This window comes from Hirundo rustica, chromosome 6, assembly GCF_015227805.2.
Source record: "Hirundo rustica isolate bHirRus1 chromosome 6, bHirRus1.pri.v3, whole genome shotgun sequence".
In the NCBI taxonomy this organism is placed as follows: Eukaryota; Metazoa; Chordata; class Aves; order Passeriformes; family Hirundinidae; genus Hirundo; species Hirundo rustica.
Genome location: NC_053455.1, coordinates 3,504,509 through 3,788,397, shown reverse-complemented (window position 1 = coordinate 3,788,397; position 283,889 = coordinate 3,504,509). Strand labels below are relative to the sequence as shown.

Below are 283,889 nucleotides of genomic sequence, written 5' to 3'. Positions count from 1 at the left end.
TGGACCAGAGATGTACTCCCGTTACCTGGCAACGCTGCAATGGAGGGAAGGTGAGGACAAGGTGGGCGTCTTGGTCAATAAACTAAGAATTTACGAGGATACTGTCACCGCCCCATTTCGTACCCATGTCTCATCCGTGGAAACAAGGCTGGCTGAGCAAGTCCGGAGCTTGATTGAAGAGGGCCATCAGAAACTAAAAAAGGAACTTAAGGAAGAAATTTACCACATCTCGCCAGAACCAACAAGAGTCTCTGCCATTAGGAGCAGGTACCCACCAGCCAGGGAGAGAGCATACACTCCACGGGGTAACCTCTGGTCTTTTCTTCGGGAACATGGAGAAGACATGAGGAATTGGGATGGAAAACCCACCTCCTCCTTAGCAGCCCGGGTACGTGAACTGAAGAGAGAGACACCTACCACGAAGAGCTCATCTAGAGCCAACATTGCTCCAGTCTCAAAGGCACAGAACCCCAGACAGTATAAGAAGAATGATATGACTGATCCACTTGAAGGGACCTCAGGAACATATTTACAGGAAGAAAGCAACGTGTACCATGACCAGGAATAGGGGGGCCCTGCCTCTAGCCAGGTAGAGGAAAGGGACAATCGGATCTATTGGACTGTGTGGATCCGATGGCCTGGCACATCTGACCCACAAAAATATACGGCTTTGGTTGACACTGGTGCCCAATGTACCCTGATGCCATCAAGGTATGTAGGAACAGAATCCATTTCTATTTCTGGAGTGACAGGAGGGTCCCAGCAGCTGACTGTATTGGAGGCCGAAGTGAGTTTAACCGGGAATGGATGGCAAAAACACCCCATCGTGACTGGCCCAGAGGCCCCATGCATCCTTGGCATAGACTACCTCAGAAATGGATACTTCAAAGATCCAAAAGGATATCGCTGGGCTTTTGGGATAGCTGCTGTAGAGACAGAAGACATCAGACAACTGAGTACCTTGCCTGGTCTCTCAGATGACTCCTGTGCTGTGGGACTACTAAGAGTTGAAGAACAACAGGTACCAATCGCCACAACAACAGTACACCGACGGCAATACCGCACCGACAGAGACTCTGTGACTCCTATCCATGAGATGATTCGGAAACTGGAGAGCCAAGGGGTGGTCAGCAAGGCTCGTTCACCTTTCAACAGCCCTATATGGCCAGTGCGTAAGTCCAGTGGAGAATGGAGACTGACTGTGGATTACCGTGCTCTGAATGAAGTCACCCCACCACTAAGTGCTGCTGTGCCAGACATGTTGGAGCTTCAGTACGAGCTAGAGTCCAAGGCAGCAAAGTGGTATGCGACCATTGATATTGCCAATGCCTTCTTCTCCATTCCTTTGGCAGCAGAGTGCAGGGCCCAGTTTGCCTTCACCTGGAAGGGCATACAGTACACCTGGAACCGACTGCCCCAGGGGTGGAAACACAGCCCCACCATCTGCCATGGACTGATCCAGACTGCACTGGAAAAAGGTGAGGCTCCTGAACATTTACAGTACATTGATGACATCATTGTATGGGGGAACACAGCAGGGGAAGTCTTTGAGAAAGGAGAAAAGATCATCCAGATTCTGCTGAAAGCTGGTTTTGCCATTAAGCGAAGTAAAGTGAAGGGACCGGCCCAAGAAATCCAGTTCCTGGGAGTAAAGTGGCAAGATGGACGGCGGCAGATTCCCACTGAGGTCATCAATAAGATCATCGCCATGTCCCCACCGACCAGCAAGAAGGAGACACAAGCTTTCCTAGGCGCCATAGGTTTCTGGAGGATGCACATTCCTGAGTACAGCCAGATTGTGAGCCCTCTCTACCTGGTCACCCGCAAGAAGAACGATTTCCACTGGGGCCCTGAACAGCAGCAAGCCTTTGCCCAGATCAAGCAGGAGATCGCTCATGCGGTAGCCCTTGGCCCAGTGAGGACGGGACCAGAGGTGAAGAACGTGCTCTACTCAGCAGCCGGGAACAATGGCCTGTCTTGGAGTCTTTGGCAGAAGGTGCCTGGGGAGACTCGGGGCCGACCACTGGGATTCTGGAGCCGAAGCTACAGAGGATCTGAAGCCAACTACACTCCCACAGAGAAGGAAATCTTAGCCGCCTATGAAGGACTTCAAGCTGCCTCAGAAGTAATTGGCACTGAAACGCAGCTGCTTTTGGCACCTCGACTACCAGTGCTGGGATGGATGTTCAAGGGAAAGGTTCCTTCCACGCATCATGCCACTGACACCACATGGAGCAAATGGATTGCCCTCATCACACAGCGCGCCCCGTATTGGAAACCCGAATCGCCCTGGGATTCTAGAAATTATAACTAACTGGCCTGAAGGTGAGACTTTTGGACTATCTTTTGAAGAAGAGGAAGAACAAGTGACACGTGCCGAGGAAGCCCCACCGTATAACGAGCTACCGGAGACTGAAAGACAATATGCCCTTTTCACTGACGGTTCCTGTCGAATTGTAGGCGCTAACCGGAAATGGAAGGCTGCAGTATGGAGCCCCACACGACGAGTTGCACAAGCTACTGAAGGACAAGGTGGATCAAGTCAAATTGCAGAACTTAAAGCCATCCAGCTAGCTTTAGATATTGCCGAACGAGAGAAGTGGCCAAGACTCTATCTCTACACCGACTCGTGGATGGTAGCTAATGCTCTGTGGGGATGGCTGAACCGCTGGAAAAAGGCCAATTGGCAGCGCAGAGGGAAACCCATCTGGGCTGCTGAGATTTGGCAAGACATCGCCGCCCGAGTAGAGAAGCTGACCGTTAAGGTTCGACACGTGGACGCACATGTGTCCAAGAGTCAGGCTAATGAAGAGCATCACAACAACGAGCAGGTGGACAAAGCCGCCAAGGTGAAAGTATCACAGGTGGATCTAGACTGGCAACACAAGGGAGAAGTATTCTTAGCCCGTTGGGCCCATGATGCGTCTGGTCATCAGGGGAGAGATGCAACATACCGATGGGCCCGTGACCGAGGGGTAGACCTTACTATGGACAACATCTCACAGGTCATCCACAACTGTGAGACCTGCGCTGCAATCAAACAGGCCAAGCGGGTAAAGCCTCTGTGGTACGGTGGACGATGGTTGAAGTACAGGTATGGGGAGGCCTGGCAGATTGACTACATCACCCTTCCCCAAACCCGCCAAGGCAAGCGCTATGTGCTAACTATGGTGGAAGCCACCACTGGATGGTTAGAGACCTACCCTGTACCTCATGCTACTGCTCGGAATACTATCTTAGGCCTTGAAAAGCAGGTCTTGTGGAGACATGGCACTCCTGAGAGAATCGAGTCAGACAATGGGACCCATTTCAAAAACGGCCTTATAAACACCTGGGCTAGAGAACATGGCATTGAATGGATATATCACATCCCTTATCATGCACCAGCTGCCGGGAAAGTTGAACGGTGCAATGGGTTACTTAAGACTACCCTGAAGGCGCTCGGTGGGGGGACTTTCAAAAATTGGGAACTGAACTTAGCAAAGGCCACCTGGATGGTCAACACTCGAGGGTCAATCAATCGAGCTGGTCCTGCCCAGTCTGAACCCTTGCACACAGTGGATGGAGATAAAGTCCCTGTGGTACACATGAAAGGCATCTTAGGAAAAACTGTTTGGATTAATCCCACATCAAGCAAAGGCAGACCCATCCGTGGGATTGTTTTTGCTCAAGGACCTGGTTCCACTTGGTGGGTAATGCAGAAAGATGGGGAAACCCGTTGTGTACCACAGGGAGACCTAATTTTAAGTGAGAACTGAGTGTAGGGTTTCATTCTGTATATGTGTATATTTATCTATCTAGCTGTAAGAATGTATTAATTTAGGTATAATGTAGATGGTCATAGAATAAGGGGTGGATTATGTCCTAGGTTACAATGTAAAATGTGCCCAAAGTATGTATTCTATCACCATCTACATGAAATGTTGTTGTGCACCACTGTTTCCCGTGCCCCCTCCCTCCAGACTATCTTCTGTTAATGGCCCATCAATACCGTCCTGCATGACTCATAGATAACTCTCCCCAGGAGCTATCTCTGTTTGATAGGCAATCAAGGACCCATTGCAAAACTGATAAAATGATATCAGTCCATTGTGAGATGCTCCGCCCAGGGGGAGGAGCCAAGCATTCCCACCTGGACATAACCTGGGATTTGGGACAGCACAGGCAGCCTTACCCACTGGACTCCCAGAGGACAAGAGCTACCAGACTTTTCTGCAAGAACACTGCTTCAACAAGACCACTTCATCTGGACTGCCACCACCACGGTTTCAGGTTGTATTCTGACTCTGTCAGTGATCTTTTGTACCATTGCATGTGTTTTATTTTATTTTACTTTTTTTTCCTCTCCTATTAAATTGTTTTTTCTGACTTGGAGTCTCTCGCTGGTTTTGCCTTCAAGCCAGCACACCCTCCCTTAAGGATAACAGCCAGGTTGGATTTTTAACTTCCCACGAGGTTTGTTCTCCCTCCCCTTCCCAGCCCATGGGTCCCCATGCGAGCCAGCCTCCCTGATAGTGCTGGGCTTTGCCTGGTGACTTCCTGCCTTCCCTGGCTTCCCATCGGACACAAAGCCTTCCCTCATTGTCCAGGATGTTGTCTTCTATTTTTACTCAAATCCCTTTAACATTTTGACATTTTTAAGGCAGCAGCCTGGAGGAAATAGATTATCCCGTCGGTGGCTCTACATGGCTCCAGTCCTTGGTTAAGAAGATAAAACTTCTTCTCAGGGTTCATCACATTCCTGAACTGTCCGTGACTCTTAAGTCACAGAAAAGGGAATTAAATGCCCGTGAGCTTTTGTTCTATAAAATTTTATGATTAGTCACCATATCCTTCATGTGGATGGGTAACAACAAGTAAGGAACCTCTCTCATTTTAATACAGACAGCCTGGGAGACAACTGCAGCCTTTTATCTCAGCTCCTCAGATGTCTCTTTGCTTCCTCAAGTCCCATTTGAGTCTGGAAGCTGTTCAGCTGTCCTGACACTGTGTGGGGACATGAAAAGTGGGGCAAAATTATGTGCTGAGGGTCTTCCACAAACTGCAGTCACCAATGCGGGGACCACTGCTGCTATTTTGTCACAGAGTCACAGAAAGGTTTGGGCTGGAAAGGACATTAAAGATCAACTCATTCCACCCCCTGCCATGGGAAGGGACACCTTCCACTATCCCAGGTCACTCCAAGCCCCATCCAACTTGGCCTGGAACACTTCCAGGGTTGGATCATTCACGGTTTCTCCAGGGAATTTGTTCCATCATTGTCCTCACTCGTGCAGAATTGGGGTTTGATATTTCCTTCTTTTAGTTCTGTAACTGCAGGGGCAAATCCTGCTTTTAATTTTGGCCTGTATTTTTTGCCAAACAAACTTGCTGTAGGGTCTCACTTCTCCTTTGTTTCCAGCACCTGGAGATGTGCAGAACAACCACCGCCTTAGGATTATTTTGAAGCAACAAGAGAAACTCCAGAGCGGCTCCAGGGAGAACGCTCCCACGTTCCTGAGATTCCTCTTCCAACGCTCTCAGACAGACTCGCAGTTTTATTTGCAAAAACTGGGAATGTTTCCAAATCCCAGCCTCTAAAGCCTTTCACAAAAAAATAAAAAAAAAATATAACAAACCAACAGAGGAAAGCCACGCTTTCCCCCGGTGTGGAGCAGGAGACCCTTGCAAGCAGCAAAGCCCCTGCAGACGTGCCCCTGTGAAGGGCAGCATGCTGTGAGTGTTCACCACTGATCTGATGCTTCCCAGGAAACATGCAGGGCCCGGGATTTCAATTTGCAAGCACACCTCTGGGTTGTGTCTCCAAGGATAACATACTCTTCATCCGCAGGAAAAATTCACGTCGGAAATAAACGAGGTTTGCTGGGAGCCCTGACAGAGCAGGGTCCCTTGGCAGAGGTCTTGAACACAATTCTTCTTGTGTTGGTGCCCCCAGTGTGGAACAGCTGCTGAATCCCATGCACCTGGATGACAGACTCTTGGATTTGCCCCCATTTTCCCAGCAGGTTTAAAAAATAAGATAGAAAAAGAGGGTGTTTCTGCTTGTCAAGGGTAGGACACAGGTAACTCCTCACACCTGCAGCCAAGCCAGCTGGGCAAGCACAGGTGTGATGCCAACACTTGGACTGGTGTGAGCAGCAGTGGAGAAACCCCTTTTAGAGGTGTAAATTTGGTGGGCTCAGGGTTTTGTGGCAGAGATTTGACTTTTTGCTCTTTATTTTCCCATTGGAGCTCACAAAAATCATTGACCTTGAGTGTGCAGTTTCCCTTCTCTCCCAGATCTCCTCTCCGTCTTGGTCAGCTGCTGCCAGTGACACCAGCAGAAGAAGTGGAAAAAAAGCTGGAACAATACATATTACATTGTTTTAACCTCATTTTGCACACCCTGAGCGCTCATTCTGCTGGCCAGGGAGACAAATGAGCTCTGCCTTTTCAGATCAGATCTCCAGCCTTGCCGCAGCCTTTCCTGGAGCTGCAAACTCTCAGAGCCAGGGGTGACAGCTCCCCACCCAAAGGCAGGCAGATGGGTGGCACCGATGGACAACCTGCTTTTCAAGGACAGGCTGATCACAGAGCAGCTGAGACAGGGCCAGAGGCACCTGGGTCTGTCCGCTGAGCTGAGCAGCCTCACCACTAAAAGCAATTAGCGTTCGTGCAGAGAGGTCTGACAGACCCTGCTTTGGAAAAGCTGAAGTGTTGACACTTCCCAGCAAGGTGCATCTCGTGTTCCTGGCAAAGAGGGATCTACTCTGTTCGACTTTCAGGGTTTTCCTGCTGCATCTTCCCGTTGCTCTGACTCAGGAGCAGCCCGGTGCTGATGTCCATGCTCAGATCTGCAATTACAGAATAATGGAATGGTTTGGGTTGGAAGAGACCTTAAGGATCATCCAGTTCCACCCCTCATTCCTGGAGACTGTACTTGTGCCCCGCAGCTATCGGGCTGCACAAATATGTGGAGTGCTGCCGACAGCTCACCGAGGGAAGTCTGGAAAACGGAATCTGCAAAGAAATAATTCTGCTTGTAGCTCCTATTTTATGTATTTCTGTTTCCTTCTTCTCCCCGTGCTTCCCCCTCTCCCCCCCACAATTCCATTTACATCTAAATGGGGTCTTTGTTTCTTCTGAGTTAATATTTAGTCACTGGTTCCCGTTCAAGGCTCCTAGCTCAATTTCTCAGAGCAGAGACATTCCCAGGGGAGAGCAGGGTCCGAGCAGGACGTGGATCCGGTGCCACGCAGCTCCTCCAGGTATTCACAAACCACACTGGAAATGGCTTTTGCATATGGCTTTGTAGCTGAGTGATGCAATCTTGTTTATTACCAGCACACAGACATAAATAGCACATCCTATATCACAGAATCATTTAGGTTGGAAAAGACCTCTGAAACCATCGAGTCCAACCTGTGACTGTCACCACCTTGTCACCCAGACCACGTCCAGTAGTTCCTTGCACATCTCCAGGGATGGGGACTCCACAACCTCCCCAGGCACTCCATTCCAGTGCTTAACAACCCTTTCCATGAGGAAATTCCTTCAGATTTGATAGAACAGAAACCCAGGATCAAGCCCATTTTAGAGGTGTTTTATCTGATGTCACCATCAGGCTGAACAGTTCACACAACTTGAGTTAAAGAGACACTTCCCAAACACCCTGCTCAAACAAGGATGAGTTTTCAGCTAATCTTTTTAGATCCTCCTAGAGACTTGCGTCAGCTCCAGGAACAGACAAGGGAAACTGTCCATTAAGGGACTGATTTCCACTGGGGTATCAGCTCCTCTTTGTTCAGCTCCTGTCAGACCAGCCGACAGTGCTTTGCTGATTTACAGGACTCCAGCTCTCCTCATCATCACTTTTTCTTGCCTTTTGCACTGAAGCTACAAGAATGTATAATTTGCTTCTAGGCTTGTCTATATGCAGTAGTATTATGGTCTTATCTGCCTGCTGAGCTACACCAGCTGGAACCCAAATCTTGTCATTATTTCGATATAAGAGCCTGTTACATCATATCCTCTAAACTGGATTTAATTTCTGTTTGTAAATAAGCAGACACTTTAAGCAGGCAAAAAAAAAAAAAAAAAAAAAAAAGATATTTATAGGCTTAAGTAAAGCATCTGCTTAGACTGACACTGAAGTAAATACAGGTGGGGTTACAACCTATAAACACAGCAGTTTTTCTAACCAGGGACTGTAAGGTGACACCTCAGACTGATTCCATCCAACCTAATTCACACAGCTGCACAGACTTTCAGGGGTTGTTTTGTTTGCTCCAAGCATTTCCTGCTTTTCCTCAAGTCAGCAGGGAAGGGGATTTGGCTGTACAGCAGGATCCGACTTCCCGTGGAGCAGCAATGGTTGAAATTCCAGGGATGCAGAGTTGGGTGCAGCTCTCAGGTGAAGACAAGAAGGTATCAGTCATCATCTGACTGCCTTGCCTGCATGGCTTGGCAGAATTGTCTGCACCCTATGCCAAGAATTGCCAATGAAATAGAAATACTCGAGAGGTTATGCAGAAAAATAGATTCATCTTTGGTATGAGAGCACCAAGAGTTGCCCATGCCACAGATGGTCCAAAATCAGCTCACACAGCACCAGGATGGAGGTGGGCTTCATTGTGATGAGGAGAAAAGCAGGGGAGAGCTTGAGGGGAGAAAGGGAGGGGAAGACACGCACAAGGAGGGTTTGTGAAGATTTACAGTATGAAGTGGGCTGGGCTGGGAGGGACCTTTGAAGATCAACCAGCTCCAACCAGTCCAATCCCATCCCTTGAGGGACACCACTGGGTGCTCTCCATTGGGACACTGAGGCAGTACACTTTGGACATCATGATCAGGGGGATTCCTTCTCTTAGGGAATGGCTGAACTTGTGCTTGTACCATGTGCTCAAAGAGGAGCACATGGTCAGAGCTCTCTTGTTTAAATTGATGCAAGAGGGTTTTCCAGGCATGTTCTTCACTGGCATCCAGCCCATTCCCAGCCACCCCAGAGGCACAGACCCTCACCAGGCACTGCTTCCCTCTGTGGGCCCCCTCTCTGATGGCCAATGCCAGCAGAGCAATGCTCTCTTCTCCCTCTTTTCAGCGTGGCTACATTTCCTTGGCACATCAGCATTTTCCAAAGTGAAATACCAGAAAAACCCATTCCCACAGCCCCTGTCTGTGAGGAGATTTAGGATACACCACAATGAGATGCACCCGTGTCCATCAGCTGAGCCCCGCTGTGCACACACACAGCCTTAGAGATCCATGTATTTAATTCTGACCAGAAAAAAAGCTGAATTCGAGATTTAAGAACATGGGGCTGGCACTTTGCTCCAAACCCCTCCTGCCTCCTCAGCTGTTGACCGCAGCAGGATTCCACACCCAGGCTCAGTGTAATTATTCTGCTTTCTGTCTTGAAGCCACAAGAGATGGAGTTACATAACAATACTGCTTAAGCACTTGCAAAATGCACCATCTGATTAATCTCAGCAATGTGCCGGCTCCAGGATCTAAAAAGACAGCCATGTGCATTTTAACCAAGTCAAAGCCCAAAGCTTTTCATTTCATCCTAATGGATGGCAAAGGTCATTCTCCATTTGATGGATGATGATAGCACTGCTGCATTTGTCTTCTGGCTGGCAGGGCTGGGTCCCTCTGAAGTTGGTGTTAATGAGATTCCTCCTACCACCACAGGCACGAAATTCTCCAGTGAGGCATTGGCACTGGATTTATCGTGGAGGTGCCCATTCTGCATCCACACAACAGGATAAATGCAACTTCCCATCATGCTGATGAGGTGCCCATGGCAGCTGCGCCCTGATGGAACGGTGTTTTCCATGGCATCAATCCCAGGTAGTGGCAACTGACTCTGCACCTAGACACATTCCTTCTCCTCATGACTCAGTCCAGCAACATTTTTCAGGAGAAACAGGCACCAGCAAAGAATTAAAGTGCAGATTCTACGTTTTCCCCTTGGGAAAATAAAGCTATCAGCTGGAATCCTGAAGGGGTGATATTTATTTCACTTCCAGAACCACTTAGCAGCATCCAGAAGCCACGGAGTTCCCAAGCTGGACCATGAATTATCAGAGATATGCTCATGTGCTTAATAGTGCTCTTGTGTCTCGCACGGTGAGAGGTGGATGAATTAAAGCCCCAGGAGATGTAGAGCCTCCCTTCCAGGAGCTGTGGTAGGCAAATGGGTCTGGACAGCAGCACAGAACATGAGAACCTTCTGCAGAGGAGAAGGATGTGGTGAGAAGCTCAGGAGCAGACATGTGTACTGTAAAATCCTCAGAAGAGCAAGTGCTGTGTGACAGCCTTCCTCCATCTCCTCCTGGTGCTAAAGGAGCCCAGCAGACCATCAGGGAGGCAGTGGAAGGAAAAGCCCAGGAGATGAAATCTGGAGAATCAGCTGCTGAGCTGGGTGTGACTACCTGGATCCCTTATCCCAACAGCTCATCCCAGCACTGTGGGCTTTGATGGTGGCTCCAACAAGGAGACAGACCTTCCCAAAGACATTCCATGTCTTCACAAGATCACAGAATGGTTTGGATTGGGAGGGAATTTAAAGCCTATCTCATTCCAGTCCCCTGCCCTTGGCAGGGACACCTCCCACTATCCCAGGTTGCTCCAAGCCCTGTCCAGCCTGGCCTTGGACACTTCCAGGGATGGGGCAAGAACAGATCCCCGATATCCCGGGCACTCACATGTACATGTACATAACTTTCTTGGAGGTGGAGATGTCCACCTGTAGTTTGCCTCTGGAGGCCCCTATGTTTTCCATCTACCTCCTTCTGCAAAGGCAGGAAGGTCCAGAGTGCTGATGAGGGACTTGAAGTGATTTGGAATGCTTCAAAGACAGGGGTTTGTCCTTAAATTACACGGCCCATTAACAAGCCTAAATTAAAACAACACTATTAGCAGGAGATCTGAGGGAGAAGGTGGCTCCAATTTTCATACAAATGACACATAACTAAATACCAGAAATTTAATATCCCAATAATAGCCCTTGAAATCCAGTCTTACCAACTGCAGGTATTAAAGTCCACACCAAGGCCCCCAAAATCTTAAGACTGACACTGGAAAGATCAGCAAATCACAAAAAACATTCAACTTTTTTTTTTTTTTTCTTTTTAATTTGCCATTGGTGTTTTGAGATTTCACCTTTTGAAACTGCTCAGTACCTATGAGAAATTAATAATACAATTAAATACCCGGTGCAGGACTATTTTGCAGGTAGTGGAGGAATTGAATTAGCTCAGGTGCCCAAAAGGCTTCTCTAACGTACAGAATCATAGAATCATGGAATATCCTGAGTTGGAAAGGACCCACAAGGATCACCAAGTCCAGCTCCTGGCCCTGCACAGGATAACCCCAAAAATCTCATCATGTATCTGAGAGGTGCCCAAACACTTCTGGAACTCTGACAGGCTTCACGCCACCACCTCTGGAGAGCCTGTTCTAGTTCTCAGCCATGCTCTGGATGAAAAATCTTGTCCTAATTTCCAACCTAAACCTCCCCTGACCCAGGCCTTGCGCTGCCTTGAATGATCACACACTTCTGCCAAACCCCACGGCTTCAAAAGCCTGAAGCATCCCTGGGCTGTTTGATGGGCTGAGCATCAAACAACCCCCTCGGTCCCAAAATCAAAGGTCAGCGACTGTGCTCAGGGCTGACACATGATGAGCCCTGCTGAACACCAGGCCCTTCACGTGCTGGGCAGCAGACAAGCCCCCACAATGGTCCCTTTCATCCTGACCTCCCAAACCCCACCTCATTTTGGGCCACCGCAGAGCCCTCCCCGTCCGCGTGACTCTGCCGCCTGCCTTTGCCTCGGGACAGGCAGAGAAATCACTAGAGTGAAGTTTAAAGAGCTGCCAGCACCCAAAATTCCTGCTTATTAGACATAATCATAATCCTATAATGACAATATAGAACATTATAATTTGCAAGAGAGGGGAAATCTTGACATAAATTGCTCGCCTCTGATTCACCGACCTGAGTGCAATTATGGCACACTGGTTGTGGGGAAGAGATTCTTTATCACAGAATCCCAGAATATTCTCAGCTGGAAGGGACTCACAAGGATCAGCAAGTCCAGCTCCTGGCATGGGACAACCCTAAAAATCACACCATGCAATTTGTAAGCCTGAAAAGGAGAGAGCTTGGTATGACACTCCCCTCTCCCACAGCGAAGGACTTATTTATGGAAATTTCAGCACACACCAGACTCAGCCCATCATGCTTGAGGTCATTATTTGCACCCCAAAAGGTAAAAAACATCCCACTCACGGGCCAGAACTCACCTCTCCAAGCCATTGTACAAATAAATGGAGCCAGAAACGTGGCACCTGGGGTCGTGGGTGAGTGGTGGGGCAGTGCTGGGCGAACAATTGCCTGGATGACCTTAAGGGTCTTTTCCAACCTGAAGGATTCTGTGTTCCTCTGCAATCACCCTGTCCTGAGAAGCACTGAGAAAAGCGAGGGGCCAATTTTGAGCCAGAAAGGCACCTTTCGGTCCTCACTCTGTCTGAATTTCTGCTGCCTTGGGGTTGCTCCAGGGCCAGACACCCCACTCCAGGCACAGCCCCAGCACCACAAGGATCAGCTGGGCAGAAGCTCCCTCCAGGTGCTGCAATGCAGCGGCAAAACCTCCCGGAGCCACTGGAGCTTTTAAACCTTAAAACACAAATAAGATTTACTGGGGGTTGCTGCGGTTTGAGGAAGGCTGAGTTACGGGGCTCCCTCCCCACGGAATGTGGGTGCTGCTGTAGGAACTGAGCGCGTTTCCTCCCTGGAACCCCCAGCAGACACCTCCACATTTCACACCCCTGCACTTTCGCTCCATCCTGATCCCTCCTAATTCAACACTTAAAATAAGGAGCTGGGAGAGTCCCCAGGACACGTTAAAGGTTATCCCGGCTCCATTACTCATGGGAAGGCAGCGGGGCTGCTCCGTGAGCACGGACTGTGACTTTCCTCCACAACCGCTCGTTTTGCTGACTGCTCTCCCCAAACGATGCTCTGACAAGCACCAGAGAATCTTAATTTCCCCTGTGCGTGTGTGGGCGTGTACCTGCAAGGGGATACTCCCGCTTTTCCACCTGGATAGCAACATCCCCGGCGGTCTCCTCATGCCTCGCCTAGCCCTGGGGTCTGAGCCTCTTTCCAAAACTTCCCCCACATGCTGCACATCCCGTCCTTGCCCCAGCTCATTTCCTGCTCTTTATTAAAGGGAAAAAAAAAAAAAAAAAAAAAACAAAAAAAAACACCAGCTGTCAAGCATGTACAAAAATTGCCCCAGAGCCATGGAGGCTCTTATCAGAGCTAGAAAACCCCGGACACCCTGAAGGACGTGCCAGAGTTCTCTCCCTGCCATGGGCAGGCTCAGCCCTGCTCCCAGCACGGTCCAGGGGAGCCTTGGCTCTGCAGCCCAGTGGGGAAGGAAGGCTGCAGGCAGGAGTGTTGGGAGAAAGGTCATTTCTCGGTTTGGCTCCGAGTCAGAGCTGTATTTTCTGCCTTTTGACAGCGTTAGCCAGAACACCCAGCTGTCCAAAGTACCACTGGAGGAAGGAGCCCATAAAGTTGACCAGTTCTTTCTTGGTTCAGGGCATGGCCAGGGTGTGAAAACAGGCTCCTGAGGGCTGTTTATACACAAGCCTAACCTTTCAACCTTTATTACTTTATAGCAGCCATTCAAAAGCATCCCCCACCAATCAAACACCATGGATAACACCTCCTGGGAATGGCATGGCTGATGTAGAACTGGGAGAGGGCTGTAAAATAAATGTTTCTTGCCTTCCCCATGCAACAGAGCAAACTCCTCTCCCGGCAAAGCAGCCATTCCCTTTTTTTTTTTTTTTTCTTTTTTCCAGCCGTCTGTGTTATTTTTGTGTCGTGTTGCTGGATAAAAATACCCTTTGCCAGCATGAACAGAGTTATTTGGAGCACCCCTCTTTATCTTTGTTTGGGAAGAACACACGCCACCATCAGCTGCTTCCTTCCTCCGAAAAATCATCTTCTGCAAAGAAAAATAATTAAAAAATCATGGATCCTGTGCCTGCTCTGTGGCCTTGGAGAGATGATTGTGGCCATGAGGGGCTTTCCAGGCCTAAACTCTCCAACAAAGGCAACGAGGACACAAGTGCCTGTCACATGTAGGGTGTGGGGGAGACCTTCCAGTGTCCCCCCCTGGATGTCAAAGCTTGTGGCTTCTGAAGGGGATCCTGCAAGCACATTCCTGGCTGCAGGAAAAAAAAAAAAAAAAAAAAAAAAAAAAAAAATAAACACACACACACATATCACACACACATATATATATATGAGCCTGGACACCAAGATGAGCTCACCGGGAGGTTTTTGCTTGTGGAGCATCTCCATGACACCAAGAATGAGAAGCCAGTAATGACCATAAATAATTTGTGAGTGAAGCTGGAGTCACTGATGCAGCCAGCACAGCCCCAGACCCTCCTCTGCCCTCCCACAGCTGCCACTTCAGAGGAACAAAAAACATGGGAAGAGTCCTCACAGCCCCTCTCCATGGGGTGTCCAGGAAACCCAAAGTCCCTTCAGGATCCTGAACAAAACCAGTTCGATGGTGCCAAAACCCCAGGATATTCATTAATAACTACAACTGTTGATAGTGTCCATGGAGCATCTCCCAAGCTTCACTCTCCCAGAAAGCATCCTATAACTTGTTAAGATGGGCAAAACTCTCTCCCTCAATCTTTAGCAAACTTTGATTATTTTCATTTACTGCAGGGCATTCTGAGACCTAAAAGAATTCTTGGGGAAATTGTAGCACCCTGTGCTCAGCAGCACCGTGCCCTCGTCACTGAATCGGGCCTTTCTTTTCTCCCTTTCTTTTCCCAGGCTAAAGTAATCAGGGAGTAAAAGTCTGGAATCCAACCACAAGGAGCGTGAAAATATTTGAACAAGCTGGTTTAAATCAAGGCTTTGACTTGCCTTTGTAATGGCCTCTTTGGTGAAGGCTTTAGCGTGCTGCTGCATTTTGGTGGAAAGCAGAGGATGGATGAGCTCCACCTGCTCTCAGGGAGAGCAAATGAGCAGAAGCATGGCCTGTTGTCTCCAATATTTCAGAGAGAGAAAGGAATTTCTTTAATCCTGTATGGTTTTTTGGTTTGTTTTTCTTTTGTAGTTAACCTGAGCAGGGTGGTTTTGATCCAGCCTACGATCAGCCGGCTTCACACTGCTCATCCCTCTCCGTCCTGCAGCTCCCACTGAACGTGGGACAGTGTGGAAGAAACCCAGAGCACTAGAGGTGACACTGACTGACCTTCCCAGTTGCTCCAATTTCTTCATTTTATGTCTTTTTTCCTGTCTCCATGTACCCAAAGGAACCATGTGCCTCTGTTTCCCACTGTCCTCCCTAGAAAACACATCAAAGCCCAGCCCTGCACTCAGCAAAGGCTGGAGCAGCCCAGTCTCCTGCTTTCCAAGGTAAATAATGACTTTGATTAGGAACTATGCCTAATTAACCACGTGGAGTTGATGACTCAGCTGACTGTCAAAAGCTTTTTTGCTCTGGTTTCCAGTTTGCACAGCTTGACCCAGCGTCTGCCCCCGTGTGCATCATTCCAGACCCCAAAGCTCGGGGAAATCCCAGTTACACCAAACCAGGCCCTTCAAGCTGGCCTCAGGCTGTGACATCTCTTTGAGTGAGCTTGGCAAAGCTCCTCCTGCAGGGGCCTGCCGGCCTCCTGAAAAGGAGATTATTTTTGTCCCCATTTGAATTTTGAAAAGCAAACAGGCTCTGTTGATTCAGACATCACACTTGGGCTCGGGGCGGTAAATCCTGCAAGGTTTGCTCTTTTCATCGGCTTGCTCGGCAAATCAATGGAAGGGCTCGAAAACGTATTGTCATCATAAACGAAGGAATTCATTAATGCCCCTTGTTTGCCTCCGTGTTTTAATGGAATACAGAGAAAATACATCCAGAGGGTGTTCGCTGAAGCCTGGGAGAAGGAGGTGATGGAGGTGAAGAGGTGGCAGACTTAGAGGCCTGGGATTTGCATCCCTCTTCCCGTGCAGATCCTGAGGGAACGAAATTCATCTTCTGGACGTGCCCTCCAACACTTCCACTCCCCAGGAGGCGTTTTGGGAGTGGAAGGATGTGTCTGGCTGAACTCTCACCTCTCAGAGAGCCCGTTATCTCACCTGGGGGAGAGATTTCATCTCGTTTAACGCCTCTGGACAAAACGTGAATATTGCATTGCTTTAAATATTCTGTGCACCCTTCACCAGCCGTGTTCCCTCTCCATGAATCACCAGGACCCAGCCAGAGCAGCTGTCCTGGAGCTTATATCTGCTCAGCAAATACGTTTTTTGGCACCAAAATGAGCATTTTCCCTGCAGCCCTTTTGAAGTGTAAAAGTGGAAGGATGCAAAGCATCAGCTCCACTGCCATCACACAGCTCCAGGAGCTGTAACCCATGACCCCATCCAGTCCCACAAGCCTCTGTCAGCACCAGGCAGGAGTCTGGGCATGCCAAGAGGTTCATGTGTCCCATTTCTAAAACAAACCCTCCTTCCAGGCATACTGGGGAGCAGGGTCAGATCCAGACACGATGTGGGATCCAGCTCTTGTGCCATGGCCCATGTCCCATGGATCCTCCTGGGACTTCAGGAGCAGGAACAATGGAAATCCATGGCATCTGCCCAACATCCAGTTACCTGCAACTATGTTTGGCTGGAAGGCATTGCAGATACCTTAATAGATTTTTAAATCTTTTCAAGTTTTCTCCCCACTTGCTCAGCAGCAGAAGTGACCAACCACAAGGTTATGCCCCTGGACTGGGGCAACCCTTAGAGTTACAAGCTGGGGGCTGAAGGGATTGAAAGCAGCTGTGCCCAGAAAGATTTGGGGTGCTGGTGGATGAAAGGCTGGACATCACCTGCCGATGTGCACTGCAGCCCAGAAAGTCAAAACGTGTCCTGGGCTGCATCCAAAGCAGCTCAGGCAGCAGGTGAGGGAGGGGATTTTCCCCCTCTATTTCATTCTCATGAGACCCCACCTGCAGTGCTGCATCCAGCTCTGGGATCCCCAGCACAGGGACAGGGACATGGACCTATTGGAGCCAGTCCAGAGGAGGCCATGAAGCTGCTCCAAGGGCTGGAGCCCCTCTGCTATGGAGCCAGGCTGACAGAGCTGGGGGTGCTCACCTGGAGGAGAAGGCTCCAGGGAGAGCTCAGAGCCCCTGGCAGGGCCTAAAGGGGCTCCAGGAGAGCTGGAGAGGGACTGGGGACAAGGGATGGAGGGACAGGACACAGGGAATGGCTTCCACTGCCAGAGGGCAGGGATGGATAGGAGATTGGGAAGGAATTCCTGGCTGTGAGGGTGGGGAGGACCTGGCAGAGAGAAACTGTGGCTTCCCTGTCCCTGGAAATGTTCCAGGCCAGGCTGGACAGAGCTTGGAACAATCTGGTCTAGGGGAAGGTATCTCTGTTCATCGCCATAATTTTGGAAGGAGGTGGCCTTTAACACAAACTCTTCCACAATTCTGTGACCCTTCTGCTGTGCCCGTGGTAAATCATCCTGGCACAGCCCCTGCAAGCTCACATGGGAATTAATCTGGCCCCAAACAGTGCCTGCCTCAAAAGGAGCCACCGCCAAAAACAAGCTCATTTGCACATATTTATCATCAGGGAAAAAAAAATAGCCACTCACTGATCCAGAACATTCATCTCTAAATATTTACAAAGCATTATTTATCCGAATAAAAGAGACATTTTTCACTCAACAGGCCAGGCATATGGTAGCAGCGTGCGGTAGGAGACGAATTGCGCTGAGTAATTCTGAACAGATTTAATGCCAGCAATAATTATTTTTAATCAGACAGAAAGTTCCCTGGGTGATAACTGAACATGCAGCATTTGAAAGCAATTCCGTCGACCTGCGTTGTTGGGTATTATTTGCTCAAATGTGCTTGTTGTGCCTTTTGGTACTTCAGTGCAACTTCCACCCGCCTTCCTATCTCCCTTGAGGAAAGGAGAGGAAAAAAAGGGAGGGGAAAAAAACCACAAACCCCAAGCCCTCTGTCATTTATTTCAAGCATGTCTTTTAATTACAGCGCTGCATTTAGATAGTGTACAAAATATTCCGGGCTGGATGCCTGTTTAACAGACTCCCCGGTTGCTGCTTGAAGCTGCTCAGCGGAACACAGTGTGAATCATCGTGAAATCTCTCACCTCAGTACCAGGGAAAATGGGGAACCAAATGTACTGATGGCAAACATTTATGAAAGAATGGCACAGGAGGAGGGATTTTGCCAGGCTTTGTTTTTTTGGGGGAGTTTTGATAGATGCTACAGGTGAAAACGCAGCAGGTTCCCGGCCCCAAATCTCTCCCTTCTGTGCTTCTGTTTTGTGTCATCCACCTCTCCTCATGCCAACTTGCTCAAAAACACCTTCCCCAGGGGTTTCTGTAACACTGGGAGAGCACAGCTGGAGAAGATACAGAAACCTTTGGCATCTCTTGCAGTCAAATCATAGGTTCATAGAATGGTTTGGGTTGAAAGGGACCTTAAAGCTCATCTCATTCCACCCCCTGCCATGGGCAGGGACACCTTTCACTGTCCCAGGTGGCTCCAAGCCCTATCCAACCTGGCCTGGAACACTTCCAGGGCTGGGGCATCATTTCTCTATAGCCTTGGGATTGTGACCCAGTGCCACATTTGGGACATCCCTCAATCCCCAGGAATGGGTATGGCCATATGCAGGTCCCTCACCCGTTATTTCCTTCTGGGAAGGTGAGGAACAATGGGAACAGGATGACAGGGACAGCCTGAGCTGGAAACACAATCCCTGCACCAGAGGAGGATAGAGCCAGAGGTGAGCAGGGCACACAAATGAGGCCAATGGCATATTAATGAGCAATAAGATCTACCTGGCAACAGCTCATCCATCTGCTGAATAAGCCCCTGTAACCAGCTTACCTGGGCTCTTCGTTATGCACTGGGAGGGAGCAGCAGCACCCAGACCCTCCCTGCCAGCTCTGGGATCAGGATTGATCCCATGCCACCACGAGAAGAACAAATCCCCACGCTCAGCCCTCAAAAGCAACAGCTCAGGAAAGATTAAGTTATGTTTCTGGCAGGGCTCAGGGTTTCCAAGTCCCCTGCAATTACAGCGACAATTACAGGGCTGCCAAAGGCTGCAGCTGGAGTCAGGGGAGCAGCGTGGGAGCTGCTGGGATTTGAGGGTTGGTTCCAGTAGCTTCCAGCATTAGGGAATGTCAGCTCGTGCTGAGGGGTGTAACCAACACCAGGACCTCATTGCCTAAACCTGCACAGCCTTTGGGGGGTAATCCTGGCCCTGAAAAACCCACAGTAAGAGGGTAAAGAGGAGAGAGGGATGAGGAAAAACAGTGAAGGGAGCAGGAGACATCTTTCATTTCTGGCCCAGAAGAATATGGGCTCAGAAGGAAAATACTTTGGATCTGATGGTCTCACAGATGCCCAGGGCATCAATCTCCTTATCTCAAAGGAAAGGCATCAGGAGAACCATGAACATCGACATCACCTGGGGGTATCTGACTGGAGATGTGTCTCAGCGCTTAAAGCCTCCTCCATGAGTGCTGAGGAGCTCAGAAAATCCTTTTCAGCCTCTCTTGGGGGATCCAGCAGAGACTCCATGAGGACAGCTCCACTCCATTAATCCCCGAGGCTGTCCCCACATCTGTCAGCCTATTTCCAACACAACAAAGGAGGTGATCACCAAATTCAGGAAGGCAGCTGATGGGGAGCAAGATTTTCATCTTCAGTTGCAGGAGTGGCAACAAAAATCACCTTGTTCAGCAAAATGCATCCCCTGCACCTGAAAATCGCCCTAACCTGCTTCTAAATGGGATGAATATCTCTGATTCTCCAACTGTTTGCATTCAGGAAAGACAAATGGGATTTTGCTTTCGTCCCTGGAGCCTCTGCGCTCGGCTGGGCTGGAACACACAGCCAGCACACACAGGTTTTTTTCAGCAAGGAGAGAGTTCAAGGGGAATCATCTTCAAGTGCTGTCATCAGGCTGAGAAGGTCTAGGGGTTGAGGCATAATAGCCAAGATTATTTTAGGCAGGAAAAATCCATCACTGATTCATCCCAAGTGCAGGAGGTAACCCTGGACTTGTTCTCCACCGTGGTTTGTGGCAGGCCTGGGTGCTGAGATGCCCCTGGGGAGAATTTTGGGAGATGCTGGGAAGAACTTCCCATGCAGCTTGAGCATTAGCACACCCAGGAGAGACTCACCTGTCCATCCAGCCCCAGCAGGGCCCTAGACATGAGCCCTGCCCAAAACCTCCACCAACACCGACCAGAACTTTCAGCCAAATCACATCCACTAAAGGTAGTTTTGCCATATTCCCAAGGAGATGAATTTTGGGATGATGTACCAGTGCTGGGCTCAGAGGTGAAATGACTGCTCCTTATTTCCAGCATCAAAGCCGTGCTCTCCCAGCATTCCCAGCAGTTCATTATCCCTCCCAGCCTCCTTGTCCTGTCATAATAAGGCAGGAGGCAGAAGTCAAAGGCACCATTCCAGGGAAAGCTCTCAGGAACTGTTCATCAAACTTGCCCTTTTCTAATGAGAGTCATCTCATTTACATGCTCATTTAATGCTACACTCCACATCTAACAGCACATTCCAGCCACCTCCTTCCTTTACCTAAAAACCCAATTACAAAAACCCCATTTCCCCTAAATCCTAATTAGGCCACTGTGACCCCACATAAGCTTCAGCAAACCCCTTTTGTGTCCAAACAGTACAGCCTCCCAAAGGCTTTATCCAAACACCCTCATCACGAGGTTAATTCCAGCCCAACGAATTAATAGTTCTGAGAGCTTCGTCTGATTAACAAAACTGAAATGCCTAAGGAAGAAAAAAACAGGGAAATCATTCCTGGGTCTGCTCCTGCTGCAGAACAAACACCCTTCTGCCCCAGGGGAGCCTCTCCCACCTCCCTGGCACGACCCTTTCCAAAATCTCAAGCGTGGCTGGCAGCCCACAAAGCTCCCTACGAGGGCCTATCCCAAAAAATTACCAAAAGCTTTATGATCCATCTGTCTGGAGGCTCTCAGGTCACAGGAAATGCTCAGATTAAAGGAGAAAAAAGTCCATTTTTGCCCATTTCTGGTCTGCTGCCAGAAGGTGCTAACGCAATATTGTGGTTCCCAGGATAGGAGCAATATGCAGCAGCTCAGAGTGGGTTTGTGCCCACACATCCTTGTCTCAGGCAGGGCTGAGCATCCCCCACCACGAGCATCTTGTGCTCACCAGCACAGGACCCTCACAAGCTCCTTTGTACCTACAGCCCCCATGCTGATCCTGATTTCCATCCAGCCCGGTGCAAGGAGGCATTTTCAGATATTCCTGTATTCATTTCAAATATTCCTGTATTCATTTCAAATATTCCTGTATTCATTTCAAATATTCCTTTTTTTTTTTTTTTTTCCTTACAAATAGCACGGGATAGGTGTGGAAAATACAAGTAAAGAATCCTGTAGTGCTATGAATAGTCCCTACTCCTATTACCACAGGCTCAGGGTCCCCAGGATGTTGTGGATGCAAGTCAGGGAGCTCCCAGTAATTCACCCCCAAAGGGATTTCCCAGCTCAGCCCCCACTCTGCTGCCAGCAGAGAACGGCCCTGTTAGATCTTCCATCAGTTTAATAAGCTCTGCCTCAAAATCAGTTCTGAGGTCTTTCACCCCCAACAATCCTATTAGCCCCAGGCACCCCAGGATCCCCCAGCCACGTGCTGATCCCCTCAGATTTATTCCTGCCTGCTTCAGAGCGGTTTGGTTTTCTGCTGACACAGCCCTTCCAGTTAAATCAGTTTGCTTCCCTCCCCGGTGTTTACATTCCCTCTGTATTTATAGACAGGCATCATGTCCCTCCCTCAACATCCTTGGCCAAACACAGATTATATTCTTCAGCCCCTTGCCTAAAATAGGCCCTTTTCCCCCCTGCCCTTCCCAACACCCCTGTGCTGCACCTGCTGCGATTTAAACTCACCCCTTTTGGGAGTAAACACCAGAACCCCGTGGCACATTCCCAAAGTCCTTAAATATTTCCTCATCTTTATTTTGCTTATTTTGCTTTAGGGTCCCATTTTCCCTTTTTTCCCAGCAGCATCCCATATCAATGGCACAAGGGGAATGCACCAAGGTCTTTGTTCTCCTTTTAATTTCCACTCACGAGCCCTCAGTTTAGCAGGAAATCTGCTTCATCTCCCAGATTCTTGAGCCCACCCTTTGCAATATGGCATTTGCCCTGTTTTACATCACCCCTAATCCACCCCCTTCCTTTCACAGCCCTTCCCCAGGCCTCAATAGCAACACTGACCCTCAGACTCCCCCTGCAACCTCCTGCCAGCACACGGTCAGTGCTCTAGGGAAGGCAGGCAGACTCCAGGCGCTGCATTTGCCTTGCCTAGAAACTCTGCTCCCTTTCAAATAAAGAAATCTGGTGACAGCAGATTGGCCTGGCACCATCTATGGCAAAACCCCATTTTCTAGTACCTTCTGGAAGCCAGCAGGGAAAAAAAAAAAAAACAAGGGGGAGCATCCTCATAGCAAGTTCTGGTGTCGGGGATTTCATTTTCATAGAGCTCATTAACTCCCCCAGCAGCAAGCTCGCTGCCCACACTTCATAATTCCAATTATTCCCTCCAACCCCTTTCATCCCACGGCCTCCCAAACCTTGCAAGCTCAAGAAAATGAAATCATCTCAATGACTAGCTCTTTTTATCCCCCTATTTCAAGTCTTTTCTGTTCTCCAGTCAGATGATACCACCTCTGACTTCTCTGTCCACAAAAGGCTACCTTAAGTATTTGATGTAAATGCTGCAGGGAGAAAAACTCCCTCCATTTGGGGTTATTATCTCACCAGAATGCCATGTATTATCCAGCAATCTCCAGCCAAGCAGGGGGTCTTGCTGTATCTCTGCATTATCTTGTTTGGAGCACACGGATTGCTCACTGCGTGGTTCTCACCGCAAAGAATACACAAAAAAATAGATTTAATAGAAAGCATCCACTTAGGCTGCTGATATTATCCTGGTGAGAAAAAAAAAAAAAATAAAAAAGGAAAAAGAAAGGAGCGAATGCTAATGGCCCAGGATTCAGCCTAAATACACAGAATGTCCCAAAGTCTGGCTGTGCAACGCTTGGCGCCTGTAATTCTCCACGTGGCTCTGCACAGGGGTGTGTATCAGAAAGGGATGCTGAGATTCTGAGAAAAAGGCAGGGTTCAAACATCAGAGCTGTCTGAATGCACCAGGGGATGGTGCCTCTCACTGCATTTCCTCCTGGAGCTCAGGACCCAATGGAGGTGATCACAGGGCTGGAGCCCCTCTGCTCTGGAGACAGACTGGGAGAGCTGGGGCTGTTCAACCTGGAGAAGGTTCCAGAGTGGCTTCAGAGCCACTTCCAATGCCTAAAGGGGCTCCAAGAGAGCTGGAGAGGGACTTTGGACAAGGGATAGAGTCACAGGATAATGGGGAGCTGCTTTAAGCTCAAGGAGAGCAGGTCTAGTTGGGATATTAGGAAAAAAATCTTTCCTGTGCGGGTGGGGAGGCCCTGGCAGTGGGTGCCCAGAGAAGCTGTGGCTGCCCCATCCCTGGAAGTGTTCCAGGCCAGGCTGGATGGAGCTTGGAGCACCCTGGGGTAGTGGAAGGTGTCTCTGCCCTGGCAGGGGGTGGAACTGGATGAGCTTTAAGAGATCCCTTCCAACCCAAACCGTTCTGTGATTCTGTGAATCCAAGTGTCTCAGTATCTCAGTGCTTCCAGCATGTTTAGGATTGGAAAGTCCCACGTTTTCAGGTGAAGGGGTAGAGGAGAAACAAGGATAACCAGGGCTGGTGAGCTGAGACACGCCAGCATCAGCCTCATCCCAGCAATTGAAAACCTGCCTCCATGTTTTCCACCGCTATGGACAAGGACGAGTCCTGCTGATTGGAGCAGCATGGAGCCACTTGAGACAGAAATCACAGCTCCCTGCTGGAGGGGCATCAGGCCATGGGCATAGCTCCCTGGATTTTGTGTTTCTCAAGGGAAGAGACCCCACCAGGAGCTCTGGTCTCTGGCAGAGCACACCTCAGGGACTTCACGGGTATTTCATAACTACATCAGCGTGAGTCCTTTATAGACTTAAAGAGATAAGACATTTTTCATGGCCATGGTAATCAATTCTTCTGCTCAATTAGCCTTGCAGATCTAAGAAAATATGAATCTTTTTTCTAAGGAAAAAAAGAAAACCAGTGTTTGTACAGCAAGGCTGCAGTAGAGGAGGCTCAACAGCAGCAGCAGCAGCGTGATGGGCACCAGCACTTTGTCCTCCAGAGACTGGCAAGGTCCAGGTGCCAAGGAGGGCAATAAGGTGGGAGCAGGGGCAGATGGAGCCAAGACCTGGCCCTGAGGCTGAGGAGGTGTTCAGATTATCCATGGAGGCAGGAGAGGAGCTTACAGACCCTGTGCCTGTCCCCAGCCTGAGCTTCACCCGTCATTTGCCTTTGCTGGAGGGAACAACTTGGAAAAATCCATGTCCCTGTCCTCTGAGACCACAGCTGGGGATAGAGCTGGGGCTGCAGCTCTGCCTTCTGTGGGCTCAGTGCCAAGGGAAAGAGGGAAAGGGATTTAACCTGCCAAGTATGAGCTGCCAGGGAGAATTTCAAATACAAAATAAATGCAGAAAAGTGCTTCTATTCCCTGCCTTGATCACTTCCTTGAGCTGGCTGGACTTTGTAAGTCTGTGTCCATGCTCCTGGACAAGAGCTTGGGCCAGCGTGGTGTCCCCAGGAGCGAGCAGCACAGCCAAGGTCTCAGAGCCCACTGTCCCCACCACATCCCCAGTGTCATGGGTCACACTGCAACCTCAGCCACCAGCCCCAAACGCAGCATCTTCTGATGGCTGCAACTCAGAGCCAAAAAGAAATAATGACAGCACAGAGAGCTCACCCCGCAGCCCAGAGCACAGCACCCATCACAGTCCCCTTGGCTTGGCAGAGAAATAACAGGGAAATCACTGGGGGTGGGGGGTGTCTGCCTGCTCCCAAACTTTTTACACCTTCCCCAGAAACATCTGGCTGTGGCCAGTACCAGTGCAAGGTGCTGGAGGAGACAGACTGGGGTCTGACCTGATCTGATCCCCGCGGATGAGTGCGCTCTGATTTCATTAGTCACAGATGATTCCTCACTGCTTTCCCCCTCTCCCCATCTCCAAGAACAGCTCTCTGGAAGGACAAAACCTGACATGCTGGGTGTTCCTGCGGGAGCAGAGCATCTGTCCTGCCCCCTGGATTCCCTGCACAGGGGAGCTGCACAGGGGTCAGGGATTAGTCAAGGCCTGGCTCTGCAGGCGTCAGGCAGCCCGGGGGTTTCTATCCCTACCCCACAGCCCGGCTTTGTGCTCTCCTGATGCCCTACATCAGCTCAGATCAGTGTTTCCCCTGGATCAAGGATATTTTACAGTCTGCTCCGCAGCTTCCTCTCCTCTGTGCCAACCTGGAGAGGTGCTGGCAACCCAAATCCTTCCTCTGTAGGATATTTTGGTTCCCCTCTATGCGTTAGTGACTTTACCATTTGCACGCTCTGGTCACAGTTTGGGAGGGGAGACAGAGGGGCCGAGTGCTGCTGGGCTGACTGGGCAGGCTGGAAAAAATCCCCATTGCTTTTGGGGCTGGAAAGCAGCAGCCCTCAGGTGCTCCATCCCCCCTGAGAGGTTTCATTCTGACATCAAGCAGAGACACTTTCAAGGCCTAAAGGGGCTCCAGGAGAGCTGGAGAGGGACTGGGGACAAGGGATGGAGAGACTGGATACAGGGAATGGCTTCCACTGCCAGAGGGCAGGGATGGATGGGAGATTGGGAAGGAATTGTTCCCTGTGAGGGTAGTGAGGCCCTGGCACAGGGTGCCCAGAGAAGCTGTGGCTGCCCCTGGATCCCTGGAAGTGTCCAAGGCCAGGCTGGACAGGGCTTGGAGCAACTTGGGATGGTGGAAGGTGTCCCTGCCCATGGCAGAGGGGTGGAACTGGATGAGCTTTAAGGTCTTCCTTAACCATTCCAGGATTCTATGATTCTATGAAAGCAGGAAGATTATTATCCCCACCAGCTCTTCCATTACCTGTAACCATTGCAGTTCCTCTAATTTTCCACTTCTGACTCAGGTTTGAACAGGTCATACCTCAGCCTCAGGAAATCCTGACATTGGCTGGATTCTGCAGCCAGTCACCTTTCATCAAATCTGACACCTCCTCAGCCCCCAAAATCCTGCCTGAAAAGCATTCAATGCCCTGCCTATGTCCCTCTCTCAGATAATTATCACCATCCCCGTGACTCCATAGCCAGGCCAGTGGGGCATCCCCATCCGTCTGTGCCACTGGCTGCAAAATCCAGCCTTGGATTAAATAATCCTGCATTTGGTTGGGAAATAATTGGTGCCACTCCGTTTGTGTGCTATTGCTTTTGGTAATGAAAGCCTCTGTTCCAACCCAATTAGCATGATACTCCAAAAAGGCAAAGGACAAAGCTACGATAGCTCAGGGATAAAAATAATCAGTGGATTTGGATTGAAGGGGGGGAAAAAAAAGGAGAAAAAAGTCCCACAGACATCATAACCTTATGGCAGACCTTGTCCCAGCTGTGTAATTCTGGACTGAGCAGAGAGAGGATTCACCAAGGACATGAGGATGCTGTCAAAAGGCTTTGCACCCCATGGCAGGGATATATCCCACGTCATTCCTGCTGGGATGTGCACCAGGAGTTGAAACCCCGACCGAGGGGAGACCTCCTTGCAGCCTTCAGCATCTTCTCCAGGGGAAGCAGAGGAGCAGCACCAGCTCTTCACTCTCACAAGTGACAGGACCTGAGGGAACAGCTGGAGCTGGGTCAGGGAAGGTTTAGGCTGGATGTTAGGAGAATATTCTCCATCCAGAGAGTGGCTGGGCACTGAACAGGAATGGCCACAGCCCTGAGGCTCCAGGAGCGTTTGGACACCGCTCCCAGGAATGCCCGGGGTGGGATTGCTGGGGCGTCCTTGCAGGAGCAGCGCTCTGATCCTTGTGGGTCCCTTCCAGCTCAGGATATTCTGTGATTCCACGAAATGCCTTCTCCAGGCTCCCTGCGCTGAGGCTATCCTGGGGGAGGGAATGCTGAGGGCTCAGCTCCCTCCTTTATCTGCAGTGGGGCCCGCGGCGTTGAACCCCGCGTGTGAGCGGCCTCGCGGCCCGGCTCTCACCCAGGGCTGCTAAACCTGCATTTCCAGCGGGTCATCGGGCTCTAATCCCACCGGCAACCCCGGCTGCCTTGCATAATGGGTTGCATTACATGTAATCCACGCACTAATACGCTCTGAGAGGGAGCCAGAGCCGATATTGGACTGATTTCCTCCAAAAAACCGCTCGGCCCGCTGCGGGCTGGGTTGTGCCTGAGGGACAGGCCTGAGGGACAGGCCTAAGGGGATTCCTCCGTAAAATAAACCGAACCTGGCGGGGTTCTAAGCAAAAACTGGCATCCCTTTCAATTACAGATAAATCAGTCTGTAATTAAAAGGTGTCAGCTAATGTTCAAGGCCAGGTGGGATGAGTTTTGGAGCAGCCTGGTCTGGTGGGAAGAGTCCCTGCCCATGGCAAGGGTGTTGGAACGAGATTGGCTTTAAATTCCCTTTCCAACCTGAACCATTGTAGGAGTCCATATAACAGTTATGGAATGTAAATGTATTTGGGATGCTAATATATGGCTACGCAGCACACAGGCCATGTAGAGCAGAGCATATATTACACGTAGGCAATATATATAGCACAAAAACAATATATAGCACATAATATATAGCAAATTTCTCTGGCTGCATGAAAGGATTTACACAGGGAAGGAGTTTGAAGGCTGGAGGGTGAGGGCAGACACTCCCTAGAGCAAACCCCAACCCACAGGTCCAAGAGGATTCAGAGCAGAAATCCTAGGGAAATTTTAAAAAAAAAAAAGGCAAAACAGCAAATATAGCTAAAACCCCGTCTGTGGCAAAATAAAACTGAGCGGATTTATGGATAGCATTTTAAATTAAAGGCTTTACATAATGCACGGGGTTTGTGTTTTATTAGACTTGCAGCCAGAAGCAGGAGAAAATCATGGCAAGAGGGAAGAAGGGGAGGACACAGCTCAAATTCCCAAAGCTGCCCACCTCCCATCCAGGCTGGCAATGTGAGGGACACCATCCCAGTGCGAAACAAGAGCAGGAGATTTAACTTGCTTTGAAAAACCTGTTCCAGCTGTGAAACTCCCTGTCCGTGCCTCGGGGGGCAAAGTGCTGCTCCCACCACACCTCCTCCACAGGCACAGCCTCTGCATCCAGCCCGGCTTTCCCGGGGCTGAAAGCAGTTCTGTGCCTTCATGGCAAAGGCATCTGTAGCCAAAGGAACCCAAACAAACTCTCTGATGATCCCAGTGGGTCATTAGCACTTTACAACATAAATCATCCCTGCCATCACCCACCCCCAGCTTTCCAATACTCCTGTGTCATCTTGATAAGATCAGCCGTGTTGGGGTTTTTGTTTTTGTTTTTTTTTCTGCTGATCCAGGACCAAGTGAAAACTTTGAGGCTAAAGAAAAAAAAAATTCCTAATTAAAGAGCTCGTTTGAAAATAACATCCCCCACGATTTTTATCGAGGGAATGTGTTTCATGTGGCGTTTCGCACACCATTAAAACTGAAGAATTTTTGACCAGCCAACAGTTTTGGTCGGGAGTATTGATGTTTTGCTTATATCTGTGTTTACTACTATGTGCCAGCTATTGCCATCTGGAAACAGCCTTTTACTACAGTGGATTTATCACACAGAGAAATAAGCTCAGTTGTCAAATTCTCTAATAAAGATGAGAGGCTCGGTACAGATCTAAAAGCAAAATGCTGTCCCATATTCCCTATTAGGCTGAATACTGTCAGGTTTCTCCTGTGTCTCTATTTGTGTTCCCTTCTCTCAGACATAATGAAAAAGAAACTGTGGCGCTAGAGAAGAAAAGCAAGCGTTGCTTAACCTGGAATGAAAAGTCATTTTTCTTTGCAAGGAAGCACACTTGGTAGTTCAAAGACATTAAAGACTGGGAAGGAATTCTTGGCTGTGAGGGTGCTGAGGCCCTGGCACAGGGTGCCCAGAGAAGCTGTGGCTGCCCCTGGATCCCTGGAAATGTTCAAGGCCGGGTTGGACAGGGCTCGGAACAACCTGGGATAGTGGAAGGGGTCCCTGCCCATGGAAAGCGGTTGGGACAAAATTATCTTTTAGGTCTCAGGTTAGAAAATGCCTAACCATAAACATATATTTAAGGAAAACCTGTTTAGTAAAGCTGAGATCACTGGGGCTTCAGCAAGTGCTCCAATCCATGCTCTAGAGCCAGAGCTTGCACTGCCACAGAGCTGGAGAATCCCTAGAAAAGGGGTTGTCATCCTTCTCTTCACAATGCCTGAATATTTCATAGCCCCAGGATGAAGCAGTGAGAGCATCTGTGTTTAAAGAAAACATGTTTAACACAGAGAGATTTGTAGCTTAGGGCAAAACCAGCAGGAATTTTGCCTGTGTCGCTTCCCAGACTCCCCTGAGCTTCCTGCCCAATTTCAGGCTGCTCAGAAAATGCCAATATAACAGAAAATAATTAGAATAATAAAATAAAACCTCCCTCTCCCATTTGCAAGACTGTGATTGTGTGTTTAATGGCCAACATATATTTAAAAGTCTTCCAGCGGGCAGCTCTGTGTCTTCTGGTTTACTGCATAAAAGTGTTTTCTTCCAGCAGTGCTTGTGCTTTGTGTTCCAAAGCCATGGAATCCTCTCTCCCATTTCCCACAGCTCTGTGCTACAGCCAGCCCAGGTGAGAGCCCAGGGTGTGCCACAAGCCCCAGAAGCTGTGGCTGCCCCTGGACCCCTGGAATTGTTCCAGACCAGGTTGGACAGGGCTTGGAGCAACCTGGGGTAGTGGAGGGTGTCCCTGACTATGGCAGGGGTCTGGAATGGGATGGGCTTTAAGAGCATATGGCAGAGGTGCAATTATTTTATTTGTTTGTTCATTTGTTTGTTTGTTTGTTTTAAAGCCCTATTTTAGTGGTCCCTTAGTCACAGACTCATCAGTCACATTTCTTGTGACTGGTTAGCAGCACAGACAGCGAATTGTTTGTCCTTGGCTGGAAAGCTCTTTCTGCACAAGTTTATGTCAGGCTGGCAAATCTTCCCGTGATTATTTCATTTGTTGAGCTTCTGTGACTGAAAACACAAGGTATTTTGGGAAATGTAAGATTTTGGAGCAAGGCTGCGTTGGATGGGGCTTGGAGCAGTCTGGGATAGTGGAAGGTGTCCCTGTCCATGGCAGGGGTTTGGAACAAGAGGGTCTGTAAGATGCCCTCCAGTCCTGGGATTAGATGATGCAACTCTGCTGGAAGGACTAAAAGGATGGGCCACTGTTGGATTTCAGCTTGGCTTCACCCAGGTTTATCTTGGTTTATCTCACCAGAGGCTCCAGGAGAAGCCCCAATCCCAAGGCCATGGTCATCAACTCCTCTCTGACTTCAGTAAGGCTGGGATATCATCCCACATCCCATAAAGATGTATCAGCCCCTTCCCAAATTCTTTATCAGCTTGATTTGAGATTCACTTGCTGGCCCCAGACCTGACCTCCCTGGCCCTGGGAATGTCTGGATAAAAAATCCCAGCTCCTAAAGCTTGGAAAAGTCACCTGGGACATAAATCAGGCTGCTGGGGCTGAGTTTGGAGCTGATTCCCCAGGAATGGGAGGGGAAAAGCCGAGTGTTTGCTGGTGTGTGCGCCCAGCTTTGCCATCCCAGCTCATCTGTGGCAGCAAACAGACAGAGACTTGCAGTATTTGAATGGAATAATGCACTGGAAATTTTAAATGTATTTTGTTCAGAGATAAATTAGTCTGCAATTAAAAGGTGCCAATTAATGAACTGCCCAATGGATGCAGTAATTGCCTTTTTTTAAGAGGCAGCGTGGTAATATCTACTCATTCCTAAAGGGATAAGGATGCTGATTTAACCTGAGGGAGGTGTAAACAGCCACCCCGTGTGCCACAGCCCAGTGCAACAAACCCAAAAGTTCGCTTTGATCACAAAACTACACTTCTTGCATCCCCTAATCCCTCTCCTGCTCCCATCCAAAGCAGCCAGGAATTAGCACTGGTTTCACAGGAGAAAGGTGGGTCTTGCTCCTTTCCTGCCCCAAAAGCTGAGGACATTTTCTTGCAGAGGGTTTTCCTCAACGATGCAAAAGGGAAAGGGAATGCCTTATCTTTAGCTGTCTGCTCTGTATCTGTACAACACCACCAGTTTAACCAGTAAAACTACTGGAAGCCTAATGCCAGGGTTTCTGAAGAGCCTCAAAGAAACCCATTTGGATTTGTGGGTTTGTGGCATGAAGCTTACCCCAAGTTACTCTCAGGTATCCCTCCACTACGGAAAATCCTGCCGGCGGAGCAGAAAAAGCATTTCCCAAAAATTTTAAGGGCTCTCTGTGAATGTGCCCCCCCCGCCCCCGACCCAGCCAGCTCCTGGAGTCCCAGATGTGGGATTCCCCATCCCCCTTCATCTCTACCCCCTTGCCTTGCTTCCTGCTGCGTTAATTCCCCTCCCTCTGAGCTGCCCGCTCCTTTCATCACTCTTTTAATGAGCTAAATTGTAGTTAACGATTCTCCTCTTTAATGCAACAGGGGTAAGAACCAGGTTAAAATTCGGGGCTGTTCCCTCGGGCTCAGGGAATTCAGTCCAAGCCAAGAGAGTGAATTTGCCGCAGGTGCTGGGGAGCAACTCCTGTCATGACTTATGTCTACACCAACAAAGGCAGCCCTTAGAACATTCTGATTTTCCAGAAAGCATCACTTTCCTCCGAGCAACTCCAGGTTTACTCACTGTGGATTTTTCTGCCTTTTTTTTTTTTTTTTTTTTTTCAGTTGGACTGGAAGTTTATTTTGCAAACAGAGCAGCTGAGGACTTGTAAATATATAGATACATGTATTTATTTTTACATGTGTGCGTGTGTGTGTGTGTATATATATATGTGTGTGTGTGTGTGTATTTATATATGCACATGCACACACATATAAATGTGTATCTTCAGGATGGTTATTTGAGGAAGTTTTTAGATTTTTGCAGCTTACAACACCCATTTCCTCCAGCTCAAGGGTGGAAGCTGGCAGGAGGTGAACCCAAAACTGAGCCCCTGTTTGGAGAAGAGCCACGGTGTTCCCTCAGTGCCTGAGGAAGGATGGGGAGCAGCCCTCACCAGCTAATTTTAACAAAGCACACATTTTCCTGGCTCCACCATGGACTTGCATATTTTAACTCCTATCTTCTGTTCAGCAGCTAAAAAGAGACTTTCATTCCCATTTTGGCTGCTTTGCCTCGTTTCCCATTCCCGGGCTGTTACACAGGCTCTATTCTTGCAGCCACCCAGTGCTGATAAGGGGGGAAGGACGAGACACCCCAGAGCTGCTCCCTCAAACAGGTGGGGGTTTTCTGCGAGCACCAACTTCCACAAGCCCATCACTGTTATGTCTGAGGCGAGCGAGGAATATGAATCAGCACGGAGGCTGAATTAGCTTTCTGCCCACAGCCCTTCCCAAGGAATTCGTACAGAGATATATTTGTATTTCAGAAAAGAGATTAGAGAGAGTCACATAAATGCAATCCATCATGCACAATTAGGAATAAATGAGGGCAGGGGCAAGAGAAAGTTTCTGTCTTTGAGTCCTTTTCCAGGACCATATATATCTATCTATTATATATATTTATATATTTTTTTAAAAAAAATATTTATTTTTATATATGTATGTCGGGGGGGGATATGTTATAGGTATATATAAATATATATGCTATAATGTGTATATATAAACATGTATGGGTTTATGTGCTACTATAAATATAAATATATATACAGTCGCAGGCACGTATATATACACATACACATGTATATTCATATAGTCAAGAATTTTTGTCAAAATTTGAGCTATACACTATGCGTATATATTTACGTCTGTATCGTGCATAATTTTTTTTTAGATATGGATATATAGATTCTATAGGTTCCTGCACACTGTGCATGCACACCAGCAGCCAAAAGAAGCAGAGAACCTGCTTGCCTTGCCCAAGGCCTGACACATCATCACCCAAAGGAAGTTTTATCCCAGAATTTCACCCTTTTTTTTTTTTTCTTTTCCTCCTTAAAGACCCAGCTCCAGGAATTGAGTGAATCTTTTCTAACCACAGTTTTCTTCCAAAAGGCAATTGGAAAAAGCTCTTTAACCAAAAATTATATTCTCATTACCGTTCTTTCATCAGCAGCATCTCACCATCAACATCCTGGTGCCACTCTGGGCTCCCAACAGGAGCAGGAGGATTCCCAAGGGACCCCCCTCTACTGAAGGAGGGAACTGATACATCAGCAAAAACCACACCTCAACTTAACAAAGACATAAATCACTGCAAAACTCAGAATTCCACATCAACATACTCCTCTCACTGCCTCTCCCAGGAGGAACTTTCAGCAGCACTGAACTTACCCCAAGCCATTTTTAAAAGACCTTATTTGTTTGGGAAGTGTGGGAGGTGATGAAAGGTTCCTTTAAGGAGATTGAACGTGAACCCCATTAGCAGTACATTGTTCATTCAGCCCCTCTATCCATGACATGAGAACAAAATGATCTGATTTAAGCAAAACAGCAACAAATATATATATATGTTTTTGTTGGGGTTTTTTTGGTGGGGAAATATAATACAAATCAGTGCTTAGGAGCATGACTTGTGACTACTTTATTTCCTGTACTAGTGTCTGTTGAAACACTATTAAAATATAATTTAACTAAATGGCTTCCTGGAAAATAATAGCAATAATGAAAAAAACCAACTTTCTAGTTTAAAAGTTAAAAAATGTCGAAGTGGTTCATGCATGAAAAATAAGAATGCTGTTAAGCTCTTACATAAATCTTTCCATGAGATCTCAAAATAATTTTGGAAGGAAATAATGTAGATTGTTCTTTCCTAGTGCTGGGAATCAAGAGCTGTGTCTTGAAGAGCAAATATCTCCACTAAGTCTACTAGGGACAGGTTATTTTGTATTTTGAATGACAGCAGGTCTTTATGCCTTACAAATTTGGGGTGAAAATGCCACGCTGTGCCTGTGCTGGGTGTTCCAGGCACAGAGCAGACCTGAGAGATAAATACCAGTTTTACAGGTAAAAAATAATTTCTTATGCAGACATTTTCAGCCTTGATCTGGAAGCAAGTTGGATTCGTGGTCTTCAATCCTGACAAGGAGTGATGGCTAAATTTTATCTAACTATGGCAGCAGGAGAAATTGGACCATGATTATCTGAGCAGTTCATTTTTAAGCAACTTCCAGCACCCCATTGTCCCAATCAAAGCAAAATTTGGCCAGTCCAGATCTTGCCTTTAATCTTCTTTGTTTCCTGCAAAATAAGGCAATACTTCCATCAGGACAATCAAATCTATGAGTATTCAGAGATATTTCATCATAAGTCCATCCCACAGGCTGACATTTCTAGAGTCTCCCTTCCCCATTGGGAAAATGGGGCTAAAAGGGTTTGGGGGTGATTGGGACAACCAACTGCTGTGACAACTGAGGTCATAACAAGTTCTGCTGACCCCCAAAAATGTGCCCAAGCACTTGACTGCCCTTCCCCTAAGAAAAAATGCTCCAGATGTTTAATCCAAACTCCCTGGCTGCCATTTAGAGCCTTAATTTCTTTTCATGTCCCTGATGAGCAATAACAGAGAAACATTATCGCATAATATAAAATATTAAACACCTGTTGTAAATATTAAATTATATACAAGTGCAACCTGGCAAAGATAATACTTGATACATTGTTTACATTGCTGCTGATTAATACTGGAGATTAAAATTAATACTCACACAACATAAACATCAACATGCTTTTAGCATGCAATTAAGCCAAACAATTTCATCAGCACAGAATGTTCTCGTCCTTTCAAAACGAGGCACACTAAAAACAAAGCTGCCCTGAAAATATCACTGAAATCAAACTCCAAGTGCAAAACATTTGGCTCGTTAGAGATTTTTTTATTTTTTCCCCACTTTGGAAATGCTGTTTTCCATGCTAGGAGGCCACAGTTGGAGAGAGTCAGAAATGAAGAAAGAGGTTGGGTTTAGATGGGATATTGGGAAGAAATTCTTCCCTGTGAGGGTGGGGAGGCCCTGGCACAGAGAAGCTGTGTCTGCCCCATCCCTGGAAGTGTTCCAGGCTGGGTTGGATGGGCTTGGAGCACCCTGGGATGGTGGGAAGTGTCCCTGCCCATAGCAGGGGACGGAACTGGATGAGCTTTAAGGTCTTTTCCATCCCAGACCACTCTGGGATTCCACTCTGGGTTCTGTGAAATCCCACCGTCTTCTCCATCACAATGTCCGTCCCCCTCTTCACTGCTGTGACAGGGCCATGACAGGCACTGGTATTTCCTTTCCTGAAAAAGCCATTAAAAAAAAGGGGTGAGCTGAGACAATTGTTGGATTTAAGGTACATGAGGTCTTCCTTTAGCAAGGCTCACCGCTGGAAAGCAGCCACAGGAGAAGGGTGCAAACAAACTGATCAGAGCCTGAAGGGGGGAGGCAAAGGCGATCAGAGGTCAGGAAAACCTAAAGCCTGTAGGAAATGGGGGAAAAAAGATCAAGGGAAGGGCTTCCACCAGTCCCCAGAGGTACAACAGTCCTTCAGAGACAGTTCCCCATGGCCACTGCAGCCAGGACAAGGAGGGGTGAATTAAAGTGCAGCACATTCGAGGAAGGCTTAAGGAAATCTTTCTGATTATAAGGTTAATTAAGCAGGGGTCTAGATTAGCTGGAGAAGCACAGGAGTCCACGTCACTGGAAATCTTTAAGAACAAGTCAGACGAGCAAGTAGGAATGATGCGGAACAGAGCGTTGCCTTGGAACTGCCGCTGTGTTAAACGCACATCCCTTTGCTCTGATTGCTCTTATCCCCTGCCTTTTATCTCCACAGGAGTCTGGCCAGCTGGATTTTAGCCACATGGGAGCTCAGAGGTGCATTAGCTCCTCAGCAAGCTCTCAGACATCAACCAGCACAAGAGGAGACGGAGCCCGGGAGACACCCACAGGGACGCCGCTGTCCTCGTCTGGGATGTCCCACTGCTCTGATGGAGCAGCGCGCAGCGCTCTGCCTGAAAATCCCGTGGCTGCTGCCTCTGCAGGGAATCAGGCAAAATGTAAAGCGGAGGAGACCGAATGTGGGTGTGTAATTAGGTGACAGCACATGTCCTGGCAGATGATTGCAGTGCTAAAGCATGCCATATGCTGCGGCTCCTATGGAAATCTTCCTCGGCTGACATCGTTATGGAGCATTTGGGAACATACGCTGGTCCCTTATGTTTTCTCTGTCCTTCCTAAATGTTGCCAAGCGCCAAATACCTAAACACAGTTAAACTCTGACATCGCACTGAAAGGCTCTGCAACAGCCTCAAAGAACTTTGGAGCTTCTCCCAAATATTCCTGGAGTGTTCTACCTGGAGAATTGCTCTCCGGAGCTGGGAGAAATCCATAGGTGTTGCAGCAGCCAGCACTGGGAGCAGCACTCTGTGCCAGCCAGCCTTCACCCACCAAAAACGTGGTAAATCAGATGTGCCAAACTGGTCCCAGTTTGGAGTCAGCAATGACAGGACAGGACAGAAATGAGGTGAAGTGTCCAGGCAGTGCCCAGGGCATCCCAGCCATGGCCAGGGTCTCAGCAGCCCGAAAGCCATGGGTGCAAACTGTTAAGGAATTTAGAAATACTGGATCAGAGGGAAATCAAGGGACGAGAAATTGCCAACAGGGATTTTGCCAGAGCAAATTCCTGTCAATCCTTCCTGCTCTTTGACAGGAAAACTGGTCGGGAGGATGGAGGGAAGGGAGGATGGAGGAAGGGAGGATGCAAGGAAGCTGTAGCTGTGACAGAACCTCGCACAGAGGAGGCTCCTGGCACCGTCTTGGTTGATGGCATCGTAAACAAAGAAAGGAAACCTGATCCAGGTGAGATCCTTGCCGGGCTGCAAGGGGCACCTAGTGCCCATGGATTCAAAATTTGCATTAGCAACTCAGTGATAGACTCGAGAGCGTGTTAGAAAGTGTGTGCATAACCCCGGGCTGTGAGGAGTGCCAGCTTTTTGGAAGGCAGATAATTAGAAACAATAAATTCGTGCCATTTATTTTGAGCGAGCTACACAAAATCCAGTGAGAGCGAAGAGGGAAAGGTTCTGTGTTTTGGATGGATAAATAACATCCAAATCTAGTTTAGGGAACAGCATTTGGATAGGTCTAAAACACCACAAAAATAGCTGAGGAGGTTGTGGTGGGCCCCAGCTTGGGATGATGCTCAGGAGGGAAAGGGCAAGGGCCACCTTTGGGTGCCCCCATGGGAGGTGACAGAGGTGACAGCTCTCCCTGGGCACAAGGCAACGCTCCACAAGGCTTAGGGATAATACAGATGAGCTGGAGCTGGTCCAGGAAAGAGCAACCTGACATGGTCTGGAAACAACAGCCAACGCAGAAGGGATTAAAGAATTGGGGGCTGCAGACTTTTTACCATCTGCTAGTTAAAAAAAAAAAAAAAAAAAAAAAAAAGAGAGCGAGAGAGAGGGAGAAAACAAGCTCAGGTTTTGTCTGCTTTACCCGGAGACAGGGTGATAATTGGATACATTCAGCTGCCTGTTTCGCAATAAGCAGCTTCACAGCAGTGGTTGGCTCCCCAAAGTGGGGCTCTGGCTCCTGGGCTGAGGTTTCCCAGGCAGCACCTTCCCTTTGCAGCAATGCAACGCAGCAACACAAAGCCTGGTCGCGATTTCCCTCCGTTCATGCTGGTCACCCGTGGCTGCTTCTTAACTCCCGAAGCTCACAGTGATGTGATTTGTTTCTTTCTAGAAATTTGACAAAAGTTGCACCGTGAAAAGTTGCACGCACCTGCGTGTGTTTCACTGGAAGTGCCCTGGAACAGCCACAAATGTTGTTCTTTAAATTTCTGCTTTCCGCTTTATTTTGCAAAGCTGTTTCCCAAAGCATTTTGTTGCAGCAGTGCTTTTTTTGGTTGGTTTTTTTTTTTTTTTCTTTTCCCTCGGGTGGGTTCTCTGAATTTTTTTCATTCCCACTGGAGGTCTGGGCATCCTAAGGAAGCGGGATAAGAGTCCCCGTCGCATGGGGTGGGCAGAGCAGATGTGGCACCCATTGTTCTCTGCATCCGCCGCGGTGACAAGCGCAGGAAATCGGCTTTATCTGAAGCAAAGAAAGACATCCATTAGGAAAATTATTGGGAGAAACTTCCTGGCAGTAGCAGAGCGATGCATGGGAACAGACAGCGCAGGCAAGGGCGGAAACAGCCGCTGTTTTAAGGAACAGCCTTAAAAGCGGGAGATGCTGTCCATACACAGGATGCTGTCACCTTGTGGGACACACCTGATCCTCTCCAAAGGGTTCCCCTCTCTCCCTACCCCACTATATCTCTTTTCCGGAGTCTCTGCATCCCTCCTCTGCTGAGAGCACTGAGCTCCAGGGTCTCACCCTCTCACACTGAGCACCCCTTTTTGAGGCTGAGAAGATTCCACACTTCCTGAAGGGCTGGGAGAAGGGCGTGAGTTTTTAGAAGGCACTGAGGTGGATCAGGGTGAGGGTGTGTGTTTCATCTCCTTTGCATTTGGCAGGGGGAAGTGCCTGGTGGTATCCACTGAAGCCCCCTGCCAGTGGGGCCAGGCAGGAATATGCTGCTCTGGAGCCCACCCAAGCATCCCCTGCTAATGGGAAAGCCACCTGTTATTCCCTCAAAACCACAATAAATAAATAAATAAATTTTTAAATAAATAAATAAATAAGTAAATAAAATCCTGTTTTCTTCTGCTAGCCCTCACTGAGCAACCAAAAACCCCAAAGAGCTGCAAGCTGCCTTTTAAGCAAATCATTCCCCCTGAATTCAAGGGGAGAGAATAGAGCAGAACCAGCCCAAGTAGCCACAGCCACCGTGGCCTGGCACATGGCAGCATCCAAGAGCAGAGTAAGCTACTGGCTCATAAATCTCATGTCTAGTGGGTTTGGCTTACTTTTTATTAGTTAGGGGGCAGAAAAACCAAGCAATGCAATCTATTGGTACTTGGCATTTCTCAGATATCTCCCTGCCCCTAATCTGGGGTAAAAACTGTGGGGTGCTGAGCTGCAGCACACATCTGAGCGTGGAAATGTGTGTTGGGACGGATGTCTCCAGAGCTTCTGCCGCACACCGTGGGCACACATTTCCTGAAAAGCCAGGAAAATAAAAAATAAGTAAATTAAAAATAAAAAGCCCTTCCCTTCCACCTGTGCCCTCGCTAATCACCTCAGCGGATGTCTCAGCCCATCAGGAGTGGTGGAGGGAACCCCTCCTCGTCCCAGCAGGTCCCCAGACCTCGTGCTGGGCACCAAAGCCATTTGGATGCCCACGGATTGGCACGAAGCCGGGTGGCTCTGAGCCAGAGCCCAGGCTGGCAGACCTGCAGGCAGGAGGGTGCCACCAGGGCTCTGCCAACAAGCTGCTCCTGGCATCCGCTGCTCCCCAGCATCCCTGCCCTCCCCACGGCCTTTCCGCTCCAATACGTGTCTCTCTCCAAACCCGTAGCTGCGCTGACATCACAAATGCAATGTTCAGGATGAGTTAATCCCTGGTGGTCCCTGATGTTCCCTGCTTTGCCTCTGCATCTCTTCATTTCCAGGCAATTGAATTGACACTGCTCCATTCCAGCTGGGGAAACAAAAAAAAAAAAACCCACATTTCAGCCTCCAGGCTGAGGCTCCCTGGGGCCCGGCAAGGTTGGGGCAGCTCATGGCAGGGAAAAGTCACGACCCACAAAGGAAGGAAGCTCCAGCAAAGAGGTGTATTTTTGTTACTGTGGCTGTGCTTTAAGTTTCTATAGCTACCAGAAGAGACTTGTCAGGAAATGCTGCTACTCCCCTCTCCACACACTGCTTTGGAGTGGGAAAGCAGGAAAAGGGGCCCGTCGGAAATTGTTGTAGCTTCCCATGTTTAAGCACCTCTCTTCCTCTTGTCTCCATACCCCCTTTCTGGGATGGAAGAGCACATTTGATGATGCTTCACTAAGCTCAGCAATCAGATTGCAGGGCCAGATGCAGCACAGTTTTCCTGCAGAGCTGAGTAGTGGTGGCCAAGGATCCCAAAATCCGCCAGGAAGTGACGTGCCAGGCTGGGCAGAGGGCTTGGTCCCCAGCCCTCGGGTTTCCAGGTCCTGGGCATGGATGTTTCCTGCTGCTGAGCATCCCTCTGTGCCCTGCAAGGACCCTGCAGAAATGCAAACCTCACTCCATTTTAGCTCCTTTTCCCTGATCCATCAGTCCTTTGGGGTTTACAAATAAGTGGACACGGCATGCAGTGGATAAGCTTTAAACCACTTGTAATTCTGCTTTCTGTTTTCAGGGGAGTCCAGGTCTCCGAAGAGAAGGAAAAGGGCCAGAGGAAAGTCACACCTTCTCAAAATCCAGAAGCACCCCTTGGAGCCCAAGCTGAATCCTGAGGCCACCTTTGCATTCTAGTGCACAGCTCACCAATACAGGAATAAAATCCACCCTCCTCCTCCAAACAACGAGCCTGTATTCCATGTGTTTCTGGGAATATTGTGCACAGTGTTCCACACAGTGCCTAAATTTCTCTGGGGTTCACAAGGGTGCTCAGACACAGGATGACAAACGGGGTGTAAAGACCATTGCCTCAAAGGGGTTGAGGTATTCGAGTCCTACCAGTAACAAACCCTACTTTGTTCAGGGATGGATGTGTTTCTGGAGGCATCAGCCAGATCCCAAGTGCTTCTCTTCCTTCTGCCAAGCGTTGGGACGCAACAGCAATGTGTTCACAGCCCTGAAAGTTCGTTTTCTCTTACAATTTGGGTGTCTTTCCACAGCGCACACAAACACACATACACACACACAGATGTCCACGTAAATATTCCATCTGCACTCATGAGTCAGTAAAATGTGAGGCTGGGGAGGTCAGGGGTTGTGTTCGTACAAACATCCTGAAGTTCAGCTGTTTCCCCAAAGCTTGTCTGAACTGCGTGTGACCTCCTCCAGTCTGGAAATGCGAGGCAGCCCGTGTTCTTTGAGAGGTTACCAGCACATCATGAATCTGGAAAAGTCTGCAAAATAAACCACTTTCCTTGGAGTATTCATTTGATGCTTGGCTTCAGCTGCTGAGCAGCGCCAGAAGGGCTCTGGGTCGTAGACAAATGCCAGACCGTGTTTGGACAGCTTCCAACGATGTGGGCATGGACTTCAGGTGTTCCTCTACCTGTTCTCGCTGCAGACCTTGAGACCCAGGACAAAGAAAGTGGTCAAAGTTTCCTAACCAAACAAAAGCTGCTTCTTTTTCCTCATTATAAACTCTGCCCTGCCCTGCCCGCAGCAGGGAGCTGACTCGGGGGCTGAGCCTGGACAGAGGACTTTGCGGATATTCACACTTGGGAAGGAGCCCCAGGATCCTGGTGGGTATTTTGCTGCCTGCTCACTGACATTACAAGGCATTTCACAACATTAAAATCTCTGTTCTTTAGCCTAACTCACAAACAAAACAAAGCCACCTCGGGTCGGTGTTTTAGTTGTAAGTTGCTTAACAACAAACGATATTTCTGCCCTTTTTTCTAACACCGAACTTGCTACATTTTGATGTTGTGTGAAATGCCAGGAGATTAACAGCCTCTCTCTCCTGGGGTCTGCAAAACCTCCTTTTACCACTGAAACTATTGATGCTGTTAACCACTAATGCCCACAGAGGAGTAGCCAGCCAGTGGGTGTTTTATCTCCCCTGCACAGGGAACTGCAGCCACACAACACCCAGCACCAGCAGGAACCTCCCCTGGCAGACAAACTGCCTGGCTGAAGGGAAAACCATGGAGGAGGCGACACAACTGCTCCCAAACACCTCTGGTGCCTCCATCACCTGCAGTCCTCAGGGAAAACAGCGGTGGAGATGTAAATGAAATTATTCCCCCATTGCTTTTACACCCCCAGGACACTGTCAGCCTTAATGAGTTAATATTGTGAGAGCCTCCTGTGTTCATCAGCTGGGAAACGGGCTAGGAAAGGTACTTTCCAAAGGAGGCCCTCCCAGGACAGCGTTTGTATATTCCCATCTCCTCCAGCCATCTGCTGCCTTTCCAGATCCCCCGCAGGAGACCTGTGCTGTGGTTGGTGCTGGGTTTATTGCTATTGTCATCATCGGCTCTCGGTGTTAATATCACAGAAGCAGCTTGGAGCACTAATCACGGTCCCTTCCTGTCTCAGTAGGGCTGGAGCCATCAGACAAGGGAACTAAGAGGGGATGAATTGGAATGGACTCCTCTGTGAAGCTCAGATGGTGAATATCCAGGGAAATCTTTCATGATTTTGTTCACCCTTGAACCTCCAGTAGGAGAGATCTCTGGCGGGGCAGAAAGACTTCTAAATGAGCTCAGATATAACCAAACAATCTAGTTCATCATTTTCCCCATGGGGCTGACAGTGCTTTCCATAGTCCTTAGGATACCGCAGGAATTAAATTATCACAGTGGAGCTCAGAGGTGAGAGATGGCCACAGGAACTGGTGATATCACAAATTTACCTTAGACCTTCCACCTGGACCAGCCACTTCAGTTCCTTCCTTTTTCCCCACATCACAAGGGTTTGATGATCTTGGAGGTCCTTCCCAACCTCAGTGATTCCCTGAGTCTGTGACCAGCACTCCTGGGAGCAGACCAAGAGCTGGGGTGCATCTCCAAGAGCCCAGCCCGAATCCTTGGGGTGTTGGACACCTCAAACTCTGCAACCCACTTTGCGTTCACTGCAGGCATCAACACTTATTGGGAGTCGTGCCACGGATCATGTTCGGTGACTCCAATAGAAACAAATCTTCCTCGACCTCAACAAAGTCCCTGGGAGCAGAAAGAGACACTCTGGTTGCAGGCTCCTTGGTGGGCAAAGCCCAGGATAGGAGTGGGACAAGACTTGGGTGGCCAAACATGCCAAATGTGCTTTCCAGCTCTTTTTCCACCCTCAAACAGCCAACTCTGCATTCACACCTACACCTGATCGCCTCTCACCTGTCCACACAGCAGGTGATTTCCCTGCATGTCACCAGGTTTTGACCCACGTGTTCTCGTTGTTAATTATGCTCAGGGAAAGCGGCAGCATCGCTGTCCCAAATCAGCCTCCACATTTCCCCCGCCTTCCTTCCTAATTCACAGAGCTCCTCCAAGCCCCTCATGACCAACTTTGATGTGCAGCCTTTCCCAGCTCCCCCAGTTTCGAGCCTAAGAACATTTTTACATCTCATGCTTTGATGGATCATTCAAAGGCTTCAATCACCGTGTCTCGGGTTTTGTAGCCTTTCCTGAGCGCTGTTGTTTACATCAGGGACTTTCAATTGCACCACGGTTCCTTCATGAAAACCTCACTTCCTCACACTTGGGTTGAACTTGTGGCTTGAAATTGTCTCTTTCTGAGTGTTTGTAAACATTTTCTGTGTCTGCTACGGCCGGGCAGCAGTCCTCTGCTTCCAGGGAAGAAATTGCTGCTAAAAAAACATCCCCTGCACAGCTATGATGAGTTCTGAAGGCAGAGAATAAAGTATAAGCTACCACAGAGGTAGAAAAAAGAAGGTCAAAAAGCTTCAGAGACTCATGCAAGCCTGGAAAACTTCTGGAAGTGGAGCTGGGAGTGGGGAAAACTAGCAAAGGGAAAGTTGTTTCCCCCTGTTTTTGCCTTCTCCGTTGTATTCCCTTTGCTCCCTGTGGAACTGTGGGGGTTTTGTGCCCAGAAAAGGAGACTGGACCACCACAGAGGGCAGGGCATGGAAGGCCCCAGGGGGTTGGAACCCAAAGGTGGACTCGAGTTACGCATTCGGGAGATACTTTTTTGCAAGAGAAATTCCACATTTTGGGGAATTCAGGGATAAGCAGCAGTACCAGTCGAGACCAACCCACCACAAATACACCACTGGCGTTTCACAGCAGCGTGCTGGGACCTTGATTTATGTCAGCTGCCACTGCAAAGGTCTCTTGGGGCTCCTCCTATTCCAAGCTGCTCTACCTCATCCAGGGCAGCTGTCCTGTAGGAGGTAGGTGACGTCTGGAATGTTGTCCACTCTGATCTGGAACCTCTGGAATCTCTTCTTTCCATGGGGTGGTGGAGGCCAAGGGGCTTCCCCTCACTCAGAGCTCAACATCTGGTGGAATCGCCATCCCTGGAAATTTTCAGAAAGGTTGTGCAAGTGACACTTGGGAGGATGGTTCAGTGGTGAATCCATTGCAGCCTTTCCTCTTCTCGTTCCTCTTTTTCTTTGTTTCCTGAATCACAGAGCTGACTTTTGTCCCCTGGGCTGGGTTCCTGCCTGGTCTCTAAGCAAGCTCTGACTCCTCTCTAATGACTTCCAGCAGGTTCATCCCAGATCCAGCAGCTCGCTTGCAAGACTCTGCATTTCTCAGATTGCTGCCATAAATGCACAAATCAGCTGTTACAGTGAGCACTGGGTGGCCACACACCTCCTCTGACCCCAACCAGAAAACATCGAGTTCCCTGGGTCTCTGTGGATAAACCATGGGGATTTTTTTGTGGGGTTTTTTCCCCACCAGAATTTATTTCACCATGCAAACCCCACCCTGGGGTCGGCAGGGACCCGAGTGCCACCCTGGGAGAGCCCCTTTGCAGCTGAATGGAGCCTCTGTCACAGCTCACAGTGGCACCTCTGTGTGAGACACTCCAGGCTCCCTTTTGTGCTGGCTCCCCTGGCCCAGGGTGGCACAGCCACCATCCGATCCCCCTCTGGATGCTCGGATCCCCGGGAGCAGATGTGCAAGCATTGGGTCTGAGGCCTCTGTAGAGTTGGGAGGAGAGTCATGACTGATTCCTGCAAAGCCTGGGGCTGGAGCAGGGAGCCAGGGAAGTCATGGACACTGAAACCTCATATTTAAGGAATAATTCAGATCTTTGTCGCTGGTCCTGCCTGTTCTTCTCCCAGATTAACGCTGTGGCTTTGGGACAGGCATTGTGGCAGAGGTGGGTCTGCCTGTTAAACACACCTTTTCCATGCCCTTTTCCCAACCTTTTTGCCAACGCTCAGTCTGGTTCTCGTGGATACAGCCCAGGGCATCCCCAGTGCTGGGGGCAGGCACAGAGCACCAGGCGGTAGCACAGACTCAATGGGCAGTGAGGTGTTGGGTGTTTGGTCACCACCATCCCAAATATCTCTGTCTCCTCCTCCAGGGAGCCAAACCTGGAGCCAGAGAGGAAAACATTATGGATGAGCAGACCCCTGGTGTGCCTGGACAGTCAGGCACAGCTGAACACCTCCTGATGGACAAGGAAATCAAGCCCAGCACTGCAAGTGATGCATTCCCTTGGTTTTTTTGCTGTTGACATTTTTAAGCCAATTGGTTTGTCAATGCTGGATAAACAAAATGGGGGAAAGGCAATTACTGAGGAGAGCAGCAGCAGTGATTGCTATTAGTGTTATTGCCCTCTTCCCTCTGAGCCTTATTAGGTGCTTATATGAGAGACAGACTTCTGTGAAATGTCAGTGAGCACCAGATACTTGAAAATCCAGCCCTGAGGAGCTTCAAAAATCTTGTTGATTACTTTAGACATTGGATGAACATGGGAAACCACAGCAAGCCTGCCCTCAGGTGAATCCCAGACACATCCATCAGCAAGAATCAGGGAGCAGAGCAGGGAGGGCAGAGGGCAGCTGTGCCTTGCAGACTTCTTCCCCTGAACAGCAGTCCTGGGGGCCAGGGGACAAATCCCGCCGCTCACTTCCAGAGAATCATAGAGTCGTGGAAAGGCTTGGGTTGGAAGGGGCATTAAAGCGTGCCTAGTCCCACTCCCTGCCAAAAAAGGACACCTTCCACCATCCCAGGTTGCTCCAAGCCACGTCAAACCTGGCCTTGGACACCCCCAGGGGTCCAGCTTCTCTGGGCAACCTGTGCCTCAACACCCTCACAGTCAAAAATTCATTCCTGATATCTACTCAGTTACCCATTTCAAGTAGGGAAAAAGGACCTCCCATGCATCCTCACCCACATCCAGAGTCCTCCAGCAGCCTTATTAGAGATGGGTAAAGCAATGATCTTATTTCAAAGGGAAGAATTTCCCCCACGTTCCTACAAACGCCAAGTGGCTGCAGCTCTAAGAACAGCCTCTAAAACTGTGGAGCTGGGCAGGGGCTTTCCCAGCATTGAGTCACTTCCCAGCAGGTGGAAACGGCTGGATCTGGGGTTTCTTTGCATTTTAGGTGTGTGGAGGAACATTCAGGGCGACGGTGCCAGCCCAGGAGAGCCTTTGGTTCAGACAGAGAAAGAGTTGTGTGAGGAGCTGACACTCTGGCAGGGAATTGGGTTTGCTCCCAGTGACCCCACAGCTCTGCTTGGGGATGGAGAAGCAGAGTCAGAGCTCCTGGTTCCCAGTCCAGGGACCTGTTTATGGTTAATTCTTCTTTTGAACTCTCCCTCCTTGGAGGTGACATGGCCACGGGGAGTTGTGGACTTCTCCCCTCAGCAGGATTTCGGTGGGTTGAGTTTTGCGGACACAGTGGGCCTGCTGTCTCCTGGGAAGTTATATTTACTCTGCCTCTCCTTGCTGTTTTCTTTAACCTAAAATAAGATGTCCCAGACTAAAAAAAAAAAAAAAAAAAAAAAAAAAAGGCGAGCATGTTTTGCTCCCAGTGTCTGGATAAACATATCACTTCCCGACCCTTAAATAGAGTTCATGGGATGAGCTGTGGGGAGCTCATTGAGATGCAGCAGCTTCAGAGGCTGGAGAGGATTGTAGAGGTGACGGGGTCCTGTTTTCTTTCTTTTTCTGCCTGTTTTCCTTCTTTTTCTGCTTGGCCAGGCCCCACACTGTAAGGTTTGGGAAATCAGCCCCCATCTGCCTTGCCCTGCCTCTCCCGCAGTGCTCCTCGTTAGGAGTGTGTGGCTGTAATTAGCACAGCCCAGGCCTGCTCGGAGCCCCTCCTCGGGGACAGCTGCTGGCTGGAACCATCTATTTTTTGCCACCACAAAGCAGCATTCATGTGCCAACTTGTCATTTGCTCTGCCCCCGACAGGGCTCCGTCCTCCTCCTCCTCCTCTCTGTGAGGTCTGGGAAGGTTGGGTTTGCCTCAGAGGAGAAGCAGTGATCTGTTTCAGCCTTTTGACAGTGGAGGAGTTAGTAGGGTTTGGGTGTTTTTTTTGCTTGGATGGGCTTTTTGTCTACCTCAGACCACCTCTGCCTGGATTAAATGAAATGTTTAAATGATATCAAGTGCAGATAGGGCTGAAATTACATCCTCCATCAGCTGCAGGCAGGGCTGGCTGATTAGCCTTTCACATTTTGTATCCACTTAAGAACCAAAGATAGTGGGAGCGGGCTTGATATCCCTCACGGGCCCTTTCCGAAATATCCAGAGGATGAGCTCGGAGGAGATGAGCGTCCATCAGCTCTCAAAGGTGTGCCAGGCAGGGAGGGGCACGTGGCCCATCTCAGTATCCCAAAGAAGACCAAGAAGAGTCACCTGCACCCTGCTCTGCACCCTGCTCTGCACCCTGGATCCTCCTGAGCATCGCCACTGCTTTTCCCTGGTTTTGAGGACCGCTACCAAAAGCAAATTTTACTTGAACAGGAGAAAATCACCTCCAAAAATGATCACAGAATCATTTAGGTTGGAAAAGACCATTAAGATCAGTGGGTCCAGTCGTTACCCCAGCACTGCCAACGCCACCACTGACCTGATGTCCCCAGGTGCCACATCCACACGGCTTTCAAGTCTCTCCAGGGATGGGCACTCAACACCTGCCCTGGGCAGCTGTGCCAATGCCTGCCCACTCTTTCTGTGAGGAATTCTTTCCTAACCTCCAACTTAAACCCCCCCTGCTGCAACTTGAGGCCATTTTCTCTCACCCTGTCACTCGTTCCCTGAGAAATGGATCCATCTCCTCCACTGCAATGGCTAAATATTGTCCCGCATAACCAAAACACTCATTTTCTACCACAGAGCTCGAAGTTACCAGTGCTCAGCAGCCAGACCAGCCCACTGCTCCATTTCCTTTACAATCTTACTTCTGCCAGCAAAGATGCCCATTAAGGAGTCACAGATCCATCTCCACAGGGGCAGATCAAGAGGAAACTCTCCTCTGTGTGCATCAACGTCCAGCCATTAAATCAGCCCTGCAATGTCTCTCTGCTCTTTCTGTGTGGCTTTTTTTTCGTTGCCTTTGTATATTTTTTCAGACTAATTCCCTTTAAATCTGACCTTCCGAAAATAACCTTGTCTCTGGACAAAGAGCCATCATCCCCTGCCCTCGTGAGCCTGACCTGCCCCCTCGGGAGGTCGTGCCAGCCGGAGGGGAGCTCTGGCTGCTGTTCCACCTCCAGGCTTCTCACTGACCCTGAGCCAACCTCCTGGAGGTGCTGCAGAGAAAAGCACATCCAGCCCTTTGAGACTCCCAGGAACCAGATGTCACCAGAGGCTGCCGGCCCGAGACATCTTGGTTGACAGCTCGGAGATGTTCCTGCTGCTGATGGGAAGTGACCCATGGAGTGAGGGAAGCTGCTTGGCAAGGGAAGGAGCTCAGCAGAAACACCGTGAGTCAGCACCAGAATGGGAAGTGACGGCGATGAGGACAGGCAGGGAGAGGGATGACGGATGGGGAGACGCGAGCAGCTGATCCTGAAGCACCTCTGGAGGAGGGAATGGCTGCAGGGAGCTGCTCATGGAGCTGCCGCCCTGCAGCACTGGGGGTAGCTGTGTTCTACCTGCAGGAAATTTTCTCTCCAGAGAGGATTTTTTCCTCCCACCCAATGATGAAAAACGAGATTGTTGCGGAGGGAAGGGGGCATGGGTTAAGCAGCCTACCACAGTGCTCCTGATCTACCATTTATTTACCACTGGGATTTAAATAACCTGCTCGGGGCTGGATGTGAAATGTGACTGAGTCAGACAGACACAGCTCAGCGGGTGAAAGCCTGAGAAGAACAAGCATCATTTCCTTCAGCTCCAGGGTAAAAGTTATTTAAGGACAAGGACTTACCCAAGGAGAGCCCCACAGTGATCTCCAAACTGTCCTCACAGCCAGCTGGCTGGAAAAGAAACCATCTCATGCATTGCTGAGGATCAGGAGCCTTTGGTGCCTGGTCCACTCTGATTTCTAGGCAGAAGCCCCAGGGTTGTCTACCCCATTTTATCCCCTCCCTCCCATACACATCTCTGCTGGTGGAGCTGAGAAAGTCAGAGAAAATGCATGAAATTCAAAGCCCTCACGGCAGCTCTTGCAAAAACATCTGCAGCACAACATCTGCAACATCTGCCCTGTGTGCTAAACCAGATCTCTGAGTTGTTCCTTGCACGTTTTCACGCGACAGAACTATTCAGAGGCTCAAAAATTGATGTCCAGCCATGCTGGATAGGGCTGGCCCCTGGACTGAAGACCTTGCTGCAGGGAAGATGAAAGGACTGAAACCTCCATTCCCCAGAGGGAAACCAGAGGGGTCAGAAAAAAATAGGTGACCTCAGTCACTTTATAGCAGAGCCCTCGTCGTTTGGTAAAGTTTCATGATGTTGTCTTAAAATAGAATGGTCTTTTATTAGAGATTTTCTTAGTGCAGCAGCAGGCTGAAACTCTTGTCATCGCACAGTTTAAAACCCAGGCTGTAAAAGCAAAATGATACATCCCTGATCATTAATGCATCTCCGAAAAGGGCTCTCACTCCTTTGCTTTGCCTTTCACAGCCTGGATGAAAAAAGGCTTATGTGTGCAAATCTAAAATTAATCACCTGGATGTCTTACAGATTCCCAGATAACAAGGGCATCTGCAAATCATTGTCTTTGCAGGATACAGAGACATCAAAGATCATCTCCTCTCTCCTCCTGTCCTTTCCCTGGATTTGTTGCTCCAAGACAAGAGCAAACCTCTCATCCTTACATGCCGGTCTCGGAGGCAGAAACTGAGCAGCCTCACATGGATGGGCAGAAACGTGGAAATAAATAAAATTCTGCCCCTGAAGCAGGTTGTGGATGGCAGGTCCCTTCCCATGGCTCTGCCCCATCCCCATTCCCCTTCCCTCGTGGGCTGTCAGGAAGAAATAACCCTTCCTGAGCAACCAGGATGCTCCAGGAACGATTCCAGAGCCAATGGGACAAACAGGAGCCAACAGCTTAGATTGCCACCAGCAATACCAGAATCATTTCTGCAAGTGAGATACTTAGATAAGCCAGGCCTTGGGTTTAAGTCAACAATTTCACCTGTGAAAAAGAAATATCCCTGGTGGAAAATATTCTTGGTGGGAGAAACATGCCTAAGATCCGTCTGGTAAAGACTTACTGTCTACAAACTCTTCACCACTGACTCCTTTGGGAATGAGAGAGGGATAAAAGGGTATTTAAAGTGTGAGCATCAGCATTGGGGCAGGCTTGATCCATGTGCATTGGAAAATCCAGAGGATTTTCCACTGACTCCAGGCAGAACCCAGGCCAGATACACTGTGGGAATCCTTACTGGACTAAGGGGCAATCTGCAGGCTAACAGCAGAGTCTTTCCAAGCAGGGATTAATCTGTAAGGAGAGCTGGGAGCTGCAGTTGTAACGGAGGGCCCTGATCCAGCAGGGAAGCTTTGGTTTGTTCAATATTTATCTGAGCAATGGCTGCATTTCACCCAGATCCTGGCTGGAAAACCAGTGGAGAACCTGATCTCCAGCCTGGCACAAGGCTGCTCACCTGCACAAAGAGCATTCCTGGGGGTTCAGGCTGGAATTCACAATATCCTGCCAGCCAAGATGCCAAGCTCCTAGCTTTTATCAAAGAAAAGGAAGAGAACCCTTAATCAATGTCTTTGGTTAGAGCACCTTTTCTGGAGGTTTGTTTCCCATTTTGTTCAGTCTCCTCATCCTGGTGCTGCGTTTTCCACCCTTCAGGCTTTCCCAGAGATGTGAGTCTGTGCAGATCTCCCAGATCCATTGTTCCCACTCTCTCCCCTTGTCTTAGGTTGCAGTGCAAGCTGTAACCAGCAGTTTGTATTCTATCACCAGCTGTTAAATCAGGTGGGGCAGTGTTTTCTTTATCCCTTCCAGGACCCATCCTCCCTGCAGGGGATATCTGCTGTTCATGGGCCATCCAGGCTCACTGCATGCCTGAGACAATTCCATCATCCATTGGGAGATGCTCCACCCAGGGGAGGAGCCAAGTATTCCCACCTGGATAAAATCTGGGATTTGGAACAGCAGGACAGCCTGTGTGCACTGGATTGCCAGAGGAATACTGGACCTACCTCAGCACCACTGGACGTTCAGAGAAAACTACACCCTTCTACAGGATCACCTCTGCTAGAACCATACCTGTCACTGCAGGAGGACTTGACTGGACTGCTCCCAGCACCCTGACCAACTGGCTGTCAGCTCATATTCTGACTGTCAGAGTTTTCATTTTGTTTGTTTGCTTTTTTGTGCTGCTACATTTTTATTTTAATTTTCTTGGTAAAGAACTCTTACTCCTATTCCCATATCTTTGCCTGAGAGCCCCTTAATTTCAAAATTATGATAATTCCAAGGGAGGGGGTTTGCATTCTCCATTCCAAGGGAGAGTCCTGCCTTCCTTAGCAGACACCTGTCTTTCCAAACCAAGACACCCCTCTAACTGGAAGTTCTTCTTTTGTAGCCCATTCAAAGGAATCTTTCCAGGACAAGGAGAACACCTCACCACACCTGGAGCTTCTTCCACCCATCCTGCAGGCACTGCAGAGTGTACAACCCGCTCTGCAAACTTTTCCTTATCTTTCTTGTTTCCTTACCACAAAACAGTCAAATCAGTGTTGCTTTGACTTCTCACGGCAACAAAATCCAGGCTGAGAAAAATATCAATCAAATTCGAGCCCAGGAATGAAGAAGCTGAGGGAGCTACAAGCAGAAGGGAAATATTTCTCCGCAGTCAGTGATGCTCATTAGCCCACACTCAGCATAATGTGCTTGGGGCACAGGGGGTTGGCTGCACAACAGCAGTGCAAGAAGGCAGGAATAAAGATAAACCAAGAGGATGGAGAGAAAAAAATCTGATTTCAACAAAATGAGGCTCTCCTGCCATCAACTTGCTTTTCTATGTGAAGGCTGAGGGCTTTCTAGCTCATCCCAAGGTGACTTTCTGTGGCCAACAAGGAGACAGGATGGGACCAGCATAGCCGGGGACAACCTGCAGCTTCCCCAGCCCTGGGACCACTCAGTCCCCCTGCAAAGATCTCTCTGCTCTCCATTCAGCAGCCTCTGGGAGTGGTTTTAACCCAAAATCCAGAGCTCCCTTGTGCACAGGGTGCTGCACACCACGTGGGTTCAGGGACAGCACAGCTGGTGATCACTTGTGTTTGGTGTCCCCCATTTTACAGAGCTGAAGATCAGCTGTCAATCAGTGCCTCGAACATCTTCCTCAAAGGCTCCTTGAAGGCCCTGGGCTGGTGCTGCACAGCCTTGCCAGCTCCACGGGAGATGTTTGCCAGGAGAAGTGCTGCATTTTTTTTGTCTGAACTGGTAAGTCTGGGAAATCAGCTTAAAGCATTCCAGTTTGGAGACCCATTTCTCATAAACTCCTGAAGTCCCTTTCCTTCCAGCCTAAGCCAATCCAACACATTTGTTTCTAGGCTAAGATCCAGCGCAGAGCTTTCTTTTGAGTGCCAGCAGCAAATTTTTATGACCACAAAATAAACCTTTAAATACGATCGGTTTAGATAAGCGGTGAGAATGGTGAGAGGCACTCGGTGATTTGAATCCAGAGGTGTGAACAGTTCTGCTTAAAGGACATTCAAAAATAATGGCACTGGGGCTGTGCTGCCACTTCCAGGAGGAAACAGATCGTGCTAATGCTGGTTTGAGTGGTGGCTCTGTAAAACCTGCACAGGAGCAAGAAGAGGTGCATTATGAGCAGCCCTGAGGCAAGGACGAGGTCCCAGGGAGGTCAGACCCCAAAGAACTGCCCCAAACCTGCCTCCCAAAAGCTCCTTTCACAGCTCCCCAGCAGCACAACTGGTTGTACCCTGGCTGCCTCCTGCCAAGCAGGAAGAGAATTCTTCCCCCACACATCCATGGCTAAGCAGCTCTACGTGTCCCGGTGTTTTTTTTTTTCCCAGGCATTGTGCCGAAGGGGTTCCCATGATTCCCGATGAAATGTTCAACTTATCCCAGTGCTTGACCTGCTCACCACCACTGCTGCCATCATCACCCCTGAGGTACCCAGCTTGGACAGGATCATTCCCTGTGTGAAGATTATTTGTCTGAAAGCAAAGCCGAGGAGCAGAGAATATTTCTACAACTCTCTGAAAAGATGCTGTAGGTGGGTGGGGTTCAGTCTCTTTTCCCAGGTGATGCCTCAGATTGGGCCAGGAGATGTTTTAATTGGATATTATGAAAAATTTCTTCCATGAAATGTTTGGCATCGGAACAGGCTGCTCAGGGCAGTGATGGAAACGCCATCCCTGGAAGTGTTCAAAAAACACGTGGATGTGGCTACTGTGGACACGGTTTGGTGGTGAACGCTGCAGGGCTGGGTCAGTGCTGTGTGGGTTGTCACTCCTAATGCAAAACTCCACAAATACCAAAGGCTGTGGCTGAATATTAGAAATGCTCAAAACCCACCCAGGTACGTCCTGGTGGAAATGGAAAACATTGGCACCACCTAAAGGGAGCAATTCCTGGAGAGATGTCTGCTGCTGTTTGCACAGTCAGGATATTCCCAGGCTCCTGATTTCCCATCCATGATGAGCTCAGCCACCCTGGAAGCACCCTGTGATGGTTCCCATCATCCCGAGCAGAAACCACCCTGCCCCGACAGACAGATGATGACAGACAAATCAGCTCAGGGCTGAAATGCAACTGTGGCACAGAGCCAAGCCCGAGCCATCATCAATTTGGAAACCCCAGGGAGCTGGGGATGTTTGAACTCCTGTCTTCAATCCCGCCCCGTCCTCCCCTGGGGATTGAGGGAAACCACTTAAATCTTTGAAGCTGCCCATGGTCAGGCTCCAGAGCAGCTGAGCAAACCAGTGAGCAGCTAAATCAGTGTCCAGTGGCGCTGCTGGGAGAGGGGCAGCGGTCAGCTGTGCATTAGCGGTGCTTTCCCAAGGAAGCCATCAGGGACACGGATTAGCTCCTCCAGGAACCATCACAGACCTCCCTGTGGCTTGCAGAAGGCACTTGGCAAGGCACAACAACACGTCCTCAAATTAACAGAGACACACCAGCACGGGCAGCTGCTGCTCGCTCCCCCAGGGGCCGGGATAACGCGGCAGGCACGCGGCAGGTGCCGGACACCTGGCTCCAGGCAGAGCAAAACCTGGGCTCCACAGCTTTCCCCGAACACTGACATCACCAAAGGTGTTGTGGGGACAGGACCCAGTGCTGCCCACGCTCCAGCTGAGCTGCAGGTCTTGTCATGGTTGGCATTCCAGTTAAAGCCCCAGGTTCTGAAGTGGACCTGGTGGTGGAGGTGGCTTTGACCAATTTTAGCCCCGATGCCTTCACTGAAGCTGGAGACACAGTTCCTGGAATATTTTAGCAAATAAGCTGGAAGCCACCCTAGTGAGTTGTATTCAATCACCCAGACCCCATGGATGGCTCCAAGATGTGTCAAATGTCCTGCTCTGGCACTGAGACCCTGCCTGGGTGTCCTGAGCTTTGTATTAAAGTTCGCTGTGAATTTTTCAGGAGGAAGAACCCACGTCTGGGACTCCTCTCTATTTTTATCATGTTCCATCACTCCCAGCAAAAACCAGACAAACAACCCCAAGATATGGCTTGGAAAGTCTGGAGGACAAAAATAAATGCCCAGACTGTGGTTAGAGGGGCTGAGCTTGGCTGAGCCAGCTTGGGCTGGAAAACAAGCAAGCTGCTTTCCTTTAAAATAACACTGGTGCCCAGAGAAGCAGAAATGACATCTCAGGGGGTCAGGAGATCGTGGATCCATGGGGCAGGAGTGGACAGCCCTGGCCTCAGCATACCCAGAGAAGTGCAGTCCCTGTGCTCCATTAAACAGCTCCTTTCTCTCCCTGTCTGCCTCCTTTCTCTTTGCCTCTCAGCCATGCCTACCTCGGGATGCACCAAAAATAACCTTGGGAATCCTGTTTTGGCCCAACTCGGGCCACCCATGGGCAGGGATGGGGAGCAGATGTGGGACACGGTGGCTTTGCAGTGACATAACCCAGAGAAGATGTGGGTTTAGTCTCCTGCTCCACCTCACAGGGCTTCTGTGCAACCCCAGGCAGGTGAGTGGGACACATCATCCTTTGGAGCATCTCTTTCCTAACACCATCTCTTTATGCACCTTATCACACCAGTTGCTGGGAATTATCAGGTTGAAATAAATAAAATGGATACTCTGCTCTGCTGAGATCCCACCTGCAGTGCTGCATCCAGCACTGAGGCCTCCAACATCAGAAGGACGTGGAGCTGCTGGAGCAATTTCAGAAGAGGTCATAGAGATGTTCTGAGAGCTGGATTTCCTCTGTTTGGAGCCAGGCTGGGAGAACTGGCGGTGTTCACCTGGAGATGGCTGAGTTCACCAGGGAGAGCTCAGAGCCCCTGCCAGGGCCTAAAGGGCGTCCAAAACAGCTGGAGGAGGACTTGGGATGAGGAATGGAGTGACAGGACACAGGGAATGGCTTCCCACTGCCAGAGGGCAGAGATAAATGGGATTTGGGAAAAGAATTCTTGTCTGTGAGGGTGTTGAGGCCCTGGCACAGAGAGGTTGTGGCTGTCCCTGAATCCCTGGAATTGTTCCAAGCAGGTTGGATGGGGCTTGGAAAAACTTGGGATAATGGAAGATGTCTCTGCCCATGGGATGGGATCATGGAACTGAATGATCTTTAAGGTCCCTTCCAACACAAACCATTCAATAATTCCACAAGAAGAACTAAGAAAATAAAACTTGTGATTTCTCCAGACCTGATGGAAGCAAAGAATCACCCCACCAATGCTCTACAAGCCAATACACTGAATTAATCTGGGCTCTGGAAAGGAGCAACACACGGACCTGTCAGGGCACCAGGACCTTTCTGGGAAGGGAATTCCTGTAAATTCCCTGATCCTGTCATGGTGAGTAACCCAGGTGTGTGGGTGAGATATAACCCAGGAGCAGGTTTTCTGGAAACTGAGATCAAGAAACAGAGGAGAGAGGAGACATCAACATCCTTTTAACAAGGAAAAAAGGCTTTCTGAATTAGTAGGCACCAAATTCCCTGCCAGCTCCTCTGCTGAGAACAAGTTTGATCTGCAGCAAACAGGAAACTGTCTTCAGCAGAGATGGGGATGGAGAAGTTTCTGTCTACCCCTAAATCCTATCTGATGTAGAACTCTGGATCTTAGAGAAGGATCCAGGAGGCTCTGGGTACAGGGCCCAGCTGTGGCTGGCCGTGCTGGCAGAGCAAAACCCTCCTGCTCTTTACCTGCTGTAAGTAAAGACACAGCCTTCCTCCAGTCTTCTGTATTCCTGGCAACTCTTGGGGAATTCCTGCGATCCTCAGTGGTGAGAATAATGCGATTGCCTCCTAATGTGAGATTTCCTTTGCTGGGTAAAGTACACCTAAGGGCTGCTGATGTAATTCTCTCATGCTAAGCTGATTAAATGCTGAAGAGTTAGAGCCTTTTATAATTTTATTACATTAGATTCCAGAGATGAAATGAATAGAAATGACCAGACAGTGAAGGAGGCAGAGATCTGTGCCCGCGGATTTTAGAGACTCCAAATTACATTCAGACAATCCAGCGAGGCGTCTGCAAGAGCAAATCTAATAACAGAGTGTCCGTCTGTTCCACAATATGGATAAACTTGGGTTATCAGGGTTGTACAATATTAAAAGGACAATTACAAGCAGAGAACACGTAAAGGTCTTGATATCCCAAGGATTCACGCTTTGAGGAAGACCAGCAGCCATTAGCACTGCTTAGCAACTCTGTCTGCAGGGTGTTATTAGCACCACTAATGACTTGGAGTGAGACAGAAAGGTTTCTTGGGCTGCACAGAGGACGTGAGAAATCCATTATCCGTACCTCAAAATGTCTGAGCTGGGCCACATCTCTGTATGGAACCTCGTCAAGGCTTGGCTGAGTTGGAAGAGATTAACTTGAAAAATCCAGGCAGAAACAGCAAAATGCTTCAGGGTGAAAAAAAAAAACCAACCAAAAAAATCACCACCCTGTGTGATTGACTTTGGGTCAATTGTCTCATTTCAGCCAAACCCTTAATTTCACTCTGGCTTAGACAAGTCAGCTGGGACAGAGATCACCATGAGGCATCTGCTGAGCTCCCTCATTTTCCCTTCACAAGGAAAAGCTGGATTTACGAGTGGCTTCCGAGCAGGTCTTTGTGCACGCCCTTGGGCCATCCTGACCACACTTTGGAGTTGTTGGAATGGGTGATTTATGCCCCTCACCAACAAAGCAGCCAGTGACAGCCGCACGACCTCGGGCACAATTGTGAAATTCAGGGGATATTCATGCACCAATGCTTTACATTTTTCTCTGGGCACCGCCGTCAGCAAAACGCTCCGGTATTCAGATGAGGGTCCTGCAAAAGGTCAAACTGAAATTTGCTTGCATATCTGAGCAAATATTTGTGAACAATTTCCCCCATTATTCTCTAAGCTTTTACGCACGGCCCGCCCCGAGAGAAGCGTGGTCCTTGTTAAAATACTTCTGGGGACTGCAGTGACTTAAAAAACTGCCTGGAAGCAATTCCTGGGCTGACTATTCAAATGCATTTTCTGCAAACAAAAGTTTATTTGCTGTGTATAGATAAATGCTGTCAGTGGGCTAATTTGGAAGCACTGTTGATTACCCATTGTAATGAGGCCTATTACATAATTAAAAGTGTTTTCTCCTAACTGCATTTTGCTGCTAATTAACATTTTATGCCATCTACAATGGACACTTTGGGCTGCATCAAAGACATTATTATGCAATTTTATCCTAAGAGCAGACTATGAATTATTAATTAATATCAAATCTGTTGATTAAAGGGGAATTTGTAAGTATGCCAGTCATAGCCAGGAACATGCTTCACCCATATATATTCCCCTGCAACACAGTCCAAAATTATATGGAGTAAAGAAAAGATAGAAGATTGGGAGTGTGAAACATGGGAGACTGGGATAATTTATGAGAACCTCTGATGTTTTTCCAGAAATTCCTGTTGTTAGTGTTTTAATTAAACAGCATCTTCTAAAACGCTCTGTCATGTCCCAGCAGGATTCACAAAGGGAAAACGGCGGAATCCTTGTTCCTTGGGCAAGTCAGACAGCAACAGGAACTCAGGGTACAAATTCACCTCAGCCTGGAAGTTCAGATCAAAAATTTGCCCAGTTTTGGGGGGTGGAAGCAGCAGATGCTGGCAGAGATCGAGGAACACCTACAGAAATTATTTTGCTGTGGCATCACCTTGAAAAACGAGATGTGGGTGAGAGCAAGGCTCAGTGTGAGTGTGGAGAGAGTTACCTGCCCACTGCTCACTTACACAACTGCCTAAATTGGCACAAATTTATACAAATGTCTAAATTTAGGTGCATGGCTACTGGATAAAATCCTGACTTCTTGAGGTCGAGCGTGGATTCCTTTCAACATGAGCCAATTCACCATCTGAATTGCCCACCGTGAGTGATAATCAGGGCAGGTCAGGTCCTGGAACACCACATCCAGCCCAGCTGCATCCTCTGACCCTCACCCAGGAGGAACAGGGAGCTCCAAAGGGCAGCAGAACCTGCTGAGAGCCACAGCCACCCTAAAAAATCAACCTTGGGGCTTCTTCCAAGACCAGGCATCCCGTGGGACACAATGGAGTGCCCACCCCATGCTCTTGGCTGTCCGGGAGTCAAGGCTCATCAATCACAGGCAGCAGGATATGGCATCATCCCAGGATTCAGAAATGAAGGAGCAGCCTGACCCTCTGCCAGCCCTGGCATCTGCTCGCTGCTGCAGCAGCCAGGTTCTGGTCTGGGCTCAGGTCTGAACTGGCTGCAGCCCACCATGAGCTCAGGAAAGGTGGTTTAATAATAATAACAATAGTAGTAATAGTAGTAGTAATAGTAGTAGTAATTATTATTGTTGTCGTTATTGATGTTGCTATAATAATTTTAATGGGTGTAGCTGTTGGTGCTGCTGTTGTTGTTATACTCATTATTATTACTATTAATCAGGCTGGAGGATGTGCCTGCTGTAGCAGAGCTGGAGACACCTGAGCTGCGCTCCACACGCTGCACAGATTGCATCCGGGCAGGGAAAAGCCTTCATTCCATGCCTGCTGGGAAAAGCTGCCTGAGCAGCCTTGTTTACCAACAGGAGCAGGCTGCAGGAGAGCTGTGTGACAGCACACACCACAGTCAGAGTTTGTGCTTGAATCCGAAAAGGGGAAGGGGAGAGGGAAGCGCCGGGAGCCATGGGGGTGTTCGCAGCTTGGGGCAGTCCCAGCTGTGCTCAGCCCGTTTCTCACACCCACTGTGATCAGGGTGGCACCCAGGTAAGAAAAACAGCAAAACAGGTTATAAATTAAAAAATGGGTCAAGCAAAGAGCCACGCTTCAGGTCTTGGACGTGCACGGATGTCCCTGGATGGAAAGGGCTTCTCTGCAGGCTAAAGGGGGACCCATGACGTCCCTCCCTCCAGAATATTCCTGCCCCAAAAAAGGCAAAAATCTCCCAGATTCCTGGTTGAAGCACAAACCCAAGCCCAGGGGTGAAGGTCCCCTCCCCTCTCATCCCAAGAGCTCTGTGTGTGGACTCCACCCTGCCCACATTCAGCCTGGCCATGGGCACCTTGCTAAGTCCTGCCAGACCCAGGAGCCTTAATGAAACCCAGGACCACTTAATTAATTGCTGTCCTCCTTGCAAGAACAGTACACAGGGAAAATAATAATTGGAATTCATAAACCCTTGGATACACGGTAGTTAATGAGAGCCTCTGACTATAGAGGAAGATGCAGCTCTGTTTACAGCAGCCCTTTTCATTATGTTTTTCTCGTTTTGACTTCTCTCATTATTTCTGGAGAACATAAAGAAGAGCTCCTTTAGACATGCAAAAATGAAGCCAGACAGCACAGAGAGGGTCTGGAAGGTTTTTCTTTACAAGGCTGGGTAATTCTGAAGGCAGACTAAAGGAAAGGTGTGTTAACATCTTTTTATTTTTTTTACACTCTGCGTTGCCACTTCACCTTTAGCAAGAAGTTTTGCACTTTGGGTTAGCTGACAGGTCCTATTTCAAGTGAAAACCCCAGTGCAGGAGATGGCACTGATAGCAGCTCTGTATACCACAAAAACCATGATGGTCCCCAAAACTGAGTGTCTGCATCCCTCAGTCCCACACTGGCTCCCATGGTTTCTTTGTAGAGTTTTGTAGAAGATTTCTTTTCTAACACTTTTCTGGCCATCAGGACTGCAGAGGAAGCATGAAAGCATTAACTGGATGCAAAAAAAAAAGGGGGTCAGATGGTAGAAAAATCATCCCCTTCATTGCTGTTTTCTTCTTTGAAAGCAGCGCCTCACCTGGATAATTTCTGCTCTTTAACCCCCAGAAGCTGGAGATTATTGGGGTCCCCCATTCACCACCCAGTGTAACTCCAGCCTCAGCATTTCCCCTCCTCACTGATTATCCTCACAGTGAAACCAAGCCATTCATTTGTAAAGCCATGAAAGCACGGAGGACATCCATGATTCCACCCCGGAAAACTCCCCAGGTCGTTAAAGCCATGAGATATTTCCTGCTCCCGCCACACTGGGCTGAGGACTTTTTGACCCTGGCCACTTGCAGAAAGCCAAGCCATCCTGCAGAGTACAATTTTTTTTTTTTTTTTTTTTTTTTAATAAACATGTCATGTTTGAGAGCCTATAAATACCCAAGCAATTTATTGCAGATTTCCCACTCTCCATTTTTCTGATCTCAGCGCCGGGGCTCAGAGTTCAGCCCCGATCCCAGTTAATACACAGCAGCAGCTTTGCATGTCAATTAGAGGGAGAAGGTTGTTTTCTGGCTCGACCTCTGAGATCAAGTGCTAATGCACTACAGAAAAAGGCAGTGATCTATCATCCAAACTCCAGCCTGGACTGCTTTTTTCCTGGGAGAAGGGTTTGCAATAACTCACTCGATGCCATCAGTCACATCTTGGCCGTCCTCTCGGGGACGTTCCCAGCGTTACTCCAGCACCAGGGGCCTTCAGCCCTGGACACTGATTGAACACAACGCCTTATTACTCATTTCATGGCAACAGCTTCGTGGCCAGGTCATGGAGCAAGACCCAGACATGGAGAACAGCAGCTCTCACGGCCAGAAACCTTCGTGGTTTGAGGATACGCCGTGGGTTGATGGCGCCGCGACAAACGCTCCTCCCTACGGGGCGTTGCTGAAAAGGGCAGCAGAAAAGCAAGGAAAAGTGACCTGGTCATGAGTTATGTCTGGGAGCAGTCAAAAAACAATGTTTTCAAGCCATTTCCCTGACTTTTGTTGTGTATTTGTAATCATTTTTGTTGTGTATTTGTTTTCCTGCACAGACCAAAGTGGGAACGCAGTGCCCAAGGGGAGCAGAGATGAAGCTGTGACCCCAAAGGATGAGGGGACACAAGAAGAAAGAGTTTCCAAAAGATATCCTGGAGTATGGCACAGCTCAGGATATCCTTTCAAAGGCAATATTTGGGGACAAAAATGTTGGGTTTTTTTAAATCCCCCCATAAAGAATTTTGTTTTCCTTCTCTTTTCCTCCTTTCCTTCTTTTTTAGAGGGAAGATTTTAGGCTGGGAACAGGTGAGGAGCTATAAAGTCTTCACCCCAGCACAGTCCCCAACACAGAGAACTGATGGCAGCCTGTCCCTGTGGGCAACGTGGGCTGGGAAGGATGCCAAGAGCTGGGAAATGTTTCCAAATACCTGCCACAGAGTGCAGTCAGCGCATCCCTGGGGAAAAACAAACCTGCTCATCAGAGATGCTCCCAGGAAAACTGCTCTGGGAGATGGTTTATGGGGCAGGAGGGACCTCTCTGGACAGGATGCACACACAGTGCCTCTGTTTCCAGGAGCAAAGCGCCGTCCCAGGTGCCCTTCAGGGAGGCTCAGAGCCTTATTTGCCTTTTTTTCCCCCCAGCTGCATATTCATCTGCTTAGTTTGTAAATCCCTGGAGCCTCGTTTGTCCAATTAGTGCTTGCTGAGTCTCTTGCTACTGGCAAATAATAGGCTCTTCCATGCACTATTGCATTACCCAAAAGGAAATTACTTGGCAGCTAAGAACCGAGGTGTCTTAGTGCCACGAGGAATTGGAGGGAGGAGAGGCAGCTCCTGCACCTTAACTGGCCCTGACATAAGCCCTGAGTGGACAGGAGGGCTCAGCCCCAATCCTTTGCAAGGCGTGAGGTCATCTTCGTGCCGTTTCGGTGTTCTGGGAACTGGGATTTGGGAAAAACCTGCCTGATGCATCCATACCTAAAAGTTTTGCAAACAAACAGCTTTACCTTCACTCTTCTGAGCCTTCACTTTTACAGGTGCTGCAGCATCCCACAGCTCCCCAGTGGCATTCCTTGCTCTGCTCCCTGTCGCAACTTGCTGCTGGTGAAAGCTAATCCCCTCCAGCCAGACCTTTTGCAGCAGAATAAATCATCCGAGTGGAATTAAAAAGATTCCCAAGCATTTGAAGAATGAGGCCGTATTTTTAGCAGTAACAACCAAAAAGAAAAAAAAAAGACAAAAAAAAACCCTTCTTTTTCCTCCTCCTTTCTACTGGTGCAGTTCATCACTCAGAGGGAAGGGTGTTGACACTTTCCACTAGACAAAAGTTGCTCCAAGATCCATCTAGCCTGACCTTGGACACTTCCAGGGATCCAGGGGCAGCCGCAGCTTCCCTGGGAAACCTGTGCCAGGGCCTCACCACCCTCACAGGGAAGAATTCCTTCCTGAATACCAACCTAAATTTCTCATCTTTTACTTTAAAACTATTCCCCCTTCTCCTGTCACTAATGTGACAGCAGAGCATCCTGTTGGAGACAAACCACTTGTCTGGGGGGAAAAAGAAGGGACAAAAATTCAGCATCCAGACAAAGGAGCAAAGAGGGATAGAACTGATGGAATCACCCATACTGACATGCAGCAGGGCCACAGAGGCCAGGTTTTCCTTACTCCAGCCTGACATTTAGGTGAGACATATATATTCCTTGACAGAGTTCGTGAGCAGTTTGACCTGTGCTAATCCTTTACCCCCAGCTGGGAGAGAGCCTTCCACCAGAAATCAATCTGCCTTCCCTCCATTTCTTGTCTGACTGCACCCAGTTCCTTAGGAAGAGGCAGAAATGTCCCTCTCTGATTTATCATACAACTTTAATAAGCACATTTTAGAGTTCAGGTCCTATCCTTTCACGAGCATCGTTATTTCAGACTGGTTTTATAACGAGGAAAATGTGCCATTAAAGTGTCTTTCTCCAATGGACTCAAGTAGCCCTTCAGTTTAAGCCTCCCTTGTGGCTTGGAAAGCTGGAATTTTGTTTGTCAGTGCTGAATAAGACACCAAGACGATGGCATGAGTGTCTAAAAGGTGTGTGAAGTAGTTGTGGCTGCAGCTGGAGTCTGTTGAGTGCGGCTGGATCATCACTCACTCCCCCAGGAGGGGTTTGCAAGTGCTGCTTATTTCCAGCTTGCCAAATCCTGCCCCTGGGGAAGGCTCTGTGCTCACAGCTCTGTTCTTCCCTTGGCTCGGTTTTGGTTTTACAGAGGGGTAAAGGAGACCAGAACTGAGCTTGGATCTGCTGGAAAACTCTCCATCCACAGGCCAAGGCTGGCACTGAGAGGATTTAAATCTCCATCAGATTCATGTTCTGTTAAAATTCTGTTATATGTAGGTTTTATTAAGTGAATGTTGTTTAAGATTTCTTTCTGTTAAAATTTCATCAATACAGAGTTTAAGTTTTATTTAATTTAAAATTATCCTAGGTTTTGTTAAAATATGCTTATCTAACTTGCAAAGTTTAGTTATTTTCTTTTAGTGGGCATTGGGTCAGACCTTTAGTTGTTATCCAACTAAAACCAACATTAGAACTGTAAATAAGCCAAACCTGGAGATATTTGCCCAGATTTTTAATAAGCTTAGTCTGAACCCGATTGCTAAAACCTGAAGTGAATTAAATCAGAGATAGAGCTGAGTGTAAACTCCGGAGCAAGCTCACCTGGATTTTAGGGACAGCTTGCACACATAAGCTAAGCCCACCCTTGCTAGATAAAAGCAAAAATCAAACCAACCTCACCTGGCTTTTGCAGAGGGCCAGTGAATCCCATTTCCCTGCTTCCAAAGCCATCCCTTTCCAAACAGACCAAGCACCCCAGACTGAACCCCAAACCAAGCTGAAATTCCCTCCCACACGAGCCAGGGGGAAAACTGGCACATCCTTGGCTGCTGGGGTGTGACAAAGCCCAGATACTGAGGCTCTGCCTCCCACCTTTACTGACTTCTGCTAAAATCTCCTCACACGGGGCACCATTAAAATGTGGATTTGCTATCTTCTTTTATTGTGTTAGAGCCGGGATTAAAAGCTCGGGAGATGCAGTTTTCAGACTCAGGTGTTTGTTTATTCTTATCTATGTTACAGGCTCACAAACTGTGAGTTTTAGCTAACAAAGTGAAAAATAGCTCTGTCTCTAATTCTTTCCAAGGACTTTTAAGCATAAATTGTCCAATTACGAGATGACACCGGTATTATTTTTACTTTTCACCCAATAACTAAACACCCGTGGCCCGCAATGCGGACTTTTCTACCCAATTACAAAACACCACCCAAACCCCTGAAGCAGAAGGTGAAAGAAGAATTTAGCCTACACCCTAAATCCTTCATCTTGCTTTGTATATATTACTACACTCTAAAGCCTTAAACTCTAAGTTTTCCTCCCTGTGATCTCTTCTATCCAAACTCCACACTCGCAAACCCAGTTGTTCAATTTTGGAAGCCTGTTTCACAGCCTCAGGTCAAATGTAGTGCTTGCTTGAGGATCAGTGCCTGTCAACACACAAAGCCTAAAATTCTCATCTTCTGGAGTTCCAACAACCCCCGGTTCCCGACCTGTGTGGCCACACTTTGCGCTCCCCAGGTGACTTCAGCAGGTTCTGCTCCTCACTTTGGGCTACGTTGAGGTCTGGGCTTGCACATCTGGGGGTTCTCATTAGAGGAGGGCTTTGATTTGGGGCAGCGAAGCTTGGAAAGCTTGGGAATGACCAAGGCAAAGGGTCAGTCCTGAGCACTGCTCAAATGTGATGGATGGCCATCCAATGGAACGACACACTGGAGCAAACGGGAGAATCCCTGGCCACACGGGAGGAAAACAGAGCTGGGTCGTGGCTGCAGTGACAGCAGCTGGTCCTGGAGCTGGTTTTGCAATTCTGGGTGAAACTTCATCCTTATCTGACACAGATAAAGCTGTCAGAGACAGCCACTCACCTGGGTTTAAAAGGTGCTGCTGTGACAACTGGTGCTTTGCTCCACAGCAGGATTAAGACAACCTCTCCCAGGCAGTGGGAAATGCCCCACTATTGCTTTAGCAGATAGAAGCAGATATTATATTTATTTCTACAGCCATGTAGCAGAGAAAACAGGCAATAAATAAATAAATAAATAAATAAATAATAAAAAACCCCACAAATCCCATATGAACTAAAAGGGTATCGATACACTCACTCCCAAATCCTCTCTCTTCAGCAAAACCAGAGACATCTGCTGCTGAGCTGCACACTCAGCACCACACAGAAATTATTCACCACACAGAAATTATTTCTTCTGAGCCCAAAGAGGAACCGAGTGAGTCACGGCTCCATCACGGAGCCTTTTTTTTCTCTATTTTGCAAATATTTTCTGTGGGGCGATGCCGTAACTTTTGTGGTGCCTGCAGAGCAGTGTCTGTGTGTCTGTGTGTGTGCAAGGAGGTGGTGTTAAACTGGGGGATCCTGAAGGGCTCAGGGAGTGACTGCACAGGTAAAATGGTCCAGGATGTGCTGCTCCAGCTCATAAATCAGGCGCTGAATCCTGGCACGGACCCCCAACAAGCAAAACTCCTGAGAGCTGCCACTCTCCCTGTGGAGATTCTGCCAGCTCAAGTTTTAATCAGGTGAGTTAATCACTGTTTTCTGCCTGTCCTGGCATCAGGAAGGAGGAGAGGATGACTCCACCTGCGTCGGATCCAACTGTGGGTTGATGCCACGAGCCCCCAGGATATTCCAGACATGGATCCCAAGATGTCAAGATTCAGGGCCCCAAGAATCCCAAGATTCCCTGCCCAGGTGATCCTTAACATCCCTTCCAACCCAAACCATTCTGAGATCCCTTGTCAGACCCTGGTTTAGGCACCAAAGAGCTTGGGAAAGAAACTGCTCCATGGAACCAGGAGCTCCCAGCCTGGAGGTTTCAGCACTGTGAGCTGCCAGGAGGATGAGCTGAAGGCACAGTTCCTGGCTGGATCAGCTCTTGGCTCCATGGGAAAGGCTGGATGCTGTGCTTTCATGCCAAGGTGCCGTGCTCTCCCTTCCCAGGCAGCCCTACCTCTCGACACCTGAAAAAATCAGAGCTCCCCTTTCCTTCCTGGGAATGTTCAGATCTGCAAAAGCGCCCGCAATCCAAAATATCGACAACAAGAAGCTGGGAAAAGCCCCAGATGGGGTCTGCTGCCATCACAGACCCTCTGGCAGGGTTGGCCCAGCCCCACCCAGCACCAGCACGTCCCCCAGCCCTGGCAGATTGCTTTCAGGAATAACAAAAATCCCCCAGCTTGTGCAGAGAACAGAGAGAGCCTGTTTGTACCTCGGGCTGCATTAAAACACTCAGTTTAGTGCTGTGATGGGTTTTTCAAACATTTCTGGCTCTGGTAAAACATTTGAATAACCCTGATAATGTTTATCATGTGGTGAGGGCTGCTTGGGCTGGAACGAGCCATAACTCCAGCTTGCAGGAACCCCAGGAACCAAAAATCTCCTATCTCTGGGCTGTGAGCTGATGTCCCTCACTCACACCCTTCCCCAGGCTGGCCCCAGGGATGAGAAGCAGCACGAAGCCCTTGGGGAGAAGATTTTTTATGTCCTCAGTGATTTAGGGCACACAAAGCCAGGGAGGTTTAGGGCCAGGTGTTTCAGAGCAATTCCGTCACGTGTTCCCGTGAGGGTTTGAGCAGAGCCCCAGGGAATTACATGGCAGAAAAAACTTGCACTAGCTCCTGGAGCATCAGCTGGAGAAGGGACTGAGTGGGGTGGAAAGGAAGTGTTGGGTTCAAAGGAGCCATCACAGCCCTGGATTCCACCACCTCACTCACCAAACCCCTGCTCCAGACCCTGAGGACCTCTTACCATGCCAACACCTTGCAAAAAAGGCCTTATATTAATAAATTCCTTCTGAAGAGGATGATTTCAGCTCCCATGGGGATGTCACTCCTGCGAGGAGCCTTTTGGAATGGTGGGAGACAGGGCTTTAGGTAAACAGGATATTCCCTGCAGGGAAAATTCACATCCCCCAGCAGGCAGGAAAGAAGTGGATTCCTGGAGCAGGGTATTTTCCATTCACTGCTAGAAAATAGGTGGACAGAGCCCCGGGCTGTGCTTTTCCTGTTATGTGAGCAAAGGTTTAGGTGGGTTTTTCTCTTCTTTTTTTTCTTTTTTCCATTTATCCTGGATTTATTTTGTTGGTTCACTCTAACATCTGACTGTGTCACACCAATTTATTGGGGGGGTTCACCCTGGCTGCAGGATATGCGATGTTGTTATGTCTGCCTGCGCACGTGCATCAGCTTGAAAAGTGTAAAAGTGGTTGGAAAGGATTCCCATCAAAAATATCAGAATAGGTCCCTGTGGTGGAGGAAATAACAGTGAGGGGCTGGAGCACTTGGAGCACACTGCAGTGCTCAGGAGCCTGTGCAGGAACGGCACTCAGAAGACCATGGCAGAAGGAGCTTCTCAGGTGTTCACTCTGCCAGGAGTCAGTGCTTGGAGCCTGCCCTGGGGGGCCCAAATCCTTCAGGGAAGGAGATTCACAGCTGATAAAATAGTCCAGCAGTGATTTAAATGTTCACTTTGTACAATCACAGAATCATAAAATGGTTGGAAGGGGTCTCAGAGCCCATCTCATCCCACCCCCTGCCAGGGACACCTTTCACGGTCCCAGATTGCTCCAAGCTCTGTCCAACCTGGCCTTGGACACTTCCAGGCTTCTCTGGGCACCCTGTGCCAGGGTCTCAGCACCCTCACAGGGAAAATTCCTTCCCAACCTCCCATCCATCCCTGCCCTCTGGCAGTGGAAGCCATTCCCTGTGTCCTGTCCCTCCATCCCTTGTCCTCGCTCCCTCTCCAGCTCTCCTGGAGCCCCTTTATGCCCTGGAAGGATCTCTGAGCTCTCCCTGGAGCTTTCTGTTCTTCAGGCTGAACAGCCCAAGTGGTGCTTGAGCCAGGAGGGGCTGCAGGGGGGAATTACAGGGTGAGGGAAGAAGATGCAGGATTTGCTGTCCTGTTTAGCCACGTGTGAGTGCACTTGAATCAGCCTCTCCAGGAGCAGCACACACTGAAGCCTGGGCTAAGCCACTGACTCCTTTCCTTTTTTTTTTTTTTTTTTTTTTTTTTTTTTCCTGCTATTCCATGATGGATTACAGGACTTAAACAAGCACACAGACCCTATGGAGGGAATAAATTCAGTGAGAAGGTTGAGTACCAGGAGTCAGAGCGGTGACTGCCATGAAATTGGCTTTGCTGGAACTGTGCTGATTTATTGCACCCAAAAACCTGAGCTGAGGTGGGAAGGAGCAGCCAGCAGAGGGGCATGGACAGACTTCCCTGCTGGAGGCTGCTGCAGCTTTGGAGCACGGGCCCAGAGTGGCATCTCTGTCTCCAGGGGTTGGGTTTCCACGGCTCATCCAGTCAACAGAAGCAGGAAAATCCCATTGTGAGGAGCAGGGGATCACAAATCCCCAGTCATATTTCGCTCCAGCACTGCTGTGACTCCCGAGCCAGGCTGTGTGGTTTGCTCCTGAAGGACACACGAATCACTTTTCCCCTCTTGGCTTGTCCCCAGCTGTCCCAGGATGGTTGGGGGACACCCAGCACCTTGGCACATCCAGACCAAACCCTGCCAGCCGTCCCCTTGTCGGGGCAGAGACCCCTGAACCTGCTGCCACACAAACCCTGCGAGGAGCTGAGGGGTGGCCAAAACACGCCAAGGCACTTTCACCCCCCTTTCAGGGCTGCAGGAGTTCTGGGCAGTGAAGAGCCCAGCGCAGCAGGGTCTGCAGGCACTGGGCCTCTGGCTCTGAAGGGTTTGGGGAGGCTCAGCTCCTCAGCCGCTGCCCGAGGTGGCAATAGCGAAAGGAATCTGAAGGAGGATTGAATTTCACTGAGATCTGAGCCCCTTTCCAAACCCTCGGCCGGCGGAAGCAAACGCAGCATTTTATTTTATTTTATTTTAATTTAATTTATTTTATCTTCTCTTACCTCCCACAGACTGGGGCTGGCATCTCAAACCGCAGCTCCCAGGGCAGACACCTCTCCACCGCGGGGTCCACTGCTAATTACCCTTGATATTCCTGCCGTCGGGAGCTCCCAGGCCTGTAATTAGAAGCAAAAGGAGGAGATGGAGAGGTGGCAGGCGGAAGGCTGGGAAGAGAGAGCTGCTCCAGGTCAGCGGGCGGGCCGGGGAACTCGTGCAACGTGAGCATCATCAACCTGGAGCCTCTAATCGGGAGCTTGGAAGGAGCCTTTTCCATCTGTCTCCAAAGAAGGAGCGCCAGAGCTGCTGGAGGAGGCTGGGGCAGGGTGACCACAGCCCCTGGCAGGCTGGCTCGTGGAATGGATCCCATCTTCCCTCTGCGCCAGCAGCCTCCTGGACCAGGGACACACGGTCACAGCCTGCTCCTGACCCTCCTGTGCTGGCTCAGCCCCGGGGGAGGATGAATTTCCATCGCTGCTTTCAAGTCGTGCTGCTGGTTATTGCTTACGCACTGTATCAGCCATCAAAGTTCCCGTGAAAACACTGAATAGGACACAAATTGCAAATTAGGCTTTAATTAGAAGCTGGCACCTGCTTTCTGACCAAGAAATACAATGAAGACGTCTATATGTTGCTATGGCAGTCCGGAAACCGTAGATTTCTGTTTCAGGACCCTTTGAAGACAAATTTACTCAGCGCTATAAACTTGTATGCCAAAGTGATTAACACTTTAATGCTAATATCAAGCTGGACCAGTTACACACATTTTATTCATTAGAAGGCATCATTTTTCAACCGCGCCTTATCAGTATGCAAATGAGATTTTGACTCAGGCATTGTCTGCTCCCAAAAGCGCAGCCAAAGTGAATTCAATTAATGCGATTTACATCCCAATGTGACACGCGAGGCTGTGCCGGGCGTGATAAGGGAGCCAGATGGGAGCTGGGCTCCCGGCACACCCCAGCCTTCATCCTCCTCCTCTTCCTCCCGGCTCCCGGGCTTTGCTGGGCATCCCCGGAACAAAAACCTGGGGTTTTTTTCCCCTCTCTGGATGCTTCAGACAGCCCGTGGAGCCACTGAAATGTTTAAAACCACGGGAACGCCTCCGCTGCCAGCCCAGGGTAACCGAGGACAAACTCCAGCCTTTCTCCTTCGCTGGGTCGAGCCTTACAGATGTGCGAACAGCTGGGTAAGCGGCTTCCGCTGCAAGGGCAGACCCCCAGGGGATCCTGGCATCCTCCTGAAGGATCCCTCTGGCTTTTCCCCGATCCGGGCCAGACTCCTGATCCTCCTGATGCCTGGAGGACGCCTGCTCGCAGCGCTGGCCCTGCCCCAGCCCCAGATTTGGGTGCGGGCACCGAGGCAGGATTGATGTGCACAGGATTTTGGGCAAGGCTGAGCCGGAGCACAGGGGAGCAGGACGCTCACTGTCCCCTCGCTGTCACCCTGCGCTGCCCCTCTGCACCTGGGGCTTCAAACAGAAACCCGAGTCTCATCTCACACCTCAGGATTTTTCCACGACTCTTTGACACCTGTTTGGCCAGAGCTGGGAAGGCACAGGCAGCTCTCCTGGGAATGGCTTCATTTTGCCAGCACCTGGTCCAAACCAGAATGCGTTGGGAGGTCTGAGAGTCATCCCAAAACCCCTAAAACAAGGCTCAGCGCCTGCTCTTAAACGCAGGAGCTTGCCCCAAAGTGCTGCTGATAGATATAGTAGGTGCAAGACCACACACCTGAGAGCCTGGGGGTTAAAAAAAGAACTTTTTCCTTACGTGACTGAGGTTCATCTGGGGTTTCAGTGGGTGTTTCTGCCCTTGCTCATGCCAGGACACTGCCCAGGCGCTGCCTGGATGCTCCTTGCCTGGAGCTTTGGAGGGCTGGCTGAAAGCCACCAATGCCAGGTCAATTTTTTCATGGCGTAATGAATTTTCTGCTGAAATTCCCGAAGCAGGCAGCATCCATTTCTTTGTTTACCTAACGCTGCCTGTATCCAGGTGAACCACTGAAGTCTCTCCCAATCCCAGTGTTTGCCCAGCCCAGGTGGATGCCCTGTTTGAGCACAGAGTGGGTCCACAAGGTGAATGCCACACCTTGAGCAGCTCTGAGCAGCACCCAGCCCGAGCTGGGAAACAGCAGTGGAGAGGAGCCCACACATCCACGAGGGTTAATTAACCCAGGGAACGTGCAGCAGGGAGCTGAATTTGTCCCCGAGTTCACCCTGCCCACTGTGCCCTCCGTTCCCGCCCTCCCCTGCCCCTCCTCTTTCGCTCCCCAAAATTCCGCTCGTTTTCACGGCTGCACGATGCAAGGTGGGAAAGCCTTCCCAGGCACATCCCTGTCCCGCTTGCTCCCCTTCACCTCCCACCCAGGCAGGGACGTTCATCCCCTCCCTCCCAACATTCCCAGGCCCATTTCCACCTCCCGCATCCCCATGTTCCCCACAGCGATCTCCCCATCCCAGCTCCTTTTGGGTTTCCAGGCCTGGGTTTGGCTGGGCAGACCCCTTGTAGATCGCTGTGTGCCCCCTTTCAGCCGGCCAGCACTTTGTTATCCCTGAGCACAGTTAACCTTTTTCCACAAACAAAACATTCCGGGACAATTATTCACCTTGGCAGAGCGATTGTGGAGGAAGGCAAAGAGGAAAAGACGTTTCCAGAGAGGCGAATTCTGACCCCAAACACAAAGTCAACTGTTGCTCGAAATCTTCCCTTTTTAGGGTTCAAAGGACAGGCAATAAGCAAGCTCAAATTGTCGCCGAGTCTTAACTGAAGTTGCTCTCAGGCCAGCAAAATTTCCTGTTTATTCATGCAAATTCTCTGTAACCAGCTTAGGCACATTATCCAGCGCCGGGACCTGCGGGAGATCCCGCCTGACTGGATCAGGAGAGGGAAACTCAGCGCCAGGTATCAGCACAGGCAGTTAAGGTGCTTCCAAATATCCCGATTAATTCCCAGATTGGCCTGGCATTAGGGATAAGAGAACAGGCCCTTGTTGTCTGAGTGCACATGACTGTTAATGATGGGCAAAGTCCCCAGGGGCTGGGACAGGCTCCAGCCAGGGAAAACAGCATTCCATTGATCAGCCCCTGCCCGGCCCTGATCGATACCTGCTTGGGCTACGTGGAAATGCTCATTTATCTCTTACGTGCAGGTAATGATGAGAGCGTGGAGGTGGCTGGAATAAATCCTGGGGGATGTTAACGACCCCCTCCCCTGCTGGTGTCAGCAGGAACTCTCGTTTCTCTCTCCCCACGGGGCTGCAGATTTCAGACACACAGCCCTGGTGGCTTGTGCTGCCTGGCAAATGGCAACCACAAGCCACTGTGAGCACACAGGGGCAGGAAGAAAAGCAGCTTCCAGGGCTTGTTTTAGGGGAATTTGGGCGCCCAGAGCCAAAGGCCCTCACCCGAGCATCCTCCCAAGCACTGCTGAAGGGAGAGCTCAGAGTCCCTTCTAGGGAATGAACGGGCTCCAGGAGAGCTGGAGAGGGACAGGGGACAAGGGATGGAGGGACAGGACACAGGGAATGGCTTCCACTGCCAGAGGGCAGGGATAGATGGGAGATTGAGAAGGAATTCCTGGCTGGAGAGTGGTGAGGCCCTGGCACAGGGTGCCCAGAGAAGCTGTGGCTGCCCCTGGATCCCTGGAAGTGCCCAAGGCCAGGCTGGACAGGGCTTGGAGCAACCTGGGATAGTGGAAGGTGTCCCTGCCCTGGCAGGGGCTGGAACTGGATGGGATTTAAGGTCCCTTCCCACCCAAACCATTCTGGGATTCTGTGATTTGAAGAGCAAAGGAAGTTTCTTTGGCTGCAGGGGCCATAGTTTAGTGTTGATTTTCAGTCAGAGTTTAGTGTTGATTTTCAGTCACTGTAGGGTAAATTCAGAGTGACTGAAGCACTCACCATCCCTCATGAGCAGCGCTCCTGCAGGTGATGACAGAGTTTGGTATCACTGATGCAGAAAGAAGGAGCTGGAGGAGCTGCCCAAGGCTTGGAGGACAGAGGGAAGAGAGAACAACAGGCTGGGAACCCCATGAACCTCATTAAAACTTACACCTGGTACCACAAAAAGCGAACAACAACAACAACAAAGAGAGAGAGAGAGATTTAAATGCATTTAGCTCAGGACTGGGGTGTTCCCAGAGCACATGGTGAGCCTGTTCACTAGGAAAACCCCACACCCCTACAAAACAGATGAGCAGCAGTAGCTCTGCATGGCAGGAGAGGCAGCCCAAGCTGGTGTTTTGTAGCTTCAGGAAAGTGGGCTACCATTGGAAACGCATGATTTTTCCATTTGTTATTTTCCTATTTCACGAGGCTGTCCCAGGGACACGAATATCAACTTCCTTTTCCTTATCAGCTGCAGGGGGGTGGAAAATAACAGGCTGCTGACCCTAGTTAACTCCCTCCCACAGCAGGGTGCTCCATGGATGTTACTGCATCCCCTCCAGGTCAGGGGGTTACAGCTCTTCCCAAGGATATCTGTTTCAACACCCCCGCCAAAAAAAAAAAAAAAAAAAAAAAAAAAAAAAGAAAAAATCCCACAGTGCCACAAAGCAACACTGGAGGGGGGAAAGGGGTTTGTTTTCAGCTGAGCCTGTTGAAAACATTGGGTGCCCTGAAAGTGAGAGCCTCGTGTTTCCAGGAGAAGCTTTGTGGCCCTAATAACTCAAAATTGGCTCAGGTTGAAGAGGCAAAAGTCTTCCTTGCAGGTGGTCTCCTAACCAGCCTGGAGAGCAGGATGGGCGAGGAAAAGCCCTGTCAGTGCCTTGTAAATGAAAACGAGAGAAATGTTTTAATCTCCCCAAGTCCTCCCAGCAGTTTTTTTTCCCTGTTAGGCTGCCACAGCCAGCCCAACATCCATTCCCTTCTGCCAGACAACTCCAAAGACCCTGAGAAGTGCAGGGCTGGGGTTGGCTATCTAAAATCATGAAGGACCAAGAGCAAAGGAGATATTTAGTAAAGGCTTGACAGGAGATGGATAGGTTCAATCCAAGACCTTCCTTTATAACAGCCACCAGTTCAGGTTGTCCAGGGAGTGGTGGGATCGCCATCACTGCTGGTTTGGGGTTCTCAAGTCCCTAAAATACTGCACTTCCATTGCACTCACCTTCTTCCCATGGAATTGCTTCATTCACAAGGGTTTGGATCTCCCCGGCCAGCCCAGAACCTCCCCCAGGTGCCATGACCCAAACAAGTCCCATGAGGAATTTCTTGCAGCCAGGGCAGAACTCCAGCCCATCCAACAGAGAGGCCTGGCTGCAGAACACACACGTGTGGGTACAGCCCTAGAAATCCTGAGATAATTAAGCCTCTCACTGGCAAAACCTTTTAATTGCATAGCAGCTTCCAGCTGGAGGTTGGGCTGCAGGGAGGCTTCCCCTGGCACTCGATCCCATCCCTGCTGCAGAGCACAGGGCAGCAGAGGAGGCATTGCTGCATGGAGAAAAACACAGAGCCAAGGTTCTGACCCCTCTCCTCCAGCCAAACCACCTCCAGTCCCTGCTACAGGTGAAACCATGGGAGGATTTCCAGGCCTGACTTCTCCCTGTGGTCCTAAACAATCTCCTTTCAGTCCCACACATTGCTCTGGGAAGGGGGAAGAGAATTCCTCTGCCCCTTCTCACCCCAAAGTACACACCCAGAGGAAGAGTTGGCTCATCTGGCTGTGCTCCTCCCATCAGGAGGGCTGGAAGAGACAGGAACAGGAGGATGTGCCTTCAGGGAGCACTGGCCACAGCCAGAGCCACTCACTGGGGACCAGCAGGGTCATCCCGGGACCACCCCATTCCCAGGGCACGGAGACCCCAACCCGCTCAGCCAAAAAAGCCACAGATGTCCCATCCCCAAATCTTTTGACGTGTGGGTTTGAGCCCCTTTCACCTGCTGGGGAGGAAAGCACAGGCTGAAGAAGATTAAAGGTTGCCCAGAGAATCTGTGGCTGCCCCATTCCTGGAAGTGTTCCAGGCAGGTTGGATGGGGCTTGGAAAAACCTGGGATAATGGAAGGTGTCTCTGCCCATGGGATGGGATGGGATGGGATCATGGAACTGAATGATCTTTAAGGTCCCTTCCAACACAAACCATTCAATAATTCCACAAGAAGAACCAAGAAAATAAAACTTGTGATTTCTCCAGACCTGATGGAAGCAAAGAATCACCCCACCAATGCTCTACAAGCCAATACACTGAATTAATCTGGGCTCTGGAAAGGAGCAACACACGGAACTGTCAGGGCACCAGGACCTCTCTGGGAAGGGAATTCCTGTAAATTCCCTGATCCTGTCATGGTGAGTAACCCAGGTGTGTGGGTGAGATATAACCCAGGAGCAGGTTTTCTGGAAACTGAGATCAAGAAACAGAGGAGAGAGGAGGGACCAATGTCCTTTTAACAAGGAAAAAAGGCTTTCTGAATTAGTAGGCACCGAATTCCCTGCCAGCTCCTCTCCTGGACATAGATTTTATCTAGAGCTGTTCTTGTCATGGGGTTTGGACTTTAATGGTTCCTTCCAACCCAAACCATTCTATGACTCCATGATAACCCAGGGAAATCTCACAGCAGTCGCAGGCAGGGACAGGATGTGGCAGTTTTGGCACAGGACAGGACGCTCACCCTGCTGACACACAGCCCAGCACTGCCTCCACTCATCCAGCCAAAAAACCATCAGGGCTTCCCTTCTAAAGGCAAAACAAGCCACAAATATTCCTTAATCAAACAATAACATTATAAACAGAAATACTATAGGCATGGGATAATGCGACCCTTGGCTCCCCATAAATGCAGGGAGGGGCAAGGTATTTCCAGAGGCAGAAGAAATGAATCCTCAGGTACTTCTATCACTGTGACATAATTTACATTAAACCCTGGAACCAGTGGAGATGTAATCATGTCACTTGATGGATGGCCCTGTACGAGGGTGCAAATTGCTTTATTGACCTGCTGAGTCCAGTCTGCTTCATGAGCGTTGGCCAAGAGAAGGACGGGAAGGGGATGTTGGCTCCACCCAAGCAGATTTTGAAGGTGTAGGAGGCCCTTTCAAGCCTGTTTCTTTTTGTCCTGCCAGCCAGGCCCCATCTCTTTTAACCTGCTGTTAAAACCTGCCGCTGCAGGGACATGTGGTAGGCACAGAAATTGCAAATGAGGCTGCTGCCACCTGCTCCTGCACAAAGCAAATCCCATTCATTCGGGACAAGGAGCTGCTGCCGGGAGCCCCTTGGCTGAGCCACAACCACACCAGTGCTCCCAGTTCACCACAGTGCCTGGGGGAAGAGCCCTGCACTCAGGGATGCCAGGTCCTGCTGGGAGCATCCCACAGGTGGGACGCAAAATGAGTCTCCTCCTCACCTGGATAATACAAACTGAGTAGCAAAAATTACCGAACAACCAAAAGCCACCCTCAAAATTCAAACAAAACTCCCAAAGGAACATATTTATGTTTTATATATTCAATTTCTATTTCTCTTGCTGATGTCGGAGCAGCCAGGGCTGGCTCCTCCAGGCACTGAGCAGCACAGCCAGCACCCAGCTGGCCTTCACCAAACCCTAAAATCAGGCAAAGCACCAGGATCTGTTTTAAATCCCTTTTTCATGTCTCTGCGCAGTCAAGGAATGGTGACAGGGGTCTTGGAAATTTCCAGGGAAGGAGAGAAAGTCACAAACATCCCGTGTTCACTCCACGGACGTCGCCCTGGAGCAGGGCTCAGCCTCTCCCTCTCCAGACCTTCCATCCCCAAGTACTGCGGCCACTGCCCAAACCATCCAAATTCTTCAGGCCGGCCAAAAATCCATCACCCACTTCCCTCATCCAACCTCCAAAAATTCCCTCATCCAACTTACTCCAGGAGGAGAAGGAGTCCCGGGGCTGTGCCGGTCACGTGCAGGGCAGAAAAATGCAAAGCGCAGTAATTATCTGTTGCAGAGCCCCTGTTAATGATTAAGTTTGAGAGACGCTAACAATCAAGCCTATTGAAAGGAACTACAAGGGTTTCAAAGTGTTTCCTCCGAACCATGTGACGACAAATTGTTCCGAGTAGACGGCTCTTAATTCAAATGCTGGTTGTCATGGGGACGGGATAACACCCCTCCTATTCAGGGATGCCACACAAGCAGCCTACTATTCGCCACAATAGGCTTTTGAGCTGGAGCCACTCTTCGTAAATAGCCCCCCAAAAAATTGATCTGGAGAATAATAGCGGCGCTCACCTCTCCGAGAACGACGCAGCCAAAAGGCCAGAGGGAAGCGGGGTGGTGGGAAGAGCTGCGAGCACATGAATGGATGGAGGGATGGAGGGATGGATGGATGGATGGATGGTGGATGGATGGATGGGTGATGGATGGATGGATGAATGAATGGGTGGATGGATGGATGGATGATGGATGGGTGATGGATGGATGGATGGGTGATGGATGGATGGATGAATGGGTGGATGGATGGATGAATGGGTGGATGGATGGATGGATGGGTGGATGGATGGATGGATGGTGGATGGATGGGTGAAGGATGAATGGATGGATGGTGGATGGGTGATGGATTGATGGATGGATGGATGGATGATGGATGGATGGATGGATGGATGGATGGATGGATGGATGGGTGAAGGATGAATGGGTGATGGATTGATGAATGGATGGATGGAGGATGGACGGATGGATGGATGGTGGATGGATGGATGGACGGATGGATGGATGGATGGATGGATGGATGGATGGATGGGTGTGGGAATGGATGGATGGTGGATGGGTGGGTGGTGGATGGATGGATGTGGGAATGGATGGATGGATGCATGATGGATGGATGGATGGATGATGGACTGATGAATGGATGGATGGAGGATGGATGGATGGTGAATGGATGGTTGGGTGGATGGATGGATGATGGATGGATGGATGGATGATAGACTGATGAATGGATGGATGGGTGATGGATGGATGGATGGATGGTGAATGGATGGATGGTGAATGGATGGTTGGATGGTGGATGGATGTGGGAATGGATGGATGGATGGAGGGATGGATGCATGATGGATGGATGGATGGAGGGAGGGATGGATGCATGATGGATGGATGGAGGGAGGGAGGGATGGATGGATATGGGAAGCAGATCACTGTGGCCTGTGCTATCACGGTGTTGATTTGGTACAGCCACATGTCCACGGGCAGGAGTTTCCCCTCTAATCCCAAAACGTCCCTGGCAAAGTCTCAGCACTAAAAAGCTTCTTGGATGCCGCATAGGCATCAGCAGACACTGGAGGAGGGCAGGAGCCACCACTGGCACTGGTTGGGAATCCAGATATGGAGAAACATGGGGAAATAGGTCCTCCCAAGGCCAAGTACTACTGGCTCAGCTGTGATCGCCCACCCGTTCCATCTCTTCCCACACCCAGAGCTTTGGGGGGCTCTTCCAGAGCTTATGGAAAGCATCCAGGCTTTGCTGCTTCACCCAACACCTGTAACCTCTGGGACTGCTGATTGGACCAGCACACAGGAACCCTGAGGAGAGGCCAAAGCTGATTTCTCTGCTGTGACAACTCGTTCCAAACTCCTGGGACTCGTTCTGATGTCTGAACCCATGGAAAAATCAAACCCTGCTGCTGGGAGGGATGGAGAAGCTGAAGCCTTTGGGCAGGCTCTGAGCTTAGAACTGCCAAATTTGGGCTAAAATCAGCTGTGACACCAACAGCTGCTGCACGAGCCTCTCGCTCGCCTTCTGCTCACAGGGGCCAGGGAAACATTTGTACAAAATATGAAATCAGCTCCCAGGAGCTGCTGAAATGTGCCAGGAATTTCTGGAACAAATCCTGCAGGCTTTAAGAGCTCTGTTTACGTTTGGGGTTGCAAGCACAGGGCCAGCAGGATTTACCAGTGGATCCCTACGAGTGTGGGTGTTTGATCAGTGGATCTCCTTGCCTCGGGACACCGCGCTTAGGGGAGCGCCAGCGGGGGCAGGATAAGCTCATGGATGGTTCTTAAATACATGGAAAGCACACGTGGCTCAGGATATCCCATGATGCAGACCACCAGCATCTGGAAGAGCATCTCTACACCCTGCCTGGCCCCAGCTGGAGAGAGCTTGCAGAGTTTTGTCCTTACCCTGCCCAAAATCCCTTTTATTTTCCCTTAGGTGTGAGACAGCACTGGGGGGCCACAGTACCACCCCAGAGTTCCAACCTGCTTCCCTTGAAGGCGTCCTTGAAAACCCTTGGCTGCAGAGGGAACAGCTCCGACAGCTTCATTGTTCCGCTGACGAGGAAGGAGGGGAAGCATCACCCTCCCGCGTGGGAGCAGCGCCGAGGAGAAGGGACCCGCTAGACGGGTGAGTCATTCCCACTGCCACCTCCTCCCGCAGCGCTGAGCGTCCTCAGCAGAGAACAGGAGGCAATCCTTCCCCTCCAGGCTCCCTCGCTGCTGGTAAGAGGAAGGGAAAAAAAAAAAAAAAAACCCCGTAGTGCTGCCCAGAGTCCGTCCCTGCAGGATGTGTGTGCCCCCCAGACCCTGCAGTGGTGGAGGAAATGCTCTCAGAGCACCACTGGCACCCAACAGCAGCACCCTTGGGTGCAGACTGCAGCCACAAATGTGATTTCCCCACTCAGGGTTTCCCCCTCATCAGCATCCCAAGCCAAGAGGACGGTGGGGACAACTCTGCTCCAGCCTGTCCCCGTCTCCAAAACGAGCTCCATGGAGGCATGGAGCTGCAACATCTCTCAAGACAAGCTCCCCATGTGATGCACCTCCAGCTGATGGTGAGGAAAGCTTCTATCTCGTTGCTAAAGCAACTGGGAAAAGGCAAAAGGCAGCTTCACACCTCCCCCAGGGGTTCTACTCCTCACTCCTGCCTTGGGAGAGTGGTGAGGGACAGCTCACACCTCCCTAAATTCCCTTCCAGGTTGATGCTTGTCCCATCTTGCAACTCCCTGCAGGCAGAAAGCTCCTGCAAAGCCAAGGCTGCCTTCACCACTTGCTCCCATGCCTGTTAGCCAGGGAGTTTAAAGCCAAGCAGGAAGAGATGTGAATCATCCAAACCCTCTTAAAACTGTCAGGGGACTCACACCAGCCCTACCATTGCTTCATGCAATGTGTAAATATTTCAGGAAATTAAATAAGATGCTGTTCATTAAGTGTCTGCACTCCAGTTTGGAGAGACAGAGGTAAAAAATTGTGCATTTGTGGTGCTGTTTAATCAACCTGCACCATGGGATCCATACAGAGCCACCACGGAGAGGAAAACCACTGTTACAGAGCCAGGAATGCTTTATCCTGCAAAGAACCAGCCTGATTTTAAAATCTCTCTACCTCCAGGATGCCTCATTCTCCCCAGTCAGCAGAAGAAAAGACTGCGAGGTTTCCCATAAAAAGAGGCTTTTCCATGGGAGAAAAAGGATGAAAGTAGGGAAAACATAAGTGAGTGGAAAACACCGGCTAAAATCAGGCTGCAGCAATTCAAAGCTTGTATGGTTGCTGGCCTGTGCAGGCTCAGCTGCTTTAATCTGAGCCCCTTCTCCCTTTCCTGAGATGCCCGGTGTACACAGAGCCGCCGGTACGCAGCCGCCGAGCAAATGGTAACGGAGGATTTTAATCGGATTTTAACAAAATTAAAGCCCCTGCAACCCGAGTGGGAGAGCAAGGTAAACAGCAGAGAGGAAGGCTCGAATGTGCTTTTCCATCCCACTAACTCCAGATTTGCTCCAGCTTAGGCAGCAAAAGGACGTGGTTCCTGCACCCACCCAGCACGGAGCGAAGCTCTCGCTGGGAGGGATCCTGTCAAGGACAAGACTTTGCCACCATCCCAACACTTAATCCCCATTTCTCTCCCTGTTATCCCATGCTAAAGGAGGCGTTTGGACAGGGAGAAGCCTCAGCAGAACCTCTCATTTCCAAAGGGACTGATTAATGAAAGGCTTCTCCATTATCGGGTTATCGCTCCCCGTTTTTCTTAATTGAGGCGATGCACCTCCATCCTCTCAACTTCAAGGATGCCAATAATTAGCACAGCGAGTTGTTACTGCTCTCATCGTCTCTCCCCTTCAGGAAGCACGAGATCTAAGGCACCAGCCAGGAATAGGAAATCCAGCTTTGCCAGGCACACTCCCACCGACCTCGGAGCCGCCCCGCGATCTTGTAATGAGAGGATTAGCCCAGAATACATATGCGGCCCTTTAAAGGAGAATATTTATTAAAAATACATCAATATATCGCTGCTGGGGTGCACACGCAGCTTATTAACAAGAGACCCCCCTCCTGAGCAGGCTTTTGTCAGCAGCAAACAGAGCTGGGGAGATAAACAGCAGCTCCTGTAATTAAGAGTAGCCCTTGTGTTAATGCTGGTTGCTGTTACAGCAGCTTATTGTCAGCTGCAGGGCCTGGGGAACCAGGATGATGGCAAAGGTGGATTTAGTTAGGAAAAGATTAGCCTGGAACATGGATTTTAAGCAAAAGGTGAGGAAGGAAAAAAATATATTTGGATTTAGCCATCCTCAGGCAAGATTTAACTGCAAATTAGGACTTACAGAGTCACAGAATGGTTTGGGTTGGTTAAAGATCATCTCATTCCAGCTCCTGCCAGGGGCAGGGACACCTTCCACTATCCCAGGTTGCTCCAAGCCCTGTCTAGCCTGGAACCACAGAACTCCTCCCCTTATTGGTGTAACACACACAGACAAATAGATAGATATATAACATATGGACATGATGTTTGTGTGGGATCAGAGCCCCATTATTGGCACAAGACCTGCTAAACACACAGTGTTGGGGGATCCTCTCCTGCTCTTAGCCCCATAGGATTCACCCTGTACCCAGCTACAGGGGGGGAAATTGCCTCAGCTTCCAAAAGGACCCTGCAGAGACAGACTTCACCTGGCAAATACCCACAAGATTTGCAATAAACTCACCCTGAGCAGCAAGAACAGGAACCCCAGGGCAAAGAAAACTTGGGGAGAGTTTGTTTCTGCCTGCATAGCCCCCCAGCCCAGCAGCAACACGTACACGTGCATTTAAAATAAACACACCTGTGTGCTGTAAAGCTCTTCAAAAGACCCCTCCCACCGGGGCAGAGGCCAGACCAAGGGCACTCTGCCATGTGGGGACACGGTGCAGAGCCACAGAGCAACCCCACACCCCCCAAAACCAGCACAGAGCCCAGCTGCCCCTGCCCACCCCAGCAAGGAAGGGGAGAGGGGAGGTTACATTTACATTCTATTATAGGGATAAAAATACATAATGTATAAAATAGAGAGAGATCGGATATTAGGATGAAATTCTTCCCTGTGAGGGTGGGGAGGCCCTGGCACAGGGTGCCCTGAGAAGCTGTGGCTGCCCCTGGATCCCTGCAAGTGTTCCAGGCCAGGTTGGACAGGGTTTGGAGCAGCCTGGGAAAGTGAAAATTGTCCCTGCCCAGGGCAGGGGCTAGAACTGTACGATCCTTAAGGTCCCTTCTAACCCAAATCATTCTGTAATTCCATGTTATTTAGAAGTTCCTGTTCCCTGAGTGTCCCATTTTCAGGCTCTTCCCCCACTATTTCCTCTATTCTCAAGAGAGCAATTGTGTTCCCACACACACCAACAAACAGGCTGCTCTTGCTGGTTTTCCTCCTCAGGTTTCAGAAGCCCTTTGACAGGACAGAGGTATCAGTTTCTCTTTGTTTCAGCTGGGTAACAAAATGCCTCCTTGGCTTGGGAACAGGGACAGATCCCACTCTGCCAGGGCAGCCATCAGCTTGGAGTCTCCTTTATCCAAGATTTTCACTCCATCACCGGGTCCCAAAAGCAGGAGATTTAGGACAGACATCCTAGAATGCACAACTGACTCTTTGGGAATCCAAGTCCTGCTGTCACAGCTTCACACACCCAGGGACTGAGGACACAGACTGAGGCATGTGCAAAATAACTTTTTTTTTTTTTTTTTTTTTTTTTTTTTTTTTTTTTCTTTTTCTTTTTTTTTTTTCTGTATTTAACACCTGGGTGAGGGCTGGGGGCCCCATTCTGAATCGCTGAAGATACAGCAAATCACCTCAGCCATGTGGGGCTGGAAGCAGCACTTAAAATTTCAGCTGCTGTGCTTCCTCAGCCAATTTACAACTGCATCCATTGAATTAATAATGACCAGCCAGGACCAGCATTGCTGATACAGACCAGCTCCCTCTGCTCCTGAAATATTTATTGATTTTAAAGAATTATATCCCAAGCCTGGTGCAACTCAGGTTATTTTCAACTGGGCTGGGTTAGGATGAGCCCATCTGCTTAAGGAAGAGATCAGGTTCTTCCAGGATGGCAGCAGAGAGCCATTTGAAATGGCCTTGGGTCTTTCTTTTCTCTGCTTTAAGCCTGGTTGAGGTGATGAGGGGTGTTGTACCCAAATAAGTCCTGTGAGAACATCACAAAGGCCATGAACCTTCAGAGTCTCCATCCTCTCATGGCTTTGGGTCCCACAGTGACACAAATGGGACCCACGGCCACATTTGACAGCGGTTTTGTTAATATGAAGGATTGCTGATGGCCAAGTTGGGGATCCAAAGCCCACTGGGACCCCTCAGCACGTCTGAGCTGGATATCAATCCCAGATCTCCAGAAATTCACCGGGTGAAATTTAAAGCTGTCTGCCAGGCCCCCATCCCTTCTCCACTGAGGGGTGGCTCAAGGGGTCCTGTAATGGTCACAGTGGGGCCGAAATTCAGGGTCTGAAGGGTCACAGCTGCACAAAAACTAAGCATTAATGCCCAAACACCCAGGTGCAAACCTGCCCTTCCCACAGAGGAAGGATAAACCTCTGGACCTTGCCCATGCAGTGCGAGGGGAACACGGATCGCTGCAAAAACAGGGGGAAAAAAACAAACCCACAACATTTTCAGCAACATGGAATAAACCCTGCTCGAGGGCCTGCGCTTCCCTCAGTTTAATTAGCTCCTCAATGATGCAGAGCCAGCTTTCCCAGGAGCCTGGAGATGTATTTTTAGGTGCAACCACTCCAAAAATAGAAGCATCCCCACAGGAAGCTGCAAACAGCCACCAAGGAGCCACGTGCGGGTTGTGCTGTGGATGCACAAGCTGAGAGCAGAACCTGCCCCCATCCCGAGCACAGGGGACACCAGGACAGGGGCACTGCCAGCAGCCACCTCAGCACCCTGCCAGACGTGCCCTTGGAAAAAGCAGGAATGCAGAAATCCAAATAGAAACGAAATGTTCCGTACATCCCCATGTCACAGGACAGGTGGGGTTTGCAAGGGGACACACGGCAGGTGACCTCCCCCAGTGAGCACCTGAGCAAGCCTTGGCATTCCCATGGGTGCTCCTGTACTTCTGGTCATTCACACAGACTTGGGGAAACTCCTCAAGGCTGGTTCTGATCAGTTTGCTTTGGCAGCCTCACAGAGCAAAGCATCCAGATGAAGCTCCAGAGGAGGCCTCCGCTCGGGCTCTAATCCTGCCCCTGTGACAGGCAGAGCTCCCAGAAAAACCTGTGCCTTCAGGAATTAGTCCAGCCTTATTTTGAGCAAGTCTGGGAGAGAAGACACCCTCCATGAAGATATTTGGTTAAAGCTCCCTCCAAGGAGCACCCATTGCTCCCCCCACAGCCACCGCCCAGCCACGGCTGACAGGGGATCCACGGGGATTTGTGAGAGCAAAATAGGTCTCCAAGAGGATGTGAGAGAAAGCCTGAATGCTGGAAAAGCAGCAGTCATCTCCAATTTGTCTTAAAGCTTTTGGAGATCCCATTTACATTTACATCCCATAGCATCACCAGAGGCTTTCTCCCCAAAACCTTTCAGGTTTTCTCCAGCCAGGGCACAAGCACAGTCTGGGCCCATGGAGAAGAATTTTTGCTGGAAGATGATGTTTAACCTCCAAGTGTGGCAGAAATGTGATCTTTTCACCTTCTGGATGCTCCCTTAGGAATTCCCACTCAGCCAGCAGAAGCTCACCTCACTCAGCTTCCACCAAGACCAATAAAAGATCCCCCCAGTACAACTCCTCTGGCAGAGTCCTGACAAAACCAACCTGGCAAGATCCTTGGTGACCACCATGATGCCTTAAGATTTATCTTCCATGTTTTTCATATCCTGTGCTGCCTAGGGCTGTCGTTCTGAGCCTTGTATTAGGCGTTAGTAAGCTCTCCCCACAGAGTAGGGACACAAAACAAATCCTTCTCCTGCTGAAGACCAAGGACAATGGTTACAAGTTTTCGGGCCAAAAGCACAAACAAGAGCGGGCTGAAGGGAGGAACAAGGATGGGACCCCACAACCTGAAGCTGTAATTGGGTAATTAAACCCCAATATGCAAATGGACCAAAACTTATCAAAGTGTGAGACCTCGTGACCGTTTGTCCATTTTGTGACCGTTTTGGGCCCACCTTGGGTGCAGCCCTGGCCAGGCTCTCGTCCTGCCCAAGGTGTATCCTAAAGGCCTTTCAATAAATATCTGCTTTATTCTCCAGCTCTGTCCAGTCTCTGTTCCAGCTCAGCCTTCCCAAAGCATCAACCAGACTAAAAAACATCCCTGAGAGAGCTGCAGGAGAAAGCCAAGGTGACACAAAGGAGCAAGGGGGACACAGGGACCCCCGGGGGGAACACACAGCTGTGTCACTGCAGAGGGCTTTTATGGCCAAATCAGCTGAATTATTTGGGGTTGAATTCAAGCTGCACGAGCTTTCCTTTTTTAATCGCAGCAATAAATAGCCGAGTGAGTCAGTGCCTGAGAAAACCCAGCAGCAGCTCCCGGCTAAGCAACCTGCTGCTCCCGAGAGCCGGATACAGCCGGGAGAGGGTGGGAGCGCCGTGCTGGGGGGCTCAGGAAAGGCAGCACAACTTCGGGGAGACAGCTCCGAGCCTTCCCCTGCACCTCCCGTTCCCATTTCCAGGGATGGTGATGAACTGAAAGCAAAAGGAGCCGGGTTTGCAGGAGCCAGGCCCAGCAGGCAGCGCCTCACGGGAAGCGCTCGGGCCTGCACCGCACGGCGCGGGTTCACCCGGTGCAAATCGCCGCGGAAAAAATAAATAAATACCAAAAAAAAAAAAAAAAAAAAAAAAAAAAAAAAAAAAAAAAAAAATCCATCTAACAGCATCCGAACATCCCACTTGGGGCTTTTTTCCAGGAAAAGCATCCGTGCATCCATTAGCTATTGTCTCCCTCTAGCGCGGGCAGACTCCATCCTCCCGGCCCTGGGAACACGCCGAGCACCGGCTCTACCTTAGCACGGAGGAATCAGCTTCCCACACTTTGTAAAATCGTTGTTTCCTCGTCCCCTTTTCTCCCTCAGAGCAGGAGGGATTTCTCCGTGACGGAACCGGCAAAGCTTTCCCAGCTGGAGAGGAGTGGTGTTCTATCCAGGGCAGGAGAGGACAAGATGAAACAGCATCCTCCCCTCTGCCCGGTGCTCCTGGGGAACCAGCCTGACCTCTCCTCACCCTTCAGAGAGGGGATCAGGCTTTGCTCAGCTGCCTTTAACACGTCCCCTAAAGCCAAATAAAAACCTGCGCTTAAATTTCAAAACGAGAAGAGCTCCCGTCCTCTCCAGGGAGGATTCCTGCCAAGAGAGAAAGGGGATGATGCTGAGAATCTCTCCCCTTTTCAGCTGAACGCTGCAGCAGCACCTTCACCCCCTGCTCTGCAGCTCAACAAAGTCAAGAGCCTGGAGACACAGCCAGGCTCCAAGGGCTGCATCCAGAGCCTCTCCAGGCACTGCTGTCGCTTCCAAAAGCATTTATTTATTGAATGAGGCACCTCCAGCATTTACAAACCCACCTTTTTAAGGAAAAAAAGGACATCACTTTACCTGCAGAGACAAGTTCCCATTGGAATTCCCATTGGATGCTTCAGAGGAGCTTCCCAGCATAGGTGGCCACGGGGCAGGAAAGAATCAGAGCCCCAGGGACTGATCAGAGCCCAAACCATCAACACTGAAGCTCCTGGATTACACTTTTAAATCATTTTAAACCAGTCAAACCTGCATGGAGCCATTAAACTGCCACTTACACCCCCAAATAGGTGTTTAGACACCTGCTAAAGCCTCTGACCCCAACCTGGAAAGCGTGGAGACCCTCCAGAGTTCAGGTTTTCCTTGGATCAGCAGTTGCAGGGGTGTCATTCTGCTTTCTACATCAAACACCTAAACAAGTCAGGTTAATGGCATTTGGGGATTAACTCCATGGAATATCAGCCCCATGGAACACCACAACACCTCAGCAGCCACAGCTGGAGACCAGGGGGAGCTCCTGCTGTGAGGAAACCACATTTTCCAGGTTTTTTTTCCCCCTCTTCTGAGCTATTTCACAGCTCGCAGCAGGACTTGGTATGATCCAGATCACTGGAATCACCCAAGGAAGAGGCTTCTTTTTACCTCCTGCCTGGTGAAGGCCAAACATGAACTGAAAAAGAGCAGAGAGGGGAGTGTGAACAGCTCAGGGTGAGCAGTGTGACCCAGACTCCCATCCAGAGGGTGGATCTGGGGCAGATGGGCACACTCTGCTCACCACTGGCTTTGCCATGTCCAGTGTTTCCAGCTGTTCCTCCCCCTGGCACTCCCTGACCTTTCCCATAGACAAGACATGACACACAACCAGAATTCACACAGCACTTTGATGGGGATTTCTTGTATTTTTTTTAAAACCCTAATGCCTTTTCTTCAGAACAAAAACTCGCTCTTGAGTTGCCAAATCTCCCCCGTTTGCCTCTTCTCAAGCTGGTGCCTCCTCCTCTGCCCAAAAACAAGCACGGTGGGTGCAGCCTGATGCTCATTTCGGGGAGAGGAGAGGTGGAAACCTTACCTGAGTCATCCAAATTCACTTGAAAGAAGAGAGCAGGAACACCTTGAATAATAGCATCCCTTTATTTGCTGACACCATTACAAAAACTGATTACATTAGCAACCAAAAAAAAAAAAAAAAAAAAAAAAGTGTTTACTTGAGGTTGAAGTCAGAGGCAGCTAATCCCAAAAATGTAATTAAGTAAAACAGTGTACAACATCAGTATTAAAATGTCATTTCCCATCGGTGACTTTACCACGTTGGAGTTTTCTGAACAAGTTTTATTGAGCAAAATAAGATAAAAGATTATGTGTTTACTGTTCTCTTCAGGAATGTAAAGGTCTAATTATCCAAACAGGTCTGTTTTTATTATAAAACTAAACTCTGGAGGTGTCTAGAGAGTTGGGTTTGTTGTTTTTTTTCTTTAAATCAGTAGTCTAACAAGGATTAGAAAAGACAAAACTCTGTTCAGTGTTTCTGACGAAGTAGAAAGGGTGAAAACATAAATAAGGCTTTAATTTGGCAAAATATAATACAATGCCTTCTGCCATCCTCAAATGAACGATTCCCCCGTGACTTTGCTCTGCAAGAGAAACACAAATCTCCGGGTCAGAGGGAAAATCCAGCACCTCACCTGCATTTCTGTGCTGTCAGTTCACGAGGAAGCCCAGGGGAACGAGCCTGAGCAGGAACAGCCTCCCAAAGCTGTTCCTCCCTCCCAGCTGAACACCCAGGCACCCCCTAGCAGCTCTGCTGTCCCTGTGTTACACAGGCAGGAGCATAAAACCCACCTGAACCAGGAATACACGTCCCCATCCTCAGCAGATCAAAGGGAGCTCCTTGTTCAGAGCTGCCTCCCAAGACAAACAGCTCCCAGTTCAAGACCCAAATCTGCAGCAGCTCCCTTAAAAAGTTCAGTGTCTTTGAGCTTATCCAACCCTCAGCTAACTCTGGGTCATTTGACTTTATCAGCACAAAGGTCCAGGTTTCCAAGTTGACTGTATATTAAAATTAAAGCCTTGCCCATGTGTCTGTAATTGCATGAAGAGCTCAAGCCAGGCTGATGCTGCAGGCACCCCCAGCCAGGCACTGCTGGCAGCTCAGTGGAAGCCCAGGGGGTTATTTGATATCCTGCACCCCAAAGCAAGCAGAGCATGAAGTGCAGACAGCTTGCTGGTGGAGCAAACAAAGAGGAAAAAAAAGGCACAGGCTCTGGGAGAACAAAACCTGCCTGCTGCAGGAAGTAGCAGGGAGTGGAGGAATCACATGCCTAAATGGGGAATCAAGGTTCATCTCAGCCAATTGAGAGGTGCACCCAGAGAAGAACAAATCCAGTGCCTGCCAGAAGCTTTTTATGATTTGCATGTGGATTTTGGATCAGTGTTAGGAAAAGTTTCCTTGCTGAAAGTGTTATCAGGGTCAAGCATTAGAACAGGGCAGTGAGGGAATCTCCATCCCTGGATTTAAATCTGTGTGGATTTGGCACTTGGGGACATGGGCAGTGCAGAGCTGGGGGAATGGCTGGACTCACAGTCTTAGAAGGCTTTTCCAACCTTAATAATTCACTGATTCTGTCATCTGGTTCTAAAAAGTCTCATATTCTGACAGAAGAGTTGTTAATTTGAACAAAGTCCTGTCAGAAAAACCCTTTTTCTGACCCAGAGATGGGGCTCCTGAGAGGCATTTTAAAGACTTTTATTCCATTCTCAGTCTCATGTGAAGGGTGAGACAGAAGAGATATTACAATCCACGCCATCACAATCAGACGCCAAACTATTTCCTCATTACAATACATTATAAGAGTTTTTTGGCTTATTAGTTTTTTTGCCACACAATGCTACTAATGCTTCTAAGCTAATAATTTAAAAATACCCCAAGTGGATCCTACTACAGTGCACCTTTCATAGTTCTATTTCCCCAAAGTATCTAGTCTATACTATCAAGGTCATCATTTGAAACTTGTTTCCAGTTCCATTTCTCTCTCAACCATGTCTGTCCTATTCCACGGCCTTTCTAAGTCAGCACACTTTATCTCAGAATTTGCACACACAGTGTGAGCTTTCAGTCAAGTTTTGAGAATTCTCTACAAATCCATTTCCTACCAAGTCCCACCATAACAAACCAGTGGCCTTTCCAACAGCTCACTGTCCACACCCACCTGGCTGTAGTGTCCTCATCCCTTTGACAGCATTTGGCTTATGGACACCAGCAGCTTCTTGAGATGCCCCACATCCTGGGAAAGATTCACCGCCGCGTTTCGCCTCTTGTCGCTCAACTCCTGGAAGAAAGGAAAAAAAAAAAAAAAAAAAGGAAATCATTAAAAACTCATTTACAATCTAATTACCAAGAAAGCCTAGGATTAGAGCCTCTGTATAAAATCACAGCTCATGGTGGAGATGGGAGCAATTCTTGCCAGTCAGAGGGTTACGGCTGTGTTTAAGGAGAACATGGTTCAAAGTCAAGGAGCCCTTTCCCTTTCCAGGGAATCAGCTGCACATGCAGCTCCCACCCTCCCTGGGACTCCAGCGCTCCCTGCTTCCAGGAACTGTGCTGGTATCCACAGCTGATGCAGCCCCAAAGGTTATTTCCCCACCAGCCTGGCTGAACCCCCCCTCCCAGACGTGGTTTATAACACAGGGACGACTTCTGACCCCACAGCTGGAACAGCAAAACTCCTGGGCCACCAAGGACTGGGTGTGACTGAGGAGCTGTGGGATGGTGCCCTCAGCAGCACCCACCACCCCAGGCCAAGGCAGCTCCAGCTGTGAAACAGCATTTGGAACAGCGCTCCCATGGGATTCACCCTCTGCTCCAAACCCCTGGGAAATTCCCACTTTGCCAGCAACACCTGGACTTGCATGAGGGCTTCACAAAGCACTCCAAGCACCAGAAAACACGAAGAAAAGGAAAAATGAAAGCCACCACGAGCTACAAAGCTTCCTGTGCTGAAATGAGAACGCTGAGCTTGCGTTTTGAAACAGAAATAAATGCCTTTTTTATTCTTTTTTCCCTTAGGAATTGGACAGTTTATTAATCGGGAAGTGTCACAGTTGAAGATGGACTCTCCCCTCCTGCCTCCCTGCCTGTCAGCCTTGCTGGGCTCACAGTGCTGTGTAATCCCTGTTTTATTACCTTTATTGATTAACTCCTCCAGAGATGCACAGACCTCATCTAACACACCCCTGGCTGCTCCTTATCCGGCTCAGAGCACAGACATGCAGATCACCTGCAGGAGAGCTTTTCCTTGAAACGGAACAGCTCCAAATAAGCAACTCTGCCACGGTGTCAGCAAAGCAGAAGCAGCCAATCCTCCCCCACGAGCACAGAGGTGTTTGCAGGAGCTCAGCATCCCTCAGCCCTGCTCTGGTGTTACCCACAGAATGAGACTGATGCATAATGCGGGTGCAAATCTCTCCCCAGAGCTCCAGGGAAATTAGAGGGAGTTCAGAGAGAGCCATTTTCCCTGCTCCCATTTGGCTGGAAATGCAGAATGAGCAGTAAATCAAACTCAAGCACCTGCACCACTACAGAAACGACTCTGGGCTCAGACAAGAGAACAAAACCCTCTCCAGCAAAGCTCTTACTCCTGTGCAACTGGTAAACATTTTCCTACTGTAAAAAAAAAATTAGAGTAGAAAATCAGGTCTGTCAAGTCTGAGACTTGGCTTAGCACTCTCATACAGACTGATGGAAGTGGAAAGGCAAAGGCAATTAGGAGATGAATTAATCCAGCACTGACCAGCAGTGAGGCAGCAGCACAGGAGCAGCAGGAGCAGGGAAGGAGCCCTCCAGCCCACTCCCAGCCCCCTCTCTGGGAACAGCTCCTCCCTCATTTTCTGCATCTCCCTTCTGCTCTGTGACCTCTCTAATCTCAGGCAGTGCTCACTCATGAATTATAGACACATCCCCAATCCTCCTGGGGACAATCCTGACTAGGTCCCAATGGATCTGAGCTCAGCACAGTCCTGCTGCAGCTCCTGCTAACCCAGAAGTGCACAGCCACTGCTGAGCCCCAGCCCTGTGCTCTTGGAGGAAAGAGGGGAAATTTAGGTCAGATATACAGAAGAAATCCTGTGAGGGTGGTGAGGCCCTGGCACAGGGTGCCCAGAGAAGCTGTGGCTGCCCCTGGATCTCTGGAAGTGTCCAAGGTCAGGTTGGATGGGCTTGGAGCAGCCTGGGATAGTGGGAGGTGTCCCCACCCTCAGCAGGGGGTGGAACTGGATGGTCCCTAAGGTCCCTTCCAACCCAAACCATTCTGGGATTCTGTGACTCCACCTCTTTGGGACATGAGGATAAAGAGAGGAAGAGGATGGTGGTGGGGAAGCCCCTGTGATTTCTGAGCCAGCAGCTAAAACAGGAGCTGAACCGTCTGGACAGATTCCCCTCTGCTGTTTCACACATATGGCATTCCCAGTTTCCAGTGATGGAGTGTTCTGCACTGAGGTTTGGGGGGGAAAAGAAAAGCACATTAGATCTCACATAAGCCTCAAAATAAGCTCAGTGCTTAAGCAAGCTGCTGAATATAAATGATTTCCTTAAAGCACACTAAAAAGCCCCCTTTAGTCATCAGCTGGTCCCATAAGTGACAAAGCAGCTGATTAGAAACCCCAAATGGTCTGTTTTTAAATAGAAAGAAAAGGAGGCTAAAGAAAACACTCTGAGTGTGTTTGAGGGTTTATGCAAGTATCATTTCTCAATTTTGTGGGTTGGTTCCAGCACACAGAAGGAACAAATATGTTCATTTTCAAGCATGTGTTTTCAGGTCCTTCATTAAAACAAAAAAAAAAAAAAAAAAAGAGGCACTGTTGCTAGGTGGAAGTGGCTGGAAGAGTTTCTTTTTTGATCTGAGAGCTATTTTGAGCTGGGTTTTTAGGCTTCTGGGGAGACAGTTTCCTTTTCTCCCCTAAAAATGAGGGGGGGGAAAAAAAAAAGGCAACAGAAAAGGCTTGGAGAAAAGATAATGTTCTAATTCCAGCCTCTGCCAATGGCTACCTGTCAAGAGCGCTGCTTAGACAATTAATGTATTTTTACGAATGAAAGCTTAATTACAGGTTTATTAGGACTGTTTTTCCACACTCCTCTTTAGAATAAAGCCATGGATATTCTGGCAGAATCCTGGGCTCCACCGATGTGCAGCAAGAGCAGAGCAATGCGAGAGCCAGAGGGGTTTTAAGGCAATTAAGCCAAACGAGCTCGAGCTCGTTTGGGCCAGCACAGGGCACATCTAGTGACAGCCCAGCTCAGGGGGGCTGACCAGAGCCACCAATCCACGGCTGATGGCATCACTGTGCCAAGGAACAAGCCATGAGGGCACAGCAGAGAGAGCAGGGCATTGGCTAGAGGGGGGTTTCTCCAGCCTGCTGCCGCCAGGGACACACAGCAGCACCTGGCTGGCACCAGAAACCCCTGGGAACACAGGGAGGGCTCAGCAGCTCTCCCATCCTGCAGGAATCAGCTCCCAGGCTTGGCACATCTGAACTTTCCCAGTCCCAGCTGCATTTCCAGCTCAGACACGGCGAGCCCAGCGCAGGGGTCCATCGGCATCCGTGACTGATCAGCCTGGAAAAGCCATTTCATTCCTGCTAATGACTACAAAGGCTGTTCTGCAGCTCTCCTCAGAGGACCCCGAGCTTCCTCTTGCAGCTGATGAAGCCACTTAGGTTCAGCACTAAAAGGATTTCGATATAAATTATTTGTCCTGTCAGCAAGTGCTCCTCTCCCCCTCAAACGACAGCGGTTCCTTCCACTCTGTCCCTCAGAAGAAAATGGGTAATGAGTTCCACTGACACCACTGAGCTGGGAGAGACTCTCCTTCAGCCTTCCCCTTCGCAGCTGCCTTCTGGAAAGCTCTTCCAGGGCTGGTGCGAAAGCTCCGTCACCCAGAGATGGAAAAAGCCAGTGACAAAGCCCCAGTCCCATGCAGGTGGTGTCTTTAGGGCAACACTCTGACAACCAGCTGCACAACCAAGCGTGCTGACAGCAACCCACAGGCTCAAGGGAAGCACCTGCAAGCGTGAAAAACTGCCCACCCCACCCCTGACCCAGTGCTGGAGGATGCAGGAACACCAGCACTCTGCAGAGTCACCCACCCACAGCACTCAGGGCTGCTCCCTCCTGAAGCTCCTCTTAGCAAAATTTTGCTGCTGGGCCACATCAGGGTCAACACAAATTCCCAGGGAGCCAGGACAAGCTGAAATCAAGTTCTGGCTCTTGGCCAGAGCTGCAGAAGAGCAGAAGGAACCACGTTCTGCCAAGAGAATCTCTGCCTGAGTGTTACAGGTTGTGCAAGACTGCCTTTCTTTGGCATTACTGACGTCAGCAAGGGCCAACCCAACAGTGTCTTCAGCCCACTTCGTCACCTGAGTTAGTTTTAGCTTCCCTTTTCCCTCCTTGAAGGGACAAGTCTGGGGATCTCCCCACTTTTGCCCAAACCAAACCCCCATGAAAAGCCCAGAATCTCTCCCCTCCCTCCCTGCAAATCTGAGCCACAGGAAGGAGGTCAGGATCCAGAGAGCAGCAAAATTCCCAGTGAATCCTTGACACCCTGGCAAGCTGTAGCAATGGAATCTTAAATTGCTTAAATAAAACCCAAATCACCCAGCAGCAGCAAACATCCTGTTCCTTTGCTGGACCTCAGTTCCCAAAGTTGCCACTCTGCCTGAGATTTGTGTGGCCCCCGAGCACGAGGTGCAGGGAACACTCACCGAGTCTGTGCAAACGTCGCTGTTCTCAATAACATTGGCATCCCCAAAAACCTTCCCAATCTCTCTCTCGAGAGCTGCCAAAGACTCCTGGGCCTGGAAAAAAAAAAATAAATTAAAGGAAGACACAGGGAAGGCACAACAATTAGCAAACCCCCTGTCCCTGAGAGCACCAGAGACACAGGAAATCGGTGTTCAGGAGGAAATCTGCTTTATGCCAGATTTGCTCCAACCCATTTGCCAAGACTGACGTGTCTCCTCACAATCAGCACGCTGCATGTCAGCCACCCTGCACCTGAGAGCAATCCTGCAGGGAAGCTTTAATAGCCTCACATCAAGTTATTAGGTAAAAATCATGCAGTAAATTTCACTGCACGGGAGTGCAGGTCTCCAAAATCCTAACCCCAGCTCTGTATTTATGCAGAAAACACCATGAACCCATGGACATCAGCACTTTGTATGTCAACACCCAACATAACTGTCCAGAGCAAAATGTTCTAAATCCTGTATTATAGCAGGTTTCCTTCAGCTTCTCACCCTCTGCAGTGCTTTTGTGATCATCTATCCCTTTCCAGGACAAGACATGCTCCCCCAACAGCATTTCCCACTCCAGTCCTGGAAGAACTCAGCCCAATTTGCTTATGATGCTGAAGGAACGAGGTGTTGCAGAGTCTGAAGCCAGAGCCCAGCCACTCCACAGGCTATTCCTGTCTCCATTTATCAATTCTCCCATAACAGCTTTGTTTCTGGAGTGACAGACAGCACTGAGACCTCTCATGCTTCAAGATTTTCCACCCCAACCCATCTTGTAAGAGCAGTCATTGAGGAAAAGCACAGGAAGCCCACCTGTTTGTCCCATCAGACTTGCACAGCTCTGACTTTTGGGATCTGCAGTCTCCTGGGTTACAGTGAAAATGTCACCACGTGCAAAAGGGCAGATGCTTTGTAAAGCAGCTTGCAACCCTCTGCCATTTGAGACTGGATTTCAAAGCCTCAGGCTGTAGTGTGGGTGGAGGGCTGTGGGACGGGCTTTTCGTTAGGCTGGGGTTTCTTTTAAATAAAGAATTACTTGTCAGCCCCAAATCACCTCTTGTTCCTATTTGGCATAAAATTACCACGAACAGGGGAGCCTTTCAAGAAGGATGATTAAACAAACAGAGCTTTTAGCTGCAGCTTTATCATTTCTGCAGACATGAAGGTAGAGCTCTTGCAGTCCCAGCCAGTGGAGCAGGACACCCCACCAGGCGTGCAGCTCAAATCATCACTCCCAGCACTGCAAAACTACAGACACTGAGGGGTTTTGCTAACATTTATATGTGCAACTGCAAGGGTCTCTGCTTACCTTGGGCAAGTCACCAGCTACCTTTTCTCTCTCGTTTTGATCAACTTTGAGTTTTGATAGTGTTTCGTTCAGCTGCGTTTTCAGCTGCAAAACAATAACAAAGCAAATCAGTTTCCCCTCGCCCACACGGATCTCATCTGTCTGTCCCAGGGATTAACCCGGTGCACATGGACTGCAAAGGGAGGAAGATTTACTAACAATTACTGCACACACTGGATTAGTCGACATGTATGATGAGGTTTACAAGGACAGTCAAGGAAGAGAGGCTCCATCTGTAAAGATAAAGGTCAAGAATGGAAACTACAGAAGACAAAAACGTGGTTGGCATCGGCTTCCTTACGAGTGGTTTCAACTTTGCAACTCTGTTCCAGGAGGAGCATCAGCGTCTCCAGCATCCTTAGCACGGGAGTCAGCCCAGACTCCAGCTTAATTCACGGCAAATATGCAAAAATGAAGACTGTCATCTTCCCAGAGCAGGCTAAACAGTCTCTCTACTGCTGAATAAACTAAAAACCTCTACTTGTCATCTTAATAAAGCACCACTTACTACAACTATGTTGACTTAACCAGTTTTTTAATGGCACATCAAGGCATGAATCACTGACAGGGGGATATTAAGTTGTCGATTGTGTTTAGATTCAATCCAAAAAAAAGTAAAACTATTTCAGTCAAGAGGGATGAATACTTTGTACTGGCTGCAGTCAGTACTTAAACTGCAGCCTTCCAAAAGATACAGCGTTTTTTAAAGGATATTTTGATTGCTCTTCAACACAGCACACAGAACCAGCCACAGCACTCGAGGCTTGAGCCTCAAACAGAAGTGCTAACAAGGAGCTCGAGTGCCAATTTTGTTGGATTTGTGCCTCTGAAGTGTGCTGTGCTAATGTTCACTATTCCTGCTGTCAATCTTCCTGGAAGCCAGCAGGAGATTAAAGGAGGGAACAGCGAGCTACTCAGAGCCCTGAATTCTCACCGACTCCAAACCTACACATGGTATTTGTCTCACCCTTGGTAGGTTTTCCCCCTTTGGAGCACCTGGCCTGCTGAATGCTGGGCTTACACATTTCAGGGGAAGCTCCTCTGCAGTTTCAGCTTCTCCTTTGCTTAGCTTTAAAAGAGGGGGAAACCCATTCTGAAATCCCACCATTTCTACTCCTCAGCTTCCCACAAAAGCCGCTCACACACACTCAGGACAGCATTCCTGAGCCAGCTGCGTGGAGGTGTTTGTTTAAAACATCCTCACACTCCCACCAGCACTGCACCATCACACTGCACTCAAGCTGCCCTAGCAGGGAGCTCTTGCTGTGCACAGACATAATAAATTGTTGCCTCAAAGAGGTTGGTGTTCACTGATTAACTCCAAGATATGCATTCAGTTCCCACTTCCCTCGCTTTCAGAATTGCTGAGGCTAGCGTGCTATTAACTTGAGCAGATCGTTACTGTGCTGGTGGTGATTTTTCTAAATCAACTGTTTCGACCCAGTTACATCAGTGGCAGTAGCCTGGTTGTCCCATCATCCCACAGACACAGTGACAGAGACAACCCTTCCCAATCCTGGCCCAAAAGCAGGAAAGCACTGGCCAAACACAAGCAGAGGAAGGCTCTGACTGCTCCTGCAGCCTTAAAAAACAGGTCGCTGAAACAAGTGAGAAGGGAAAGGGCTCAAAATGGAAAACCATGCATCCTTAGGTCTATGCTGTTAATCCAAGTCCTTCTTGAGAGAGCTGCTATGGGAGCATTACTGGCTGGAAGCGTTTCTAGCCAAACACGCTGTAACACATGCAAGCACCGAGCCAGCACAGCCATTCAGCCACAGCAGGGTGGCAGCAGCTGAATGGCTGAACACTGGATGAATCCAACTTTGGGTCTGGCCAATTTCTGTTCACACAGAGCAGGCTCTGCACAGTCAGAGCACGGATAGCACTGCTGCTTCCTCAAAGTTTTGTGGGGGGGAAAAAAAACCCCACCAGAGAATAATCCCCCAGTTGCTCCGAGGACACGACATTTGCTGCTGCATATGCCTACACTGCAAATCTTCTCAAGAAGTTTCAGGAATGGAAGTCTTACAGACTTTGGGGAAAAGTCTTAAGAACCAGACATGCTATTGTTAGGAGCAGAGAAAAGAGACAAATTGTAAAAGTCAGACTACATAAATGATTTCAATGGACAAAAATATCAAGCTGAAGAGGTTAGCAGAACAGACAGGATTCGAAATAAGTCTCCGCTTCAGACGTATGCTGGGAGCCTCGTTTGTGCCCAACGGAGAACAAGCTTCTTACCAAATTTAACTCTTCATTCTGTCTTACTGCTTCAGAATATGAATCATCAAGTTTTTTCTGCAATTCAGTCAAGAGATCTTTGAGCTGAAATGAAGTTTAGAGTTTTAGGATTTGTCTCCTTAGGATGCCCGTTCTCTTCTGCTCTGTTATTAGTGTGCTGCTCTACCCTAAGGTCACAAGCATACAAACTCCTCAGCCACAGGGGCTAAGCACTAGGTTAGTTTGCCAGCCAACTGGTAACCAAAAGAAAAAAAAAAAATACAGCTTGGACAATTATGTTTACCTCTCTGACTTCTGAAACATAAGTAGATCGTTCTATTTCTGCCTTTTCTAGTTCACTTTCCAAATGTTCTCTCTCTTTTTTAAGCTAGAAACAGAAAAACAGAGTTAAAACAGATGTTTTCAGCGCTTTCTTGCAGTATAATTTGCTTGATTTATAACTGGCTGTAAATTTCTGTCAAATATTCCACGACCTTCAGAGAGCATTTCAAACCCAGTGACTGCACAGCACGGGTTTAAACCTCAAAAATAAGATAAAAAGAGAAAGAATCAAGCCCATGATTGTCAACAAGCAGCGAACTGCTCAGCCTCACAAGAAACACCCCCAGTGGGTGAGCACAGAAGTAAAAACCAGAACAACTTTCCAGCTTTCTCTGCCTTTTAAAAACACTGCCCCAAAAGGCTCAGGGTCAAACCGCAGCACGGGCTGTGCCACTGGCAGGAGGGAAGTTCAGATTTACAGCACAAGCCTAAATTGTGTTTGAGCAACGCAAAGCTTCGAGGACAAGAAGAAAAAACCACCTGCACGTACAGTTTCGACTTCTTTGTTTTCTTCCTTTAACCTCTCCACCTCGTGCTGCAAAGACGTGACCACGGAACGCATCTGCAGTTCGGGGGCAAAAATAAAGAAAAATTTGGTTGGGTTGGTCTAAGACAAACTCTGCATAAAGGCACAAGGCTGTAGAAGCTATCTGAGAATATTAAGGATGAAATCGGAGTGGTTGAATAAAATAAGATGCTGACTCAAATAATTCAATATACTGAGTCTACACCATTCCGACCTATTCCCAAGCCCAAGTTCTTTGACACACTTAGAGCCTACAGGCCTGAAAGATTTGGAATATAAACACAAATCCAGTTGTCCATTAGCTATGGTAAGGAACATCTCCTCTCCAGACTGGGAATAGTCACCCTCCACGTACCCAAACCCAGAGTTTTTAGCATTATTTGGGGCTGTGTGAGTGCAGCAGATGGCAGCACATCTATAGCTCCAGATCTGACAGCCTATATAAGCCCCTCAAACAAGGTGTTTATAAATCATCTGTTTGCTGCCAGGCTCACACAGTGGCACTCAAATTTACTAAGCAGAGATACTTTAGGAATTACTTCTCTAAAAAGCAGTTTGACCCACTTTAATTCTAGATTAGAAAAGAAACATAAAAGCCTTTCTTCTTCCCACTTTTGCTAGCAACAGAGCCTTCCTAAAAGGAAAGCTCTGCAGGCAATTTCAAGTGTAATTAGTTGACCAAAATGGATTGAGCAGTCCTTTAACAGCTTTCAGAAAACTGTTATGATTCTATGATACTTCAATTTTAGCACAAAGAGTCCATATCTGCTGACAGATAGACTTAGAAAAAAAATCTTGTGTGCTCAATAAAAACAGAGTCCAAGTTACCAGGATGAGAAAAGCATCTATTTCCTGGGCACATTAATGGGACACTTATTCAATCTTTGGCTTCCTATCCCATCAGCATTAATATTATTATTTATTATTTGACTGCTTCCTGCAGCATCTGCAACGGACTCCCTATCCCTGGAATTGTCCAAGGCCAGGTTGGATGAGGTTTGGAGCAACCTGGGATAGTGGAAGTCATCCCTGCCATGACACAGGTTGGAACTGGATGAACTTTAAGGCTCTTCCAACCCAAACCAAACTGTGATTCTTTGATTGTGACACAGATTTATCGAAACGGTCAAAGACTTTATACCTGTGCTGTTTATTTTTCCTGCTTCTGGAAAAATGGCAACAGAAATCGTGACACAGATCTAAGGATATCAACAAATCCTCCATTTTTCAGTCTCTTTGGTGGAAATACATTCCTTCAAAAATGAAAAACCAGCCTTTACATGAAGCTAAGTATCAGAGCACCAAAATACCACTGATATGAGGAATCATTCCTATTACTCTTGTTGCAGGCTTCACCTTTTTCATCCCCTGGTCATGCACACATCAAACCAGGCAGCCAGGGCTGTTCCACACCTGCCTTCACAGAGCTCAGACACCCTCTGTGACTTCAAGCAGAACCCACCTGGCTGCTGAGGAAAAAGAAAAAACAACTTCAGAAATACCTGCTTAAGTTCCTTCTGTGATTCTTCAACTTTTATCTTCCATTTGCTTTCTTCCTCTTCCACACTCCTCTGTAGCCTTTGTAAAATCCCCTCCTAAGAAGAGAGAGGGATTTGAGAGCTCACAGCAGAAGAAAGGCAGCTGGAACATCACAGAGGTGACCAGGCATCCCACTTACTGTCTCTGCCAGGACAGATTTGTATTTCTCACACTCCAGCTGCAGCAGGATGTGCATTTCCTCAGCCTCCTTCAACTTCTGCTCCATAGCCTGGCAAAGGAGGAAAGGCACCACAAGAGTCACATCTCAGTGGATGGATTTCAGCTCTATTCATCTTGTTTCAACAAGCTGGTATCACTCCTGGGCAGGTCTGTCTTTCCAAGCCAGGAAAAAACAACACCAAGCGCAGTGCTCACCCACAACTCTCAATGCCCAATCACAAACTCCGAGTTAGCGAAAAAAACCCCGTCACTTAAAAAAAGACAATGGGGATTTTCAATCTCATGAATTCACAATTTCCACACGGTACTCATCAAAGAAGCAAATACATTTCTGTAAATATCTGAACAGCAGGCTGCCCAGAGAAGCTGTGGCTGACTCATCTCTGGAAGAGTTCAAGGCCACGCTGGATGAGGCTTGGAACAACCTGGTCTAGAGTGAGTGGCCTCCCTGGCCAAGGCAGGGGGGGTTGGAACTGGATGATCTTTAACCCAAACCACTCTAGAATTAATACAAAACAACTTTCTTGTGACTTGTCTGAGAACCTGAACTTCCCAACCCACAGCCCAGTTTGTAAGTTTTACACTGGACAGACACATTATGCCCTACACCAGTTGTCCATCTTTTGTGCCTACCTTGACATCTTCAGATCCTGAAGCCTCTCTTAGGTATTCTTTAGCCATCTTTTCAAACCCACATATCCACTCGCTGTGGCTCTGTTGGGAGAGCACTCAGTTAAGGCTGAGAACAACCTCAGAACTCTCCTCAGGACATTTTCCTCCCACTGCAGGCTGAGGGAGCAGGGTCTCAGCGCCCCAGTTCCCTGGAGCTCACACACAGCCCGATGGCTGTTGTTCAGCCAGTGCCACACACAGCTGGCAGCAACCCAGGAGCACGAGGTGGTGACACAAACACAGTTTAGAGGGGCCTGGATGAGCTGAAATACAGCTGGGTGACAGAGGATTCCCTGCAACTGTCAGCGCTCTGCAAAAGCATTTGAAGATTCAAAGGAACCTCTCCCAAAAATCCCTGAGCACTTCCAGCAGCTGCTGCGTAACTCTAAGAAGGTGGTTTTATAACCTTCCAGAAATTCTTTTTAAAGGCTGGTTTTACTTTAGCACAATTGGGAACAATTTTAAATATGAATATTCAAAACCTCTAGAGGTTATAAATTAAATGCACCATTTTTCCAGACTCACTTGATGTTATTCACCCCATCTGAACCCCATGAACTCAAGGGCATTTTCCCTGCAAACCACTGAAAGCCACCAAAAATATAAAATTGGAAATTGGTGCTTGGGAACAAAATAACCTCCCCCTAAATTGTATGAAGGGTCACTGAGGCACCACAGCTCCTCTGGAAAAGTTGGGAATACACAGATCCCCATCGTGCCAGGCAGCGAGCAAACACAGCAAGGCATTATCCACTCCTGAAAATTCACTGGCTCAGTGAGACACAAGATAACACAGACAGGTAAATCAGATGTTGGGGGCATAAAAACCACAAGATAATAACTTTTCTTTTGCTCTTTTAACGCTTCTTGAAGCAACACTCTATCTGCAGCTTTGCTTCCCCGTACAAGTACAGGCATCAGCAGCAAGAGACACACTCCTCCCACTGCAAAAACCTTGGGATGGAGGGGAAAACACTCCAGGACTGCCCAGCACAGCAGGACCAGAGCTCCCTGACTGCCAGCACAAGGTGAAGAAGAGTCACTTCTCTTACCATGTTGGAAGGAAGAGAGACTTTGGGGAAGAGCTTCTGGAGGAGCTGGCGCGTCTCCACCTCGGCAGCTTCCAAATGCTGCTGCTTCTCCTAAAGCAAGAGGAGGGCACAGGTGAGACTGGGCACCACCGACCTGGCAACAGCCTCTCCTCTGCCTACAGCAATTTCCTTAACCCAGGAAGGCTTTTTCTAAGTGAGAAAGGCGCTACAGTCCCTACAATTGCCAGTAAATTGCTTCAGAAATGGGCACTGAATTGCTTCTGAATTTGGCCTTCGTGTTTGTTCTCTAAGCTTTTATTTTCTGGAGTTCTCCTCCAGTCTAGGCTGTTAGTACAGAAATTACACCACTGTTCACTTGTCCACAACACAAACTGCACCGTGCTGAGTAACTGCAGCCACAGATCACACCAGCCCTGCCACTTAGCTTAAATGAGCTCAAAAATCAAATAGTCTGGTCAATCAACTGTGTTTATTTTTTTTTTTTAATCTGTACTTTTAAGATAATTTTAGGTGCGGAAAAAAAATCACCGTAAGGTAACGCCATCACATCAAAAACAGAGAATTCAAGTCAAAAGGAAACTTCGTGTTAATGCACATTTGAGCCAGGCCAAGAAAGTAACACTTCTAAACGTTACTTTTAAATACTTAAGAGGAAGCCACTTACATCCTCTTTCCCCAACCCTGGATGCAATGGGAGGTAATTATTAGAGCTGTGTGACAATCTCCAGGCTCTTCTTTGTTAGTGCTCTGCAAAAATAAACACCCAGAGCCACAGGCACCACAGATCCATCCTTCCACATATTTAACACTAAAAGCAGAGCAGCCACAGGACACGTTGCTCGCTGTGCTTGTGGCAGATTTGAGTTAGTTCAGCCATACAACACTCAGGCTCCCATTTAAACGTAAATGTAGAAAGCCTGAAACACTGCACTGAAGGGCAGCTTTCAGCCAAAATCCTTCACTGCTGTTTGGGATGGTTTTTCCCTTTGACATCAGTGCTGCTGCCTGGCTGCTCCGAGTTCCTCTGCTGCAAGGATCGGCGGCGTGAGCAGATTCAGGGACAGAAGCAGACAGGAGACATTAGGAGGTGAGGCTGTGCTAAGTGCATTAGCTGGCAGCAATCTGGGAGCCACCAAGAAGTGGCAAAAGGCTGTTTTTGCTGAAGTCTGCCAGCTGCAAGAGAAAGCAGGCAAGGGTTAGCACACAGCCAGAGCAGGGCCAGGCTGCTCCCAGAGCAGAGAGAGACACACAACCCCAAACCAGAGCTCCTCTGCTCCTGCCTGCCTGCCTTGAGTCTTAGCTGGATGCTTTTTGGGTTTGTTGGGGTTTTTTTTTTGAGTTCTGCACAGTGGCAATGAACACTGAATCAGGCCCACAGCAAACACAAGCTCCCTTGTGAGGGATATCAGAGCAATTCACACCCCTGTATCATTTTGAACATTTGTCCAATAGTCCCTGTCGAGCTTCACGTGCCTTCAAGGAGGAAATTTCACTGCTGTGGTGACACCATTTTCCTGAGAAGCTCCCAAGTTTTTTAATAATAATAATTTAGTCCTGGTTCTTCCCAGGTCCAACAGATTTGTTCAAGCACAGCCAAAGCCCAGTAGAAGAAAGCAGGTTGTTCACCAGCACAGCTTTTAATCACGAGCTCCCCACAAATCAAAAACAATTCACGACAGCTCTAACAATTATGCGAACACAAATCAAAAGTCAGCATGCCCACAAACTAACCATTAAAAAAAAAACAAACAACCTAAAGACAACAGGAAGAAGCAGAGGTGAAAGTATATGAATGATCACTCAGAAGAGATTATACTTAAACTGCAGTAAAAGTTACACGTGTCCATTTCACTTAAAAAACCAGCTGCAGATCTGCTTCTAGCTTAACGCATCATTTCTAGCAGTCAACATTACAACCTTGGCAGTCTTGTTCACTTTGTCCTGCAGCAATTTTTCAGTTGATGCCAATGCTTCCATTGCTTCCCAGTTTTTCTCCCGAAGCTCCTAATCATTTTTAGAAAGAATGATTTCAGTTCAGCCAATACTCAAAACTGTTTTCGCTTTTACTTCAGAGCAATATTTCGCGTTACATTCCACCATTTGCATTTAAATGCTGGTTTTACTGCAAGGTGATTTTGCTGGGGAGGACGACATACACTAGCCAAAACAAGTGTGACGTTCAAAGAGTCTGAATGAAAAGTAGCTGGGGGGAATAAAAACGCCAATTTCTGCCCAACCTGCCCCCGCGACCAGAACTGATGCGAGAGTTACCGCAGAGCGTCGTCGCTCCGGCGACCCCACACTTTGACTGCACTTGTAAGAAGAAAGAGGGAAACTTTCAAAAGTAGCGAGGAACACAGACACCAAACCACAGATTACACAACAGAGTGTTAGGCATGTCGCAGTGCAGAACCCAGCATGGACCCAGGAGACATGGAGGTGTGCACATTCACGCCCCTCAGCCCAAAGCCCGCCGCTGATTTCGGGAACGCGCAGCTCAGGCTTCACAGCTCTCTCCGCCGCGCCCGCAGCGAGCTGCTTTGGTGCTCAGCAGCCCCCCTGGGAGGCTCTGGGATTTCAGCAGTGGTGAGCACATCCCAGATCCACGTGGGAAGGCCACGGTGCCGTGCTCCTGTGTCTTTCTTGGCGAGGTCATCAAACGTGTACTCCACAAGATGTCAACACAACTCGGTGAGAGGCTGAGAGCTCTTCTAAGAGCAGCCTCACAGCTCTTCTCCAGGAAGGATGGTGGGGCCTTGCAGCGAGGAGATTGCAGTGCCTGGGGTTTAGATTTTGTTTCTCCCAACCCTCAGAGCAGACCTCCTTTAGCAAAGGGCCATTTTGGAAAGGCTGCATTTTAAATTCATCAAAAGCCTAGCAAAGCACCTACACTAGTTTTACTTTACCACTTCTGTTTGTCCACAATCCTGAGGGCTGTTCACAGGATATAAACACAACATTGGGTAAAACCGAGAAAAAGCTGGGACCTACAGGTCTGGTCTGCCTTTAGCAGCAGCCAGACTTCTGCCTGCAGCACAGAGGGGATTGAGATCTTGTGAATCTGCAGGACAGACCTTCTGTTCTACCCTTCCAGCTCATCTGTCTTCTGAGACCACTCAGCCTCTTCCTCTCTAATTTCAGCTCTTAAACAGCACTTCTTGCTCAAAAGTTCAAGATTTTCCTTGTGCATTTTCCTTAGACTGTCTGACTACTACGAAATAAAGCTTATTGCCTGCTATTCACTGGATTTTACAGGGTAGCAAGGAGAGATAGGTGAGATCAACACCCTGTATTTTAACTTTCTTCCACGTAACTTAAAAGGTAACACTCCCCTGCCCTGCACAGGTAATGCATTACAAGGAAGTAACTCCACAGCTCTGTGATGGAAGATACAATCTTCAATTCCATCTACAAACAACCCAGACTGCACCATCAGCAGCTGTTGCGAGGCTCAGTCCTTCACTCCCTCTGGAAGATCAGGATCAGTCACTCTTAGGAAAGGGAAGAGCCAGATCTGAGCACCCTGAAGGTAATCCCTGTCCGCACACAAGGACCACAACTGTCAGAGCACAGCACCTTTCCTCCTCCCAGCCTCCCTCCCCTTGGCAAAGGACACGTTTCTGAACGGGGTTAACCAGGTTTGAATCCAAACCCAAGAACTTGCTGTGGGATGTGTCCCCTGGCAAGTCTCCTTCCTCTCATCCAACCAAGAAATTGTCCAGGAGCTGACACAACTCTGAGCAGTGAAGCCAGGTGTGCTGAGTTAAAGGAGTGCCCAGGGACACAGTGCAGCAGACAGCTGCCAGAAACACTCTCTGCAAAATGCCCCAGGCCTCCAGGAGTACTGGGAACACAGCTTTGTTGTTTTGGGGGGGTTTTCTGGGGCGGTGGGGGAAGCATTTCCTTACGTTGTTCTTTTTCCTCTGCTGCTCAAAAGCATTTCTCTGAGAGGCGAGCTCGCTCTGGAGACTGGCGATCTCCTTCTCTTTGCCTGCAACCCTGAATTAACAAAGGGAACCACAAACAAGTCAGGAGACATTGCAGAAATTCCCAGGGCAGCACTGACACCCTTTTCCCACACACCAGCTTGCCTTCCCCTTCCAGCTCTCTCTGAAAAGCTGTTTTCACTGACTTGGCAGCACCGCCCGCTTCCCACTGCTCCCTGAACCACTCTGCCTGAGCAAACCCATTGTAAAGCTGTTGTTTGCCTACAACAGGCATCTGCACACATTTATCAAGGCCAGGGGAAGGCAACACATTAGCTGAGGGTAGAGTCAGCCAGCCCACACCAGTACAACAGCACGGAGCAGGCACTGCCTGCTGCATGAGAGCGTTCCCTTTCACGCACCTAATCCACAATTTGTAAGTCATTTAACTTGAAAGAAATAATTCAGCCAGCCAAAAAAACGTATGACAGTGGCAATTTGCTTAGCACAATACAGCATTAGCTTCCACATAGTTATTTAATGCGCTTCAGCCTCACATTATAACACACTTGTACCCGAGATTCTCCCTGGAAGAGATTTCCAGATGATTTTATACCAGGAACAACCCTCTGCTAAGCTGAAGTTCCAAGGAAAAAAAAGCCTGCCGCTTTTGCTTGAAACACCAACATTTAAATGTTCAGCCATGCAGCTGAGCTGGCATGCATTCAAAATAACATCAATCAGGGCTTGCTTCTCTGGTGGGCACAACATATTGCCAGCAGTGTCTGTCTGCAGGAGATTACACCTGAGGATTAGCAGTGCGAGCACAATCTCCCATGCTCAACTTTTACTAGACAGTCATTTAATTTAGTTTTTTTTTTTTTAACTGGCCACTTCACATACTCTGATATCGTGTGTTTGGCATTTATTTCTGAATTTCCTGAGCAATTAAGTGAACTGAATCAATTCTATAAAGCATTCAACTCCTGGCAGTACTCACACTTGCAGAAGCTCCTCGCTTTGGACAGCCAGAGATGCCTACAAAGAGATCAGAGATGTGTTAGGAGCAGAGCAGCAGCAAAGACCAGGAGCTGCCTTGTTAACCAGGCACTGCTGCAACAGCAGAAACCTGCACTCTGGGCCTTTGAGGGAATCCTGTCCAACCTCCTCTGGCCAGGAACACAGCAGGCAGAAGAGCGAGCACAAGGCTGCAAATCCATATGACAAAAGAAAGCAGGAACAGATATGCAGCAGCCAGAAAAGCTGGCTCAGGGCAACCCAACCCCAAAGGTGTCCCTGGATTTCCATAGGCAGAACAACTCTTGGTGTTCCATGTCATCCCTGCAAGCTCCCACCACCCACTTTTGACTTCACTCAGTAACACTGTGATTGGAAGCTGTACCTGTTTGCAGTTCTCCTGCTTTAATTCTTGTATTTGAGCTTTGAAAGATTCATTTTCTTTTTGCACATCCTGTTGAAAGAAAAAAAGCAATATATACTCATACAGATAGACACTCACAATACGCACACTCCTCAACACAAGGTGTTTCCATCAAAACTTTACCTGTAACTGTTTTACTTGGTTTGCAATTTCTCTCTCTTTTTCTTCCAACACAGCTTTCAACTTCTTCATCTGTTCTTCCCCTTTCAACCTGTAGAAAGGGTTTAGAAAGTAAGGAGAAAGGGTTAAAGTAAGGGGAAAAAATGTTAAAGCAAGAATTAATGCTAAAATGGGACAGACACTCAAACTGGGACAGTTTGTGCAGCAGAAGTTGATTATATTTTGTATGTTGAGGCTGCCTCAGGTACCACACCCCGGCTGTACCGGAGCTCTGCTGGGAGAGCAGCACATCACAGGAGCTGCTTGGAAGACAGAGCCCTTTCTGGCACCCTCCTCTGACTTGGAGCAGCCAGACAAAGCAGAGTCAAAACAGAAGAAAGCCTGGCAGCACTTCTCCATAAAACAGGAGCTGGAGGATTGGCTATTGCATCTCAGCCTGAAAATGGCACAAACCAGATCTGTTCGCTGTCGCTACCGACCGAGCCACAGGCACTGCAAGCCTTAAACACGCTGAACAGAAGGAGAAATCAGCACTAGACACGAGGAGCAGCAGCAGCTCCACTGGTTAATGGAGCCCTGGGTGCACATTCCCAGTGTGTGAGCAGCACAGCTCAGGGAAGGGGCGCCAGCAGCCACCGGCACTAACAGCTTATTTTAGCAAAGCCCGTGAAATTCCTGCCACCAACTCAAACGTTCCAACTGGAGATAAACTCAATGCATACTCCCAGCAGGCATTTGAGGAGCTGCTACTCTGCATACTCACAGGTTCTCCACGTCCTGGACTTGGGATGCAACAGGTACCTGAAAAAAAAGTAATTCCTGGTCTCATTTTGATAGCACAGTTTTCAGAAGGGGCAACACACGGCTTGCAAGACACTTGCCAAAGAAATACCAGGAATTTTGCATCAGGCCTTACTCCAAGAATATCTAAACACATAACGGATTTCAGAAACAGAGCTTACACCAAGCATCCCAAGCTTCACACCAGCCAACTGCTCTCCATTCCATCTTTCCCCTGGGATAAATGCCTGTGTCTAGACATCCACCCAAAAGAAAAGTTCAACTCAGTCTCCTCCTTTTACCACCAACAAAAATCCAAACTGAGCCAGAGCACCACCTCATTGGAAAAATCCTTCCATTAAGTAACACCTGGCTTCGAGGTTGTCCAGTTGTCTGCTCTCAAGTCCAGTGCAGGAAATCAAAAGCCAAAATATTCCAGCCCCAGGGAAAGGCAGAAAGGAATCACAGCACAGCCTGACCACTTCAAGAGATGCTGCTACGTTCAGTTACAGCCAAAGTTCCTGCATGAGCAGAGCCCTGCAGAGATGCTGCTTCAGCCTGGCAAGGAGGTGGCTGGGACACAGCTGGGACTGTCTGTGAGCTCCAAGGCTTTCAGACCACCAAAGCTCCTCTTTATGCACATTATCACCCCAGTTAAAACCTCCCAGACCTTGCCATCCATGTAAAACCTGTTTTGGATGAACACAGTTGAACTAGTGGGCTCTCTGCATTATAAACAGCTTAGGCAAGCAGGATTTAAAACATCTCCAAGTGAAGCCAATGCAAATCCTCTGTGTGAGGCAGAGGAGGAAAAACAGCTTCCTGTTCAAGCAAGCAGCACTCCCAAATCACATCCACTCTGCAGGCTGTACCTGTTGGAGTTGTTGCAGGTTCTGTTGTTCCAGCTCCTGAACTTTACTGGTTAATTGTGCAATTGTATCTTTCTGACCCTTTGGATAGATAATAAGTGAGGTTAGAAGTGTGAATTTATTCTTCCCAGCCAGAAATGCTGCAACAAAACTTACTTCCCTTCAGAATATCCAAGCAGCTTACCTGCAGACATTCTCCTTTCTTAACAATCTCTTTCTCCTTCTCTTCCAGTAAGGCCTCCATGGTTTTCACCTGTTTTTCCTTCCCCTTCAACCTGTGCCATTGAACACAGACACACAGCATAAACCCCCTGCTCTTTCATCCCCCTGAAAATAAAACATCCCATGCTCTGCAGCACCTAACAAAGGCAGCATCTGTGATCAAAGGCACAAGCACAATTCACCTACTAAAGATCAACGTGTGAACACTTCCACTTCAGCCTGGCTTAGCAGGAGATGCCCTTGATCAATGGCACTGCTCCTTAGGTGAAAGCAAACTGTGCTGACACATTGCAGGGGTTTCACAAACGTGTGCTCTTCGTCCCAAAGCACTTCCTTGCCCCTCTCCAGCTGGGGATACGAGGGTCTGACTGATCATTTCCCCACCCCTGCAGCTCAGGTGTTACCAAAGCAGGTTTTCCACTATGCTTTGCCTACACCCCTCCCTCCTGACTTGGATTTAAGGGGTGCACAGGGCAGATCAGACGTGAACAACCGCACTTACAGAGTCTGAAGTTCTTTGACTTGTGATGTTATTGTCACCTAAAGGAAATAATCAGCACTTCAGTTCAAAATGCACGTGGAAAATGCACATAAAAGCTAAAAACTGCTCTATGAAGAAAACACGGGGGAAAAGCTATCAGACATTATCAAAATAGGCACCGTTTACTGCAGTAAGCATAAATGCACTTCTTTTTGAAATTACAAGGCACCAAGTGTCTCCAGCTATTGGCATTCTCCATATTTAAAATGTGGCTTCCAGAGCAGCAAAGGAAACAGAGCAAATGGGAACAACAAGCAGACCCACAGGGGACACAGAGGAAGAAGCAGAGAGGGGCTGTGAGCAACATCTCACTGGCAACTGCAGCTCCAACCACAGAGATCATCCCTGGCCACTGGGGACATAAGGAAAAGCTTTTTGGGTGCTCTCTGAAAAGAGAGCATTCCCTTAAATTCCCATTCCAAGGCTGAACATGGATGGAAGACGTAAGATTTAGCGGGAAATGTTAACTTTGGAATGCTGTGTGAGAGCCTGACGGTGGTTATCTGTCAATCCTCTACCACAACATGGCAGGAGTTTCAGACATTCCCAAAAATCTCTCTTCTGCTTGCAGGAAACCAGAAGATGCACAAATACATCACCTTTGGAGTAAGAATCCCTCACAGAGCATTCCAGAAACAGCAAACCTAAACTGCATTTTTTTTTTCCTGGACTCTGACAGTTCCAGGGAAGGAAATGCACACAAATAACTCCCTCAGCTCCTGGAAATTTGCTTCGGAGGAAAAGCCCAAGACGGAAACACATTCTGTGAAGCTTTGCCTAAAAAGGACAAAACTCAAACCACTGAGAAAGGGGTGACAAGCTGGAATGTAGCTGAAGGGGCTGAAAAGAGTGCAGACCAAAAACACAACCCACACAAAACAAGCAAACTTCCTGACAGCACGATGGATTAAGCTGCCTGCAGAATGGGCTCCCTAAGGAAACGTGGGCTTCCCTTGTTTCGGATGCCAGACAGCAAGCACGCCAAAAAAAGCCCATACTCCTCCATCCCTGCATTCCTGATAGCTAAACTAAAACTGACTGTGCCAAGACTGAACTCTTTTTGGGCACTGGGAAAAAAAAAAACAACACAACAGTCTTGGGTTTACCTGGAAACCAGGCACTATCTGGGCCTGAAGTATTGCTCCAGCAACACAAAGGCCAACAACAGGAGCAGTAAGGTCAGCACTTGAAATTTCCAAGTTGCCAGCATCTAAGGACTTCCCAGGGTTTCATGTTTACTCCAGGGACAGTGTGCACAGGCAGAGCTAATGTTGCTACAGCAATTCTTGCCAAATTTCATACTAATAGCCCAAAAAGCTCAGGCTTCCAGAGGTGTGTGGTTTCTGAAGGACAGCACCAGATATCCTACATTTCTGGGGTTTTATATCCAAGAACAGTGTAGCTCCAGCATCAAAAAAAGTTCTTTGTTGCCCAATGACATTCACCAGTGAAAAAGAACACACTAGAACAGAAATGAGTGAGCAGCACATCCAAGGCAAGGCCGGTTCACACTGCTGGCACTAAAGTGTTTTACCTGTTTTTCCATCTCAAGCTGGGAATTTCCTACTTCTTCTTTCAGAGCCTCTATTTCCTGTGTCAAAGCCTTTTCAATGACAAAACAAGACAGGGTTGGACAATGGAAAGACAAAAACGCCACAAAAAAAAAATGGATGCTACAAATTGGTCACTGCAGAATGCCAGGCAGTAACAAACAAATGTGGTCGTGGCATCAACACAGAGAGGAAGGCAGGGATTGCACAGAGATACCTGAACTGTCTTCTCCTTGCTTGCTACTTTGAGGATTTCAGCTTGGAGGAGTTCTTCCACTGATTTTATTTTTCCATCCTTCTCGTTGATCCTTAGAAAGAGCAGAGAAAACAACATTAGCTGGCTAAAAAAAAAAAAAAAAATGGACCAGGCAGGAGGAACAAATAGGGAGAACAAGACTGGGACTAGTGCAGAACCAGCTGGCTTTATACAACCAGTAGTTCACGTGTTAAATCAATTCTATCACAGCCAAAAAATGCAAATTAAGACATCAAGAGTGCCTGGAATGACACACACTTAAAACCACCCTTCACTGGACATTCCAGCAAAGTATTTATCAGCTTAAAACACACACACGGGGGACAATCCACTCCTTTTCAAGTGGCTACTGAACAAAAAAGATTATCTGACAAATCAGAGCAATTCCTCACCTAGTCAAAGCCAGGTTTATGAAATTAGCTGCTTAGCAGAGAAGTGACTGGATTTTCAGCAGGTATTGATCTGGCATGACACGTTTCAAAAATGAAAATGTTTCCTGCCGCACACACACACACTTCACCCAGTTAAAAGCCAAATACATTTGCAGTTGTGGAATAAAGACAGAGAGAATTAACAATCAGAAATTAAATCTGTGCAGTAACTTACACTTTCTGCAGTTCCTCCACCAGTGATTGGAAGGAAACCTGTCAAAAACAGAACAGAGCAAAACAATCTGTGGATGTTGAGGGGTGAGGATAGAGCCGGAGCTCTCTGGCACTGGATGAACTATGTAGCAGCCTAATGATTTTATTTATCTGCCTGCTCCTGAGAAAATCAGCTGTCAGCCTCCAGTTCCTGGCAAACCAGTAATGCTAAGCTTGCTGCAAGTTCCAGGAAAACAAAAGCAAACCCACACCATCTTCACCAGGAGAGGATGAGGTTCAGGACCAGCATTTCATCAGCTTCCCTTTAATACTGACACTACTGCACATCTCTTCAGGGTCACTGTGCCTCTCCCCTTCCATAAATGATTTTCTAGGAGCTAATTGCCCTCCTGAGGTGTCCAGGCAGAGCTGGATGTCAAGGAAAGGCACTTCCTGCTCAGCACATCAAAAGTGACAACACTGTGACAGTGTCACTGATCAGACACAAGGAGAAGGGGGCAAGTGACACCTGCAGAGTGTGGATTGACACTGGGAAGCTCCAACGTTCATCACAAAGCCGAGGCAGTTACAGCTGCCTGCCAGCCATGCCTGCTGCTCCAGGCTTTGGGAAAAGGAGATCCAGAGCCATTTCAGAGCATGGCAAACTCAGACCAACCCCCCAAGCCAGCACTGACTGCACCCTGTACACATCTGCCCTGCTTCTGACACTTCTGCAAAGGAAATATTTGACAGAAATATCAGCTCCCAGACCAACGCTGAAAGAAAACAGGATGCTTTGCCAACAGGCTTCAAAGGCAGCTCCACCTTCCTTCCCTTGACTTTTGCAACCACAGCAAGATTCTTTCAGATTTAGTTTAGGTGTAATAAAAGTTTTAGATGAAAAAGTCCTACCTGCTCCGATTGCTGAATTTGCAGGCTTTGAAGTTCTTTTCTCAGGGATGAATTTTCCGTTCGCAGGGCCTTTGAAAGCAGACACACAGATAATGAAAGCCTCATTTGTGGGGGGGAAAGAAAAGTGTTAAGCATGACAGAAAAGTAATTTTCTCTTAGAATAAGTGAAAAACTTTGAAAGTCTGAAAGAGGCATCCCGCCCTCTGCAGCTGTTGGAGCCAAAGTATTCAACAGAGTAATTATTGACCATGGATAACTCGGAGTAGACACCAATTTATAGGAAATTAGAGCCCAGCTATAGAGGAAGGTGGGAGTGCTGTAACTGAGCAGAGAGGTCAGGAAAACAAATGTAACCACTCGTGTTACAGCCCATATATTTATATGTATTTACATAATATTGGGATTCTCCCACAGACAGGCTTCTCACCACTTTGGGAATGCAAATAAAAATTATTTAACACCATGGGCTTTAACAGTCTAGATCCTACTCTGGAGGCAATTATAACATCCAAAATATATAAGAATTCAAAGGTGCCTTTGTACAGAAAGGCACTACAAGAATAAAAAATCACATAATCTAAACATCACTGTCAGCAATATTAAAGACTGTAAAATATTATTTCAAACAAATAGCTTGCAAAACACCACCATCCCCGGAGGGATTTGGGGATGTGGCTTAGTGATGGGCTTGGCAGTGCTGGGGAATGGTTGGATTTGATCTCAGAGGGCTTTTCGGCCTGAAGGAGCCCATGAGGTGCTCACAGCTTTGGCTGCTCAGTGACCTCGGGGTTTACAACCCCTCCCCAGCACAGGGGGGTCAGCAATGCCCCTGCAGTTTAGGCACCTTAAGAAAAGGAACAGAGTCTTGGCTATGCCCAGATAGACACAGCTTTTCAGCAAGAGCCAGCTCAAAGCAGACAGGGATTTCTCTACTGGCTCTCCAGGCTTCTCATCACTACCTCCTTTATAAATAAACAGGAAGGACATAACTCCATCATCATCCCAGAAATGTCACTAGTTTATAATCCATTTAACCCTTCAGATTATCAACTAAGCAAAAAAAAAAAAACAACCAAAACCCAGGAGTCTTATAATACCAAGTTTTTACAAAACACCCTTTCCTAAAGCGAGATTTGTTGGAGATTGAACCAAATGTACAGCTCTGGAAATATATTCCCATTATTCCAAAGGGCATCCTAGCAAAATCTGCCCTAGACTAAGAGAGAAGCACTTACTCTACCCCACTGACGCTCATGCTAAGTCTATCTTACAGAAAAGGTTTTAACCTCACCTTCACATGGTGCCTTTCCTATTCAGAAGGAATTCAGACTGAACTTTGAGCACTCCAACATTCACTCTGAACAGGAACACCTCATCTCTATTTCCCCATCAAAAGATAACAGGAGGGATTTTACCTTCAGCTCCTCCTCCTTAGTAGCCACCTGGATGAGTCCTGCCTCCAGCAGCTCTTCAACTGTCTTGATTTTATCATCCCTCTCTCTCATGCTGAGAAAAGCAAGAATGAAAATTAAGAAAAAAAAAGGAGTTTAACTTTGAAGGCAGTTTCGCTATCAAGAGTAACCAAAACCTTTATTTTAGCCTCTGATTCAAAACAAAGTTTCTTACCTTTTTTCCATCTGCTCTATCAAGTCTTTGTTTGTCTACGAAGGAAAAAAAACAAAACAGGGCCATCATTAATTGGATCAATAATGGTTTGGGATTTAAAAAAAACAAATAATTGGAAAGCACCAACTTAATCAGAAGCTTGGTTACAACACTAACACAGAAAGGAAAACAAATTAGGGGGAGAAAGTCCTCATGGCATATGTGTCTAAAATCAATGTTGGGAAGAAGTCAATCTTCCAGGGGAGGGACAGATCCAGCCCAAATGCCTTGATTTTGGTTTTACACTGATGAACCTGCAGCCAGCTCAGTACCTGAAGAATCTGCCTTTTTTTTGAGCATTTATCAAACCACAAGCTCCACCCAAGGCTTTAGGAATTCAGGATTTTTTAACACCACCACACTGTGAGAGACCACATGGGAAACAGAGCAGCTTCCAAGAAAAATCACCTGCAGTCTTTCAGACAGGACACCAGATCAGCCAGAGCCAGGGCAGCAATGGCTGCAAATCTGGTTCTCCTCCAGAGGAAAGGGAGCAGCTCCAGACTAGCAGGAGTACAGGGAAAGTTCTTTTTCAGCCTTTTTTCGGTGTTTTAGGAAGTCTGCTCATTCCACAATAGTGCAAAGCCAGGGATGTTCCCACAGGCTCTCCCAAGGAACATCCCAAAGAAGTTGGAGCTCAACAACACGACAGCTTTGAACCTGCAGCACCCTGTAAGCACCAGTCTGGCTGCAGCAAGTGAGCCATGGGCAAAAATGCAGAACAGGAGGCAAAAGGCATCACAAAGTAAAGAGATTTCTATTTCCAAGGGTCAGAGTGGTTGCAGAAATAAGTTCTTGCTCGTGTTAAGCTATATGAGTCTTCAGGAGTGGGGAAAAAAAAATAAAATCCAGATTTCATTCAAATACTCTTGACTAGGTCTACAAGACAGTCACAGCTGCCTTACTCGACCCTCCATGGAAGAGAAAACGCCTAAAAAAGCATCAGGTTTTGACATCAACCAGCTCAGCCTACAGCCAGGTTGAGAAAAAATACTGAAGAAATTAAAAGCACAGAAGGTATTTGATAAAAGCTCAGCAAACACTGGCTGTACCTGCTCAGACAGGAGAGTCTGCAGCTTCTGAACTTCAGCCTGCAGAGCTGCGTTTTGATCCTTCAGAACCTGGAAGAAAATGGAGGCATTTTATCAGCTCAGAACTGCAGAGCCTAAATACAGCTTTTTCCATAATGGCAAAGAGGCAATTAAATAGCCCAGAAGTCATTACAGAGAGTTCTTTGGAAGCTACAGGACTACAAAGAGTCCTTTCCATCTCTTTCTTACTTTTCTGTATTAAGGACAAAAGTATTGTCCTTATGTTCCCACGAGAAATTCAGCTGTTAGCATCTCTATTCCCTGGCAGAGAATCAGACAGCGCCAAATGTGAGAAGCTCAGAAAGAAAAACGCATTTTCCTCCTAAAGCAGCATCAGCATCGTGTCGAGGTTTGGTAACTGCCTCTGACAAAACATTCATCTGGCCAAGCAAATGGTCCAAGATCTCCTTTCTGAGTTCCCTTCAGCTGCCTCAATGCACAGCAAGGAACTGGCAGGCCAGCAGCAGAGAGTTTGCACAGCTCCCACACTCGGTCCCACTGAAGGCTGGGGAGAGGTGGATGGGGAGGACAAACAGACTTCTGCCTCTCCTCCTGCATTCCTGCTCCATCCAATGGTCACAGCAGCCCTTAACAGACAGTATTTTAAAATTCTCCTCTGTTATTGCTTTTTGTCCTTTTAAAGACTTGCCCGGTGCTTTACAAAAGCGAAAAGCGGGACACGTGCTCTGTGCTCCAGCCCCAAAGCCTTACAGGGAAAACACAAGAGGAAGGGACAGCAACAGCAAGGATTAGATGCACTGCTCTGTTTTGAACCTGGCTCTTCCCTCTTGCATGTGCCTGGGAAAAAAGCAGCACTTCCTTAGGTGGAAGCATTTAGAGCAGCACCGGTCTGGCTCCTGTTCGGGATCAGAGAGGAGGAGGGAGAGAGCAGCAGTGCACGTGATATTCTGATATTCATGCTGAGAGCACCCCGTGCATTTCTGCTCCATCACGATGATGATGATCTGCATTCAGCTCTCTATCCACTCCCCAAGCACTGCAGGAGCTGCCTGCAGGTGATTTTTGCCACAACTTAGCACTGAGTTGATTACAGCACATAACCATTCACAACACTTGTAAGGCCTTTTTCCTGGGTAAATTACTACAGAAACCATCACACTAAAAGGATGCTCATATTCCTTCTCATATTCATTTTCACCTCACCCACTATTTTATAATGTTCCACCACACTGAAAGCCCTGAGAGTGTCACTAAGTGGAGAATTGCCCACTTACCCCACACTGTTCCTGCACCTGTGACCCAGCACACATTCCACTGAAGATTCAGTCCACAGCTTTATTCCAAAAATCAGATGAAATTGTACTTTGTTTCCTACTGCATTCATTGAACAAACTTCTTCCCTCTTATCCTCTGACAGCTTAGAGAAACTACAGAGCCTGGACAAGGGACTCTTCATCAAAACCTCTTTGAAAGTGTCACTTTAATACAAGAATCCAGTTTACTACCTGCTTCAAAGAGCTCCAGGAGACTCCAGAGGCTTCTCCTACAAAAGCATCCCACCTCTGCCACTGCCCACTGGCTCTGTTCCTCACTAGCAGACTCCCCAAGGTGACAGTGGGAGGTTCAGAGGGACTGACCTCACACCAGGAACATCAGAGGAGCAGCAGCACCCACCACAGGCTTTAGAGGAGTTAAAGGGATGGAGTCAGCCCCTCTGTCGGGAAGCAGGGACATTTCTAAGAGCCCAAGTCCAGAAGAAAAAGGCCAAGGTGGCAGAGGGCAGGGAGGACTCAAGCTGCTCTCTGCACACACCACCCAGAAACGAGCAGCAGATATCAGAACAAAAGCTTCAGCGGTTTAGCTGCAGCCTTATGAGAAAACGTGGAAAGAGGCAGAGTTAAAATACGTGTTTTCACATCTGCCTGACAGAAAACAGAGGCTTGGCGTGAAAATCCAACCAACAAAGGCTCCAAAAAACAGCACCAGGGCCTTGAAAGGCACATTGGCAGGTGGAATGCAGGGAAATCACAACAGTTTTTACTGTACAACCTCCTCTTGTAGAATTCAAAGCCCTCTCTCTCTCTCCCCACAACTGCAGACACTGCATTTAACTTGTGTTATCCCACCTCTCACTCAGCACAGTCTGCTGCTACTCCTATGACATCCCACATTGCTCCTGCCTTACAAACACAGCACTAATTTACCTTAGCACCCAAAGGTCAGTTTTATTTCACTGTTCTACAGGTGCTCCACAACCTCTGGAGACTGGAAAACTTACTGAAAACAAGCACAAAAACACCTGTTCTGTATCTTACCTTGAATTCTTCCTTTGTGTTTGAAATCTGAGCGAGCTCTTCTCGAAGCTGATCTTCAAGAGTTCTTATTTTGTCGTCTTTTATGTGAATGCTGAGACACAGCAGAACAGTTAAACACGTTTCTCCCATCCAAGTCTTACCAAAAAAAAGCATCATTGAAAAGAACATGAAAGACTGATGAACATTGTTTATCAAATCCCAGAGCTATTTACCTTTTCTGCATCCTTTCCAGCTCATGTGCAGCAGCAGCCTAGATATAAAGAGGATTAACACAGACTTAGGATACATCACATGATTCAATCAACCTTTCATTCCACGATATTAAAAAGCTAGAACAAGTCATTTGGCCTCCCAGCACACGACTGAAATCAAGAGTGAAAGGGCTAAAGCTTGTCTTCATGCACTTTTAGAACATGCAATTATACAAAGGGAAGGCGATCTCCGAGAGATTCATTTGACAACTGGGATTAGCTCTAATTAAACACTTCATTTCCACTTCTGTAACGAGCAGGCCACACAGCAGCAACACAGGGACAGCATTTTGTTTGGCTCTAGGAACATCTCTGTGGTGAGGCAGGGGGAGCTGTGGGCTTTGGGGGTTTTTTGGGGGGGGAGGAGGGATGTTTATGAATTTTGTATGCAAATGCCAGGCCTGCATATTGACAGACAGCTGTGCTCACTCCTGCACTCTGAGTGCCTGAAAATCTAACCCAAGCAAGCAAAATGCTTCAGTAACTTGGATATCCAAGGACAAGGCTTTGGTGGTGAAGGAGGGGGAAGAATGAGGCCTCACACCAGCTCTAAGAACTTCAGGGAATCAGATATTAGCCCAGTCCGGAAGCCTCACACCATTAATGTGCTTAAGCAGAGCTTGCTTAAAGCCAACAGATCCGCATTTGCATTTATGACAGAACAGGCACTGGGAAGGGAGGAAAATCAAACCTGCTGCTTTACCTGTTCATTTGTCAGAGCCTGTAACTTCTGTACCTCTGATTTCAGGGAGAGGTTCAGATTCTGTAAGACCTGAAGGAAGGAAAAGAAAAAAAAAAAATATTTGCAGTTCATACACAAATAGTTTTTCACTCTCCAGGGTGAAATTTCAGGAGATTTTTTTTGAAGGAAAACCCTCAAGCTTCCTTATCAACAGCTTTCCCAGCCCCTAGCATTGGCCTTGCCTAGCAGAGCAAGGCTCTTCCTAGACACAAAGACTGGGTCAGCTGGCACTTGCACAGGCTTTTATTATACCTTGAGCTCTTCCTCCTTGCTGGTTAAGTTGGCACGTTCATTGCCTAACGAGTCCTCCATCTGCTTTATCTGTTTGTCCTTCTCTGCAATCCTGCACAAGGGGGAAACAGAGACAGGTCAGCACAGAAGATGTGGATGGAAGAGGTGCAGGAAGCATCAGGCCAAACCCAAAACACACCCTTGGCCCTTTGCTCCAGCTCCTACTCCAAATCCTGCTGACTGCACACTTGGGGTCCAAAAGCTTTTCCATTTTAAACGCTGTCTGCTTGCCAAAAGATCTCTGAGACGTTCCCTAGCTCTGACACACAGCCACCAGCCCAGAGGGAGAAACCTCCCGGCGCCGCCCAAATAACAACAACTCTCACGGGCACGCACACTCCTGCACGCAGGCAGGGATGAACAGCAGAGGAGATGCTGCTTTCTCTGCAGCTCAGAGCCACGGCAGACCCCAAACCTGAGGCCTGGCACGGAAGGGAAATCCGTAGGAAGCCGTTTCCCGGCTCCCAAGTTGATCTCGTGAGAGGTTAAAAGCACAGGCAGCGGCATTTCCTTCACCAGTCCCTCCCAAACGAGGGAGGGAAGGTGGCAGGAACTGAGAGCCAGCAAAACACCTCCCAAATCCCAGAGGAAATGGATGCTCACACTTTGTGAAGTTCTTCTGCCAGCACTGAAGCTGAGGTCTGCAAGAGGAAAAAAAAATAAATAAATAAAACAAATAACTGGAAGTAAAGCAAGTCAGAGAATCCTCCTCCACACTGAGCCAGGAATAGCATTTGTCTGGTTATTTTGAACTGGCACAGGATGCTTCCAACTATTTCCTGGCTAAGGGACATTGGTATGTGCTGGTATTCCTTCAATGTCCCTTCCCCTCCGGCCTGATGCAACATGAAGTGAAAAAAGACCCCTGTTATTTGCCCTTCACTAGATTCAAACAAGCCACAGGGCTCACCAGCACTTCCCTCCCGGGAGCTAAGTGATTTATGGGACATTCTGCTGACAAACCACTCAAAATTTAAAACAAAAAATTCAAATAAATAAATAAGAAAACCCTGCACAGTGCATCAGGAGTTGTGCCGTGAACAGAAACAGCACCGCAAAAAAATCAGCAAGTGGCATTTTTCCCCTCTGGAAAAAGCCTGTCACACACAACCACGCTGGTGGTGAAGGCCTCAAGGGACCTCTGCAGACTGTGGCAGAACTTCCACGTTCACAACTCCAGTCCCTCTAAATAACTAAAAGGGTTTCATCACCCCTGATTATCCAGAGCGGGATACAGCCCCAACTCACTTCTCCAAAGTGTTATTTTCACACCCACTGGCCATGGTGGAAAAACATCCCTGAATTTTCATGGCTACCTGGGGAAAGCACACACCTCCAGCACCCTCCCTGCGTGATTCAGAGCTAAAAAGTAACATTTCCTTAGGAATTTATTTCCAAAGCCCTCAAAGGGATGAGAGGAGCAGGCCATGAAGATGCTGTAAATCTAGAGTGGCACTTCCCTCACTACTCTCCCCACCCACTGAGTTAAAGCACTTCAAGCAAAGCCAGATTTTCAGCCTGATGTCGAATTTAATCAAATTCCATCAAGCACGTTGGTGATTAAAAGAAGGCAGCACCCAACTGCACAGGAACAGCCTCCACTTGTGCCTCCAAAGCCTTTCTGAGCTGATTTCTGTGACCTTCCTCCACATGGAGGCAACTCCAGTGATCCTGAGGCTCTACACGGTGTTTACAACAGAAATGATATCTCAAATCAACGAATCAAACCAAAATTTTAAGGATTAAAATAACTGAGAATGGCATTGTGCATGTTTGGTGGGGGTTTTGGCGTGATTTCTTTGGTTTTTTTTCTGCACAGAAATCAGCATTAAAATGAACAGACAGCTTGATACAGGAGCTACCACAAGGGGAAAAAAAGCACAATCAGGTGGTTCACAGGAGGACTGCAGAAAGACCAAAAGAACCAAAAGACAGAACTGTAGACAGGCAAAGCTACAGGGAAAAAAATAAATAAAAAAAACATTGAAAAAGGTATTATATCGTTTAGTTATAATTGAAAGCCACTGTGGGCGGAAACAAGTGGATTTTTCCCCCCCAAAAAAAGAAGCTTAAAGTTTTAAAACAGTTTAAGGATCATTAGAAAAGAGGATGCTAACGAGTTTCTGCTTTCAGCATTACATCTCGTACCCAGCTACCAAAAAAAAAAAAAAAAAAAAAATCAATCTTACGTTTAAGGAAAGTTCACAAGTCATGACTACAAAAGAGAAGTCTGAGAACATGCTGTACCTGGGCTGCCATTTGTGAATGAAACTTCTGAAGCTGAGCATTCAAAGCATCATTCTGCTCTATCAGCTCCTTGTAAGAGAGCACAGAAAGAAAAGCAGGCTGAGATCTGCAGCTACTCGACTTTCTGCTAGGATTAGCTCTTAGCCATGATTATGTTAGTAAGAACAGTTCAGCATTTACATGTCAGACACTTCACCAAAGATGCTGGCTTTTAATCCCCACTACAACCAACCAGCTGGAGTGGAAGCACCAGAACCTGCTCTGTATCAAGGCAAAACATTCCCTGCTCCACCATGATCCATTTGGTTTCCCTGAAGCCCTCAGAGTTACGTCCACGCCGCCTCTCACCACCTGATGCCAGCAGCAGGGAGATCACACAACCATCAAAGGTTCCTCTCCCAGGGTGTTCCCCAGACCGTGGATCATGTCACAGCTTGGCAAATGGAGCCAGCACCTTTTCCTGACTTGCCCCAAGTGCTTCTCCTGTGTGAGGTGGCCCCACACCTCCTCAAAGCACCACACTCGAGGTTCTCACTTCATAAGCAGGGGTTTTGTCATCCTTTATTCAGTGGGAAAGCTTTACTAAAGCAGCATTCCGGGGATAATTCTGTGTTCCCACAGACACAAAGTGGAAGGAAGAACCCCAAACCCTCAAAACACTTGAGCAGTACTACCTGCACCTGCATTTGCATGGAGTCCTCCTCAGTAGCTCTCTTTTGCTCAGCCTCCAATAACTGCAGCATCCTCTGCTCCAGCTGCTGTTTTGACACCATTGTATCAGTAAGTTTACTGTGCAAGCTCTGGATTTCATTGTCTTTGGCCACAAGCTTATTCTGCACATCTGTAGCAGAAATGTCAGGATTTTAATTCAGAAGTCAACATTTAACTTTGGGGGAAATCATTTTCCCTGTAAGCGGGGAGGCTGACTCGGAGCCTCACTCCAACAAGGTTCAGCTCCCCCATCAGCATTCAGACTACCTGGGATCCCAAAACACTTTCCCCCAGGGCTGCTGAAGCAGGGCTGACCTCACCCGAGCTTTATGTAAGACATTTACTCAATAATGCCCTCTTTTTTTCCAAACGGGAACAGCCAGCTCACCGCAGCAAGCGTTATTTGGGAATTCTGTGATACGTGCCTTGTTGTGCTGCTTCGTGCTCTGCTGTTCTTTTCCTGAGGTAAGCCTGGATTTCTTCCCATCTTCTCTCTGCCTCCTGCAGCTGGACCTTCACATTGAAGAAAGAGTTGATGAAAAGAAGTCTAACCTTTCATTTATTTTTGAAGCATTCAGAGTGCATCCCCTCGGTGCTATTCCCAAAACATATGGCAATGAAGTGAAGCTGTTTCTCGTTTCCATTAGGGCACATCAGAGAGACAGAGGGCTCTGTAATCCTCTTCCTAGACTAGCTTAGCCTATTAATTTGAAAGCCAAATTGTGAACTGTTTCATTATAGGCTCTTAACAGAATGGTTTCTGTAATATGAAAACGTAGCATCTTTGCCCTGATAGTTCAGAATTAAAGCCAGAAGCCAGAGCAGCCAAGCATCACATAAATCTGCATTCAGTAATTAAAACATCTCAACTCTAGATACCAATTCGCCACCTGCCAGGGCAAAAGGCAGGGAGAACTTCTGGTATATATGATTTAATTGGAAAATATTAAAGAAATCATGAGCTCTGGATTGACATTCTCATCTGAAAACATTTTCTCTTCTTAAACAAAAAAAAAAAAAAAAAAAAAGCAAAAGACATTTCCTTCCAAAGAATCAAGGAAAAACATTTTCTCTTCTTAAAAAAAAGAGAGCAAAAGATGTTTTCTTGCAAAGAAACAGAAAGAGATTCATCCAGAAGCCTGTCCACTTACGTTTTAACTCTTTAAAAAGTGTATTCATTTTAAAAATTAACTATACATCACAGCAAAAGCATGTAGCTTCAAATAAAACCCACACAAGGACAGTGCCATCTGGACAAACGGCTCTGAAGTATCAACTCCTGTTGGAATTGTACTCTCACAGAAAGCAAAATAAAAAGCTTAACTGGTGATGCTGAAAAGATATTTACCTGGAAGGTAAGTTTCACTTCCCAGGGAGGTCTGTAATCACTCAAAGCCCAGTGCACTGAATAAAAACCTTAAATAAAGCCCCAGGCTGGCTGAGCCCATCTGAAACAAGCGGCTCAAGCAATTCCCACACGCCTCACGTCCCGGCTCAGATAAAACCCAGAGCACAACCTGACAGGCAGAGAAAACCCCAGGCACCTTCAGCTGAGCCACTGCCTGCTCTGCATTCTTCTTCTGGAGCTCCTCTTGCTGCAGTTTGCTGCTCTTCTCCCCCAGCTCGTTCATCAGCCTCGCGTAGTCCTGGCGCAGCTTGTTCAGCTCGGCCGACTGCCTGGAAACAAACATTTCCACAGGGGTTCGCTGCTCAAATGTCAACACCGAGTCCTAGATTTGCAACTAAAGGTCTCTACAGGGTGGGGATGGGGTGCTTTCCCCCCTCTCTAAAATTGTTTTATGATAGGAAAGGGATGAGGGTCAGGTACTCCTGGCCACACAGCAGCAAAACCATCGCTCCTGGTCATCAGCACAAGTCAGTAGATACAAGGCAGGGTCAGGAACAAAAGGTCAGCAATGAGCCACAAGCATCAGCTCCTTGAGCAGGTCTGCAAGCTGACTGGCAAGATTTGGGCAGGCTGATGTGAACTGAAGAGGCTCAGCATAAGGAAAGGTCTCGCATCGAAATTCGCCTTCTTTTCCTCTTGCCACAAAGGATTATTCATCTCAGGTTTGCTGAGGACTGTTCCTCCTGGACTACTAACTGCACACATTTCTTCAGACTATTTGTTGCCTTCTGGCTTTGGCCTGACTATTAACTTGTGGAGGTATCTGATGCACTTTCTCAGCTGGGAGAGAAGACCCAGTTCTTCAGCCCAAGAGCAGCCCCTTTGTGCCTAAGCAAGTAAAAAGCATTCCAATTTTATCTCAAGTTGGCTTGAATTAAAGCCTTTTCAGGAAAACTCTCTGAAAGATAATGAACAGGACACCTAAAATTAGTGTTCCACACCCTTCTCTGAGCACCTGACATTTCTCTGAGAGAGGGGATTGTGTCAGTTTTGTCTTCTACACACCTTAGACCAGGGTGCTCAGCTTTTACCTGCACAAGGCACAAAATCCTCCCTGCCAGCTCAGGGGCAGCCCAAGTCATAACTCACAAAAGCCAGTTTTTGTTTCTCCCAACATTTGCACCACCAGCAGCAGATAAATCCAAGTGCCACCAGCAGTATCAGTAACGCAGGGTTATTGATATTTTAAGTTGGGAGCTGCTGCTCTCCCAAGAGGCCACAACCAGAACCTCTCCTAAAGCCCAGGGGAAGCATACACAGCCTGCCAAAAACACCAGGGGTGCCTGAGCACTGCTGCACTCCTTTTTCTTAAAGCCTCAGCACCACAGCCTAAAAGCTCAGGCTTCAAGTTGAAAAACAAAAAAGGTTAATTATTTGTTCTGAATGCCCTGGCTCAATGCAAACAGCACCAGCTACCTGTCCAGCCCAAAATACCCGTGTTCCCAGCTTCACCACTGATTCAGGGACAGCCAAGGACTTGGAAACAAAAGAGGCAGAAGCCAGAACAACTCTTCAGGGGAGGCTCAAAAACACCCAGAGCTCCAAATAGCTGCCAACATACTTGCTCTCCATTTGATTGGTGGAAGTGCTGACAGCATCTCTCAGGATGCCATTTTCCTGCTTCAGGTGGCTTATTTCTGCCTCCATCTGCTCACGGAGCTGCTGGAACTGATGGGGAAAGAAAGATCAATTCCGTAAAAGATTAAGCTAAGGAGCAATAAAAACAAACAAAAAAAGCTTGTAGAAGTAGATAAGATATCACAAGAGTTCCAGTAAATAAAACTAAATGGATTTTTTTCTGGGAGAGGGGGAGCTTTGTTCCTTCCTCACACACCAATTCTTAAATTAAACTGTGCTGCTGAGACCCTCGTGCTCAAATCAAAGCACAGCTTTCCTTTTATATCAGTGCATCAACCTATTTATCAAGGCAACCCTTTTTATTGTTTAAAAGACTATGTAAAGTGTTACTCAGAATACCAATTACTCAGCTAGATAACCTGGGATATCTATCAATAACTGGATACCAATATACTACTTTTCCAAAGGGAAATAAAACAAATATCCTGTGAATTATCATTAGATAATCCTCGTTTGCTGTTCCTTCCACCAAATAATTAACAATACACAGATTATAGCATCCAAACTGCAAAAGGCTAGTCCTCATCTAATATTCTGATTTTCAGCAAGGTTCCAAACTGAGGCAGAAAGAAGCAGAATATCAGGTTATTCTGATAACCCAAGGTTCAGAATAGTGTGAACAAAATCAAAGAAAGGATTCAAAGAGAAAAAATGGACTCTGCATATGCAAACACAGCAGAGCTGGTCTTGGAGCCCAAAAGTCTGCTCTGAAAATCCTCAAGCACACACAACACTCTCCCTTTATCAGTGCCAGTTTGTAGATATGGCTGACACCATTCCAAAACCCAGCTTCATCAAGTGGCTGATTCATCAGTGAGCATTTCTTACACTGGAAAATCCAAATAAGTGTTTGTGTAACAACCACAGCAGCAGGGAGCAGTCCCCTGTAGGGCAGCCACCTCCAGTTCTGCCCCAACAAACGTAACAAGCTGGGCCTTGGACATTTATTGGGGAGTTCTTTTCCTTGCCTGATTTGTTTTTTAATGAAAACAAGATTCCCAAGAGAAGCAGGGGCACAAATCCCACCCCACTGGAAGCTGTGACCTTTTTTCAGTTCCTCTGCCATGCTGCAGCACATCAGCAGAGGGAGCAGGACCAGAGTGGATCTTTTCTATTTCCTTTCTCCAGCTCAGCCTGGGACAGCAGCACAGCTGAAGTTCTCCCAAGTGCATCCAGGTCTCCTTCCCCCTTCCCCAGCCAGCAGCAAGAACCTCTCCTTGTCTAGTTATCTACACAGGTTCCAAGGAGGTTTCCTCTGCCCCAAAACTGCAGAGATGCTACTCTCCGAAGGGCCAAGAGAAAAAATACAATTTTTGAAACAAGGAAGTTCACATGCTGGGCTTGATGCTGTGACATGCACACAGGAAAGAACGACTAGAATGAAATCTAAGCATAAAATGGGCAACTTTCCTTAGAAAATTTTAAGTTAAGCTTTTTAATCTGATGAAACAAACCCCCCTAAGTTCACTCCACAAAGCAACTACAATAGAAAGTAACAAGGGTCTTCAAAAAATACAAGTGGCTGCTCTTCAAATATTTCCAGCAAAGCACTCCCTCAGGCAATGGTATTTTGTGTGTATTATGCTATGTTGTCACGCTGTACTATAATCTTAGAGACATTTATCTGCTGGTTAATGAACATCAGCATTAGTGGCTCCCTTAAGCTGAGTATTTCAATTAGGCTTTACACTCTTAATTGAATAACACTTCAGCAGCAGAACACCAGTAACTAGATCAGGGACCAGCTGCCCGGCCAGCACTGGGCTTTACACACCACTGAAGTCACCCGCGAGAACTCCCTGCCCCTTCTTTCAGATCACAAAGCTGCCACAAAGTTTTGCAGCGATTTCTCAGCCCCCATCTGCTTGTGCATCAGCATCAGCTCCAGCAGCTCTGGCCAAGCACTTACCTTTATCTTCATCTGCTGAGACTCCTGGTAGCTGACGTGGATTTTGCTCTGGAAGGTGCCGTGCTCCTTCTCCAGCGCGTTGATGCGCTCGCGCATCTTGGCCGTGAGCAAACCATTCCTCTCCTTCTCTGCAACCAGCTCCTGGGGTGGGAAGTGACAGGAAAAGGGAAACAAGTCACCCACTGCTGCTTTCTGAATGCTAAGAGTCTTTAAGAGAAGTAAAAACACAGCAAGCGTGCATCAAATCGGAATCAGCATCAAATCTTCGTCCGGCAAATTTACAGAATCAGACCAAACTTCCAAAACCTTATGCTGACCCTACGTCATCATTTCCTGTATCATCAGAAATCTCACGTTTTTTAAGACGTTTGCCAATTTAAACATTGATCTTGTGTTGTCTCAGAAGAGATGGGAGTCATATTTCTGTCAGGTCTGGCCAAATCACGGAGTCCTAACAACTAAAACCACTGATATGACAGAGGGCAAAGCTTAGATTTTCATCCCAGGTTTAGCAAAATGGAAGAACACAGGCAAAGCACCACGGCAAAAGAGAGCACTTTAGAGCAAAATAATTGCTTTGTAGCAGGTTGCAAAGCCAACAGCTTTGCCACAGGAGATGGGCTGTTAGTGCACTACAAAGGCCAGAGAAGCCCTGAATCCCACCAGCATGATGCCATATTACAGCTTTCAGATGAAAATACACATTGCTTTTTAATCTTTTATTAGCCAGTAACTCAACCCAGACACCTGAGAAAGCCACAGAGCTGCTCCTCTGCAATATAAGTGCACTTGCTGTAGTAAGCAAAAACATCTAAGTGCAGCTTTCAGCAGCTGCCATCACACAAAAAGGAATTTGTACCACCCGAGCTTCAGGTGTTTCCAGTCACACAGCTCCTGACAGTGCCAGGGAGCCCTGACACAATTCAAGTGCTCTAAATTATTAGCCTGAATACCCTCCATCTCCTTGGAGTAATTATAGTCTTTTTCACCTTTTAGTTTAAATAAAAGCTATTCTGTCTTGTAGTTCAAACACCAAGTTTTAAGCCACTTCTGCAAATACAATACATTACAGACAGATTGGAACAAATCTTTTTTTTTTTTTTTTAAACTAAGATGCAATTAAAAGAAAGACACCAGGACACACTGCAGCTTCCTCTATCCCTGCACCAATCCCAACATTCATTTGCAGCTCTCAGTAACCCAGCTATCCCATCAGGGCAGAACCAGAGATCCTGGGAAGACAGATTAACTTTTCCTCAGTTTGCATTTTGCCAAATACCTCTGAGTCCTGAGGTACTCAGCTCATGCTCTCATTTATCCTCTCCAGGTATTATCTTGATCAAGATCATTCTGCACCTTAAAGCACCTTTAGCTTTTGACAGTGTTTTCAGAGAAACACATTAACTGGAAGATAAGAGCTTTTATCAGTCAAACTGAGCTTTAACCCTTGTTTATCCTGATACTTCACAATGCAGCGACTTTGCTTTCGTCCTTTTTCTCCCAGCTTTTCCCTTCCCCAATCCAGATGGGAAAAACCCCTGATGACTCCTACCTTTAACAAGCACTACTTTGCAGATGTTTTTTCCCCAACCTCAGATTCCTTCATCCATTCCCTCTGCTCCTTCAGCAGCACATCCCTCTCTCCAATTTGACTCTGCAGTCCTGAGCCAGTTGCTTTTTTTCCTCCAAACACATCACAAGCTCCTTCTCCCTACAGTTACACATTGACAATCCCAAACCTCTTGTAAACAGCTGTGCCCTGCCAGGAGCTCACACAATATCCACTCCCTTCTTCCCTTCTCATCTGCATCCTCTGGCCACTCCACTCCCAGCTTTTTGTGCCCAAATTACATCCCACAGCGTGGCCTTTCCAAGTCTAATGCTCATGTGCTTCCACACCAGCCAAAACACACAAATCTTTCTCCCAAGACTCCAAAAGTCAGTCTGCATCTGCCTCATCATCTGGTCTACTGTAACAGTTTTCCTCTGAAATGTTCATAAAAAGGTAAATTTTCATAAACTAGTTTTGACAGTGAGGCATCAGCATCCAAGTCCAAAGCAATCAGAGCTGCACCTCCAGGGGCTAAGCAGGCGGTCTGCACTTTCTGCATCTTCCTTCCTGAAGAAAACCAGTGACTGTTGTGCCTAGAAGCACAAAGGCACGTGAATGCTACAACATGGACCAAGTTAAAACTGCACTGCAGGAAAGACATTTAATATTTGCATCCACAGAACAGCCTCATAGCAGCGAAGCAAGTGCTTTAAAAGAAACCATTTGAAAAGAAAAACAAGTACCAGTAAATGAACTCCCTGGAAAAACTATTGGAAAATAACTGCATAAATACATTGTAAAACCAAACGTCATGTCTTGGTAAGCTTTTGCAGTATAAATATTCCACCTTTTGGTTTATACCAAACTCAGTAAACCAGCATTTGCTGGCTGCTGGTCCTACAAACCCCTGCTCCTCTCTATACCCACGAACACCCCAATAATTTACCTGGGAGAGCTGCTTGCACTGCTCCTTTGCAACAGCTGCCTCCTCCTTCATCGCCGCGAGCATCTTCTCCTTGTCCTGGAGCTGGTGCAGAGCTGCAGCCGTCTCAGCCTTGCTGGCCTGCAGCAGGATGACATAAAAATAACCACAAGTAGTGGCACAGCACACTAAAAGGCAGCAGAGCAAACCTGAGAGGAGGCAACACCCCCTCCTGCCCCCAAATCTTCCATCTGCACGGCGCACGTGGCACCACCGGTACCCAGTTCTTCCACTAATGGATTCCATCTCACCAGGCAAAGAAATGCATTTTCAAAGCGTGGAGACCAATTAAGAGAGTAAATGGGCTCTTAAGGTGCTTCCCATTGGAAGGGAGCTGCTGTGGTGGCAGTGGGGAAAATAAAGAACAGCCATTAAGAGAAATAATGGGATAAGATGCAGAGATGCTGAATCAGTCAATAGCTGCGGTTGGAAGGACTTCCAAGATCACCTGGCGCAGCCCACGCTCAGAGCAGGTAAAATCCAACAAATGTAATTGCTTGAAATATCTCACCACAAAGGGAAAAGAAAACACTGATGTGAGGTCTCTTTCCACTCCTCAGGAGAGCCACCAGCTGATGCAATTACATTTCTGCTGGCACACTGACACAAAGCTTCAGAGATACTCTAGAGGAACAACCCCCATGGCCTTGCCACTCGCATACCGGTCCTACAAATTAAATAAATGTAATAAAGAGCACAAATCCTGTGTGTTTGTGCTCAGATGTGACTCAGTGAAGTGTGATGGCTGCCCAGAGTGGTTGTGCAGACTCAGCCCTCGAAGGTTTCGAGCCCAGACTGGATAAAGCCCTGAGCAGCCTGTGCTGACCTCAGAGTTGGTGCTGCTTTGAGGAGGAGGTTGGACTACTTGGACTTCACTCACTGAAGTCTGATAACTGAAGAAGGAAAGAAGTGTCAGTCCCATAAATAGATCCTGAGTTTGTTTGGAAATTCTCCTTTAGTGATAACGTGCATACCTGCAGTACAAACACACTGTCAGCGACTTGCATGAGCTGCAGAGAGAACACAATTCACACTTCCACCTACAGAAACCTACATTCTTTTGTTGTATACAAACCCAGGAACTCGTTTTCATCCTAAAGGTTCAGCTTTAACACCAAACCTTCCTTTAAAAGAAAGGGAAAAAATCCACAGCAAGCAGGGAGGCTGCTCAAATAGGCAACAGCATTCCAAAGATGGCACTACAGGGTTTTGTCCTCAGAAGTTTTCAAGATGCAACTGGACAAATCCCTAAGCAACTTGCTCAGACTTCAGTGTTGGACCTGTTCTGAGCAGGCAGCTGGACTGCAAGGCCTCCTGGAGCCCTTCCCAGCCCAAATTTTGTTGTTATGCTGATAAATTGCATTAACTGGACTGATGCATGGCCAGTTCTGCATTTCTGCTGCGGCACCGTGTCTGCAGAGGAACACAGGATTGCGAGAGTGCAAGAGTGACACACGGGATGTGACAAGCACCACATGACACCACAGCGAGTCATGGCAGGGAGGAGAAGGTGTCTGCCCAGAAACAGGATGAGGAGCACCGGCCACAAACTAAAACCCAAGTTTCACTTCAAGAGCTGCTTTCCCTGCAGGATGGCAGAGACCTGGAACAGCTGCCCAAGGAAGGGGTGGAGTTCCCCTCTCTGGAGACATTCCAAATCCACCTGGACACATTCCTGTGTCACCTGCTCCAGGTGACCCTGCCTTGGCCAGGGGATTGGACTGGATGGCCTCCAGAGCTCCCTTCCAGGCCCAAGGATTCTGTGATTCTGTATTGGTAAGATATTGGTGGACATCGTTCTCTTCTGTCTTGACTACAAGAATTAAAAAGAACTGCCAAGCACTGGCACAGGCTGCCCAGAGGGGTTTTGTAGTTCCACTTCCTGAAGGCTTCAAGATATCCAGCCTGGATAAAGCCCTGAGCAGCGTGGGCTGACCTCAGAGCTGGTCCTGCCTCAAGTAGGAGGCTGGACTCCAAACCCCTTGAGGTCCCTTCCAAACCTGAATTGCCCTACAATCCTGTGAAAAATATCCAAAAAAGTCAAACCACATTGTACAGACCTGCAAAACACAGAATCAGCTGATGAAGAGCACAGCCACAGCAGCTTGTTCTGAATTCCTCCCATGGCTTATCTTATTTACACAATTGGGGAAGATCACTCCCAGAAGTCACCGGCCATCCTTCCCCTGCACCAACACACAGCAGCAGCAGCAGCATTCCTGCTCTATTCCTCGTTCCCCATGGCCATGCCTGCTCTTTTCCAAGTGGCCAGAGCCACCCCTGGCATGGCAGATGGCAGCACAAAGCTCATTCCTGCATGCCAGGCAAGCACAGAGCAGCTGGAGGGAGCCTTCCAAAGACAGAGCGCCCAGATCACACCAGAACGCTGTCAGAGCTGATCTGACAGCACCTCTTCTCAATTCTGATTGTTTCATAAGTTTTGTCTTCCCCCCACACTCCACAGTCATTCACCTTTTGCAAGAAATCATGAATTGCACCAGATTTTTCCTTTAACACCTCCACTACGCAACGGGCCTCATCTTCAGAGAAGATCATGTTCTTCATGGATGTTACAAAATCCTTGAATTTTACTTCAGCATTCTCTGCAACACAGAAGGGAGGATTTATTTACTTTGGACTCCATACAGAATTATTTATTTTGCCTTGAAACAGCATGTGATGGGGTATCATTATGCATTATGTTTAATTCCAGTCTGAAATGCCAAGAAGCAAGAGGTCACGAACATTCAGCAAAAACAACATCTCTCCAATTTAAACCCGATAGCAATCTGCCAGCTGATAGTTTTGGGAAAGGAGAAAATCCCACCACTTTGTTTGCACAGTTGGTAACGTTTATAGTGTTGCTAGCGAGAAGACAAAGCACAACAGAGATTCTGGAGGAGAAAAATGGCATAAATGTGAAAAATTGAAGAGCCCTTTCCAGTGTATCATGACAGTAATTTAAACTGAGCTCTCAATTTGGAGGACAGCCTGGCTGCACAAGCAATATGCACATGACAAGTTAATTAATTTAAAAACTGGCACATTTTTGATTACAATATATGGAAGACAAAAATATTAACTTCCAAATTTAGATGGAGGGAACTGCTGCAAGGAGAGCTCAGCAGTAGGAAGATAAATCTGTAAGATCTCTCTTAACGGCTGACCAAGCATTTAAAAAGACACAGACAGGGAAAGGTAATTCAACTGAACTATTCCCTAACAAAAAACACTGCTCACAAACACGCTGCTCACAGCCAGGGCATTAGGTGGCCCTCTGACTCCAGGAAATGGGAGCACAAGACCAAGGCACCCCATGTCCCTGCCAAATATTCACCAGTGCCCAAAAGTATGCGAAGGGATGGGAAGAATTAAAAAAAAAGCAAAGCTTAGAAGTGATGCTTGGTCAGAAATTGTCCCATAGATCATGGAGACAGGTCTGGCTTTCTCACCACAGGTGCCAAACATGCCCCTGAAGTCAAGTTACACATCAAACCCAAAGGTCTGTCTGAGAAACAAAGAACAAAGAAGCAGCAGCGACACTATGCCCTAAAAGAAATTACCAAGCATGAAATCACTGAATGACAGAGCATGGGGAGGAATTCTAGCACACCCTCTCCTAGCCCTAAATCACACTTAAGTCTTCCCTTCAGCTCACATCAGTGCTGCATTGCCATCATCAGTGATGTCAATGATCAGGAATATGCCAAGATGCTGAGCCCACAGCCTGGAGAGCCTGGAACTGCTCACAGCTGGGCCAGGACCAGCCCTGTGCTCCCTGAAGGCACAGAGACCTTGCCCTTACAATCCAAGGAGCTTACAGTTAGAGCAGGGCAAGCTTTCTATATCGGGAGGGCAAATCCCAGCTGACACAGGAGAATTAGGAGTTCACGGAGAAGGTCACAGCGTGCAGAGAAAACGAGAAGGGACGGCTGCACGTGAGAGGCTTTGATGCTGCAGGACAGTAACGGGCAGCCACTGAGCCAGAAGCACAAGAGGAGCCTCAGGAATGTGGGAATCCAATTAAAGAGCTGCCAGGAAGCTTTCGAGGTGGCATTTTAGAAGACAAGACTAAAAAGAGAGGTTCCAGAGAGGGAAGCGAGTGACCAGGCAATGCTGGAGATCAGCCTTCTGCCCAAACCCGAGCTGGGTGTCACTGCTCAGCCGCCTCTCTGGCTGCTCACAAATTCGAGGTCTCACCTCATGGCTCAGTAAGTTTGTGAGGCTTTGAGATGGTCAGAGGCCTATTTAAAGCTCCAGAGTGGAACACAATGCTCATTAATCACTCCAGGCATTTGTGGGAGAGTATGAAGGAAGTTCCCCCGTCCCAACCAATTCCAGCTGCGCTGACGGGAAAATTTGGAGTCTCCCTGGAAATAGCCAGATTCTCTCCATTGACAATCTGCTTCAGGCCACTCTGTATTGCACTGAGTCAGCCTCAGCTCCATGAACAGCCCTAGAGCTGCAGGCTGCCCTCCCAGCCTCCCAGCAGACTCCAAGAGCTTGCACTGAACGCCCTGGGTTTGGAGTCCATCCCTGTGAGCCATGTCTGAACTCTCCACTGCGAACTCCCTCGCTGCATCTGTGTGGTCTGTGATCAGCCCTTTGCTCACTGGGGACACAAAAGCCCAGTCAGGGCTGAAAGGATTCAGATGGCACAGAGCCCTTGCCACAGTGCCAACGACAAGGCAGAAACGAGCACACACAAGAAGAGCATCCTGCAGCCACAAATGTTTCCCTCAAATCCCTTCTTCGCATTACATCAGAAAGGATCCCTTTCCCCTCTTCCCCGTTGAAGTTTACAAGCAGGCTGTGCCAGAAACAGACTGAATTATCAGTTTCTTACCTTTATCTGTTTCATTCTTCAGTTTCTTGCCACTGGTCTTCTGGATGCCCTCATTCACATTGTGTTTTACAACCTCGACCGGCTCACGCTTTTCCAAAGTGCCTGAGTCAGAATTATCCATCAAAGGAATGTAAGTAGTTGCTTGAATAAGAGGTTCATCCACCAAAACTGTAATCATAAGTCCACAGGATGGGTTAAAGCTTTGTAATAACAGACACCACCATTTTTACAAAAGGTGCCTAACATATTAAGAGTTGAAGAAAGCATCTCTAACCTCAACAGTGAGTTATACTCTCCATTTCTATTATCCTTCACTGTTTAACTCATTAAAGGTCTTCAGGTAACTCCATTAAATAAAGGTCTCTAATGCATAGTAATTTAATAGCCTCAATTAAATTTTTACTTCCAAAGCTGTCTTTTAGCATTTTAACAAGAAGAAGAGAGGAACCTTCACATTTGACTTTCATTTCACTTTAGTGAGAAAGCTGCACGTGGCATCAATGCGACGGTTTTACTTGTGGCTGTGCAGGAAATCATTCAGCATCCCTAAAATATGAGCAAAGCCTTTTGTCCCTATTCTGTTAAAAGCTGGCACTTCACTGCCAGCATTTTCATGGATTACATCACCTGTGAACACAACCACTGAGGCAGAACTCGCACCAAGGGCAGCAATGGAGCTTATTCTGCATGCAGACTCCACCGCCCTTAATGAAGATCTCTCATCTGTCAGAGCAGGCTTTGGGCATCATTAACATGCAGAGAGGTACCCAGAGGAGCTGCCTAACCCCAGGTCTCCACTCCCACACCCCTGGAGCCCCATGGTGAGGAGCAAAGGACCAAAGAGCTCTACAGCAGAGACAAAAGCAGGCGAGGGAAGAGCAGGAGTGACAGACCTGGGGCAAGAGGCACAGCCAGAGCTGCAGCTGCTGCTTGCCCAGCTCCTGTTCTCCACTGCCTGCAGGATGCCAGAGGCTGTGCATGCAGCCAGCAGCAAAATCACTGCCCAGCCAGCCCAGACTGCAGGGCTGATGGACAACAGATGCCAGGCAGCAGCACAGAGAGAGGAGGAATTGGGTGGGATGCAGGGTTTTAGGCATCAGTGCAAAACAAGTATGCTGCCTGAGAGCCAGATGTAAAACGTTCTTAAATTCTGGCTGCTGTCAAAGGAGAATTGGCCAGATGGACCTTTTTGTGTCACCTGGTGTCTCTCCACTTAAGCAGCCAGCAAACACCTGCAGGTACATTGCAGGCTCAGAAGAGAGGAGAGCTCTCCTCTAGTAGAAAAAAACACCAGCTACTCCCACTTGCTCTCCTCATATTCTCCCTTCCTCTCCTTATTAACTTCCCTCCTTTCAAAACCTTTTTTTTTATATCAGTGAGACATTTTGCAGTATGAAATCCCCACAGTCACGTCTTGGCTAATCCTGGGGTCCACCACAACTCATTTTTACTCCGTCATTTTGGAGAGGTGGCTTGAAAAGAAAACACTTTGCATTCAAATAATGCCTGAGCCCTGTAAGCACTGACAGCTCACCTGTGATATTTATTGCCACGTACAGACAAGTTTGTGACCCATAAAAAAGTGCAATGCACCCATTTCCATCAGAAAAAGCAAAAGAACATCCGTAAAAGGTGATCACATGCTAAGTTCCCCATAGTAGGCTTTTTCTAGGAACCATTTAGGAGTTTTTCAGTTATACAGGAACCCTACAGTGCTTGGAACTCCATCCTGGACTGAACAGGGCCCACAAGAGATCTGCACCCTGATAACCTGACCAAAGTATAAAGGGAACAGTGGGCAACAGCATCTCCTCCAGGAGCTGCCCATCAGCTTCCAACTTCAGAGCTGCCCCAGCAGAGAAGAGTCTTCAGAAGCTAACAAGGCGGCCTCACAGAACTTCACGGTCACATTGTGTCCAAAAGCCAGACACAACAGCACTCATTGTAAAAAAAAAATAAAAACAATAAAAACAAAACCGAGAAAAAACACACACACACACAGAGGCACAGTGAGCCAAGAGGACACAAGAAGCAGCATCTTGGCAGAGGACAAGGGATGACGAACAGTGGAGGCCTTGACAGCAAAGATGAACAGTTTATGTTGGAGCAAGAGCCAGCCAACAAAAGGACAATGAGAGAGGAATGCGGTCAAAGCAAGTGGCTGAAAAAACTGCAGTCTTCTTTGGGGCAGATGACTGCAGCAGTTCCAGACATGCCTTGCTCAGAGCAACTTAGAGCCTGCTCAGCTTCTCCTCTAAATCTGCACATCACTCCTCATTCAAGCGTGGATGTTTGGATCCAAGAGAGCTCTGAAAGGTTCACAACGTTCATTATCCCGTGCCCCAGTGGTACCAGATGTTCATAAAATTCAACAGGATCTCAGGCTCAGCAATCTTTCCTACCTGGAATTGCTGCTTTTTCAAATCAAGAGTTACTATTCTACGAGTTCCTTTTCCAAAGGAAGAGAAACTAAAGCACAGATGGCAAAAAGGTTTAGCAGGTTTAATCAGAGGAATGGCACAGACCAAATTCTTACCATTATCAACTTTCTGCTTCTTTGCAGAGACCTTCTTCTTCCCTGACACATTTTCTTGCTTTATCTCCTGGTGGAGCAGCACTGGTTCTTGCTTTTTGGCAGGAGATACAACAGAATCAGTCTTACTGTCTTGATCATCTGCAACAGACAGTCAGGACAAATATATGCTCTCCTGTATATTCTCAGCATCACTTTTCAATCAGCAAGTCTGTAATAACCAAATTCTCCACTCCCAGGAAAACAAACTCACATCTTTTAAATCAGAGCACAAATTTATCCACATATACATACACACACAGACTCACACACACAACTCCCAGATCAGGTGAGACCCCAAAGCCACAGGAAGGTTTGGCAGAGTCAAGAGCCACAGCACCCAGTGATTTTTAAGACAGGAATCTCCTGTGCAAGCAGAACACACAGCAATGCAAGGAACAGTTTAACAACTCCAATCCAAATTTCACTGTGACAGAGCAGACAGCACATATTACCCATATTAATTTATTTAGAAGTGTACTTTTCCCCTCCGTGAACCCACTTGGGCACTTTTAACACACACCCCCAATAGCTACTGGGACTGTGAGAAGCAGAAAAGAAGTGTTTCCCCATTAGGGAACTGTTCTTTTTAAAAGCAGCTTCTAGTGAGAAATTTTTTTATCATTTTGGACAGCCTGTGCTATATTAAGATTCTTGTCAGAGGTGACACACACAGCACAGGGCTCTGGTGTCAGCTCCTGTAATCAAGGATAAGAGTTTGTTGTGGCTGCCCTCAGAACTGTGCTTGCAGACCACATTTTAACTGTGCCACAGAGATTTTTTTGGAGAACACCCACAAATGAGATTGGATACTTTCTCTGTTGGTAGTGGGTGGGTCTTTTTTCTCCTCTTTTTATTTTTTTTTTTTCCAAAAAAGAAAAAATCCACCACATCAAGCAGCAATGTCATTCTTTTTCCTCACTCCCTGGGCAGACCTGCTGTGCCTGCATCTCACAAGGGGATCTGCAAATATCTTGGGTTTCCTTTATTTCTAGAACTGGGTAATTTTTATTCCTTTTTCACTTCTATTCCTAGTCAAGACAACCACAGTGAGACGTGTCAGCTGCTGAGGACAGGGTCAAGACAGTCAGCAGCGATTCTGACGAGTTTTTGGTCTGTTCTAGGTTGTATATTTCAGTCACAACAGCCAGACCAGTTTTAGCATCGGTTCCATTCAGTTAAAGAGGTGTATAGCAGGTGGGCAGCAATGAATCAACCACCAAACACCTTTCTGTGCATTAAGCCCGCACTTAAACACTGATTTATTTTGCAGACTGCTATGAAGTTTCTTGAGATGCCCTCTCTTATCAGAGCAACCACTCTTAGGACTCCACTTTTCCACAGCAGGATGCACACAGCAAAAACATCTACTGACTTCTCTCAGGCAATCAAAATTTTCATTGAGAGCAAAGCAGCCAAACCACGGAGAAAAGCAGAGGGAAAAGCTACTCTGTTCCACTTCATCTTTAGCAGAAGAAAGCAAGGAGGGGAGGAGGAAAACCAGAGCACTGCTGCCAGATGAAAAACAGGGGGAGAAAAAAGCAACAGCTCGTAAAAAAGAAGGTTAGAAGGGAGCTTTGCCCCGTAGAGATCAGGCAGAACAGTTGCGAGAGACACTCTGTGGCCTTGCAAAAAAAGCAGAACACAGTTTTGGCGTTCTGTGCAAGAAGCATATGCAACATCAGATACCCATTCCATTTTTCTGCTTCTTCTGCCCAGGCTTCTTCTTAGCTGCTGCTGGTTCAGATGGTGGAGTGGGCTGTTTTGTAACAGGGACTGGATCTACTTTCTTGCCTGAAGACTTGGATCCTTCCGAGTCCTTAGTTACGTGATCGTCTTGGTTGGCCTTGTGCTTCTTCTCCTTCTTCTTGCGCTCCCTGACGCCGGCGGGCGCCTCGGCGACGCCCGAGGGGACGGCGGCGACGTGCTCCTCCTCCGCGCCCAGGGCGTCAGACAGCTTAAAGTCCCGAGGGGCGCTCTCCGAGTCAGACTCGTGGATGTTCCCGTTCTGAGCCTCCTTCTTCTTGTTCTTCTTCTTCTCGGTTTTCTTCTTGTCGGCCTTGGTGGGCGCGAACTTCAGGTCGCGCCTCTGTTTGGCGAGGACTTCGTCGTATAAAGTCTCTTTCATGAAAAGCCAGAAGAAGAGGAAGATGACTGTAATGACCACAGAAGGAATGAGGACGATGAAGTAGGTAGACTCGTAAAACTCCATTGTGCTTTTTCTTAGCTATGATTTCTTTTAAAAAAACCTACAGGAGAAAGGAGGGAAAAAAAAAAAAAAAAAAGGAGAAAAATTAGGTTTTGAACAGTTTTTCCCTTCAGTGTTATTTCCTCCACCAATTATAATAATAAAAGAAGGTTTCTCATTGTTATGGAGTAGCCCCAAAGTAGCTTTAATAAAATTACCAAACTGCATCAGCCATGGAGAACAGCTTCTGGAATCATTTATCACTTGCTTCAAAGTTGTTAGCCTGGATGGGAAGAAGTGCAGTTTGCCAGACTGCTGATCTGGGGAGAGAATAATTCCCTTCCCTTGCTTTTCTTCATCTTCCTCGCTCTTCCCTCCCACGTGACTTTCATAAAGTTAAAGCTTTTGATATAGAAATACACGAGACAGCACTTCCAGAGGCTGTGAAGTAAGGACCAGTATATGCAGAACGCCAATTTTTTTCTTATTTTTTTCCATGAATCAAAAATAATGAATTAAGATTCTTATCCTGGCAAGTGGGAGTTAAATTTCACCTTCCTTTTGTTTCCAGATTTATGACAGCTTCAGAAGTGGAATGAGGAGAAGACAGGAGAGAGCCCTGAATTTTAGTCAGCCATAAAGGATCAGGTATTTTCAAAACTGTTTTTGAAGTCTAAAACCCAGCTTTACACTCACAAAAAATCCACACATTTATGGGGAAACAGGGAGATCTGTTACTTATTTTGAACATGTGATGTTCAAAGGATAAAACTTCCAGGACACTTATACAGAGCAGATGATTCCAGGATAATTTGCTGAAAACAACATTTTTGTCCCAAACATTATATTTATTTTCGTTTTATGAAAGCAGGAACCACAGAGTTTAAAAAAAAAAAACAAACCAAAAAAGCCAAAACAATGTCAAAAAACCTAACTTTGGGGTGAAAACAAGCCAGATTTTCCCATTTCACAACTGATTGCTATGAACAGACCTGGATTTTTGCACGAAGAATCCCAATCTTCTCCAGAATGTTTGTTCCAAGAAGGAAAATAAGCCAAAAAAAACCAACCACCACCCAATACTGAAAAAAAATTGCAGACATAATCCAAACTAATTAGGCAAGTGCAATTCCCAATCCACCAACTGGGTTTAAAACCCAGCATGGGAAGCACGTGCCACAACAACATTTTCCTCTACACAAGAAAAAAAAAAAAAACTCTTCAACTCGAGTGTCCCTTGGGACACCCATCCTCTTGGGAATGAAAGGGATTTAACCCCGGTTGCTCGGAATATTTCCACTGCTGCTTGAAAAATGAAAACAGATGTGGCCGTTGAGGGCACAGGGAATAAATCCACGCAGAAGCTGCATGGTGCAGGGAGAGGACAGGCTCTCCTTGCCTCTGGGCAGAAGATTTACTCGTTTAAAGTCATTTTACCTCAGTTCCTGACTGTTTTGGAAGCTGCTATCAAAAACTGGCTTGTGCCATCCTGCCACACCGCAGAGAGCTCGGTGTGGAGCCTGGCTCTGGCTCAAGAGGGAATAGTTGTTGTATAGAATAATTTCTGGACAGAGAGGAGTCACTGTGATAATATATTTGTACAGTGCATTGAGCAGCACAGAAAGCAAAGCTTGGGAACTCTAATTTGGCTATTAAGTTATCCAAATAAAAGACTAAGGCTTCAATACACTAATTATTCATCAGTTGTCTTAACTTTAAGTCTCCTCCCAGTCTGCATTTATTTTCTGCATGCACACAGCTCACTGAAAACTACAGGGTCTAAAATTACATCCAGCACAGAAAGTTTTGGAAGGGCTGATAGGGATGGGAAGAAAAGCTTGTCTTTTGGGGAAAAAAAGCACAGATGCTCAAAACTAAGCTGGAGCTTTCAAAATGATTAATTACAGCTACTTGATAAACCCAGCTCCCCACACTAAGTGATCTAATATTAGTCATCACTTGAAGGAAGCAGATCTTGAAAATTTGTCTCAGCCAAAGTCAATATTGAACGCTTACGGGGGGGGAAAAGCTAATCCCCAAAGTAAATATGTAATTAACCGGATTTTTTTACGAGCGTAATTAAGTTGATCATTCCGATACATCACCGCACCAGTTACAACAGCCGAGCTCAAGGAGCCCAGCGCAGCCCAGATGATGACACCAGCACGGAGCCAGCCATGAGCTCATGGGATGGACAGTCACACCCTGTCAGGCCCTACACATTTCCCAGCATCTGACACCAGATGCTCAGGGCAAACCACAGGCTCAGGGTAACGAGTGTTGGTAAAGAGGTTCAAGGCTCGAGGGTCAGGAGAGCACCACCGGCCATCGAGGCAGGACGTGCTCCATAAAGTGGTTGTTGAGAGAGGAGAGACACACGCTTAAAAGCTACAGCTGCTTCCAGAGGAGCTATAAATGCATAATTACGGCAGCTAGTCCGGGTGGGGAACGTGTGCTGGACTAGCTGAGGGCTGATCTCAGAGCCGGACAAGCTGTGCCGAGCCTCCGTCCCCCGCCCTGCACTTCACCAAAAACGGGATCATCTCCCAGACCTGGAGCGTGACACTGCAGTGATGAGGTCCAGAGCCTCCCCAGGCTCCAGTCCTGCTCCTGTCCCCCTCCTGCTCATCAGGGCAAAGCCAAACACGAGCCACATGGATCCTCCCACCCCAAACACCGATCAGAGGAAGGTAGAGCTGATCTCTGAACTCCATACACAAATCCAGTTCTTCACATGGAAGTACGGTTTAAAAAAAAAAAAAAAAACCAACCTAAACCTAAATAAAAACCTCAGGGTGTAACTAGAATTGATTTAGCACACAGGAACAGCAAGCAGAAGCTCTGCTCTGATGGCCATACACTAATTTCTCATCCCAGCCCAGCAAGGGTATTTAAAACTCACTCAAGGAGGATCCCACTGCTGCTGGCTCTATGCAGAATGGCAAAACAACATCCATCACACCACCCCCTGTCAAAACATCTTTATAAAGTGGCATCCTTGCCATGGGGTAAATTGGCAGTGTTTTGGCTCACACACAGCTTCCAATTGTCCTCTGACAATCCACAATTACTAAAACAGTTCCATCATTTCCATTTATTTTTCTGTATTACACTGAAAAGCCATCTAGGAAAAAACAGAACCAACCTATGGGGTGGGGGGAAATTCTATGCCATGCAGAAAGAAACGGGATGAAGAAACTCATTCTATTAAAGCAGAAAAAAGCAAAAAAGCATTGACACACCTTCACCAACCAGCTTAACTGCTCCAGTTAGCTTTACCATCCTGGTTAGGAGACACAAAAAAAAAAAAGGGCATTTCTCCCCCAGAAGTGCTGCAATGGGACTTTTATCACTTACAGCTCCTTCAGAGAACTCTCCAGGGTGGCTGCACCAGCTCCTCACCCACCCAAACCCACAGTCCCAGGCAAGGCACTCCCAGCAGCAATCACACTGCATTCCCCCTCCCTACTGCCTACAGAGGCACAGCAACTTTAGCTACATTTAAATTTCGAAGTGTTTGGTTAAATACTCACCTTTCATTCGTATTTGATATTCAACCTGCTCTTGATCACGTTTCTTAAGAGTCCAGCACCCGTGCCAGGCTCCCCCCTTGCAGATGTGCTCCCGTCTCACCCAGAAATTCCAGACCTCACAACATCCCTTTAGTCATTCTGAAAAAGGGGAACAAGCTGCATCTGTCCCAGGCCGTGCACAGACCCACTTACTGTTCCCATCCCGCCTTTAACAAAAGAATTGCACTTTTGTTCCCTAAGCAGAGCCCGTGCCACAGAAAAATAACTATTTCTGAACTCCAGTGGGCTATTACTGCCTGCACCTGACTCCTCCTGCCAGTCCACGCTGCCCCGGATTTTCTAACCCATCCTCTCTCTACCTTTTTGAATTTAAATCTCAAGTTTCAGCCTGCGCAGATTCCACATTTCACAGGATATTCATTCAGTTTAGGTCCAGGGGATTAACTTACTTGAGAAGATAGAAATAAATTATAGCTCCATCTGGCTAATGAGTCACTCACAGCTTAGCCCCAGCATACGAGAGGCACAGCTCCTATAAATGCTTGGGTCCCAAAATGCGCATAATCTTCAGGGATTTGTGCCTCTTTGAAAAACTAACCCTAAAGTGGGGAAATACAGGTACCAAGGTGCCTTTTTTGAAATACTAAGCAGTTTAAGAGACACCACATATGATTTAGCCAAGGCAACAGCTCCTTTACTTGGGATATTTGCCTGGGATTTTCTCAAGCTGGCAAGGAGACTCGCATCCAACAGTCACCAGGAACACAGCAAGAAGTCTCAGGGCAGTATCTGGATTCAATAAATTCCTCAAAGAGATAACACTATTTTTGTTCTCCCTAATCTGCACGCAGTTTGGAACACGCTCCGTATCAGCCAGCTGCAAAGAGGATCCTCTTGAAAACAGCTTCACTCCCAAGCTCATCCTCCCCCAGAGCTTTTCCAGACATGATGCCCGGCAACTTGGGCAACTAAACCCAGATCTGCCACAGGCAAGGTATGAAATTAAACAAGAAGTTCAGCCACTCCATGCCTATCCCACATTCATACAGCAAGAGCAACCAGCTCTCTGTGACTTGTTTGTGAGTATTACCTGACTAAAGCACTGCTGGGCTCAAGCTCTAGGAAAGGGGCCGCCAGAGAAACCTCAGGGTAGTTCATTTATCATGAATGATGTTAAATGAACCCAGGATGGGTTTTCCATGCCCCAAGACAAGGCACAAAAGACAGCAGAGCTGCTGCGATGTGACACGGAAGAGCTGTGGGAGCAGGCAGGGATTTTAGCCCATCAAACTTGCTTGAGTTCAGTAACACCAGGCTAACTTCAGCAGGTGAGCCACACTGGGAAGGAAGGAGCCCCTGCAGTGCTCAGCCTTCCCAAAAACAGCCAGCCCAGAGAACACCCAGCAAGGAGCTGACTGCACCCGAGCAGTTTTTTCACAGGAGAATTAAGGTATTGCACATAAACCTCACCTGACACCTACGTAAAGAAAAGGCACAGCTTCCAGTAAGATCACACACAGTCTTCTCACGGGTCACTTTTAAAATGGCACAGCTTAAAGTCATGCATGAGACACTCCAGAAAAGCTGAAATGGACCTGTGAGTTTTGATCCCAGTGGCAAATCAGAAAATTACGGGAGAAAGTCACAGACTGTTCTGAGTTGGAAGGGACCCACAAGGATCAGAGTCCAACTCCTGGCACTGCACACACACCCCAACAATCCCACCCTGTCCCTGAGAGTGTTGTCCAAACACTCCTGGAGCTCTGGCAGCCTTGGAGCTGTGCCCATTCCCTGGGGAGCCTGGGCAGTGCCCAGCACCCTCTGGGGGAGGAACCTTTCTTAATATCGAATGTAAACCTGCCCTGACACAGCTCCAGCTGTTCCCTCAGGTCCTGCTGCTGGTCACCAGGGAGAAGAGATCAGCATCTGCACCTCCACTTCCCCTGGTAGGAAGCTGCAGACCAGGATGAAGCCTGTCCTCAGCTCATCCCCTCCAGGCTGAACAAGCCAGGTGACCTTGGCCATTCCTCTCATGGCTTCTCCTCCAGACCCTTCACCACTTCCATGGCCCTTGGGTACTCTCCAATTCCTTTATAACCTTCTTGCATTGTGGCATCCAAACTGCACACATTACTCAGGGTAAAAAATTTAACCAACCTATTTGTATTCTTTTTAAAAGAATATAGCTTTAGTTTTATATCTGTATTTCCATGCTCTGTTTATACCAATCCTCCCAAAACCAAGATTGGGGCGGGGGGAAGCATAATAAACAGCATTTCAAGCTCTGAATTTTTCATTTCAATACTTGCCCTGACAGCATGATTTGTGCAGGCACAGGAGAAAGCTGTAGACACTCTAAAACACCAACTGAGCCGTTCAGGTGTTAAAACCACTCTTCTCAGGAAGGAGACCTGTTCAAGGGAAGCTCAACAGTGCTTTACACCCCCTCCAAGGTGCTGACAGCAAGAGCAGAGCAAAACTCGTCAATAAACCTTGCTCTCCCACTTTATTTCACTGATACAATTAAGCCATTTTGCAGAGCACGAGCTCGGTGCTTCAAATACCCTCTAGGTAAATATTTTCCATTCCAAACATGCCGCTGTTTGTACCATCTGCTGGGCTCTGTCTGCTCTCAGTCGCTTGATGTTAGTTAACACAGACAAGCTCTTTATTAAATTCCAGAAAGAGTAGCTTCGTCTCAACAAAAGCCTTTACCTTTCAGAAGAGGTGTTTTTTTTTAAATATGGCTTCAGAGCCAACACCTGACAAAGTGCAGCAGCGGGGAGCACCCAGGAACCTCCCGCGTGAGGTTCCACCACAGCCCGGCTGTTCGGGCAAGTTCCTGCAAGATAAGGCAGGGTAGGGATTCACCAGGCAGCAGCTGACGCCCTGAAACCACCTGAGCCGTAGGATAAAGCCCAGCACTGGAATTAGCATCAGTGAAAGTGGAGCGAGCAGCCTCGCGTTTAGCCGGGGATAAAGGCGCGCGCACGCACCTGCCGTCGGCACGGGAAAACCGCGTTCCTGCAGCTCGCACAAACAGCCCGAAACTGCACAGACCCCGTCACAGCAGCACCCCACTGGGCTCAGCAACGCGTGGGCACCAAGGCACTGATACCAGCAATAGTGTGCCAGCAGGGCCAGGGATTGTCCCCTGTGCTGGGCACTGCTGCAGCACCTCCAGTCCTAGGGGCAGTTTTGGGCCCCTCGTAAAAATAAAGATATTGAGGAGCTGGAGCTTGTGCAGAAAAGGGAACAGAGGTGGGGAAGGGTTTGGAGCACCTGGGACAGCTGAGAGGGTTACACCTGGAGAAAAGGAGGCAGGAGGACCTTCTCACACTCCACAACTCCCTGCCAGGAGGGTGCAGCCAGGTGGGCTCAGGCTCTGCTCCCACAGAACAAGGGATAGGACAAGAGGAAACAGCCTCAAGTTGCACCAGAGGAGGTTTAAATTGTATATTAAGGAAAATTTCTTCACTGAAAGGGTGGTCAAGCACTGGCACAGGCTGCCAAGGGCAGTGGTGAAGTCCCCATCCCTGGAGGGATTTAAGAACCAGGTAGATGTGGCACTTGGGGACATGGGTTAGTGATGGGACTTGGCAGTGCTGAGGGAATGGTTAGACTTGATCTTACAACCTAAATGAGTCTATACTGTTCAGCACAGGAAAGTCTTAGGGAACCAAAACATCTCTTGCGGTATTTGTGAGAGGATGTTAGTTGTGATAAAAGCCAGTGTGCGTCAGGACAGCAGAAACTGTCCTTGGCTCCATCAGACTCCAGAAACTGCACGTTTCCCCTTTAAATCACGGGCAGCTAACACACACACACACCTATTACCTCCAGAGTCAGAAGACAACAAATTATCTTTACACTGCCTTTTTCCAAAGGGCCTGTAAAGAATCAAAGGTTTCTTTCTTCCAGCAGGAATTACTCAGCAGGTCTGCATCTTCCAAGGAGTCCCTGAGGCTTCCCCAGCTCCTTCCTTCACGCATTCGTGTACAGACATGCTCTGCCCACACCAGCATGAACTATTTGAGAGGCTTTTAAACACCCAAGCAGCCAGCTCAGGTTTTTGGGTAAGTATTTTCCCCTTTCCCAGCTCTCCACCAGATCAGACATTTGCTCTTCAATCACCACCTGCTTCCATGCGCAGGGAACTGGGAAGCGATACTGCTCGAAATAGGAAGGCATAAAAAAAAAAGATCACAGAATTTTCTCAAAATAATACTACAAATAAGAGCCTAATCTAGCAGACTTATGGCCAAAGCTGAGTTGAGGTTCCCAGTCTGAGCAGCAGTTCCATATGTCGTGTAGTTTTCGAGCGTCGAGGGATCTCCTGCAGCATGAGCCCATCCAAAAGCACAAGCCGGGGTACAGATTGGAGCCAGGACTCTTAGGTCAGACAGGCAAAAAGCATTAAACACACACAGCCACACCTGAAATCTGCTTCTGCCCAGCACCTGGACAGGAGGGAGGGAGCAGGCCACACCTGGTTTTATTCTAATCAGCTGCCTGGGAAGTTCACAGGGGTTTGTACAATCTGGGTTGCTGTGACACTCCACGGCAGCTCAGCTTTACCACACACAAAGCCATTTAGGCAGCTTTAAAGCCGCTGTGCACCTCAACAAAGGCCTTAAGACAGCTGTTGTGGTCTGATGTATAAATAGACATTCACAGTATAATCTTCACCTTGGACCCGCAAAAAGCCTCAGGGAGCAGCTAGCAGTCCCTAAAAAGCCAGGGCAGGTACAATACAGGTCTGAGCCCAGCTGTGTTTGCTCACTCCAACACAGCTTCATCCCTTTCTGACGCAGGAAGGAGTTGCATTAGCGTATGTCCACTCTGCACCTACCCCTGCCATGCCCTATTACTTTAACTCAATTAAAAAAGGCCTGCAGCACCCATGGGAATGATGCAGTTGAGCACCCTCTGCTCACAAACGAGACAGAGCCCCAGCTTCCAAGGAAAACAAAAAATTAAGATCATCTCCTAAGAAATTTAGGGCTGCTACATCCTTTTCATCTGCTTACATCCAGTTCCAGGTGTGGAAGGAAATTTTTGGCTGGGAGGGTGGTGAGGCCCTGGCACTGGTTGCTCAGAGGAGCTGTGGCTGCTCCACTCCTGAAATGCTCAAATACAGTTTGGATGGGGCTTAGAGCAGCCTGGTCTAGTGGAAGGTGTCCATGCCCAAGGCCTGGGGTAGAAACAAGATGTTTTTTTAAGGTCCCTTCCAAACCCAGATCATTCCATGATTCTGTAACAGAGGAAAGCAGTACTCAAATTCCTCTCATACCTTCACAGCAATCTGCAAAGAGAAAACAGCTGGAATGCAACATTTTCCCTTTCCCAGTGTATATAGCAAATATCACTATATAAATATACATTCCTGTACTATGAATTCTTGTTAATATTTTAAAAAATAATTGTAAAATAAGAGGAGACAGAAACAAAAGAAGCAAAGCCCTTTGGTCCAGCTTTTTTTCTTTTTGGCCATAGCAGATTCTGTGAAAGTATGAATGGCATCCGAGTCCTGGGAGGCTAATGTTCATTCAAAAAAAAAAAAAAAAAACCCCAGGTTTTTATATGCAAAGACCCAAAGAAAAACACTGAGTGTATTACCTGTCTGTGCATCCCAGGAGAGGTGAAATCCCCTTCCTGCAAGCTTTGCACATCCCCAGCAGCAGAGTTTTCCCTCAGGCTGCGTGGCAGCAGCAGCCCTGCTGCCCAAGCCTCACCTCCGCGGGCAGGCACAAGCTGTCCTCCGTCTGAATCCAGGGCACAGCAGACGCCCTCGGCGCCAGAGCGACAGGAAAACCACGACAGATTGCTAAAGAGGATGGCATGTTGTTTATGGGTTGTGTTTCTAAAGTTTGGACATAACTGAGAGGAGATCAGTCTTCATTTATTGCTCGATTCTCCGGATTTCTACTCAGCTTCACCCTTAACTATACTCGCCAGGCAGCTTTTTCGCTTATTCATTTCAATTCCTCCACACACACACAAGAGAGTTTTAAACCTACCCCTTGCTCTGCAGCTCTCCAGACCACCTTGGTGCTAAAAAGCTTTTCTCCCAAATTTCTCACTAAGGCAGGCACAGCAACAGAGAAGCAAAAAAAATATCCAGCCTTCAAGGGCCAGCGAGTCGCTCAGAGCAACTTTAGCAGGTCCCCGTAAGTTGGATTTATTAACCTTTGTACCCCCACACCCCGAGAGCGCAGAGGCTGCCAGAACCACCCCAAACTGAGCCGTGCACAGCCCAACAGCGTCACGCTGCTGCTTTCACCCAGCTTCCACCCACACTGAAGGAGGTCTCACAGGAGCTCAGGGAAGGAGGAACGTGACGGCACAGGAGGAAGACAAGGAACCTCAAAATAAGCGAATCTGGAAAAAAATTTTATAGCAATGTATCAACCGAAGGTCTTCCTGCAAGAATATATTGAATTCATGGTAAGAATATTAATCTTGTTCGTATTAGAATGTCTTTCCACTACAAAAATAAATCACACAAAGATATTCTTAGTCTGAACAGCATGAAAGTGACTTTATCCGGACTTATTTTTGAACGTATATTGGAGGGATGAGAACAGAACTCTTCTGCCAACAAAGACAGGTATTAACCAAGAGAATCTATTCAGCTTCAGACTTCTTAACCAGACAAGATTTTACTCAAGTGTGCACTCGCTGTCCTTTACCCTGTTGCGAAAGGAACAAAAGAGGAGGAAATGACTAATCAAAGCAGCAGCACATTAATATCTTTTGGTATGTGGAAAGGGAAAATTGTAGCTGGTATTTTTAACGTTCCCAACAGGAGAATGCAGGGCCATGCATACGCCAGCCACCACGGAGGCTCAGCAGCTCCCGGGAGGGGAAAATAAAATAAAAAAATAAAAAAACAAAACCCAAGGAAAAAAGTCAAGTTGCATCCCAAAGAGGAGTTCTGTATTTTCCATTTTTTCAGCATGAGCTCTGCTGGAATGAGAGCCTGGAATGGAGGCAGGGCTGGGGCCAGCAGCAAGGCCTGAGTGATAACAGGTGCACTTTGCCTGAACTGTAGGGAAAACCCAGCCTGGAGAGGTGCTCTGGAGGGAAAAGGTGAGAGTTTCTTGGAGCACTGCCACCAGCAAACACTCCTGTAAATCCCATTGCCACCCTGCTCTCCTGGGTGCCCTCATCCACAAGCTGATAAGAGACAGGGCAAGAAAAGTGTCCAAGTCCCAGGTGACATCCAGCAAGTCACAGCTCACCCACGTGCCACCCATCCCACACCATCCCAAGCTTAATTCCCCCACAAAGCTCCCCAGTCCCTGCAGGAGTGAAACACAGCACCTTCACATCTTTCCTTGCAGTTACTTTGCCACTGAACCCACACGAGCCAAGCCACTGATGTCCCAGTTCAACTGGATTTAACAACTGGTTTTTAATCCCATGCTCTCCTGCTCCATGGGGAGTTCTTTGGGGCAGCCATGGTAACAGGGATGCTTAGAGCAACAGGGCAGGAGTTCGACTACTGTGATAAACCCAAAATTGGAGCTTCCAAACCCCTTCCTAAAAGGGATCAAAACCAATCAATCCAGCAACAGCCTGGCACGGTCATCTGTGCAGTGGGATGGCACAGCACAAAAGCTCTGCTTGCTCAGGAAGAGGAGCTGGACTGCTGCCTGTCTGTCCAGCTCCAATTGTTCCCACACTCCATAATTAAGGGCTACAATTCACCCTTTTTGCAATGCCAAACCCCAAAAGGCTCGTAACGAAACCATTCTGAACACTGAACGGGAGCTACTGCTGAACCGACTGTAATGGTTCAGATTTCCTCCCCTTGCTCCAACACTGTGGGATGCAAGGAGACACAGAGAAACTAATATTTAATGTTCCTGCAGAGGGATTTGTGCTCAGCCTCCCCGTAGCACAGCCAGAAGCTTAAACAGGTCTGGTATCGCAAAATGACAACCCCAGTCATTCCAGTAATAAGATTTTCCCATTATTTCTGTTCAGCGTGCTGTTGCACACAGCTATACAAAGAGGTTGGATCACTGACAAAAAAAAAAAAAAAAGCTTTGTTAACCTCTCAGTGACTCGACAATCCTATTGTTGAACAGCAATGGACAAAAGAGAAGCCAGCAGCAGATGGACACTCTCGTCTATCCAAATTCCTAGAGGAAAATGAAACTGAGCTGCGCTGGAAACAGGCTGCAAGGCAGAGGAGAGTTGTTAGCTCAGAAGGAAATCAAAACTTCAGTGATTGTGAATCATATCAGATCTAGATGCTTTCATGTGGTTTCTTCTAACTACCTGGAGTCTCAAGACATTATTTATCACACACATTATGTCTCAGCAGTTGAGTGATTTCAGTTGTCTCCAAAGAGAAAACCTGCGATTGCTGCATCAAAATTACTGTCACTGTGGCACAGATGTAGCTAAATGAGAGCATCAGAAGGCAGCAAGTGAAACAAGATTGCTGTACCCCATCATCAGACTGAGTCTTGATAATTCCTCAGCTGCAAACGGAGAGGAATCAACAGGGAAGATCTTTCTTCTTTGTCACCACACACAGTACAATAGAAGAAGGGAGGGGGAAGTATCCATCAGTTAAACAACCACAGTACAGAGTGATAATAAATTTTAAAATGTACCAGGAGTTTAAAACTCAGGGGTACGCAGTTAGTTTCTCAACCCCAAGATTTTAAAAGGGCAGCTTCAATTTAGAATGGATGACTGGAGGAAAGGAGACTAAACAGAGAAGGCAAAGTTCCTGTAAGCTGACAGAGGCATCATAAGTGAAATTATCACCAACACGTACAACTACTAGAATTTAGGGAGTACAAAGCTGGAATTGCCTCCTCCTCAGCCTACGCAGCCTGGTAAGCACTGCATCAGGTCTATTTTTACTTTTAATACTCTACACCACAGCCGTGGGTCAGAGAGACACAAAAACACTGGAAAATCCGAACAGCCAGGCCTGAGCAGGCATTACTGGCTACCCTCCCTTCCTCCGTGCACGAACAGCCCCGCTGCCCTGAATTGCACCCAAGGAACAGGACCCTGCCCAGCTTCCTCTGCTCCCACCTTGCAGGGAGGGGCTGAAGCCAGAGGACAATGCTGGCGTGGGAACAACTGGGCAGCAATGGGCCATGGCTGCATTTTGGCTGCAAGTCGGGAAAACACTCTCAAATCCTCAATCCAACAAGGTGCTCGGTGCTCTGATGGTCAATCTGTGTTTTATCTCAGTCTTTTGCTGGTAGCAATCACTGAGTTTTAATCCACAGTCACATTAGGAACGACACCTCCAAAGAGGGTTGGACTTCATCTCAACTGTGCATTAAATTTAAAATCATTTGCCAGATTAAAGCATTGTTCACACTCCACTTACAAACCCTCTGAACACAGGGAATGTTTAGAGGTATGCTCAGGACTGAATCTGGACCACAGAGGGTTCTGCTGGTGATGGGGCTTCCTACAGCACTGATGTTATGACTTTCTGCTCCAGCAGGAATTTGCTCCAGCTGAAGGCTGAACAAACTTCCACCACAGCAGATATGAGTTAGTTCAACTGCTCCATAGCAAAGCTGTCCTTCAACATCTATCCTAAAGCACGTTATCATACAGGCATAAAGACAGCACTTCTATATCCAAGCCAGATCCCTCATGTTGTAGAATATGGTGCTGTTAATACTGTTAGAAATAAAGTTTCAAAATGGTTTAGGAACAAAAGAGGCTTTAGAAGCAATCCCTGCAGCACTGGCACCATACAACTCACACCAGTGCACTTCAAAGTATAAATTGCATCATGAGCTGGGAACTTCTAACTCTATTTAAAAGCACAACACGAAGTTTGAGAAATTGCTGCTGAACTGGGGTCATTTCCCTGCTGAGGCAGGTGAAGCGTTAAGGCCTTTCTCCACTCTCCTTTGAGACAGTGCACATATCTCACTTATCGAGGGCAGCACTAAGAGCTCACCTCATCATCCATCCAAAACACCTCCTGCACTACAACAAGAATTCCACCGGCTACAGCTCCACTGAGAAGCCATCCTTTCAGCTTCCACAAGATGTGCCCCTGAACAGCAGCACCACACATTCCTCCCCACAAGGCTTCTTTTCACCTTGTTAACCTCTCTGAGCTTCACTGACCAGCCTGCTGAAGGCACTCACAGCTGAAGGAATGATACACAGCTGGTGTCATCTCCTGGTGTCATCACCCGCATCCTTTAGGCTCTGGCAGGCAGCTTAAGGAGGTCACATGTTCTCGGGAATCAGTGCAGTGTTTCAGCAGCCCCTGAGGCAATATGTGCCTCTTAACACACCCAGAGGAGGGGACCAGACTCCCCTCCAGCAGCAGGGAAAAGGCTCCAGCTCCTCCACAGACTTGCTTAATGCTTGAATCACACCTGAGCCACATGGTGAAGGAGCTTTCTTCTACCACCTTCCTCATGCAGCTGTCGATGCCCCAGGTGAGTGATGCTGAGGGTTGCTCCTGCTCCTCTGAGCAGCAGCAGCCCAGGGGATGCTGCAACGCTCCTCACTGGTCCCAGATCCACAGTGTAGCTCACTGCATAACCCCACATCCAGTGCAATTCTGAGAGCTGGGCAACACCACACGAGAGCTCTGTGAAAGGTGTGTTCAAAGCACAGCTCTAAAGGTTTCCTGGTTCTTTCCACTTGTGACCTTAAGGACCAAGACTGCAGGAGTCTCCTAAAGAAACTGGCAACAGTGAAATGCATATTTGAAGAGTTTTGAGTTCAAGTCAAGAGCCCAACATCCCAGAGCTCTGCCCCCAGAACAGCCTAACACAAGCACACATACCCACCCCAATGTGCTCAGCGCTGATCTGAACTCAAGAACATGCCAGGTTGTTAAAAAGGCCTAAAAATGCTCAGCAACAGAAATGCAGAGTAATTGAGGTCATTTCTCTCACGCTTCTCTGCGTTCCCATTCCCTTTGCTTTGCTGTCCCACAATCTGCTCCTCCTTTGGCGTGCAAGAATTGAACAAACACTTCATTGCAACCACGCAGATCTAAACTTATTTGCCTCCAACTTAAGTTACATCTCAAACTATTACTCCAGTAGCCTGTAATGCCAAGCAGGGATTAAAAGAATCTACTTAGAAATAGGTACACCAGACCTGAAGCCAAGAAATTCTTCTTTTGGCACACAAACAGCATAGGAAAAGAGGTAGAAACTTGGAGATGGGGGGGGGGGGGGGTGTGCAAAAAAGGCAGGATTGTAATGGAAACATCTGATCAAGAATTTTCACAAGCCTTTAAAACTTCTGAAACTCAATCCCTTCGCCAGCACTTCTCACATGCCTCAGACTGCAGACCATGTTATGCAAGTTCTAATTGTGCCTCCACAGCCCTCCCTCCCACCCACGGGCTCTGCACCCCAGCAAATCCCTGTGTGGAAGTACACTGAGGCAGAGAAGAACCCTCCCACACCTGGCCTGGGGTGCTGCCACCTGTGCAAAGAAAGCCAGGCCTTCTTGGGCATCTTGAACCAGGCTCTTACCTCTTACAAGCTGCTAAAACTCCCTCTGGTTTTACATACACAAACCAAGCTGTAAAAAGGTTCACTAAATTTAGCATGCAACCCAATCCTAGAGGTAGTGTAGCACAGGCTGAAGATATGGAAGTGACCTTAGGTGAAGGCAACAAGGAAAAACTGTCAGTACTCCCACTGAGCTGCTATGGGAATGCCCAGAGAACCCAATAAAATCCTAACAAAACCTCCATAAATCCTCCAGGCAGCTTGGTGCTTCCCAAGGCTTTGAGATGCCACCTCCGCCTCTCTTCTGGACAATGCTGCTCATGGTCCACGCTGGGGACAGGGCTGGGAGGAACCTTCTTAGCACACTTCAGGGCAAACAATTCTCCATGAGCTTGGAGATGGCAAAGCTCGATGGACCTCCACCACCACTGCTGTAAACACAAAACCAGGCAGCATGAAGAGAAAAAGCAGCACAGTCCTTTGTCCTTCCATCACAGCTGGAGCCACACGTGGTGCCAAGAGGTGTTGAACCAAGCAAAGGTCAGTAGGTGTAACAGGAGATACAGCATCGACCTGTAAACTCCATTTTCTGCCAGGTGCCAGCACCACACCCCCTGAGACCTGCAAACACCGCCTGCTCCAAGGACAGGACACAGAGCCTCCCTGGAGAACAGCAAGCTAGAGGAGGCAAAAGAGTTCCCACCTAGTCCTGGGGGAAAGGGCCCTTCCTGGCACAGCACCCTAAATTCCAATCACTTCCCAGACCTGGAAATGCCCTGTAGAAGCTCCAGTGGCTATGAGCTGCTGTAGCCATGGTGATGCTCTCAGGTACACCTGGAGCTGAAGCAGAGAGGAGCAGCAGAGATGCTGCAACCGGTTTCAAGTATCTGTCTTTCGGTCCTCACACAGAATTAAAGGCAATGCCTACATGAAAGCCAAGTTGGGATGCCAACTTGCAACATTAAGTGACAACTTAAGAGGGCAAAGCAGCACTAAACACCAAAGCAGCCTTTCAAACCAGTTTGGGAGGCAAGAAACAACATCACTTTCTGGGGCCAGGCCTGGCCTCCCACCCACACCAGAGAAGAGACCCTGAAAGGAAGAGAAACGTGGGAACAGTTGTGGCTGCTGCAGGGTTGCTGCAGTTTTGTGTTGTAACACAGAACAGTTTGGGTAGGAAGGGACCTCAAAGATCATCACATTCCAAGCCCCCACCATGGAGCAACGATCCCAGGCTGCTCCAAGCCCCGTCCAACCTGGCCTCGGACACTTCCAGCCACAGCTTCTCTGGGCAACCTGTGCCAGGGCCTCCCCACCCTCAGAGGTAACAATTCCTTCCTAATAGCTAATCTAAATCTCTCCTCCCTTTGTTTAAACCCATTCCCTCTTGTCCTGTCACTATCTGACAATGCTGCTCACCCACCAGCTGACTGCCAGAGGTTCAGGTCACAGATGGGACCGAGAAAAAGGCACCACCAGCCACTCTGCCAGTCACCTCCTGGGATCTTCACCTGCAGGTGCTTGGCCTCTGCTTTCCCTTCTGAAAAATGGGCAGGTAAGTGCCACACCAGAGCCTGGCAGCAGCACAGGGCAGGTGTCTGGTGGAGAAACACCCATGGGAGCCAAATGCAAGACATCAGCTTAAACACTCCTGCCACGCAGCACTTCCCACCCAAGGCCTGGGAACCAATCACTTCCTCCAATAAACTGGACTTTTTAATTTGGTGACATCAAGTGTAGACTTTCCAACTTAAAACCCCACAGCAAATTGGCTGGGAAAGAAAAGTAGTCACAGCCAGTGGTCAGATCAAACCAGTAATAATTAAAATGAGGAGCTGACTGATATTATAGGCTCTCTTATGAGTCAGTCATGATCCGGTCCAATCCTGGCAAGCTCCCTGAAGAGCTACACCTTGTGCAATAGCTTAGTCATCATCTTCCTTGACAGCTACGCACTTACAAACAGATTTTGAGTCCACTCACATTTTCCCATGAAAATTTTCCCCTCTGCCCTACTACAGGCAGGACAGAGCAGAGCGGTGCCAGCCTAGGAGCAGGCAGCTTGTCCCTTGCAGGGGAGGAGATAAAGCTTTTATCTCCCAGACTCAACAACTTCCTTCCTGTGTGGTTAGCAGGAGGACAAAAGACACCTTTTCACACCACAGACAGGAACGAGATGTACTGAAATTTGTCACAACCCTGAAATACAATACCCTACTTATCATTTTCAGTCCCTATAGGAAAGTGTAAAACAGAATTAAGCCAGCATTTCTTCTACAAGGAACTTGCAGGGTGGGATTTGGAAGCAAAAGAATAAGGAGCCTAAAATAACTCGGGTTGAGTTTATATTGCTCTGGCAGCTAAGCAAAAGTTGGTAACACTGGACTGAGGAACTTCCCCTCTGCAGGATGAGAGCTGGATTGTTTTTGGAAGCACCACAAATCACGGGCATAAATACACCAGGCTTTAAGAGCCTTTGACACCCACGTAATTCTGAACTCCAGCTTGCTTTTCCCTGGGTCATTCAACACATGCTTGGCAAGCTGGACACCAGACAGGCAGGCTGAGAAGGTCACCTATTCAATTAATAGGTGTAATCCCAAAATCAGAACTTGTGTTTTGCTGGATAACATCAACACACCTCTTCCAAGAGAGGAAGAGCCTTCCCTGATGATCCACTAGTCATTCAACTGCAACTTGAAGGAAAACAGGAGCTTTGCTGTTTCCTCAACCTCACAGCATAAAAGGGCTTAAAGATGCTTCCTGCAGCAGGGGAGCTGTGATGCAGCAGCTCCAGCAGAGCAGTGATTTGCAGGATTGCCTGGCTGCCAGCAGATCCAGACAGGGAAGCCAGGCAGAGGGATCAGCCAGAAGGAAGACTGTCCAATGGAAAAAGAGAAAAAAAGCCCTGCAAGAAGAGCTGCTCCCCGTGTTTCACAACTGCTGAAAATCCTGCACACCTGAGAGCAACCACAGCAAAGAGCTGTAAATGCAAGCAGAGGACAACGCTGTTTATAATAGGGATTATTAGTGCAATAAAATGAGTAGCTTGTCCACGTGAATGATTTACAGACACTTTCTCCGAGTTACAATGCAGCCCCAGTGATGCAAAAGCAAAGATGAGCTTTCATTTGAAACAGAAAAAAAATGCTATTCCTCTAAATAAATCTTCATGGGAAGAAAAGGGGAAGAAGCTACTTTTGCTTCTCTTCAGTAACAGCAATTCAGAGCTGCGGATTTGGGTAGGCAGGGTGGGCCACAAAACACTCACATAAACAGAACATTGCAGAAAGAAGGAGGAGAGCTGCAAAGAAATAATTCTCTTGATCACCCCACAAACCTTACAGCTCCTGCCCCACACACATTCCACAGCAAAACTCCAGGCTTGAAGCACCCAAACTACTTTTCTGCAACACACAGTGGCAAGGAGGTAACGCTCTTTATTTATGTTAGTACAGTTAGAGACTGTTTCCAGAGTTTTCATGTAACAGATACCATTCCTCTTTTTCCATTTTCTACAGTTTCTAAGAGACTTAAGAAAAACCTCCTCACCTCTAGTTAAATTGGAAGCATTAAAAAGGATCATGAGATTTGCACTCTTTAGCACCTCAGATTATGAGAGTTTCCACTGCCATGACTTCCCCTTCCAGCTCCTCACCAAGCTTCGATTAAAGAATCTTCACATTTGGGTGGACTTTGGTATTTCTCATACTGAGACACCAGAGCATCCAGCCTGACGAGATGGCCAAGGCAGAGGAATTTATGCACTCCCAGGAGATCTCTGTTGAATTCTGCTGTGTGGAGAGATCCTGCACCAAGCCTGCCCTCTGCCCAGGACCTATATTTAGGGACCGAGCTGACCCGACAGTGCCCCCGTAAGCTCATTTATCGAGATTCACTTATTCATTCTAATATAATCTAATTAGATGCAGCAGTCCTGTGCACAGGCATGGCAGTGACCAGGAGAGGACAAGCTCAAACACAGGGAAGCCAGCCCAGGTGCAACTTAATTCTCACACAGAGGGAAAAAAAAAAACCCTTGCAGAGGAATGGCAGGAAATGCAGATGCCTGTGCACGATCTTGGAGCAGCACCTGCATCCACTCTGCTTCTTCCCTCCACCAGGGAAAAAACAATTCCTCAACTGGAAGCAGCAGAGTCCAGATCAATGCACGGTGCTTATCCATGAAAGGGCTCCTGCTCTGAAATCACTGGAAATCGGGGGGGAAAAAAAAAAAAAAAAAGCAGGAATCAGTCTCTAAGGCAGTGCCCACGCCAGCAGGCACAGATGCGTTCCCAAACTGCAGACCACAGGCATCAGCCTGGAGAACGTGCCAAAGAGTCCACACTGTAAGAAAATACTTTAAAGGCTCCATTCTGGCAAGAAATTGGAAGTTTTCAAAGCTCCCAAGTACCCTCTCTCCTACCACCAGCTGTAGTTCAGGCATGCGAACAGGAAGAAGCTTTTACATTTCTAAAAGCATAAATAAATACTTTTTTTTTTTTTTTAAAGTCCCCATGTGTTTTATTCGCTTGGACATCTTGTATAACGATGAGAGAAGAAGCAGATTCCTAGGAGTCATGGGCTGGTAATTCTCCCAATTTATCATCTCCATAGTTTATGCACAGTCATTAATAAGAAGTGATTTGTCTGGGACAGATTTAGCCCAGCAACTCCCTGTCTCATTAGCCAGAAACAATCACACAAGGAATGTCAAAAAGTTTGTGAGCTTAGTGCAGCAATCAGCCCCCTCCAAAATATTCCTACTTTTAAAAATAGCCCAATCCTGCTGCTTTGCCAATGCAGAGCAGGAAGTTTAAGAGCTAAACACAGATGCATAAAATTCCCTTTATATGAAAGAGCTTCTGATGGGTAAAGGCAAAAGGTTTACACTGACAAGCAAATCCTGAGAATATCAATAAGAGAACAACTCAAGGAGACTTAAAGACTTCGACTCGTTTAACCTACGAAAACAAGGGGTCAAGAGGGGATCCAATTGCTCTAATTACATCAGGGAGGGAAAACAATCATTTAAACCAAGTGGAAACACTAGAACCAAAAACAAATGACACAAACAGGGCCATGAACACCGTGAGGATGGAAATTCAGCAACTGCTCGAGACTTCAAGGAGGTTCTCCAACAGCTCTCCCACGGAGATGGAGAAAGAATAAACGGATCAAGTTCCACCTTGGAAGTAGCTGTGTTATGAAAGGCATCCACAGCACGGACGGGTGCTAAATACAGGGAAACTAAACTTGATTTGGGTTGCTGCCACAGCTTTTTGGAGTGAAGAGTGGCATGAAGAATTACCTCCTCCTGCCACTCTGCCTTCTGCTTCCTCCCCATCCCTCCGGGACAGCACAGGGGCCATTCACACTATTTACACAGGCACGTCACTGGGGCATGACCAGGGAACTAAACTTGGGAGCTGAAGCCTGACAGAGTCAATGGTGAGAGGTGGCAGCAGCAGGGGAAGGGATTAGGAGCAACCAAGTTTGATGCTTAAAATAAAACACACGTCCTGTCCCCTGTGTCCTCACGCTTTAGGTTCTTGGGTGTAGCTTAAACATAGATCCGGCCATTACCTCTGAAATTCACAGGGAACTCCAGTTCCTGAGATTTTTTTTTTTAAGCCCTGGGTTTACAGCACCCAGGGTCAAGAATGATTAGACATTTTTGAGCCATAACCACCAAATCTCCATCAGCAAGAGCAAATGACGCAAACGAAAGCTGTTACAGAGCTAACCAAGCAACACCACAGCTTTAGCCAGGCTTGAGCAAGTCTTTCCCTTTTCTTCAAGGGAAAGTAGTCATCAGGTCTGTGACAGGGCTTTTGTCACAGGGGGGATAAAGGATAAAGTTAAAATCTCATTGCGTCCTTCAGATCCTACAGCTGCTATTTCTGAGAGCAGAAAGCATCTTCTGGAGAGCAGCTAGAAAAGGGGGGTGGAAAGAAAAAGAACTACCAAAAAAGAGATTTGGTAATAACTCTACCAGAGAATTAGTGTTTGACTCCAATCCCCAACTTTTCGCTGCTGCAGTTACACACAAAAGTTATTTTAATCACAGTATGCAGAAAGCAGCATCAGCATATGAGGCAAGAGAAAAAATATGTGGTAAAGCGAGTTGCATGGCCTGTTCATGGGCAGAAATTACAGCACAGTTACAGGCAAGAGGTCCACAAGGCAGAGAAACACTTCCAGCCCAAACCAAACAGGAGGATGATAGTGATCCACCGAGAAAAAAAAGCAAGAAAAAACATCTGAAAGGAGGTGGAATGCAGGAACTGAATCCCTTCTCAACTTTTGCAGCAACCAGTTCGGACTGCCCAGCAAGAGATTTTTGCCTTGTCATAGGTAAAGAGATGTCAAATAGAATAGTTATGTCACCTAAATACCATTTGTGTTGGTGGACAGAGGCAGGAACAGAAACACTAAAGGAACGTGGTTGGGGGGGGGGGGGGGGGGGGGGCAGAATTTTAATCAGGAAAGAGCTACAGCAGGGTATCAGCTCAGCTCCTCTTCCACAAAGAGGGAAATGATATCTGAGGTTTTCGAACAGTGACCTCAAAATACACAGCACAGCCTCAGTGGAGGTGTTGGGGAATAAAGGTTATAAAATGACAAACCTAAAGCACACGGGTGGATGCACATCACTAGAGAGCAGAACTTATCACTGTCTAATGCGGTGACTAAAGATGCTATGTTATTCTTAATAACCACCTACTCAATTAAAATACTCCATCAATTGAAGGCAGCCGGCTACAAAAGGTGCAGCTTTGCCACCTTAACTCCTCTTTCCTTCTCCGTAACTCGCAGGCTGGAAGAAGGGAGTCAGCTTTGAGTAGAGCAGAGGCGATGGGGGCACGAACACCTCCAGGATTAACACAGCCCGTACCGAGGCTGTACCAAAGGGCACGGGCAATCCCAGAAACGAAACACCACAGCCACCACCACCTACGAGGGTGGGAAGCAGCATTTGCGAGCGCTTGACACCAGCACAGGCACCCAAGGCGGCCCAGATCGCGGTAATGAAGCGCAATGCTCATTAAAGCTCGCACGGCCACCCGGGCTCTGCAGCAGCCGCCTCTGGCCAAACCTCACCCGGAGCTCCCACAGCCCCGGGGAACGCTCCCAAATCGCATTCCGGGCGTCAATTCTCGCCCGGCCGCCCCTCCGCGGGCGGTTCAACGCGGCGGGCTCCGGGAGCGCCGCGGACACGGCGTGTTCGCCCCGCTTCGCCCGGCTCCGGAGCGATGCGCTCGGGAAGCGCCGGAGCCCCAGGGGAGCGCCCCCGGCCCCACGGCAGCGGCCTCTCCCCGGCGTGGGGCCGCGCCCGCTCCCCCCTCCCCCGGCCGGGCCGCGGCCCCGGGCCCGCCGCGGCCTGGGCCCGCCGCCCCTCGCCGGGAGGGCCCGGCCTCGCTGCGACCCGCGAGACTCACCGAGACGGCGGCGGGCAGGGCAGGGCCGTGCCGGGCCGGGGCTGCGGGGACGGAGCGGGAGCGGCCGGTGCTGCGCGGCGCGGGCGGCAGGAAGGGGAGGAGGCGGCCCCGCACGTCCGCCGCGCCTGCGGCCGCCCCCCCGCGCGTTAAAGGCACCGGCACCGCCCCGGCCGGGAGCCCCCGGCACCGCTCGGCCCTGCCCCGGCACCGAGCCCGGCCGCGGAGGAGCCCCGGCAGCGGGGAGAGCCCGCCCGGCTGTGCCACGTGTGTGGGTGCATCACCCGGAGCCCGCCCGTGCGCCGGGGGATCGACCCCCGAGCTCCGCACGTGGGGATCCCTCACCTGGGTCCTGAGGTTCACCCACCCGGAGTCTCACCGCTCGGGGATCCCCAGGGATCACCCACCCGGACTCTCCCACCACGTGAGGATCCCCAGGGATCACCATCCAGACTCCCCCCACGTGAGGATCCCCAGAGATCACCCACCCAGACTCTCCCTACACGGGGATCCCAGAAATCACCCACCCGGGCTCCCCTCACACAAGGATTCCCAGGGATCACCCACCCAGACTCTCCCCACACAAGGTTCCCATCACCCCCAAGCTCCCCCATGCTGCAATCCCACACCTGCTCCTGAGGATCACCTACCTAGATTTCCACCAGGCAGGGATGCCCAGGGATCATCCACCCCGGTTTCCCCCAGATGGGAATGCCTGGGGATCTCCCCACCATTCCCACCCATGGACAGGGATCCCCCACCCGAACCTCCCGGAGGTAGGGATCCTCCCACCCAGGTTTCCCACACGCAGGTACATCCACGCCAACCCCACCCAAGCGTGGGAATCACCTCCCGCACGCAGCTCTCCCCAGGGATCTCCCCACCCATGTGTGGGGACCATTCTCCCCAGCCGTGCCCCATGCAGGGATCTCACTGCCCAGACTCACCGGGCACAGGGATCGCCCATCCAGCCCCACCATTCCAGCCAGTTCCCCCCGTTTCCCTCTCCACCCCCTTTCCCGGAGCTGGTGTGGCATCCCAGGGCCACAAGGCAAACAGACAGAGCGCACCCCAAGGCCTCCTCCAGGACATGAAAGAGACCAGACACCTCCCCATGACCAGGAATAGGGCTTGTCCTTCAATTTCCCTTAAATGTCTTTAAACTGCCCGGCAGCCCCGCCTGCAGCGCAGACGGCACAGGGTGACATCCCAGCAGGCTGTGGAGTCTGCAGGGAGGGAGATTAACTGGATCTTTTTCAGCTCTGACTTCTCAGAGCCTCCAAGTTCTTCCGTCTGACGTGGATCCTCCCCAAAGTGCTCACGGGGCAGATTGCTTTCCCCTGCCTGAGCTCAGCGGCTGACCACGGACCTGCGGGTACCCACGGGGATGGAAACTGATGCTCTGTCAATTACTTGGAGCCAGCGAAACAGCCCGGGAAGCCACCGAGGGCACCCGTCCAGCTCTATCGTACTGCCATTAACTCTCAGCTTCCCGAATCCCGAACATGTTGGGGAAAACACCAAAAGAAGCACAGGTTTTAGCTCAGCGGGACGGCAGAGCCAGCGGTGGCTGCGGGGAGGTTCTGGTATCCGCAGGGAGTTGTCCCAGCTCAGAAGGGAGGCTGGCATCACCCCAGGGCTTTGCACGCACCCTCCCGTCATTTCTTCTGACCTCTGGCAATGAGGAGCCTGGTTTGACCTCCAGGCCGTGTTGCTCGGAGCAAGCCAATTGTTTATTTGCCCCACAGCATCTCCGAGAAATCACCCGCTCGATATCAAAGGAGGATCCGCAGGGAGCTGCGGGGAGAGCTCCGCATTCCCCTCCTGGCCAGCCATGCGTGTCACTCAGCTGCAATCCCGCCGCATTCCGAAACTCTCCGGAGCAGACAAAGGCAGCGGCGTGAGGTGGATGCTGGCGGAAGCCGTGCCTTTGCCCGGGAGGTGAAGCGGGCCCGGAGGAGGCGAGGCCTCGCTGGAGGGGCGGCCAGGAGGGTGTGGAGGCGGCCGGACACTTGGGATGTGTGACCGGCCATCAGCTGGCCAGACAGCGTTTTTGCTGCTTCATCCCGGAGCTTCCCTGGCTCAGCACATCCCGGTCGGTCACTCACTGCTGAGAGCAGCACACGATTCAGCCAGAGGCAGCGTCCCCACCCTGCGCTTCCAAGGTGAAAATTTAAGGTCAAATCTTCCTGTATTAACCGTTCCAAGAGTGGTGGTGGCAGGGCTCGGCAGCAGCAGATTCTGCAGATGTTTTTTTTTTTTGCTTTTTGTCCACAGTAGAGTTTTCCAGCTGGCATCAGATGCAAACCAGAGCTTCCCAGGAATGGGATTTGCTGCCTCGCAGAGTGAGGGTGAGGGTCCTGCCAACAGAAGGAGAAAAATGGAGCCACGAGCCTGGGAAGGGCGTTGGAGGGACAGAGCTGCCCCTCCTGCCAGGAGAGGAGCTGCAATGGAAGGGCAGAGAGTGCAAATCCACTACAGCTTCAGAAGGGACAGGCACCGATCTCTGTGCTCTGTGACAGTGACAGGACTGAGGGAACGGCTCGAGCTGTGTCAGGGGAGGTTTGGGTTGGATATCAGGAAAAGGTTTTTCCCCCAGAGGGTGCTGAGCACTGCCCAGGATCCCCAGGGAAGGGTCACAGCCCCAAAGCTGCCAGAGTTCCAGGAGTGTTTGGACAATGCTCTCAGGCACAGGGTGGGATTGTTGGGGTGTCTGTGCAGGGCCAGTAGTCAGACTCATGATCCTCGTGTTTCCCTTTCAACTCAGGATATTCTCTGATTCCATGATTCAGAACTTTCTCCTCTTCCTCCCTCCAGGATTTGGAGTTGATTTCCTCGTTGGATGGTCACTGCTTGCTCTGAAGGACTTCAGCTGAGAACATTCCACTTTCCCCACCAGCTCAGAAATCTCTGGTCCTTCACATCTTACAGATTTGCCACAACATTGCAGCATAAAGGACCTGCAAATGCTTTAAAATCCCATGTCAGATACCATTACCCGAAACTCAAGGCAACAAACTATCTCAGGTGTGTGGATTGGGAGAGCTGGTGGAAAACCTCAGCGGAGAGCCAGCGCTGTGCTGAGCAGCCAGGCAGGCTGAATGTCCCGACTGCAGGGAGGAAATAATGCAAACAGCCACTGAAATCCCACTCATATTAGGCAGCCACTCATGGGGAAAAAGAAAAGGTTTCAAAATGCCGCAGGAGCCCCGAGTCATTAGTTTTGTCAGGAATTTTGCTTTCTCAGATCACAGGGAAAAAGCCCTCAGATGTGTGGGTTCAGAGGAAGCCCGAGAGAAAGGCAAGCTATGCATTGAGCAGGGCTGTAAGTGGTGGGGGCTGATTATTGTTAATTTAGCATTTTATATAAGAATGTGAGAGATCCTTATCAAAGCCTGAAACAAACGCCCTGCATGTTTCAACACCTCACTGACTCCAACTAGAAAAAAAAAACCAAACCAAATGCTGGGGTTTTTTCTCTCCCTTTCTCTTTATTTGCATTAAATTTTTTCATGCTATTTGTAATCGTGAATCCCTGCAATTGACAGGAAGTGGAAATTAATAGATTATATGCACACATGCCAAAAACCCCATTTCAACAGCTGCTAAAGAAGGTCACAAAAATGACTACAATTTTCTTCTCAGAGTAGTCAACTAGGAGTAACTCCATTGTGGAAACTTGAGCTATATGGAAAAAGACGTTTGATCCAATTCAAGTGTAAGGGAATAAAAATAAATCTGTCCTAAGCAGGATCTGTCAGCAGAAATGACACTGGAAACTCTTGCAAGGAGAGTAAAGGCTCATCATAAAAAAAACCCCAACAATCTAAACCATGACATTGTATGTGAGCAGGATGAAAATCCATCAGGCTACTACCAGTCTCCACATAATCCCCACACTATCACAATGTAGATATGCTGTTAATTAAATTGACATGGTCACATTTTGTACTGCTGGAAATCCAGCTAGTTAAGAGAACTGCTCAAAACTGTTTCAGAGCTCACTGGAAAAAAAAATATTTATTTATAAACTACATCCACCTTCCATTTCTGGATTTCATCATTGTAGCAGAGCACCGAAAAGCTCAAAATTTGATTTAAAACTGTACTGTTCAATTTCATCACATTCAAAATATGACCAGCTATGAGCAGCACAATTAGAGGCTTCCAGACAGCTGAGTGCTCATCTCAGTGACTGACATCTTCAGAGTGATCACACTTAAATCATGATTTCTGCCAGTTTCCCTTGAGGCTCTTCAGTTGCCACCTCCCAGCACAGGCCTGACACCAGTCTCTCCCAGTTTTTACATTTGCAAAATAAAACAGAAATCACAATGGGAAAATCCCTCTCCTGCCCTCCCCAGGCTGCTGTTCCTGTACCAGACACCCAAACCACACCTGCCCACCCATGAAATGCCGTGGTTTACACCAAATTTAGCAGCAGGAATTGATTCCTGGTGCTGGAAGCGCTGCATCCACCCAGCTGTGCCAGCTGCACAGCTCCTGGCAGTGCCACAGCCTCCCCTGAATCCGCCAGGACAGAGCCCTCCTGACTATCCTGGGTACTCACACACACCAGCAGGACAAAACAAGCACCTAAATCCCTGCAAGATCAGGGCCTGCCATCACTCTGAATAATCCCTACTCAATTTCAAGGCAATTATTATTCCTACACCTGCATCACATGGCTTTATTTTTTTTTTTTTTCCCCAAAAAAAAGTTTGATTTTGACCAAAAAGCAACAGTTTTAGCTGGAAGCACTCACTGTAAAGGAAAACCTATTTGCTGTGACTCCAGCAGGTCACCAGGTCTGGGCCACAGAGGCGGAATTTAATTCCTAATCTGGAGATCTCAAGCCTTTGGTATCAGATAGAGCTAAAGGGATCACAGGGAAGCTGGACAGAAAAGCAGCTTTCCGAGCAGCACAATAATAACCACGCTTTGAATTCCCATGAGAGTGCTGTTTCAAAGCAAGTTCCAAATTGTCCCCTTCTTTCTTGGTAGAATCCTAGCAGAGGATGATTTTTTAAGAGTGGGCGGTTAATGGCTATTGTTAAGTAAAGCAAATGCAGAAATGACACAGAAAACACTTGTAGAACACTCCTGCTGTGGTGGAGCAGTGACAGTCCAAATCCTTCCCTGCCATCCATCATTCACAGCACCTGCTGGTCGTTTACGCTGTTCTACACTAATCTGGGGCAGGTTTTAAATTAACACTCTTCTCCATCAATGCCTACAGAACGAAGATGTTTTCCTTTGCAGAGGAAAACCTCCGCAGCACCAACGCGACGCGTCCCTCCCCACCACCTGCCACATATCAGGATGGACAGCAAAGAGAACGTGAAGTGAGAGATGGGGAGGAAAAGGAAATGGAAGGTCAGGCAGACCTCGTGCTCCGAGGGCTCTTCCAGCCTGAGGATCAGGTATCCCACGGCTGGAGCAGCTTGCAAGGCTGGCTCAGCATGTTCTCCTCAAGGGAGGGACATTGATGGAGCTCTGCGAGGCACCACGGGAGCAGCACGTGTCAGGCCATGACAAACTTCCAGGGAAACACCCTGGTAGCCTGCCTGGATAAATCAAAGAGCACAGGAGCCATCCCAGCTGCTCTTGCCACCGCAGAGTAGGTTCATGTGGAAGCATTTTGGCTAAGACTTCACAAGGGATGCGTCCGCCTGTGCCTGGAGCGACGAGTGGCACACCAAGGTGCCCAGCTTGCCATCCCTGGTGGTGACACACACCTGTGAGGCTTGGAAACATTCACAAGTCCTTTTGTCTGAGGAGATATCCTGTTCTCTGGTGGCCCAGGAGATCCAGAAATTCCCAGTGATGTCACAAACTCATTGTGCATCCCTCTGCAAGCTTTTATTTCAGCTCACACCTCAGATGAGCAGATACTCTTCTCTTCACCTATATATCCTTTTTTTTTTTACATATTAATAAGCCTCTCCCCAGTGAACCTACAGCTGCCCACGTTGTGCCTAGACCTCTAAGGTATCTAAGGGTTTCTGTCACACTGTTCGTAAGGCCTAGGGGGCAGAAAGTGTTAACAACCAACTCAGATTCTCTAGGGAAAACAGAAAGGCACCAGAAAAGCCAATTTAACTGATTTTACCCAAAGGGAGAAAAGAAGGTTTAGTAGGTCCTTTATAAAATGTCAGAGAGAGAAGCTTTATTTTCCCACAGGGAGAAACATAGCCATTAACAAATTAGGTGAAAGCGAAGTGAGACGTAAAAGGTCTGAAATTCCTCAATGCCTTTAAACTGTCTGTCTTCACACACTTCATTTGTTTTGGACAGCAGCACTGCCCATGCCAATTTGGGAGCAAAGGGGACTGTGAAAATACCTGGGGATGAATGTATTTTTAATGTTAATGAGCAACTCTTAATTGATCTGAGCGACACTATTTGGGTTTTAGAGAAAAAACAACTCGGGGTTTTCCCAAACATGAGCCCATCTGGATTCCTCGTTTTCCTCACAGCATCACTGAGCAAACTTTCACAACTCTACCTGAGTGGAAACAGAGTTCAGGGGAGCTACTCTCGTATTTATGAGTTGGGTAAATGCCCATTGAAGGGAGGCCAAAACAATCACAGTATTTAATTATTCCTGACAAGTCACAGGGAAAAATAAAAATAAAAATTTAAAAAAATTAAAATAAAAATAAAGAGGAAAAAAATAACACCTTTGTAATGAATGCCTGTGTGACACGTGAGCTTCCTCCTCAGCCTGCAGATACCAAAAATATATAAATATATAAATATATAAATACATAAAAAAATATCCCCCCTAGTATCTTGGACAGTATGGGGAAAATTAACTTATATTCCAGTTCCAGAGACTGACCATAAAAGCCAAATGCCACAACCCGTTGGAGAGAAACTGCAAAGACAGCGAGGAGGGAGGAAGATCCAAACGGAGTGATGAAGCTGTAACAAAAGAGATCTCAGGCTGGGTTCCTGCTTGGCTGGGATGAGCATGGAAATGAGACGAAGAGCAGGAGCACGAGGCACAGACTCCTCCATCACAGCTAAACCAACAGCATCGATCAGCAGACCACGGGTGAAGGGCTGGAGTGACAGAAACAGGACGGTGGGAACAGTTAATTACGTGGGTTAAAAGTACAGAACCAGCCAGGCGAGGCGATTGGAGCTTTGCTGACATCTGGCAGCGTTTTGGGGAAGCTTCGTTTCTCCTGAGGTCCTCCTTGATTCAGGAGCACCGATTTGCTGACGTTAATTGGAGGAAGAGGTAATGAGAACTGACTAATCACCGGGCTACGTGCCCTGCAGACTCATTCCAGTGTCACTCACTGTATCTTGCTGATCACTCAGACAAAACTCAAGTTTTAGGGGAATTGGGCGATCGGTCAGCACCCTTCTTTGGCTCATTGTGTTTGCATTTAGCTGAACGATAAGCTGATAAAAACCGTGCTGGTGTCACAGCTCAGCTCTCCCAGCAGTGAAGGCATCACAGTACATGCTCTAATTCCTGGAGAGCTGGCACTGAAGGTCTGGACTTGCCAATGTCACTGCTGGTGTCTCCAATGTGACTGTGACCCTTGCAAACTGAATTACCAGAGCTCTGCCAGCATCTGCTGCGTGCACACCTCTCCTTTTCTGTGCAAACACTCACCTCTGCTATTACTATATTGTTTTTCCAGACAAGGCTTAAAGGATCAGTATTTAATTGCAGCAGCGAGTTCAAGGTATGAGGCACGGTGTTTGCATTAGGGAGATTTGTCACAAAACTTGGAGGGAAACAGCAGCACTCGGCTGATCCATCACACACTCACCTCATTTAAATGCAATCCAATTTAGCCAGACCCTTTGGCACAGAAGGGGGAAAGATGACCTAACAAAAAGCACGGAAGAATACTTCTGACCCCAGGTGTCGGATGGATTTGTGTGTGACATTCACGGAGGAGCTGTCCAAGAAAGCCTGCAGCCATTCACTGCCAGGCTGCAATTAAGGTGACAGCCAATGTTTAAAACCCTCCTCGTCCCATTCCCCCCTTTTCTGGCCAGGTTTTAAATAAGATACAGCATGAAAAAAATAAAAATAGGCTGCTGTGCCCTGCCCCACACGAGGCTGGGCCAGGATGAGTGGATTTCTAGGCAAACAACACACAGAATGCTTTCCTTTAGTCAGTTTGTTGCCTGACACAGATAGGAAAATTAAATGAAGTTAACTGTACAGTTTTCAAGTCACCATTCAGCCTTTCAGCTGAGACAGATGACTTCTTCTTACAGTCCTTCTTCCTCTGGCATTCAGTGGAGAATTTGGCAATCCTCTCGGGGACTGGTTCTCAGCAATTCTCTGACATGGGGGCAGTTAGTGTCTCCATTGCACGTAATAGAGCTGTGGAAGCCAGAAAAAAATGGCTCTTTTCTAGCCAGTTTACCCCTTTCCCATCTGACAGAAGAGATTTTCTTTCCTGATCCAAAAGCCAACACGCCCCGTCTCTGCCAGTGAGCATGGCAGGCACAGGCATTAGCACACAAATGCTCGGAGTGCACTGATGTTTGCAAAAAGCATCAAATTACTGCCCTTCTCAGCACCAGAGGTAAATATGAACTTACAGCCCTTCCCTTCCCGGCAAACCTGGGAAATTACACCGCATTCTGGCTCAGCTGCCAACCATTGTAACCTCACTTCTGCCAGAGGGTTACTCCTGGCTTACACAGGGCAGGTCAGACCCAGGTATCAGCTCTAATGGACCCGATTCTGTTCAGGCTCACACCAGCACAACCTGAGGATGACGCGAAATAATTCACAATTAAAAGTCAAATTACTCACTATTGCTCCGTGAGTAGTCATGGCAACTTCTGTCCTTCCTTAGCAATAAATCCAGGATCTGCTGATACTGCCAGGCATTGACTGGGTCTGGAATGGAGTATTATGGGACAGATAAGTATGAGGGTGACGGTCACACTTGTCAGACCAAAGGCACTCCAGCATCTCTCTCTGAGCTGCCTTTTGGGCCGCAGGCATTTCCCGAGAGCTTTTCCAGCTCCATGCAGATCCTTTGCTCCCACTGACTTGGCTGCAGCTCACCTGCTCCTCTCCCTGACCCTCTGCAGGGTCCCCCTCAGCACCCCACTCTATTCACATCCCTGACATGATGGGAATCAAGGCACAGAAACAAAAACAAGGCTAAACCACACAGAAGGAGCAACCTCTGCAACAAGACTTGGATTCTGCTGTTGACAGAGGAGTGCTGGCTCCTGGACTAATTAGAAGGTGCTGAATTTGGAGAGATCTGGTGCATAATATATTGATTTTTTCCTTGGAACAGAGTCCAGCTCCATGCTTCTCTTCTACATGCTCCAAAGGCAGAGCTTTAACACTGCAGGCAGCAAGAGATGGAAGCTACACCTGAGGCAAGCTACACTCTTCTGAGACAATTGCAGCTATAAAAGTTTAGCATAAAGCTCAGGAGAGCAGAAAGCAGAACACTGTCAGTCACAAGCTTTTAATTCTGAAACCAGCTCCTAAAAAAGATAAGATAAAGCCCAACCAGATTAACCAACTTCAAAGCAAGCAGCAAGGCATTTAGGGCATGCTAGAGTGGAACACAGCTGTGCAGAGCACTGATGAATTAAACAGGTAGAGGTTCCTTAATGACTTGCTCTTTGTCCCTTCCAGGTTTTTGGAAGTCTCCTGTGATTAGTCCCGTCCCCTAATGAGATTACAGCGTCCAGGTGATGCAGCAGTGCCTGCTACAGAAAAGTTTAAAAGGTTGATCGAGGCGGGCTAGCAGGAGCTCTGTGGAACAGCCTTCCCCAGTCAGTCATCCAAGGAGGAGCGGCATTGAATGACTCTCACAAAGCATACACAAAGCACTTCTTGTTGCGCTAATCATCAACTAAGTAAAATTAACCAATTTGCTAATTAAGGCTCCTGACAATTCATCATTACAGTAACGCTGCACTGCAGTGATTTCATCACCCGGTCACCGGCTCCTTCCCTGCTCTGAGCACTCCTGCCATGACTCGCTGGGGCCAGGATCTGGGTGGCCGCTGCTTTCCAGAGGAATTTAAAAGGTGGGGGAGAAAGAGAGGAAAACAACAAAGGGAGGAGGGAAAAGATAGAGAGGGGAAAAAAAGGGGGTGGGTGGAACGCCAGACAGCTTGAGAGGGAAATAATCTTTTTTTAAAATTGGCATGGGAAAAATAGTTGCCTGTTCTAACATTATTTGACTTGGATGATGAGAAATTAGGCAGATAAGTGTCGTGAGTTCTGAGTGGTACATTTTGCATTAACGTCTGTCCAACCCATGACAGGGATCAGTCTCCTGCTGAAGAAGGAAGGAGCAGAGAGGGAAGGATGCCTCTGCTGACTAAGCAGGAGAGACACAGGAGTTGGGAGGCTGAGGGGAGAAGGATTTGGGATTCAATGCCTCCTGCTCACTGGAACACTGCTCCCTGGACCTCCCACCACCTGGATTTTCACTCCCTGGGGCTCCCCATCACTGCACACCCCCTTAGGGAGCCTCCCCCACTGGGCAGATGCACAGCTTGGAAGAGGAGGCTGCGAGCACAGAGCCCTCCCGAGGCACAGCCAGACCTGTCCTCCATCGGGCAGTGGCCAGAAAACCCTTCCCCAACAGCAAAGCAACCCTGAAAGCTTGAACTGCACACACGGCGTGTCTCCTGGAGCCTCAGATGCTCTCTAAACATCTTCCCTTCTTCAAAAGGGTAAACAATCTTTCACCCATTTAACCTTAGACACCAAACTCTGTGACTCACCCAAAATCTCAACACTTCCTTGTGCCCCTGCCATTTGTCCCTATTCAAGGCAAGGAACAACACCAGTATCAAGAGATTTGTATTTTATGTTCCCCTCTGATGTAGCCTCACTCACTCGAACACCATAATTTGACCTTCGGTGTCTCAGCTTCACAAATTGCACATAAATCAATTCCCAGCGGCTGCAGGATGAACATATCTCCTCTCCAGGGGTTCTGCAATGAAGAATTAATTAGCTGAGGAAGTTCACAGGGTTACAGCTGCAATGTTACAGGCAGGGCCACACCAGGGGAGCCCCAGGAGCACCCCCAGCTTCCCAACTTGAGCACAGCAATAGTGTCACGCACTGGGGGAGCACCAACCTGAGATGTCACTGCAAGGGCTCCACTCAGCACAATCCCTGTGCTCAATTCAATGATTGCTGTGGGCAGGGCAGGCCCACGCTGTCAGGAAGCAGCTGTGAGGGCTGGGCTTGCACTGCTGGTGGGAGCAGAGCCCCCCACCATAGCCCTCAGTACTCCATCCTTGTGCCCACAAAGGCAGCTGAGACCATGGAGCTGCCTGCAAGCGCCCCAATCACCTGCCAGCCCTGCGTGGAACATTTTAGATTTAACCACCCTGAGCTGACCCGAGCTATCTCCACCAGCCTCTCTAATTCAAAGTATAACCTCTCTGAGTCCTCTCCTTGCTTTGCTGCCTGATTTGCGCCCCGGGAGCTCCAGGACAGGCTGAGTGATGTAAATCAACCTGCTTGAGGCTGGCTTTTTCTGGGGCTGGGAGGATTTGGCCCCTTTTACTACTCACTTGTAAGGTGAGTCCCAGAAATACCACAAACAAGCCCAGCAGGCTGGCTGAGGAGGGAAGGACGCTCATCAGCCACGTATGCTCTGTTCCTTGGATAAAGGGCACTAATCTAAGCCTTTACCCCTCTGGAGCAGTGAGAAGAGCCTGGCAGCACCACCCAAGGACCTGCTGCATGTCTGAGCTTTGGCACCTTCCTCCCAAGGGTTTCTCCAGCTCAGCTTGCTGTTTGTAAGCAAATCTCACAGCAAAGTCCAGCCTGGCAGAGCAACAGGTGCAGTGATCACGACAGTCGGCACATCCACCAGCCCAGGCAGGCACAGGGATGTGTTCCCAGCTGTGCCTCCACAGAAATCCATCCATCCATCCACCACCACACAGCAACAGGGCAGGAGAGAGGGAACAAGTCAGACAGCAAGTGCTGGCATCGACTCAAAGAGCGCCCGAGCCAAACTGTGTCAGCAGCGTGACTCCCACAGCATCCATCAGCCAGGCACAACAGGAGCTCCCTCCTGGGAACGCGCTGCCTCTCACCGGGACATGGGAAAAGGGAATGGCCCTAAATCATCACTTACAGAGGGCAGAAGTACCCTCCAGAGGGGAAATACCTGCACGGGGAGGACAGTGAATGTAAAGAGTAAAGGCTGTTCCCCGTCCCCTCGAAGCAGTGATAGCCCAGCTGAGAATTCATCACAATGCCTTCAGTTTGAAGTTTACGCTTTTGGCTGCGGGGGGCTCCTCTCGAAGGATCAGATGTGCCTCATTGCACTCGATGAGGCAGGTGGGAGAAATTAAGGGGCACATGACGCTTGCTAAAAAGCATCACTTGTGCAAGGTCTAAACTACAGGTCCAACTCAATTTCTCTTCAACCCTGCAGAGGAGAGCAGGCTCAGAGGAGCTCAGGGACAGGTTGTGTTTTTAGGCTCCTGTAAAGCACACGGGAAGAGCACCTCGATTTTTCTGGTCTTAGAGGACGGGGCAAACCCTTTCAGACAGCCGTGCAGGCAGGCGAGAGGCTCCAAGGCTGCTCGATGAGGATAAAACTCCCAGCTGCGATGGGCTCTGCTCCCCGACAAGCCGCACGTGGCCCCGCTGCTGTCCCTGGGGATTAAAAGCGGGACCGGAGCAGGGCTGGGGGCTTTGCGCCGGCGGCTGTGCACATGGAAGGCGCATCGCCGCTGGAGCGGTACCTGGAGAGCTGCAGCGGGCAGGTAAGGGAGGAAGGAAAAAATAAAGTGAGAGGGGAAATAAAAAGAAGTTAAACCTAACAAAAGGACTCTGCGTTGGCCGGGAATCGAACCCGGGTCAACTGCTTGGAAGGCAGCTATGCTCACCACTATACCACCAACGCTGCGCTGAACGCGAGTCCGCAGCCGCGTCCCAACTGCGTCACCACCGCAGCCCTGCCAGGCTGAGCCCGGCATTCCAGCGTCCCGAGGAATTCCACTCGCTGTGGAGCTGCCGCGAGGGTGGAGGAGCTCTCCGGAGCTGGACCTCGCTTTTACAATCCGTGAAAGAGACGATGCGGCTGCCTTTAAACTATTGCGGTGGGATGCTGCGTGCGAGGGTCAGCCCGGGTGCTGGTGTGGGTGGGTACTAAGGGGGGCAGGAGGCTCGCATCTCCTCGTTCTGGTTGGTAAATGTCTGCAAAAATTAATTATTTCGGTATTTGGAAGGGTCGTCCTGATCTCAGGTGGTTGTAGGAACAACCGGGTGAGGGTTGCACTCCATAGCTAAGCATTGCAATTACTCGGGGAACAAAACTTCTTTCCACCCCGTTATAAACTACTTTCCAGCTTAGAAAACATGCTTGGCACAAGCTGTTTAAATCCAGAGACCTTCCTGTGGCAGTGGGTAAAGCCTTCTGAATATGCCCTCACAGTATCTAATGTGGTGAGGTATAATACAGCTTTTACAAATGCTAGTGGGCTTTTTATATTCAGACTTGCTGGTACACTTGATAAGAGCAGATGTGTGATATCACTGCAGGGAAGAAAAAAAAAAATAATCCAAGTCTGTTGCTTAGGGCAGCTGGGTTTGGTTTATGTCTACCTGAGTTGCAGGGATTCCTGCAGTGGAAGTGAAAAAGGCTGTTTCCCCTCAAGCTGCCCCAAACTGAGGGATCTCAGACAGGATGTGTGTGTGAAATCTCCTGCCTGGAGCTGCTGGGAGATGTCCAAAGCTGTGCAGTTGGTGGGGCCTTGGGTGACGTTAATTAACCCGGAGTCTAAAGCAATAACCCTTGGCAGCCAGCCCAATGCAAACATGGTCTTGTGCCCCTTCGCCGCCTCTGAGCATCTGTCTGACATGAAGGAAATATTCCCCAGCACTTAACCCTATCAGGGCTTTTCCTCAGGCCTCTTAGGTGCAAACCTGGCCAGAAAGGAAATCCTGCTTTCTGTTTCTACCTGCTCTACGTGATTTACCCTACTTTTTGAAAACTTTACAGCTGTGTGACTCTTCCAGCCTCATATACCACTTGTTTCTCCATCAGCTTCTTTAAGATATGTCACAACTGGCGTTGGTTGGTTGTGGGTAGGTTTTTTTTACTAATGGGCATTCCCTGATGCCCATTAGTATGATGTGAGTAGTCTCACAGGGAGTTTTTGTACCATTTTCTCTGCACTGTGGTTCATACAAAACCTTCCTAATGAGCTCCTGTACAGCTAATCCTTAGTCCATTGGAATTCTTGCAGAGACTGTGGCTTCCTTCCCTCGCTGCTGACTTGAAAACTATCTATTTAAAATAGATGTGTTTTTACGCTTCCATAATATTTTATTTTTAACTGTTAATTACACATTTGACCCTTTTTTCTAAAGAGTAAAGGAGTTAGACTAGACTTATTCAACAGCACCCTGCCCCACCAGATCTTCTGTGGGGCTCTGTATTTAGCAGTCAGTTTTAGAAGGATTTTTAAACCTAGGTGTTGGCAATGCTTTCCTGATTGCATCTGCATTCAGGCTAGTGAGGGTTCTCTGGGAGGACTTGTCCCTTTGTCAGAGTTTTCCACATGTCTGCAGGCTAATGCACTGTAAAGTAGGAGCAGAGATCTCCCCGTGTGCACGGCTGGGTTGCCAAGTGAGCTGAGTGGAAGGGAGCAGCACTAGCTCAGGGCTGGGAAGCATTGATCTGGAAATCCTGCTCCTGCTGGAGGTCAGGCAGCTGCTGCCAACTCGAGGGCCTCAGTCTTACACACCATTCCCTCTTCTGATTTGTGCTTGGACTTTTCAAGTCCTTCTGGCTCTTGAACCTAAAAATGCCTGATTAAACACAAAGCCTCTTGTATGGATTCTTTAGTCCAAGCTGTCACCTGCTGTGGATGTTGGCAGAAACCACCTTCAGCAAGAGGATTTCCACTGAGCAGAGGCTTATGCACCAGTGCAGAGGGAATAAATCCTGTCCTGAAACTCTTGCCTCATCGATGTGCCAATGCTTTTTGAACAGCTTTTAATAATAAACAGTTGATAAAGAAGGGCATTAGTATGAAAGAGCTTTATTGCAGGTGTGCTTGGTGCAGGGCAGGATGCTGGTTCTCCTGACTGTGGTGAGGCTTTATTTAGTCCCATCTTCACATCTGTAGCTTCAATCAGGCTGGTGGCCTCCAGGAGCTGAGGGATGAACTGCTGCTGGTTCTGTGAGCTGCTGCCCTCTGTTGCACAAAGCAACGCTGACACTGTCCCCTGCTAGCAGGGAGAGGAAATTGAAGAATATACAGAATGGGAGACAAAGAGAGCCAGAAAACGCTGTCTGTCTTCCTTGGAAAAACTCATGAGTGTGATGATGTGGTTGTGTGCATGGCTGAGGTGTGACAGCGGCTGTGAAGGGTGAGGCGCCAGTGTCGTACCTGCATTTCTCCATTTGTGCTATCCCAGAAGTTCTCTAGAGTGCCCATGGACTGTGGTGGGAAAATGCATTATACAAGCTATCAGGATTTTTATATACTCACAGAGAAGCAAAGGATATACTTTCAATCTCAAAAACTAATCTTTGCCAATATATATATTGGGGAAAAATTACTGAAACTCCCTCATTGAAGATTAACCTTTATTTACTCTCCCAGTTACGGTAGCTGTTTTAATACAAAACCCTTAATGGCACTTTCTCTTAATTCAAGGATGACTTCTCCACTGCTCCTCATCTGTTCACTCCTATGAGCCCTTATGATTTAGAACTTCCCATACAAACAGCTGAAGATGGGGTGTTTGCTCCCCAGTTAAATCAGCCCAAGGAACTCCACACAGACTTCTCCTCCGTGGATCTCAGCTTTCTCCCAGACGTTACCCAAGACAACAAAGAACAAAACCTGTCTGAGGATGGTCATGAAACGCAAGAAGAGCTTGATGGGTCACTACCAAGTAACGAGGACAGTGGTGTTTTCACAGATGAAAGCAGCTTGTCAGATCCAGGTGCAGCTCAGCCATCTCCTGAAGCATCTGGCGTGTGTCCTCCCCTGACTCCGATGACTCCGGTGACCCCAGCGACATCTTCAGAAAGTTCTGGAATTGTCCCCCAGCTGCAGTAAGTTATGTATTATTTATGTAGCACACACCAGAGTCAGAGCTTGGCTTAAACTGCAAGGTGCTGCTCTGACTTTTCACTTGGAGAATATAGCAAGCATGGCTTGGTGCTAAATAAGCCAAAAAACTACAGGAGCAGTTGTTTCTCTTGAGGGGGAGAAGTGGAGAAAATGAACTGACAATATTGGATAAAAATATGAAGATACTTGAAAAGGAGGGTTTCTTCCAGGAAGGAGAATGTGAAGGATGACAGCAGACTCCAGGGGTTTAAAGATGTCACTCTGCCTTTTCAAAAGGGGAAACAGAACTGAGTGTGAGAAACCCTGGCCTCATTAAAAGATGCTGTCCTGTCTAGGGTAGAGCAACTCTGGAATAGTTTATACCTGTAGGAAATAACCCACTCTTCCCTACCTTAGGTGCTGTAGTCACTCTAAGTAGTCAGTAATGGTTCAATCCAAAGCTGTGAAAGGCTTCAGTGATGCAGTTTTTGGAAGACACACAAACTTACAATTCAGAGACTAATAATTTCATACCTTGTTCTATCTCAAAGTGCAGTTTTGGGATTGAATTACTTAAGTTTTGCCAGCAGTAGCTTAATGCTAAAGTGGGGAAGAGACAGGCAGGAAATCACTTGATGGCAATTAATAATTGGGATGTGACTCCACATTTAGCCAGTACTGCTGGGGGGTGGCTCTGCAGTGGCTGGATTTTGCAATGAGAAAATTCCTTCCTCAGGAATATCGTGTCAACTGTAAACCTGGCTTGTAAACTGGATCTGAAGAACATAGCTCTGCATGCCAGAAATGCAGAGTACAACCCAAAGGTAAATCTTGGACTCAAAGCTTTCCCCTCACTTCCCTTTCCCAGTGCTGATGGATCCCAGTGGTCCCATGACTGTGGTTTTAACTCTCCTGCTCCTAGGCGGGTAGAAAATAACTTTAGGGTGGTAAAGAAGCCCTTAAAAAGCAAATATGCGTTGTGACAAGCCTTGAAAGTGTTACTTGTGGCAAGACTGAACAGAAATACAGCTAAATTCCTGTCAGCTCCTCCTTTGAATTTGTAGAGGTTTGCTGCTGTGATCATGAGAATCAGGGAACCGCGAACGACAGCCCTCATCTTCAGTTCAGGAAAAATGGTCTGCACAGGAGCAAAAAGGTATTTTTCTGGTTTTTTTCCCTTCCCTCTAAAGGTCTGGGTCTTGCAGCTATGCATATATTCTGACGGAGAATGTCTGAAAGGTCTTGTTTAAAACATCTAGCAAAGGACTAATTGCAAGAAAAAGTGAAGCACTGATATTGAAAATCCTGCTTTCTTCGTGATGGCACCTTAGCAATTTCTGAACTGTGTACTTCTGTCCCTGAATTTAGATTGAGCTGAGCAGATGTCAGTAGAAAAGCTGCTAAAATTCCCAGAAGTTAAGGGATTGTTTGCATTTCTCACTGATTTTTAAAGTGTTTAGGACATAACTTGTGTCTGTCAAGTCTCCCTTCAGTGTCTGTGTTCACCAGTCAATACATCTGCCTCTAGAGGAAATGGGAATTGGGGAAAGCAAAAGTTTATTTCTGTACTCTGAAGCTTTTTTCCTGAATTCTAGCAGAGACTGCCTTAGTTTTATATCCCAAAGCAGTCAATTAGAATTAACTCATGCTTAAGAGACCTCTTTTCTAGCACCTACCACCACCCCAGGTGGGTGACTGTACTGGTGCCTGTAGTCTAACTCCTGGATCAGCACTGAGAAGCTGTTTTGAGGAACTTAAAACCTCTCAAAAGGGGAACCTCTGAGTGATGAAACATCTCCAGTGGGTTCAACCAGACCACAGGGAGGTGAATCAACAAGTGCCTTACTCCTTTTAGCTCCCTGCAGCAGTTCTGGGGATGGAGCCTTGCTATTTTGAGCAGCAGGATCTTTTTTTCTGGAGTGCAGACTAGCACAGTGCTGGCTATAAACTGAATTCCACCTCAAGAGCAGAGGAAAGCACTAATAAAAGTTGATTTTACCCCTTTGCTCTTTCTTCAGTGAAAAACCCCATCCCTAGAAATGTCCAAGGCCAGGCTGGACAGGGCCTGGAGCAACCTGGAATAGTAGAAGGTGACCCTGCCCATGGCAGGGGGTGGAACAAGATGGGCCTTAAGGTCCCTTCCAGCCCCAGCCCTCCTGGGGTTCTGTAATTTGAGGGCTGTTTGGAGATTACAGCAAAGGTTTCTTCCTTTAGCGAAGAGCAGTCGCGGCTGGCAGCCAGGAAATACGCGCGGGTGGTGCAGAAGCTCGGCTTCCCTGCCAAGTTCTTGGACTTCAAGATCCAGAATATGGTGGGGAGCTGCGATGTGAGGTTCCCCATCCGGCTGGAAGGCTTGGTTCTCACCCACCAGCAGTTCAGCAGGTATGAGGAAATCGGGTACCACCCTGTGCATCTTGCAGCAGGGGCTGCAGCTACTCGAGCCTGGTCCGTGCCTTTGCTCCGCTGTGGATTTTCAAATACCAAGGTGGCCTCTTAACTCCCAGCAAAGCAGATTCCTGTCTGCAGGGATAAGGTTTCCAACCTTCAGGCATGAAGCCAAAGTGCGTTTGCAAAATTCAGAACTGCAGCTATATTGTTTTGGTTCTGTTTGGATGTTCTTTAGCCAAGAACTGGAAGTAAAGCCGTAGCTGAGTGATGGGCATGTTGTGCCCGTGAGATCAGCTTGTTCAAAACTAGATATTGCCATCGGGAAAGGGTGATTTCAGCGCTGACAAAACCAAAATTCAGTTATCTTTTATTAGCGCTGCATCTAATAGCTTGCATTTCATTTAGGAACTAGATATGCATTAAATATTTATGTTGGCTGGTATCTTGCCTTAGTTGCACAAGGTGCTTCCTGACAAGGGCTTTTTGCAGACTAGGAAGGTTTTACTGTGAGGGTGGGAGGCCCTGGCACAGGGTGCCCAGAGAAGCTGTGGCTGCCCCTGGATCCCTGGAAGTGTCCAAGGCCAGGCTGGACAGGGTTTGGAGCAATTTGTGACAGTGGAAGTTGTCCCTGCCCATGAAACTGGAAAATTTTGAAGGCTCCTTCCAGCCTAGGCCATTCCGTGATTTGGGGACTGTTTGAAGATTACAATAAAGGTTCCACTGCTATGACAAATCAAAAGTGGCTCACAAGTCTTTAAAAGCCAGCATGAAGATCCCCCACCAGCTCCAGCTGGGTTTAACAGGTTTCTCCTCAAGATATCCAAAACCTGTCCTGCTTTTCTGAGGGCAGCTAGATAAAATTTGTGTGGTTAATTACCCTGTTGTTACTGTAATTAAAGAACACTTTATTCATACAACACTGAAACAGCATTTGCATTTTACCAATCTCACCTGCTTGCTTTGAACAGCTATGAACCTGAACTGTTCCCTGGCCTGGTTTACAGGATGGTCAAACCAAGGATAGTGCTGCTTATCTTTGTGTCTGGAAAAGTTGTACTCACTGGTAAGTGGTGCCTCTCTATATCCGTAGCCCACTGCTACTTGAGCACTTAAATTAAACATTAACTAAAAATCAGGATCCTTTGCCACAGCAAAGCCACCCAGGGAGCTTTTTAATGGCTGCTGCAGTTTATATGTGTTTTCTGCAGATAACATCAGTATTGTTGCACTAGAATCTTGTATTGTTTCATATGTAGAGTCTCAGATTTCCATGTTAAGTATTTTTTTTATTCAAAGCCCGATGCCACGTGCCAATGCAGAGGATGCCAACAGGATGCTGACATGCCAGCAACTACTCAGGCACTTAAATAGGAACCTCACAATAAGCAATTTAAAATTGCTTGGACAGGAAACAGGCTTCTTAAAACACTTCACTGACAACATTTAGTAGGGATTATCAGAGGAAAGGGTGGAGATTTAAGAGCTTGTTCCAGACTGGCAAAAAAAAAAAATCGTGAGGCAGAAGCCTTGCTGAGTCAGTTGTGCTCGGCAGATACCTGTACCTCAGATCCCAGGTCAAAAAAAGGTGAATTCCTGAGCTCCTGGCCACATCCCTTTTGTAAAGCTCATGGAAATGCTTCTATTCAGAGGTACTGAAAGGTAAGTGGTGCTTGTTCCCAGAAGCTCTGAATGCTGCATTCATATTCACAACATAGCTTTGAGACACGAGGAGGGCAAGAGAAGTGCCTGCCTTGGCCAGAGGTGCTCACAACCATAAATCAGGAATGAGCTCAGTGAACTGAAGGATGGGGTACTCAGGACAAAGCTCAAATGCTTCCCCCTCCAATGTCCACAGTTTTCCTAGGTCCAGTAAAATGATACTGGTCAGTAAAATCACACTGCTCAGTTTCACTCCACTGATGCTTGGGGTACACTGATTGTAACACCTTTTTTGGGGTACACTAATTGTAACACCTTTGCTTCAGGGCCTGCTGCATGCTCAGTCCTTTTCTGTGAGTACTGAACCCAGCTGTAATGACAAAATTGAATTTGCTGAGCTGTGAGGAGGGTTGTTTTGGGGTTTTTTTGGGTTTTTTTTCCTCTAATCAAGAAAGCAACTTTACTTTTGAAAGTAAGAGTTGTGGTAAGGCAGATGAATTATTCACATCCAAGTGAGGACATGAGAAAAGGTTTACACGTTCAACCTGAGCAGGGCTTAATTCCACTTTTAGTTAATTTATTCTTGTAGCTGATGTTTGTTGGACCAGCATGGGAAGTGTTGCTGGCAGGGAGTGTTCCTGCCTGCTGCAATGCAGTTTGTGAGCAAGACTTGGTATTTAAGATTTGTATACAGTACCACGGAAAGGGATTTGAAATCAAAGGTGTCCTAACACACAGCTTAAATTTAAAATTGCTTCTCAGAACTAGAGAAGGAGAGTTCTCAAGCTGTGGAACAGCCCCCAGTATGAAATCAAGGTCTTTCACTTCTTGTTTCTACCTTTCCACTCACCTTATGAACAGGCAGAGCTGTTATTCTTAAGCAGATAACACCATGGTGGTGCTCAATTGCTTTTTTTCCTTCTTCAAAGCCAATGTTTTGCACCTGTCAAGAGCAGAAGATTGCTTTTTCGGTTCCACAGATTAAACAATACCAGTCTTAAAGCTAAGCAAGGTAGAATTTGTTCTTTGAGGTGGCAGATAGAAATTCTGCCTTTAATGGTAAGGTGCTTCCAATCTCCTGGATTTCTTCGTGACTTGTAATCTTACTGGGTTTAAACTGCATTCAGTTACTCTCAGCACTCTGTTAATTCATGGTGTTCTGGTTTTGGGTTTTTGGTGGTTTTTTTTTTTCTCTTAAATGTCCATTTAGGAGCAAAAGACCGTTCTGAGATCTATGAGGCATTTGAGAACATCTACCCCATTTTAAGAGGTTTCAAGAAACCATCGTGACACAAAGCAATCCAGAATAACTCCTGGGTTTGTGTTGCTGTGCATGGAACAGAAGCCAAGGGGATTCCTGGAACCAGTTGTGGAGTTACTAAGCAAATTATTCATTTCTGAATGCCACAGATGCTGGATGCCTTTCTATAGCCTGTGAGATGCTCTTTTCTTGCAGATTATCTGTCTGTAATCCATCTGAGTTCTGATAACTTTTGTCAAGTTGAAACACTTTTAATAGAATGTATATTAAGGTGGCACTTAAAGATATTTTGTAATAGAAGCCATGTGTCCCTTTCCCTGCTGAACAGGTGAATCCACACTGCACTTCAATCTGGCTTAATCAAAATCCTCAGCTCTAAGTGCCCTGAATTGCTCCTGCAGTGTTGTAGTTTCATGTTTAAGATCAACATATATTATTGTCTATAATATGGCTTTAAAAATCCTGCACAAGTTGATTTTGGGCCTTAGAAGACATGTACTGAAATCATTCTGCTCCCACTGGCTGGGTAAACTCTTGTGTGTGATGGTGCAGGATTTTCTTTCACAGAGAAGACATTCCAGGTCCTGACTGCTGGGATATACCTAGTAAATCTGTGAGTGGAGAGGGAACTAAATAAATGATCTAATTTGACATGGGACAAGTTAGATTTTAACAAAATGGTACCCACTTTTATTACTGAGGGGCCCTCAGATGATGGAAGTTTGGTGCAGACAAAAACACATTGGTTTGGAGCTTCGTTAAGAATGGATTTGAGGAAAACACAAAAAGCTTTGGATGCTCGTGACTTAATTATCTGTATTATTTAACCAGAGTTCAGCCAATGGCACTACATTTGGTAATTTTGGAGCAAAAAACAACGAGGTTTCCTGTACTTTGGTTTGAACCCAAGCCTTTCTTTTTAGAAGTTGTCCTGCTCGGAGTGGTGCTGGGAGCAGGAGCAGTGCAAAGCCTATCCCATGGCTGTTCTGGAAAGCCCCTGGAAGCAAGCCAGAACAGCTTGTGTCGTGTTGCTCCCCCCTGAAGGTGTGGTACCTGTCTGGAAACACCACTAGAGGTTGCTCTTAGATGATTTAAGTGTAACCCAGGCCAAAATCCTCCTCTGCCCTTGCTGGAAATACTCGGGATGGGCTGTGGCTCAACTTAGAACAGGGTCTTGCTGGGCTGAATTTTGCCACCACAAAAGTTTATTTTTGATTTCGGTGAGGGTGTGACTTCATCTTCTGCATCTGTTATGTGTCTCTCACAAGTGTTTTCATATCTATCTCCCTGCTTCTCTGGAAAAGAGTTGGAAAAACTTTGTGCACTTCCTCATGATAAGCTGCTCTTAGCTGTTATCAGTTTCTCTGTCAAACTCTGGATTTCCACACTCTAATCTATTTTAAACACAGGATTACTTTTCTGTTTGCTTTCTAGCACTGGAGACTTTCCACAGCCATGGGCTGGACTTTTATTTGCACTGTAGCTATAGTAGCAGCTGATGAGCTTCAGTTACAGTAATCTTTTTTAAGTGAAAACACCCTGGTTTTATTGAGGCGTTGGGGGGAAAAAAAAAAGTTTATCTAAGATGAGCCCTCTTCAAGAAATCACATTTTGCTTAAGAGCTTGCCACACGATTTCAGGGGTAAAATTAGTGCTCTTTAGAAATACAGATAAATTAGTGTTAGAGATAAGAAGTGGGCTCTGTGCCTTTTCACTGAGCTACTGATTAAGTTAATGTTTGCTGTGGTAACTCTTGTCTTAAAAACAATCTTGGTTCTACCTCCATGCTGCTGTTCCTGCTTAGTGTTTGATAACACTGGGAAGGGGAAAAATGTAGGCTGCGAATTGATCTTAAAAAAAGGAAAAAAAGGTAGAGCAATGTTGTGGTGTTGTTGTTTCTTTTGGTTAGGGAGATATGGTGATATTGCTTAAATTATTCTGGCTTCTGTGGACTCTATCTCCTCTAATTATCCTACAGACAGAAGATGGAAGGGATTCAAACTGAGAGTAGGTTCGTATTAGGAAATACCAGTTGTTTTTGTTGTTGTTTGGAAATTCTTTACTCAGAAGGGGGGGGGTGGTGAGGCCCTGGCACAGGGTGCCCAGAGAAGCTGTGGCTGCCCCTGGATCCCTGGAAGTGTCCAAGGCCAGGCTGGATGAGGCTTGGAGCAGCCTGGGACAGTGGAGGGCGTCCCTTTCGAGGTCAGGAGGTTGGAACTGGATGATTTTTAAGGTCCCTTCCCTCATCCAGAGGAGTTTCTCCTATCTCCTCGACCCTACTTCATCTTCCATATTTAACTCCTCATTGTTGCTCCATTATTGAGGCAAGCTCCCTCTGCGTCGCTTTTAAAGGTGCGCATCGGTTTCTGCTACTTGGACAAAGCGATTTGGATTTTATTTCTAACTACGCGGCCGCGCTTTGATCGGTAGCCGTAGCTCCCCACAGCACCGTTACTGACTGGTTATGCTACGGCTACCCGCTGTGAAGCCCCACGAACCGCAATACAACACCCCCATCGCCCTGGCAGCAGGGGCAGGGGAGCTCCCTTTCCTTCTGCAGAAGGCAAAGGGCGCAGTTTTATATTAAAACTCCGGCTTTTCCCGGCAGAGCGCTGCCCGTCCCGCCCCCGCTGCCGCCCGCCGCCTCAGCGCCCCTTCCCACAATGCCCTGCCCGGCAACAGCGTCCCACGTGACCCGCGGCGCCCAACATGGCGGCTCCCAGCGGCCGCCGGCCGCAGCCCGCGGGGCCGGGCGGGGGCAGCGGGGCCGGGCCCGGGGCTCTGCGGGGCGCCGAGGAGGACGCCGAGGGTCTCTACGTGGCGGTGGAGCGGTGCCCGCTCTGCAACACCACGCGCCGCCGCCTCACCTGCGCCAAGTGCGTGCAGAGCGGCGACTTCGTCTTCTTCGACGGACGCGACTCCGAGAGGTACCGGCGGCGCTGAGGGGAACGGGACGGCCTCTCCCTGCCCTACCGCGGGTCGCCTCGCCTCGGAGGGCCCTTCGGGCTGTGCCTCGGCGCCGGGGGATGTGAGGCCGGGTTGTGCCCCTTCCCCGCTGTCCCGGCTCGGGGGGCTCGGGGTGTGGGCGGGGGAACGCGCCGGGCCCACCCAGGGGCTGAGGGGGGACGCAGCAGGAGGCTCGCTACGAGCCTTGAAATGATAATAGTTTTGACAATAATTAAGAAATCGCCCCGACTTTCAGTCAGTTATACGCAGATGTGGCGGTGTCGATGTAGGCACAGAAGCTCCGGGCGGTTCAGGGCACAGAGATCCGTGCAGTGTTGTTTCCAAGGGGTTACCTATTTTCGTCAGCACTCCTTGAAATACGAGCTTTCTAAATCGTTAAGCGAAATTAGGAAGGTGTGTGAGAAAGAAAAGAAACGTTTTCTCGTGTGTATGCCCATAAACGCGGACACCCCTTCCTTTAGCATGACAAAGAAACGCTCCACTCCAGTTAATCGTGTTCCATCCTGCTCCTTTTGGAGCAATGGCTCTCCCTGAGCGGGGCTGGATCGGTGCTATGCCCATAAACAAATTTTCTCATGTTATGACTCAGATGGCTCCTCCATCGCCGCTGTTCACAGCGTGCCCAGCCCAGATTCTTCAAAAGTCTCCCAGCGCCGTGTCTGGAATGGCTCCGACCCTTGGCCGGCACCGCGTTCTTGGTCCCTCGTTTGCAGCTGTTGGGAGTGATTCCTGCAGCTATTTTGGGAAGGTGGCGAGGAGCGTGTGGGGTGGCGGTGTCCTCGCTCCAAAGGCTCCTTGTGTCCCCAGAAACAAGGGGACAGTGGTGCCTTTTCAGCATCCACGGGAGTGGGGAAAGGCTGTCAGCCAATGAGTCAGCTTGCAGAACTGAGACTTTAGCCTGTCACTGGATTTCCCTAAAAAAGCTTTCCCCTTTTTTAATATATATTTTAAAAAAGCTGTGTTGTAGAGCCACAAACTGGATTTGGCCTTTCTAAAACAGGTGGAAAACGTGTAAGTTGTGTGAGACTGCTTGGGGTTTTCTGCAGATTCTATTAAAAGATTGGCTATGGAGCTTGGAATGTAAACCAAGTTTGAGTTGTTTTTTTTTTTCCTGTCTCTTCTGCAGCCTTGAGTTTTTGGCTAAACATCAGGTTTAATTATAGAAATTCAATTGTAGCCTTTGTTAGAGTTAAAGCACTGTTGTTCTGAATTAACCAAGGCTTAAGAAGTCTCTGCCCATGAGCAAGATGAAGTCATAAAGAAGCAGCTTTAGCCAAAGTACCAGGAGCAGCAGTGTAAGAGAAAACCCTCTTTATCTTCTCACAAGAGGCAGGATCAGCTTTTCTGTCTGCCAGTTGTCACTGCATCCTCCTGAGAAGCTTTCACTGCCCTATTTGTCTGTGGCTGGAAAAGCTCCTGTATATTTACACTGGGTCTTTTAACTGCAAGGATTAAATCTCTTTTTTTTTCTTTGTCTTTTTTTTCCACTCCTCTGCCTGGACATCACCGTTCCATCTCTGAGGGTCACTGCTCTTGTATTAACCTGGGGCCTCCCTCCACACTCCATTTCCCCAGGCTTTGTTTCTCCTGCTGCTCAGAACTTTTCCATGAATGAACTGCGGTAGTGCAATCCATTAAAAAGAACAATTTTCTTTTAATGAATTAAAGGAACAGCACACCTGTATGAATAGCACAGTGTTAACCACCTAAATATCCTCGATGGCTGCAGGAGCGCTGTGTAGGGACAAAAGCCTGGGGTTTGAGGATGATGGGATTACGTTTAAGCTGTGCCTGAAAGATTTTGTTTGCGTTCTCTAATTAATATTTGGAATGACTGATGTAAGAGTGGGGAGGAGGTCAGTTTTCTTTGCTTGCTCTTTGTGGGTGTCTCTGAATCTCTTGTGAAGTGAGCCCTGGGTGAGGAGGAGATGTTTGAAATGGTGACCAAGCACCAGCAGGGCAAAGCCATGCAGGGACAGGTGCAGTTCACTGGCTGCCTGTCAGCTGCTGTTTACAGCCATCGTTCTTTATTTGTTTATTTTATGCCTTCTAGTACTACCTGGGTTAATTTTAGATCAGCCAGTGCTGGAGGAGTGTCATGACAAGGGCTTTGCTGAGTGGCTCGATGTGAGAAATTCAGAATGTGGAAGTGTTTTGGGGGCACTTGGGCCTCCCATTTGTCTTTTCAAAGTGTTACAGGTGGGGGAAAAAGATCATTATCCTAAAGAAACTAAGCATTATTCCTTGTATATCCAACAGTAGTTTATTTTTAGAATTTTCTTGTGAATTTTCCTTATATGAAGACAAGCAATTTCATGTTCTAATTATTTCAGATTTCATGGGACTATTTTGTGTGCTAATTTTTAGAAGAGCTGCAGTAAAACTGGAAGTTTTTCATCTGTCTGGCAAAAATCACACCCCGTATCTGTGAGGGGGAAGAGACTGAGGAGCTGTTAAGATTAATTACTTAAGGAGAGCTACAATTAAGGATGAGTAGCCCAGTAAAACAGTCATTGACATCCTGCTTTTCATGAGCAATGTGTTGTATATTCAAAAGCCAAGCTGGCATCTTGATGTTGGTCTCAGCTCGGAGGTTCTTCTTCCTCCTGGGAGTGTCCTCCAGCCTGTCATGTGCATAAATTCTCTGAGTGTGTTTTCCAGACTACTGAATTGCTTTGCTTTGTGTGTCTGCAGATGGCAAAAGCCAAAGACAATGTAATTGTGACGTCTGAGCCTGGCTAATTTCTCCAAGCTATGGGTTATGGTTAGGAATAGTGACTTTTTCTGAGCAAGGGAGTTATAGTGAATTTGGTGCCCTCAACTCCTTCAGCGTTCATCGGCTCCTGGAGATTAGGAAGCCCCTCTGTCTGGTTGCTTCTCTCTAATCATGAACATGTGGAAATAGGCCAGGCAACCACAGAAAATCTCACCTTAATGTGATAAGACTTGAGGAAAGAGAAACGTTTCATGGGTAATTGGAGATGTTCTCTCCTCTCAGTTTACATTTTATGGGAGTTCCTATAATAATTCAGCCCAAGTTTTGTTTCTTTGCCAAATTGAAAGGCTAAAGATATATAAAGAGAAACGGGTTGCAGGATGCAATGCAATTGAAATCAGAGCTATATAAAGAAGTGGAAATGTTTGCTTGGGAGAAACCTGCTGGAGAAGTTGGTAGGAGCTGTTTGACATCGCTGCCGAAGCGCGTGGTGAGCTGGAATTTCTACAGGCTTCCACGAATATTTCTGTCTTCCCTCCACACTCAGAACTTAACTTATTCCTGTGTTCTTTGACAGATCATTCAACTTTTTGTTGATGTGATGGACGGGAATTGGGTAATTCTGTTCAGTCAGAGTCTGTGCCCAGCTCTGAAACCAAGAATTGCCGAATTCCCCCAGCGCTCTGTCTGTGTGGCTGCTGAGCTCTGTGTTTCTGGGCTGAGGGGGTTTTGGTGGCAGCCAAAGGTGGGGGTAAACTCTCTGTGGTAAACAGGAGGCTCATGCAGGGCCTTTTGTCATTCCCAGGGTGACTCCTGGGGTGAGGACACACAGGAAGAGGGGGTGAGCAGCTGGGCTCCAGTTGCACCACATTCCTCCAGCTCACGTGTGGCCTCTGGCTTTTGTGCCAAGCACCTGCAGTTTGGTTCTGGTTTGTTTTGGAAGGAAAACAGATTCTTTTGCTTGACTACAGAAGTAGCAGCCAGTGGTTTTGTTGTTCTAATGCTAGTGTCATCTGGGAGGGTAGTTACACACGCTCTGAATCCAAAAGTAGTCACCAAGCTTTCAGATTTCAGCGCTTTGAAGGAAAAAAGTGAAGCATTTTGAAGTTTTACCCGAAATCAAATCCACAGAGTAATGGAGAGGGAAATCCAAGCTGTCATCCTGTCAAGGCTTAGACCATTCTTTCTAAATAAAGCTTAAATATCCATGCAATAAAGGTAAAATCATAAAATCACATGGTTTAGGTTGGAAGGGACCTCAAGGACCATCTAGTTCTAACCCCTGCCATGGGTTGTCCCCTTTCATGTCCCCATCCTGCCTGGCCTTGAACACTTCCAGGGATGGGGCATCTGCAGATATCACAGCTCTGTTAGGATGAAATTGTCAATTCTACATGTTGCAGAGGAAAATAGAATGAATTGTGGAACAATAAGGCGGGGCAGAACGTGGCTGCTGTATACTCACTCAAAGGGTGAAAATACAGAATGATGAATCCTGAAAAAATTCCTTTCTGATCAGTTCTCATGTCCTAGAATCCAGTGAAGCAGAGCTGAAGCAGACATTTGGGCTGTGTGAGATGGTATTATGAATTCCTCCAGTGACTGAAGGTTTTTAAAGTACTCAATGTTTTTTTGTAACACACAAAATACTGATCTTGCTAAGCTATAAATCTAGAAATAGCAGTAATTTGCTATTTTTTTGATAGTTCGATACTGTGATGTTTCTCCAGCTTAGAAGTTCTGTTGCAATCCCAGTGAGACACATGGTCTAGAATTCTGCAAGAGTTTTACACATTTAGCCATTAACTTCCCAAGATGAAGACAGATAGCTGAGGTTTGGAGAATCCCCAAGCTTCCATTTTATTATCTTTTTCAGACGACTTACAGTGCTGTAATTGTGCAAAGTATCAATAAAAGAATTTAATCTCTTCCAGGTTTTCAGACAAGAAAGAAAGGCTGATGCATCTTAAAACCAAACAGAGAGAATTCCAAAAACAGTAAGTTGTGTTTATTAAATTGATATAAAAGCTAAGAGATCTCATAAAAGGAAACAGTCTCTTTTAATACACTGTTGCTGGAGACAGACAGAGTCCAGATCGTCATAAAACTTTCAATCATGTTTTTTCCTCTAGTGTTTTGAAGGCCATGGAAGGGAAAGAAATTACTGATCAGCTGGTGAGTTGCTCCAAGAGTCCCATGGTTTTTAAACTCTCTGAATTCCTAGATCTCATAGCTTAAAGTTACAGTTTACCTTGAGGGCATTGTGTTGCTTTCCCAACGAGCCTGTTGTAAGCAAAACTGAAATGGGCTCTGCCAGCAGAGCTGTTCCAAGCTGTCTGAATTTTTCATTTCTCTCTAGATATTTGTTCAATAACTTATTTTACCGACCGACTTTATACAAAGCGCTCGTTTTGTTTGTGGCATTCTTCTGTGCACAACACACCGTATGAAATATTTAGTTGTTTGAGCCATTCAAGAGCATCCTGCTACTTTTGCACTAAAGCTGCTGGCTTTGTTGTTAATCATTAGTTCAGCGTGTTTGAAGTCGTTTGTGCCCTAGAGTTGCTGAATGTTCTTTTTCAGAGATGGAAAATAATGTCTTGCAAGATGAGGATTGAGCAGCTGAAACAGACCATTTGCAAAGAAAACGATGAAATGACAAGACGTGAGTAATGCCTGTGCTTTTGTGATGTGGAAAAACTCCTTGTGCCTTAGAGTGAAAAAATCAATCGAGGTGAATTTCAGCGTTTGTTTTTTTAAAAACTGCGAATTTCCAAACCCTCGCTTCCTAAATCAACTTGAAGGCAAATCTCTGAGTGGATTTTGGCCTTTTTATGCTTGGGTTTTAATTAGCAAACAGCAGACATTATTCAGCTGGATGGAGATGGTTTTGTAACAGCTTTGAGAGCAAATGCTTAGCAGCGTGTGACTCTGGCTGTGTCCCTAGAGATGGCTTTATTCAGTGTAGTGTTTCTGATCACTTCCTCTTGATAAAGAGGAGCAAACAGCTCTGCAGCTGTCAGAGATTTCCTGAAACTGCAGAATTTTAACCCACACCTGTCTGAAAATCCTAAAATCCTACTTGAGCGAGTGTCACTGAAATATGGTGTAGGCTTCATTCAGAAACTTCAGGTTTTGAAACCCATTTGATTGTTTTACACTAAATTTGCAGGGTCATTTTTCAAAAGAGAATTTGCAGCTCTCCTTACAACCTATGTGCACAGGAAGTAGAGGAAGCATATTCAGAAGCCTATTGATTGAATCTAGGATATTTTTATGGCTTGAAATTCCAGAGGAGCCATAGAGAGAATGGAAGCAGAGGCATAACCTGAGAAGAGTCATAAAGGATTAGCATGGGCTTGGGGTGAAAAATCAAAAAGGCTGAGATGCAAAATTGTTTTCAATTAAAAAGGAGGTTGGATAGTAAGAATAATAAGTGGATGATAAAGAAAAGGTGAAGGAGCAGACAGGTGTGTTAGTTAACAGGAAAGAGAGTAAATAACAGTGCAGAGAAATCTGCAGAATTCATTCACTGCTGCCTTTGCTTCATCTTCCTGCAAAGAAAATGGGATCAGCTGCTTAGCCAGGTTAAATTTTACATCATGAGAGGACTGCAGGCTAAGGAAAGGAGACAGACAGCTACCCATTAGTTTGCTTTATGGAACCCAAGGAACGAGCTGAAGTGATCTGTGGAGCCCATGAGGGAGCAGGGGTGTCTGAGGAAGCTGAGAACAGCGCCTGCTTTCAAAGGGTGCAGGAAGGGAGAACCTCAAAGTGATGGCACAGGCATCCTGTTACAGATCTAGGGGCCTTGCTGGTAACTGACAGATAAGGTGGTTAAAAATAGGCATCACTTGGTTATGCGATTCATGTCAAATCCATGTTTTGTTATTCATGTCACGATACTCACATCAAATCAACCCCTGGTCTGGAGATCCAAGTGGTGCAGCGGAGGACGAAGCAGAAGCTGCACGTAACTTGGATTTGGGCTCTGCCTGAAGCTGTCCTGTGAGCAAACAAAATTTGCTCTGGGTGTAACCCAGGTCATCACAAAAGGTTAGAAAAGCTGCATTCAAAGGGTGGTGACATTGGTCAAGCTGAGGAGGTGAGACAGGTGGAGCTCAGCAGGAGCCAGTTCCTGGCCTGGTTCTCTTCAGTATTTCCCATAATAGCTCAGCAGAGCAGAGGGTGGAATGGAGGAAGCCAGGCTGGATCCTGAAATGACTTCTGTGGAGACCAGGACCAGATTCAAAATCGTGCAGCTAAATAGACAGCATGATCTGAAAAGGACAAAATCAAGGTGCAGGTTGTTGTAAAGAGAAACGTAAACCCAGGATGGGGGATGGTGGTGAGATTTGGCAGGAAGGGATCTGGGGAATTGCAAATTAAATAAAAATTATCAATCTCGTGCTGCTCCAGAAAGGTTCAGGCCTCTTTCTGGGTTAACTAATATAAGTGCTGTGTTTAAGATGGAAGCAGTTATCCTGCTGTGCCAGGTACTGCTGTTGTTTCAGTGGAAGTCTGGTGTCCAATTTAAACAATTTAAGATACAAATCAGCTGAGTGAAGTCTGAGTATTGGAAATGAAACAGAACGGCTAAGAAAATTCATGTTTGGTTTAGAGAGGAGGAAGTTGAAGAAAAACAAGCTTTTCAGTAGGTAGGAGATCATTGTTATGATGATTAGATTATGTCTTTTTGTCTTTTGCCTGTGAAGAAAGGAGAAGAGGAAATCAGTGTGACTTTCAGGAATTAGTCATCTTTTCTCAGAATGCTCTGCTCTGAAGGTGGCAGAGTGTTGGACCAACCAGGGAGTGGAGTTCTCCATTTTCTCACTCTTCTGTGGAATTTATCTTCTGCAACTTTTGCAACTTCTCTTGATTCATAGTGAATTTGATTAGATTTAACCTAAAAACTGAGCTATTGCCCAGCTAACCTAGTGTTAGCTCGGTTGCTTTTGGAGAGAGACCAGAAATGAATTCTAGCTGTGAGTAGCCAACAGATCAGGATCCAACGTGGTCACTTTGGGGCCACATTAAAAAGCGTGAAAAGGTTTTTTCTCTGCTCTTGGATGTGGCATGGTTTAATTTTTTGAAATAAAACCCATTTCTAGAACACTGGGTTCCTGCTTTTGGAGTTGACTCTCCTGGAGACCTCAATAATTGGCGGTGCTTAAAATAATGTTTTAAAATCTGCGTGTTTGCCTTCTTTCTGTGCAGAACAGTTCAAGGAGACAGGCTTGCAAATACCTGGCAGAGCTCTCTGGGCAGAGATCAGTGTGCCTGGGCTTGCATTTGTCAGGCAGTGCAGGTGTGTGGGATACAGTGGTGCCCTGAAATACTCCTGGGGACAGATTTTTAATCACCTCATAAATTCAGTCTGTGCAGAGAGCAGGACAACTGTTTGTGCACTGGACTGCTGAAGAGGAAACGTGAGTGCAGGGTCTCCCCTGCTCCCAAATAATTGCTGTTGGACCTGCAGGGAAGGGAGTTCACTCTGAAAAGGCAGCCTTTCAAGTTGAATATGAATGTGAAAATTGAACAGATGGACGTTTTCCTCCTCCTCTGTCTCTTGTTCTTTAGGCAAAGGGAGAGTTTGGGACTATGAATGTAAGTGTTAATTGATTTTCTGTCGGTGTTACAGGACTGCTCAAAGGAAAGGGAATTAGAGCTGACACACAGGGATTCTGGTGTTGCTCAGAGAAAAGTGGATTTTTCTACTGCTCCTCTAACGGGGGTCACTTATTTATATTCTATAAACCTGAGGATTATTAGTTCTTATCTGCATGGAGGAGCTTTTCTCACCTCCTTTTATTTGGGACTTTGCATCTCCCACCTACCAGACCTTCCTTCCTACCAGACACATCATGGATTGCAGCAGATCGGATGACTGGAAATAATTCCTGATGTTCAGAGAGAGCAGGGGCAGGCACACTTCAAACTAGAGCACAGGGAGAGTTTTAAACACGTATTTGGGGAGAGCACAAGAAATCTTTCCCTGTGCTTTTAAAAGACAGAGGTGGCTGACTCTCTGTTTGTGGGAGCATTACCACAGCCAGTTATTTTACAGCAAAATCAGCAGATGACAGGATCATCAAGGTTGCAAAAGACCTCTAAGATCACCAGGCCCAACCTTGGATGCTTCAAGATGCTCTTGCAGGGGATTTTTCCGAGCGTGCCTGACACGTGGAGCGAATCCAGGCAGTTGCAGCACTTCAGCACACGAGCACAGTTCCCATTCTGTGAGTGGAAAGGAAGGATAAGGCAGTGTTCCCTGTGGGAACAAGGAGCCTGCACTGCTGGGATCCAAGTGCTGTGAGAGCACATCCATGAGTGAAGCCCAGATAACCCACACTAACAGCGGCAGAGGTGCCAGAAATGGTGAATGAAGATGCTATCTGCACTTGATTTTGGCTGCAAGCAGGGCAGGGCCTTTTTGGCCAGCACGGCGCAAACACGTACAGTCAGGCTATTTCTGTCAGGATGATTACCTCAGGAGTTTAATTAAACTGGGAAATCTTGGCTTTTGTGCTCCAAATCCAAAAATAGCTGGGTAGAAGATAGGGAAAGAATAATCCCGGTTGCAGTCTCTTTGGAGAACTTCAGAGGAGGTTAAAAAGTTGTACCACCGAGCAGCTGGAAGATGTTAACAGTTTAGCAGGGTTTTCTGTTTTAAGCTGCCATAGATCATATTTTCCATAAATATTAATAAAGCTTTTCTCAAGCTTTTCCTCCGAGCACCTCGCAGCTCCTTTAGCGAGGGATAACATCTGCTGCTGTTCTCACAGACACAGAGGGGCTGCTGAGGATTAAAGAGGAGAACCAGAAGCATTATCGCAGGGCTCAGAGGCACCAGGAGAAGAAGGAGAAGATCCAGAGGCACAACAAGAAGCTGGGAGACCTGGTGGAGAAGAAGACCTATGAGCTGAAGACGCAGTACGAGCACCTGGCAAACCTCCGGCGGACGCACATCCTGGAGCTGACGTCGGTCATCTTCCCCATCGAAGAGGTGAAGACAAGCATGAGGTATGGCAGGCTTGTCCTTTTGGGATCGTTTTGCTTAGCTTTAGGCAGCCAGAAGGGAGCTGTGTCAGTCTGAGGTAGGTGGTCTTGGCTCCCTTAGGGTCTGTGAGGAGGAGGAGTTGTGTTCTCACCCACAGATAGAGGTCCAGGACAGAAGAATCTGAACCTGGAGGTGCTTGCATCTCCCCACTGAGAGATTTGAGCTGCATGTCCAGTGTTAAACTTCCTTAAAATATAGATTCCCCATCCCTGGAAGTGTTCAAGGCCAGGCTGGACAGGGCTTGGAGCAGCCTGGTCTAGTGGAGGGTGTCCCTGGCCATGGCAGGGGTGGAATGAAATGTCTGTCAGGCCCCTTCCAACCCAAACCATTCTGGGATTCTACAAAAGCAGGTAATTAAAAATCCCAGAGAAAATGAAAGTAGTTTTAAGGACGAGTTTTGCAGAAACGGTCTGTAAGGTCCTTTCCAACCCCAAACCATTCCTGGATTCTACAAAACCAGCCAACTAAAAACCCCAAAACAAATAAAAGTACTTTTGGGACCGAGGAGTTCTGCAGGAGCGTTCCTACCAGCGCTTTGCCCTGTGCGAAATCCGACTCAGCTCCTGCCAAGTTTGATTCTCTTTCCAACCCCGTTCTGCGTCCTGCAGGGACCCTGCAGATGTGTCCTCGGAGAGTGACAATGCCATGACCTCCAGCACTGTGAGCAAGCTGGCAGAGGCACGGAGAACCACGTACCTGTCCGGGAGGTGGGTGTGTGACGACCACAACGGGGACACCAGCATCAGCATCACGGGGCCCTGGATCATCCTCCCCAACAACGGGGACTACTCGGCTTACTACAGCTGGGTTGAGGAGAAGAAGACTACACAGGGACCTGGTAAGGGGCAAGGCCTGGTTTTAGGCAGCTGGGGCGCTCCAGGAGCTTTGGGTGTCAGCAGAAGGCACCGAGGAGCAGTTAGACCGGTCCGTTTGTTCTCACCGTGAGCCAGAAATAAATGCCCGAATAAGGATTTTAGGAGAAGATTCCCTGCCCTTTTGGAACTAGGTGGTCTTTAAGGTCCCTTCCAACTCAAAGTGTTCTGTGATTTTATGATTAGTCTGCTGAGATCTTTTGCATGAAATGCTCACTGGGATACACAGCACAGCGAAATAGAGAAAGTTAATTATTCACAGTTTTGACACAGTTCACATGTCATCATCTTAACAGGAATTCCAAGAATTACTATTTTCTTCCAACTTCTGACAGATTTCGCTGGAAATGATTGCTAGATTCAGGCTGTTCTCCATACTTAGAAATGACATATTCCAGAGTAGACTCCAGGAACATATTAACACACCCACCGAGGCTTCATTTAAAACCAAGATTTCATGTTGTTTTTATTTCTTTCAGACATGGAACATAATAACCCTGCTCATACCATCAGTGCTGCATTGTGCTATGCAACTCAGCTCGTTAACACTTTGTCTCTCATACTTGATGTAAATCTTCCCAAGAAGCTCTGCAACAGGCAAGTAAAAAGCACAGCAGGGCAATCAGTGACCTTAGATCAGTTTGAGGAGCAAAGTCATGAATTGGAACAGCTTTTGATAACACAGGTGGATTTTGGGGCAGGTTGAGGGGAGGGGTAGCAGGATTTTAGACCTCAGTTAACTGCCCCTCCCTCCTTTTTTATTTCCTGAGAGGGAGACCAACCATCACAGTTGAAAATAACCCCTCTCTAATTGACATATTCAGCATGCTCAAATGAGAGATGAAACATGGCAGTGTGTGAATGGCACTTTTCATTTTATTGGAACCCACTGTGCTTCACAAAATCCCAGCCCAATCCAGCAGCTCTTGAACAGCTCTGCTGCCTCCTGTGCTGTAGGACAAAGCCTATAATATGGCATGGCAGCAGTGTAATTCCCAATGGGATAAAACATGGGGATAAAAAAAATGGATAAAACACCCATGGGGAGCACAGCTAGGAGTGCACTGCATCCATTTTGGGATGAAGAGCACTGTTAGAATTTTAGTGTCTGTGTGGAGCAGCTGGGATCTGCACAGAAGGAGCTGCAGACCTGGTCAAGACTCCCAGGGGTCCCAAATGTGCTGCTGAGATTCTTGTAAGTGTTTTAAAATAGTGACTGTCAAAGTGAAGGCACAAAAGTTGTGTAGGGTTTCAGCTTTTCTCTCACCCTGTGGCTGGGGCCTTGGAACCAGATGATCTCGAAGGTCCCTTCCAACCCAAACCATTCTGTGATTCTCTGATTTTTGTTGGGGTGTTCAGCCCTCAAAGAAGGAAAAGGTTGGGAACAGGAAATGATGCAAGATTTTAAAGATCTGAAGCAGTTTGGTGGATCTGAGTTCCCTACCCTTCACGCCACCTGTCCTGTGGAAACTGCTGAGACCAGGGCATGCAGAGCTTGTTGATAAAATGCTCACAGTCCTGCTAGGTCTAAAATTAATCTCCTCAGCTATCCAAAACTGGCTGTAGGCTCTGAACAATCCTCACTGCGAGGATTTTTACTCCAGGATTTGTTAGGAAGCCAGGGCAGGGCATGCTGGTGCCTCCAGTAAGTGTATTTTCACAGCGTTTTGCTTTCTGTGTATTTTTGTGGTGTTTTAACAGTGAATTCTGTGGAGAGAATCTCAGCAGACACAGGTTCACACGGGCAGTGAAGAAGCTGAATGCTAATATCCTTCACCTCTGCTTCTCTCAGGTAAGGGGGGGAAATGCACATTTGTTATCTTTAAATAGCTTTTTAAATATCAGCTGTGCATGCTGGTTTCCTTCAGGACCTGATTATGTTTGGTGTTTTTTTTCCTTCTCCATGTCAGCATGTAAATTTAGATCTGTTGCACCCCCTGCATACCCTCAGGAACCTCATGTACCTGGTCAGCCCAGACACCGAGAACTTGGGCAGGTAAGAAAAGCAAAATATGAACTATCCCGTGGCTGAATCCCTTTGGAATTTATGCCTTTGCCTTGTTACTTGTGAGGGAAATTCTCTTCTGCTGTGCCTAGAGATCAGCACAGAAATCAGGGTACTTCCAGGAGGAGGAAAGACTGGACAGAAGAAGGGGCTCCTGAGTAGGGAATTAAATTTCACAGCTGTGTGCTTGCTCTGCTGCCTGTGGCAGGCTCAGCTGGAGGCTTTGCCGCTGATGATGGACTTATTGCCCCTACACCCAGGAGCAGGAACTCCTTCCCTCCAGGGAACAGCAGCACAAATGCCAGGCAGCTTTGCCATGCTCCAAATGTGACCCTGCCCGCGCCTTGCCAACGTGCAAATACCTGAGAGCATCCAGTAATACAAACCCTGAAAAGAATCCCAGGCAAACCTTTCCCAAAATACTCCCAGTCAATGAACTGCCTCGACCAAAGCTGACCCTATAAATAACGTTCATTTATATGTAAATTGAGATTAAAGACAACCCTTCTCTTAGCTTAGGACATGATGAAAAGAACGTCAGTTCTGGCCTGCACGCACCAGGTTTAATCATTTATTTCTTTTTTTACAAGTTAAATATAAAGAAAGCAGACACTGATTTCCCCATTGGGATAACCCAGACACGAGTCACTTGTGCCCAAGACACTCTGCAAATATTTGTTTGATGTGCCTGGTGTTTTATTCCCCGCCTTGAACACAGCAATGTTCTGAAATCTACTTTCCTGCTTTGTTCTCTTGTACGGATCTGGTTTTATTCAAAAACCTGCAGTGCCACTAAGAGGAGATGCCTGTTCCCACTTCTTTATGTTCTTTGGATTTATCCCTACTGATTCAGCCCAGAGACGTGGGGAGCCACATCTTTGTAAAGGATTTTGGACAAAAATCTGCGCTTGCTGCTGCTCACCTGAAAATAGAGTGGAAGGGAGCTGGAAATAGAGTGCTGGAAACGGAGAGCTGTGTCCTCAAGGGAAAGCAGCTGCTCTAAAAGGTCCAGGGGCTGCAGAGGGCACCTGTGCAGGTGTCACAGAGCTCCACATGCATCAGAAAGGGTTACAGGAGGGTTGGATAAAATCCCACCAGGCTGCTGGATGGCTCTACAGACACCACTGGGAGCCAAGAGTCTGAGCTGGTTGAAATGAGGCACATGCACTTAGCAGAGACATTAATTACCCACAGGAATGAAGGTGGGGATTCTGTTTCCCTCTGTCATCCTCTCAAGGCTGGATGAGTTGCTGGAATGGATGCTGTCATCAGGCAGGAGTTGCTGGGCTCGGGGCAGGGAGAAGGGGTGGGACGAAGTGGCCTTTGTTAGAGAGGAGGTCACTTGAGATGATCTAATGGTCCCTTCTGGCCTCGGCCCTGCTGACTCCCTTCTTGTGTTGCCTTGTTAAGCAAAAGGCTTTGCCAGGAGGCAGCGCTCCCATTCCTGTGCAGATTATGAAAGAGAGGAGTGTTTGCATTTAATTTCTCAGCTGGCTGCAAAGCTTGCAGCAACCAGCTCTCTTTATTTTCCTTTAGATACCTAAGCCTGTGGTTGCCTGACAATCTCCTTTATATGCTGCTGGTTTCATGTGCTTATAATTTTACCAAGCTTTAATTATCTGGATTAATATTTCCCATGACAAATCACTGCTTTGGGCTCCTTCTCCCACTGAGGCTGGATAAACTCCTGCCTGTGTTAAATGGTTTCTGTGTTTAATGGTTGGACTCAGTGATCTCGGGGGTCTTTTCCAACCTAAACGATTCCACGATTCTATCGAATTCCTGCTCGTGTTCACGGGGCGGTTTTGTGGTTTGGAGTGAACTCTGTCGGGGACGCCGCTTGCCGTGGGGAATCCGCCTTTTCCCATGGAATGCGGGCAGCCCAAAGCAGTGGGATGGGGCGGGATGCAATCGCCTCTCCCACCAGGCAGTGGCAGCAGGGAACTCTGAGTGAAACACAGGTGGGACCCTGCGGGAGCGTGGAAATGCAGCCGCGGATGGATGGTCCTGGCAGAGCAGAGCCAGAGCCCAGCACTGCAGCATCTCCCTCCCAGGAAAGGCTGAGAGGGGCCCTCAGCCCTGTCTGACCGTGTCTGCGGGAGGGGCTCAGAGTTAGACCGGGCTCAGAGATAGACCGGGCTCTGCTCCCTGGGGCCCTGCAATGGCACCACTGAGGAATGAGCACCTGAACATGAGGAATATGCTCCCTGTGCAGTGACCCAGCCCTGAACAGGGACCAGAGAGGGTGTGGAGTCTCCTTCACTGGGGATATTCCAGAGCTGTCCGTACAGAATCCTGTGCCCTTTGCTCTGGGTTGACCCTGCCTCAGCAGGGAGATTGGATCAGATGAGCCACTGTGGTGGCTTCCAACCCTGACCCACTCTGTGATTCTGTGGTGGGGTTTGGAGCATCTCCAGGGGAGACCCCTCAACCTCTCTGGGCAGCCTGTTCCAGCGTCTTGTCAAACTCAGAGCGAGAAAGAGATGGAGGTGTTGCTCAGGGCAGAGTGGAGTCTGCACCGGTGAGCTGTGCCAGACCTGTGAGCTACAGGCTACGGCCTGACAGAGCTGAGCTCTCTTGGCCTGGCCAGGGCTGGTGATGGAAATTAAAGCTGCTCCACATCAAGCCAAGATTCCCACCAGTGAGTTATCACCAGCAGCATTCTCTGTTGTGTGTTTCTGTGTCCCTGCTGGAGCAGAACTGCTCTCCCAGCGTTCCTGCTCCGTGGTCTGGAACCCTGTCCCTTCCCGGCCAAGTGTCACAAAGCTCCCTCTGCTGTGGGCTGAGGGGACAGAGGCACTGATGGCACCGTGTCCTCACCCGCAGGTCCGGCCCCTTCGAAATCAGCGCTGACCTGGAGGACTCCATGGAGTTCGTGGAGCCCAGCGCGGCGGGCGAGACGGACGAGAGCGGCGACGAGCACGTGAGTGACGAGGAGACGGACCTGGGCACGGACTGGGAGAACCTGCCCAGCCCCAGGTTCTGTGACATCCCCTCGCAGCAGGTGGAGATGCTGCAGAGCCAGAGCACCCAGGCGTCCCAGCCCATCGCCAGCAGCAGCGCGGGCGGGATGATCTCGTCCGCCGCCGCCTCGGTCACCTCGTGGTTCAAGGCCTACACCGGGCACCGCTAGCGGGCACAGGGGGGCCGTGCCGGGAACCCCTCCCCGACTGTGCCGCAGTCAACCTTCACCCCGTCGGTTAAGTAGTGCCTGGAACAAAGGAAGGGTCAGACTCGAGTTTTGTAAACCTTTTTATTTACCCGAGACGACTGTGACGGCCCCGTTTTGTAAATTAGCTCCGTGCTCCCGACGGATTCCGCTTCGTGTCTCGGTTGTGTCCGCATCGAGGATTGCAAAAGGACCCAGCGACCTCCAGCTCTACTTCCTTGAAGAAGAAACGGATTTTGGAGCGTTTGGACGGGGATGAGCGCAGGGAAGGCTGCTCAGGGCGCGCTCTGGACAGCGGTGCAAATGCAGTTCCCACTTTCTTAACTCCTTACAGGGTTTTTTCCTTTGCGTGTGTGTGTGTGTGTGTGTGTTTTAAATCCGTCTTGCATAATGCAAAAATGCGTATTTCTAAATTTTTTTCATTCAGGACATGAAGATTATGCATTTTTAACATGTTTTCTAATCTCTGTTGCCATATTTTTAATACAGACGATCAGCATGGACAGGTAATTCACACAGCAAATTGCTCTTGGTTTAGATTTGGTTGTGAATCTTTACCCAGTTTTGCCATAGAAAACTGGCTTGTTTCATGCTGTTTCCATTGGTAGGTGTAGAAAGTTTTGTGCTGTGCTGAGGCACACAGGCTCTGTACTCTTGATACCATACACCAAAGAAACACTGGACGTTCTCTTGCTAGACCCACATTGGATGCTGATACAGAATTGCATTGTTGCAATAATATCCATCGGTTACCACACCACGTTGCCACTTGTGAGCATTAGAAAAACCTCATTTCAAGCCAGTTCGGTGAAGTCACGCGCTCTCCACACTACATGTGTTTTTAACCCTGTTTTTATTGTTTGTTCACGGTGGGGTTTGCTGTTTACTGACTGCCAAGAAGTCGGTTTGGTTTCCCTGGCACAGCTGGCTCGTGGAACCCCGGGATGGTGACTTGGTGAGCAAGGGCTCCTCCTCTTCCTCTGCCTTGCAAGACGGGGCACCCAGGGCTGGTTTGCTCAGCAGAGCTTCCAACGTTTACATTTCCAGCTGGGACGGTTCCTCCACAGCCTCCCGCCCTCCCTCCACCAGGGAGGATTTCTGCCGCTGCCCCGCAGCGTGCAGGGACACGGCTCCTAACGAGGACGTGGCGACACAGGCCACGTCCCTGCCCGATCCCAGCTCCAGGGCTGGCTCTCCCAGCCTCCTCACAGGGTGTTTTGTGCTGGATTTCTCTGCTCCTCTCCAGGCTGGCCAGTGCTGCCTCTGTCCCCACCCAGCAGGGGCAGGGAGCCGGGTGTGGCAGTGACACCCGCGTGCCCCATGCCAGGGGCCTGGCTGGGCACTGTGCCACCCACCCCTCCACGGCAGCTGCTTCTCTTCAGCCCTGACCTTGGGCATCTGTTTGTCAGCAGTTTCTGCTATTTTTTTCTCTTTTCCTTTTTTTTTTTTTTAAGCCAAAGACCCTTAACTCCGCGCGAGCACCGCGCGCGTTGTCAGACGACCCCGTCCTCGCTCCTGCCGCTGCTCTGCTCCAAGAGTTGGGTTTGTTTTAGGAGAACAGCCCAGGCCCCGGGGCTGCTGCAGCCTGGTGGGGGCCGGTGCCCCCAGCCCGGGGCTTTGGGCTCCCTCGGCTCACAGCACTTTATCACTGCAGCTCTGAGCAACCAGCACACGCCAGTATTGGAAACTGGGCTCGCAGCCCAGCCCCTTCTGCTTCCCCGTGGATTTTGCACTGGACCCCGCCATCTAAATCCCCTTTTTTGTTGTTGTTGTTTTTTTAATAGGCATTTCAGTCCCTTTTTCATCGCTGCCTTTGTGCTTCGAGGCCCGGAAGGTCAGGCCTTGACTCAGCTTCGTGCACTGTCACTGAACTTAGGGAAAGAAAATCCAACACAATAACTTTTCTAAGCCATATACTTCCTATCCATGTTTTCCAAAATAATTTATTTGCAACCCTGTCATACTCTCGAGAGTGCACAAGGGCACCGGTGAGGGTGTTCAGATGTCTTGGGGTGGGGTTTTCGTGGAACCTTTTTTTGTAACAGAACACGAGGTTGTGGTGGTTTTTTTTAAAAGTGTTTTGCACATGTGTAGCTGAGGAAGAATTGTGTGTGTCCAAACCTTGAGTGCAATCACCAGGATTCGTTTCCCAGGTTGGTTTGGGGGGGGGTGGGGTGGGGAGGGCAGGAATATCTGTAATTAGAGATATTTGAAGGCAGCCAGCTGAGAGTTTACAGAACATTTTGTGTAGCACGAACGCGGGAATTTCAGTTGGGGCCGGGACTTCTGGTCGTGACCGGTGACCTGGGGTGGCCGATTTGGGCTGCCAAGGAAGAGCCTGATTTCGGGGGGCCCAGCCATGTGCTGAAAATCAGGTGCCTGTGCAAGGTCTCAGGTGGGACACCCAGGGGTGGCTTTGTCACCTGCAGAAATTCACGGCCCCTCTCTCGTAACTTCCGGACTTAAGATGTAACTAAACACAAATGGTTTGCGTTTTGGGGGGGGGGGGGGGGGGGGGGGGGGTGGGTTTGGGTTTTTTTTTTTTCCTTCTAAATTTTATTGTATTATTGCAATAAACCTTTAACAGTAATTTTTTTTTTTTTTAAGTTGTATATTTATGACTGTTTACTTCCGTGTGGTTTGGGTTTTTTTTTTTCATCGTGCTGGGCAAAATACACAATTTCCAGCCTTCAAAGCATCACAGGGACCAGACCTGTTACAGTGCAATCAGTGGTACAGCGGTGGGATAAGCAATAAAAAAATACTCTTACATAAAATAACTGCATCTCCATGGGAGCAGGGGGTGGAGTCCTGCACAACACACACACACACATCCCGATGTACATGTAAACTGACAAACCTCCAGCGCTGGGGGATGTTTCTGCAGGTGCTGGATTCCTTCTGCATGCAAAGCTCCTCGTCGCAAGCTCATTTCAGGGTGTAAGAAGGTGCCTTTTGAGGGATGGAGTTATTAAAGTCAAGCAGTGCCAGAGAGGGATGGGAAAGGGCCGAGCAGGCTCTGCCCACGGGCCCTGGCAGCCCATGGTTCACAGCCTCGACCCCTCCCACTCCATTTTTGGTGACACATCGGAGGGGGAGGACCGATGGTCCTGTGGTTCCTGGCTCTTGGACACTCCTGGGAGCTCCTGCCCGCAGAGCTGGGGCAGTTCATGGCCTCGCTCCCAGCACAGTCAGGTCATGGCCAGGGGCAAAGCAAAGTCTGGGCCCGAGCTCAGCTCGTGCAGACAAGGCTCAGGCTTAAGCAAGATCAGCAGCAGCAGCTTTTGTCCTCTGCCCATCCAGGTTTGTGGCAGGAGAGCAGCCTGACATTGCCCTCACCTGTCCCAGCCAAAGGCAGGTGGGAAGGAGAAACAGCCCCGGGTGAGGCTTCAGCACCATTTCTACCGTGCAAGAAGTGGAGCTGACACAGGTTGGATCTGTCAGTGCAGTTTTGTGCAGGTGTGAAATCCCAGAATGGTTTCGCTTGGAAGAGACTTTAAAGATCACCACATTCCACCCCCTGCCATGGCAGGGACACCTTGCACTGGCCCAGATTGCTCCAAGCCCTGTCCAACCTGGCCTTGGACACTTCCAGGGATCCAGGGGCTCATCTGAGCACCCTGTGCCAGGGCCTCCCCACCCTCACAGGGAACAATTCCTTCCCAATCTCCCATCCAGCCCTGCCCTCTGGCACTGGAAGCCATTCCCTGTGTCCTGTCCCTCCGTCCCTTGTCCCCAGTCCCTCTCCAGCTCTCCTGGAGCCCCTTTAGGCCCTGCCAGGGGCTCTGAGCTCTCCCTGGAGCCTTCTCCTCTCCAGGTGAACATTCCCAGCTCTCCCAGCCTGGCTCCAGAGCAGAGGGGCTCCAGCCCTTGGAGCTTTTCTGTGGCTTCCCAACAGCTCCAGGGGCTGGCACGGGGGCAGATGCTGCAGGAAGGGACCTGGGTCCAACACAAGGAACAGAACTCTGCTGCAGCATCCCAGGATTCCTCCACAGGATTTCTCCACAGGGAACAGGGCCCAGCAAAGGGAAAAGCTGCTGCAGAAACAGCCGGGATGGAGCAAGAGCCCGACCACAAGGCTCAGCCACAGGCAGCTCTCTCCGTGCTGTCCGTGCCAGGAGAGCCCCAGAGCTTGATGAAAACTGGAAGCTCGTGGACAATGGAAATGTTATTACAACTTCTTCGCGGGCCTATCTGGAAATTCAGTCCAGACACTCCAAATGCTCCCAGGCAGGGAAGTCAAGCACATGGTGCAGTCCTTCATCCTCAGTTCTGAACTTTGTAAATCCAACACTGGATTTTATATATATTTTTTAATTGCTTCTTAGGAAAAAACCCAAACTCTAACATTCATCAAACCTTGGCTTCTCCCTGAACCATCCCTTAAGGAAACAGAAATCTGCATTTTACAACATTACATAGGGGAAAAAAAAAAAAAAAAGCCTGCAGGCAGCTCAGCACAGCAACACTCAGAACCAACCGCTCCTGGATGCAAAAGCTTGTTCTGTGAAACAATTTTTAACAGCAACGCTGTGCAGGAGGGACAGTTCCGGCAGACAACGTAATAAATGATGTACAAAGCAGCCCACGCTCCCCAGCCAGCCTGGGGGGAAGGCAGGGATGGGGTAGGGCAGACAGCAAGCTGTCCTCTGGATTTACCTGCTCCAAGAACAAAACAGCCTCATGATATTATTTCACCCTCCTTGTTCCCCTTGTTCAACAAAAGTCACCAAAATCTCACACCCTGTTCCAAATAAAATGACCTCACTGGCCCCTTATCTAATTACAAAATATTTTCCTCTGCCACTCCATTCCAGCCTCGCAGGGACTTTCCTCGCTGCTGTCAGCCTCAAGTTTTCCAGTCTTGGGTGGGGGAGCAGGAAAGCAGCTTCTTTCCCGTTTCCCCTAATCCAAATTAAGCTGAAGGCTTTTGATGCCGATGGCTTTGGCAAAGCAGCAGCCCGGAGGTTGTTTTGCTGCTGGTGCGGGCGCAGCAGAGGGAGCAGATGAAGTTTGGGTGAAGCCTGTGCCCCGTTAGAGGATGAAGTCAGGGATTAAAGGAGGGATCCCGCTTTTCCTCTCCCTCCTCCCAGCCGATTACAAGGCGGCCGCACCCTTCTTTTCAATTCCTAATTTCATTCCTCCTGGTTGTCATCACGTCTGCAGCGCAGCGAGGCTGAGCAGCTCCGGGAGGGGCGGCAGGAGCAGGTGAAGGCAAAACATAAAACCTTTAAACATCCTTTAAACCTCCCTGAGAAGCCTGAGCTCACCAAACCCACATTTCAGGCTGCCGGGGCTCGATTTTCCTTCTCCCGCTGTTAAAGGAAAGAACAAAAGCCTTCAAAACCCTCTTTTGTCCTCCTCAGGCTCCAAAAGGGCAGGTGGAGGTGGGTGGCTCAGCCTGGCCCCCGCAGCCAGCAGTTTTTCCACACCTTGCTGATCCAGCACCAAAGGACAGAGAACAGGATGAGCCAGGCAGGGCCACCCCATCCCTGCCCTTTCCAGCAGCTCCCTGGGGCTGGCAGGGCAGAGGAGGGTCCGAGGTGAGCTCCATGGGAAGGTGGCACCGGCTCTTCTTGCACCAGGTCAGAGATTTTTGGCCGTTCCAGCTGGAATGGTGAGAGCCAGGAGTCCGTCCGTGCCCTGAGAAGGGGAAGAGGAACAGCAACAGCACCAAGGTGGGGAGAGAAGGGATGTGGCCGGGGCTCCGTGGGCTCCCCAAAAACGGCTGCTGCTCCCCTGAGCGACCTGGATGCGGCTGCTGGGCTGGGCAGGGTCCATTCCCAGGCTAACAAACCATCCACCCTCCCAGGGCTGCAACAGGAGCCTGAGCTCCGGCTCACAGCAGGGCAGGACAGGAACAGATGCAGGGAAACGCTGCCGGGAACGCCACGCTCCGCTCCCGTTGTGAGCGCGAGGAATCGCCGTCCGGCCGACACAAACCTCCGCCATTCCCCTGGAAAGCGCCGACACACAGCACAGGGGTATGCACTGCAAGGATTCTTCTTGCAAGGGGAAAATTCCATACAGAGCATGGAGGAAAGCTTCTAAAGCCAAAGATCCTGCTGGACCCATGCTCCATCCTCGAGCAGCCAGGGAACACAAGAGGCAAGAAGCAGAAGCAGCAGAAAGCACCTGGTTTCTTTGCAAGCTTTACACACCTAGCACCAGAATTCCCAATGAAAGGAGCCTCTGCTTCACACAGGGCTGGCAGGAAGGAAAGGAAAAGCCAGAATCTGTGAATGCTGCAGAGGTTTGGGGAGGTTTTGTTCCTTTGTTAGTAGGAGGACAGGTTTGCTAGAGAAAGCACATTGCACGTCTGAACTACAGCACAGCACGAAGTTTTTGCCACGTGTTTTACAGCGTTTTTATTTCGGGGCAAAACTCTTACACGAGAAAGTCTGGTAAGGCAGATCTAGAATGCACATTTTATTTATGTAAAAAAAAAAAAAACAAAAAAACCCAACCAGACAACATCGGTAAGGTTGACAAGAACTTTTTTTTTTTTTTAATATTCTGACTATACAATAATATTCCTCTCTTTTTTTTTTTTTTTTTTTCAATCCACTGCCACACTACTATAATGGATCTGTTCTATAGTCTAAAGTTTCGGGTTGTCCAGTTAAGTTGTCTGCAGCTTCTTTAAACAAGTTGACCTTTACCTATTTAGAGTTTCTTCTCAGAAACATTCATATATTATACAGGATATACAGATTTTGAAACGAGACACTTAAAAACACACACACCTATAGCCGCAACACTGGGATAGCTGCATTGTAGGGGTTACCTTGTTCAGCCAGCTGTAGACTCTGTATGTACAATTAGTTTTTATAGTGTTATTTACAGAGATGGACTAAAAGCTCTCTTTTAATCTAAAAGGTAAAGGCTCTTGTGTTTGAGTATGTGCAGTTTCATAGCCCTGTGGGGGGGGGGAAAAAAAATAATAATCACGACAATTATATACACTGTAAACAGCACAAGGCATGAGAATCTCCTCCTCCTCCTCTCCCAAACAATCTTGCAGGAAAGCGTTTGTGCACTAATATTCCTCTTCCACCTCCGCTCCCGCTCCTCGGGTTTTCTTATGGATGGCGCGGTTAAAGCTGTGGCAGGCGGGGACCCAGTGATTGTCGTGGAGGCCCAGCTTACAGCCCGGGATGCCCTTCTGGGAGCGGTGACAGCACATCCAGTAGCCAGGCCCGTAGGGCAGAGCCTGGCAGTAGGGCTTGGGGTGCCAGCGGCACAGGGACACGTCCCCCTTCACGTATTTCTTCTTGCACTGCTTGCAAGGGTCCTCCCGGTAGCGAGGGTCGCGCACCCAGCGCGAGTCCGCCGGCCTGATGTTGTAGTACTCGATGATGAATTTGAAGTAGTAGCAAGTGCATTTTAGGGCAACCAGGCTCCTGGTGGGAAGCAAGCCGAAGATCTTGACGATGATGTGGTGAGGAAGGAAGGCCATGTACTGCTGAGGCTCCAAAAGCTGCTGGATCTTAAACCTGGTCTCCAGAAAGTCATGTGAAACCTGCCGCTTGAGGCAGGAAGCGTCAAGTACTTGCAAAGCCCCTTCTGCGGGAGGGACAGAAGGGGCCGATGGCTCCGTAGGGACACTGCTTCTGACACACGATGCAGCAGATGCCAGAGCATCCTCATCCTCGTTTTGGGCTACTTCCCCCGGCTTCTCCTGGGTACTCTCCCGCCCCGGCTGTTGCTCGTGAGCAGCAGGCCCCTCACCCTGGAGGAAAAACAGCCTCCCTGGGAGCGAATCCTCACCAGAACTGGAGAGCTTCTCCTTCCTGCACCCTTCCTCCGTCTTGGTGACCGATATACTGATGCACAAGGGCTCCTTCCTCGCAGGATGCTTCGGGAAAACCACGGGCTCTTTCGACGTACAATCAACGGTCGCGCTCTTGCTCCGCAAGGGATCCGGGGGCAGCCTGGCAGCAGCAGGGCACGGGGACAGCAGAGCCCTGGGAGGCTCGATCCGCGTTTCAGCGTCGTTCCTGCCGGCCGCCATCGCCAACACCGCGCGGGCAAGCCCCGAGTTCACGTTCCCCACGCGGGGATCCAGCCCCGAAGGAAACGGCTGCCGGGCGGAGGCGCCGCCGTCCCACAGCTCGGCGTCGCCCGGAGGGCCGCAGCCGCCGCCATAGCCGGCCTCCGCCGCCCCCGCCTCCCCCGGAGCCGGGCCCCCCTTCCCCCCGTCTCCCTCGGGGGGCCGGGTGCCGCTGGCCAGGAGCACCCTGCCGACGTTCCTGCGGAAGCTGTTGTTGCGGGAGAGGCTCCCGGCCTCGCGCTCGCTCTGCCGCCTCAGGCACTCGGACTCCAGCTTGGCCACCATGTCCAGCACGCGCACGGGCTCGCCCTGCGGCTCGCCGGGGCCGCGCTCCGCCTGCGCCTCGCCCGCCGGGAAGGGCTCGGAGCCGCCCGGGGCGGCCCTGGGCCTGGCGGCGGAGGTGGCGGCGCAGCTCTTGGCGCAGTCGGCCAGCAGGGCGCTGGCCCGCTGCTCCAGGAACGCCACCATCTCGATGACCGACAGGGAGCGGCCCGGGAAAGCGCCCTCGCCGCCGTCGCTCCCGAAGTGCACCGAGCAGTGCTCGATGCCGCAGGAGAAAGGCTCCGGCTGGGAGCACCTGGAGTTCGCCTCCCTCATCCTCTCCAGCTGGATTTTGGCTTTTTTAAGATCCACCGATTTTTTCCTGCGCTTGGCCGTCCTCCCGTCGATGTCCCACGTGCTCTTGATTTTCATGGAGCCCGTGCGGGTGCCGCCGCCGCCGCACTGCTGGGCCGCGAAGAAGGCGATTTTCTCCTTGGTGTTGCCGGGTTTCACCACGGCCCAGACGTCCAGCGGCCCTTCCCCTTCTTCTCCCTGGTGGATGGTGGCAGACAGGACGTTCTTCTTGTCCCTCGCACTCGGACCGTCCGCCGGGCCCTTCCCGTTCATATTGCACATAGTATTTGGATAAATAATCCCCAGAAGCTTTTGAGACGGAGTCACCAGGGAGGGTTTTGGGAACACGCTCAGTTTGCTGCAGTTGGTGTATTTTTCTCCTTGAGCCGGTCCCTGGCGGCCTCGCAGGGAATCCTGGCTTATTTCTGGGGATCGCTCTTTCTTCTGTAACTTGAGATATGGCTTTAAGTGCATACCAGAAACCCTGGAAAAACAGAGAGGGAAGAAGTTAGAGTTGCAAAATATGCCTGTTTGGAATTAGAGAAGGTGGCCCAGAGAATGCACCAGCCCACACCTCAAGAGGAACCACAGGTGAAAGGAAAAGAGCCACCAAGGCTGCAGTGTCCACCCTATAAGAACTTCCTGCAGTAGGAGAGAACTTCCCATTAGAACAATCTGTTTCCAGGCAGTTGCAAGGAGAAATCCTATGGTTTAAGTTGTATCAGTTGTGAAAACACAGCTAGTGGTTCACTCTTGAGCTAGAGCCATCCTTGTGCCTGTTCATCCCTTAACCCGGCTGTAAGGCACACACGGGTCACAGGCTTTATCCGGACATCAGCTACCACACACACTCTTTTCAGAAGATAAAATGTGGTTAAAGCTCAAAAGGGAAATTGGCAAGAATAATTATATTAATCAGAGATCCTAGGGGATATCTAATCTCCTAGCATCACCCAAAACCACACCGTGGTTTGGGCTGGAAGGGACCATAAAGCTCATTTTGTTCCACTTCCTTCCACGGGCAGGAACACCTTCCACTATCTCAGGTTGCTCCAAGTCCCATCCAACCTGGCCTTGGACACTTCCAGAGGTGAAGCAGCCACAGTTTCTCTGGGCAATGAAACCTTTCCTTCAGCATATTGATAATGGCAAATGTGGTGACTGTCCCATGAGGGTCCTTCTGTTGTACATCAGATGCCACTCCCAAAGTGACAGCAGCATGACGCCCAGCTGAGGACACCGGCTCCCAAGGATGGGATATTAGAGTCAGGAATTCCAGAGCAGTGAAGGACCCCTTGGATGCTGCTGACACTGCAGCACAGCCCCAGAGTCCTCTGTCCTGTCACACCTCCACAGCCACCTTCCATTCAAAGCTGAGGAACGCCAGAGCCCGGGTCACTGCCACACAGGATGCAACCACCAGGAGACTCCAGGCTCTTCTCCCAGGAGCATCATATAAGCACATTAAAGATATAACTACAGATTATGTTTCCATGGTAATCTTTGAGTTGTTGCACTCAAGGGCCTCCTCTTCAGGGATGATCTGTGCCCGAGAAGAGCAGCAGGTTCAATGCCACGCTCATCATGAGCTGACACAGACACCTTCAGGCACTGAAGGTGTTTCTCTCGAGAGCCAACACCAAGAGAAGTGCTTAAGTATTTCACCTTTGTAGGTTTCTAGCCTAAAACCAGCTTTTAACTAAAACCCTCAATTCCTTGGTCTGTAAAGTCCAACAGATTTATAAGTGATGTTGCCCAAGCAGAGGAAGCCTCCAGGACTAGAAGCAGCAGTGCAGCCTAACCACTGCTTTCCCTGGAAGACTGGTTCCTCCTTCTGGTCCTAGTGACAAGGAGAGGGCAGGCACAGAGATTTTGGGGAGGTACATCAAGAGGAAGGGTGCAGTTCACCTTTCTGCGCCTCTTTGGTCCAAGCAGGGCTTTGAAGGCCAGGAAGAAGCTGCTGGAAAGGCAGATGTCATGCTCCTTCCCTCTGGAATTTTTAGGGAGACCGTCACCTGGCTCTTGCAAGCAGAAAATGCCAAAACCACCTGCATCTCACCTGGAGACTGCGGGGCTAAGAGACCCCAGTGCTGCAGACACACCTACCCAGCCCCTGGGTTCATTCTTTCCCTGTGCCTCCTGTGTGCTAATTCCAGCTCGTTGGAATTAGGTCACCTCCCAGTTTAGTCTCCTCTGCAAAACGCAACTGAGCTACTGTGTTTGCCTCCTCAGACGGATGCTAAAAACTAAAATAATCTCATAAAAATAGAACTTCGGGGCATTGAAACAGATGCATGGGAAGAAAAAAATGGGAAATCGAGGCTGCTGGAGTTTGCTTTGGCCTCATTTTTCACAGGGGCTGCCTGGTTCTGGTCGTGCCTCACAGTGAAGCAGGGTCAGGCCACTGATGTGGCCTGGCCACTGATGTGGCCTGGCCAAAGCCCAGCCCAGAGGAGCAGCAGGTGAAGCACTGCAGCAAACTGCTGCAGAGAACAGTGCCTGCAGCCTTCCCCTCCCGTCCCTTCCAGAAGGACATTTCCCAGACTGGAGAGAGAAAAGCACCGGTGGCTGCTCGCCACCGTACCCTGGGGAGAGGAGGTGAATACAATTAAAACACGACTTTGCATGCTGAAATCTCCTGAGCCAGGAGCAGAAGATCAAATTTCATTCATGAGTTTTCATGCCAAGGCGTTTGAAAGATGAGCCGAGCTTGTTTTGAAAAAGCTTTCTTCAAGCAGTTTTCAGGAATCCAGCAGGACAATCAGCTCAACACCCTTCATTAAGAGAAGCTGCAAATGGAGGTGAGACCAGGTATTGTATGAGTAAAACCAGAACCAAACCGGTTACCCCAACAGGCTCAGGGGACATGTTCAGCCAGCAGAGTTGGTTCAGCTGCTCCCAGCTATTTCTGGTCTATGGAGAAAGACAAAGGGTAAAGTTCTGCCTCACCTATTGCAGATTTCTTGTTTAAGGTTATATTTCCTATGTTTCAGTTAGTCCCTGGCTAAGCCAACAGTACCATTTAAGGTTGAAAAGTTATAATTTACATAACAAAATTATGCCTTAGTCAGAAGTTTTACTGCCAGAATAATTGCCTCATTTGAATTCAGCATCCAGTTCATCGCACACGTTTTAATGGATCCAGATTTAAAGAAAACCTTCATCTAATAACTTCAGACAGCTATAAAGAGCACTGCAAACTCCACGAGACCAGCTGCCACCTGCCTCAGAGCTTTCCAGCAGCAGAGAGGAGAACTTTCATTTTAAAAGCCGTTTTAGCAATGGGCCTTACCTGAAAGTGTCACTTGGAAAAAACAGGCCCCCATCTCACATGCCCTGTGCTGCGGACATTGAGAATGAACTTTTAGGCAATCACAGCTTCTTCCCAGCACGTCAGCAGCACATTTCATCTCTAGCTCCTAGAATTAGAACAAGGCTTCCCAGCAGAAATTGCTTTGAAGATGAACCAGAGCCCAATCCCCACCCACAGATTCCCCTGTTTCTCAGTGCTGGCAAGCAGGGAGCTGTGGCAGCTGCAGGTAAGCTTTTAAATATTTAAAACCACCAAAAATAGTTGTTAAAAGGTGAAGTCACATATTCCCTACGACACTTCATTCCAGAATAATTCTGTTTGCTTTCCTCCACCCTTTAAGCTATCAAGCTCTCTAATTTTATCTTTAAGAGACAACGACTCTTCAGAAGTCCACAGGAGCAAACATGAAAGGTTTTCAATCCCAAATGTGCGGTTTTAAATTGCTGATAAGAGAGAATTCTGCCAGGAATGATCAGCCCTGAAACAACGAGCAGTGCTGCCTTTATACTGTTATTCCATCCTTAAGCTGATGAAATAAAGGGGCCAGGTTTTCTATTTCTAATCAGCCGTGTCTGAAAAACAGGATACTCGCACTGCTGGAATGACACTGCTGTTTTTACAAGTTGTAACTGCAGCTTGTTTCCACTGCAGTTTTATCAAGTTGGTTACTACACATTGTTGAGACAGAAATATATTCTTTTGTATGAGCTCAGACACTCCGACAGCCCATTTCTCCCCACAACCCACTGGTGGACTCCCCATGCTTGAAAGTGTCCAAATCCAGGCTGGATGGGGCTTGGAGCAACCTGGTCTAGTGGGAGGTGTCCCTGCCCATGGCAATGAGTTGGAATGAGATGGCCTTTGAGGTCTTCTCCAACCTAAATCATTCCATGATTCTACTTGCCAAGTTGGCCAGAATCTTCCAGCATCCTTTTGTATTTATGTACATTCTAAATCACAGCAGCCTAAAACAATAATATATTTGCTTAAGTGGAAACTCTGGAGTTGGAGGAAGAAACAGCTAGAAAAGACTCAGTTTTCACAATTCCTTTGTGAGGTCCACAGAGTGCCTTCATTTCCCCTTGCAGCTCCCAGCTCAGGGACTCTATGATGCCCCTGTGAAGCCAAAAGATTTCCTCTTGCCAGCAAGAGCAACAACGACAAAAAAGCCTGATCTTCACAAACAGCACATTCACACTGCGAGTTTTCTGGGCAAAGCACTGGAAGGTTTTATTAGGGTGAAAATTTCCATCAAAACCCCCAAGTTTCCTATGGATTTCTCCTTGTAAACACCAACTCCAGTCGACAAAAGCTCCTCACGCTGCTGACTGCACACTCAGCGCCAACTACAACTCTGAAAAACCCCTCAGGACATACTAACACAGGGCAGAAGCCAAAAGAAAAAAAAAAAATCAACAACAATAGAAACACCTCTGGTAAAACATTCCTCTTCCCTGGCATCCCAGTTCTCTGTCCATAGAGTTTTCCTCCTCCATAAAGGACACTGACAATTAGCAAGGACTGAGCACTGGGTGGGAGTTAACCATGGTCAACCACTTGTTATTTCTGGAAGGGCTTGGTGGCTCCTTTGGGCTCAATCTCCAGTACCATTTCCATCCCCTTTGCACTGCCAGGGCAAGGCAAAGCAGACAGAGAGCTGCTTCAAAGGCATTCCAGGGATTCTGCCGGGGCGGGAAAGGCCCGGGATGGAAGGAGCTCTGCTACTCATGGAGTTTGTTCTGGAGCATGGCAAGGGTCCAAGCTCCCAGAAAGGAGGGCTGGGAAGCTCCAGAGCAGGGGTGGGTTCGACTCTAGCAGCTGTGGAAGCATCTGATTTCCTAAAAACCCGCTCCCCTTGGAGCAGCAAGTGCTCCTGACCCACCTCCCAACACCCCCAAAATGCCTCCTGCGGCAAAGGGAGAGCCAGCAAGGATTAGAGCGGGATTTGAAGGCAAACAAGGCATGAGGCTGCTGAAGGAAAGCTCTCTGCTCCAGTGGCCAGCCTGGGGCAAGTAAAGAATGCCAAAACCATGGGGGCAGAGCTGGCCCAACAGAGCTGAGGAGATAAATGCAGTGTAAGAACTAAACTCCTAACGCTGGGTCCCTCCCCAACTTGTTCACCTGCATCAGGTGCTCAGATACCCTGACCCTGGGGGAGACAGCACCCAAATCCAGGTGCACGCAGCACAGCCAGAAATCCATCCCACAAAGCCCGTCACTGCAGCACACAGAGGTTTTGGGTGACACACTGCACCCCCAAGCCCAACACAGACCACTCCACTTTGAGGCCTCCCACCCATCAATGTTTTGAACATATTTCACACTCAACACACCCACACCCCTCAGTAAAGCACAGTTGCCTTGGCTACTTCCTAAATTTTGTACAGCAAAGAAGTGCCACTGCTCTGCCAGGCTTTTTTATAAAAGCACTTACCATGAAGGGAGAGATGCAGCAGCAATTCTGTGCTGAGCCTCAGGAAGCTCAAAGCCCTGCTTCCCAGCCCTACCAGACACGACACAGAGATGACAAAGCAGGAGGGAACAAAGTAAACTGAAAGATTTGGAATTCAAGGTTATCAGCTGCTCCAGAAATGTGTAGCTCAGGGATGATGGGATGGTACACGTGGCTGTGGTGGGACAGGATAAGGAGAGATCACAGAACGACAACAAGACAAAACCTGGTGGTTTTTTACAGGGCTTCTGCTGAAAGCTGCCCTGAGCAGCACAGGTAAGTGACAAGTGTCCTTCTGGAAATGTTTTACCTTTATTAATTTGTTTCCCAATTTATAAAACCATTCTTCACATCACGGTGCAACAAATTTCTTGTGTTAACGAACCAACACAGAGTGATGCTATTTATAGCCTTCATTTTTGCGCATACGTAATGAGAACACATGAAAGGTTGCAGAAATTAACCTTGGACCACACGATCAGTAACAGACTCAGCATTCAAAGGAAAGAAACAAGCAAAAGTAGAGCTGAAGGCAAGTTATCAGGTCAACCTTTTGAAACTCAAGACTGAAAGAAACTCGTTCATTAAGTTCATGGGGAGGATTTCACTGCACACAGCATTCTCCAGGAGTCAGAAGGTGTTTTCATTATTAAGAACACATCCCAAACAAGATCCAAAGCAACTCCGACTGGATGTGATCCTTCTTTGTGAAGGATACCAGAAGCAGACACAAGTTTCAGGTCACATCACTTGGAAACTTCTATCTTAGAGATCAAAAAGTCCAGGAATAAACATGAGAAGCGGCACAGTGTTAAGTCACTGCCGAGATATTTAACAAAAAAGAAACAGTGAAAGGTTTTCTCCAGTTTGTGAGAGAAAAAGAGAAACAGGAATGCAAGCAAGGGTAGGGCAGAAATCAAGAGTACAACACAAAATACCAAATTTGACTTTGCACCATTTTTAAAGAGGGGAGAGAAGGGTGATGGTGAGGGCAAAAGCCCAGGCGTTAATCTGAACAAGAGCATTGGCAGGGGGAGGATTAGAGAGCTTCATAAAAATTGTGAGGATTGGCTCATCCCAGTTTTAGAATCCAAACCAGATAGGCTCAGGCACTGCAGGCCAAGAAACAGGATTTATAAACCTCTTGAAAGGCAACAATAGGAGATAATAAACATGTGGCACATTGGAGGGGGCACTGCAGGGGAGAAAGAGAAGGAGAATGATCACAGCCTATCCAGGGCTCGCATTCTGACTCCAGTATAAAGGTGCTTTGCAAGCAAAGAGGATTAATGTGACACAGAGAAAAAGGGGGAAGAGGGACTAGTTCAATATGCCAGACTAACCTCAAGGTTCTCAAAAAAAGCCATCTTTTTAGACCAATCTACTATATCTTCCTCACATGGACTTCAGAGAGCACAAAGAGATTTACTGGTTAAGACAGATTGGCAGAGGAATGGGAAAACAGACAAAGGAACTGGCTCAGCAGCAGACAGCCCCAGGTGATGCTGAATAAGAAAATATCAGCCTGGAAACCAAAGACATGCCTCAAGAATCAGCCCTGGGAACATCTGATTTTGTTAGGAATGACCTCAGCACTAATCCTGCACCCACAGAAATAGAGGCAGCTCCAAAACAGCAGAGACACAGAGCTCCAAGGAACAGAAACCGAGGAGGGTTTTGAAATGCAGGCAGCGATGCACCAGCACGAGGAACACCAATAAATTTTGGAACTAACTGAGGTGAACTGGCCACCACAGAGACATCCATGAAATAGGGAAGTGGAGGCGATGCTGTGACAGCAGTGAGAAGCCAGAGCAGCTCCAGAGCACAGCACACACTTTTAGCCAGGACTGAGAATTTCCTGTGTGTCTGTATATCACACTGAGAACAACTGCAATTGCTACTCAGGAAGCTACTAGAGAACACTTGGGTCACTTAGCAAAACCACAGGTGAGGGTTACAGCTCCCTTTTACAGAATGCAGAAGAAGAGGTAAACCACTGAAAATAAGCAGCGGTCCTTAGGCAGAAGGAAAATTAAGGAACAGAAACTCAAATGAGTCTATAAACTCTCATGAATGTTCAGCCTGGGAATGAAAAGAAGGTCCCTAATTGCACAGCAAGATCTGTCATCTTCAGTAATGGCTCAATCTACAGGAGGAGAGAAGAATAGATGCAAGAAAAGATGCAAATGTTTTTAGGCTGGACTAAGTTCACGAAAGGGATTATGAGATCCTGCTTGGGAAAGCAAGGAGCTGGGTGACCCAGGAAGTCTTTTCCAGCACTAAATTACCATGAGACTAACATAGCAAGTATATGCTGTCTACACAACCACAAAGAACAAAGGTTAAAAGTTTGCTTTAAACCCACACAGGCCTTTGGAAACCAAAAAGCTGGCGCTCTTCCTCCAGACTGAGGAAGTTTAAGAGCCTTGGTTTCAGAAAAAGAATTTAAAAAAAAAAATACACATATATTTTGAAGTAGTTTGAACTCCAGCAAACTGGCATGTCCTTGCATTTGCATGAGGACAAGTTGTTCTGCACGGTGTTCCTGCAAGGAGACACAGTGAGAGGCATCCACTTAATTGTCATATAAGCACAAGCGTTTGAAATCAATCGTGCATTTCTCCTTAATAAGAGACACAGGAGAGTGAGCAATGCAAAATCTGAGCTTAAACTAATCTAATTACTTAGTCCATAGTAAGACAAACCACAACAATGACTGCCAGCATTTCCACTTGCTTTAAGCTGCTTGCACGTTTTAAAGCCTACTCTGATGAGCCTTTCGCCAATTAAGTTTTACTTCAAAGTCATGTTTCCCAAACTAATTTACAGCTGTTGCTAGAAAACCCAAGGATTTCTGCAAGTACACGACCAGCTGCAGTGAATCTGTAGTTGTCATTATCAAATAAAAACGTCAAAGAACATTTCTGCCCTTAAGCCATCGCAGCGTTTTGCTTAAATGCTACCCGAAAGTCAGAATTTGGAGCAAACGTTTGAGTGACAGCCCAGGACAATAGGAGAGGACAAAGAGAAGGCTAAAATCCGTGCTGAATCCTCAGCTGCGGGCAGAGCAGCCGGTGTGTCCGTACCGTTTGACTTGATGGAAGGTGGAGGACGTGGAAGTCAGCGGTTCCCTGTGGAGGCCAGCTCTGCAGGAACTCTTCATGGTAACGACCTCTCCGGCTAAGGCACGTCGTCGTCACAGCCAGTCCATCCTGGGCTACACCCCAGGCTCCCCCATCAGCTCTGCCTGCCCCACACTCAGCTCCACAGTGTCTCTGCCACCTAAAAACTGAACAACACAGAGCCACGTGAGAAGATCACGAGCGCAGGCGATCGGGACGCGGACTTTCCCATGAGAGAGAACAGATATATAAATGTATACAAACACAAACATGCTAGGCATGCAGAGATATAAAAGATACATATTCAGGTATAAAAGAACTTAACATCCTCATGCCAGTATTGCAGCTGGAGTTCCTGAACACCACCAAACACAAATGACCACGCCCCGCCACGGCCTGTCTGCACACACCGAGTTTGTTCACCTTATATCCGAACACAGCGCTACCTTGGCACCTCCCACGGAACACGCTGTCTTCCCAGCTCCGTGTAAACAGGACGCACAAGATCTCTCTGCTTGTTAGCACCACACCAAGGCTTTGGAGGGAAGTAGCTGCTAGCAGTGAGATTTGAGGCTGCCAGGAGTTACGTTAGCGCTCTAATCAAAATAACGTGGTGGATTTTATAAAAGGACAGAAAACATGTCACCACGCAGCCTCCAAGTCTTGTGAGCACTGCCCTGTCTTTGCATCACATGCAGATAAGACAGATTACACCAAAACAAAGCTGTTCTGCGGTATCTCTTGTTCTCCCCGGGCTGCTGCCTTCTCCACCTTGTCCTTGGAGCAGACACTCTTACCGGCGCTTTAACGCGCTTTGATGGAGAAAGAACAACAACCTTCAAGCTGGAACATTAAAGGGAAGAATGACACAGCAAAAGAGCCCTGGAAAACCTCAAATCCTCCAGCCTGAGCTGCCAGCAGATTGTTTTAGAGACCGTTTGCTTCCTCTCTAGAGGCCGTGCACAATGATGCACGTAATAAAGGAATGCCATTTGAGGATAGTAACTACGGAGCTGTGTCCCCAGGGGAGCTGGGATTTAGTGCAGCAGGTTGTTCTCTCCTTTTCAGCAGCTCTGCCCCGTGTTCTACTGCTGCCCTGCCCCTGCTTTTGCAGAGACTGAGCCTCTCACATCACCCCCTTTGTGACACCTCCCACACAGAAGAGCCCCCACTACGCCCAGCTCGACCAGCGTGGTTCACAATCAACACTCCCAACTAAACACTCCTGGCCTGGAAAAGCTGCTCTTGGTAGCCACACTTGCCAGGAAAATGATGAAGGATGAACTTTCCAGGCAGGAAAAACAGAAGCTGGTTTAGATCCACCTGACCTGATGTCTGCTACAGGAATTTCACGGCTCGTCTAACGATGGCGAATAAGAGGTTAAGCGTTTGCCTACATTTGAGTAGCAGGAGCCTAAAATAATATATAAAATATTATATAAACACATTCCAGTCTTCATGAAGAAATCTCTGCTGTGCTCTACACAAGGCTAAGAAATGTGTGGGGTGGAGGAGACGGAGGCAAGGCAGTGGCAGAACAGGAGGAGGAGAGCATGTCCTCAGCTCCAGGGATTCAGGAGGACCTGGAATTAGGCTGCCACAATCAGCAACAGCAGAAATTGAGGCTTTGTGGTTAAACACCATTTTCATCAGGCTACCCAGAGTCTCTAGCAAGGACCTACCTCTAGGAGTGAAACCTAGGCACAAAACCAGTTGTTTCTGATGTTCCCATGCTGTAAAGATATATATTCACAAACAGTAATTCACAGAGAAGAAAAAGCATATGCCCAGTGCTTCAGGAAAATCAAACACAAAATCGTTACTTTCCCATGAACCATCACTAAGAGGCACTGAAATTCTGACTTTTCTCCAAGCTTTTGTCTGGCTCTCCTTCTGGCTTTACTAACACTAGCATTTCAAACTCAGCAGGAACTGTATCACAGAAACATGATTATATCCACACCCAAATAAACGCAACCACACCATTTCAAGAATGCCACTCACTTTTCCAACAGCTTAAACCCTCTCCATAGATCCTTGGTTAAGAATATCACATGTTTTGTCCTAGTCCCACTCCTCTGGAGATCAATTGAGAAGTAAAAGATAAAAAGCCAGACAAAATTGAAACCCAAAGATATCTCGTTTTCAGTAAAGTGCTTGAGAAACAAAACCATCAAGGGAAGTGGTTCAGGTCAGGAGCAGCCAGAACCCTGATCCAAGCACAGGCGCTGCATGGTGGGATTTCGTGAGTTTAGGAAGGGACCAGCAGCTACTAGAGGGAAGCAAAAGCTGACAAAATAGACACAGCCAAGTTCAGATGGGCACTGCAGCACAGACCCAACCACAGCTCCATACAAAGCATGCTTTTTCCCCCCCTCTGTAGCTGCTGGGCTATAGAAAAGAGCTGAAATAGACTATTAATGCCAGCAAGCTCCTGACAAGTTCCTACTGTGTGAGGAGTAAAAAGCTGTGCTTGTGAATTAAAAAAAAAAAAAAAAAAAAAAAAAAAAAAAAAAAAAAAAAGAAAAGAGAAAAAATAAAACCCCAGCATTTAAGCTAGCAGATATACTTACTGCCTTTTAACTACCACTGTTTCTGTACCAAGGCTGATCCTTAGCAGAAGGAGCTGCAGCCGATTTAAGTTTTGCACAGAGTCGGGTACAGCCCGAAAAACTGAAATACAGATGCACAGAGAAACAAAACAGAAGAGGAAGTTAAAACCCTAATCGTGTTCTTCTCCCTCTCTGAAACCACCCCCCAAACATATGCCTTTCTGCACAAGACGTGGGAAGGACTCAGGTTTGGCAGCAGAAAGCATCACATCCCCTCAGGCGCGGACAGCAGCTCAGGGAACAGTCCCACAAAATTCCCGGTCTTATCACCGGGTTTGAACGCTGCTGCAGCCTAGGAAAACAAATGTATCAACTGAACCAGGCTGCAGTCAAGGTCTTCCCATCTGTGTAGCAATTCACTACAGCTCTTGATATTTTGATAAGTGCAAGTGTGTTTTAGCTGTAGCAACAGTAACTGATCAACAATCCAGTTCAAAGGGTGGGCACATCCTCTCAGAAAATTTACTTTTCTTGAAAGGAGGCCATGGCCTCGGGACTGGATCTGAGCAACAATCGCCCTGTGGGTAAAAACATGTGTAAAAACACATTTAACCATCCCAGCTCCATGCAGGGCAAGCTTTGGGATGCTCCACAGAGATGTCACACTGGATCAGCTGCGCAAAGAGCATCAGCACCCTCAGGATGCAGAAGGAAGGAGCAGCAAGTGTTTCAGAGCAGAACTCAGAGGAGTTAAAACTAAAACCAGTCATTATGGTAAGAAGTCAGTTTTGAGGCTTTATAATAAGATAAGGGTATTTGTTTTGATGCAAGAACTGGGTTCCATGTCCATTCTCCCACCACAGAGCTCAGGATTAGGTTGGTATATGATCCTTGTCTCCAAAAGAGTAATCCACCAGACATGAAACTCTGCTATTCTTCAGCCAAGTCATCCCTCCCTCCCTCCCAAACACCCCTCAGGACACCTACAACAGCACCAGATTCTCCTAAGCTTTGGCACAAAGTCTTTCCTCATCCCAGCGCTCCCACTGGGGACGATCCACAGCAGCTCCCAGGCCAGGTCTGACGCTGAGGTGATTGACACACCAGGTCCTCAGCCCCTCAGACACCCATAGGAACACAACTGTTTCTTTATAACTGTTCTTCAGTAATACCTACATATTTAAAACACCTAAAGAACAGCCTTTTAACCCTAAAGGAGACATCACAGGCATCATTTGCCTTGTGAAACCTTGTGTGCTCAGCTTCCCCTCTGTTTGATTTTCAATCAGATCTGATATTATCTGATCTAAAGGCAATGAAACCGCCCCAGGGGCTCCAGCTGGAATTAAAGTGGGGGAGCTTCCTGTGTCTACTCCCACACCAAAACCAGCTGATGGCATTTCTGCTAGGCACCAGGAACCAGAGCTGGCAAATACCATCACCCTTTGCTCATTTCCTCACCAAATTCACTCCAGCCCTTCCTTCTCAAAGCTCCTCCAAGCTCCCATCCCTGGATCACACCAGAGGGCAGCAATTTAAATGAAAACTGGAGATTCCCATGTAAGCAGAATCAGCAGAGGCCACAAACAGGATGAGGGGTCTGGAGCACCTCTCTTATGAGGAAAGGCTCCATGAGTTTCAGTCTTTCACACCTTCCCCTTTATCAGCACTTCCTCCCTGTCTGATCTCTCACCTGAAGCCACTCAAGGAGCTGGACTAGGACAGAATTAACCCAAAGGGGCTGGTTCAGCTCCCTGAACCCACTTACTCCTGAGCTGGCAGGTACTCACAAAGCTCAGCAGGACAAAGTTCTGAGAAACTCAGACTGGACTCAGCCATCTCCAATCCACACCCGGAATCATGCTGGAAAACATGCCTCCTACAAAGTGGATTTTAGGTCTTTTCAGTGGAAAGGAACACTTCTGAATGCAGAGTGGGCAAAATCCAGAGTGTTTCAGAAGCAGGGAGATGATCATGTAGAGCTCCAAGGCAACGTCTGACTCCTCACTGCTGTCAAACAGCACTACTTGCTGTACTGATAAGCGTGTGAAATGCTTATTCCAGCGAAACACTACAGGGAGAACCTGTTTTCCTTCCAAGATCACGTCAATAAAGAATGAAAGGCTCCGCATTCGTAGCTCACACGTTTTCTCTCTAGGTGGGGTAAGCGTTGGAAGGACTAAATTGTCCCCTCAAAAGGAAAAACCTCCGAAGGGAAAAAGAAAATAAAGACAAGCTCTGCTGCACCCTCTTAGCCCTGCATGAGTATTGGGGAAAATAATATTACAAGTGTTTTCCTTGTTCAGCTATTCCTGAAAGGTTTCAGCTGCCTTGCACAATTTGGGTAAGGACATCACTGGCTGCTCAGCTGGGAAGAAGTTAAGAACTGGCTCATTAGATTTGTTCTGCTTGATCCAAGAGGAAAACAAAACCGCTAAATCCCTCACCGGGCAGTGCTGCCGCGGCTCTGGTGACAAACACACGGGGCTCACACATCACTCTGCTTTCTAGAAAGCTGCCTTGGCACCCCTGGGCACCGTGGCGTGCCCCGAATGACAAACTGGGGACAGCAAAGCCCCCGTGAGCTGGGCTGTGGCTGCTGCACCCTCAGCTCACGGGGAATGGGCAAAAACCCCCCCTGAATGCTCCACACTCGAGGCCACGTCACCCACGAGCCACCTCTGAATTATTTGACCTATAAAACTACATCTGTTTCGCCATGCAGATTGTGAATTAATGAAAGCTCAGCTGAAAGGCTACTTTCTGAGAGCGAGAGGAAGGAGAAAGCTTCCAGAAGCCTTCCTATTATAGAAGCAATAGAGCTGGTTCCAAATATAGTAGAGCAGCGCTCCCAGAGCTCTGGAGACGTTGTGCCCTGGTTTTGTGAGGTCTCACTGGATTGCTCCTGCACATGCAAAGATGGGTAAGAAAGGGCTGCAAGATGCAGAACTGCCGTGAAAAAGGAGTTTCAGGACAAACACCAGAGGCACAAACCCAGACTGCCCCTATGAGAGATCAGCCTGGACACCAGGAGAGAGCCAACCTGGCCCACTTGAGTGTAAACCAGTCAAAACCAGCAAGAAGTAATCCATCTTTTTCAAGAACACAAGCTTGCTAAAAAAGATCCTGATTATTATTATTACAACCCTGACGTGGCAGATTAGGATTGCCAGCACTCATTTCATCACCCTGCTTCGCCCGTGGTAGCAGGGATCTTGGCTGCAGAGGTGCACTTGACTCACTCTGGCACACAGAAGGTGGATTTGTTTTTGCTGTGACAGCTCAAAGTGACCATCACATGCCCTGCCTGACAGAAACTCCTCGCCAGTTCACCAGGAACAGTTTGTTAGGGATCCAGCAGCACGGGATAACGACCGGTTTTAATTCTTCAAGTTCCCTTCTCCTGTTCCAGGGCAGATCTCGTAACACAACAAAAATAAACTCAGTTGCAAAGCTCCGATTACAAGTGTATCTTTGTGTATCTCTGCATCTGTGTACTCCAGCATGGGACTGGCCTTTTGTTGGTAAATAGTAACAAAGTAAAATGTCACCAGGAAACCAAAAATCTCGTAGAGGACACTACACAGGGAAAAAGGCTCCCTGCACCATGGCACAAAATGCACAGGAATAATTGTTCCTGCACATCTCTCCATAGGGTATGAAATGGCTTCCAAAATACCAAAACTGACTTAGAGAACCTAAAATACAGCTGACTTCTAAATATCCAGCAAATTAATAAATACCTAAAGTTCCTTCTTTAGAACTCTGCTAACAAGGAAAACCTGACAGCAGATGACTCAAGGTTAAGCACTAATTTCATCAGCTTTAAAACTCAATTCACTGAACAAAATGTGGCTTTAACAGGTTTCTATGGCTCTAACTGGTTTGGATCAGCCCTTGGGTTGCCAAATCTCCTTTCTGAGACCACTTCCTACTCCCTGATCACAGGTCCAGACCTACACAGTTTAGCAGAATAAGGTGTAATTCGTTTTTATTTACCTCTGTGGAATCTTACCCTTTAACCAAAAGGTTATTTTGTGCATTTCTTGTCCTATACCACTGTGGATACCTTTTCAGCAGTGACAGAGGCACAAAAGAACCCCAAAAAACACACCCCAAAAAACTCCAAGCACACCAAACCCAGACAGCTACACAAAACACTCAAAGCAGAATGACACAGTTTCATCCACATGGATTCATTCTGCCAGTGCACTGCAGGGCTGAGAGGTTACAATATCCATTAGGCATCTCTAAAGTGTCCAGATTTTTCCTAAAGCTCTCCAAATCCAAATTCAGCAAACCTTAGTCAGCAGCACAAACACTAGATTAACTGTAACAGCGCCAAAAAAAGAGTTTCAGAAGTAACTGTGCCATTACTTGCAAATATTTGGATAGGTTGGATAAGGCCTTAAGCAACCTGGTCTAGAGGGAGAAGTTCCTGCACATGGCAGGAGGTTGGGATGAGATGATCTTTAAGGTCATTTCCAACCCCTTAACATTCTAGGATTCCATGATTTCTGTCATTCAAATGCCCAAGTTTCTTCTATCACATTCCTGAATCCACTCTCTTCTCATATAAGAGCTTTTACCACTGATTTAAGAATCAACATCTCATGAATTGTCACAAAATCTTAAACCTTTTCAAACTTTTGTTTAATGTAGGCCACTGCTGGTGCCCCAATGTCACACTTTCACAAAGAACTGTCTTCCATCTTGCAAGGACAATGCAAAAGTGCTGAACTCAAATCTCAAATTTAAAGGTCAGCAGTTTACAAAAAAAGGCTGCTCTGCACTTAGGGAAAGAGCTATCCAAGTATACCCAGCTTCAGGACAGATTTCATGCAGAAAGAAATTCAAACTATTTTTCACAGCACATTTTGGAACAAAGTGCCTCACTACATCTGCAAACTTCCACCAGAACAGATTCCTTAGGATGATCTAAAAACAACCCACCCACAAACAAACAAGACACACCACCACCCACACCCTCTGAACAAGCTTTGGATTTACTGGGCTTTCCAGCTGTATCTTGTAAAAAGACATAAAGCTCCTAAAGAACAGGTTACAATCTAAGACCTAAATATGTATATATAAAAAATAAATTTTAAAAATCACTAATTAGTGTCAGGTTCTAACAGAGCTTCTGCTGGAGGAGGTCAGGGCTACCCCAGGTCCTTTCCAGCCTGCTCCTCATGTCCCACCACAGGAGCCCATCACTGAACCAACCGGTACCACTGAGGAAATATTTAAGAAAGGGTGAAAAACACCTGACAGAGACCATGAGGAAAAACCCCACCAAGGCCAGGGAAGGATAAAGGGTGCTCCGTGGCAGAGCAGGTCATGCCCCACAGTGAAACTGGAGAGAAATGTTGGCTTTATGCTTGTTTCTTACTATTATTTTACTATTCTCACCATCAATAAATGATGGGTTTTTTTGTTCTGCCCACAACAGTAATGAGTAATCTCATGAACTTTATCTTGATCGTTAAGCTCTCTCGGCACTCCTTCCACGACATCTCTGATTCCAGCTCCTGGCAGGCAACAACCTCCTCTGGAGCCACCAGGTGAGCAGATGGATGTGTCTGTCCCCTGCAGCAGGGAGTCACCCACCACAGCTTATTATTAATGTCAAGTCCACAGGAGGGACAGGAACATTCCTCCTTGTATGGAGAGTGACCACTTTCCAGTCTCTCTATTTTAGTCACTTCTGGTGAGACGTGGTGCAGACCCCACGGGTGTAGGGGGAAATTCAGGATGTTTTCAGAGACTCAGAAGTCTATTTCATAGAACCCTTAAAAGTTCAGGTTGGAAGATACCTCAAAGTTCATCCAGTTTCAAGCCCCAGTGAAGGGCAGGGACACCTTCCACTAGCCCAGGTTTCTCCAAGCCCAATCCAACCTGGCCTTGGAAACTTCCAAGGATGGGGCAGCCACAGCTTCTCTGGGCACCCTGTGGGGGGAGAGGCACATCCCTGACCTGCTGCCCTCTCCTGCTCTGAAGCAGCCCTGGACTCAGTTATCCCTCAGACTGTGAGCACATGTGGCTGGCTCACAGCTCTCTTCTCACCCACCAGAACTCCCAAGTCCTCCTCTCCAGGGCTGTCCTCAATGACTTCTTGTCCCAGTCTGTACTCACACCTGGGACTGCCCTGACCCAGGAGCAGCACCTTGCACCTGGACTTGCTGAACCTGACGAGGTTTCTCACTCCCATGAACGCCACACAACCTTCTCACGTTCTCCTACAAGCCCTGGACCTGGTGACACAGCTCCTCGATGAGGACACACCTTCTGGAGAGAGGACTCTCAGCTCCACTTTCCTGGACAGAAGCAGCCACTCTTTACAACCAGAGGCCTCCCGAGCTCTGTTGCCACCAGGTCTCTTTGGGAGGGACCCTCTGACATCGTTGGGGCTGCCAGGAATGAGCATCTCTCCTACAGCTTCAGGCCTGCAGCGTGAAGTCATGCCAGGCAAGGGAAAGAAACAGGACACCAGGGTGTCACAGCCAGCAGTGCAAAGCTGGAATCCTCACCAGAGACAGGAGGAACAGCACAGCAAGGCAGACAAGACTCACAACAGAACTTGGCACAATGCTGAGATCCAAGTGGACCCCTGGATACCCATCAGCCAGCGCAGAGCTCATCCAAGCACGGACAGAGCAGCAGGAGCACACCAGGGAGGGAACAGGGCATTGGTGAGCAGAGCTGGGCTCACAAAACGCAGGTGAACGATCCCAAAGCAGCATCAGGGGATTTCCCACCCTAAACCGCTTTGCAGCTTGTAAAAAAGCGCAGAACTCATTTAAAGGGACCAGCAAGGACTTTGAACACCCAAAGCACAGCCATGTGACACGTTACAGCCAAAGGGCTCGGGATGAAGACAGAAGGCAGCCAAGAGGACACACTACAAATCCTTCCCAGACAAAGTTATCACCTGGGTTTACAGAAATTCTCAACAGAACTTTATACACAAAACATCTGCTGAACCAAGCCAGCTTCAGATAAACTGGGAGGTTTTGACTGCTAAACTGCAGTAGAGTCCAACATTAAATACAGTATCTTACTGCATGATTGTTTCAAAGGACTGTTTAAAATCTAAGCTGATCTGGAAACTTTCCAATTCCACAGATCTTTAATCTTTTCTTAGCTCTATTTTGAAAGACTTTTTTTTTTTTCCCCCATTAATAACTCAAGAATTATTGAAGTAAAAAATAGTTTGATATTTTCAGAGCTTCGCAGTCAATACACCTAGCAACTGACACAATTAAAATTTCAGATATCCTAAGCATAGCACAAATTCCACTGTAATTCGTTCTTAAGGAAAAAAAGAAAGGTCCCAAAATAGCATTGAAATTTCAGAAAAGGACAACTCCTGCACGCTTCTGAACTGCGACAACTTCTGCTTTCTGTTTCTGCCTTTCCCTTTTCACATTTGCTTCTCAAAATGCAGTGGCACAGACCTATAAAAGGACACCAGAAATAATTCTGGTGCAATTCTTTCCAGGTTAATAACAATTTCAAAAGTATGAACTTCTCTAAAGTCCACTGAAAACATCAGATTTGGGGTTGTTTTACAAGACTTGAAACTTTTTTTTTTTTTTTTTTTTAAATGAAAAAACACAGAAAACATAAAATCCTAGAATGGTTTGGATTGGAAGGGAACTTCATGATCACCTTGTTCTAATGCCCTGCCGTGGGCAGGGACATATTCCACTAGCCCAGGTTGCTCCAAGCCTCATCCAGCCTGGCCTTGGACACTTTCAGGGATCCAGGAGCCGCCACAGCTTCTCTGGGCACCCTGTGCCAGGGCCTCACCACCCTCACAGGGAAGAACTTCTTCCCAATATCTAATTTAAATCTCTTCTCTTTTATTTTAAAACTGTTCCTCTTTGTCCCATCCCTATCTGCTCACCTAAAAAGTCACATTCCCTCTTTTTCCCAAGTCCCCTTAGGCACTGGAAGGGGCTCCAAGGTCTCCCCAGAGCCTTCTCTTCTCTAGGTGAACACTCCCAGCCTGGCTCCAGAGCAGAGGTGCTCCAGTCATCAGAGCATCTTTGTGGTCTCCTCTAGACCCGCTCTAACAGGTCGAAAAAAAATAGCTTTATGATCAAAACAGAAAAGGAAAAAACACCTGCATTGCTCTCTAAACCAATATTCCCACTGCCCCCTCCAGCACAAACAGTATTTTCTTCTCAGAGTTTCCCCCTCTTGGAGAAAACAGAGAAAATATGAATAAACCCCACCAAATCACTAAGAAGTGAAGCAGAAAATAAGGAGCCCACAACTGTGGTTTAGAAGGGATGGTTTAAGTGAGCTGGCTTCAGAGCCGAGGATTGTGACCCTGCTGTGGAAACCCTCAGCACTTTACAAACCAAATGTGCCACTCCAGAGCTCCCACTCACCACCCCGGCTTTCAACAAGCAATTTTCTCCCAAAAGCCAGCTGCAGCTTGCCAGCCCAAACACTGAATTACCAAAGCAATCACCAATCTTGAGCCCTCACCATTCGACATCTCTCTACGAGCTTGCAGAAAATAATTTCAAACAGCTCCCCCAAGAAAATAAGTTGCAAGCCTTCGGGTTTTTTTCCGTCCTGAGCCATCCCTGCACTATTTCATAGCTCTGATAATTATACCACTGACTAAACTTCCAACTGGGAATAACTGTTTTTATCATCACTATTAAAAACAGTCCCTCACACTGTTAGGAATCTGGAAATTCACTGGAGCTCCATCCCACCCTTCGGCCTCTCAAAACACCACCGAGCAATGAAAGTATGTGCTGAAACCAGAGGATCCCTGTGCTGAACAACTCCTGCAATTTCTGGGTAAATGGAACTGCTTGCTAAGAGAACCACGGAGACTTGGATATTGATTTTAGAGGGGCAAGTGGCACCAGAGCTCTGAAAGTCAAAGTTTTCCAGAAAATTCAGTTACTTTTAGAAATGCAGCAGTGACGTGCATGCTAAAAAAGCTCCTCACATTCACCTAGGTTTTATGCTTTAAAAAAAAAAATAAAGTAAAAAGATGTTCTGCAGTTTTTCTTTCCTAAAAGCACATTATCTTGGTTTTTACACCTTGGCCAGAAGAGTGACTGACAGCTCACAGAGAAGTAGTGAGATGCAGAAAAACAAGAGTTGAAAGAAAAGTGGATTTAAAAAATAGCTTTTAATTATCTGAAGGTATGGTTGCCAAGTAGACAGCAAAGAGGCTGTGCATCACTTACAGATGGGAAAATTCCCCCAGGTTGATTTCACAGCCAATTACAGTGGATTAACCTATTAGGAAGAATAAAATAGATTTTTTTTTTTGTGGATGCAAGTTTCAACAGCTTGAAAAAAATCATTGCCACTGGTACTTTGATACACAGGATCAGCAATCTGTTTTATCACACTTCAAGTCATCACCATCCATAAACACACCCTAGAAAAAAACCTCACCCTCTTTTTTAATGCATCTTCTGTCATTATTTCCTTCTCAGGGAACAGCATCTCTCTTGGCTCCCCACTTTGAGTATCAGTTCATGCATCAATACTTCTTTTACTGTTGTTAAAGAGAAGCATCCAACACCTTCAAACTGTTTTCCACACACCTCTGCACACACATATATTATTGTATCTGCCAGGTGCTGCTGTAAAAGGCATTTGTCACACAGAAAAGCACCAAAGCACTGATTTTTCAGCTTTCCAGGATCCCTCTGCTAAATCCTGGGTGTGCCTACTTTTGTTTGGTATCAAGTTCCTCCTGCTGGCTCCGCTGCAAGAGCAAACTACAGGGATAGTTAAGTTTTTCCCCACCACCAAAAACATCTGTTCCTTTTCTGAGTTCTCCAGACTTCCTTCCCCTTGACCGTATCACAAAGCCTCTCTTTTCTGCAAGGCTGCTTTCTTGATTGTGCATCACCATTATCTTCTTGTGCTCTGCAGGGCAGCTTGAATCACTGGGTCTTGCAGAGCTTCCAGTCCTTTCAGCTCAAGGCCAGGATCTGAATTCAGGCATCGTGATTTACAGAGAGGGTTGTTAGACTCCTTCCCTGACTCTTTTTTTAACACTCCACAGCTTCCTGTCCTAGGAGGCAAACCAAACTGCTACAAAAATGCCAGTTTCTGTTAAATATCCTCAATTCCTGCGGCACCGAGCATTTAAAACAATTACGTTCCTTCCAAATCTCACACTATAAACAGCTTTTATCCCACCAAGTGCAGACATGAGCAAAAATTCCTTGAGCACCAAGGAGTGTGAGTTGGTTATTTGCTGCATCTCACAGCATTTCTAGTTAACATTCAGGCTTGGCACGACCCACCATCCGCTCGAGCACACAGCACAATGTCACCCCTCAAACCCCCACTGTTCAACCTAAAGGCACATTTCTCTTTTTAATTTTTTTTTTTATATTTTATTTTTAGGGTGCATCAGCTGCTCACCGAAAGTGGGAATGCTTCATTTAGCACACACACACACTCGTTAAACTGCTCACAGCATGCAAATAAAACGCTGCATTGTGCAAAAGTCATCGAGTCTCCCCATCCGTAGATATGAGCAGTGGAACCACGGCCAGGAAAGAGAAACTTGGAACAACGTGCAAATATTTCAGTCCCTTATTCCCAATATTCACATCCCAGGCTAAAGCCCACAGCCCTGTCATGCTGAGGGGTGACCATGCTGGAGAATCTGCCCTGTGCAATGGCTGGGAAAACGCCCATTATCTGTCTTGCCCCTGGACTGCACCCTTTTATTTGTAGTTATTACTGCAAACTGCCTTTTTTTTTCCAGACAATGGTTGTGTTATTATAGGTACCTTCATGCCGTGCCAAAGCACATACACACAGCAATTCAGAACAATCAGCCTTGTTTTCATGGGAGCAAAGGTTGCAGCCAAATGAAATGGGTGGAGATCACATTAAACAATCTTGGAATCTGCTAATAGGATATAGGAAAATGTGACCATAATGCAGATGCGGAGTTCCCCTTTCACCTTCCAACGTTATGGATAAAATAAAAGCTTTGGAAAACCAATTAAACTGTTTGAACAACATTAAGCAAGTCAAAGCGTTCTCAGGGTGCTTACAAGACCACTGAGAGGTTCTTAAAAATTAAAACAAAGCAGTGTCCTTTCAAAGCTCTGAAACCAGAGAGCATTTCCCTACCCCAGAAACGATGATCTCTCTTCCACCACCTGTTTTAAAGACACAGGAGACCTGCAAGTCATCTGCTTCTTCATGGTGAAGAGAAGCTCATCAAGACAACTGCTCTTGTCTTAGAGACAGAATCAGCCCCTCCTCTAAGCGGGGAATTTTCCCTCTGAGGCACCTTGGCTGGTCAGCTGTAACCTGCATTCCCCTTGTTTGCTTTTGAGATGTGCATTAGTCAGCTTTCTCCTCCACAAATCTGATTGTGCCTCTGCATGATCGTGCACTGAAGTCATGTCCTTGAGCGTGTGACATCAGTCTGTTGCCATGGCAATGCACAGGGCAGTCCAAAATTCAGTATTATGGCATCACTGCGGGATCAGACAGCAGAACAAGCCAACGCCTGAGAGCTGGTTAATGCAGCACGAACGGCCAAGACATTTCAATCTAAATGTTAAAGTGTAACTGCACTTCATCACAATATTCTTCATAAATACGCCTAGAAGCCTCAAGAAAGACAATCCAGAAGGTCACTGAATTGAAGAAACAGGCAAACCATCATGCATCACTAAAAAGAAGGGCAATATGTTTCCAAGGATGGCCACCAAGTATGAAGAAAGCTTAGTTCAGCTCTCTGAATAGAAACCACCATCTGTTCCTAAGGCAGAACTAGAGCTGCCTAAAGGCATCATCCACAGAGAAACAGGGATGGCACCCCAACACCCCAAACCAAGTGTTAGGTTGCGCCCAGTTTTTCTGGAAATCAGAGACTGGAGGATCACAGCACTGTCAGCCCTTTCAAAGGGACAGCATTACATAAGACACAGTTCGATTTCAAGTTTTGAAGCAAAGATCAGCACGTCGTTAACCCAACCTATAACAAAACCAGGTAGTTGAAAAAGGGTGGTACCTTCCAAGAGTTGTTATTCCATGTAGGGTTAGACATTACACTTCTGTAGGTTCCTTGCACACTCATGAGAATGGCATTTCTGAAGAGCAAAAGGGAAGGAAAAAGGAAATTAGTGACACAGTAACAGTGTTAACAACCACGACCCAGCTCCTAAAACCCAAAAGATCCAGTTTGCTCAGAGCAAAGGGCACATGGGAACAACAACCCACACATTGCTGACGTGGAGACCACCAATTCAAGGCCTTCAGTGCTGACTGATCCAGTACACCCCAAAAACAGCCCAGCAAAACTACAGGTGGCTGGGCAGAAGCCAAATTGGCACCATGAGAGCCCAGGCAGCACAGATAGCAGAGAGGAGGGACCGCAAAGCCCCCAGAAGACACAGTGGACCCCTTTCTTCACCTGTTCCTCTGTTCCCATCAAGCACACATGTTTTGGGGTCTGGGTGCGGATGCCTCGCTCTGACACCCAAATTCCTCAAGCCCTTGGGGTGCCACTGCTGTTGTACGTCAGCTGCCGTGTAACCCAGCCCCTCCCCGCACGCTTGGCTGGTTTCATTTTGCCTCCTTCCGCTTTCCCTTATTAATCCACGCGTCTCCAAGAACTCAGCCAACGCTTCCTTCTGCAGAGCTGACCTCCAGCCTTCCCATAACCCCAGACGCACCCACAGCTTCTTAACGCTGCCATTAACCAGGCACAATTCATGTTCTCCACACGGATGTAGCCCTCACCCACTTCGAACCCCTCCACCCATGTCCTTGGCTGTAATTACCCCATCCCTCGTTATCTAATACCCAACACAAGCCTTGGGGCTGGGATCAACTGTTTGTTTGGCTCTGCAGTGTCACACACCCCAGTGGTGTTGTATAAATAAATTCCACAACCTGTTTGAGCCTGAGCTTGATCGAGACTCGAATTATCCCAGTTTCCACGTGACTGCTGCAAATACCTTCGCTCACTCCCCGCTGCTTACGCAATCGGCCACCAAGGCAGCTCCAGGGCCAAACACCACGACAGCCAACTGCTTCCAGGGAGCACCACTGCACACAGAAAACAACTTAAAACCCCTCTACTTTTCAATATAAATTGCAGATTATTAAAGGGATGAGACAGGCAGAGGCACACATCTCTCAGAAATGTGCCTCTGCCTGTCACCCGAAGGACAAGTTCCACGGGCCAGTGTCACCTCTCAGCCACCAAAGCAGCCAGGCTTCGCCACAACCCTTAACACTCAGAAGGTTACCCAGGCAAAAAGCCTGAAGTACCAGGGAGGATGAGATTCTGGAAGCAACTTTGAGCCAAACGGATTTCAGAGCAAAATAAAGCCAGCAGGCTTCATCTCCATGGAGCTCCTGCAACACAACATAGGCTTAGCAAGTCACTCAGGGCAGAGGTCTTTCTTATTAAGTACCTAGTAAATTCAGATTAAAGTCAGACAGCTTTTCCCCCTCCCTCATATAAAAATCAGATGCTATCCAGCCCCAAGGAATCAATCCAGCTGCTGCAATAAGAAAAACCTGCTCACAGCTACATGACACCACACACAATCCATAGGATTGTGGCCCTTCAGGTACTCATTAAAAGCTTTTTCCCTAGAAAAGTCTCCAGTAACAATTTGCCTTCAATTCATTTTCTGCAGTGAAGATGGATGGTAACTAAGTACTGGATATGGAAGCACGTGAGAAGTCCCAGTGCAGCCATCCCAGGCCATAAACACACCAATGTAATCTCACGGACGCTCACCAAGTACCCACCTGCTCCCAAGTGCTGATTCCAACATCAGAGGGGCCATCAAAGCCCTGAGCCAAACACCAGGAAGACAGGAAGGAAGCACCGAGGCACTCTAGGACCATTAAAAGGCAAACAGAAGCCAGAGAAGAGCCAAGGCTGGGTGTATGTGATGGTGTTTACAGGTGGAGGAACTTTGTCCACTCATAGGAAGGAGCTGTGCTTTGCTGATGCTTCCTGACTACCCAGCTGAACCTCCTGTCCATAGGTGAGTCCCTTTCCACCTGGATTACCCTTGGAGCAGCTTGGCCAGCATGAAACACATCACAGCCCGTTTTTTGGCTTCTTTTTCCTACAAAGTCAAGGCACCCAACATCTTAAAAAGGCAGCGTGGCACCTGTGCTCCCACATGAGACTCACATCCTGAAACCGTCTCCTAAACAAACCATGAGCCAAGAGCTCTGTGAGTCAACACCCCCAGCAGGTGGGGGTGAGGCAGCCCTGCCAGGTTACACTCCAGGCTTGAGCATCATTTTTATTCAGGCAATACCCATCCAGCCTGCCAGCCTCCTATCCCTGCAACATCAGTGGCTAGAAAGGCATTCAGGAGTCTGATCAGCTACAGACTCCCAGGGAAAATGTCTTTTTCCCCAATATGAATAAATAAATACCTCTTTTCACAAAGAAGGTGATGCAGTTCATCTCATTAAATAAGTCACACTGTTCCTATCAAAGCATGGATTCACTACGGTACACAACGCACAGGTTGGTTTGCAAAGCGTGTTTGGACCTTTCCCTCTGAAAGCCACCTGAAAAATGTAAAACTCAGTTAAGGGGCTCATTAATCCTTCAAAATTCACACCACTTCACCTTATTTATTCCCAGAGCTTAATGCTGCAGTTGAATCTACAGAATCAACCCTATCAGCCAAGTTACAACCAACGTAACCAAGCCTGAACTTACAAAACTATAAACATTACAATTTCTTTCTCAAAACATTTAACCTGCTAACAAATACCTGCCTTAGTGCATTGCCATCCTCCCAATGTCCTGGAGTGAGTTTAGCAGGCTTGCAGCAAAACACAGGGAGAGCCAAGCACACTCTGCCTCCTGGCCAAGCAGAGCCTGCAAGAACAGACCCCCTTTGGGGCAGCGACAGTTGAGGTCAATTTAATGGGAAAACAAACTACTTTTCCATTCAAGTCCAAAGCAGAGACAAAGAATTTTATGTGGCTCAGATTGCACAGTCAGCTGTCTTTTTAGGAACGGATCGGATTTAATGGTTCTGTGGCAGTCCAGCAAAAATGAGCCTGAAGAGAGTTTAAGGTTTGGCCGGCAGCGCACTGTGCAAAGTCCAGGCACTTGTCTGGGGTGCTCTTGCGGCCTAAAATTGGTACCTTAAAGTCATCATCAGGTATTTTATGAGGCCCTAGCACAGGTTGCCCAGAGCCTGGAAATGTCCAAAGCCAGACTGGATGGGGCTTGGAGCAACCTGGGATAGTGGAAGGTGTCCCTGCCCAAGGGAGGGGGTTGGAATGAGATGGGCTTGAAGGTCCCTCCCAACCTAAACATTCTGGGATTTTATGATTTCCCAGGGTTCAGCCTGGAGTACAAATTCCCTTTTACCCCATTTTGAAGAAAGCCAAAAGTCTCTCTCCCAAGCTCTGCCTGATAATTCTCTTTTGCATCACATGGGGTGCATTTAACACCATTTCTACACCAGAGAACCAAAACGAGGCAATGCTTCAATGTGACCACCCTCACCACAGGGACTCGTATTCTGAAGCAGCAGAGATGTGCTCAGGCTCTTTCACTTGACTGTTTCAGGGCCTAATACAGACAGAAAAGCTAATTAACATGTATTGCTATGGAAAGGAATATAATCCAAACCTTCACTGGTTTATATCTAAACCTTCTGAGACATCTAACGTCAAAGCTAAACAGATCTTCACCTGGCAAACATTTGGAGAGCCCTCAACTGAAGCTTCCAGGTAAGGAAATGCAGTATTTTAGGATATTTTTGCTACATACACTGGGGACATACCTCTAACACAAAGCCCAGAGAATCATCATGACAGCTGCAAAAACAACTTTGTCCTGGCTAACATTCACATAACGAAATTACAGTCTCACTCCAGGGAAAAAGGAAAAAGCACTTAAGTTTTGTTTAGATTGAAGTGCTGTGAGCCACGCCACTTATCTGCTATCAGAGCAGATTGCAGGGCTGCTCCAATGATTATTCTGTAATGAAGTAACTGGAATTGGAAGGTATGCAATTAGTCCTATCTCCTCCTCCTCTGCCACCCCCCTACCAAGAAGAAAACCAGCACAGACGTTATCACCTCTCCCTGGAGCTCTGCTACCCTCATCACTTAAAATACCCACAAAGCAAAGTAGGGCTGTCACTTACAAGCTGCTAACAAGCCTGGCTTGGCCCTGACTGGCAGCAAAGGTGATATTCTCAGCATCTCCCCAGGAGAAAGTTACAGGGTTACCTAATGGGAAGCTTTCTCAGGTACCCACACACACATATATATTAAGCTTAACATGCCTGCATTTAGCTATTTTAGTAAAAGCAAAGCACTTTTGAGAGGAGAGGGGAAAAAAAAAAAAAAAAAAAAAGCACTGCTGTTTCTAGCAGCCTTAGGTTAAAGCATCTCTCACTAATCCTCCTGGGCATGCCCAATGGGAAGGGAATATATCAAACCCAGGACACAGGTATCGCTTGCTGACACTCTGGGTAGTTTTACTGACTCCAGCCTGGCTCATTTTACCTGGGTCATTTACCCTTCCTTCCCCTGAAGAGCTGTGCCTTATGTCTGTAACGTGGGACGTGCAGCTTTCCCAAAACTGCAGCTAAGAGATGGGAGATGCAAAAAGGGCCCAGACAGCCCACAGCCAAATGGAGACTCAGTGAATCCCTGATCCCAAACTGCAATTCTGACAAAATGCAATCTGACATTTATTCAGGCTCAAAAGCTCACTCATCTCTTCCCCTCCACCCCAGTGATACCCGTTGTTCTAATTAAAGACAAGGCTTCTCTCAGCAGCTTCTGCCTTACATATATCCCAGCAAAGTCTCTCTATCTGAGACCCAAGCAACATGGGAGAGCTAGGACATAGGGGGCATACCCCAAATCCTTAAAATAAAATAAAAAAACTTGAATTAAATTAACCTTACAACCACCATCAAAGCAACATCAACAAACTTGCTCTGTATAGGTCCACTGGAGATGCAACAATTTTCACTCAGTGAATTCACCCAGTTGAGTGAATTTTTACTTGTTCTTCGACAATTTCCTAAGTTCTTCCCAAATTCTTAAAAACATTTTCCCAAAGAAAATGGGCCATCCCTGCAGGATGCACTGGTGCCTTCACTTTGTTGGATTCAGTCAGGTCAGGGATGAAGCCGTGTTAACCTCACAAAAATCCATACAAAACCCCTTCCTCACTTCATACATCCACTGATCCAAAAGAGTAAAAAGAGCTAAAAAAAAAAACCCAAACCTTTTAAGGCAAGTAGAGTGTGCAGTATGCTGCAGAGACATTTGCTACAAAGGTATGTAAACTACTGCTCTTTATCCTACAATTTACCCCATGGCCTGCAGCTGACACATCAGCTGACACCATCTTAACAACCCCGTAAGTAGCTCAAGCTGAACAAAGCAATCATTAGGAAAACTGGTTTAGTCCACTGCTGGTGGCATCCCATGTCCTCTCCGTGGAGGAAGCATGACTCAGGCTGCTCTGGGCTCCCATCCACAGCACAGGCTGCAAAGCTGCATTAAAAAGAGAATTCCCAGTAACTTTGACCAAAGTCACGTCTCCAGCTCCTTCTGCTGAGAGACCAATTCGAAGCGAGTTGGTTTATATTTTATTATGACTACATCTGCAGTCCTACTGCATCTAAAAAAATCCATGAGCACTTTAAGAGAAATCCAGGAACTTTTTTTTTTCTCTTTAACACCATGGAAGATGGATTCGTTGCTATCTGTAATCCTCCCACAGCCCCAGTTTCAGAAGTGGCAGCAGATTCACAGAGATTTCAGCTGCAAAAACAAGCAGTCTCTGCATCACTTCATTCATCTGTTCATTAAGATAAAGTTATCTCGTTAAAAAAAAAACAAACCAAAAAAACCCCACAATAGTAGAATGTCATCCTCCTTTAGAGAGGAAATTAAGTAAAAAAACACAAAGAATTAACGGTCTGTCCTACACCTGCTGGCAAGCTCTGGTGCCATGATGGTTATATTGAGGTGTATAAACTCATTTTCAGGCAACATGATTTAAGGATTTTTAGTTTTTGGGGTTTTTTTTTAGAATTCCCTTACCAAGTGCCTGACACTTGCCTCAAGGTGCCAGGTCTTGCATGCCCCCAGTGGATCCTCCTCTCCCCAGCACCAGGACACGTGCAGGAGGAGGTCAGGAAGGGAAATGAATAGGAAAAATCACAGTAGACATCATGGTAAAGCAAGAGCTGCCTTTCAGCAGCAGAAAAAGGGGCAGCTTTGCATGTACATTTACAGGGAGCTTGTCTCAGCCTCAGGAGTCAGGGTGGGAGGAAGCACAGAAGCTCTGAAGACAAAAACATCAAGAGGTGCAACTCAAGAGCAAAGGGTTCATGATGGAAAGGATTTTTAGACCTTGCAATAAAAGTGAAGCTCAGAACAAAGACCTCAGTGAAGAGTTCCATAAATAAACAGAGAATTGGGGTGCTCTGGAAGCACATGAACATAATCCACAATCCAACACTAGCCACTCTCACTGATGCACGAGTCCTGCCTGAACCCAGGGTCCAAACTGTTTTTTTAAAATGTAGCCTCCAGTATGACACAACTCAGAGAGCCAGACCACAGGCACAAGCCATGAGCTTGTCTTTGAAGTTCAGATACACCAGAAAATGACTTCACCTCCCTAGATGCAGAGGGGATAGTGCTGCCTTTGATGCTACAAGACATTTTGGTCTTAAACTGCCAAAGGACTTCAAATTGCTCTCTGGGCTGCAGCATGGCAACACCCAAGCCTACACATACACACGAACATAATTATGCCTGGTCTAGACTTGGGGGAGGGAAAAAGAAAAGAAAAAGTATTTTCAGTGATGTTAGCACGCAAAGAAAATAATAGCACATACAAAGAAACCTCTAGGGTGACTTATGAGGAAGATTTTATGCTTGGCTTTCTGCCAATTAGAGAGGAATTAAAGAGTCTGGCAGTATAACCCCGTTCATCCTGAAGAAGAAACTGCATTTTTTAAGTGGCCAATGGAACAAGAGGGATGAGGAAAGAGGGACAAAGACTCGGGAATGCAACATAGGAGGTTGCTGATGGTACTGAGACAGAAAGTGGGCACAAATAACTCAAATTTTAAAATTAATCCAGTCTATTGCCTCCAAAGGAAAATCAGCATGTAACAGCTGACTCCAAATGACAGCATTCCAATAAAGCAGACAGTATTTTTTGCTATAAAATTCCAACTGCTTCAATATTTTTCAGATTATCCGCCTCCACTGACTGCCAACCAGCAAAATCAGCAAAAGGTGGAGGTCACAAAAACAAAAGCAAACCAAGTGGAAAAGGCATGGCTGGACACCTTGGGAAGCTGAAAATGTGTCAAAATACAGCCTTTGAGTAAGAAAGAACATCTAGTAGCTATCTGTAACGATGAATTTACATCCAAACTCGTTGTGGCTTCAAAATTCACATCATAAGACCAGCTTTTACCAGAATAAGGACCAGACTCGACATGCCCCAGTTTCCCCAAGGTTACTTTTGGAAATGCATCCACTCTTAAAATACTTCGAGCGCTCTGCTCACACAGCAGAAGAGGAACCAAAATCTATCTCCTAATTTTACTTTTCTAAAATTACTTTTTTTTTTTTTACAAGAACTTAACTTCAACACTTTTTAAATCTGAATGACAGAAGGAATTCTGTGTCACATTGCAGGTTGAAAATTATTGGAAATGGCAGCAAGCTGCTGTTGCTTATATAAAGTCATTGCAAGGAAAAGAAGAAAGAAGCTACTGAAGCTTTCAAAAATTAAACCCTGTAAAACACCAAAACCACAAAATGAACCAGAAGTAGCTTAGGAGTTGCTAGGGATGTTTAAAGTTAATAAAAATTCTAAATTAAATGGCTGCCGCTTAGGTTTGCCAAAAAATTATGCAAATTTCCAAAGTTCATACATAGTAATTAGCGCAGCAAAAAAGCAGGTCCCAAATAAGTGATGAAGTTAGCCTCGCTCTTATTTCTCCAGCAGATGGAATTAGCTATGTGTGAAGTTAATTTTTTGCAATTGAAGATTAAACATATTATCCTGAATATCAATTCTGCAAGTACAGCACATTGGACATGTGCATTCATGGAAGCAGGAATATGCAAAAGTCGGCCTGAATCCTTCTCTTCCATCATTCTGAACAGGACACTCAAGAGGCTGGGGGGAGGGTTTACATATTTAAGACTTCATTTTTCAAACTGATTGCTGACAACTTGGTTGAGACAAGTTCTCTCAAAGTACATTTAGAGTTAATAGTCCAAACAGGTTTTTCCAAAGAAATACACGTCTGCCTTGACTAAAAATACTTCCTCTTGATGTGCTAATTGACAGATCACAAAAAGTCACCCAAACTGCAAGTCCAAACAACATGTGTCAACAAAGGCTCATGGGTTTGCCCAATATTTCTCCAAAACCTGGTTCAAAGGAGTGTCCATCATACACTGCGTGATACAAATTCACCTTTTCCATTCCTATTATGGATCTCTGCCTTATTTCACATTTAAAAAGACACAACCTTCCCCTCAGCCCCACAGCTCTCCAGCAAGGGTTGAGCCTCCTGTGTGCCCTTGACCAAAATACTCCACCTGTGAGCCATATTCTCAATTTGATTTCTTGTGCTCTGCAGCCCAGAGCTGCCCCCACCACAGCAAAGATACTGAAAGACCCAGCAATTTTTCTCTGTTGTCAGGCTGCATTTTATCTTCCTTAGAACAGCACAAGCCACGAAGACTCATATCAACACATCCATCCAGTTTAGGGGGCACCACCCAGGAGCATCTCCCACTTCAGCAGCAGCAGAAGTCTTGAGAAAGTGCAGGGAGGGCAACCAAAACCAAGTTACTGCACTGAGCACAGAGAGCAGATCAGCTCCTTCCTAAACACCAGCTTCCAAGCAGAAAACTGGTAAAAGAAGTAAAAACAAACTACAAGTCTCTTCCTACGTGAATATTACTTTCAGGCAGCCCAGGAAAGATTTCTAGAATCTGTGTGTGTTACAAAAAGGAAGCAAAACTTAGATAATTAAAGGAACATAGGGAGGGGAAGGTAAAGTTTAATGCTAATTTCAAAGTCAAGTAAGTGACACCCTGGATTGAATACTATTAACCAAAATTGTGCAAGTTAAAAGTGGACGTACCGAAAGCAGCAGAAACCCTGCCCGCAACAAAATGAGAATTCTCTTACAAAAATACTTCTGTGGCCAAATGAAACACTGAGTTTAAATAAGAAAGCAAGCACTTACACCTATCGTGCTCTCCCCCTCTTCCTTCTCATCTAGGGAGTCTCATTTATCTCAAAGCAATCAAAACAAAACACTTTGATTCTTAAAGTCAGAAAAGTTGCAGAAATTACAGCCCTGTCTGGCACGAATAAATAATATTTCTGAAATCAAAAGAGTCTCCAAGTTAGGGGAAGGGCAAAAACAGTCCTGAATAACTTACTTTGCACAGCCCAATTCCTGCCAAAACAGTTCTGTAAATCCCATGGTAGTTCAGATAATTTTCATTCTTAGAGGAAAGAAAAAAAGCTAGATTGAACATTAGCAACATTAATTGTGTGATATGACCTGAATGATGCAAGAACAAGTAGTTAAGTGAACCACAGCATCTGCTGAATTTTTAATCACTAGTTGTTTTGCTGCGAGGCAGAAGAACACTGTATATCAGCTTCCAAGCACTGCACAGAATAGCACATTAGGACGGCAAGATTTTAACTGGCAGGAATTCTGCCTCCCTGCTACCCAAATGCCATCACTTTGCTGGGAACTGCAGACAGAGCAGCTTCTAAAGCAGGATTATTTTTTAATCACACCAGACAAAAAAAAAAAAAAAAAAAAAAAAAAGAAACAGCACTATTTTCTCCATCCCAAGATACCAGCCTGCCATTTCTTTTTTTTTTTTTTTAAAGCTGACACTTTATTAACAGCCATTTATGCCTCCCCCTGTAGAGTTTTTTCTACTCTCCAAACAGCTTTAAGCAGTCATGTGGCTGCCCCAGCAGCACCTTACTACCAAAGAGGTGGTTGGGATGTGTAGGAAGGTGATCTATGTAAACATTCCTATTAGCCCTGTACTGCAACAGGAGGAGCAGCTGCAACATGTTGGGGCACACCTGAGCTATATTTAATCCATCTCTCCCTGCCACCCATTGCAATGATGCTGCAGACACCCAAATTTGGACAGCCAGGTCATGGTACCACTGATGCTCACCCTGTACCTACACCAGACGGTCCTGCTGTAATTTCTCTGTGCTTGACACCCAAAATAGTTAAATAAACCAATCACCATGCCTGCAGTGGTAAACACAGCTCCAGTTACGCTCTAGGCATGGAAGTGCAATAGTAGGATTTTAGCAAGTGATACAGCAGAAATTCCCCTTCCACAACAAAGACAAAAAAAAGAAAAGCTATTTGGGGAATAAACACTAAATCCACAACTACAACGTGATTTCCAAATACAAGTCCCACAGTTACAGGCAGAATCTGAATTATGGACAATTATCCTGTTTCATATTTTTGGGGTGAAAAAAGGACATTTAAAAAAAAAAAAAAAAAAAAGGACAACAATCCTACATTAAAGAAATACTGTCACACTGACTTTAATAGACTCTAACTTAATAGAATCAAAATAGCTTAGAAAACAAAGCCAGTAAAATATGGTACAAATAAAAATGGAGCAGCCACACATACCAAAACAGCATTCCTGTGCCCTCCTTCCTACAGAGCTGAGAAGAGGATCTCTAACCCATAACTTCCACTACACCAGTATTTCCTTCAAAAGCTCAAATCTATGGATAGGAACATCCAGTGATAAATCCAATAACCAAATAATCCACAAGAGACAAAAAGGCGAGAGAGATGCTTCCCAGGTTATATTATCTTTCATGATAGGTCTAGGATCAGTCCTGTGCTTTCCTTATAGGCTCAACCACCAGGTCCAAGAAAAGCTGCTCTCTTCTCTGAAACCTGCAACAGGAATACTGAAACATACCCTGTCTGCTGGAAATACAACCACCTGTGTGAGGATTATACCAAAAGGCTGGTTTGATTATGCTAGGGGGCACCGAGAAGTGAAAATAACACGCGGCGATGAAGGTGCTGACACCTGGAACCTCAGGGAGTGTTCTTACCCAGGCAGTGTCGTGCATCCACCACACAGCACTCACCTTCACATCACCCAAACCTAACCTGGCACCTCCACACCCCAAAACCACGGGAGCTGCAGACCAGTCTGTGAACACTGTGATAAAACACCCGCAGCACAAGCTTCAAGATGAGCTTCCAAATTTAATAGACACAGAAAGATGTTTTATAACCTGTAAGTCACTTAGCTGCAGCTTAGCACTTAACAAGCCACTCAAAATTCTTCCCAGTCCTTCTCCAAATGGAGAAAAGATTTTAAAGAGCATTTAGTGCAAGTGAAACATCCCCAGCTTTCTCCTCAGCCTCTGCTCGCTCTCCAATTAAATATGAAAGCGACAACTTAGTCATACTGAGCATGCAGGATGATTTTAAGACAGTGGTATTAAATCAAATCCCACAACTTTTCACACCTATTAAACTGTTACTCTGTCATTAGGAGGGGAGATTTCGATAAGCACGATGCAATTAACAGACAGTGCCTTTGTTACCAGGCTGCTCATGATGAAGCCCAGGCTCCTTGACATTCCATTTCTTCCCCTCAAAGGCTCTGTGCTACAGCAAATTTATGGGTTTTAACATGTAAGAGGAGAATTGGGCAGGTTACCTTCAAAATCAGTCAATAAGGCCCTTTCACTCAGGCTGGGGGAAGGCGGGTGGCTGCTGGAAAGCAACACAAGGCGCTCCCTTCCCCCTCCCCTCAGGACCCAAAAATGCTGCGTTCAAAACACTCCCATCCCCTGCAGCAAGGGATTAGCCATTTATTAAAAAGGAATCAAAACACGGTAAAAGGCTTCCAGTTAAGATTTTAAGGCAGAGGGGGGAGGAACCCCAACTCAACCAACATTAACACCAGTAGAACCAGAGTCACATTAGGAATTCTTCTGGGCATCGAAGAACGAGCAGCTCAAACACAAGCAGGATGTCGTTGGTCCCAATGATGCTGATCAAATGGCTCAAAAGGAGGTCAGAATTAGATTAATTCTTTTTTTTTCTTTTACTCAGTCATTTTGCTGCCTCCACACTGAGCAGTAACAGCCTTTACAACCTACAGGCATTTAGACTTTGGACTTTTAAGACAACTACCTACCTCCACGCTTGTTTTTTAAGGGGGTTTTTTTTGGCTCTTCTCTAGGGGTGACAGACAATTATAATGGCCAATTATGTAAAACCTTTCATCCGAGAAAACACGAAGCACTACGCAAACACTCATTAAGCCTCTCGGCTGGAGCCTGCGCCGCACGTTCGCCTGTTCCACAGCTCCCCTGGATATCTCCAGCCACCAAAACTGGATGGCGAGCGCTGTGGCACGGCCAGGACAGCGCCCAGCAGGGCAGGGCCAGCCCCTGGAGTACTTACACGGCCTCGCAGGCGGGTTTTACAGCCCGCAACACGCTCCGGGCTGCTGCGGCTGAGCTTTACAGCCCCATCCAAGCCGGTTATTTAAAAACACAGCAGAGACACGCGGCTGCTGGGCGTTGCACGAAGCACCTCGCAGGACGAGCCTCAGACCCACTTGTCCGGCTGATCCAAGCAGATTTTTCCAACTGGGAGCCGCATGGCACAAGTCAATAACCCCGGTTTACTGAAGAAATTAAAAGCTACGCTTATTGTTTCGAGTAAGGCCTTGGAGGAAGTAATTCCGAGAAGAAATCACTTCCACCGTAATTGTACTTTTAACCTTTCCTTAGGTTCTTACGCCATCCCCACGTGAAGGCGTTATTCAAGAACTACCACAGTATCTAATAACCATTAAAGCTCTTTTCGGATCACTGTTTATGTTTAGCGAGTTCACCACCCCTCCCTTCTGAAGGGCGGCCGATCGATGTATGAGCGACGGGGAGAAGCCATGCAGAAAAAGCACGACGAGGAAGCGACCGCAACTCAGGAGATCAAAATTTGGAGGGGAAAACACGCGGTTTGGGAGGGGAGGGCTGCTTTCAAATGAAGGTCCGCGAAAAGACCGACCCGCAGAAAGCAGAGGGGGCTCGGTCTCCCCGGCCACGCGTGGGACGGACGCGTTACGCAACCGCGTGGGAGCGGGGATGCTCCGCGCTCCGCACGGTGACCGGGCGCTGCGGAGAACACGGCTCCGCTCCCGGGCTCCCGCTGCCCGACCCGCCGGGCCGGGAGAGCCGCGGCAGCGCTGCCAGCGGCGCCGGGGAGGGAGCACCACAAAACCGCCGGGGAGGCCGGGAGCGGGGCGCGGGGGGGAGCACCGCGGACAGAATCAAGCGAGAGGATAAAAATAAAGCCGAGCGGAGCGGGGACGGAGCGCGGTGCCCTCGGTGCGGCCCCGTCCTGCGGGCGGCAGCGGCCCCTCGGCGGCCCCGCAGCCGCCATGGCCGGCGGAGCGCGGGCGCTGCGGGCGGGCCCCGCTCGCCGCCCGCCGCCCACCTGCCCGCGCCGCGCCGAACCCAGCGCCCACCCGCCCCTGCCGCGCCCGCGGGAGCTTACCGGGAGCGGGGCCGGAGGACGGGCCGTGGCGGAGCCGCCAGGCTCGGCTCGGCTCGGCTCGGCCGGATCCCCCCTGCGCCCGGCGGCGGCGGGAGGAGCCGGGCGGCCGCGCCAATCCGGGGCGGAGCGGGGCGGGACGCGGAGCCGCCGGGGAGGGACGCGGAGCCGCCCCCGCGCCGCGCCAGGCACCGGTCGCTCCGCCGCGCCAGGCACCGGGGGCTCGGCTCGGGGCGCTTCCCGGGCTCCTCGCTCCTTGCAAGTCCCTGTTCGAGGCCAGCGAGTGCCAAGGCAGCCCCCGGCGCTGGCGACCCCGTGGTTTCCCCCCGCTCTCCCCGGTGTGCCGGGCTTGCAGCTCACCGACGAGGTTTAGCGACCAACGTGGCACTGGAAGCCACGGGGTGCAAGTTCCCAGCCCGCCGCGGGGCACCGGCAGCTTATCAGCGGATTGAGTCTGGTGATAACGAGCTAAAAATCTGTAAGGTCCTCTACAGGAGGCCAAAAGTCGTTCGATAAACCTCCTGGCTTTGAAACCAACTGAACTCCCGACTGCAGGGCCAGAAGAATCACAGAATCAATTAAGTTGGAAACGACCTCTGAGATCATCGAGTCCAACTCATGACGGAACGCCACCCTGTCAACCAGATCATGGCACTGAGTGCCACGTCTAGTTGTTCCTTAAACACCTCCAGGGATGGTGACTCCACCATCTCCCTGGCAGTCCATCCCAAAAGAGCTGCAGGGAGATCACTGGGAGCGTCCCTCCCTACTGGAACCCCACCAGCGTGGTGCCAGCCTTGCCAGTTTGTTTTGCCAATGTTTCCTCCCCAGCAAAATCACTAAATACCCTTTGCTGTCATCTGTCCTTGGCAGAGGAAAAGTTCAGCTGCTGTTCCTGCTGTAGATGTATCCACAGCAGTGGTTCGTCATGCAAACGTCACCCCAGCCATCTTCTCTGTGCGTTGCTCAAGAAGTCTCAGCCTGCAGGGAGAAAGAGAAGGACACTGGAGAAATCCTCTGAAACCAAAGGTATTCTCTGAGAAGAAGAGAGAAACACAAAGGGTAGGTAGGCATTGGGAAAAGGGGAGTTAAGTGGTGGCATCAGATGGTAGTTTGAACCTAAAAGCGTTTCTACAAGAAGGAGCTTCCCCTCTCCTTAAAAGATTTTGGCAAAACATTTCCACTTAGATGGAAGCAGGCAGCAAACTGAAAAGGCCTGGTTCCTTTCCACCCCAGGGAACAGCAGGAAGCTGTTCAGTCGACATTTAGGTTGGATATCAGGAAAAGGTTCTTCCTCCAGAGGGTGGTGGGGACTGAACAGGCTCCCCAGGGAATGGTCACTGCTCCAAGGCTGCCAGAGGTTAAGAAGCACTTGGAACACGCTCACAGGCACAGGGTGGGATTGTTGGGTTGTCCTGTGCAGGACCAGGACCTTGTGGATCCTTTTCCACTCAGGATATTCTGTGATTCCCTGACCTGCTGGAGGGCAGCACTACTTTATACACTGCTGAGAGGAGATCCTTGAGACTGTTCTCAAGCTAGAAAGCAGTGTCAGTGTGTGAGCACAGCACTGTGCCATGACAGCCCTGATGAGGGCAGAGCTAATTAGCCAAGGACGAGGATCACATTTATAAGGTGTCTCAGATGGCTGAGATGAACCTCTCAAAGTCTCTCGAGCCCCTGTTGACTGTGGCTGCTATACACAAAGCAAGGGTGGGAGGAAAGATAGAGGTAAGTTGAATTGCTGAAGGTCAGTTATTAGATCAGGACAGAAAACAGATCCTACCGTTCTCACCCCTCCAGTCCTTTCTCCACTGGACTGTAACAAACCACAGAACAACAAGGGGATTTAGCTGCTGCTGACACAGTAGTTTCCTGTGTTCCAGGGAAAAATTCTGTATTTTGGTATAGGGTCAAATGCATATTGAAAAAAAACCCCTATTTACTAGCATGGTCCCACAGTTTGGTGACATGCAGTGAGATGCAAGATATCCCAAGATGACTTAAAGGGCAATGAAATACGTGCCCTGTCATACTAGAAAAAGGCCCCACAAAGATACGGCCCCAATCTTTTACTGTAAATTGATAAAGACAGTGAACTGCCATTTGCTGCTAAGTGACTCCTAATGATTAAACAACCTTTCTCCTCCCACCCCCTCGGGGCATTTAGTGATAATATAAGAAAGATTTTGCACATTGTTTAGCTTAAATGGCCATCTGGCTCTTCTGCATTTCAGTAGCCTTGAACATTAAAAAAAACAATAGATAAAGAAAACCAGTCCTATCTTATCGGAGACCTGGAGAAGTTGAACTCTGTCAGAGCAAAGAGGATTAACCAAGTCCTTACAGCTCTTTTATTGTTTCCATCCTGATTAGCAGTCATATTCCTCACACCTTTGTGTTGTACTCTCTAAACCAAGAGAAGAAACTGTCCCTTACTGGCTGTATTAATTTTAACCGTGAAACACAACTCCGCAGTTCCATCCAGCTTCCACAAGGGGTGTTCTGCTCCTGGACAATGGAGGCACATGCCAAAAAAAAATTAAAAATACAGATTTTCAGCCAAAATTTTAAAAATTTAAAAAAAAAAAAATGGAACTATTGTGCAAGTAGGGGAAAGGATGCTCTTTTCAGAGGAAAATGTAATGGTCTTGGGCTAACTCAGAAACCTGCTTCCTGCTGCTGAGACTTCATCTAATCCCACCCCACTAAGTGGTTCCTTCATCTGCTTTTCCTCAAGGGGATAAAAACATAATTTCCCCAAAGCGACCCACTCAAAGTCCCTGGAAACAAACAAACAACATCAAAAAAAAAGTTTGGTCTCAACTCAGCTTATGGCTGGCTTATGGTTGAATCCAGCATTTCTTCTGGGATTAATTCCCACTCCCCTATTTGCCATGGAAGAAAACTAAGAAGGGTTGAGTCTGTTTGGAAAGAAGAGTGATATCCTTAAGAATGTGGCCTTGCTTTGAAGGAAGCCAGCTGAAGACGCTTTCACCTGCAGTGCTGGAGCAGCTTTGTGAGCGAAATCTGTAGCAGCAGGGAACATTTGGTGTAAACACCCCGTAAATAACAGAGGATGTACAGATATGCTGAGGTAAAACCACTCAGGCTGTGTTCCCAACTGCACTTTGCATGCTGACATTGCTAGTTTGCATTTTTTGTGAAAGCTGGGAGCTTATAAATGTGCTACAACATCCAGCTTTTGGGTATCAGCTGCCAGAGTGCAATAGAATCTCCAGAGTCAGGTACCTCGTTCCTTCTATTTATAGTTCAGAGAGAGACACTTCCCAAGGGCAAGTGGAAACTCCCACCTGTGAGCAGGAAACATCAAACGAGGGCTGTGTCAGAGTCACTTTGCATCGCCAGTGTAGGAGTTTCCATCAGCTCAGGATCCCAGGCCCACACATTGGGGTTTAGGAGCCTGTCAGTGCTCTTTGAAGGATTGGAGCAATAACAATTTCTGTTTAACACCGTGGGTGTCAAGGTTGCATTTGATGTTATTTGTTGTATGTGCTGATCTGGGTGGTGGAGAAATACCCAGGAAAGGGAAAACACTCTCCAGGCTCATCCAGGTGAGAGTCCAAACATCTCTCTCTACCGGCTTGGACCATGCCCTCCTCCCAGGTGACAGGCACTGGGGGGTGGCTTCCTTCCATTCCTGGTAAAAATGGGCTGCAGAGCAAAAGAAACCTCACAGAACAGGGCAGGAGGCTTAACTGTGTTCCCTACTTGCTCAAAGACAAGAATTTCACTTCTATTTTCTGCTCCTAGAATTTGTTCTGGTTTTTCAACTAGCAAACACTTCAGATGAAAAGCCTGAGCAGAAGTGGGAACAGCAGCCAATGCATCATGATGAATTTGCTGTTCAATACTTGATTGAGAGGTTATCAATTAAATTTGGCAACCTGTGCCCTCTGCAGTCTTATTTTGCCTACAGAAGATTTTCCTTGACTGCATGCAAATGGCTGTGGGGTACAGCTTTATAACACAATTTACCTGTACTTTCACCAAAAACATGATCAGAAAATGTAATTATTTCAAGGCTAAATTTGAGGATAGATTTCCCTACACACTCCATATTGCTCTTCATCTGTGCAAGGGTGGGGAGAATCACCTTCACAAAGAACAATATTCCGTGTGAAGCAATGAAGAGCGGAAAGAGCAAGTTAGCAGATTGCCACATAATGATCTCCCCAGTACGAAATGTATGGCATAATGACAGTTATATTGCCAAGAAATAAAGAAATTCAAATTTGTTCTCAAAGCTCTACGGCTAAAATGGGATATTATCATAAAATCATCAGGTCTGTATGAGAACAAGGAGTTTAACCTTTCAGGTATGGCTAATATCTGCACAGGATAAATGAGTTCAGAAATTCACGTCCCTTGTTTATTTCTATGAAATGGTAATATGTTTATTTCTCTTAGCACAATAAAATCAGTAGCAATTAGGAATTTGGCTGGAAAACTCCCGATTAGAGTGTTTTATCTCAAGTCACATCGCAACACTTTAAAATCTTGGTGTTATTCAAACTGAGACCCTTGTGGTGACCTAAATATTGTCAGTGGAAGGTGTTTGCAGCACGTTAAGGAAACCCATTCTGGCTGTAACCTACCTGGCTCAGGTAACACCTGCAGAGGTGCACAGCAAACCCAGGGCAGCTACTCGGGTTCCTCAAGAGCCCACAGCTGAGTTATCACTCCTGTTGTTATCTGAGCTCCTGAGATTAAGCCCAGGCTGTAGCAAAGCTTCCTAAATTCTATTTCCACACCCACAAGAGTGGAAATGAGCAAAGGTGCCAGTCCATATGCTCCAAGGGGCAGATAGGTATTGTTTCACCATATTCAGGTATACAGTAAGAAAAAACCTGCCGATTTTTGGTTGAAATGATGACACTTCTAAACTCACTTTCTCCCTATGGCTCACATCATTGGACTATATCCTGGTATAAGGTAGAACTGCTGAATATCCTCAAATTCCACTGCCACAGAAGAAAATGTGGAGTAAGAAAAGTCAGCAAACACCGAGGACTGCACTGGGTTGGACTCTGCACTGCAAATCTGAGCTCCTGTGGTTCTGTTTAATTGGATCTTTTTCAAACCATCACTTTGGCAGCACTCAATAACCTCCATGCTGATCTTTTATTACCTCTAGCAAATAAATGACTGCAGGATTAGGCTGCATGGTCAATATTTGTGACCTTTGCTGTAACCTTTGTCAGTCTGTGCAGAAACAGGGGGGTGACTTTTCCCTGACTGCTCCGACCTGGGGTGCCCAGAACCGCTCACTCCGATCGTTGCCGTGGGGAACAGCTCTGTGCTCTTACCGTGGTGCTTAATCCATTTATTGCTGTCTTAAAATCGCATTTACATACAAAATTGCTGATATATTTGTGTAACGCCAGAAGGGATCACGCATTTTCAGGCTGCTGGAAGGGCACGGCTGTCCTCCGCCGCTGACCACCGCTCCTGCCGCTCAGCAGCTTCCCGTTTCCAAACACTTTTTTTTTTTTCTTTTTTTTTTCCTCCAAAAGCCGTCTCCATTTTTGCAGTGCCACCAAGCGGATGGTTCCCCCGTTAGCATTTGAATGTCACAGGTTACCACTTACAAAGACAGAACTCTCCAGTAGCTGAGAACGGTGTTAAACGCGATCCGCCCCAGCAAACCGCGGGGATGGTGCGATGCGGGTATGGCAGGAGATAAAGGGTCGTTAACAAAAACCATTTTACTGATGTGGGTTTGGCCCTTTCAGACCTGTGGAGACCCGGCTTCGGCTCCTCAGGAGGTGGCACAAGGCGGATATTAAGGTGTGGGCTCAGACCTTTTGGGCTCCTCGGTTCAGGCGAGACACGGAGCTCCTGGAATGGGTGCAGGGGAGGACGAGAGGGACTGGAGCAGTCTCTGGATGAGGAAAGGCTGAAGGAGCAGGGGCTGTTCAGGCTTGATCCTTGTCCATCAGTGTCCGCAGGAAGAGCTCAGAAATAGACCAGGCTCTCCTCCATGGGGCCCAGCAATGCCACCACTCAGGAACGAGCAGGAATTGATGCCCACAAGTTCCACCTGAACATGAGAAATATCTTGCCTGTGCAGTGACCCAGCCCTGAACAGTGACCAGAGAGGGTGTGGACTCTCCCCCACTGGGGATATTCCAGAGCCGCCTGGACACAATCTTGTGCCCTTTGCTCTGGGATGGCCCTGCCTCAGCAGGGAGATTGGACCAGATGAACCACTGGCGTCTCTTCCAGCCTTGTCCATTCTGGGATTCTGTGCGTGGTGGGAAGGCTCATCACTGTCCCTGAGTCCCGGTGGGAATGAAGGCTTTGCAAGCTGACCCCGCAGCCAGATGACCCTCCGGCACACGCGAGCCCCCCGCCGCCATCTTAGCGCCCCCGCGCCCCGCGGGACGCCCAGGGTAGGGCTCGCCCCCTGGCCCGTAGCGGCTTCTCCTCCCTCACTCCGCCAGCCAATGAGCTGCAGGGGAAGGCGGGAATATGCCCCGAGCAGCCAATAGAAATTAAGAGTGGCAATCGAGCGGCCAATAAGCAGGCAGCTGTGGCGTTCCGGCTCTGCCAATCACCGGCCGTGGGTGAGGCCAATGGGTGCCGGCCGTGCGGAGCTGGCCAATGAGCGTTGGCGGGTGAGATTTGAAAGCGAGGCGGGGCGGCGCGCGGAGGGGGCTGCGCGGCGCGCGGGGCCGGGGCAGGTAATGGTGGGCCCGGGGGGATTGAGGGGCCCGGGACGGGATTCGGGAGTCCTGCAGGGCTTTGCGGGCTCCGAAGGACCTCGGCTCCCCGGCAGTGTGCTCCCTAAGGGGCCCGGGGGGGCGGTCTCGCCTGGCGGGGGGCTGGCAGCCGCGCTTCTTCTCTGAGTTGGGGTGGGAACACCCGGCGGCGCTGGCGGGGAAGGGGCTGAGGGGACAATCCTGGGGCCACCCCTCACAGCGGGGTCTGGGGGTGTCCCCGACAGTCTGATCCCGACCCCGGGGCCCGTCTCGAAACCGTTGAGTCCAGGTTTTACTCAGTCTGTACCCGCTTTAAACGTAGCGATGTTTGCTCTTCCTGCTCTGTTTTGTTACTATTCAGGCTAAAAGAACGGCTAAATATTGCCCTTTGGTTCTTAGGGTGTTGCTGGTCAAAAGTGTCGCGTTTCCTTCGCTGTTATTTATCAAAATGAACGTTCAGCTTTAATTTTTGGTACTGTATGTTAGCCAGTCACGAATCTTTTGTGTAAGCCCTCTGTCTCTTTCTTGCTTATAGTCTTTACTTGAGTTTACGCTAATTTAAATACCAATTAATCTCCTAGGCTCCTGTTTGCGAAGATTCTCCACGGGAACAGTAACCTGGGAAGAAGAAGAGACAGGTATTTTTGTTCTAAACACATCTTTGGGATATTGAGCATGACACGCATTTTTAATGAGCCCACAGTTATCACTGATAACATTGATATACTTAACATTTCTAAGGGTAAATTTAGGAACTTTGTCCTGAAAAAGGATGAGAGTAGAGACTAAACTGCTACTTTGAGGGATATTTATCATCCACTGGGCTCAAAAGCCTGCTCCTTCTAGGACATAGATAGTAAAGATGTATTCCCATTGTTTTCTTTATGGCTTTCTGTAATGCCCTGTAATTACTAACAATTCTGTAATGACTAATTCTGTAATTACTAGCAGGATCAGTTCAAGTATGATTATTGGACATGCTCATGAATCAACCTCCCTTAATCACTTAAATGTAAAGCTGGGCAAATATGACCTATGGATTGCAGTGGAGTTTTTTTCATTCATCATTAACTGGCATTTTTAATCCATTTCTGAAAGCTGGAATGCAAGATGCAGGGTGAAGCTGAAGATATTCACAAATCAGCTGCTGCTGGCATGGATCAGCTCCTCCAGGATTGTGTGGAGGAGATCCAGTCCCTGATTCTTGTTTTGATTTTTATTCCCCTTTGCTTTTTAACTTCCACTGGCCATTTTTTCTCTCCTGCAGCACTGAACATATCAGAAAAAAAAAAAAAAAAAAGGAGCAAAATGCACAAGTTTAGGTTTCTGTCCGGTATCTGTTCTCAGCAATTCCAGGAGGTTGTGCAGGTGCTGTTGGTGCTGTGCAAGTTACACCCTCCATGAAGTGGGGAACAGGGAGCTGCCGCTGCCAGCACTGATGGAACACAGGCTTGGGCTGTATTCCTTCTTGCAACAGCTCAGGTTCTCTCCTTGGCTGCTTTTGCCATAAGTATATGCAGTTTATTTCTGCGTTATTTCCATTTCACTGCTTTTTCTTCTAATTTTGGGTTTTCTTCTAACATTTGGGTTTTCCAGCTAGGCTGCTTGTTGAGTTTTTGGCTTTTGGTAGCACATAGATGGGAAGGGGATGGACTTTAAGAAATCCTGTACACCCATTGTCAAGGCTGTTCAGTTCACTGATGGTTCCTTCATGCTGTCCTGAGATGAAGGACCTCAGTAAATGACTAAATGACCACTGAATTAATGACTGTTGGGTGTTTAGTTTAGCTCTGTCACCCTGCTTACTGTAAAGCTGTTTTCTGTTGGTGGTGGAAGATGAGATGTGTGAAGGACTGTGGCTGAGGTGGAAAAGCCTTGGCAAGACAGGTTCCAGTGGGGATGCAGGGGATAATGGAATCCCAGAGGGGTTTGGGTAGGAAGGGCCCTTAAAGGCCACCTTGTTCCTATTCCCTGCCATGCCAGGGACACCTTCCACTTTCCCAGGTTGCTCCAAACCCCATCCAACCTGGCCTTGAGCATTTCCAGGGATGGGGCAGCAAGGCTTCTCTGGGCAGCCTGTGCCAGGGCCTCCCCACCCTCACAGGGAAGAATTTCTTCCCAATATCCCATGTAACCCTGCCCCTCTGTCTGTTTACATCCATTCCCCCTTGTCCTGTCACTCCAGGCCCTTGTCCAGAGTCCCTCTCCACCTCTCCTGGAGCCACTGTAGGTACAGTTAGCACAGCAAGTGCAAACCAACTGACAATTTAACCTTCCTCAGGTTAAAAAAGATGGGGAAAATGCTGTTTGAAATAACCACTATTGTATTGCAGCTGCAACCTGGAAACTCAGTTCTGAGTACTCTGCTGCATGACAAAATTCCTTGCTATCAGATAGTCTCATCTAAATGGAATGTTGCTTCCAAGTATTGTCCTGCAGCCTTGTCATTTACTTGCTCATCTCCTCAATGTGGAAAACAGCTGTGGAGAAAGCAGCCCAGCCAATCCCAGGCGTAGGTGCAGTGTCCCCTTCTAATTCTGTGTCAGACTCAGTGGCTACTCAGCAACCAAACTGGTCCCTGGAATGAATAAAAAAAACGAGAAATTGCTGAAATTGTCATTTGAGTTTTCTCTGGTGACGTACAGCAATAAAGAACTCAGGGCTTTGCTCATAACATGCAACCTTTAACAAAAACGGGAAGCAAACGGTGGGAGCATTTTCCTAATCACTGTGATTGCTGTCTAAGGTCATCAGGATGGCTGCTACCTCCCAGTTTGCCAGTCGATACAAGAAGAATTTGAGCACAGAAGCCCTCAGAACCAAGGTTGCCCGCAGGAAATCCATCCTTCAGAAGGAGAACAGGCACAAGCTCTTCGAAAAGGGCCGGCAGTTCGGGCTGGCAGATGTCAATGTTCAGCTCTCCAAGGAGAGGGGAATTTCTGAGCTCAAGGAAACCAAGGAATTGTGCTCTCAAGAGAACAGCAGTGTGAAACAGAGTAAGTAAAGATTTGCTATAGACCTTGTTTTTCTTTTTAATGTTAAAAATTTTAAGTAGGTTTAGTAGCATTATCACAGAAACCTAATGGCAGTCAACATTTTAATTTGACAAAAAAGTTTAAGATTTAAAACCCTATCAGCCTTTCCAAATGTTAAAATCAAGACAATAAAATCCTAAGACAGCTGTACTCCCCTCACTGCTCCAGTGAAGCTTTGCTCTGATTTGTCTGCAGCAGCTAAAGGAAGAATGCATTTTGTTATTAATATTCGATAGGAAGTGCCTTTATGATTGCTTAGTCCTTTGGGATGTGAAAAGCTCCAATCTAAAATACCATCGGACTGATGCCTGTCATGTGCTTAGCAATGGGCAATTTTGTATTATATATTAAATTATTAATGGGTAAATGCATAGTACGATTTTATTTTGAAAATGGCTAGTTTTTGACAACTTATTTTCCTCTCAGAAAATAGGGCCTGCATATATGCTGAATTCTGTCCCCTGCTCTTCTGGATGCTTGTTGTCTAAGAAATTAAGTTAATATTTTAAAATGCTTTTTAGAAATACCTTCACCTTTAGTGTTTTGATAGCAGAAGATTATTGCAGGATAGTAATTTTTGAAGGCTATTTGAGTAGTACAGTCTGTATGTAATAATATCAAATATGAAATTTAATGAATTTGTCTTATTGTCTTTCACAAATTTCAACTTTAAGTGGATATTAAATTTTCAGGTAGACATAATTCAAGTTTGGCATTATCTTAAGGTTTTATTCTTCCGTATAACTTCATCATTTATTCTCAGCCTGAGTCAGACTTCGGTACCTAAAGCTCAGTTTTCAATGACATTGAAAGTGTTTAAATAGAGAAACTGGTACAAATAAACCAAATAAGAAGTTGAAATGGGAATTTTCATACCAGTAACCGTGCAAGCCTGTGAAATGGGAGTGAATATAGTAATCCTCAGGTGGATATTTGGGGAAGTCAATTTGTGAATTGAAATTTATCTCTGAATTCCCTTCTAGTGGGAAGAATTAAAACAATTTAGAGATCCCGGTCAGTTCTGCTCTTTGCATTACGTTCCTCTTTTAGCTTGGAAAAGTTCATTGGAAATTTCTGACCTCTTGTTGCCTCCACAAACCTCCTCACGATTTTATACCGCGTCTGTCTTCCGTGTCTGGTGCAGGACAAGCCCCAAATGCAGCCACCAAGAGGATGAACGAGCGCAAGGAGATGCTGCAGCGCTACAAGGAAGAGAAGGAGCTTCGCAAACTGCAGGAGCAGAGAGAGAAAGCCAAGAAAGGGGTGTTCAAGGTTGGGCTCTACAGACCAGCTGCACCTGGATTTCTTGCACCTGCTGCTGAGGAACCAGCAGTCCCGAAGCCAAGAGAGAAGGAAACAAGGGTGATATTTCATATCTAAATTAATTATGTCTGTGTACTCCGTTTAAATTGCTGTTTGTGTGCGAGATGTCTGTGTTATTCCAAATAAGCTGTTTATTTTGCAAATGCTTTACTAATGTTTGTTATGACAAGGAACGATAAGGGAGTCATTTGGCTCATTCTCTTTTTTAAACAAAGCTGGAAATGGTACTAATGATATGTGGATTTTTGTATTTGTGACCGTGTTCAGTTCAGAAACTGGAATGATTCATCCACAAATGAAAGAGCTGCATTGTTTTAGATCTGGTAACTTGTTCATATTTAGTCAACTCAGCTTTGAAAGCTTTCCACATTGCACACTTGACTCATTTTGCACAGATACGTTGTTTTTCACATTTATGCTTCTTGCTCAGTCTCTCAGTGACAAGGGGAAAAAGGAGTTTGTTAAATCTCATTTCCTTGGGGATGTTTCCAGGCAGCTCCTGCTTTCTCTGGAAGGATTACTCGATCAAAAGCCAAGATCCAAGAAGGAAAAACTATGATACCAACTGCATCTAAGTCCTCTACGGTTTGTTTTATATATATAAACTTCAGTGAATAAATTTAGAGAAAGGGATGCAATTTCAGACTCAGAGTATACAAGTTTGATTAGATCAGTACAAACAGAAAAGAGCACAGGATCTGTTTTTCAAGATACTTAAACTGTTGCTTAAATATTTTTCTTCATTCTTTTTCTGACAATTTATTAACTAGTTGGATAATGCTTGATAACATATCCCTAAACCAATCTATTTTAAGTTATCCTTAATGTCTCTCTACTTTTTAAAGCCGTCTCTGCCAAATTATTTGATTTTTTTCCTTTACTGTAATCTAAGATAGATAGATGAGGAAAGGATTTGGGCTGCTGAATTTCTGGAAATCTGATGCTTCACAAAAAACCTGTTTTTTTTTTTTTTCTTGTAGGTCAGTGCCCACGGGCAGAGCGTGCGCTCTACGCAGGCAGGACATAAACAGATGAGTACAGTCAAAGTGGCAGAAAAAGAGAAAGGTATGGAAATACAGCTGAAGCTGAAAGTTGGGGTTTTCTGGGGGAAAGATCCACAGTACATTTTTGGGTGTAGGAAGGAGGAGATTTTAAGATGACCATTCCTACCAAGGGCAGCAGCTGGCAGATTTTCAAGTGTGCGGCTCCAGAGGTCACATGAGTTTGTTGCCTCCATAGGCTGGGGGAAATGGAATGCAGGATCCTGAGAGTCCTGGTTACTGATTATTCCCCCTGGGAGAGGGAAAAGGAACAGGTCAGTGGGCAAATTGCACAACTGCCGGATGCCTCAGCTCCTGGAGCTGGGCAGAGGTTTCTGTTTGCCTCAAGGAGAATATCACAGGTAGTAACTGCTGCTGGAAAAGAGCAAGTGCCTTCTGTGTATGTCACTTTCAGTGCCACAATTACAGATATTTCTTAAGAAACCAGCAATTGAAAAAAAGAAAAACAACAACCTGTGCCACTTTTAAGGGATTAGAATATTTGGATCAGAAACTCTTCCTCCCAGCTCAGTAATATCCTTAAGCGGATACAATCAAGTCATGTGGAATGTTGATGTTAATGCAAGATATTCAGTAATGTAGAGTGAAATGACTTTCACATCATTAATCTAATCAAATCAGCAAGCAGCAGACCTTTCTTTAAATAAATTCCAGTAGTGCCTTTGGTGAATTCTAAAAATATGTATTAGGGTTTGATGTAACAATTAAAATGATTAATTTTTGCAAAATGGTCATCATTGATTGTTTCTTTTTCTAAATCCATTGATTTTTTTTTTTTTTTCTTTCTAAAACTGATTATTTCCTTTGTACTGAATCAAGGATATGCATTATAGGTACTTAAACTTCCCTGTCCCTGGCAGGGAGGTTGGAATGAGGTGATCCTTAAGATCCCTTCCAACCCAAACCGTTCTGTGAAACACTGATATAAAAATGTTTGGGAAGCAAATGTTTGATAAATCCAATGTTGTAGTTATTTACCCAATTTTTTTTTTTTTCCCAATTTTTCATTCTAGCTTCTACAGAAGCACAGCTTGACAGTAAAGACAGGAATAGCATGAACAGGAACCAAGTGGGGATTTCAGACACACAGGGAATGGAGTAAAGAGCTCCCATGAAATTTGTCTGTGCAGGAAAATGCTGTCATTTTAAAAGCCTATTAGAAACAGTGCTAAAATGCAAAGATGAAAATGATTAAGATGGGTAATACGGTGCATGAACTTGTCATGTTTTATAAAATATTTCAGAGCCAATTAGTCTTAAGAGTACTTTGTTAGATTGCATTAAATTCTGACCTGATATAATGGCCAGGCCATCACTTTGTTGCACCAATGGTTTGCTTAAGCTTCCAGCCGTGCAAATAACCATGACAAAGACATTATTCTAAAAGACTTCATCTGTAGAACAGGGAGGGCTTTGACTGTGATTGCAGGGAGCAGTGGGAAGCATTTCTTAAGCACACCTTGGTGGACCTGTACAGTAAAACCAGCTCCAGTTGGGATCCCCATGCAAGTGATAACTGCTGGTGCCTTCTTCTGATTTCTACAAAATGGAAACTTCCAGTTATTACTTGAGTGCAGCTCCTTATTAAACGTGGGATCTCTGGGATTAATCTCTCTTGCAGTGTTGCAGACTGCAGCCCAACCAGCCCCAAGTGTGAGAGTCACCAGAGCAGCTGCCTCTGCAGCCAGGCAGGTGCTGAAACCAACTGCTGCTACTGCTGGTAAGTGAGGCGGAGTTTTGTAGCTCAGCTGTACCTCAGACTGCATGTAAGTCATGCCAAATTATCATCTAAGGAAAAGATTAAATGCTGGATCACTCAGACTCTTGTCTGGAACTCTAATGCAATATCTATATCAGCATGTTGAAACCAACACTGGACAGTTTCCCACAAACCCTATCAGTTTCCCACAAAATCCATCAGTGTGGAGCATCCACGTCCACGTGGTAATTATAAACTCGAAGAACAAAGCCAGAACTGGTAAAGATTGCCACTTTGGTGTGTGGCTGTTTATGGCCATATAGTTATTAAATGTGTAGGCAGGAACATCTCTGGAAGAGATGAGAACCTTTGTTCTTCAGGTTAGGAATTTCTCCCTGTGTTTGCCTGTTTACTAGAATTCAATCCACCAACAGAACTCCTTTGCCATATAGAAATTAAAAATCTAAACTCAGATTGGCTTGACACTCTTCAACCTTTTAGGAAATAAGGTGACTTGTATTTTTACTATATGGCAACATCCAAAGATTGATGACTTCATGAATCTGTTTTCTTGGTGATACATCTGTTATTGGGCTGTTAAATCCTAGGCCAGGTTTTCTTTTGAATGAACTTCTGCAATGCCATTTATTTCCTTCAGCCACCTCCCACCCAAGAAATAAAACAGTCTCTCCCTGTCTTTAGCAACTGGATTTTTAGGGCAGCGTTTTGGTGAAAGATTGCATGAATCAGATGCCTTTTTGACCTCTGGGAGTGTCTCTTTTTGTAGGTAACCAATCACAGAGAAAGACAGCAAGTGTAGGAAAGCCGAAGAAAGCTGTCAAACCTGATCCCACAAAGGTAGGTCATGTAACAGTTGAAATGGAAAAGCACTAAAACTGATTTAAGAGCCAAGAACTGTGTCATTGTAGCTGGAGTGCTCAAGCATAAAAGTAGTCATTTCATTAATAAGCTAGAATTTGGGAAGGAGTTGTTTGTATTGATACTGCCATATTTCAAAAATCAAGATCAAATTTGGTGCTCATGGAGAATCACAGAATACTGTGAGTTGGAAGAGGCCCACAAAGATCATCCCAATCCTCCTGGCCCTTCACAGGACAGCCCCAAGAATCCCACCCTGGATATGGACGTGACTGATGGGTGATGTGGTTACTAATCAAGATCTGGACAATGATTTAAAATAGACAAGAAGTTCTTGCATGACATGTATCTGGCATTTTAACTAGTTAAAGAAAAAATACTGCTTTTCTGGTTTATTCAAGCAGCTGTAAATTTTGTGCAGTTCCTTCCTTTTTGAAGTGTGTTCTGAATGGATCCTTTTCCTGCTCAGGTAACAATATGTATCTCTAGAAGCAAAGAAATAAACACAATTTTAGATTTTTAGCCACCAAAAATAAAGCTGAAAGTGCTATTCTCTGCATGATTTACAGCTGAAGGCAGTCATTGTGGCTCTTGGTGTCATCACTCCCAGAATTTTTTATGCATTCATGTGCAGACAGTTCTGTGCAAGAGCTCTCTGTGATTTTCCTTCTTTTGCTGCACTCTTCCCTCTCACACCTCCCGTCTCCACCTTGTTCCTGTGACTGCAGCTGTGCTTTGGTGTGTTTGAGGTTGTGCAATCACCCAAACAGGGGGTGAGAGCACTTGTATCTTCCTTGGACAAACACCTCTTCACAGGCAGCAGTCCCTGCCAGTTGGTAAACTCTCTCTGTAACCACAGGCAGCTCATTTGAAAAGGTTAGTTAAAAGCAGAATTCAAGGTTTACATTCCTAGCAGAGGTGACTGAAGTATAACAAGACTTTCAGTGGTTTGAAGATGCATATTTTCTTGAAAAACACACAAGGTTTTTCTGGCTGGCTTGAGCTAACAATCTCAATTAGGTATCTCAGAAAGGAGTTCTGTGTGACTATCTGGTCACTCATCTCGTAAGAATGTGAATTATTGTTTCATTTTTTTTCTCCTCTTTTAATGACATTCTGTGGTGCTAACTGCACTTGTCTTGGGTTGCATTCCTCAGCTATCAGCCTATTCCAGCTTGTTTTTCAGTCTTTGGATTGGAGTATGTGCATAAGCTATGATTATTCAACAGGCCTAGTTAGACTTGGAGCCAGTAATTCTGCTCTTGAGGATTTTATCACCTTAAAGCTTTTCTTTTCTAGCAGTGGGAGCAAGCATTTGCCAATTGTAATTATTGTTTTGGTAGGTGAGGTGTTCTGCTTTAGCCCCTCGAGTGGATTGTTGCATTCTTTGTAGTGAAGTGTTACTTCTGTCTCTAGAATGATTTGCAGATATCAAAAATAATTGGACTTTTTGGTAACTCATCACTTCTGCCCAGGTGTGCTGTTTCAGGAGCTGATTTACCTTAAGCTGTTTCCCTTCCTGATGGCTTTCAGACACTCATGTTATAATTCAGCCCATGCCTATTGCAAACTCGATTGATTTGATGGTTTGATTTGTCTATGCTGTTACAGGTAATTTCTTCTAAACATGAAGTGGAGACAAATGCTGGAGTGGAGCCAGGGGTAAAAAGTTCTGCAGCTGATTCCAAACACTCAATGCCAGTAGAACTTCAGCAAGAAGAAACTTCAGTGGAAAACAACAGTTTTTCTCCAAGGAGACCCAGAACCCGCTCCTTTGCACCTCAGAACTTTGTGTTTCAGCCTCTGAGTGGATTGGCAACCTACACTGTGACACCCATGTCTCCTTCAAGGGCAAATGCTTTTTTGACACCCAGTGCTGTCTGGAATTTTTCAAAATCTCCAGTGTAAGATTCTTCCTTCTAATGGGGCTTAAAATGCAAGTGAACCTTTCTGTGGGGTTGCAAAAAAATATTTTTCTGTGGAAAGATTCATTTTGTAACAAAGTGTTGTGGTGCTGTAACACCTGATCCTTATGGTTTCTATCCCTGCTTAATCTATCTGCACAGATTTATTTATTTGAGTTCTCTAGTGTTGTGTGGAGGTTTGCCTTCTAAACTGTGCATTCCTGTGAAATTGGCCATATTTGATGTCACTTTCTCAATGTGTCTTAACCAAATGTACTTGGGTTTGTTTGCAGCAAAATATTTGAAAAATCCAGTGAAACTAAAGCACAAAAGCCTGATTTAAAAAGTCAAACTTCACCTTCTGTTAAAGGCATTCAAGAACAGCAGAAGACCACAAGTTTGAAAGGAGTAGGTAAGAAGTTCACATTTCGTTTATGCTAATGCTTTGAATTATCACCAGATTCTGAACAAATTCCTTTCATGCTTTTCAGCAGGTGAATCAGATGAGAGAACTTCCACTCAGAGATCAAACAAAATAACTCCTGCCTCAACTGCACTTGCAGTGAAGTCAGATGATACAAGAGAGCAGGAGCATGATGTGCCTTATTTCAGGTTTGGGTTCACTTGTTTCACTTCCCTGCTGTCCATTTGAAGGTTCTTAATATGAAAAATGAGATTTCTTCTAAAGATCAGCTTAATTTAATGGTGATTGGTGTCTGTCAGCTGTGACCTGAGCAGGCAGACATTCCTCTCTTCCTTTTTGTGCCTTAAGTGCAAGGAAAGAATGTAAAATTGTGGAGACTAACACCTTGTCCTAAGGATCACGAGCTTGAAAGCAGCAGAAGGGAGATTACACCACAGCCACTCAGCAAAATAAAACAATCTAATCTTCAGCTCAAAACTGTGGCTTCTCCGAGAGTAAAAGAAGAGTAACCATTAACAGCCACAAGTCAGGAAATTGTCCAAATCCTTATTTTTTCTCCATCTCTGTACTTTCAGAAACATTCTTCGCACTGAGACGGAGCGGCTGCTGTCTCAGTGCCTGCAGTGGGAAGGAAACCTTGAGCTGGACATTCCAGAGGATGGTGAGTGAGCTGCAGTAGGCACCAGAAGGGGGAATGGGACACAGGGAAGGACGTGTATCTGCTGTTTGCAAAATGGCAAAAAGAAATCCGCAAAGCTGTCCTAAAGAAACTTCAGATGTGTATCTGCCCCAAGATACAAAAAGTCTCCTATTCCTAAAATTTGTGTAGGGCTTGCAGTGATGGTGATTGATCAAGTGACTCAAAAGAGCTGTTCTGTAGCCATTTTGAAGTGTGTTTAAATGTATGAACTTTAGCCAAGCTGATTTTTAAAAATAAGATTAGTTTTTAATGTGGAATAAGTGCTCTTATCTGGGAAAATATAGATGACTCCAGAAATGCTTATCTTTAAGATTTGAGAGAGTAATGTTTTTTGAAAGAAGCAACTTCAGAGCATTTCAGTGGACAGGAGAGCTCCATCTGAATTGAATTGCAGGTTTGCAATAGATGGGACAACAAGCTCCAGACTCCTCAAACACTTACTTATCCAAGATAAATAAGTAGCCTGTATTTTTGTTGTTGTTGTTGTTGCCACCAGCTAAAGACCTGATTCGCACCACAGTTGGTCAGACAAGGCTGCTCATAGGAGAAAGGTTCAAACAGTTTGAAGGACTGGTTGATAACTGTGAATTTAAGCGGGGTGAAAAAGAAACAACATGTACAGACCTGGATGGATTTTGGGATATGATTTATTTCCAGGTAGGTACTTGCTTGTTAACTTAGTAGGAGAAAACTGATGGAGTTATTTATGAACCAAGAATTGAATTTTTTTTTTTTCCAATATTCAAGTTCTATTTTTTATCTTAGTCTAAAAAAATGCAGGTGCTTGTTTTAACACTTTGTGACAGTGAATAGTTGTACTTGGGATGCTATGACTTGCAATTCATGGACCAGTTCTTCTGTTGTGTCTCCTTGTGGCCTGTGTATCTTGTCTGTCTCTGGAATGAATATGTTTGGCCAAATCTTATTTTGTTTTGGAGTTAGGATACTGTCACAATGTCTACCTCCCAGTTTTTGGAAAATTCCTGGAGCTCACCTCAAAAGCAGGGGTTCCATGCTTCAGTATGAGAATAATGCAGAAACTACAATAACTATTTAGGGCTGAGCTTAGGTGCTAGAAAACCTTCATCTCTTTTTCTCTATTGATGCTTTCTTTAGCTTCAGGATGAAATATAATCTGAATTCTCAAAAGGGCTCTCAACAGCATTTGTAAATCAGCACTCAACAGAGGAGTTTGTAAGTAGCTAAATTAAATGCAGACATGGATTTTTTTATGGTGCTGGTCATAGATTTTGACTTCTCTGCAGAAAGCTTAAGAATTCGATCTGTTTCTTCAGAGGTATTTGATGTTTCCTGCAGGATGGAAGACTGTGCTTGTTTGGATAAAGGTTATTTTACAGTGTGTTCTTTTGCTTTCCTTAAATGTGACCAACAGATTGAAGATGTGAATAAAAAATTTGATAACGTGAAGAAACTTCGAGACAATGAGTGGCAGCCACTTGATGTCCCAAGCAAAGCAGCTGTCAAGGTATGAAGAGCCCCTAAAGCACATCTTGTATGGCTTCTTTAGATATGTTGAATATTCAGTGAAATTCCTCTCAGGTGCACCCTCCTCCCTCACCTCTCCCACGTGCACTTGTATGATTTCATGGGTTTAATCCCAAAATCTTTTGGCTGGTAAAGGTTAGAACTAAGGCTTAACTGACTTTTTTGGAGTCATCGGATTCTATGCTACTAAGACAAATCTCTTAAATTTAGGATATAAACTTACCCTTCAGATGTAAGACAGTTTATCAGGGCCACTCTCTTAACTGAAAACTAAACCACCCAGGAATTTGGGAGTGACTGCCAGTTTTGAGCAGGGAGTGCTCAGTTATAATGGTGTCCCAATAAGCCAACACCATGGGTGGCTTTAAGCACAAATGCATCTGGCACTCTCCAAAATAAGTTAGTGCTCATCGCAAAATAAGCTGTAATGTGAGTTGTTTTATCTACCCTTTGGTTTGAAATATAAATTGCTTCTGACTGTGGAGTTGTGTTTGCATTGCCTAAACTCTGTGCAGTTCCTTGAGACTGCTTAATTAATCATAACATGGAGATGAAGGTGGATAAGAAACTCCAGGCATGGGAAAACAGGGAATGTGGTCTGTGGGAGCTGCCCCTAAATGCCAGAACTCCTCAGGTGGTACAAAACTTCCCTTGGAAAACTGAATGCCAAGAGAGACTTCACTGGCTGCCTGGAGTCTGTCCTGTGGTTACACTATGTCCCTGCCACTAGGAGTCCCTGCATCCCAGTGCTTCCAAAATCTTACTGAGTTTATTAGGGAAAAAAAAGTTGTGTGGAGGATTTTCGAACTGCAGATTCATTTAAAAAAAAAAATCAAGTCATCAAGTCCAACCATTCCCCAGCATTGACAATGCCACCACTGACCCCTGTCCCCAAGTGCCACATCCTTTTAAATCCCTCCAGGGATGGGCACTCCACTCCTGTCTTTGCCAGGACAACCTTTTCACTGAAGATGTTTTTCATGATAGCCAGTCTAAACTTCCTCTGGTGCAGATGAAGTCCGGTTCTTCTCATCCTGTTTCTTGTTCCCTGGGAGCAGAGCCTGACCCCCTCGTGTCAGGGATTTGTGCAGGTTCCCCCTGAGGCTCCTTCTGCTCCTCGCTGTGTCTGTGGCAGCAGCACCTGTGTGTGTAGAGCTTCGTGTGTAATTGCTCCCATGCAGAATTTCCAGGTGTGACCCAGCTTTCTCACCATTCCAGAAAAAGGCAGTTCCAAGTGAAGTGCCCAAACCCAAGGTGGAAGCAGCTGCCAGAACGGCTGCCCGGAGCCGCCTGGCCTCTGTGAAAGCAGCCATGAGGGACAAAATGAAGCAGGGGGCAGCTGCTGAGGGTGCGCATCAGGAGAGGCTGCCAGAGGAGGAAAAAGTGGTTTTTGAAGCGGGATTTTTCCGGATTGAAAGCCCTGTGAAAAAATTTTCAGGTAAGTGAAGCCTTAATCATGATTTCTGTGACCTGCAAGTACTGCAGAGAGTTGAAACAATTTCACTGGGGAGAGGAATTGTGCTGTTTATTCTGGCTACAACTCCAGTACTGGTCACACTGTTTCAGCCAGTGAGTAATTTCATCCAAAGTAAACTCGTGTCCATGAATGTGCTGATTTGAGTGGTTATGGCAGCATGAAATCCCTGCTTAGACAGAGGTGAAATAGCTGGTTCATGTGTTTGCAGCATAAATTTAATAATGAAATTCTAATCTGAGTGTTCCCAGATTCAGCTGATGAACCTCTTCATCAAAGTCAATGCCAGCTCACATCCTCTACTTGTAGGACAGGAATTGGGATTTATTTTTTTTTTAACTAAACTTCTTGCAGTGCTGTCTTCAAAGCTGGAAATAAAGTCCACCCATAATCTGTGTTCGTGGTTAACAAGATTGTAACATAATCCAGTTTGCTATAAAAGCTGTTTAATAGTCTGTTTTTTAACAGGTGCTCAAAATAGAGCTTCATTACTGACTTCAAAACTTATCTTACTGACATCTATGTGCAGTCAGTATTTCCGGTAATTTTGTTTGTCTCACATTTCTAGTTCATAATTTGATTTTAAATTGCCTTTTTTTGGGTGTAGATCTCCCTTTTCATCACAAAATTTACAATTATTTTTCACGTGCCTCTTGTTATTAGGGGAGAACTCCTGAAAAGCTTTGAGGAGCACTGGGTTTAAGCCAACTCCAGCAGAAAATCTCCTATAAGCATCAGTTCTGAATCTGTGTCTTTTAAACTCTGTTAAAATTGCCTGATTTGAAAGATGGAAATTAATAATTTCAATTTCTCCATGCAAGTGTATATAAGATTTCCATCTAATATTTGTGTAAGATGATTCAGCAAGCAGAAAACAATTGTGTCGCTGGTTAGAATCGTAATGATCAGTTCATTTCAGCTTCTGGAAACTGCTGTGGGAATGAAACATTAAACACATTTTCCAGGTTTGCTTCCAAGGACCCCTGCAAAACTGGCAAATCCCAGATCATCCATTAAATCTTTGCTCCTGAACAATCCTTCTCCTCTCTGTGCCCCTGAGGATGCACCTGCAAAACAAACCCCATCAGGCCTCAAAGGCTTCCACCCAGCACAAAGCTTGAAAACGGACCAACTTCCCACCGAAAAAAGGCCCCCACTGGATAAACTCCCTGATGGTCTTGAACAAAGGTAGGTAGGGCATGTTAAAGCAGCTTTTAATTAACCTTGTACAAATCATTTTTCGAGCTGGAACTGAAAGACGTGATGTTAAAACCCGTTAAAGGTTACCTTTCAATTCGGCAGTGATAAAGTTTGCAAAGTACCTGTGACTTTTCCTTCCCTTAAGCAAATATTAAGAGCTTTGCCCAAATGTAATTTTGCTGCTGAGGCAGAAGTTTGTTGTTTGCCCAGGAAGTTTGATGTAGCTCACCAGTGCCAACCAAGGCAGCAAAATTGCAGAACAAATTGTAAGATTAATTGGACAAGTCAGGGGATGATTGAAGGTGATTGATGAAGATGATTGAGAAGAATGAAAATGTCTTGGTTTCTCTTCCAGCATTTCTGTGGTTGCAGAAGAAATGTGTCTGGTTGCTGGCACGGCAGAGGGAAATAAGGTAAGGTCATGCATTGTTCATGGATGTGCTTTAAATACTCTGTTATTACTAGCAAAGGAAAAATTCTTTTGATTAATCCACACACTTGGACTTCTGATCAAATCCTCTCTTAGAAATCTTGTGTCTTCCTTAGGGCAGTGTTTCTTGCCTCTGGGTGGACAAAGGTAGGGACTGCTGCAGTTTGGGGACCTTGTCCTGCCCTTTAGAGTTGTATTTTGGAGGTCTTGGCTGCTCCAGGAGGACACTCGTCACTTGGACAAGTGTTCCTACAAGTCCACCACCTCCTGTTTCCTGGTGTGGATTTTTCAAATGCTTGTGAATTTATGGCCCCTGACTAAGAGCAACAGCACCCAGTCCTCAGAGCATCCTCCACAGCGGAGCACTGGGCTCTTAACATCCTTAAAGGTATAGCAAGAACTACTCCATGTCCTGAAATGTCTTGGTGACATTTCCTGTGTTTGAGTAGCCTTAAAGCAGGAATGTGGCCTCTAATTTAGATGATTAAATCTAAATTTAATTTAGATTAATTAACTCTGTGCTGCTAGTGAAAGTCAGTGCTTTGAGTCAATCATCCTTTAGTAACTTCCATTGGAAATGAAGTCTTTAAATTTTATGCTTGGATCTGTGCGTGACTGCAGCAGTTATTCCCCCTCTCATTCCCCTACATATAATATATATTTTAAAAATCCTGGTTACTAATTTTGTCTTATGCCCTTGACTTCATCCTTTCTCTATCAAAATGAGAAATCGCTTGTTGGTGATTTCGCTCTCTGGGGAAACCTTTCAGTGTTGCTGACAGGTTTTTCTGAAGGAAGTGTCACCAGATAACACTTGAAGTTCAAAACCTTCTTTCCTGTGGAAGAACTTCCTTTATACTGTCAGAGGGATTTGCAGGCTTTAAAGGGTGTTTGGGATGGGAGTCACAGCCTTAAGCCCTGCCTTGTACAGCACCTGGAGTTAACACTCCATCTCTCCTGAACCGTCCATAAAAACTGTAGGTTAGATGTGTGGGCTTGGTCTGACATAACAAGAGAAAACCCCTGTTTTTCAGGTTCTGGGAAATCGTAGCAGTGACTCAAAAGCAATGGATGGCATGGAAGAGATGGAACTGTCTGCTGCAGAGCAAGGACAAGACATCGTCATGTGCAGCCCGGAGAAGGAGACAAACTTTGCTCAGTCTGGAGAGCCACAAATGCATCAGACAGGTGCTTATCTTAGAGCTGCAGTTTGGGTGCCGTTGCTGGAGGCCCTCTGATTCTGAGGATTTATGATAATGTGAATGTCACCCTTTGAATTCAGTGTCAGCTCGATTTGTGTGTGCTGTTAGAAAAGCCTCCCTTGGCTGGTGTGACTTGAACACGCCTTGCACACGAGCAAACAGTGCCCCTGGATTTTCTCTGTACAGTTTCTGAGTGATAACGTGAAGGAGGAGGCTAACATACAGAAACAACTGCAGTTCAGAGTTTGGATTTCTTCTTTTAATAAATACAGAAAACAAATTCAGGTTTTTCAACTTTGGCAGCATCAGGCTAAATTTTTTAAAAAAAATTATATACTTCTCTTTCAGATGTTTCATGCAGTGATTTGACACTCATTGACAGAAATCCTTTTGATATGGTAAGTTGACCTTCAAGTTTATTTGACTAAGACCAGCTGCAAGTTGCAGGACTGTTCACCTCTGCTGCAGACTCAGTTGCTGCACAAAGAAAATGAAACTCTTAAAGATGTTATCGAGCCAATTGATGTGACTTTAAATACAAACCACATTCCAGCTGTCTCCTTGCTTGGGCTCACACTGGCATTCCTTATGAGTGTAGGATGAATCAAGACATTTGTAGCAGGACAATGTCTGATTCTTGTCAGATTGAGCCTTTAAATTGTGTATCTTAAAAATTTCCTTGAAGATATTCACTAACAGCCTTTTTCTTTTTTTCTTCTTCCTGGATTTTTTTAAGTCTACCCCAACTCTTTTTTAATCACTTCAGCATTTAGGGCTGGAAGTAACATTTCAGCAGGGGAAAGCAGGTGTGCTAAAGGTTTCACACTTAATAGAATTCATAGAATTTGGGTGTGGGATTTCTTTTGAAAAATCCTCTTTAAAGTGTGGATTACTGGCTTGAGTAAGCAGTGTCTGTCTTTAACACGGACCACATGTAATCACTTTTTATTTTATTCCTGGGAAATAAGCTTGCAAAATTACTCTTGGGCAAATCAGAGTCCTTCCAGTGCTCTGTGGTTTAAGTGTTCCTCACACTGACTCCACACTCTGGCTCCTCCCACAGCCAATGCTGGATGCTGAGCTTCCCTTCACTCCAGTCAAGACCAAAGCCCAGAAGTTTGCAGCAGCTGAAGTATTCAGTGACCTCATCGTCTTTTCTCCTGTTGGTCCCTCGGGGGATCAATGAAAAGTGACTTTGAATGCAAAATCTGTAAATTCTACGGACAGGAAGGCCCCAGAGGGTATCTGGAACACAGCCTGCTACCCTGGAACTGTGTTGAGAGAGGAGGAGTGCCTGTGGTAATGGATCTGATAACGGGGTTTGGAGCATTTTATGGTGCAGCTGTACATCAGGAGTGGGCTGTGTTCTGGTGATCCCTGCTGTATCCTCTGGCTGTAAATTCTGACTGCAACCTGAAGCATTTTTATCTTGGTATCATTTAATGTATTTCCTGTCTCCTCCAGGTTGTAAAACCGTTCACCTTTAAACTTTTCTACGCTGACATGACTAACCTTATGATTTATTGTTTATTACAAGGTGCCCACCCCACCAGCTGTGCCTGTGCCCTGTTTCTGCTGGGAGGGGACCTTCTGGGGTGCCACCCAGCCTGTTCCCTCCCCAGAGCACCCTGCCGTGCTCTGGGGGCCCCTCTGCACCCTCAGGCTGCAGTGTCTGCTGTGTTGTCTCCTGTCTCAGCACCGGCTGTGGCACTGTTGGATGCCGGGAAAGCTTTCCTGGTGTTTAACAACCACGGGGTTTGTAATATCAGAAGCTAACTCAGAACAAGGATTTCTAAGTCAGATAATACCTTTTCTTGGCGATGTATTGAAAAATAGGCATTGATATAATTTCCTTTAAGGATGCATTTTTCTATTGAGTATCTTAAGGACCGGTGTTTTCTACTTGTTTTTTGACACGTTTATGCTCCTCTCATCTTGTTCCTTGTGCATCCCCAATCCAGGCTGTAACATGTTTGTGCATAAGGAACATGCCAGATCTCTAGACTCTGGATTTAAGGAGTACCATTACAGCACCACCAGTTGTTATATTTTTAACAAATACCTCACTGGGCTTCTTCTTGTACCGGTGACCTGAGTGTAACACACACATCCTTCCAGCAGCTTTGAGCCCAAACCAAGCAGGGATCTCAGTATCCCTCAGCAGAAAGTTTTGCTGCCACTGCCAGGGGAGCTCGTCTGGTTTAAGTTTTAACCTGGAAGCTGTGTTCTGATTACACTGAATAAAGAGAGGAAGCTGATGTGTGCTGGAATCCTTTTTCTTCATTTTTAAACTCCAGTTCTAGGGATCTTTTCAGGTATCTTTTAATGACTTTCCTGTTGAGGAATGGGTTGGGAGGGAACTCAAAACCCATCCAGTTCCAGCCCCTGCCAGGGGCAGGGACACCTTCCCCAGACCAGGTTGCTCCAAGCTCCATTCAGCCTGGTCTGAGACACTGCCAGGGATGGGGCAGCCAGCTTCTCCATGCACTGTGCTGCTCTAGACCGCTGCATCTGCTGAAAATTTTAAGGACTCCGCTTGTAACTTGGCACTCAAAGTATAAAAGGAGTCAGTGTTATAAAACAGCATGAGCTACGTCAGGCAAAGCTTTGGAAACTTCAGTGGTGGCTGTTGCACTGTTCTTGTTTTCCAGACAAGTGACTGCAGTGACTCACGCACAGGGAACATACTTCTGTTTTCTTTTTTTACCAGCCTGACTCACGGGGTGAAGTTGCCAATAAACCTCCCCACCCTTGAAACCGGTCCTGGCTAACCCGGGGGTGATGAGCGGGGAGCAGCACCAGGCTCGTGACCGTTCCATGGAGTACGTAACACTCGTAGGGATGGGATCTCCCTGGGCTAAAAGTGCACCTGGGACACGCTGCTTTGGGGCCCCAGGTGGGCAGAAATGAAGGACAGGGGTGGCTTCTCCAGCCACAGCCTAGGCAGAGAGATTTTGCTTCTTCCAGCTCTGAACCCTCTCCTGAAACACCTGATCCTGGTCAGGCTTGGAGAATGTCAGGTTTTCCCTGTGCTTCCTAGAGGATTGCTGCCCCTGTTCACAGGACCAAGGGCAGAATGTCCCAGGCTGCTTTCCCAAGTTCCTCTCCATGCAACTCAAGTTCCTTGTTGCTGTCTCTACAGCAGGAATTCAGCTCCTTCCAATCAGAGCTCAGCTCGCCCAGAGGGTGCTGCATCTCTTGAGATTAAAACCAAACTTGACAGGTTAAATGTTTTATTAGCTCACAGTGATCTGGTGAGAAGGCACTTTTGTTACAGCACAGAGAGAGCACAGAGTTCCCCCCCCAGTTATATCATGGTGGGCACGACGCTGGTGAGGGCGATGTCCCCCCCGATGCAGAGCTTGGTGACCTCGTTCAGCCGCCTCTCACGGAAGTTGTACTGCAGCAGGTGAGCGTCGTTCACGGCCACCTTGAAGTGATCCGTCTCACAGAGGATCTGGAGCTGAAATAAAAACCCCCAATCAGCCCCAAAACCCAGCTGGATTTGTTCCAGAAGAAGTTTTAAGCCGCACGCTCGAGCGGGCCGGCGCTGGCTGGAGGCAAGCTGACTGCAGCCCTGGGGCATGTGGAGGAGCTGGTGCAGCAGCTCAGCTGCAACACCAGTGACCTTTGCCTTCCCAAAACTCTCCTGTGCTCTCCCTCCTCCGTGCTTTAGCCCAGTTTCTGCCTCCTCATCCCTTTGCCAGTCCCTCAAAGCAAGACTCCACAATGTGAACCTCCTTTGCAGGAAAAAAACACCTCGTGAAGGGCTGCCAGCGGGGAAAACACGTTACAGAAACCTGTCCAGCCACTGTGCAGAACAACAGTGTAAATAAGGAGGGTTTCATAATCCATGGGGATACCAGAAGCAGGGAGAAGTTATGCCCTGGGCAGCTGGAGCTGCAGGAGGGGGTCAGGAGAGCTGGGGAGGTGCTGTGGGGACAGCCAGGGCAGCACCTTGGGGTGGCTGCCCCAGAAACACCCCTGGAGCTGATTCCTGTGCAAAAGCATCGATGTCCACACACAGGTCTTGTTGCCCAAACCCTCTCAGTGCTTTTGGTGCACTGAGGCTGTGCTGGGATGGGGTTTTCTGGTACCTTGAAGGGTTTTCCAGCTTCAAATGGGAACCTGGGAGCTGTCCTCTCCTCCTTCCCCCAGGTGTTTTGGAACATGGAATTGCAGACGATGACTTTCTTGTGGTCTTCATCGAAGCGGGGGTTGAAGTGGAAGGCAACGTCATTCCCTCTCTTGAAATCCAGTGAAAACCTGCAAAAACAATAACGGAATTGCTGCTTTTGCCACAAAAGCCCTGGCCTCTGTCACAGGGCTTCCCAAAAATAGCGGAAAGAAAACCCCACAGACCCCGCTGGGCAACAACGGGGCATTCACACATTTATTTTAGTGTAATGCTTGATGCTCCACCAAGCAGGTGTTATTCAGGACTGGAGAGCAAATTGCAGCCCCCCTGCTCCACCCAGCAGTGCCCCATGGAAGCCCCCCAGTACCTGTTCGGGTTGGGGTTCACGGTCCCAGTGATGGTGATGAGCAGCCGAGGGACGAGTCCTGCCTGCAGGGGCAGCTCGAAGGGGACTTTCTGGGAGACAACAGGGATTTGGGGTCAGCAAAAAAAACATGTCAAAAAGCCCAGTCCCACCCCTGGGGACAGCCAGGCTCAGGTCCCTCTCCTGTGGCCAAGCAAAATCAGCCACCCGAGACACAGAAACCCTCACAAGGATGGAGCCATTACCAATGGAGGAGTCGGTCCTCCCTGAGGAGCAGTTGGCCCTCCCTGAGGAGCAGCTGGTCCTCCCTGAGGAGCAGTTGGCCCTCCATGTGGAGGAGCTGATCCTCCCTGAGGAGCAGAAGGCCCAAATCCAGGGCCACTGGATGGTTGTCCTGGAGCAGGAAATGGCCCCGTTGCCGCCGGCCCTCCAGGGAATGCTCCAGGTGCTCCTGGATACGCTCCAGGTCCTGCTGGTCCTCCAGGATAAGCTCCAGGCGCTCCAGGATAAGCTCCAGGAAACGCTCCGGGTGCTGCAGGGTACACTCCTGGTCCTCCAGGACAGGTTCCAGGTGCTCCAGGATAGGTTCCAGGTGCTCCAGGATACCCTGGGAATGCTCCAGGAGCTGCTGGTTGGTTCCCCCAGGAGGGCCAGCCCTGGGCTGCGGGGGTCGGGTTGTTGCTGCCGGCCAAAGCATCAGATAACTGGGGACAGAGGAGAGGACAAGGGTCAGGTGGGGGAGATTCCTCCTGGGATCACTCCGAGTTCTCCAAAGTCCAGCTTTGGTAACCTGCAGCACGGCCAAGAGCTCAGCTCTCAGCTGCTCCCCGGGTTTTTCCAGAAAACCGGCGACTGCTGGAGAGGGTTTGGGGATTTTCGCAGGTTAGCGGGGATGTGTTGCCTCCCTCCCATCCCAGCCAAAGGTCCCTGCTTCAAGGCCACAGCCACACCCCCCAGGGTTTTTGAAAGAAATCCATACTTACGGAGAAACCGTCTGACATTTTTCCTGAAAAAAAAAAAAATTATATATATATATATGTATATAAAAGGAAGCGTCAGTCATTTTTAACCTGCCCCATCCAAAAACCAGAGAATTTTTGAGGGGAGTTACAGTTTAGAGCGGCAATCCATGGGAATTGCTGAGTTCCCATCACGTACCTGCCCAGCAGAGCCGACAGCTCCGGTGCCAAAGAACAAATCCTGGTCCAACACCTGTGGGATAACCGGGAGTCAGCGCTGCGAGCAGCCCGAGTGCCCCGGGGTGAATCCCTCCGGATAAAAACCACCACTGAGCTTACAACACTGGCGGTGTTATTCACTTCCCCAGCCCTCAGGCGCCGCCCAGGAAAGTATTCCCATAAAAAAAAACCAAAAACACGGGATCCCCTGGAGGATGCACGAACACAGCATCAACCGGGAGCAGCGCGGGAGCCGCAAACGCAGCCCCTGGAACGGGATGAGGAGGGTGGCAGCCAGGGGTACGGGTCCCCTCTCTCGTCCCACGCACCCCCGGCTGTCCCGTTCCTGCCGGAGGGACGCAGCAGCTCGGGGCCAGCGGATAAAAACTGCTTTGCAAGTTTTAAGAGTCCACACCACAGCTGAACACAGGAAAAGCCCGAGCTGGGCTCCTCCCATCAAAGGGAGCATTCATAGGAGAAGGAAAAAAGGGAGAGCCAGAAAGGGGGGAAAGGAAAAATCCAAATTTAAAAGGGAGAATGCAAATTCTCTCTGAAAGAAACGTCCGGATGAGCAAAGTTCGCAGGGAGGTGTGGCGGCTCTGCCCCGGGAATAACAAACCCCAAAATTTCACAGCTGGCAAATCGCCCCTCTCCCTGCAAAGCGCTCGTCCTCCTGAGCCCGCGGGGGTTCTTAAGGAAGCCTTCCCAGCAGAATTCAGCATCCCGTGTGTCCCAAAGGTTTTATTTGTCTTCTGGGCTCTTTTTAAAGCCGTCGGTGTGGACCCAGCCAGGTCTGAGTTGCTCCATGGCTGCCAGAGGCTTGTGCTGCTCCGGTGAGAGATCCTGAACGACCCCCCTGCTCCTGGAAAACCTCAGGGTGTTGTAAGCTCAGATTTGTTCCCTTCTGGCTCCCGGTGGGACAGGGTGGCCAGAGCCTCGTGGCGGCCAGAAAGGTCAGGACAGTGTGGAGTCTGTAACCAAAATCCCCCAAATCCTCTGGCCCCAAAGGGCGCAGGCAGCCAGGCTCGGAGCCCAGGGTCACCTCCCCTCTGTCGCTGCGCCGCTGCAGCTCTCTGGAAATGCCCCTCTGGGTTATTTGCCTGCTGCCATGGGAGGGGGTTTTCTCCCGCCTCCTTCAGCAGTGGCCCAGTGACGGATTGCAGAGAATCATTCCAGCATCGGTGAGGCTGAAAAATCCCCCGAGTCCAACCATTCTCCCAGCACTGTGTCCCCCAGTGCCACATCCACACGGATTTTAAATCTCTCCGGGGATGGGGACTCCAGCACTGCCCTGGGCAGCTGTGCCAGGGCTGGACAAACATTTCCATGAAGAAACTTTCCCTAATATCCAGTTAAACCTCCTCTGGTGCAACAGGAGGCCATCTCCTCTCATCCTGCCCCTATTCCCTGGGAGGGAAATTTTCTTCAACATCCAACCTAAAGCTCTCATGGTTTAAAGTAATTCCCTCTCCTCCTGTCGTTGTTCCCTGGGAGCAGAGCCCGATCCCCCCCGGCTGTCCCCTCCTGTCAGGAGTTGTGCAGAGCAGAAAATCCCCCCGAGCCTCCTTTTCTCCAGGCTCAGCCCTTTCCTGCTCCCTCAGCCGCTCCTCATCGGGTCCTTGAGCTCTGATTTCGACCTCACCTGAGCCCCGCCTGCCCTGGCAGAGGATCAGCTGCGGGAAACATCCCAGAGCTGACGCCAAACATTCCTTATGTCCACACCAAGTGGAAAAACACCCTTCTGTTGGGGGAAGAAACATCATTTCCCTCCCTTTCGGTGCCGTTCCTGCCGCTGCCCCCCTGGGTGTTCCAGCCTCCCCCGCACACACCCCGCAAGGATTCGGGGGCTCGGGCAGGGCTGTCCAGCACCCCAGGGATTGCAAACACCCTCGGAGCTCCTCCACATTCACCATCCCACCATTGCCCCTAAAACCAGCCAGGGCTTTCCGTGCCCCCCAAACCGCAGAGCCCGCGGCAGCTCCCGCCTGTCCCACCTCGCACTCCCAGGGGACGGGCGCACCCCAAACCCTTTCCTCTCGAGGATATTTGTGCCTAAACCGCCCCCGTTCTCCCCGGGATCCCCGCGGGAGCCGCATCCCCTCACCTGCGTGCGGCGGCTCCGGCACCGGGACACGGCGGGACCCGCCCGGGGGCGGGGACACCCGGGGCAGCCCAGAACCGCCCCGCGTTTCCTCTTATCGGCGGTGACATCACCAACGGGGATGCCAGCGCAGAAGAATTCGGGTTTTCTGGGCGGTTCTTGCCGTGCGCAGGTCCCCGTTCCCCCGCGCACATCTGGAGCCACGGCCAGATGTTCTCCTTGCCAGATGTGTCTCACGGCTCCATCCCCGCAGCTTTAGCGCAGCTCGGTGAAACGGCAATCGGATTTTAAAGTGCGAGCGTTTTCTCCTTTCCCCCCCTCTCCGAAAATATAAAAGCCAAAAATGAGCTTTGCTTTCACCCGAGGCAGCGAGGCCGGCAGGGGCTGGGCTCTGGGAAGCTCTCGGAGGCAGCAGGAATTTCAACGAGCCCGATTTTATTTGAGGTTGAGGGTGAATCATCTCTGGTTTGCTCCACGGCTTAAAGCAATGGAAAAGAACGAGCTGGTTTTGTGCTGAAATCCCGATCTGCTGCCCCGTGCCGCTGGGAGGAGGGAAAGGGAAAGGGATGGGATGGGATGGGATGGGATGGGATGGGATGGGGTGGGATGGGATGGGATGGGATGGGATGGGATGGGATGGGATGGGATGGGATGGGATGGGATGGGATGGGATGGGATGGGATGGGATGGGATGGGATGGGATGGGATGGGATGGGATGGGATCCATGGGATGGGATCCATGGGATGGGATGGGATCCATGGGATGGGATGGGATGGGATCCATGGGATGGGATGGGATGGGATGGGATGGGATGGGATGGGATGGGATGGGATGGGATGGGATGGGATCCATGGGATGGGATGGGATGGGATGGGATGGGATGGGAGAGATTAGAATCGAACAGAGCAGAGGTTTTCAGCTGGATGACACCCACAATGACAATCTAATCCTCCTCCCTGACCAATTCGGGGCTGGCCAAAGGTTATTAAGGGACTCACCCTCTAATTGGTGTCATTACAGATGGAGGAACTGCTTCTTTCAGGCAGCAGCTCAGCTCAAGGGCTCAGCTGATATTGCAGCTGATAGCCAAAAAAAGAGGAAAAAAATCTGTTGACTTCGGCTCTGATTAATTTTAGTATAAATTCCTCTGGTTCAACTCTGCTTGTCTAAAAGATCTGGCTTAAAAGAAGGCAGCCTCTTCTCCATCGGGGCTCCAGCCTGGATTTTAACATCCTTCAGCCTCGTGAAACACTCGTCACAGGGATTCAGACCGAACCTGAGGGTGTAAAAATGCCAGGGATGCCCGTGGGAGTGGCCAGGAATTGGGTATTTCAGGGAAATATGTCTATTATACTTAACATGTGCTAAGTAATATATATTAAGTATATTAGGACATAAGAAATGTACTGAATTAGGAATGCTGCTTCACCTGCCTCCAGAGTAAACAGACACTGCAATAGCTCTGGAGGTGTTTTAGGGCAAAGGGCCCTGGAGAGGATTCAAGCTGAAGGATCCCTGATCCATGGCATGAGGAGCTGCAGCTTCCCGAGCCTGTAACACAGACCAAGCTTTTTGAATTCCTTAGTGCACAGGTTTTTCCCTTCCTCCCTAAGACTCCCTCAAGATGTCTTTGGGAAGAGAGATTTTCGTGGAAAACGTGTATTGCTGTTTTCAGGATTTCACTGAAAGGCTTCAGACATTACCCAAAAAGGTTTGCCTGATGGTTTTTTTGTTTTTGTTTTTTCTGTTCCAATGCCATAGGGTTTGTACTTCCAGTTATGCAACAGGCACATGATGCTAAAGAAAAATATTTGACCAAAAGTCAGTGAATACCAGAAATCAAAAGCAGATCTAATGAATTCCTTCATTTAAATAAACCAAGCTGCAGCAAGGACGATGAGTGAGGTCGCACGGGGCTTGGAGCAACATGATCTGCTGGAAGATGTCCCTGCCCACGGCAGCAGTGGAAGGAAATGGTCTTTAAGATCCCTTCCAGCCCAAACCATTCTGTGATTCCACGATTCAGCATCCACGGGGTGGGTGCTGGAGCCCTTTGCACGCAGAGCCATGGATGCTCCTCATCTGATTCATCCCCTGGTGACTCAGGACGCCGAGGTGTGGCCCCTGAGCTTCACAATATTGGCAGGACTCAGCAGAGCAGGGCTGGAACACCTCGGCTCTGAGGGAGATGGAAGGCACAGATCTCCTCACTCAACGTTGTGATGCCCGGCCCTGCAACCCTGGCTCCTCCAAAGCGGGTGAAGAATCAGTCACGCCTCAAAAATCGATATATTCTGTGGGTCTGACTTTTTTAATGCACTCACAAAGTATCCTGTTTGCTTTAGAGAACCCTCAACGTAAAACAAAACCCTCCTTGGTACCACGGATTACTTTAAAAAACCCTGCCAAGCCAGGGGGTGGGAGATGGAGCACGCAGGAGCAGGATCAGCCCCATTTCTTGGGGCTGTGCTCTCAGCCTGCCCTTCTCTGCAGCCAAACACTCGAAGCACGAGTCACTTTCCCCATCTGAGAATCCCCAGCATTTCTCCTGGGCTGCTGTCTATCAGTGGCTGGGTTTGGCTGGGGGAGGTTGATGTTGTTCGCTGCGGCTGGTACAGGGCCGTGGGAGAACACCCCACTGCAACAGAGATCGATCCCTACAAGTTAAATGACTTGAAAGAGGTCATTTCAAACTCCTCAGTGGAGAACAATACACAGAAAGCCGCTGCTCTTTTTTCCTGATGCTAAATTAACGTGGAGGAATCCAACCTGGAGGGCAAGGAGCTCCACGGCATGAGAGATGTGCTTCCCTCCCCAGAGCAGAACAACGCCACAGCCTCGTGATTTCTGCGGCCTGACGTGTGTGGGACCGTGTTTGGGCCGCAGATCTGCCATGGGGGCCGCGCTTGGCACCGCCCCAGAGTGCGAAATTCAGCCTCCATCGCTGCCTCCTCCCTGTGCAACCTCCCAGCCTGGGGAGCAGCGACAGCATCGCCTCCTTTCTCGGAGCTTGGGGATGAGGAGCCTTTGAGGAGCCCCTCGCTGCCCTTCCCCGAGGTGTCACTGCGCTTCCAGCCCCTCATGCCAGTGGCTGAGTCACCTCCAGCAAGAAAAAAGGGCAAAGTGAGGCAAGAGGAACCTCCTCTGTGAGTGGCCAGACTCCTCCTCCTCTTCCTGCAGCCCTTTCGGGGACTGGGTTCGTTCCAGAACTTCCTTGGCTGCATCGCCATCTCCCCCTCCCCAAACATCACCTTGCCCCAGCACCGGGGAAAAACTCCACCGGAGGAAGGTTGGGAACTTCAGCAACCCAAGTTTGATGGCAGAGAAAGGAAAATCCGTGGACAAGGAGCACCAGCCCTGCTGCTCACACGAACCCTGATTGGAAACAGCTTGGAAGCAATTTCAGACACGCTTCCTAATACAAGCACCCTAGAACTAGACCTAGAACTAGAACCAGACCTATACCTAGCTCTAGACTTAGAACCAGACCCAGACTTAGAGCTAGGCCTAGAACCAGCCCTAGATGTATACCTAGAAGCAGCCTCATAATACAAGCAGCCTAGACCCCAGATGAAGCAATTTCAGACACACTTCATAATATAAGCACCCTAGAAGCTTGACCCAGACCTAGAACAGTGCCTAGGACTAGGAAAAACCCAGAATAACATCTAGAACATGTGCCAGACCTGGGAAAACATCTAGCACTTCGACCCAGAACCCAATCGAAAACATTACCTAGAACTAGAATGTCAGCTAGAACAGCACCTAGAACACATTCTAGAATGATCTCTAGATCA

The 283,889-nt window shown here is 47.8% G+C and overlaps 6 protein-coding genes, 2 long non-coding RNA genes and 1 other non-coding gene across 34 annotated transcripts; 4 read left to right on the top strand and 5 right to left on the bottom strand.

The window, feature by feature from the left end:
- Positions 1–88,266: 88,266 nt before the first annotated feature.
- Positions 88,267–162,928, bottom strand: KTN1 (kinectin 1). Of its 13 annotated transcripts, none has more exons than XM_040066879.2 (44): positions 162,846–162,928; positions 139,889–140,448; positions 138,164–138,301; positions 135,628–135,795; positions 133,254–133,384; positions 130,746–130,862; positions 128,248–128,388; positions 126,262–126,368; positions 124,837–124,969; positions 123,718–123,805; positions 123,256–123,422; positions 122,582–122,650; positions 120,938–120,975; positions 120,296–120,386; positions 120,005–120,073; positions 119,263–119,300; positions 119,051–119,141; positions 116,736–116,804; positions 115,645–115,679; positions 115,434–115,524; positions 114,019–114,087; positions 113,129–113,166; positions 112,484–112,574; positions 112,251–112,319; positions 110,678–110,715; positions 110,138–110,228; positions 109,957–110,034; positions 109,068–109,105; positions 108,308–108,395; positions 108,146–108,214; positions 107,744–107,781; positions 106,726–106,816; positions 104,735–104,821; positions 102,818–102,907; positions 101,727–101,807; positions 101,053–101,142; positions 100,877–100,969; positions 99,339–99,410; positions 98,811–98,894; positions 98,528–98,611; positions 96,248–96,331; positions 94,909–95,001; positions 90,363–90,482; positions 88,271–88,787 (listed from the first exon to the last, which is right to left on the bottom strand). In XM_040066879.2, the coding sequence occupies exons 2-43, from the start codon at positions 140,409–140,411 to the stop codon at positions 90,378–90,380; spliced, it is 4,065 nt and encodes a 1,354-aa protein (XP_039922813.1). In that variant the 5' UTR covers positions 140,412–140,448; positions 162,846–162,928; the 3' UTR covers positions 88,271–88,787; positions 90,363–90,377. The 13 variants fall into 13 exon arrangements, with proteins under 13 accessions (XP_039922823.1, XP_039922813.1, XP_039922820.1 ...); XM_040066882.2 differs by having other exon boundaries at positions 88,286–88,787; positions 135,628–135,729; XM_040066881.2 differs by lacking the exon at positions 162,846–162,928 and adding an exon at positions 143,921–144,058 and having other exon boundaries at positions 88,286–88,787.
- Positions 162,929–167,648: 4,720 nt separating this feature from the next.
- LOC120753992 (uncharacterized) lies at positions 167,649–174,229 on the bottom strand. Of its 2 annotated transcripts, XR_005701306.1 has the most exons (4): positions 173,954–174,229; positions 173,707–173,806; positions 171,640–171,726; positions 167,649–171,201 (listed from the first exon to the last, which is right to left on the bottom strand). It is a non-coding gene; the product is annotated as an uncharacterized LOC120753992 (long non-coding RNA). The 2 variants fall into 2 exon arrangements; XR_005701305.2 differs by lacking the exon at positions 173,954–174,229 and having other exon boundaries at positions 173,707–173,814.
- LOC131378576 (uncharacterized) lies at positions 172,498–173,759 on the top strand. The gene is made up of 2 exons (XR_009208006.1): positions 172,498–172,886; positions 173,127–173,759. It is a non-coding gene; the product is annotated as an uncharacterized LOC131378576 (long non-coding RNA).
- A 930-nt stretch (positions 174,230–175,159) lies between the features above and the next one.
- TBPL2 (TATA-box binding protein like 2) lies at positions 175,160–186,114 on the top strand. Of its 2 annotated transcripts, none has more exons than XM_040067033.2 (7): positions 175,160–175,604; positions 178,509–178,912; positions 179,647–179,734; positions 179,975–180,066; positions 181,125–181,292; positions 182,267–182,361; positions 185,142–186,114. In XM_040067033.2, exons 1-7 carry the CDS (start codon positions 175,554–175,556, stop codon positions 185,258–185,260), a joined length of 1,017 nt encoding a protein of 338 aa, XP_039922967.1. In that variant the 5' UTR covers positions 175,160–175,553; the 3' UTR covers positions 185,261–186,114. The 2 variants fall into 2 exon arrangements, with proteins under 2 accessions (XP_039922967.1, XP_039922968.1); XM_040067034.2 differs by having other exon boundaries at positions 175,169–175,604; positions 184,168–186,114.
- On the bottom strand, positions 175,673–175,744 carry TRNAG-UCC (transfer RNA glycine (anticodon UCC)). Its single transcript has one exon. It is a non-coding gene; the product is annotated as a tRNA-Gly (tRNA).
- An 813-nt stretch (positions 186,115–186,927) lies between the features above and the next one.
- ATG14 (autophagy related 14) lies at positions 186,928–205,501 on the top strand. Its single transcript, XM_040067032.1, has 10 exons — positions 186,928–187,145; positions 191,836–191,898; positions 192,034–192,076; positions 192,485–192,566; positions 196,687–196,924; positions 197,570–197,799; positions 198,313–198,430; positions 199,535–199,625; positions 199,744–199,829; positions 202,665–205,501. Exons 1-10 carry the CDS (start codon positions 186,928–186,930, stop codon positions 202,969–202,971), a joined length of 1,476 nt encoding a protein of 491 aa, XP_039922966.1. The 3' UTR covers positions 202,972–205,501.
- Positions 205,502–207,285: 1,784 nt separating this feature from the next.
- FBXO34 (F-box protein 34) lies at positions 207,286–249,620 on the bottom strand. 10 transcript variants are annotated; one of them, XM_040067074.2, is made up of 5 exons: positions 249,596–249,613; positions 235,152–235,230; positions 223,139–223,238; positions 220,530–220,732; positions 207,286–212,159 (listed from the first exon to the last, which is right to left on the bottom strand). In XM_040067074.2, the coding sequence occupies exons 4-5, from the start codon at positions 220,604–220,606 to the stop codon at positions 210,047–210,049; spliced, it is 2,190 nt and encodes a 729-aa protein (XP_039923008.1). In that variant the 5' UTR covers positions 220,607–220,732; positions 223,139–223,238; positions 235,152–235,230; positions 249,596–249,613; the 3' UTR covers positions 207,286–210,046. The 10 variants fall into 10 exon arrangements, with proteins under 10 accessions (XP_039923008.1, XP_039923003.1, XP_039923005.1 ...); XM_040067069.1 differs by lacking the exon at positions 249,596–249,613 and adding an exon at positions 248,752–248,852; XM_040067071.2 differs by lacking the exon at positions 223,139–223,238 and having other exon boundaries at positions 249,596–249,620.
- Positions 249,621–255,408: 5,788 nt separating this feature from the next.
- Positions 255,409–274,568, top strand: DLGAP5 (DLG associated protein 5). 2 transcript variants are annotated; one of them, XM_040067268.1, is made up of 20 exons: positions 255,409–255,455; positions 256,055–256,111; positions 258,220–258,469; positions 259,653–259,870; positions 260,324–260,416; positions 260,812–260,896; positions 262,514–262,612; positions 263,379–263,449; positions 265,082–265,374; positions 265,668–265,786; positions 265,866–265,986; positions 266,374–266,459; positions 266,995–267,155; positions 267,892–267,984; positions 269,223–269,442; positions 270,444–270,666; positions 271,034–271,091; positions 272,143–272,296; positions 272,659–272,708; positions 273,374–274,568. In XM_040067268.1, exons 3-20 carry the CDS (start codon positions 258,229–258,231, stop codon positions 273,494–273,496), a joined length of 2,508 nt encoding a protein of 835 aa, XP_039923202.1. In that variant the 5' UTR covers positions 255,409–255,455; positions 256,055–256,111; positions 258,220–258,228; the 3' UTR covers positions 273,497–274,568. The 2 variants fall into 2 exon arrangements, with proteins under 2 accessions (XP_039923202.1, XP_039923203.1); XM_040067269.2 differs by lacking the exon at positions 255,409–255,455 and adding an exon at positions 255,534–255,626.
- A 958-nt stretch (positions 274,569–275,526) lies between these two features.
- LGALS3 (galectin 3) lies at positions 275,527–280,142 on the bottom strand. 2 transcript variants are annotated; one of them, XM_040067447.2, is made up of 7 exons: positions 280,095–280,142; positions 277,971–278,024; positions 277,796–277,818; positions 277,058–277,516; positions 276,816–276,904; positions 276,408–276,576; positions 275,527–275,773 (listed from the first exon to the last, which is right to left on the bottom strand). In XM_040067447.2, the coding sequence occupies exons 3-7, from the start codon at positions 277,811–277,813 to the stop codon at positions 275,618–275,620; spliced, it is 891 nt and encodes a 296-aa protein (XP_039923381.1). In that variant the 5' UTR covers positions 277,814–277,818; positions 277,971–278,024; positions 280,095–280,142; the 3' UTR covers positions 275,527–275,617. The 2 variants fall into 2 exon arrangements, with proteins under 2 accessions (XP_039923381.1, XP_039923382.1); XM_040067448.2 differs by lacking the exon at positions 280,095–280,142 and adding an exon at positions 279,985–280,029.
- Between the last annotated feature and the right edge of the window lie 3,747 nt (positions 280,143–283,889).

Coding starts and splice junctions, on each gene's coding strand:
- KTN1 (XM_040066879.2), bottom strand. CDS start 140,411: ATGGAGTTTTACGAGTCTACCTACTTCATCGTCCTCATTCCTTCTGTG. Junction 123,423..123,717: donor GCACGAAGCAGCACAACAAG/GCACGTATCACA, acceptor TTTCTGCTACAG/ATGTGCAGAATAAGCTTGTG. Junction 110,229..110,677: donor GTCAAAGAACTTCAGACTCT/GTAAGTGCGGTT, acceptor TCAATGGCACAG/GTTGAAGGGGAAGGAAAAAC.
- FBXO34 (XM_040067071.2), bottom strand. CDS start 220,606: ATGAAGAGTTCCTGCAGAGCTGGCCTCCACAGGGAACCGCTGACTTCC. Junction 212,160..220,529: donor ACCTTCCATCAAGTCAAACG/GTACGGACACAC, acceptor CTGTTTTTCCAG/GGTTTCTGGTATGCACTTAA.
- ATG14 (XM_040067032.1), top strand. CDS start 186,928: ATGGCGGCTCCCAGCGGCCGCCGGCCGCAGCCCGCGGGGCCGGGCGGG. Junction 196,925..197,569: donor GAGGTGAAGACAAGCATGAG/GTATGGCAGGCT, acceptor TGCGTCCTGCAG/GGACCCTGCAGATGTGTCCT. Junction 199,626..199,743: donor TTCACCTCTGCTTCTCTCAG/GTAAGGGGGGGA, acceptor TCTCCATGTCAG/CATGTAAATTTAGATCTGTT.
- LGALS3 (XM_040067447.2), bottom strand. Junction 276,905..277,057: donor GAGGACCGACTCCTCCATTG/GTAATGGCTCCA, acceptor GTTGTCTCCCAG/AAAGTCCCCTTCGAGCTGCC. Junction 276,577..276,815: donor GTGAACCCCAACCCGAACAG/GTACTGGGGGGC, acceptor TTGTTTTTGCAG/GTTTTCACTGGATTTCAAGA.
- DLGAP5 (XM_040067268.1), top strand. CDS start 258,229: ATGGCTGCTACCTCCCAGTTTGCCAGTCGATACAAGAAGAATTTGAGC. Junction 262,613..263,378: donor ACCAACTGCTGCTACTGCTG/GTAAGTGAGGCG, acceptor CTCTTTTTGTAG/GTAACCAATCACAGAGAAAG. Junction 263,450..265,081: donor TCAAACCTGATCCCACAAAG/GTAGGTCATGTA, acceptor ATGCTGTTACAG/GTAATTTCTTCTAAACATGA.
- TBPL2 (XM_040067033.2), top strand. CDS start 175,554: ATGGAAGGCGCATCGCCGCTGGAGCGGTACCTGGAGAGCTGCAGCGGG. Junction 179,735..179,974: donor ATGCAGAGTACAACCCAAAG/GTAAATCTTGGA, acceptor TTGAATTTGTAG/AGGTTTGCTGCTGTGATCAT. Junction 182,362..185,141: donor TGGAAAAGTTGTACTCACTG/GTAAGTGGTGCC, acceptor CTTTCTTTTTAG/AAGTTGTCCTGCTCGGAGTG.